The sequence below is a fragment of the Drosophila serrata genome, unplaced genomic scaffold (assembly GCF_035046125.1).
Source record: "Drosophila serrata isolate PLE 108 unplaced genomic scaffold, ASM3504612v1 contig_382, whole genome shotgun sequence".
Classification (NCBI taxonomy): Eukaryota; Metazoa; Arthropoda; class Insecta; order Diptera; family Drosophilidae; genus Drosophila; species Drosophila serrata.
Genome location: NW_028257280.1, coordinates 5,413,795 through 5,662,366, shown reverse-complemented (window position 1 = coordinate 5,662,366; position 248,572 = coordinate 5,413,795). Strand labels below are relative to the sequence as shown.

General features: G+C 38.3%; 30 protein-coding genes, 1 long non-coding RNA gene and 3 pseudogenes across 93 annotated transcripts; 14 read left to right on the top strand and 20 right to left on the bottom strand.

The window, feature by feature from the left end:
- Positions 1-7,063: 7,063 nt before the first annotated feature.
- Positions 7,064-9,457, bottom strand: Fer1HCH (ferritin 1 heavy chain). Of its 2 annotated transcripts, XM_020955806.2 has the most exons (4): positions 9,066-9,457; positions 8,334-8,441; positions 7,890-8,167; positions 7,064-7,817 (listed from the first exon to the last, which is right to left on the bottom strand). In XM_020955806.2, exons 1-4 carry the CDS (start codon positions 9,130-9,132, stop codon positions 7,545-7,547), a joined length of 726 nt encoding a protein of 241 aa, XP_020811465.1. In that variant the 5' UTR covers positions 9,133-9,457; the 3' UTR covers positions 7,064-7,544. The 2 variants fall into 2 exon arrangements, with proteins under 2 accessions (XP_020811465.1, XP_020811466.1); XM_020955807.2 differs by lacking the exon at positions 8,334-8,441.
- Positions 9,458-10,585: 1,128 nt separating this feature from the next.
- Fer2LCH (ferritin 2 light chain) lies at positions 10,586-12,514 on the top strand. 2 transcript variants are annotated; one of them, XM_020956028.2, is made up of 3 exons: positions 10,586-10,664; positions 10,970-11,098; positions 11,591-12,514. In XM_020956028.2, the coding sequence occupies exons 2-3, from the start codon at positions 10,984-10,986 to the stop codon at positions 12,154-12,156; spliced, it is 681 nt and encodes a 226-aa protein (XP_020811687.1). In that variant the 5' UTR covers positions 10,586-10,664; positions 10,970-10,983; the 3' UTR covers positions 12,157-12,514. The 2 variants fall into 2 exon arrangements, with proteins under 2 accessions (XP_020811687.1, XP_086696817.1); XM_086840691.1 differs by having other exon boundaries at positions 10,586-10,715.
- A 29,803-nt stretch (positions 12,515-42,317) lies between these two features.
- LOC110186394 (uncharacterized) lies at positions 42,318-43,062 on the bottom strand. The gene is made up of 2 exons (XM_020955556.2): positions 42,782-43,062; positions 42,318-42,727 (listed from the first exon to the last, which is right to left on the bottom strand). The coding sequence occupies exons 1-2, from the start codon at positions 42,905-42,907 to the stop codon at positions 42,494-42,496; spliced, it is 360 nt and encodes a 119-aa protein (XP_020811215.2). The 5' UTR covers positions 42,908-43,062; the 3' UTR covers positions 42,318-42,493.
- Positions 43,006-43,639, top strand: mRpS18C (mitochondrial ribosomal protein S18C). The gene is made up of 2 exons (XM_020955555.2): positions 43,006-43,138; positions 43,195-43,639. The coding sequence occupies exons 1-2, from the start codon at positions 43,105-43,107 to the stop codon at positions 43,572-43,574; spliced, it is 414 nt and encodes a 137-aa protein (XP_020811214.2). The 5' UTR covers positions 43,006-43,104; the 3' UTR covers positions 43,575-43,639.
- On the bottom strand, positions 43,575-44,429 carry LOC110186392 (uncharacterized). The gene has a single exon (XM_020955554.2). It carries the CDS (start codon positions 44,283-44,285, stop codon positions 43,662-43,664), a length of 624 nt encoding a protein of 207 aa, XP_020811213.2. The 5' UTR covers positions 44,286-44,429; the 3' UTR covers positions 43,575-43,661.
- Positions 43,677-45,729, top strand: LOC110186391 (uncharacterized). 2 transcript variants are annotated; one of them, XM_020955552.2, is made up of 3 exons: positions 43,677-44,286; positions 44,343-44,445; positions 44,830-45,729. In XM_020955552.2, exon 3 carries the CDS (start codon positions 44,854-44,856, stop codon positions 45,514-45,516), a length of 663 nt encoding a protein of 220 aa, XP_020811211.2. In that variant the 5' UTR covers positions 43,677-44,286; positions 44,343-44,445; positions 44,830-44,853; the 3' UTR covers positions 45,517-45,729. The 2 variants fall into 2 exon arrangements, with proteins under 2 accessions (XP_020811211.2, XP_020811212.2); XM_020955553.2 differs by lacking the exon at positions 43,677-44,286 and having other exon boundaries at positions 44,384-44,744.
- On the bottom strand, positions 45,730-48,342 carry LOC110186421 (RING finger protein 37). The gene is made up of 2 exons (XM_020955601.2): positions 47,187-48,342; positions 45,730-47,134 (listed from the first exon to the last, which is right to left on the bottom strand). The coding sequence occupies exons 1-2, from the start codon at positions 47,907-47,909 to the stop codon at positions 46,352-46,354; spliced, it is 1,506 nt and encodes a 501-aa protein (XP_020811260.1). The 5' UTR covers positions 47,910-48,342; the 3' UTR covers positions 45,730-46,351.
- An 860-nt stretch (positions 48,343-49,202) lies between these two features.
- LOC110186508 (sphingomyelin phosphodiesterase) lies at positions 49,203-51,702 on the top strand. The gene is made up of 4 exons (XM_020955703.2): positions 49,203-50,241; positions 50,310-51,030; positions 51,257-51,406; positions 51,469-51,702. Exons 1-4 carry the CDS (start codon positions 49,217-49,219, stop codon positions 51,604-51,606), a joined length of 2,034 nt encoding a protein of 677 aa, XP_020811362.2. The 5' UTR covers positions 49,203-49,216; the 3' UTR covers positions 51,607-51,702.
- Positions 51,703-52,500: 798 nt separating this feature from the next.
- On the top strand, positions 52,501-55,764 carry LOC110186401 (sphingomyelin phosphodiesterase 1). Its single transcript, XM_020955565.2, has 4 exons — positions 52,501-52,638; positions 52,846-53,737; positions 54,532-55,399; positions 55,463-55,764. The coding sequence occupies exons 1-4, from the start codon at positions 52,512-52,514 to the stop codon at positions 55,577-55,579; spliced, it is 2,004 nt and encodes a 667-aa protein (XP_020811224.2). The 5' UTR covers positions 52,501-52,511; the 3' UTR covers positions 55,580-55,764.
- Positions 55,732-65,937, bottom strand: LOC110186402 (corticotropin-releasing hormone-binding protein). Of its 2 annotated transcripts, XM_086840689.1 has the most exons (8): positions 65,788-65,932; positions 65,501-65,721; positions 58,927-59,002; positions 56,877-57,175; positions 56,707-56,813; positions 56,514-56,632; positions 56,288-56,451; positions 55,732-56,226 (listed from the first exon to the last, which is right to left on the bottom strand). In XM_086840689.1, the coding sequence occupies exons 2-8, from the start codon at positions 65,549-65,551 to the stop codon at positions 55,984-55,986; spliced, it is 1,059 nt and encodes a 352-aa protein (XP_086696815.1). In that variant the 5' UTR covers positions 65,552-65,721; positions 65,788-65,932; the 3' UTR covers positions 55,732-55,983. The 2 variants fall into 2 exon arrangements, with proteins under 2 accessions (XP_086696815.1, XP_020811225.2); XM_020955566.2 differs by having other exon boundaries at positions 65,501-65,937.
- A 1,154-nt stretch (positions 65,938-67,091) lies between these two features.
- On the bottom strand, positions 67,092-67,989 carry Osi23 (DUF1676 domain-containing protein Osi23). Its single transcript, XM_020956304.2, has 3 exons — positions 67,569-67,989; positions 67,302-67,504; positions 67,092-67,235 (listed from the first exon to the last, which is right to left on the bottom strand). Exons 1-3 carry the CDS (start codon positions 67,987-67,989, stop codon positions 67,092-67,094), a joined length of 768 nt encoding a protein of 255 aa, XP_020811963.2.
- Positions 67,990-68,589: 600 nt separating this feature from the next.
- aralar1 (calcium-binding mitochondrial carrier protein aralar1) lies at positions 68,590-80,287 on the bottom strand. Of its 4 annotated transcripts, none has more exons than XM_086840685.1 (10): positions 79,826-80,287; positions 73,225-73,377; positions 72,315-72,477; positions 72,155-72,246; positions 71,889-72,083; positions 71,599-71,822; positions 70,401-70,567; positions 70,225-70,343; positions 69,553-70,162; positions 68,590-69,491 (listed from the first exon to the last, which is right to left on the bottom strand). In XM_086840685.1, the coding sequence occupies exons 1-10, from the start codon at positions 79,892-79,894 to the stop codon at positions 69,187-69,189; spliced, it is 2,097 nt and encodes a 698-aa protein (XP_086696811.1). In that variant the 5' UTR covers positions 79,895-80,287; the 3' UTR covers positions 68,590-69,186. The 4 variants fall into 4 exon arrangements, with proteins under 4 accessions (XP_086696811.1, XP_020811510.1, XP_020811509.1 ...); XM_020955851.2 differs by having other exon boundaries at positions 77,375-80,263; XM_020955850.2 differs by lacking the exon at positions 79,826-80,287 and adding an exon at positions 73,911-74,134.
- Positions 77,996-80,781, top strand: LOC147642583 (uncharacterized). Of its 2 annotated transcripts, none has more exons than XR_015273411.1 (3): positions 77,996-78,157; positions 80,124-80,417; positions 80,500-80,781. It is a non-coding gene; the product is annotated as an uncharacterized LOC147642583 (long non-coding RNA). The 2 variants fall into 2 exon arrangements; XR_015273410.1 differs by having other exon boundaries at positions 78,095-78,202.
- Positions 80,782-80,786: 5 nt separating this feature from the next.
- LOC110186442 (STAM-binding protein-like A) lies at positions 80,787-83,864 on the bottom strand. Its single transcript, XM_020955626.2, has 5 exons — positions 83,227-83,864; positions 82,547-83,101; positions 81,743-82,058; positions 81,566-81,678; positions 80,787-81,500 (listed from the first exon to the last, which is right to left on the bottom strand). The coding sequence occupies exons 1-5, from the start codon at positions 83,340-83,342 to the stop codon at positions 81,335-81,337; spliced, it is 1,266 nt and encodes a 421-aa protein (XP_020811285.2). The 5' UTR covers positions 83,343-83,864; the 3' UTR covers positions 80,787-81,334.
- A 2-nt stretch (positions 83,865-83,866) lies between these two features.
- LOC110186835 (uncharacterized) lies at positions 83,867-84,540 on the bottom strand. The gene is made up of 2 exons (XM_020956125.2): positions 84,418-84,540; positions 83,867-84,362 (listed from the first exon to the last, which is right to left on the bottom strand). Exon 2 carries the CDS (start codon positions 84,346-84,348, stop codon positions 83,956-83,958), a length of 393 nt encoding a protein of 130 aa, XP_020811784.2. The 5' UTR covers positions 84,349-84,362; positions 84,418-84,540; the 3' UTR covers positions 83,867-83,955.
- A 4,729-nt stretch (positions 84,541-89,269) lies between these two features.
- CDase (neutral ceramidase) lies at positions 89,270-91,833 on the top strand. Its single transcript, XM_020955628.2, has 5 exons — positions 89,270-89,421; positions 89,480-89,803; positions 89,875-90,756; positions 90,820-91,427; positions 91,486-91,833. The coding sequence occupies exons 1-5, from the start codon at positions 89,293-89,295 to the stop codon at positions 91,667-91,669; spliced, it is 2,127 nt and encodes a 708-aa protein (XP_020811287.2). The 5' UTR covers positions 89,270-89,292; the 3' UTR covers positions 91,670-91,833.
- A 398-nt stretch (positions 91,834-92,231) lies between these two features.
- PH4alphaEFB (prolyl 4-hydroxylase subunit alpha-1) lies at positions 92,232-114,373 on the top strand. 3 transcript variants are annotated; one of them, XM_020956030.2, is made up of 9 exons: positions 92,232-92,746; positions 102,661-102,874; positions 109,695-110,003; positions 110,115-110,302; positions 112,480-112,649; positions 112,714-113,196; positions 113,276-113,341; positions 113,798-113,963; positions 114,026-114,373. In XM_020956030.2, exons 2-9 carry the CDS (start codon positions 102,672-102,674, stop codon positions 114,109-114,111), a joined length of 1,671 nt encoding a protein of 556 aa, XP_020811689.2. In that variant the 5' UTR covers positions 92,232-92,746; positions 102,661-102,671; the 3' UTR covers positions 114,112-114,373. The 3 variants fall into 3 exon arrangements, with proteins under 3 accessions (XP_020811689.2, XP_020811690.2, XP_086696810.1); XM_020956031.2 differs by having other exon boundaries at positions 92,308-92,746; positions 102,664-102,874; XM_086840684.1 differs by lacking the exon at positions 92,232-92,746 and adding an exon at positions 98,938-98,958 and having other exon boundaries at positions 102,664-102,874.
- Positions 106,739-108,898, top strand: spdo (sanpodo). The gene is made up of 2 exons (XM_020956029.2): positions 106,739-108,222; positions 108,284-108,898. The coding sequence occupies exons 1-2, from the start codon at positions 106,837-106,839 to the stop codon at positions 108,617-108,619; spliced, it is 1,722 nt and encodes a 573-aa protein (XP_020811688.2). The 5' UTR covers positions 106,739-106,836; the 3' UTR covers positions 108,620-108,898.
- Positions 114,374-114,461: 88 nt separating the features above from the next.
- LOC110186433 (serine protease 1 pseudogene) lies at positions 114,462-115,364 on the bottom strand (annotated as a pseudogene). The gene has a single exon (XR_015273409.1). The product of XR_015273409.1 is annotated as a serine protease 1 pseudogene (transcript).
- Positions 115,365-117,137: 1,773 nt separating this feature from the next.
- On the top strand, positions 117,138-118,037 carry LOC110186676 (serine protease 1 pseudogene; annotated as a pseudogene). Its single transcript, XR_015273408.1, has one exon. The product of XR_015273408.1 is annotated as a serine protease 1 pseudogene (transcript).
- A 467-nt stretch (positions 118,038-118,504) lies between these two features.
- PH4alphaSG2 (prolyl-4-hydroxylase-alpha SG2) lies at positions 118,505-120,847 on the top strand. The gene is made up of 5 exons (XM_086839904.1): positions 118,505-118,692; positions 118,748-118,911; positions 118,968-119,950; positions 120,007-120,172; positions 120,747-120,847. Exons 1-5 carry the CDS (start codon positions 118,505-118,507, stop codon positions 120,845-120,847), a joined length of 1,602 nt encoding a protein of 533 aa, XP_086696030.1.
- Positions 120,529-126,028, bottom strand: PH4alphaMP (prolyl-4-hydroxylase-alpha MP). Its single transcript, XM_020955941.2, has 6 exons — positions 125,765-126,028; positions 123,126-123,280; positions 122,916-123,072; positions 121,290-122,142; positions 121,069-121,234; positions 120,529-121,012 (listed from the first exon to the last, which is right to left on the bottom strand). The coding sequence occupies exons 1-6, from the start codon at positions 125,938-125,940 to the stop codon at positions 120,912-120,914; spliced, it is 1,608 nt and encodes a 535-aa protein (XP_020811600.2). The 5' UTR covers positions 125,941-126,028; the 3' UTR covers positions 120,529-120,911.
- Positions 126,029-127,029: 1,001 nt separating this feature from the next.
- LOC110186675 (prolyl 4-hydroxylase subunit alpha-2) lies at positions 127,030-128,365 on the bottom strand. The gene is made up of 3 exons (XM_086840683.1): positions 127,856-128,365; positions 127,634-127,799; positions 127,030-127,152 (listed from the first exon to the last, which is right to left on the bottom strand). Exons 1-3 carry the CDS (start codon positions 128,186-128,188, stop codon positions 127,052-127,054), a joined length of 600 nt encoding a protein of 199 aa, XP_086696809.1. The 5' UTR covers positions 128,189-128,365; the 3' UTR covers positions 127,030-127,051.
- A 281-nt stretch (positions 128,366-128,646) lies between these two features.
- LOC147642582 (prolyl 4-hydroxylase subunit alpha-1-like) lies at positions 128,647-129,107 on the bottom strand (annotated as a pseudogene).
- Positions 129,108-129,672: 565 nt separating this feature from the next.
- LOC147642581 (prolyl 4-hydroxylase subunit alpha-2-like) lies at positions 129,673-131,431 on the bottom strand. The gene is made up of 3 exons (XM_086839903.1): positions 131,127-131,431; positions 129,927-130,081; positions 129,673-129,824 (listed from the first exon to the last, which is right to left on the bottom strand). Exons 1-3 carry the CDS (start codon positions 131,303-131,305, stop codon positions 129,673-129,675), a joined length of 486 nt encoding a protein of 161 aa, XP_086696029.1. The 5' UTR covers positions 131,306-131,431.
- A 2,346-nt stretch (positions 131,432-133,777) lies between these two features.
- On the bottom strand, positions 133,778-136,330 carry LOC110186875 (prolyl 4-hydroxylase subunit alpha-1). Its single transcript, XM_086840681.1, has 6 exons — positions 135,834-136,330; positions 135,574-135,764; positions 135,355-135,512; positions 134,621-135,073; positions 134,350-134,548; positions 133,778-133,800 (listed from the first exon to the last, which is right to left on the bottom strand). Exons 1-6 carry the CDS (start codon positions 136,328-136,330, stop codon positions 133,778-133,780), a joined length of 1,521 nt encoding a protein of 506 aa, XP_086696807.1.
- A 444-nt stretch (positions 136,331-136,774) lies between these two features.
- Positions 136,775-138,691, bottom strand: PH4alphaSG1 (prolyl-4-hydroxylase-alpha SG1). The gene is made up of 6 exons (XM_020955395.2): positions 138,508-138,691; positions 137,778-138,453; positions 137,277-137,726; positions 137,171-137,218; positions 136,942-137,107; positions 136,775-136,872 (listed from the first exon to the last, which is right to left on the bottom strand). The coding sequence occupies exons 1-6, from the start codon at positions 138,687-138,689 to the stop codon at positions 136,775-136,777; spliced, it is 1,620 nt and encodes a 539-aa protein (XP_020811054.2). The 5' UTR covers positions 138,690-138,691.
- Positions 138,692-138,992: 301 nt separating this feature from the next.
- On the bottom strand, positions 138,993-141,141 carry LOC110186623 (prolyl 4-hydroxylase subunit alpha-1-like). Its single transcript, XM_020955874.2, has 8 exons — positions 140,886-141,141; positions 140,681-140,832; positions 140,478-140,628; positions 140,213-140,412; positions 139,560-140,149; positions 139,453-139,500; positions 139,225-139,390; positions 138,993-139,172 (listed from the first exon to the last, which is right to left on the bottom strand). The coding sequence occupies exons 1-8, from the start codon at positions 141,092-141,094 to the stop codon at positions 139,081-139,083; spliced, it is 1,608 nt and encodes a 535-aa protein (XP_020811533.2). The 5' UTR covers positions 141,095-141,141; the 3' UTR covers positions 138,993-139,080.
- A 76-nt stretch (positions 141,142-141,217) lies between these two features.
- LOC110186625 (prolyl 4-hydroxylase subunit alpha-1-like) lies at positions 141,218-143,301 on the bottom strand. The gene is made up of 8 exons (XM_020955876.2): positions 143,078-143,301; positions 142,854-143,008; positions 142,649-142,799; positions 142,395-142,594; positions 141,737-142,335; positions 141,632-141,679; positions 141,416-141,581; positions 141,218-141,359 (listed from the first exon to the last, which is right to left on the bottom strand). The coding sequence occupies exons 1-8, from the start codon at positions 143,275-143,277 to the stop codon at positions 141,301-141,303; spliced, it is 1,578 nt and encodes a 525-aa protein (XP_020811535.2). The 5' UTR covers positions 143,278-143,301; the 3' UTR covers positions 141,218-141,300.
- Positions 143,302-143,304: 3 nt separating this feature from the next.
- On the top strand, positions 143,305-146,585 carry LOC110186282 (prolyl 4-hydroxylase subunit alpha-2). The gene is made up of 10 exons (XM_086840682.1): positions 143,305-143,526; positions 143,587-143,830; positions 143,887-144,038; positions 144,107-144,248; positions 144,312-144,639; positions 144,700-145,176; positions 145,256-145,318; positions 145,444-145,519; positions 145,582-145,671; positions 145,729-146,585. The coding sequence occupies exons 2-10, from the start codon at positions 143,649-143,651 to the stop codon at positions 145,875-145,877; spliced, it is 1,659 nt and encodes a 552-aa protein (XP_086696808.1). The 5' UTR covers positions 143,305-143,526; positions 143,587-143,648; the 3' UTR covers positions 145,878-146,585.
- jdp (DnaJ domain-containing protein) lies at positions 145,992-160,830 on the bottom strand. 2 transcript variants are annotated; one of them, XM_020955887.2, is made up of 5 exons: positions 160,773-160,830; positions 159,622-159,760; positions 155,914-156,015; positions 149,378-149,533; positions 145,992-147,635 (listed from the first exon to the last, which is right to left on the bottom strand). In XM_020955887.2, the coding sequence occupies exons 2-5, from the start codon at positions 159,706-159,708 to the stop codon at positions 147,387-147,389; spliced, it is 594 nt and encodes a 197-aa protein (XP_020811546.1). In that variant the 5' UTR covers positions 159,709-159,760; positions 160,773-160,830; the 3' UTR covers positions 145,992-147,386. The 2 variants fall into 2 exon arrangements, with proteins under 2 accessions (XP_020811546.1, XP_020811547.1); XM_020955888.2 differs by having other exon boundaries at positions 149,417-149,533.
- Positions 160,831-168,194: 7,364 nt separating this feature from the next.
- On the top strand, positions 168,195-230,411 carry tmod (tropomodulin). 50 transcript variants are annotated; one of them, XR_015273398.1, is made up of 9 exons: positions 168,195-168,460; positions 168,960-169,384; positions 222,272-222,424; positions 222,485-222,997; positions 223,059-223,310; positions 223,373-223,520; positions 224,695-224,986; positions 227,456-227,715; positions 228,109-228,259. XR_015273398.1 is itself a non-coding variant. In XM_086840647.1 (8 exons), exons 2-8 carry the CDS (start codon positions 169,145-169,147, stop codon positions 225,874-225,876), a joined length of 1,614 nt encoding a protein of 537 aa, XP_086696773.1. In that variant the 5' UTR covers positions 168,195-168,460; positions 168,960-169,144; the 3' UTR covers positions 225,877-226,208. The 50 variants fall into 50 exon arrangements, 39 of the variants coding, with proteins under 39 accessions (XP_086696773.1, XP_086696793.1, XP_086696797.1 ...); XR_015273404.1 differs by having other exon boundaries at positions 227,456-227,719; XR_015273405.1 differs by having other exon boundaries at positions 168,329-168,477; positions 227,456-227,719.
- Positions 199,567-199,969, bottom strand: LOC110186632 (uncharacterized). The gene has a single exon (XM_086840680.1). The coding sequence runs from the start codon at positions 199,823-199,825 to the stop codon at positions 199,682-199,684; it is 144 nt and encodes a 47-aa protein (XP_086696806.1). The 5' UTR covers positions 199,826-199,969; the 3' UTR covers positions 199,567-199,681.
- Positions 230,412-231,040: 629 nt separating the features above from the next.
- Positions 231,041-234,104, top strand: LOC110186617 (sodium-independent sulfate anion transporter). Its single transcript, XM_020955852.2, has 3 exons — positions 231,041-231,805; positions 232,307-233,396; positions 233,458-234,104. Exons 1-3 carry the CDS (start codon positions 231,434-231,436, stop codon positions 234,030-234,032), a joined length of 2,037 nt encoding a protein of 678 aa, XP_020811511.2. The 5' UTR covers positions 231,041-231,433; the 3' UTR covers positions 234,033-234,104.
- The last annotated feature ends 14,468 nt before the right edge of the window (positions 234,105-248,572 follow it).

The following is a 248,572-nucleotide window of genomic DNA, read 5'->3' as shown; positions in this document are numbered from 1 at the left end:
GACCGGCTCCCAATCTCGATCCTGATCCCGAACCAGAACCCAACCAACCTGAGTGCACAAGTTCACCACGAAATGACCCTCTAGGGAAATTCATAGTTGATACTTGTGGCCATTGAACTGTTCGGGTTCGGGGTTATAAAAAGTAGTAAGGACAGACAATAAACACAACAGGCGAAAGTCAACATTTATGCACCGATAGAAACACTTGTTAAGTGCATTTTGGTAATAATAATAAAGCTTAGAATCAAAAACTAAGTAGAAATTGAAGCAGCAAGTTTATTCTTCAAGATAAAAAATACTTTTAAACATATCTTCTTTATATAATTATACACTTTTATATTTTCAGTGCATGAGACAGGAGTTTATTCTTATCTCAGGCCATGATGTCAGGGCAAAGTTTGTGGCACAAAACTTTTAGCTGCTCGGCGGTGGCTCCCTCGTGCCAATGAAAGTGGTCAGTTAAAAAATGTCAACCGCCCCTCGCTGGTGTCCTTTGAAGATACCAAACTAAGACAAAGAGCAGCGAACTATATCGAAAGTAATATGTCTGGGGCGGTTGGCATGCATAATTACAAAACTTTGCGGCCGGGCCGACACATAAGTCATATTCCTGACCATTTCGGACACAACGAGTCCTCGAGTCCTGTGGCGTCCAGGATTTATGTTAATGGCCGGGTGTGAGAAGTAGGTGGGCTGCAAATTAAACACGACACGACACACACTGCGTCGTTATCTTTATAAATCAAAGGGAATTACAAGCCCATAACGACACAACCCCCCAAATGAAATCCCAAACCCGTCCACATGTGAATGCCGCAGATTCTGGAAATTGTTGCAAACCCTTTCGGCAAACAGCTCAAGGGGTTATTCATGGTCCCTCCTCCTCTTCTTTGGGCATATTTTTAATGATTTATTTCCAATTTATGCAAAAGATTTCATACTTAAGATGCTCTGCCTAATGGCCGGTCGCATTCTTACCCCCGGAATGCAAGGTCAGTGGTCACCCCGAGTCCTTGCCTTGGAATTCCCTGGGAAGCCGAAGGGTGCAAAGTCACCTACCCATTGCCTCCCCCCAAAACCTCTACTTGTAGTGTGCTAATATGCAAATCCAATTTATTGCACTGCCCTTCCCTTTTAAATCTTTTTTGGAATGCAGAGAGAAAAAACTATTAGGTGGAACAATTTATAAGCGATACATATTAATGGAACTTCAAACTATGATTTTGGTATTAAAAAAGCTTTAAAATATATAAAAAATAGGTAATATCACAGCACCCTTATAACTTTAAAAGTATCTATCCATTTTCCTTTCATATTTTCTCTCTATGTAAGCATCCTCATCGTCCTGGGCGTGAGTTATACGAATCCTTTTATCTCGACTGTCGCCTGGCGTGCGTCGGCCGCATAAATCTTGTATAAGTTCGCTCCTTGGCAAGGAGTCAATATGCTAAATCAGCAGAATCCTTTTTTCCCCCCACTCTTCTTTTTGCTCCACAGGACCTGTAAGGAACGAATGGGCGGTGTGTGTGGGGAGTGAAGCATGTTTGGACAGCTGCTAAGACATTTCAATAACGCTGCAAGCCAAAGATGGAAATCCTAGAGCGACAATGGTTCTTCGGTTGGTTGCTCCTCGGAACTTGGCATCTTCCTAGCCGATGTTTGTTGAATTTTAATCATTTGCTTGATGCAGCTTCAAGTGGCTGAGATAGATGGTACAACTTTATCGAGAGCGAGAGTTGGGGAAAGTGTGGCCAAGAGGAGGGAGCAGGAGCAGGTAAAGTATGATGGCTCATGTTTGCTTTTGCCAGCCAGGGAAAGTGCAAGGACCTTAGAGATTTTACTCCAACTCTAGCTAAGCAGTTGTTAAACATAATCAATGAGTTCAAGAAGGTTAACCAGGAGGTTTATATATTTTATTGGGATTTATTGTTACATTTTTAATGTGTTGTCTGCATTTTAGAAACAGTTAATATTATCATAAAAGTAATTATCATAAGTTAACCCCTTGATCATAGCCCCTGATCTCTCTAGTTTCAACCAGTTTGAAAGGATTTCCCGGGTGGCTATGCCTGTCACTTTCCAATGGGCGCCCAGAGATTTATGGTGAGAACGGTAAACACGCGGAGAAAGTGGAAAATGAGCGGAGAGTGGAAAGACAAAGGAAATATCCAGACATAAATCATCACCCGGCAGCAGGCGTTTATGTCCTGCGGCGTTTAGTCCTGCCGCCGCCACTTGAAGTCAAAACCAGTTCTGGTGAGGTTCAGTTTTAGTTCGGATGAGTTCAATTCAGTTAGGTTCGGTTTGCTTGAGGATCCTAGAACATAGACATATCTCATTTCCATTTTCATGCCTATTGTCCTGCCAGGGCGTTGCAAATTTGTCAACGAACGAGTAGCAGGACAACTGTCAGCGAGATAAGCGTGCAGTAACTTTTATCTGTGAGATATGTGAGATACATATGCGCAGGATGAATCACTCGCACGTCTCTGCCCCGAATATTTCAATACAAAATTGGTTTCGTTATCTTTACTCTTACCAAAAAAACAAAAATAAATAGAATAAGGGATTTTAGTAAAGGTTTTCGACTAAAAGATACTTATTGCTCATTAGAATCTAAAGTCCAAATTTACAACTTACTTAAGTGAACTAACATTTCAGTTATTTATTGGATAGTTTTAGGACTTAAATTCCATTTATAAAATGGATTTTATTTTGAGAAAATTAAAGTTTTTCAAATGCAAATTACTAAGCCAAAAATTTAGTAATTTCAGTTCAGAGAGCAGTACTATGTTAGTTTTTATTGTGTAAAAAATCTGCATACTCAATTAAACATTTTAAACAATTCAAGTTTTTTGTAAATTTTTGACAATTTTAACGATGTAACCCCTTATAAAAATGTGAAAAAATTTGTACATTTTTTTTTTTGCCCTTAGATGGCTAGATCGACTCGGCTATTGATGCTGATCAAGAATATATGGTCGGAAATGTCTCCTTCACATATTTACAAGCTTCTGACTCAATTATAATATGATATAAAATAATAATATGTTATCTTCCTATGACAATATTTTAGACAAATCACAGTTTAAAAATCTCATAACTAAGCCAGAAAAGCATTAATTTTAATTCGGAAAACTTTCCAATGCTAGTTTTTGTTAGGGTTTTAAAACTGCATACTTAGTTTAAAATTGAAAAAAATGTTTAATTTTTTGTGTATTTTTGAACATTTTAAGGATGTAACCACTTACAAAATTTTGAAAAAATTTGACAATTTTTTGTTACCCTAAGATGGCTAGATTGACTCGGCTATTGATGCTGATTAAGAATATACATGGTTTATAGGGTCGGAAATGACTCCTTCTTTGTGTTGCAAGCTTCTGACTAAAATGATAATACCCTCTTCAAAATACTTTTCCCTTTACAACATTACAGGGTACTCTATCGCGCAAAAAAACAAGAAGAAATATTCCCAAAAAAATCGCAATAAAAATCATTGGCAAATTGGTCGAGGGGCATGAACAAAAGTTTTCGAGGCAAAACTGGACAAGATTGATAGTCGGTCGGTCCGAATGTCATGGTCCATTTGTATGCCACACACACACACACACACACCACACCCACAGAGACTCCCCTCGGATGCGACTCAAAAAAAACCATCCCCACCCCTGGTCAGTTGTTGAACGAATTTTGCGGCGCCTATCAAAAAATTTGCGACCCATTGTCAATGCGGATTGATGCAATTTTAAACCCGCAACCAACAAGGACATCTGCTCAAATATTAGCTTATGAAATTGTTTAAAATGCCAGTCACTAACCCATTCACTCTGGTCACGCTCCGGTGGCAAAAAAAAAGTAAAAAATCTGGATGAAGGGCAGGAAACCTCCGGCATAGCCATTTGACAGTTGCCACAATTTATCATAATTCAATGCATGGCATGTCCTGTCAATCACTGGAATCGAACATGTCCATGGACACGGTGAAAGGGTGAAGTCTGCCCACATTAGCCTCGGGCAGGGATGAGGGAGGATTCAGTGGGTGGTTGTGGACACTTTTACAAGTGACTTATGAATTATTCTTTGTAGTTGGTGTAGTCCATCTGCGAATCTTACAGTGAGACAAAAAATGTGTATGTTAAAGTTGTGTTTATAAGTATCCATGAAAACCTTGTACGAATCCCTTCATTATCATTTATCTATGATTCATTATTAACCTTAATATTTGTTACAAAATATATATTGAAATGAAATAAATATTTCCCTCTGTGCATTTTCCATCACCGCCTTAACTTCCTCTTTATGGTTGGCTTTTTGTGTGTTTTCAAATCAGATTAAACTGAAGGCGAAGTAAAGGGTTTTAGAAACATAGGGGGTTAGTCCAGAGGTGGCTACATAAAAGGGTCAAAATAATGGGGACTTGGTACAAAGATGCTCAAGTTTATCAAACGGAATATGCGATGCGAACGAACCATTAGACACTGTCCACTGATGGACAGGCGGGACGTGATCCCAGATACGGCTCATCAAGTGCATTGTCATGGGACAATAAAGGGTTAATCGGCTAACAGCAGGGGGGATTACTTAAAGTGGACTTTCCAGGGAGAGAAAGCAAAAATTAGCCATCAATAGATCCCAAGTACAAAGTGCATCAATTGATTTTCGGTATCATAAGATCTGCTCTATCGGGAAATCCCTAGAGACAAATTGGTATCCGATAGCTTTAAGTATTTATTGATTTTAGTTTGGTTTGTCTAAATATCTTTGTTCTAAACGAGTTAAATTTTTGTTAAAAGAACTATTTTCACATCTGTATATTTTTAAAGTATAGATTTTAAATCAAATCAAAAAAGGAATCCATCAGTTTCTCTTTGTATTTATTTTATTTTATTTTCTATTATTTATTGTTATTTAATTTATTTTAATTCGCAAATTTGCAAAATTGCCAAGAAAAAAAGGTAAACAAAGGCAGTTTCCCAACTGTCAAAATCCTACAATTGACAACTAAAAGAGTTGATCGCACTCTTTACTTTAATTGCTCCCCCGCTCTTAAATAACTCTTTAAGTCCCTCTCTGACGCTCTAAGGTAATGCGCTCAAGAGCGAGAACAAATAAAGCCATTAACGGCACTTCAAGGACAAGAAAAGAAAAAATTCGGCGCCCAAAAGCAGAGCGGAGAAGATAAATAAGAAGAAAATTGTTTTGTTTCACTCACCCTTTTGCAATAGCTGTTGCTGCACATCGCAACGGCGAATTAGCAGACGAAAGCACACACATAAAAAGAGGAAATCCTTCTCATTTTATAAAGTTTATGACACACTTTTACACATTTAATACATTTTACTTTACCAGAAAAACAAACAAAATTATCTAGCCAAGCAAATAAAAGCAAAGACACACACACTGATCTTGGCTTTGTAAACACACAAAAAGAAAAAACAAAAAAACACGGCACGGCTCATTTTTCGGGGCTCTTCTCCTTTGCTTTGCACCTCATTCTCTAATTCTTTTCACTTCACTTGCACTTTATTTGCACTTCACTTGCACTTTTAACACCTGCTTCTGTTTTTCCGCCTTAAGTTTTCCGTTTTTCACTTGTTTTTACCGATCGCCGTGCATAGGAGACGTTTTCAATTGTTTTTTCTAATTTATTCATCCGTTTTGTCCGGCGGCGTAGGAGTAACTGATTGACAGCGGCCACCGGGAGAGGTCGCTCTGTGATCATGGTAGGCAGCGATTTTTAGGTGAGTTTTAGGCTTGTGGTAAAGAGAGGGGGAAATGGCAAAAATAGCGAAATAAGAATTATTTTCTTTCCATTTCACGACCTTTTCAATGGCAGTAATTAAGTAGTTGTACGATTTTAAAATAATTACACTCCAAAATAGTACAATAATAAAATACGTATTATATCTTAAGGAAAATGAATATAAGAATAAAAAGCGGGAAAAAGTTATATCATTTTTCTACAAATTTCCTAAGCTTTCCTATGACATTTATATGATATTTTACTCTGATTTTCATAAAAATAAAACCGAAATTCTAGAATAATAAACAATTGCTATATCTTTATTTCGATGAAAATATGTTGTAAACTAAAAAAGTAATAATTTTTTTTTCTACAAATTCTCAGATTTTTTCTATGGCAGCTGTACTATTAAGTAGTCAGATTTTTATGAAATTATTAAAGAAATTGTAAAATATTCCAAGTATACTATATCTCAAATGAGATGCAAATATATTGAAAACTGGAAAAGTTATAATTATTAATTGTATTATTTATAGATCGTTCCTATGGCAGCTATATGACTTATTAGTCAGATTTTCATAAAATTTAAACCAAAATTCTGGAATAATATAAAAAAGCTTTATTTTAAATTTGATCAAAATATGTTGAAAATTAAAAAAGTTATAATTTGTTTTCTACAAATTTTTCCGATTTTTCCTATGGCAGCTATATGATTAAGTAGTCCGATTATCATAATATTTGAACCGAAATTCTAGAATAAGATAAAATGGCTTTTACTTAAATTTGATGGAAATATGTTGAAAACTAAAAAAGTTATTTTTTTTTTTCTAAAAAATGTCCTATGGCAACAATATGATATAGTCGTTCGATCTTACCTGTTCCGACTTATGTATATACTTATCGCCTGTTGATGCTGATCAAGAATATATATAGATATATGATTTATTGGGTGGAAAATGACTCAGTAAATAACTTACTAAAATTATAAACCCTTTAAACTTATAATGAAATATGATAGAGAACATTTGATTAGATTCTAACAAATATCAAAAGATCTCCACAATGTTTGCTAAAAGTGTCTTTTTCAAATCCATTGATACCTTTACTATTTGATAAGATAACCCTTGAACAGTCAATTAGATAATATTTGCTCAAAAATTCAAACACATTATATTATTTATTAAATCTTCATTAAACTAATTATACTCTAAGAGTGCATCAAATGAATTTAAAATATACATACATGTTCTTGGGAAAATGAGTTTATATTTCAATCCAATCTGAAAAAATGAAACCACCACCAGTAATAGAAACCCAATATTTTATTGTTTACATGTATTCTTTATTTATTTAAGATTTAGCTCATCTAATTGACAGAAAAATATAAAGTTATTTGGATGTATTGTATGGGTTGTGCTTGAGTGTATATCCCCTATGCATATATGATGCCTCCGTGGGCGCCCACTTAAAACTAGGCGTAATCTCGGCTATTGCATAATGCTGAGTCCCACTCCCGAGGTCTGTGGAAAATCACAAATTTAAGAACTTAATATACTAAAGAACAGACGTGGAATTTTAATGTGCTTTCTATAATTTTTTTGTGTTGGGATCGCAGTCGAACGGATAATTTATTGGCCAGTCAAAGAGTGCGAAACCGCGATTGTTTTTCTTCAAAGTTTATGATGATTTATAATGACGGACCCTCGGGGTAAGGCTCTTTCGGATAACAGATAACAGAACACTATTTTGATGTCGACTGGCGTGATTGGGGCTGCTCCCTTTGGACTCCTCCTGATCCATCTTACATGTTCTTGTCGAACAGGAACTCGCCGAGCTCGCCGTGCGAGGTGAGCATCTTCTTGAGGGTGGTAAGCTTGCCGGCCAGCTCGCGCTGTCCATGGAGCTGCTCCTCCAGATAGACGCCGGTAAGGTAGTCCACCAGATGGTAATGGTTATAGTTCTTGCCCTCGCAGGTCTGGATCAGCTTGCGGATGGACCTGGTGACCTTGATCTCCAGATCGAGAGCATCCTGCAGAGCGCTGGCACCATCGGTCCACTCCTGCTTGGCCACGGTCTTTATAAGAGGGTGGGAATTACCGAAATTAGCTTGCTGTTATTTAGTTTATCAAGAGGTCAATGAACTTACCGGCACAGTAATCAGATCGCTCACACCTTCGGTCAGCTGGCCACGCATGGACAGGTACTCAACCAGCTTGGAGCCATGTTCGCGCTCCTCCTTGGCGGCCTTGAAGAAGTGCTCGGCGAATCCAGGGCGGTTCACAGTGTCGCGGGAGAAGTAGGCGCCCATGGCCAAGTACTGATAGGAGGCATTGATCTCCTCCTGGATCTGATGGCGCATGCCCTTGATACAAGCATCCTTCATGTCAACCCAATCCTTGGTAATCTCGGGCACCTCCAGGGAGCCTGTAAAAGATAAAGGGTTGCTTAGTCAAAGGTGGAAATAATAAAATAGTTGAATTTTGTCAACCAAAAACTTTAAATTTTATCTTAAAATATAAAATATTTTACTATTAGTTTTAAGTTGCAAAAAAATTCAACTTTAACTAGTTCCGTTTCTATTTTTTTAAACCTTTGCATCCCTGATCTTGACCTTCACCACGGTTTGAGTTCGCTTTTTGCCCTTGCTTTGCGGCCTCAATCTCTAGCTCTCTCACCACACTTTTGCTTTTCTGCTCGGCTATGGGGGGAGAGGGGGAGGGGTTGATTAAGAAAGGGAGGTATTGCATAAACCTTTGAAATCGCGCTTGAAAAAAATCCGCTATTCTAGAACAAGTAGAACGTGTGCAAACTGCAGTTACTCACTCTCCTGCTCTCTGTCTCACTGCAGTTTTGGTACCGTGCGCAGCTCTCTCGCCGCCATAGTAACGGCATTTGTTTGGGTTTTGTGCCGTGTGCAAAAGCAGTCACTCTCTTTCTCTTACAGTTCAAGCCGTGTGCAAAGGCTTGAAACGGACTTGGAAATGTGACAAAAACAATGGACGATTGCTTATCGAAATGAAAGCAAAATTCGCGTAATATTTGATTTATGGAAACTGATTATAAAAACTGGTTTTTATTTCCCCAAACGCGTAACGGAAGCAAATGAGTTTATTTTAATAATAACTTGTGAAATTTCAGGTTTGAACCGAACAGCAAAGAGAACTTAAGAGCGGCGCATGCTCTCTTCAGCAACTGTCTCTCTCACTTTACAACTGCGTTTCTAGCTCTTTTCGTATTGCGTCGAAATATATTTTGTTTTTTTCCGCTGACCTGCCTTTGTTTTTGTTTGGAACTTGTAAATTCGGTTAAAAATAGTACTTACACTTGAAGTCTCCATAGGCCTGGGCCACCACGGCCAGCAGGAACAGGGTAGCGATTAATTTCACCATCTTTGTTCGTCGAAAGTTGAAAGTCTTTACACAAAATCACAGAACAAATTGTTCACTTGAGTTGTTTTGCTTGGAGTGCACGAACGAATGAGAATGAGGCGACTCGTTGTGGGAGACAATGTTAAATAGGCCTCTCTTTATCGAATTTAGCTGCCTTTACACACACTGGCGCAGAAGGCGACGCCTGCTTCAATTTGATGGGCTTTGATTGGGATTATGCTGAATGCTGATTCCAAATGACTTCCAGTACCTTCTTGACAGCGTAATCTTTTTGGATCGAAGCGAATTGCTAGAGTGCTTTGTTCGTTATATGGAACTTGAATGCGATGTGTGGCGGCGCACAAAACACTTTTAAGCGCTGGCTCTCGCTCTCGTTTGCCCGTTCGCCAGTGAATGTGTGTGTGTGTGGCGTGAGTGAGTGGGAGAGTGTGCAGTGTTATCTTTTCAACATGTCGTCGATTCTTTGTGTGGTTAAATGACTGATAATTGAATATTCCCTATGATAGACGCCTTAAATTAATACACACGTCCTCAATGTGGCGCTATTTTACTGGGGATAGTCGGATTTCCTAGTCAGATAATTCCCGCAAATGCAATATGGCCGCTCTTCTCGCACTGCGTCAGCTGTTCTTTGTTTTTGTTTTGGTTGTATGCGGGAGAGCTAAGAGCTGAGAGCAACACGTCATGGGTTGCCAGGTGGTTTAATTTAACTTTGATTTCTACTTGACAATTTAATACTTCTTTCTGCCGATTTGATTTGTCACGTTCGTCGGGGGATCAATCAGTTATGTTTGATAACTACTAAATATGGCGACGGTGCTTTCTATGTGTCACTAAGAATGACACTTGATAAGGGGGATAAACGTTGGAAAAAACTATGCAATTACATAAGATTTCTGTGATTTGGTGAAATTGTACTATAGAAATTTTATTATAAATCATTAAATTTATTGTTTATTTACTTACATTTGAAATTAAATAGTAAAATCTAAAATTTTTTTACCTCCGAACATCAAATCTGAAAAATTTCTTTGCCCAAACACTTACACATTTGTAGCATATTGTGCACATCCCAAAAATCCATCACCTCAAATAAATTAATATTGTTTTACTTACCAGTAAATAAGTATTAAATTAAAAATAATTACACACAAGATCAAAATACTTTAAGTGATAATTATCTTAAGAAAACCCTTGAAACACACGTGCAAAACAAAGTGCATTTCAGGGTTCAGTCGCCATTTTTTGCACACGTTGGCAACTCTGTTGTGAGTCACAGTCCCGCTGGAGGCTACAAAAACAACACCACAGCGGCCATATTGCCAGAGCCATGACAACAAAATCCCCACACTGAGCTGAGCGCAAAATACCCATGCACTCTCTCAGTCACACGCACACTCACACAAGCCGTATCGATCGCATAGAAAGAGACGAGCGCGGCATTATAAACAGCACTTCAATTTTTGAATTCCACCAAGCAGCACACACAAAAGCGGCAGAAAGCGAAACCAAAGCTCGTTGCAGCAATTAAAGTGAGTTTAGTCAGTTTCTAACTAGTTAGCAGTGCGAAGTAAAGGAAAGACGTAAGAAGTTCCTGGAAAATACAATAAGAAACGGAAAATACATTGAAAAACAAAAACATTGCGATGTGGTGGTGGTGGTTTTGTTGACAAGAAAAACACATAGAGAGAGGCACAGAAAATTCAAGAAAACCTTGCGACGCAAAAGGAAATTTCCACACGAAATAAAAACAGAAGTGACTGTTTCTTTTGTTGTCAAATACTGTATAATATTGTGAAACTAATTTCCATTTCGTTTTGTGTTTGCACTTTTACAGTAAAATCAATCAAAATGAAATTGTTCATCGCACTCGCTCTTGTTGCGAGCCTCGGCTCTCTTGCCATGGCGAACGAAGAGTTCTGCCAGAATAACGTTGTTACCGCCTGCTCTTCGTCGACCTTCTCTGGTGAGTACAAAGTGCGCTCGCGATGAAAGAGAGCATGTGTGAAGAGAATTTAAATTGTGTTTATGCGTTGTTGTTTTTGTATCTTTGTTCAATAATAATAAAACAAGCGCTCACGGGCTTTTTCACAGGCAAAAGTAAGTGAAAAATGTGCAGTTAAATGTTTTTAGAATTCAATAACTAGTTATTCCCGAATTTGATTTGTTTTTGTTTATATGCACATTTACAAAATGTATTCGTTTGTTTTTAAATATATTTTTTTCAAGAAGATTTGGAGATACAAAATAAGATTAAATATGTATCTTATTGACTTTAATCATTACGAGAATATACCCTTGCAAGTTTTATTTGATTACGTTACAACATTGTTGCTGTTTAAATATAAAAACGACCACAACACGCTTACACAAAAACAACCTTCTAATGTGGTTTTCCCCCCGTTTATAGATTAGTAGATTGTAATTTTGATTATTTTTTATATTTTTTACCCTATAGCCAACTCCATTTGTAATGCCCGTTTTGCCGGCATTGACCATGTGGAGCCCGAGATTCAGGCCTACATCAACTCCCAGTTGACCAAGTCCTACGACTATCTGCTCCTGGCCACTTACTTCAACTCATACCAGAAGAACCGCCCCGGCTTCCAGAAGCTGTACCAGGGATTGTCTGATCGCTCCTTCGATGACAGCATTGCCTTGATCAAGCAGATCACCAAGCGCGGTGGAATCGTGGACTTCAACACTCGCCACGAGAGTCCGGCTTCCGTGCTCACCAAGCGACCCACTCTGGAGGTCGATGAACTGCACTCCCTGGCTTTGGCTCTGGACAATGAGAAGCAGCTGGCCGCTGGAGCCACCCACGTTCACACCCGCGCCACCCACCAGGCCCGTGGCGAACACGATCCCGAGCTGGCCCACTACATGGAGGAGAACTTCCTGGCCAAGCAGGCTGATAGCGTGCGCACACTTTCTGGATATGCCAACGACCTGGCCAAGTTGATGAAGGTGTCGGACCCATCCCTCTCCGTCTACCTGTTCGACGAGTACCTGCAGAAGCAGTAAAGCAGTCGAGGCACTCTCTCTCCTCCTTCATATAAAATATATTCCCTTTCCTTCCTTTCCTAACAAAATTTGCTCTCATCATCCCCGCGGATCGTTTATAAATTAATTGTTTCCTTGGTTTGTTCACCAATAAATCGCAGTGCAGCAGCAGCATTATCAAAGCAGCCAATTGAATGATTTACCACAAACACCCCTCCGGAGCTCACCTTGATTTACCAGCAGCACACCAGAGATTGTGATAATGTTATCATAAATAAGTTAGCAAGTTCGCCCCAGCAAATGTATCTTTAGCCATGTATGTTACCGCGTGAACAAATAAACAGACACAACAAAAGTGACTAACTATCAACTAGGAAAACATAAGATTGTTTGTGCCTCTTTGATAAGGTTGGGTTTGGTTTTTCATCATTGTGGGGCGTCTGTTTGCGTTTTTTTCTTCTTTGAACGCTGATAGCAACCAAGCTGGCAGTGTACTTTGGATACGAATGCCATATGGAACAATGCCGCTTATAATCGCATATAATTTCTTTGAAAACTACCCAGTTTCGTGATCACAATAAATATGGTTTATTTTTAATTGTTTCAGGGGGTTCTTTCAGTTGGTTCTTATGGATTCGGTTTAGTTGTTCTTAGGAGGGTTGTTTTTAAATACATATTGGATAAAAACGGAAACTATTTTTAGAGGTTGATAAGAAAAGTAGTTTCCTCTAATAAATTAGGGTTTAAAAGCCAAACTGAATACTTTGTAAATTATTGCTGTCAACCGCAGTCTTAAATACATAGATACATTTACGTAAAAACTCTATCAGGGTATTATCATTTTAGTTCGAAGCTTCTTAAGCTGTGAAGGAGTCATTTCTTGATCAGCATCAACAGGCGTTTCTATCTAGCCATCTCCGGAAGAAAAAATTTAATTTTTTCCAAATTTTATAAGGGGTTACATCGTTAAAATTGTCAAAAATGTTCACAAAAAAGCAATTTTTTTTTAATATTAAATTGAGAATGCAGATTTATTAACGTATTAAAAACTAGCATAGGACAGCTCCGAATTAAAATTAATGCTTGTTTGGATGAGTTATGAGATTTTTAAAACTTTGATTTGTCGAAAAATGTCATATTAAAATATTGATAAAAATCAATTTAAAAAATAAATAAAAAAATTAATAGATTTCGAAAGTCCAAAAATAATACTATAATTAATATATAAAACGTAAAGATTTTTGAATGATTTATTTTGGGAGCAAGTTAAGATCTGAGATATATTCGTTTAATCAGAGGTTTCAGAATAGTTTCAAAAAGATTTTTTAATGGTTTTCCATATTTTATATATGTCCTTTTCTTGATAGATTACATTACTTTCTTTCCATTTGACAAGTCTAATCGATCGCGAAGAATATGAAATCATTGAGACCATAATGTAATCTCTGAAGGGGATCTTTGAAGCTTAAAGGAACCCGACAATCTTATCATAGACACACTCCTCTGGCAGATAAGTTAGGGCCATGATTCGGTTGCTACTCTAAAAGAGATTCTACGTCACGAATGGTATCATTGGCTTATCACTGTCTGCTGCACACGACTTTTTCTGCTCCGTCCGGAGCATTTCCGGTTGAGTGGGGTCTAGGCGCCATCTTGGAAGGCAGCTGACTAAGATGGCAACATCCGATGACGTGGACGTTCAAGTCGCAGTCGAAGTGTCACACTGTTACGTAACTCAGGGCAATCTTTGACTTCTCAGATGTTTTTTATTGTCCCCTGAATTTAAATCGCATTTTCCTTATCAGTTTTTTTTTGTATACATATAAAGGGGGAAATCTTGATAATATATTTTGTTAATAAATAAATAAATATTTGTTTTGTCAAGAAATAATCAATTTATGGAGTTTCTTCGTAATTAAAAAAATGTTTTTACAAATATATTAAAAAAAAAATAGTTTTCATACACTCCAAACGATACTAAGTTCCATTTAATCGAACAATCTAATTAATTGCCTTTAGAGGTCTTAACAATTCATCATTTTAATGCATTAATTATAAATTTAAGCCAAACTCTTAACTGTTGTTTTATATTTATTTGCATGGGAATTATAGGTTTAAGCGGTAATATCAATTATTTTCCCCTGACTACTAATAGTGTTTAAATAATTATAAACTAGCTGGCTTATAATGTACTTTTATTGATAGATATAGTACACAAAATTGTCGAAATATAGTTTTAGAAAGCGGTAATTCAAAAGCTAATAGAACTAGGTATTTCTTTAAAGTGTTTAGTTATAGTCAGTTTATAAAATGTAAAACTAATGCTTTCATTGACTTGGCTTTACTTTCTAAAGAAATATGTATACGTCTGAGTGTATACTTCAATTTATTATAAGTGGTTCCAGCTACTCTATGGATCCAAGCCACGCATCTGGGCAATTTATCAATTAGCGACGCCCATTCAATGAGGTTTCTGCACATTTAGCCAAACATCCGGGATACGGTCAACTAGCACGTGAAATGAACGTCAATTTGCCATTTTAATGCCCGCCTATAACTATCCAAAGGGATGGGGTCAGGGGTCATCAAATCGCAGAATCCGTATCTGCAGCGAAAGGCGAATCCGTGTAATAACTGCGTGCTCTTGTGTAATTAGAATATGATGATGGCCATAAGGGAAAAACTCCTCAACGGGATCATAACAGTTAGGACGGAATGAGATTGAAGTTGATATGATATGGGTGGTGGGGTCTTTCGGTCTTTCAAGCGGCACAGTGTCTCCGAGTGCGTGCTGTGGTCATTAAATAATAATCCACTTAATATTAATTGCCCTGATTTGCGGATGAAAGCTGCCGCAATGATTCTCTTTATGCTGTGAACACTAAGAGAAAAACCAGAGAGGAAAATAATTTCCGGAAGTCGAAATTTATATACCCTTGCAGTTTCCAATCGAATAATAGAATCGAATCGGAAATCGATCATAGCTGAGCTTAAATCGATATTTATCGAAGCTCAAGACAGGAAACTAACTTCAGGAAATCGATATTTATATACTTTTGAAGTTTGCAATCGATTTATCAATCAATATACATCGATATCTATATGAACATTTTTTGATAAAGCAAAGTTTAAAAAACTCATAACTCCGTTAAAAAAACATTAATTTTGATTCGGAAAGCTGTTCTGTGCTAGTTTTTAGTACGTTAATATAACTTATTTAAAATTAAAGAAATTTTAATTTTTTGTTAAAAATTTTTGACTATTTTAACCCCTTGTAAAATGTTTGAAAAATTGAAAATTTTTTGTACCTCCCTAAGATGGCTAGATCGATTTGCCTGTTGATGCTGATCAAGAAAAAATATGATTTATAGGGTCGGAAGTGGCTCCTTCACATTGTTAAAACCTTTTGACTAAAATTATAATACCCTGCAAAGGTACATATAAATAAGTAATGTTTTTCTCTGTGTACTTTGTACACTTCATTGGCAAAGGGTGTCTAATTGCGGTCATTTGTGGTGCATTTGGCGTGGATCTTAACTTCCGTCGTTTGTAATTGTTTGCCCCATAAGCCATGGCACAAACTATGAGGATTTTGGCCGAAAACTGGTTACTCCTCCCCAAATAAAACGATTCCACACATGCCATAAATGGCGGACATAAAAAAGGTGTCGTCTTTGGCCCAAAAATTCTATTAATTTATGCATTTTAATAAAAGCATTCAAGGCAATTACAAAAGGGTTGAGGTTAAAAACTATTTGTGGAGGCCAGATGTTGTCAAAAGGATTCGGGGATATTTTCGGTTATTGTTCGTCGCTCAGCCAGACAACTATGAATATGAAACCCCATTGAAAGTGTGTGTGTGCGTGTCCAGGACATGCGGGACACACATAATATGTATGCAAAATAGCAATTTAATTTCGTTTTATTGCATTGCCATTTGCAGCCAGTGAAAGGCAGCTGCGCCGACAGCTTCCGCCAGTTTCCCCATAATAAATAATCCTTTACCTCTAGCCCCAACTCCTACCTAGAAATCCCTGAATATATATTATGTATACACCCATCCTGGCTGTGCAATTTTAATGAAAAGTCTTCTTGTCTCCTGTCCTTTGTTTTTCCTGTCCTTGTTTTTCGCTTGGCAAAGGCAGACAGCGCCAAGAATACTGCATCAAGCGGAATTATTCGCTATTTTTCATTAACAAATTGTTCACGGGTTGAGTGCACTGAGTCCTTCATCAAACAGTCTGAATATTTAAAGGGGACTTTTCTTTTTAACACATATTTCATTATTCTCCAAGGTTACTCAGGAGAATAATGAAATATGTGTTAAAAAGAACATGACTTTCTCTAATAAATTGCTTAATTAATTATCGATTTTCTGAGGCTTGTTTAAAGTAAATATAAGCTGTTGGCTGTATTCTATAATTTAGTCTGTAATCTAATCAACTTTTTATATAGTTGTTGTGGCATCAAGATAATTGTGCACACGACTTGTGAGTAATTATAAAAAATATATAATAATTTTCTGGTTAGCGTAAACAAACAATATAAATGGGTAGTTCTACTTCAAAATATAAGTAATAGGTTTTGATTTTGTTTGACGATTTGTCGATAAGTTATTGTTTACAATGAATAATAAATACTTTTCAGTGAAGAGACTTAAATAATACTATCATTCCCTTATAATAAATACAAATAAAATTCGACTAAACCCTCACCTGTTTAGCAGATTGTGTGTTATTGAGCAATTTGCATATGAAGTTGAGTTATATTCCTGTGAAATCGATAGCTCTCGGAGCAATTTGTTCAATCTCCTTGAGAAGAAAAGGAAGAATTTTCCTAGGGGAATGCTCGATTAGCCAGGCAATCGAGTGGTGAGATAAGAGGTTTACAAGCAAACAAAATATGGCAAAAAGCGACAGGGGATTGACTAATGGATTTCCATGTGGAAATTCGCGATAAGCAAAACAGTGATAAGCGAGCGAGTTCCGCCCCCTTTTCATGTTATTGTTCTTGTTATTTTCCTCCTGTTGCTAAATAATGAAATTTTGCACAATTTCGCTGAGGTTTCCATCCAGGGGGATGGATGATTGTCCAGGACACGAGCAACCTGATCCCCGATCTGCAACCACCCCATGGACCGTTTCTTGTTGATTTTTCAGCTGCTCAATTTGCATGAATTCACTTTTCAAGGTCAGTGGGTAAAAACAAGTTGCAAAAAAATAAAATAAAAAAAAACCAAAAGTTTGCAAATCGCACCCCAGCGTGAATCGAAGGGCAAGCCAACCCTGATATTTAGTCGCCAAAAAAGGGGTTGCTATTGTAATTGTTGTTTTAATACCCTGGCATAAAGTACTTTGCATATTTTAAAAAATATTTAAAAATAATATATTAATCCCTTTTCTTTTTATATACTGTATAGAATATATATAGATTTTTTCTTTATAAGTTACTTAAATCTAAGTAAAACAATACCTCCTAGCTCATAAGATTTAGGTACAAGTTTTAAAAAGGGCTTTAAGATTCTTATTATAACAATTCATTATTTAATTATTTCAACACCATCCTATGTCCTATATCCTTTAGGGTATTTTATTGTGAACTTCCGGAAGTTCTTTAGCATATTTTGTTTGTTGTTTTTTGTACCCTTTAAGCTTACCCCTCGAGCGGAAATGGTCAGAAATGACATGTGGCCGGCAAAATTTGCATACGCACACGCACAATTGGCGAATCCTTGGGCCTAACCCACACCCAGGACACCCATCCGGAATCCGACTCCTGGCAGCTGCACCCCTTGTGTGTGTGTTTTTCCAAAATTTGTGAATTAATGCGTAAGTCAGGCACGCGCAGAGCTAAAAAGCTGTGGGGCGACTGTACTTGCGCCAGCAGAGAGGAGGGTTGCCACCCCTGCCGAGGGTTGCTGCAAATACACAGCCCACAAACTTGGCAATGAGCGTAAATTCTGATTCTAGCTCCGGGCGGGCGCTTCCTCAAATATTTATGGGAAATTTTCTGCACTGGCACTAAATTAAAATTCAATAAATCATAATTTGCTTTGATTTGTCTGTTCAAATTGCACTTATCTTCCGCTCACTCTAACCTCTACTGTCAATATTGAAGCTCTCTCTCTCTTTCTTTCACTATTTCCATTGTTTCAGGTCGAGTGACTGGAAAAAGTTTATCAAAATTTCATTACCGTCTGCGTTTTTGTTTAAGTTTTGGCTTTCCATTTTGGCAATTATTCGGGAGAGGAAAGAGATAGATAGAGGCAGAGACAGAGACTTAGAGAAAGAGAAGGAGTAGCAGAAAAAGTTTCTCTGAAGAGGCGGACAAACTTTCAGTGTGCAATTTTTCCGGTTGAAAGTTTTCACTAGTTTGATTAGATTTTTCAACCAATACTACTCCAGCGACTCCTGTGTCCAGTCAGCACAATAATTTAACTTTAATTTTTCCGATTTAGTTGTTGCAACTCTAACCTCACTCTCCCTTCGAACCTAACCTCACTCTCCCTTCAAACCTAACCTCAATTTCGAACTCGACCTAACCTCGAAAAGCGGCGCTTTCGCTCGCTAATTAATTTCTGCGTGTGGCCAACGACTCTTGGCTTGCAGCTAATTGTTATTGTTTTAACTACCTTGAACGACGTCGATGCCCTTGCCTCCACACCCCACCCATGAATTTCCACCCCCCTCACCCATCAATTGGCTTGCCATTTTGCGGTTTTGAAAATTCAGTGAGCGTGTGTGTGTGCAGCAAGGCGAGAATTTGCGCTATAAACATAAAAATTAACGACTGACAAAAGGTTGTAAAAGACAAAGACGCGAAAGGAATACGGAAGGATATGGGTTGGGTGGGAACTGCCCCATAGTTTTGGCTGGGCATTAAAATCAGTTTTTATGACCTTGCCACACCCACTTAGTGGAATTTCAGATGGAACGTGCTGCCAAGCAGTAAGCAGTTGATTAAAAATTAACAGAAATCAACAGGAAATTGGAGTGAAAGTCACTAGAGTGCATTTTGGATTGAATATATAACTTATTTAGTTAAATTTGTTGATATGTGCTGTTGGAAAAGTTATAGAAAAAATCGTTTGAAAACCCTCTATAAGGATATATCATTATTCTATACCTCTGAAAAAGATATATTTTAAAACCTTTTGAGGCTAAACATCTCAAGTTTCATAAACATCCTACAGCCAGGACATCTCGCACAGCATTCCACTGGCTCTCAGTCATTTGAGCCTCATAAGCCGCTTACTTCAAGTGCCCCAAAACACTGGTCTACACAATTGCGATTGCAATTCCGACAATTGCCGCAAAGTTGGACAAACGAGCGACGGATGATGACAGCGCGATTAACTCGCTGTAAGCCATAAACGCTTCTCCAGGCAGCTGCCATCCTCCGATTCCCCAGGACATCTTCCGTATCCTGGGTATCGCCACTAATTTCGTATGCATGAGCAGAAATGAAAGGCGGGACAAAAAAAGGAAAAAATAAGAAGCGCAGAGAAAAATGGGAAGCCGTAATCGGCTGGGCCGTGTTCATAATGCGCCGGAGAGGCACTTAAAAAATCAAGTTAACGCGGCAGCCACACAGGGATCCTCCTCCTCCTACGCTTTCTCCGCACTTTTCCCCCAGCTTTTCCTTCCACTTTTCCTTCAGCTCTTTCCACTGACAACATTTTAATCCATATTTTCCGAAGCTAATGCACTTGGGGAAAATGTTGTAGAGGATTAAAAGGGTTTCCATAACACCTTTGAAACTATATGTTTTTTTTTATCTGTAGAAATTTCGATTTAAAAATTAATTCCCAATTCAATATCTTTACAATTTTAGAACTTCATAAAAATATATCAGATTTTCCTAAGGACTTTATTTCGAGTGTCCTGCTCCCTGTTGCTGTGGCTGCCACTCGACTGGACTGCTGATGTTGCTGCTGCGACTGATGTTGCTGTGGCTTCTGTTGCTGTTGCTGCTGTTCCACCATCACCGCCTGGCAGACAATTTAAAAAGATAATAGCATCTTTTTTTTTGTTGTTGTTCCTCTGGCGTCCTGCCTCGTTTTTGTGGGCATTAATGGCTACAGCGGAGACGGAGTACAACAACGGCAACAAGGATTACCGGGAGCCACAAAGTTGCCCGGATCCTGTATACCATGGCCGGCATATCCTGAAGCTACCAGCTCGGAGCCATCTGGCAGACGAGAGTTATTACAGCCACTGGCCCGCAACGGACTCCAAACGAGGAGGAGAGTCCACAAAGTGGAGTACACCTTCTCCTATGCTCATCATCCAGGAAGTCGAGCAATTCGCGCTTTGTGCGAGGACATGGCCAAAATTAGCATTTGACCATAAATTGGGCCATGCACTTGCACTTGGGCTAAGGGTACAGTAATGGGTGCAGTTCTGGACATGGTAAAGAGGAACACAGGATGTTGATCCTGGCGCCAGATGGTTTTAAAGAGTTTCCACCAAGATGGGTTGAATGGATTTTGGGAAAACCATTTAAGGAATCAAAATGCAATGCTAGGTGCTTCAATGAAATTAAATTGGTTTTTATATAAAAATGGCTTTAACCTAAGATTTTTAAAGAAGAAAAGGAGCAATTTATAGATAATTCCTTTAAATTGTTTAACTACCTTTAAAGTATAACTAAAATCTTCAATTGATGTCTGTCGAAGCTGTCTTAATCACACCTATTCTCGTCCTGAAATAACCCCACCTGAATGCATATAAACAGGCCATTATCCCGTCTCGTAAGCAAAATACACACATGCAAATCAGTCCAGGCATTCAAGCATTCAAGGATCAAACCATTTTGGGGTTAGCTAAGGGACATTACCAAGGATTTGGGTTTGCAGGCTGGAATTCCAATTAATTCTCACTCGCCTGGCAACAGTGGGGCATACACGTATGTGTATATACATGATGACACTCACTGTCATTGCAAAATCCCCACTCTCCATTGAAACCGAGGCCACAAACCTTGGCTGATTGACAGCGACCTTTTGCGATAGGAGTCCGAATTCCCAGCATTTTGACCAGGCCCAAAGCCAACGTGTCAGACTTTGTCAACGTTATGACAACTCTGCATTCCAGTTGTAGGGGCAAAGGGGCTTAAGTTAGGGGTTTGGTTTATACACAGAAAGAAACACTATTATTACTGATATACATTTCATATATATAAGTTTTAAAGCTTCCATTTAATCTTAACAAAATCTTAAGAATGATCTTAGTTACTTTATATTGGGCTTAATTTTCTATTAAAATAAGACAAAGATGACCTTTATATTCTTTTTCTGTGTAGGCTTAGAGGTGGTTTGGTGGATGACTGGCCTGAGTGGGTGCACTGGCTCCACAACCGCGACGCGACGGCGGCACGTAGAGCAAAACTTTCCAACAAGATAAGCAGATTTACTTAAAGTTTGCCCCAAAGTCAAAGTCTAGAATTCCCGACGTGCCACTGTCTCTGTCCTATTCTTGGTTTTGCTTTTCATTCCTCTCACTTTTCCACCCACTATCTGTGTTCCAGAGATTCTAATTCGGAGATAAACCCTCCTAGGGAACCATTAACTATTCCCAGACATTAGTTTAGTGAAATTCGCGTTCGATTTGTGTGTATAGGTTCTTATTTTTTAGAGATTTTGCTTAAAAATACTAATTGAAAGGGGTTTAAAGAAGGTACCTGAGAAGAGTTATATTAAATAGTTAAAAGAAATTAAGTTAAATAATAATAATAGCATGGTAAATCTATTTTCGAAAAAGGAAACTTATATATATTTAAATTCTTATTGCACTCTATATTATGCTGAACAGGGGCTTTTCGAAAAATAAATTCTTATTAAAATGTTTAATCTTTTCTTACCACATCCTAAGCTTAATTTACTAATGGTATTACCTTTTCCTGTTAGTTGGGAATCCCCTCTTGAAACCTAAGCTCGTTACTTTCGAAGCTCTCAGCGCTGGAGTTTTGTAATTACAACTGCATCTGATTAGAGAAAGTTTGCCACGTTCAAGGTGCTAAGGAGGGTTTTAAGGGAGGTTCTAAGGTGGGTTTAAAAGGGGGTCTTAAGGGAGGTCCAGGGAAAGTTCTAAGGTGGTGCTTGAGCGAGTTGTAAGGGGTGTACTAAGGAGTGTTCTAAGGGGGTTTCCAAGGTTGATTCTTGGGATAGTTCAAGGAGGTTTTATTGGGTGTTTTGAGGTGGTTTTGATGGTAGGTTTAAGGTGGTTTTTAGTTGCATCTTGCACAGCAAAGTCGCGAACTACAGTCTCCCTTCGAATGCATGCGAATGTTCTCCCACACCTTACACCCAGGCTGGATGGGGTAGGGACTGCTCTCTAAGGGTGACACAGGTGAGAACACGTAAATGCAATCAACCGGTGTGCACGTAGCGATACGAGAGTATCTTCAGCCCAGTCACAGTCACAGTTTCATTTCGGCAGCTAACTTTTCACGTATGCGATTGCATTGCCCCTCCATGTTTGAAGTGGATTAATCAGGGCATTTAGTGATTCCGCGGTTCGATTGACGGCGACGAGCGAAGGTGAGTCTCGTCTCGATTCGCAGGTTGTCACGTATCAGTTGGTATTACAAAAAAACAACAATTTTCCAACGTCGCCAGAATAAGTAAAATAAATAAAGAAAAGCCGCGACATTGTTGCAATCACAATAAATCAATAAATAAATGAAAATTAAGGTTTAAGGGAATTGTCATTGTAGTATACTTTCTATTATTTTAGAGAGTGTGATATCTTAGCAACAAGGAAAGTTATTATTTTATATAACTATGTATTATTGTAAATGGTACTGTGATGTAATAACATCCATAATAGTGTAGGAATTGTAGAAGGTATTTTTTAAAGAACTTAACTTATAGTACATATAAATGATGAAAATAAATATATGATATATGATAATAAATATATATTAAAATTAATTCTGAATTTACAATTTAATTAAATTTAACTCGTTCTGATATAGAACGCATATCATTCCATTAAATATAATTGAATTTTAAGTTATTATTTAAATACACTCTCCAAAAATCCCACTCGCTTTGTGTGACTCTTTTTAAAAGTAAAAAAGAAATGAACATTTGAAATATATAATGCAAATAACCCCAGCAATTTCTCCAATAAAAAATAATAATAAATCCATTTTAACTGTACTCAACTGCCGGTTTCAGTTACATTTCCCAGTCAAGCGCAGCAAATCGAAATAATTGCCAAAAGATACATGAACTCCCCCTTCGGCTTTTGGCATCTTATCGCATTGCGATTTTAATAACAATTTCAAAAAAAAAGATATTGCCCCAAGGGGCTAAAGGAGATAACTCCCTGTTTATCCTACAAGCGACATCATCAAACACACAAGCAAAATCGTTGGACTTATCAACGCTCCACAGAGCAGCCGCAAAAACAATAAACCATTTGGCAATTGTCTTCAGGACCTCAGGATCCCAACCACATTCACATCCACATCCACATCCTGTCTCTGTTTGTGCTTTCTCCTGGTCGAACTCACGTCGTTTGATGGGCATAAAGTGAAATAATAAAACATTTTAACTCGACATTTGATGGGTGCTTTTATTTTTATTTGAGCGGCACAGCGACCGGCAAATAAAAACACATCACGAAACCTAAACCGAAACCGAAACCCAAACTCAAACACCTTGGAGCGCTTTAATTTTTACGATCTAAACCAGGAATCGTAAATGAAAAAATTCTGAAGGGAACAAGGATCAAGGATGGCCTGGTAACGAGGCAAAATTTATGCAATTAGAAATTAATATTATACAATTTGATCCATGGCCTTATGGCCGAGACACGCGCATCGGGTGTCATAAATGCACAAGGATTCTGCATGTTTATGCCGCAATTTGAATGGAGGGCGTGACCTGGAAGCCTTCCAAGGAATTCACAGAGTCACAAACATAAATTTTAATGCGCAGTTTCAGCCAGAAATTAATATTGTCACCGTGGATATATATCAAATACAATATATCTTGCCTTGTTTGGCCGACAAATTTGACTCGCTTCCTGTCTTTCCCAATAACGATAATCTGGCGGATGCCGATAAGCTTAACGTGGGAATCCACCAACTGGACAGGATAATGTCCACAGGCTATATTATCCCGTGGGGGAGTGGAGTGGAGCAATATATCCAAAAGATACAAAGTCATTACAACGCAGCGCATTCATAATTAAAAATGTTTACGCAAATCAAACTGCCCGCGGGGTAGAAAAGTTTTATCAAGTGCAATGAGCGAAAAGAAAAGCTTAGCCTAATTAATGAGGGAAAAGAAAATGAACTAAGGGATACTCTGGAAGATTTTCTGAACCTTTTAATTAAGTATAGCAAGGAAATTATGTACAAATAATATTCATCAAATAATATTCATTATATTTTATAAGTATCTAAGGCTTCTAAGATAATTTTCACAAATAACTTCTAGTCTAGTCTAGTCTAGTCTCAATTCAATATTTTATTAACCAACCCCATCTTTACTTTGAAAACTCTTCCACTAATCAACAGCTGAATTAGTGAATCGACCTTTTGAATATTTACCCAATTTTTGCTCACTCAGGATACCCCCTGCTATCCTTCGATAATCCCGTGGGCTAATTACAAATTCAGGCAAAATGCGCGCTAGAAAAATACGGGGTGAAATACAGGACTCGCAAAAAAAAAGAAACAGGAAGCTGCAAGGAAATCTAATAAATGGAACCAAAAATGTGCGTACATCAAGAAGCATTTTTTGGGTGGCAATAAAGAAAGCAACACTTTGCATAGCTAAGTGAATTTCTCTTTAGCCGCATAAATCGAACTTTCACTTTTCAGTTAGAATTTCCTAAAATTTCTTACTTTTTTTCTTTAACAGGCAGGACACGTAATGGATGGAAAGCCGGACAAGGAACAAGAAAAGAAGCAGGAAAGGACACCATTTCGGAGCGTTGCCTTCTGTATGAAATTAGCATAATTCTCTCAACAGTTTTCATTATGTCTGAATTTTAAGTAATTTTTTTGTTGGACCCAAGTTCTGGCATATTTTTTCCTGAATTTTCCCCAGTCCATGGAACTCGAAAAGAAGTCCTGTGCCATTGCAATTAAACGTGTAATTACTCGACTGCTTAAAAATGCGAGCACAAGGAGGGGTTTTTTTTTGTTTCTTCCCCAATTTCTAATTGTTGTTGTTTTCATTTCATTTCCTCGCTTTTCACGGAAGTTTTAACTTGTTTTTATTTGATTTTCTCATTTATTCTGGTCTGAGTTATTAGCGAGAACGTTGGAGAGCTCTCATTACCGAATTGTTTACTTGTTGTGACACTTTCAAGTGGAGCGTGAAGTGGGGGATTCCCGGTTTAAGAATCAAGGATCGGGTGAGGTCAAGGGTGTCCCTTTTTTTATTCGTTTATTATTTTAAGCTTAAATGAGTTTTGTCTGCCTTTCTTGTATACTTTTTTTGTAAGTTTTGTTTTTTTTGTTTTGTATTTTTATCTGCCAGGATGTCGTCTGTCCTTAAAGATGCCATCGCCAGTGGACACTAATCTCTGCATGCCCGCCATTCTTTCCATTTTTTTGTTCCTTGAAGGAAAGGCAGCTAGCTCCAAAGTCAAGGCAGACGACTATTGCACTTAAGGACACTCAGGAATCAGACTTTCCGTCTGGCAGGAGCAGAGACAAAAAGCCGAAAAAGGAAGCAACAAAAGATTCGATACAACAGAAATGATTTCCTTGGACGGAAGGACGGAATTGGCTAGAGAGCGCGACAGGATCCAGGCAGCTCTATTAGCGGACAAAGAACTTGCCGGGCGGATAGTTTTATGATTCTGATAGCCTCTGACAAAACAGGATGCATGTCCTGGGGCCACACGATGTCCCCCCACACACACAATTTTTATGGCCTTCGATAATGCCTAATGGATGTCTCTGATGGCCACGCAAATTAGATGTGATCCGAGTGGAGAGAGAGTGGGGCAATTAGCCAGGACAATTCAAGCTAGTCCTCTTATCTTTTTTCTAGGAAAAAAAGGAGAAATAAATAAGCTGGAAATTGCCTGTGAAATAGCTGGGGATAATCCTCTTTACTTGTAATTGGCTTTAAAGTTTGGCAACTTTTTCAGGAATATGTCTTGTTGCAATTTGTGGCATTATCCTTGCCGGGTTTTGTAACCTCTCTTTCTTGTTTTAAGGCAATTCCCCTTTCCCCGGAACTCACTTCATGCGTGCCGCGATTTGCATTCCCATCCTGCGTTGCTTGATGGCGAATATCCTGTGTGTGAAGGACTCGTAAATCTTTTGGCGGTGCGTCTGTGTTTCTCCTTTTGCCTCTCTGTCTTAACCGCCTGTCTGTGCCATAAATCATATGCAGCCAAGTATCAGGACGACAGAGAGAGAGAGAGAGGGAGAGGAGTCGGAAGTCAAGGATATTCGAGCATTTTTACGGTTCGACGGGAGAAAGCGTTTTTTGCTTTCTCCTCCATGCTTTCTCCGCTGGGAGTTCCCCAAATTGCTTATTTAAAGTTTTGTGCTAAAGGAGTGAGAATTAAACAATATATAATCCTTTTAAATGGAAAATAAGCTGTTTGAATGTGGAATAATTTCAGAGAGATTTGGTAAAGAATTAAGAATGTTCCTAAGATTTAGTCATGTCTACTTAAGTAGCTATGAAAATGTATTTTTTACTTCATTAATTTGCTTTCGGTTTGCCAATATACATATATATTTAATGAAAAATAAGAAATATATCTAATTGACATGATTATTATTATTTATCTTTAGGTTTTCCTCCAGCAATCTTTAGTAAATTCCTTTCCATGAAAACTGAATTATACTGGAATAACATTTACCTAAAAACACTAAACCCATAAAAGTTTAAATGTGTATTATTAAATATATATTTCCTTTAAGGTAAAAGCTTTATACCAGTTGCAATAAAGGCTGCTATAACCAAAACACCAATAATTGCTTGGGGAATTGCTTTAGCTCATTTCATAACAATAATTTTCCCCACTTGAGCTCCCATTTTGATTTGATTTTCTTTATTTACTTTTCATCTGCAGACGGATTAAGTGGAAAACTAAGAAGGCTCCCCAACTAATCGTAACCCTTTTCGAGGGGTAAAAGAAGCAATCTCAGTCTTTAGCTCCGGGGCACAACTATTCGTAGCTAAAAACTATGACGGGAAGTGGCGCACCCACAAGGATAAACACCAGGACACGCTGGATGCCCCGGGAGACGCTCTGCCAATTAACAGTTACATGTGTTTGAAGGAAATAATTGGGTTGCGTGACAGCCGGGAAACTATCAACCAAAGGGAAAATGGGAACGGGAAAATGGGAACGTGAACTTAAATAGCAAACAAATAGAGCAGCAGCCGCAGCGGTATTAAAAGCAAACAGACACACATGCGGATAAACTATGCAATTATAGTGATTGCTGATAGTGCGTCATCGCCAAAGGAGGCACCACGACGAGGACGACCTCATTACCATTCCCAATCCTCATCCGACCTCATACGCGGCGGCATAATAATCATCGTAGTCATCATCAAAGTCCGCCGCAGGACAAAGGCGTTGCTAAAGTTATTAACGCGTCGTGTGGCGTCAATCAAATTGGGGCTTCCCCGGGAACGATTTGCATGTGAATGCACAGGGAGAAAAACAAAGGAATAAAAGCAAAGAATTATAGGAAAATTAAACTAATAATCCAGAAAAGATATTAATGTTCGGAAGCCGAAGTTTATATATCCTTCGCATTTTTTGAATCGATATTTGTTAATATTTGTATACTAAAATTTTTATGACTAATCAAATTAAAAAAAAAAACCAATATCTAAAACAGAAAAGCATTAATTTTCTTAATCCTGTAAATAAATCCTCCTATACCTTTTTTCCTCAGTTTATCCAGGGGAGGATACCAGCACACACACACACACACGCTCTTCGCACACCCCAATCAACAGCTCAAACCCAACCCCTTTTATTTAAGCCCAAATTTTTGGGCTAAAAAGAGTGGAAAACGTGCCCTTGCTGGTCCCAAAGTTTATGTTAATTTAATTGCAACACCAACCGCATTAGAATAGTTCCACGTATCCTTACAAGGACCGGTTTTAAGAGGTAGGGGTTTTCTTCAAGCGATTGATGTGCTTGCCGTTTTGCTGCTGCCACTCGCTGGCCTCGTTGCCATTGACAAATTTCAACAAATTTCGACTTGGCAGGCAACGGCATCCTTAATTAAGTTTCCCGGCAAGGACTCTTAATTGCGTTAACTTTGTTTGTTTGCTCAGGCAAGCGTTGCGTATGTGTGGAATATATGTATGCACATTATCCATCGATAGTTTCACATTTGATATGCCATCAAGAGCCAGGACACACACACATCAAAGGCAGACCTGAAAGTCTGAACAGGTTATGATCCTGGGGAGAGGATAGCATCTTGGCTGCCATCATTAAATTTAAATTACTCCTTGAGGCCTCGGTTAATATTGGGAGAAGGCTTGATAGATGATTGGGTTGAATTTAGGTTGCTCTTAAAGGTATAAATACAACAAGAAAGAATGCTTGTATACCCTTGCAGATTGAAATTCGATCAGATGTTAATAAACAATAAAGTAATGCCTGCTTTTACTTCATTCATTGTTTTGCATTTTCATCTACTTTTAAAAAATCGTCTGTATGGCAGCTAAATGATATAGTTGTCCGATTTCCATAGAGTTTTATACAAAATTCTTAAAGAAAATATAATGGATATATTCTTTAAATTTTCCGATCGTTTTTTTGGCAGATATATTTAGGTATATATATAGTCCACCGATTCGCCATGTTTCGAATTATATACTAGTAAAATTATGTAGAAGAATAACTTCATAGTTTCATTCAAATACTTTAAATTTCTTCATTCATCGATGCATTTGATACCCAACTCGTTCTAACATCCCCGGAATGAAGTGTCTTCTGCCGGCCAGGTTTCAGAAATGTGTTGTTACAAAAGTTGCAAGTCATTGTTTATTATTGTTCAAAGTTAGTAACTGATCATAAGTACTTACTGGGCATAGATAATTGCTGATCATAGGTACTTACTGATCATAGTTACTTACTGAACATAATTACTTACTGATCATAGTTACTTACTGGTTATAGATACTTACTGTTCAGAGTTACTTACTGGTCATAGATACTTACTGATCAGAGTTACTTACTGCTCAAAGTTACTTGCTGATTAAAGTTAAATTAAATATCAGCTCGCTGCTGCTCTCTGCCTCTCCCCCACTCTCGCTATGTTAATCGCTCTATGTTAATCTCTAAAGGCAACAGCTTCTCTCCCACGCACTCACATTCTCTTCTCTGCTCTGCTCTGCTCTTCTCTTCTCTGCTCTGCTCGCGGACTATAAATAGAGGCGCTGAGGGCCCGCGCGCCTCAGTCTGTCCTAGGGGTACCTAGTGTTAACATCTCAAGTGATAGTGCAAGTGATCAGCCTTCGGCCTAAAAAATATGACGTGGCCAATGCAATACATCTGGATGACTAGGAAGAAACTCCCTTTGGATGGAATCAGCATTCTTGGTCACAACACTGGAAGGAAGTAAACAATGACGTGTCCTCTACTGCGGTAAGTCTTAACCATGACATTTATATTATATATAAATAAGATATTGGTGGGATCAATTCCAACTTCCCAATTAAATTCCTTGTTGCCATGTTCCTCTTTACATTCTTACTGGTCATAGATACTTACTGGTCATAGATACTTGCTGTTCAGAGTTAATTACTGGTCATAGTTACTTAATGTTTATTGATACTTACTGGTCATAGATACTTATAGTACTGTTCAGAGTTAGTGGAATAGCTGCAGAAATCTAGATTTAAATTAGAAAAGATATTCGAATAGTTAAAGTGAAGACAGTTCTCTTTAGGTATTTTATATTACCAATGTCCTCCAGGATGACCAATCTTCTTTGCTCCAAGACACTTTATTCCTGTTTCTCCACCTCCCAAAAATAATTCCCGAAAAATGTTTATTTATGTTCAGAGCAGTTTGTATTTATGGCCGAATCATGATGACAAATGTCAGATGTGGCCAAACACTCGAAATGGACACTAAAGTCACCCTCCTCGCTTAGTGTTGTGGAAACATTTTTGCAAATATTCCATAGAATAGGGAAAAAATATTTATGGGCTCGCTCAGCACATTACACACCTAATTTCTATATTAGTTTTCCTAGGAAAGTGCTGAGCCTGAATATTTGCCCGGCTTGATTGGATTTTCGTCACGCCCTCGAAGAAAGTCTTGGCCATTTGTCAGGCAAAGAAACACTGAAATCCTAGCCATATTTTGATGGTTCCATTTCGTTTCTTTTCTATATATTTTTATGGCTGCCTCATTAGGCTCCATTCTCGCTTTGTGTTTGCAAAGGGTTTAAGCCCAACAAATGACTGCAATTTGGGACAAAGAAGAAAGACGTCACGATTTTTCCCCCTCCTATGTTTGTATCCATCGCAGATGATTTAATCGTGCGTAAGTAATAGTTATAAATTTGTGCATCTATTATGCGGCGATTGAACGGCTGCTTAAAAGTTTCCATTCGGTCGAAGCTTTCATTGAAAACTCATAATTTTGATTTACGAGGACAGCTGTTGGTATTCTAACAATGGTTTAGATACGAGGATAATAAGGGACATCCCTCAGCACCTCGTCGCACCCTTAATAGATAGCCCATTCCAATTTTCCATGGCTTGTATCGCATTAGCACATCATTTAAAACCAGAAGCAGGAAAAGAAATTACAGAAAATAAAACAAGCTGGACAGGCTGTGGAAATGCACTTTAAAAAATGTATGAGGTATATGGGTGGTCTTTAAATTTTATATATTTTCGTTTTTATATTCAAATGTGGTGAAAAATTAGTAAAATATAGTATGATAAGAAAGACCCACGTTACTTAGTATATCAAATCTTATACAACTTCAACAAATTCATACTTAAATTAAAACGCAATTAGTTTCCAATTCTAAATACACTTTTACACATTTTTAGTGCAGTTTCTAGCCCAATATCTTTCACTTCAAAGTGTAAAAGTCAGGAATAAGAAGATATGCTCAAATACAGTCTGCATTTGATTTGCATTTCCGGCTGTCAGTAAACGCTTGATTTATGTCTGTGAAAATGAGGGAGATGGGGTACTCATGATCCATGGCAGAATAAATTTAAGCTAACCAAATAATTCCGGATCCCAGGAGAGAAACAGACTGGTGCTCCCCCGTCCACAACGAAAGGCCAAACAATTGCAATTGAAAGCCATGAATTGCAAATGAATTAATTTTCGGAACAAAGGCGCTCGAAAGTTGAAATTGAATTTGTTGCTCATTAAAATGAACGCCACTCTCTTGGTCGAGGGGATAGTAAATAATCTGGGGAATGGGTTATCAACTGGGGGAGAGAAGTGTTTCTATGCTTTTTAGGCAACCTGAAAAACCACTTAACCACACACGCGGATAACCATACACATAGACACCATACACAACGCATTATGGCCACAATTAAGGCTATCATTCCAGAGGCAAGACATATGCAAATGGGCCAAAAAAGACCAGAACCCTTCTGCTCGTCCATCATACTAAGCGATGGGGGTGTACCCCCATTTTTTGGCATCAACAAATACCAAAAGGCCACCCTCGGAGAGGGAGCTTAACATGAATTTTAATTACGACGTTGATATTTCAATTTGAATTTTGCGAGCTCAGTTAATTTCATTAATAAATATTTATGGTGTCCTGGCTAAGCGTCGCAATTTAAAAGGGGAAAGGAGTAAGTCTCTTATCAAGGAATAATTTAAATGATATAAATATGAGTTTAAATATTCTTTTAAAGAAATTAATATAAATTGGATCATTATTTTAGAGGTTAGTCAGTGAAAGTATCCTTAGGTTAGACCATGTTTCCTCCTTCCGCCAAATGTCCTGATTGAACCCATCGCTCTTGGTCGTCTGTCAGTGATTGGAATGAAGAGTTGAATGAGTTGGAAACCTCAGCAAGGACAAAGCGAAATTACATGCTCTGGCTGGATCCTGTTTTATTTTTTTTCATTTAGAAGCACACTATAAAGGTCCTCATATGGGGACACAGGACATGCCACTCGTTAGCCGGCCAATTGATTGATGGCATGTCGAGGAATGTCCCACTCGGAATGCAGAGCGGAGCAAAAAAGTCCTGGAAATCACCGTCTCACTGCGCATTGAAAAGCACTTATCGCACCTCGTCCCCTTTCCGGCAGGATATTTCCTCAACTCCTTAACTCTCCTGACAGTTGAAATTAAATCAACGCTGATTTCAGTTGGGACTTTAAATGAGACTGTCGCATCGCAGCTCTCATTCCATTCTTTGGTTGCATGTCCTGTTGAAGAACCCTCTCCTAACTTCCGGTATCCTTTGCCCTGCGCGGAGTACAGTCTGTCCTGGCAACGTTAAGCCCTCTGGCAGCTTGCAGATTAACTCAAATTTGTGGCGGCCCAATAAATTTCATGGCGTGGCATTAAAAATTAAGCGCTGCCACAAAAGAACTTGCAGACGACTTTGCAGCAGCAGCCGTCAGTTAATTACACAGGACAACAAACAAATAAGGAAATTGTTAAGAAAATTATAAATAATTTGCAGGTTTTGAACATTTTATTTGGTAATTGAAAATGCTATTTATTTATTGTTATTATTGATAAAAATAAATTATGTAGAATTATTAGTTATTTTTAATTATTATTAAAACAAATTAAATCAGTTTACAAAAGTAATTTCAACCCATTTTAGGAAGTATCTTTTATAAATTGAATTCTTCCATTTAATCATAATTGTAACGAAGAAAATTCAACCATATTAAAACCTTAATTTCGTATTCAAATACTGGCTTAAAAACCTAAGAATCCAGAACCCTGCAGCCGAGTGTACCCCGTTCTCGTTTGCTTCCTTTTTCCCCCGATAAATTTCACCTGAGAGTTGGCGCAGTCACGCCTTTGCATATGTCTCTGCTCCGCTCCCCCGGCATATCCTTGGCTGCCTCCTTTATTTATGTGAACTGCCGCGGTTACCGAAAAGTAACTAAGTATCTATGCATCTTTTCCCTGTTCCGCTGTCGCTGAAAACTTGCACAGGTTGCCTCATCCAATTTGTACAGTTGAGAATGAAGGATACAAAGGACCAAAGTCGCAGACTTAGTGGAAGTTAACCCCCCGGTAAACGTGGATTCCCACGATGTGGGGTAGGAAATCGAATAAAAAATCCATTTTCCCCGCCTTACCATTCCCTTTTCCGGGTAAATGTGGCAATTTTTTCCTCATATTTCAGAACAAAAAAGGCGCAGAATTACAAAACAAATTACAAAATACAAAATAAGAGGCATATTTCTCACTTTTATGATATTTACTAGGCACGCCCCCTCGCCATTTGCTTTGTATTCCCGTGACCCTTCACCCTTATTAGAGCAGCAGGACAGCGTTTCTTCGTCGCCTTTTTTTTATTTTCCTCTGTTTTTCTTTTTTTTAATTTTGAATTTGGAATGGAAATTTACATAATTTATGGGCAGCAACAAAAGTCACACACAGATACGGGATTCGAAACGCTGGGCGGAGATCCGCAGCATATGCCGGAAAGAAGTATTTTTATACATTTTTTTTTTCATTAAAAATTTGTTTATAATTTACGATTTTATAAATTTTTTTTTTTTTTTGGGAAGCAAATGAGACGCAAATTATTTTCGGTGCGCAGGTTTTTGCTTCTTGATTTGGTCAAAACGGCCTCATTAAGAGCTCATTAAAAATATGGCGCAAGTTGTTCTTGAGCATTTTAACACGTTTTTAATTTTAATGCATTTTATGGCTCCTCAACAAAAGTCCTCCTCCGTCACATCATCATCATCATTATCGTCATTGAATTTCACCGCGGGCTGACTTTCACTTGTTGACTGTGAATTTTCCACTCCTGCATGGAAAATCCTCGTCAACGTCACCGCACATCAGCACGTCAAACTTCATTAGGAAAGTGGTGAGGAGGTTGGCTTTTCCGAGTCGCGGAGGGTTGCTGCTGCTGCTGCTGCGGTGCCTTCATTGTTTTTATGGACTGCGCTAATTAGTTACGAAGTCATAGAATTTTACAGGCATTGCTCTTGAGCATTGTCATGCTTTTGTCATCCCCCTTCCCAGGGTTTTCCCCCTCACTTGATGCAGTCATCATTTGTGGTTTTCCCCTGGAGTGAGTGGGTGCTCTCAGTCCAGCAATAAATTTCACCCAAGAGTCTTGTAAAATATGTTCACAAGGTATTGTAAATTTATATTAAAAGTCTGGCAATTAATTTAGTCAAGTTGTGACAAAAAGCAAGTTGAAAACTATTAAAACTAGAGCTAGGAACTAAATTTCTACAGATCTACAAGTTAATTAAGAACGTGTCATTATATATTTATTTATATATTTATATCCATGACTGATTGATAGTTTTTCTGATTGTTTTATTTATATTACAGCTTGTTTTTTAACAGATACCTATCGTTAGCAGTGTTCTTCTGGTATATGGTCACCTTTATTTTACATTGCATCCAGTTGATCTTTTTTTTTTTTAATTTACAACGGTCACATTAGAAAGCTATTATATAAAGGAGCGTACAACTTCCAGAAATTGGCAGTCAGTGTTTGTAATATGATAGTTCATTATTAATTTCGTAAAAAGGAAAATAGTTACAAAACCCGAATTAACTGAAACAAAATTTAAAATCTTTGATTCTTCCTAATTTATTTAGAAACCTCATCAGCTGGCAATTTGTCCTACAATCCCAACACAAATAAATCAGCCATGGTCCAGACTGGCCTCTTGACCACATAAGAGCCAAGATGGGCACATCCAAACTTGGGAGAAAGCCAATTACAAGAAAGCACATTTCACGGAGCGAAAGTTCAGGAGTAAGACGTTGGCAGGTCCATAAATTTGCGGTTCGCAGGGACATAATTATGCAGACAGGCGGTCTCAAAGGGTTAACGGCTGGCAGAAAGGGGAATTCCCGCCCCATTTGGGGCTTGTAAATTAAAAATACCACGCCCCGCCGTGATAAATCAAAGTCAGTGGGCTTTGTATTGGATTTGCCGACAGGAATTTGTAGACATTAAGAAAGTCTAACTTGGAGTTGCAGCCCATTCCTGGGCTCTTCCTGTTGCTTCCTTGGATTTGAATAAAGTTTGGACCTTGTTGGAGAAAAGTGTCGCTGACATGTTAAGACATTTCCCAAATTTATGGACCTTCTTGGCCGATCCGGGGTGGTTCCTTGCTTAGTGTATAGGGGAAGTTTTAGACCCATCGCCAGTGCTTGGCCAATTTAAAAATTGAATTTCAAAACATTCCCACCAGAAAACCAGGCTAATCACATTTCACATTGACAGTGGTGACACATGTTGGCCTTAGATCTTATAGATGCGAAAATTTTGACACATGGAGAATACCATCCCATTGTCTCCGGGCTTCTCTTGAGAGGGCCTAATGCGATTATTTGCTATGTTTTTTGCCCCAAAAAATCAGACCAAGGCAGGGGACATTTGCCAAAAGTTCTGATTAAATTGGATCGCAGATGCTCATAACTGTCACACATGGAACACATGGACCACAAGACCTTCACTCTGCCCTTATCTTTGCTGTGTCAACACCAAACCACCCAAAAAACAAGGAACTAAAACATGAAAACAAGAAAATAAAAAGGGAGAGTGGCAACATTTTTGAGAGGGCGAATATCTTTTAATACCCTTAAAAATCGGGGAGCTAAGATCTTTACTTGATTCTGTTTGACTTTTGTAATGGTTCCTTTCAGGTAATAATATTTCCATTGCAATAATTCTTACTAAAGACAAAACAGCAATAAATTAGGACATTTTCCTGTTTTAAAAAACAATACCTTTTCAGTTGTACCTTTCTAACCTTATCCCAAAACTATTATCCCCTCTCGGACAGGGTAGACAACAAATTCCGGACAGTTTTTCAATAAACCCATCAAAAGGTACGAGTGCTGACGCGTTTGAACCCTCACCCCATGTGCGTGTTGTAGTGCCGCCCCGATTTTCTCGCTGATGCCCTTTGGCTAACTTTTTTTCGTAAACGCAATTTGATTTATGGACAATGTGGAAATTGAAAATTGTCGCATGGTCACTTTAATTTGAGAGTTATGCGACTTTAAACTGAATTAGGGGCGGTCCTTCCCATGCTGATGACGATGATGATGCGGCAGGAAGTGAATTATGTCATGCCTCGTTTTGAGGTTGTGTAACATTCATGCTTGTCAAAATGTACAGCTCCGTCAGGAGAGCTTTCGCCGGTGGAGGCAACTGTACTTTGGTTGCGTGTGAAAACAGGAAGCGGCACGCGTCGCTTGTTAGCCACTCGCTGTTGCAAGTTAAAGAGCAATTTCAGAGGCCAGGACAATAGACCGGGGTGACCAGAAGCAACCCCCTTTGTCTTTATCCTTGTCTAGTGTTTGATGTTTGCTCCTCGCCATTTATCGCTGGCTGCTGAAGTGCCGCCTTGGTTTAATGTCAGCTTATAGTTTTGACATTTGTCGTCGCCGGAGCCAAAGCTGATTGCAGATGAGTATCGGAAGTGAGTTCTGACTGGAGAGGATGATAGATGGGAAGTCCTACGGATTTACAGCGGATCTGATGAGGTGTGAAATATGCCACTGACCAGGGGGAGATTTTCTACTATTTTAAGTGTGTTTAGATTGGTGTTTAAAGTTTATAAACAATGTACGAAGTTGTTGGAATTAGCTGTATCAATTGATATATATTATACAATTTTATAATATCCCTAATTTCTTAGATAAACTTTTTATTAGTAATCCCAAACCTCATTTCAACCCTCAACTAAATATTTAAAAATTATCTGAAACACCTTTATTTATGAGGAAATAATTGGTTGATCTTCATTCCACCATCGGCAGTGGTTTCTTTCTTTAAAATCCTGGCATTTCTTGAAAGCATGTTATTTTTTGGTAAAAAGTTGATATAATATATAGATATTTTATGCAATTGTTTAATATACCTAATTTATGTGATAAACTTTTGATTAGTATTCCTAAATCCCATTCGAATTCTGAACTAAATATTTAAAAAGTATCTGAACACCATTAATTATGAGAAGGCAATTGTTTCTTAACCATTTTCAGTCTCCACTATCGGCAGTTAATTCTCTCTCCAAAATCGTGGAATTCCTTGAAAGCATGTTAACCCTTTTTTTTTTGGTGGTCCCCTGGGGTTGGGGTCCTTGACAAAGTTTCACTTATTCGGCTATTATTGGAAATATTTTCGAGCTTTAATTGAAAAACTGGTGGCTCTGAGCCACTTTCATGCATGCCTGCACCTGCTCCTGTCGGCTGTCCACAATTAAAATCGCCCCCCGGCCGCTGCATTTGTGAAAACTTTCCATGACCATCACTGCTCTGCTTTTCCAGGGGGGGGGGCGATTTTTATTTTTCATGGCTTTTCAATTTTAATTGAAATTTATGCACAGCCCTCAAAGGGTTCTCGCTACTGTGTTCACACTACCCCCGACCAATTTCGGTCACGTGTTCGCCAAAAAAACCAAATAAAGAGTGTTGCAAATTGTTGAAAATTTTGAAAATTTACATGGACGAAAGGGGTGTGATCCAAGGTCTGGTTTGAGGCGGAGTCTCGTGATTTACAACCCGCACTTTTGTAATTTATGTGCCGCAGCACTTGAAAAACAGAACAGAACCCCCAAAAACCGAACCGAACTGAACATGGAAAATGCATGCAAAACATTTTATGGCGCCATTTTATTGTGCTTCGGTCCGTCCATGTGTAAAATTTGAAATTGTTGTAAATAATTACCCTAATGGTGCTCGCTCTGGGCCCTCATTTTCACGAGAATCCCATTCCCATTACCCCTTGGAAAAGTCGCAGTTAATTTTGGGAGCCTGGCAGCGTCGCCATTTGTAATTAAGCCTAAACCGTTAATATTTCAGGCAGATAAGAGAGCAACTGCATCATCCCCTCCAGATCCACCACTGGCCATAAATTTACGGCCAAAGTTGGTCCTTCCCAGGATCAAGTCCCCCAAAAATGTTGGGGAAAACATTTTACGGATCGGCGAAAGCGAATCTCTCCAACTCACTCTTTGGCTTTCTCTCAGCCATTGGGTCGGGTGTTAATTTCCAAGCTGATGGAGAAAGTGAAAATTCCGCCTTTCCTTTTTGCCATTTGTTTTCCTTTGCCAGCTTTGGCAGGAATTTAATTAGCATGCCGAATCGTTAACAAGATTGGAAAGCCAGTGAGTTATGCAAAAGTTTAGCATGTCCTTTACAGGGTGAGAAGAAGGGTTGATTGCTGCCTTTTTTTAGCATTCAAAATCTTTGAATTTCGGAATTAAGAAATGTACTAAAAGAATTTAAACAGATTCGAGAAAAGATCTCAATTTTAACATATGAATTGCAAGCAAAGGTCTTAGGAGGAGGTAATCAATTAAGTCTTACACAATTATTTAAAATGTATTTATATAGCTGTCCAATCAAGAAATATAAACAAAAGTATATGGTTCCAGAAGCCAGGCAATATAAACAAAATAATATGTTCTTATTAGTCTTATCACCATGACAAAAAATACAAACAAATGTGAACCAATCTATTTAATTTGCACTAATTCAGTTTGCTTAGACTTCTGATCATACGGGGATTTTTGAATCATTCATATTTTAGACTTTTTAACAATAACAAATCTTGTATTCAGTGAAAAACAATTGAACATTCCCTTACTGATTTTAACAACAATTTACAATCACTTTGCAGTATAATAGAAAATAAAATTATTTCAGCTGAATCACAAATTAAAACATAAAAAATAAGTATTAAATAAGTATTGGTTTTGCACTTTTGGCTATTTTATTAACTAATTTGAATACTTTTTACTATACAGTAAATAATAATTGAACGTCTTTGTACATGCACGTCGGAAGTTACATATTTTGAACTTAACTGGCTTTAATTTATTTAACAATATATACTTTAATTATGTCCATGGAATCTAACATTATCCAATGTGAATATCTAAAGAAAAGGCAAATAAATAAATCTTTGTTTATATAAAAAAAAATAAAAGTTGAAGACTTACTATTGTGATGAATATTGATGTTGACTTTTGGCAGCTTTATTCCAAATTTTGGCTTCGACTTTCGCTTGGGAGCCGCCAGGATATCTTCCGAGCAAATTAAGAGCACAATGACCAGGGTCCAACATAATTTAAAATACTTCATATTAATAGGAATTAAAGTCTTGTTATTAAGCTTGGAGATGAACGACGACTGTTAATCTTAGTGGGATGACTCTGAATTTAAATGAAATCACTTGGCAGCTGTTATCAACTTGGTTTTACCGCCGGCGTGCTTGTGAATCCCACAGTGAATCCCAGGAAAACCCCAAAAATGGTGAATCTCTCCCTGAATTTATTAATATTTTTTTTTGCTAATCTAAAAATAAATTCGTAGAAGAGTATACAAAACATAGGATTTAAATACAAATTTTAAAAGGAAGTAATCTATTCGATTGCTTACATTTGATACAAAATTATGAAGTATTAATAAGAGTTCTCTGTAGTGACTTTTGAAAGATTATAAAATATTACACAATAGGTCTTGAATAAATATTTATTTATGAACAATTCAGTCTCCAATTTTGTGGGTTTCATTTTATATTCACAAAACAAAAGTAATTGAATTTTTAAATATTGTTTAAACAACTGAAACCATATATACAAATTTAAATAAGAATAACGAATTGGCAGCTGCTTTCAGATTTCGTTTTCATCAATGAAAGTGAAAATGATGTGTGAAAAGAGCGAAAAACAGCTGAAGCGCCATCCTTAACCCATTGTCACCCCACTCGAATATATAAACATGCATAAATTGCATTATAAGCGACCCAAACAAAGCATTAACAATCGCATCGGATGGGATGACAGTCCTCGGAGTGGCATCGGCGGCGGCCATAACTATTCATTATCGACACATAAACGACCCTCGAGAGCACTCATAACTTCAAATTTTTTATTAAATAAACAGAACAAAGCGATGTCACACACTACTACTATGGAGGGGTGGAAGGACATCATCCTTTTTGACCCACTAAATTGGATCTGCGAATCGAAGGAGAACCCTTTCCCGGCCTTCATCCGGCGTAATTCAATATTTGACTAGATGAGATTTATGGCCACAGGGCCATCGGCATTGCCAAGCGACTTCCTGCCCGGCATCGTCCTTCGCTCCTTCGTTTTATTTGTGTAAAGTATAATTTTTGATTTAGTGCGATTTGTGTCAACGGGTTGCGCAGCGGGTTAAGCGGGGAGGAGGCGGGCGGTCCAATAGTTTCGCAATATCGCACAAGTGAAAGTTTTGTTTGCCTTTCTCCCCCTTGATACATTCTCAGCGGATATGAGACCGCATGCTGATTGTCACTCAAAAAAAAAAAAAAAAAAAAAAAAACCAAAGGGGTTGGAGATCCTTGGTGGTGTGGATACGGAAGCGGATGTTGTGCCACCGGAATGAGCATAAAACTTTACTATTATTGCGAATATTTTGGTGAAAATTGAATCGCGCGCCTGCCTGTCTGCCAAGCAAATTGCTTTGTTCGCGCTAAATCGCTAGGGGAATCCCGAGGATCTATGAGGGTGACTCCTGCAGGTACAGCTAGCAGGATGCAGGATGCAGGATGATAAGAATGCCGCCTGGCGCTCTGGAAATTTGCCGCGTAAATTTGCATAGCAAGGAAAAAGTAAAGGGGTTGATTCGCACGGCCGGAAGCTCGCGACAAGCGAATTTATTACAGGTTGCATTAGATTTAATTTTCGTGCGGGGAGCGTGAGCGGAAAACTAAATATTTCCAATCTCCCAGGATATTCGCGAAATCCAGGGGAAGTATCACAACCATTCAATTTATAGCTGGGTACTAATAACACACATTCATAGATAAAGGAACCCTTACTTGTTTCCATTTTCATTTTTATGTCCTTGCAGGGTGTTATTTCAGTCAAAAGCATGCAACTTAGTGAAAGAGTCATTTCCGACCCTGTAAATCATATATATTCCTGATCATAATTGACTCCCGAATCGATCTAGCCAGTCAGGCTGAAAACAAAATTTTAACAATTTTTCAAAAAATTTTATAACCCCTCAAATTGTCTAAATTTGCAAAAATTTCAGTTTTTTTTTTAATTTTAATTTGAGTATTCAGATTTCTTAATCTAATAAAAACTAACATAGGAAAGTTTTCCGAATGAAAATTAATAAATTTTTGGCTTAGTTATGATCTATTTTCACTGCAAAGGTATAGCAATTAGCTTTCTATTTTTGATTTAAATATAATAAAGATATATTTAGTCCTGGAGATATAGTTTGATTAACATAACACAAACAAGAAAGGAATCTAATTTCAGAAAACCGAATTTTGTATATAGTTTGCTATAGATTTATTAGATCAAATTTGGAAATCGAGCTTAACTGAACTCAAAATATTCGCATTCATAGAACTTATATTTATTGATATTTTGATATGACAATTTTTCCACAAATTGAAGTTTTAAAAACTCATAACTTAGCCAAAAAAGCATTAATTTTAATTCGGAAAGTGTCCCTATGTTTTTTTTAGTAGATTAACAAATCTGCATACTCGACTTAAAATTTAAAAATATTAAAATTTTTGTAAATCTTTTGTTGGAAATTTTAGCCATGTAACCGCTTATAAAATTGTGAAAAAATTTGAAAATGTATTTTTCGATCGGATATGGTTAGATCGACTCAGCTTTTTATGCTGATTAAGAATATATATAATTTATAGGGTCGGAAATGAGTCCTTCAATGCATTTCAAGCTTCTGTTTAAAATTGTAGTACCCTGCGAGGGTACAAAAAGGAAGTTAACTTAGGGTAGGATTTTTAAATTTTGAAACGATGTGTAATTATTTTTTCTATGCTGATCAAATATATGAAAATATATATATAGGGTCGAAAATGACCTTCTAATTAAAATGTAATTATAATATCGTGCAAGGAACATTTTCTTAATAGCAACGTGCCTTCAGAGATAGTAAAAATAATTCGAGTTAATATTCAATGTAATAGTACAATAGTTTCAAAACTTGTCCCTTCCAGAGATAAAAGAAAGTGCTTTTGTGTTCTTAATTCTTCATATATTTAGGTAACCTTGATGCAAGGTATAATCCATTATAATAGATTGATTTGAAACAAAGAATTATGGGACACTTCAAACATATAAGAGGCACTGCAGACGCAGCCTCTGGAGGTACAAATTTTAAGATCGAGAAATACCTCAATGCAACTCATTTAGCGACGTTTCATCTCCTCGATCTGCTTTAGTAGGAGCTGCATTCGATCCTTCATCAGCGGTTGTCCACGCTGAGTTTTCTTACTAATGGCCTTGGTCTTCTCCAAACGTTGCTTTTTGTAGGCCTTTATACGGGCATCGCGTTCCGCCCGCACCTTCTCCTGCTCCGCTTTCTCCTGGGCAATCTTTTCATTTCGCTTATTTCTCCTGATCTCGGGTTTGTTGGGTTTATTCTAAAATATTGGGGAATTTTTATAAAGTGATCTCTTGGAGGCTCTTCTACTTACTGCCTTGGGTTTTGTCTGGTTTTTGCTTTTGAAACCGGGTTTCTGTTTGTGTGTAACCTTGCCAGGACCTTTAGCTGGTTTCCCTCCAGGTTTTCCTTTTGATTGTGAGCCACGAACAGGCGCCATGCTTGCAAATAAATGTAAATACAAATTTTAACAAATTAATGTGTTTATGGAACCGAGCTATCGATATAACACTGGTGCCAGATGGTTGAATCTCCGTTATCGATGTATATTGATAGGCCAACACATGTTTCCGTATCGCATTTACCAACACTGACAGTCTGTTATTCTTTTTCTGTGTGAAATTTCATAAAAAAAAAATGCTTAAAATTGGTAAATTTATAACACAAAATGGTAAGTTTAATAATTTATTCAACAAATATCAGTTGGCTAAGAGTACATTCTTTCAGTGGCAGTGGCCAGGCAACAGCTGGCAGCCAGCACTCGCTTTTACTCTCAGCCGCCGCAGAATGCCGACAGCTCCGACCTGCCCATTGACATAACGAATCCTTATGAAAAGGACCCGCAGCAGTGCATCCTGTGCAAGCATGACATTGAGCCTTATTATAAGAACGTAAAGTTGCTGTCGCAGTTCCAGTCGCCGTATACTGGTCGCATTTATGGCCGGCACATTACCGGATTATGCAAGCGCCGCCAGGAGCAGGTGGAGCAGGCCATACTGCGCGCCCAGCAGTGCTTGCTGATGCCGGGCTATCACAAGGACCTTGACTTCCTGGCGGACCCCAAGCTTTTCGACCCGGAGCGACCTGTGCGGCCGCACAAGTACTAGTTTGTGTTTAAGTTTGTTTTCTATTTTCCGCCTCGGTATGAAGTGAATACAGTTTCTTAATTTTACATTTAATAGTCTATGCTTATTTTAATCCTCCTCCAGGTAGCGCAGCATCTCGAGGGGAATGCCCAGTTGGGTGAGGAGTTCCCTTTTCGTTAGACCAGGCTCTGCCATGGCTTGTAAATCGTCCATGGATGCGATGAATCCCTTGCGCCAGATTTCAATGTCGCCCTGTAGTTCCAGTATTTTGCTGCTCTTCGACGGAGTCGGGTCCCTGTTCTTTGAAGAGTCCTGTTCCTGTGGCTTGCAGGGCAGTTCCTGGTCCAGATTCTTGGACGGCGCCCGTTCTTGCTTGCCTTTTTCGTCCTCTGGCTTATTGCATTCTTCGCTGCGCTGCCTTTTCTTGGGCTCCTTCGCTTTCTTCGCCTTTTCTTGACTACTCGAAGGCTCATTCTCCTTGATTTCTTGTGCGACAGCAAACTGCAACTTCTTCTTGGTTAATTCCGTTCTGTTTTTGGACAAACCTATCCTGCGGGCGCTCAAGGACAGCGGAAATGTTCGCGGGGTATCCAGGCCTTCACCTTTGGGTGTCTTTACTGATGATTCCTCTCCCTGGAGCCGCGTGAGAGGAGTTGAATGACAGTTTCGTCTTCCCAGTCCCAGACGGGGTCTGCGGCCAGATTGGGGAGTCGCATGCATATCTCCAGACATGGTAAGTCCGAAAAAAGTCAAAATATTGTGGAGAATTTTGAAATGTTTACATTTCAGGAAAAGTGCAGAAGTGTTACCAGACTGGGCGAAGAACAAGGCTGCCACTTTGTACTGTGCCACTTCAAGTCGGCAGAGGGCGCCACGATATTTGAATTAATAGGTATAAAATATTTTATTTTTAACAAATGCTTTACGTAGTAAAAATTAGCAAGTAGCAAATAAATAGGACATTGCAATAACAAATATATAGCATTTTATAACTTCGTAAAAATTCGAAGAGCTTTTATAGCCAAAAATTTAAATAGAGTTAGGCAAGTAAAAATTACTTATTTTAATGACAAAATCTAGTAATCCTTGCTTTTATTTATAGTACCTATGACAGGAAAGTTCATAAAAATTTTATTCATCGTTGATTGCTCGACCTGAAAACATCAGACTAGGAAACTGGTAAAAAATCAGGTACTTTCGTAAAAAAATCATTCTTTTTCTTTTAAACTAAAAAAAAAAACCTTAAAATAATTTTATTTTCTCATTCAAATTCAAGAAACCGAAACTCCCAAGAACCAAGATGTCTATGAAGAAAAAAAAGATCAAAGTCCCCAAGGCCCAGGCTGTAGTTCCCAGATTTTGCCAACGCGTAATCGAGGACGTAGTCAACAATATGCGTCAAGCCTTTCTGGATGATGGCGTCGGTGAGCAGGCACTGCAGCGCATGTTGCACATGTGGCGCTCCAAGATGATGAGCAGCAAGACCATCGACTTGTCACCGGCAAATCCGCCATCCCAGGATACTGAAAAGGACTCAGGCCAAGAGCCCTGCACGTCCAGCAGTGTGTCTTACGTTACCGTCAAACAGGAGTTTTATGATACCCTAGGCACGGCCAATCAATTGGACGGGACACTCGACGACTCCGATGAAGAAACTGATGGCAACGATATTGATTATAATAATGGTGGTGGTGATGATGATGAGGACGAGCCTGTGGAGGAGGTAGAGAACTCGGAGGAAGAGTTAGTAGACGTCAAGGAGGAACCACTCAATAGCGGCGATGATCTAACCGATGATGAAGAAATCGACGAGAAGTTCGAGACTGAGAACTTGGTGGCTTGTCAGTACGATGTGGTCAGCCGCTCTCGCAACAAGTGGAAGTTCATTTTTCGCGATGGCATGATGAAGATTCACGGCAAGGAGTTTGTGTTCAAGCGAGCTGAAGGAGATGCCGTGTGGTAATTTCCAGCAGGAGCACAAGAAAAGGAAACGTCCTAAAATAAACAGCTTATAGCCAGGAAATATGATTCTCCCTAAAACCACCTAAAGAGGGACTTCATCTGGATTTATCCAGGAGTAAATAACAATAAATGGAGACATCATAAAATATATACATAGTTTTTGTATTAATTTCAAGATCTCCCTTAAGAAAAATAAATAACATATTTTCCTGGATTTTTGTTGTAAATTTTGTTTAGTTTTTATTTATAGCTAATGAAATAAATCGTACATTAGTTAAATGGACGAAAAAGAAAATATCCAAACTTAAAGTAACAATTTTTAAAGACAATATAGCTTCAAAATTAAGCATATAACGAATATATAATTTGGAATCAGAGTAAGGAAAACTTAAACTGCATATATAATGAAGAAATAGGGACTTATATTTGTAGTTGTTCTTTATTCTATGCATAATTGGTATGAATATATATATAAACTCGCGCTGTACGATCCCATCTCTCGGGAACTTATGTGTATATAAAGTGTCTACAAAAACTATGCGCGCGGACTCATCTCTATATGCTAATCGTAATCTGTTCTCTATGACTAAACGTGACCTGATACTGATACATACTTCCGAATCATCGGGAACGACTCGCGTGTACACATTTGGCTTCTTCTTCAGCGACGACTCCAGACTCAGACCGACTCCTGATATGACTATAAGCTAAAGTAGATGTAGACGAGGCCTAGGGGCTAAAGCGATTGACTGGCTTACAAACTGAAAAAAAGGAGCGAACCGAGCTTATTGCAACGATCGGGCGGGCCGATCATGAAAAGGGCGGCCGGCAATGCCTTAAGGATCCAGCTTATGGTACCGCTCCACATCGGCGCCACGGAAGGAGACCTTGCAGACGCACACTTGATCGCGCGATAGCAGGACCAGACACTCCCGACAGACCAAATGACGGCAGGTGCGGATCTCGTAGCCAAACTGGGCGCTACGACAGTTGATGCAGTTGGCCGGTGCTGCTGAGGAAGCCAAACTGGAGCTAGAGGTGGCCACTGCCACCTGGCTAAAGCGCGTAACCTTCTGCAGGGCCTGCTGGATAGCCTGGTCTATGGAGGATGATGATGTTGAGGTCGAGGTAGATGCGCTGCTGGCCGTCACTGTGGCACAGGCCGTAGTGCCATTGTTGCTGTGCCTTGCCCTTTTGGCCGCCGGCGGCGAATGCGGTGATCCACTGAGAGCAGCCGATGAGGAAGTGGCTGTGGCAGTGGCCCGGCTCTTACGCTGCTGCTGCTTGTAGGCACTGCTCAGTGCCGAGTATGTGCCAGCTGCCGGACTAATCTGGCCTGGCTGACACATGCTGCTGGCGAACTGCGAGGCATGGCGGCGACGCAGACGGGAAGAACCCAGGGAACGCGGCACCGCCTTAAAGTGCTCAGAGTGCTCCATGAGGAACTTTTCGATGCGTGCCTTCAGCGCCAAGTTAAGAATAGCCTTGCGCTGGGCATTGTACTCGAGGCCAGTAAAAGGATCCGATGGCTGGCGGCCCCACTTGGCCTCCTCCTCGGCGTGCTTGTCGATGGTGGACTGGTCCACCACCTTGCCGGAGGGCAATACGGTGGGGAATATCTAAAAGGAAGGTCGTTAATCATTGGAGAAATATTCCTCTGTTCCTCTTTACCATTAGCTCCCAGGTAATGGAGTCTAGGAATTCCTCCGGTATGGATAACGAAGACTGCTCCCTCAGCTCGGGGACGTGTCGGGGGGGCGAACGCTGTCCAGTATTTCCCTGTGAGGCATCACGTTGGCCGTAGGGATCACTAATCTCGCTCCAGATGCTCTTCACCAGTTCCCTGTCCGCCTTGTCCAACGAGCGGGCAGGCAGGCCCCACATTTGTACCTTGCGCAGAATCGGAGGACAGCGTTCGGTGGCCCGAATGACCACCTTGACACTGTTGGTGCTGGCTAGGATCTTGTGAGCAGATTTAAAGAAGAACACCTTTTCGCTCTGCGGTTGCCCCGAGGCAGCGGCGGCATTGGAGCTGCTTCGCGAATTGTAGTCGCTCTGGTAGCAGAAGGTCACCGAGTCAACGCCACGTCCCAGGTCCCGCACGAAAGCCACGCGCTCCCAGATGCCATCATGCCGACCGTGCAGCTCGAAGGCCGTGGAGCGTAGGGCACCGCTGGAGGGCCAGAGCTTGATGACCTTCATGTCGACGGCCTTGGGGAAGTCGAAAACGATCTCAACGGGCGGCTTGCAGACGGTGAAGCACATGAAGCCCCGCTCCAGCTGCTCGGCATCGTCGGCAATGAGATTGGCCGCGGTGAAGCCATCCTCGCAAATGGCGTCACTCTCCACGGAGGGCTTAAGTTTGGGGTTCAGGAAGTTGATCAGGCTGCTCATCCTCGCGGTCTAACTCGCTCCACACTCGCTTCCGTGTTCTCTCGCTGTGTCTCTATTGTCTCCGCCTCCTCTTCCTGTTTCTCGTATCTGTTTTATGCCGTTGCCCCACCTGCTCTTTATTCGCACAGAAAATGGCGTCACTGGCGAGTGAGTCTTTTGTTGTTGCGTTTCAGCTGCTGCTGCTGCTGCCGTAGGCTCAACGGGGATTATCCTGACGCCGTACCAGTACCCTTGATGTGCTCTGCCGCCGCTGCTACCTAATCTGCCTCAATCCGGGTCCTGCTGTCCTGGACTTCGGCTGGCACTTAACACTCGGTACTGCTGATTCTTATTTTTTTTTAATAATAAATGCAAATAGACGGTAGTGTGCCCGCCGCCAAATTTCAAATTTGGTGTAAACGTTCTTCATAAAGCGGAAGGATTTTTTTCCTGTACTATAAATGGTCACACTAAAGGTGGCAAGAACAACAAAAGCAATTGTTAGAATGTGACTGAAATAGCGTTGCCAGATCTGATGAGATACCGATGCTGTTATCGAACGCCAACATTAGCGCCAATTCAAATTCAAACGTTCAAATATGTAAGAAATAAGGAATTATTTTAAAACTTTAAATAAATCTTTATTCTTATAATAAATTAATAAATTAATAAATAAATAAAAAAAATAAATTAATAATTATATATTATAATAGAAGCCTTGAAAGATTACCATACAATTTTAACCAAATATCTGTTTTATTTCGACTTCAATAAAGAACAAATCAATCGGCATACTTGCAAAAATGCCTCTCTGAGTTCCACAAAAGGTAAAACAAAAGAACAATAAAAGTTATTCAAGAGGTGTATTATATTTTAGATTAAGTGTGTTAAGTGCTTTAATCTTTGCATACCTAAATTAGCGAATAATGATAAAGCTGTGATAAGGTTATTTATTTCTAAAATGTTTGACCTTCCCCGATTTTTGTTCCGAGAGCAAATAAATCTCAAAAAATCACCGAGAATTTTATTGGAACCCTTACGAATTTCGATCCAGAGGCTTGCCAAGTAGTGCTGAGTCGCCAAACTTTTGGCTTTTACGATGTACTATTCCAAGCGCTGCAATCTACCCCACCGGAGGCAGATTATGGCCACCTCTTGAGCCGAAAATAATAGTTCCACCCGAATTGCAATCCACAAGATTAGGCTAATCTTTCGCTAAATGGGTTTTACTGCTCTTGTCAATGGATTCGACCAGCTGGTGGCTAGATAAGCTTAGGCTATAAGTGGGCTCCACCTGGCGCGGATAAGCTCCAGTTGCCCTGCAAACCATGAAGGGAATCGTGCTCCTGTTAGCGGTCGTCCTGGCCACCGCCTCGGCCGTTAATCTGCCCGGAGTGCCGGTGGACTTTGAGGTGGATGATCATGTGCTCTCCGCCATTTCGGACGACATAGCCGAACGCCTGGCCAACGAATATGTGACCTTCCTGAAGACGGGAGTGGAGACGCCGGAGTTCCAGAGGCTGACCAAGCAGTTGGCCAAGTCGCACAGCCAAAAGGATATCTTCACCAAGAACATGATTGATTTGGAGCCCAGGGATAGCTTCTTTGTGTGCACAGCCTGTCGCTCGGTGATGCGGGTCTTCATCCGGACTATTCGTGAAGAGGATGGGGAACTGCATGGCGACGGAAGCACGGCGCTAATGAAGCAGTTCGCCATGGATTTCTGTCGCCGGATGAACCTTCAGACGGAGGAGGTTTGCGAGGGTTTGATAGATTTCAACACGCCCACCGTGGAGTATATTCTGCGTAACTCGGAGAGCGACTCCCAGAGCTTCTGCTCCCTCTTCATGGAGTACAACTTCTGCAACACGGGAACCAATCCCGACTACAACTGGACCTTGTCCATTGACAGCACTGGCGTGCCATTGACCGGTCCCAAGGCGGACACTCCTCGCTTCAGCGAATCCGATTTGCGAATCTGCCACTTAAGCGATATCCATCATGATCCTTTGTACCAGAAGGGAAGTCTTGCCTCCTGTGCGGAGCCCATGTGCTGCCAACGGCATAAGGACACTGCCGAGGGGACTAGCGAGGCGGCTGGCGCTTGGGGTGATTACCGGGACTGCGATTTGCCTTGGCACACTTTCGAGTCGGCTCTGGAAAGCGCGCTGATCAATACGAAATGCGACATTGTCTACCAGACCGGAGACATTGTGGATCACATGGTGTGGGCCACATCCGTGGAGAAGAACACCGGTGTGCTGACCAAGGTGAGCCAGCGTCTCAAAGAGGCGTTTGGTGATGTTCCTGTCTATCCTTGCATTGGAAACCATGAGCCCCATCCCCTGAACCTGTAAGTGTCATCGAAGGAGCTCTAGACATTTCGAAGGAATTTAATATCCTTACATTCTTGCCTTCCAGCTTCAGTCCCGAGGGCGTTCCCAATGAGATCAGCACCAAGTGGCTGTACGAGCATCTGTACAACGATTGGTCCAAGTGGCTGCCGGCAGAGACCAAGGAGACGATCCTTAAGGGTGGCTACTATACGGTGTCGCCACGCAAGGGCTTCCGTGTCATTGCGCTGAACAGTAATGATTGCTACACGGACAACTTCTGGCTTTATAACAGCGGCTCGGACAAGATTCCACAGCTGCAGTGGTTCCATGACACTCTCCTGGCCGCCGAGAAGGCCGGCGAGTATGTGCATATCCTGACCCACATCCCGTCCGGTGATGGAACATGCTGGTCCGTGTGGGCTCGCGAGTTCAATCGTTGCATCACTCGCTTTAGCAGCACCATCAGCGGCATCTTCACCGGTCATTCGCACAAGGACGAGCTCTTCGTTTACTACTCGGAGGAGGAGGGTCATGCCACTGCTGTGGCCTGGAATGGTGGTGCCGTCACTACCTACTCCAACAAGAACCCCGATTACAGGCAGTATGCTGTTGATCCCACTACCTACCAAGTGACCAACCATTGGACATGGATATTCAATCTGACTGCGGCTAATGAGAAGCCGGATGAGCAGCCAGAGTGGTTCCTTGAGTATGAGTTCATCAAGGAGTTTACCGAGGATACGAGTCCTGCTGGCATTGACAAGCTGTTGGATCAGTTGGCCGAGAATCCCACTTTGATGAGGAAGGTAAGTTGAAAGATATATTTAGGAATTTATTTAAAAGAATCCTAGTCCGAAACCCGTCCATATTTTTAATGTTTTGCTTGCTCCTTTTAATTTCAAACTATTTAATCAGAAAATAATAAGTATAAATCTTTAGTATTGACCACTTGATATAGAAATATTAGTTGCTAAAAATACTTAGGTAAAATAAGAAGAAATACCAATTTAAATACTCTTATTTTTCCAACAGTACTGGCGCTTCCGTGTGACCTCTGCCGATCCTCAAATTAATGGAGGATGCGATCGCAACTGCTTGGCAGGATCTCTTTGCCGGGCTGCTGTCACTATCAACAACCAGCGTGGACGCTGCGAGGAGCTTCGTGAGAAGCTGTTCCATGCTGTAAGTTACCATAAGATATCCTCCCAAAAAATCACAAATTAATACTTCAAACGATTTTCCAGCTTGATAACGAAGATCCCACCACAGATCCCCCAGATGGTGGCGATGATGATAACGATGATGGAGGATCTGCCACCCTGAGCCTGCTCAGCATCAGCTCCCTGCTGGCCTTGGTCCTGGCCATTCGTCTTAGCTACTAATTGTACTCCCTAAGTTATATAATGGGAATGGATTCCATTCCGAGAAGGTAGCCACTCTCAAGTGGCTAATAGAAGTATGTGCTTATCCCTATCGAAGTTAATCTTGTGTATATTATTTTTGGGGTGCTATCTCGTGATATATAGACTTTGTGTTCCATGTGATTGTATTATCGGCTAATGTCGATTAGCGCAAATTAGCCAATTGGTTGGTGCTGGCCATAAAAGCAAGCTATAGTTTATGGCCATGGCAATGGCTATAATGATGATCATGATGAAGTTTAAGGTATCGATTGAAGAAAGCACGTGCAAAAAATAGTTTATATGTTTTTTTTAATTTCATAGAATTGTGAAGTATATGGTGACTCATTGAATAACTATTGACTTTTTTTTATCATCAGTAAGAATAATGCTGGCTTTAGATTTATTAAATACCTTTGGATGCTATAACACCAATGATTTTATGGGAATTTTTGCAGTAAAAACAAATTATAAAGTCAACAAGTTATTTGTTTTCTTCGATTTCTTGGAACTTGATTCGAGAAAAGCGTCGGCAATAGGAGTGATTGATATTTCCTATATAAAAATATCGAGCTAGTTCTTTTGTTGTTGGTTTGTTTTTTTCTGGAGGTTAAAGATCTCGAATGACCTAGAAGGTTTATATTTAGGCCCCTTTTCATTTTCCCAAATCTTATTTTCAAAGGTACCCCAATAAAAATAACCCTTAACCGATTAGCCATGTCTGAAAATCTATCCCTGATCCGAAATTATTATGGGCTGATGACCGCTGGCATTAAGTTTGGGGCGATATCTCTATAATCCGATAAGCAACCTATGCTGATAGCGATATTAGCAATTAAGAACGCTATAAGTAGAGGTTCGATTTCTGTCCTGGGCACAGTTCCGTCATGAAGTTGATCTGGAGTACAACTCTTTGGGGAATCGCTCTCCTGCTGGTAGGCTGCGGAGCCTTCAGCCTGCCAAATGTTCCGGATACCTTGACCAAGGAGGAGCGTCTGGCCGCATTGCAATCAAGTGAGTAAAGGTGTCCAATCTATTGGAGGATAATGCCAAGTCAGTGTGGATTAAAGTTCTATTATTATGAATTAAAATCCCTATCAATATGTGAATGGTGACTAGTCGCTAAGGCAAAATTGTTTGGATTTGTCACAGAGATAACTCCAACCTGACAGCTTCAATTGACTGACATCCGTTATTGGTTTTTATTTTAATATTTGGCAGTTACCGTGGCTGAGGAGATAAGCCGTGATTACCTGAAGTACCACCACACGGGAATCCAGACGGATCGGCTAAAGGAAATAGGATACGATCTGCGGAACAGTCACAGTCGAAAGGACATCTTCACTGAGTCCATGGCTGATCTGAACTCTGCCGATCAGTTCTTTGTGTGCACCATGTGTCGATCCACCATTAATGTCTTTGTACGAACCTTCACCGAGGGCGAACTGAGTGGTCCGCAGCGGGAGGCGGAGGCCAAGAAGCTGAGCCTGGGCATCTGCGATTACTTTGGCATTTCCACCCAGGAGGTTTGCTCGGGTCTCTTCGATCTCAATTGGCCCATCTTTGATTTCATCTTTAATGAGACTGCCGCTGATTCGCAATCCTTCTGCGGCATGCTGCCCATTGCCATTTGTCAGGTGAAGCAGGATGAGTATAATCTTACAATGACCATTCAGGGAGGTTCCCCCACGGAGCACAATTCGGAGCTACCCTCTCGCAGTTCGGATGATCTGCTGATCCTTCAATTTACCGACATCCACTATGATCCCGAGTATGCTGTCGGCAGCAATGCCGATTGCGATGAACCCATGTGCTGCCGAACTGCTTTGGCCTCGGGTGCAGATACCTCATCCGCAGCTGGTTACTGGTCTGATTATCGCTCCTGCGATACACCCATTCACCTCATCCATAGTGCCTTCCAGCATGTCAAGGATAACCATAAGATTGAGTGGATCTATCACACTGGCGATGTGCCGCCCCATAATGTTTGGTCCACCACCAAGCAGGGCAACTTGGATATGTTGACCGAAATCGATGGACTTCTGGCAGAGTACTTCCCAAACACGCCCATCTACCCCTGTTTGGGCAACCACGAGCCACATCCCACGAACGTGTGAGTACCCGTAATTTGCACACCCTTGGTAGTTGTATTATTAAGGTAATGAATGACCCAGAATGGCCAGAGTTCAAAGTGTGTCCCGAATTAGGTTGAGTTTTGGTAAAAGAAATTTGGTCTAGAAATTGCTGGGGTGGAACAATAGTTTTCGAAGTAATTCTTAGTAATTTAACTTGGCAGAAAGTAGGAAGTATAAAGCAAGCATTATTTTTGTCCTAAAATATAAGAACAATAAGGTCAAGAATGGTAAAAAAATAGTAGAGAAAATCTATAACATTTAACATAAATTTTTAAGATAAAAAACCCCTTAAAATATCTTCATATTAAGAAAGATCTCGTATTTAAATAATCATTAGATAAGTAGTTCAGATATGCAGAAATATAGTAATTATTCGTTATGTGAACTCTCCCTAATCTCTCAAAATATCATAAAATGTTTAACAAACATAAACCTCTAAATTTCCCATCAACATAAAGTTTATGGTGATTTTTCCCCACAATAGTACCCCCAAAACAGCAATGCCATAAACAGCCTTACAGCCACCAATTCCTACTGTTAATTGGCAGAACTTTATATAAAGATATAACCTCTTACCTACACTAATCTACTGATAAAGCAATCGATTTAGTGGCCACTAACTACTGATATTTAATAGGTCTTTTGGAGCACATAAATATACTTAAATGCCTTCTGATATTTAAGGCGTACTTCCCCCATTTCCGTTAAACATATTTATATCTGAATAAAATATTTACATAATAATTATTCTTTTCTCTTCAATCTCCTCTAGTTTTGGCAACGATGAAATACCCACCGCCCTGAGTGTTAAGTGGCTTTATGAGCACGTGTGGAGCTTGTGGTCCAAGTGGTTGCCTGCCGAGGCGGAAGCCACTGTCCTTCGTGGTGGTTACTACACCGTTCAAATTAGCCAAGACTTCCGGGTCATAGCTTTGAATAGCATGGATTGCTATCTGTACAACTGGTGGCTCTACTACAACGCCACACTGATCCAGGAGCAGCTGCAGTGGTTCCATGATACCTTGCTCCTTGCAGAGCAGTCTGGTCAAGTGGTCCATGTCCTGACGCACATACCGGCCGGCGATGGTGATTGCTGGAGCAGCTGGGCAAAGGAGTACAATCGAATCCTGACCAGGTTCAGTGGCATTGTGACTGGCGTTTTTAGTGGACACACCCACAAGGATGAGATGAATCTGCATTACTCGGAGGAGGGCTTTGCCACGGTGGTGAACTGGAATGGCGGAAGCTTGACCTCCTATTCGGATACGAACCCCAACTACAGGCTGTATGAGCTCGATCCAAAGAGGAGGCAGGTGGTGGAGCATCACACGTATATCTTCAACCTGACTGCAGCCAATCAGAAACCGGATGAGCAGCCGGAGTGGTATCTGGAGTACGAGTTCACCAAGGAGTTTACAGAGGATACAAGTCCTGCTGGGATTGACAAGCTGCTGGTGCAAATGGCCGAGAAACCTGATCTCTTGCGTAAATTCCGGCGGTATAAGTTTACCAGTTCTGATCCCAAGATAGCTGAGGGTTGCGATAACACCTGTCTGAGTAAGACCATCTGTAGGATAGCCACCAGCAATTACCAGGAGCGCACACGCTGCAAGGAGCTGCAGGCCATCCTGGCGGAGAGTGTAAGTATCTCAGAGATACTTCTCATAAATACTTATCTTGATTATGTTTTTTCTTAATTTTAGCTGGAAAAGGAGGATAACACCGATGATGATGACCAAGGAGGCGGTGCCTCTGGTCTAAAGGCCTTCAGCCTGGCCTCTCTATTGGCCTTGCTGACTGCATCCGCAATCCTCAACTGAAACTTATCGTTGAGCTATACATAGCTTCCATAATCGTTGGCGATAATCGCACCACGATGAAGCCATAAAACGAGTAATAAAACAACTTAGCCCGGAGATATATAGAAAGAGAGATATAGATGATAAACCCGAAGAACAATAAACACACTCAATTCTTGTAGTCAACACTCAGAATGTTCGATATACATGTATATATATATATTACCTAAGATGCCTCTCGGGTAGCGAATACTTTGTGAATTAGCTGGATTAAGTTAAGAGTTAAGTTTAAGCACTACAATGGAGTCCGGGGGAGGTGTCTTCCGCATCCGCACGATGGCGATTCATTGCTGGAATCTATATCTTCTGTTGTATTCTTTTTTTTTACAAACATTTACACACTTGGACCGCGTCCCGCTCGCCGCTTAGAGCGCACACATGAGCGTGGCAATGTCCAGGTCCTGCACATCGGCTTTTCGCAGGACTAAAGCTGCCTGGTTCTGATAACGGCCAGAGGATACCAGGCGCACAGTGCTCACCCCACAGAAGATGGCCTGCTCCGGTCCCGGCTCACTGGAGGCACCACACACGGCGCTCGCCTGATCCATACCCAAGGAATCCAGGCCAGCGGATCCACCAATCTCCAAGCGATCACTGGGAATTTGACACTGATTTTTGGGGCAAAGGATTATTAAGTTAAGGCGAAATGGAATCTTTTGGAATACCCACATCATAGTTGACCTTTTGCTGGGCTCTGACGCTTTTGCCACCGATCCGTAGACTGGCCAGAGAGACCACAGCCGGAAAGAGCGCCGAGATGGTGCAGTTACGAGCCTGGCCAAAGTTGGTCATCTTGTACATGGCAGCCACATCCTGGACCAATACATTGCAGGCTAAGAAATAGGATAAACCATCAAGGATTTACTTCTATAAATAATATTCTTAGTAAACCTACGCTGTGTGATCTTGTGGAATTTCACATTCGCCACAAAGGAGCCTCGCGTAGGAATCCTGTACTGAAGCAGGGCGGCATTCTGGCTGGAGCGGAAGAACTTCTTATTGCTAACCCGGGGCCTGCATAAATATACAGGATTATACCAATAGAAATATATGTATATATTAAGCAACTAAAGTTCCCTGTCACCCACCATTGTCTGTAATTGTTGCAAAACTCATAAACACGCTCCTCCAGCGGACGATGATGATCCTTTATGCCCGGAAAGTACTCGCCATTCAGCTCCCAGCCATCCACAAACTGTAGCAACCAAACTCGGTTACATTCTATGCGAAAATTTAAAGGATATTTCCGAGCACTTACCGCCATTAGGGCTCCTGTCTCACAGTTCGCATCATAGTGCTTCATTGTAATCTCGACAATCGTGTCTGGCTCACCCATCACATAAAGCCCACATACCTCGGGGCTTGCCACTTCCTGGACATCTGCTCCGTCGCCTGGAACCACTCCGGGCAACCCGGCTCCTGTTCCTGCCCCAGCTCCTGCCCCAGCTCCTGCCGCCTCTAGTTCCAGGAGAGCCGTCTCCCGATTTAATGCCGAACTTAGGGGATTGAGTTTCTTGAAGATGTAGTCACCTGCCTCGGAGGCCACATGCATGCAATCTAAGGCAAGGGGATAAAGTTAAAAGAGGGTTGTGAGTTAATGGCTATGCACTGGGGGAAAATGGGGGAGATTATCTGGAATATATATTTACTGAAAAGTATTATAATTTACTCTTGAGATGAAATTATTAAAAACTAAGTACAGGTATGTTAAGTTCTTGAAATCCTTAATTGTAGAGTATTTTTTCCCTGTGCGTTAAATGCAGTTTATGCCCCACAGCTTCAACAACAGCCACCGAATGTGAAACCAATTTGTCTTGACCAATTTGAGGGAGTTGCAAGGAGAAGCTATGAGCAGTTAGAGAGGGGCTTAAGGGAGTGAGCGATTGAAATCCCCTTTGATTGTTTCTAGCTTTTGGCAACAATTAATTTATCATGCGCATCCACTTAATGCCCGGCCATCGTTGGCTGATTTATGGCCAACATTATTAGCCGGGTCACCCACTCATATATACGTACATGAATTCTGGATTTCGGTGGCTTTTTATGACCTCGTCTCGGGGGCGGAAAAACAATTAAACTACTATTTGACTTACTTTTTGTGACGCTCTTGACATGCATGTCACATACTCTTACTTGTCTGCGAACGTGTGTCCCTTGAAGGGGGAATTTGGTTCGGTTTGGTCCTGGGATAGGACCTTGAGGTCCCCTGACTCCTCCTGGCGGCACTTGGCGCCAATTTGTTTATGACACTCGCTAATTGCTTTCCAGTGGTGGTTATTTTTTGGGCTTTTAACATACACACTAGCGACTGACAATTAAAATGGCACTATTCATAATTGATTAGGCATTATGGATTAATAATCGTAATCAGAGTGTCGGCGGCGGTTAGAAAGTAAAATCATAAAATATTCAGTTTCGTTGGAAATACTTGAGTCCTTTTGTGCTTTATAAAGATTAAGAGCAGCCTTAAATTTATGTATTCAATTTGTTATTGGTTCAAGATACTTTTGTCTATAGCTGCAATCTATCAATACGAATATAAGCTCCTTTGTATTAATCCCTCGGATTAGAGTGCTTTTCCATTTGCCTCTCAAAAGCGGTATTTCTATTTGTGGAAGTGACGTCATTGAGCTGACCCCATCCCGGAAAACCCATTGCCTGTCCACAAGTTTTCCCAGGCTGTTGTCCTGACTATAAATAAAAGCAATTATAAATTGGCATAGCCACAGATTTGTTGATGTTCACCTGATGCAACTTTCCCGTATCTCTTACCCAAGATGCGGTTGCTCTGACGACTTTCCCCAGTTTCCCCTCCCCTTGGGGAAAATGAAAATGGAGGGTAGAATGGGTTTTTGGTTGAATTCAGGGATTAACTCAATTGAAGTTGGCTGGCCATTGGAATTTATTAAGTTTACATTCGCCAGAATCACAATTTTGTGTTGTTGTGACCACAGATTTATTTTGTAATCTTTATATTTTCCATTTGGTCAGTTTGGGTCGGTTGATGAATGGATAGAGAGGAGGAGGGAGCTAGATGGAGTGCACTTTGATTTGAATTTTAATGGGAAGCAATAAATTCGTGTTGCCTGGTTGTATAAATTGGGTTTCAGCGAGCAGCATCTCCACTCACAACTTATGCAAAAATCAATTTGAGAGACAAGTAAACAAGGTTTTAGAAAGCGCTTTAAACTTGTCGCTACCGCCAAAGTGCATTTTCCAGCTAGACCAGCCAGGGGGCACTTGATTCTGAGAAGTTTCCCTTTTCCTTAGATGTGTGTGTGTGTGTGTGTGTGTATGTGGCAGCTTACCTGAGACCGTGTGCACATTGTGTGGCACCGCCGGGTTGGGGAATATCTCAAAAGAACGCTTCACACTGGGCCAGGCCTGAAAGGGAAAGAAAAAAGCGACTTAAGATACTCTAGAAAGTATTAGGAAAATAGTTAATATGATATGGAAATACTACAAGAAAAGAAGAGACTTGGGATTTTCCCAAAAAACTTTATTTTCTTGGCCTAAAAATAGCTTTTGAGTGACACCATTTTGATTAAATTGTTGGTTTAATATAACTTTTTAAACTCTACAAAGTTGGCCTACCTATATTAAATCTTTTTTCATAAAAGGAATTTACAAGAGGCTTCCTTTTCTTTGACAACCAACTGCAACTGTCAGGCCAGATCAGAAACAGTCATCCCTGGCCAATTCCCATTCAGTCACTCCCACACAATAGACAGACATCGAAACCAGAGGTGGATGGAGGCATGTCCTGGCCAAGGAGATCAGCGGGATGTCCGCGACTAATGTCCGCTGACTTTTTGCAGTTGTAAGCGAAGAAAGGACACCATTGGGGGGTCCTGCTAATGCGGCACTTAATACTCGGCCCACAATGCAACTGCAGGGGACTGGACTTTGTTTGGCGAGGTGGGAGGAAATCGGGGACAAGAGGTCAGTCGAGACAGAGGACAATGGCCAGTTTTAATTAAACTACCACACACGATTCTCCAATAAACAAGAATCGAGCAGATGACGCCCGGAACGTGCTCAGCCAAGAAGGATACTATATAGAAATATATATAAATTTTAAGTGTGACAAATGCTGAGGGGGGCCAAAGTTGAAAAGTTTTTAAGAAAGGCGACCTCCAGCCTTGAGCCACTTTTTTTTTCAGCCCTTAGCGCGCCCTGATTCTTGGCGCTTTATGATTGATTAGAGGTGGCCTTTTCTCTCTTTTTTTTTGTGTTGCAAATTTTCCTGTTAATTGAAATCGCCAGGAAGTCCTCCAAGGAGGACCCCCACAGGAGATTGATAAATGGTGACGCGCTATTTGGCAGCGGGCTCAAATAATTGAGTTAAGGCCAAAAAGTTGGTGGCCTTTTGGGACATTTGTTTGCACAACACTCGAGCATTGGCTTTAACGAGTCGTCGGAGCGTTATGGAACTGTCAATTAGTGGCGGTTTATGCCAAAGCAGCTTTAAGCCTCAGTCCTAAAATATATATCCCTTCCATCCTCCCCGCCACCCCCGACTGACGTCACACAAATCTTTGGCCAATCCGATAGAGAACCGAGGGAATCGAGATACGAGCAAAAGTCTGCTGGATAAACTGTCAACAGGCAGTAAATAAATAATAAACATGATCCCTTTGAACACACTTGTCGCTTGCCTCATTTGCATAATCACAATGCCGCCATCAAGATTTTTTCAGTTGCGTGGCCGTGAGGTCCTTTGTCAAACTACAAATACAAATGCAAAATAAAGGAGAGTCGCAGGATGCGCCAGCTGCTCCCCTCAAAAGGTTCCAAAGGGATGGATTGCTATCCGAAAGTTGCCACGGCGATCCAGCTTATTCAAAACTTTGTGGTTCAGAAATAGAATAAAAATAAAGTCCTTTGGGAATTCGAACAAAACGTGCGAAGAAGCCGCCTAAGCCGAAGTCCTTTCCCTTTTTTTTTAGTTGTGTGTAACTTGCATTCCTGCACTTATTGGTCACTGAAGGAGCGACCTTTATTAGCATTCCAATTGAATTGTTACAATAAAAGTGGAAACTTTTCATAAAGTTGGATATTTATAGACTTTTCTTTCTTTGTTTCGTTTGATGTTTAGCGAGTGTGGAGGTAATATCCGATGTAATTTTATTAAATAATGCTTATACCCTTTCAAAGTGTTTTAATTTTAGTTAGAAGCTTAAAAAAATGTGAAGTATTCATTTCCGACTCCATAAAGCATATATATTCTTGATCAGCATCGACAGGCGAATCTTTCTAGCTATGTCAAAAAAAAAAAATGTATAAATTTTTTCAAAATTTTATAAGGGGTTACATCATTAAAATTTTCAAAAATCGACAAATTTTGGAATTTTTCAAAATGTTTTATTGAGTTTGCAGATTTATTAACCTGCTAAAAACTAACATAGGGCAGCTTTCCGAATTGAAATTAAAGACTTTTTGGACTTCTTTGATTTTTCGAATAAATTGTCATATAAAAATATCAATAAATATCCATTTAATAAATTTGAATATTTGTTATTTAGTCAAGATTGATTCCCGATTCTATAATTTAATTGCAAAGATATACTCACTTCAACTTCCCGAATATCCATTTAAAACATTTATAAATCAAGTTTTACCTTAAACCAAGACCTTGTAGTTTAATTTGTGATTATTGTTCTAACAAGTTGTTAAGTATTCTTGTATAATTTACCAAAGAAATATATTTAATTTTTCTTAAATTTTAAATATTCCTGACTATTTATAATTTCTCCTGTTTTTAGGCTTAATTACGGCTATGATTAATGACTCTTTTAATACACAAAACAAGTACAACAAGTTCTGTGTTTTTTGTTTGTGTGTAAATTATAAATTGTTGTTTTATTCTTCAAGCGTGGCCTGAATTCTTAACTTACAAAAAATTAAAAATTCGGAATATTCAATTAGTTGTTTTTTGTTCGTTTTTATAAATGTTCATTCATATTTTTGGTGGCTCGTAGGTGGCATAAATTGATTAATGAGCTTGTTTTTCGCTGGCAGAGTAAATCAATTCCACCGCCATTCATTGTCAGAGATTCTACTACGAAGTGGGATGATCCCTGAAGGTCGTCCCTTTATTCGCGTCACTCCAGAAGCCGCTAATTAGCCAAGGATATGCGAATCAGGTCCTCGCACGCCACTGCCGGGAATTAAGATGCCAGAAATATTTGTGTGTGACTTGATTAAAAGTTCGTTCGCGCGATGAATGCGACACCTACAACAACGGATTTTCGCAGGGATAGGAGACAGGAGACAGGAAGCACCTGCCGAGATTGCTATCCTTTTTTCGAGGGTAGGGGCACAGGTAAATATTGACTTTCGGCATCGCGGCAGGAGATCCGATGGTAATCCGTGGACCACGTCAAACGCTTTCACCCTGGAGTGGGCATTGTCGGTGGCGGAATGACTAAGTTATGAGACAGCTTCAAAGGGGACAGCTTTAAGGGAGAATGGGGGAAAGTGAAACCTGGACTCTATATTCCTGGGACATGAATAAGTGATGCACTTGCCAGAGTACAACGGAGCAACAGGCTGGCATTGAATGCTGCGACCATCAAATATTAAGACGCCTTTATGGCCAGCGTAAATTTCAGCGAGCCAGCGATGGAGTCCTTCTGAAAGGATTTGTCTAACTGAGTGATGATGGCTCAAATATGCGCATAATGCCGGATGCTAAGAGAAATATTTGCCAACTAAGCATTGCTCAAGTCCGAATGAAGTCAAATGAATTGCCTCAAAATAGCCAGAGAGCGGAAGGACTTATGCGGGAAAAGGAGTCTCCAGGGAGTCCTTAGAAAATGAGCTTCAAAGGGGTAATGGTTTATTGAATCCTTAACAATAAGTTCCGATAATAAGCCTTTTTCCATATTTAATAGAAATTATTATAATTAAATATAATCATTTTATCTGTCATTGAATGAAAAATTTTCTGAATTAATGATCCTTTTTTATGAATTTCCCTGGCACTACCCCTATCAAACAATCATTTTATTTATTCCCCCAGACCAGTCTCAACTTTACGATTAAAAGTTAAGCCAGGCGATTGTCAGAGTTTATAGCCATCAAGTGGAGAGCCGAGGATTAACGACGAAAGCCGCAAATGAATTCGATTACGCATACGCACCGTTAGCCCCCTTTCGGAGCATGGGACGGAAGAGTGTTTTTTCTGGCTTAAATCATTTAATTATTTTTCCCCGCAACCGCAAATGAACTGTAAAATGCAATTTGGCCAAAAAGTTGAGGCAAGGCAGACGAATCGATTTCGATATATGTATGAGAATCTAACACTCATGGCAGCTGTCGTCGCTTTTTTGCATTTTCCACGCACGGAAATTAGTTCTGCCCTAAATGCCGGCACATCCTTTTGCCCCTTTCGATCTATATTGAACCGACACATTGCAGTGGAGATTTATGCAAGAGAAAGAGTTCCGTAAGGATGGAATTGAATAACCGGCATAAATTTCGCGTGGCTGCTGCTGCTGTTACATGACGAAGGCAATTTATGGAAATTTTTTGTAGGGGGGGTTGAAACCCACAACACAGAACTTTCAATGAAGCTATAAAATTCATCAAGACTTAAGAATGAGGTTGCCTTTCTTGCTAGACTCAATTACAGCTTCATTCTTGTAGCGTTCAGTTCAGATTGCCAAAAGAAAATTGTATGTAAATTACAGGGAATAAAACGCTATATACCTCTTAGATATACAGTTGCAACTAACAACCTCATTTGTGGTTCCAGCAATTAGAGGTTACCTCGAAGTCAGAAGCTTATCTTTCCTTTTTTTCCTGTTCGACAACTCTTTATCCTGAAGCCATTTTCCCGATGACATTCATGGTTTAATTGTTGTCGTTCTCACATGTTGCTGCCAAAGTGCAAAAATAAGCGACAGCGATGAAGGCAGACTTGGGTTAAGGTGCGGGAAAAACCGGGGAAAATGCCGGACGGAAATGGGACACCAGGGGTGTGGCTGTCATGTCCCGGCTTAAATGGCTGTAAAGTGCCAAAGCGTCGGTGTCAACATTAAGCGCACATCAAGTGCAGGACTCTTGGTGGAAATCGAGCAGGAAGCGGATTGGTTGCACAGGGGAAAACCCAGGCGGGGGTAAAATCGTAGGAAAATCTCATCCATGTCGGCGTGAGTGACCACACAAAGAATGGGTGTCGCCTGCAGAGTTGCAGTTTCATTGCAAATTGCCCCATGCCTTTCCATGGTACGAATGTTCTTGCGTTTGGGATTTTTCCTGCCGGCAAACTATTGGCTTTTCCCATCGCCCACCCAAAAGCTCAATGGCAGGTGCGAAATTTACATTTATCCTTGGCCATTGATGTGAATTCCTGGCCTCCTGACTTGGCCCACAATGTTGCCATTAAGCAAACAGCTCGAGAGCTACTGCAATTGATGGATGGTTGGATGGATCCACAGGCGGCATAGAAATACAACGCAAATCGTCCATCGACAGGGAGTACTGTCATATGGAAATGGATTCTATTTGTGGCTTTGCCATCTTGATGTACACAAATTTAAATAATATTTTATGCCATATATTATAAGGTTCCGGGTTTCACTGTTACGAAATTTATTGAAGTTGTTAAATTGATTGATTTTTGTTGGAGTTTACACTCTTTTCGGGATGTTAAAGATTAGTTAAATTTAATTCAGAATTGAATTTTTAGTTCGGCATTTCAAGATTAAAGATTATAGACAAAAAGACAAAAGAAATCTTTTAGTATCGATGCCACAATGGCTCAAAATAACTTTAAAGTTACTACAAACTCTGGTCATTTATAATTTCCAAAACACCTGAATCTTTAAATGTAATGCTAATTTTCCCAGTGTAATCACCCGCCTTTATATTTGGGTAAACCCTTTATTTTACCAAAAGAAGATGGATTCGTTTGGTTATTTTTGGATCACTGCTATCTTATCTATCTTGGGGGAAAGTCAGTCTCAATCATAATTAGCCAATTTGTCAGCACGAGTTCTATTTCTGTTCCACTGCAGCCAAATGTCAGGGGAAAACTTTTCCCCCGATTGGGCCATTACCAAATCGAATTAAATATTCATTTGCGCCGGCCAAAACTTTGACCCGCTGACCCGTTTGGCCTGACTTCAATTGATTACTAGCCGGGTCTGCAACGTGAGCTTAATGAAGGTAATCTGTGAGAGCATAGGCCAACATTCAAGCCGATGGAGATGCCAAAAGTTTGCCAATAACTGTGACAGCATGAATCAATCAATCAGGGTCGAAATCTCGGCCGGAACAAATTAGATCAAGTCATTAGAAAAAAAAACATGGAAACAAAAGTTGGCAGCCAACTAACTTGTTGATCGAATTACAAGGTGTTACAAGAGTGCGTCTGTCATCCTACGACTACACGGAGAAAAATGGTATTAGTTTGGGAATTTAGTAAAAGTTTTGAGCCACAAAATGTGAAAGTATATAGAAAAAAATTAAATAAAATATAGATATGAGAGGATGCCTTAGATATTTTTGTTGAAATCACTTAAAATGGGAATAAAATAAATGCTTTAAAACTTAACACTTTACAAATGTGAAGCAATTTATTTTAAATATTTTTCACTGCATATTTTTAGATTTTTAATTGTTAATATTTCTCGAATTTTGTGGCATATTTTCAACTGAAACAAAATCTTTTTTAGTCACTTATTGGGATGCATACACATTAAATTCGCTTTTGATTCGAATGAAACTGAAAACATGCTTAAATTTACTTAATATTATTAAGTTAATAACTATTATTTTAGGTTCCGAAATTCAGAACAATTTTCTATTTTAAAGCTGATCTTCTTTGAAGATATTAAACTTAAGTTTATTGCTTTCAATTCGACACCGACTCACCTGAACGCCCAGCACAATCATGGACAAATAAAGGTACACGACCAACTTCATCGCGATTTTCGATTCCCGAAACCAAGGAGCAAAATTGCCTTTACCCGTGGGTTGATTTTTAAACTGAATTTCTTGGGGCGCTACTTTTCAATTAATCGTCAAAATCCGGAGCGACTCCTTTTGATCCTTGGGCTGACCAGAGATTAGCGCAGGAATCACGCACCCTATAACTTCATTAGAGTGTGGAATTAGCGACGGGGTAAGGCGTTTGCTCGCTCGGCACACTCTGCGTATACTTAATGCGGGCTTGTGAATGGCGCCGGGGAAACCGTTTTAAATTTTGTATTTTTTGTTGGGGGAAAAAAACCAAGAAACCAAGAAACCGTTGCAGGACGACGACGAGGACGATGCGTCAACGCTGCCGCACAACGACCGAGTGTTGGCCCTTATCAGCGCCGCATTTCCTTTTATAGCCACTCGAGGGCGGTCGTCCTGAAAGGGGGTTTTCCAGTTGATTGTTCGTCCTGTCACTTGTCTTTCAGAGATACTCCTGCCGGCTATTGACGAGCGTTTTGTTTGCAAAGTTTTATAAAGTTTTCTTTACAGTTTTGTTTAGCATCTTTTATCATTATCATTGTCTTTGTTTTCGGCATGCTTTCTATTATTTTCATTTGATTTTCATTGCAGAAATTCGAAATACTTGCCGCTGTTTGGGTCTTCACCACACTTGGCTTTGCTGGTGAGTTTTATGTTGAGGCATTGCCAGGGTAGATGCGGAAAGAAAAGCTCGGGGAAAAGCTTCAAAGCGGGAAAACGTTTTTCATTCAAACTTTCCCATATGTATATAATGCATTCTACAAAACACAAATTTATCAACAGCTAAAGACTAAATTAAAACAATAAAGGCAACTAATTTCAGGAAGATGAAATTTATAATTGAATTTTGCATTGAATTATGGGATCAAATCGGAAATCAATAAAAATATTTGCCTTCCATGAATTAATATTTATCGAAATTTTTCGAAGACAATTTTTTTGAAAAATCAAAGTTTAAAAATATCATAACTTAGTCAAAAATGCATTAATTTCATTTTAAAAATCGTTCATATGCTAGTTTTTATTAGGTTTAAAAATCTGCATACTCAATATACAATTTAAAATTTTCCAATCTTTTAAAATTTTGACAATGTAACCCCTTATAAAATTTTGAAAAAATTTCAAAAAAAAATTTTTTTTTCGAAGATGGCTAGATAGAATCGCCTGTTGATGCTGATCAAGTATATATATGATTTATAGGGTCGGAAATGACTCCTTTACATGTTTACAAGCTTCTGACTTGAATTATAATACCCTGCAAGGATATTCATATACATATTACATTCTATAATAAGTTTTTACATTTTTTATTCTTTCAAAGTCGACATATAAATGTCTTTACTACTGTGCTTAAACTTTAAGTAATATTTAACAATAGTAAAGAAATCAATTAGACACAATCTTTTTGTGATTTTATTGTAATTATTTAAATCGACTCAAAATTTTAAATTTTATTCAAACAAACTATCTATAAGTGATGCATTATCCTTCCTCAAAAGCCCAATTACAATCCCATATCCAAGGATGGGGCCACAGCCACGGGAATGGGTACATTCCTGGGATGATTCACATCCCCTCGATCATAGTAGCCTCCCAAATGCTCCCCTGGCATATGATAGAGTCCATAGTGAAGTCCACTATTAGCAACCTGTATTCAAAATAACAAGGAAAAGGGTTCAGAAAATGCTTTTGAAAACCATGAGATAATACCTACCCTCTTTAAACCATTAATCGAGGCTAATAGCAGTGCCATCTTGGCCAACAATAGTGCCTTTCCACTCACAATTGACAACATCTGAAAGCCCATGGGCACCAAGATGGCTCCCAAAGCGGTGACTCCAAACATCATGGTGATGATCATATTATAGCGATGTCTCCTCACTCGAGCACTACCCACTTGATCGGCAGTGGAAGTTTCTAAAAGAAAATAAAAACTCCGACAGTATTATTTGAAGAGCAATGGAAAGTATCTTGAACTAACCACTGCTTAGATATCGCTCTGTGAGTTTTCCAAGGTTCACTTGAAGTGTGTGAGTGGTCAATCCCTTGGCCAGACTCACAGCCAATTGATCAAAGAATGTCAGGTGCTTCAGATCCTTGCGTTCATCCTCAAAACTTGAAGAATTAGTGCCAACATCTAGGGCAGTCACCAGGCGAACTCCATCGTAAATGGGTATCTCCGGAGACGTCATAATGCCCTCGAACATGTTTAGACTTCTCGAACGGAAACATGACCACAGACTCTGAGTGACCCCAGACTGATAGCACTCTTGTAAATCCCTGCGCAGCTTCTTGAGTTGAGGTATCCACGTTCTATCCGCCTGATTCTCGCCGGACACACATCGATCGATTAGGAGACAAGCTCCGAGTAAAAACACAACCAGACTGCACTGCACTTGCATTGTTTTCCCTTTGAATTTCAAATCGAAACTGCATCAATTTTGGTCCGGGGACTTACCTTTTTATGGCCATCGCTGGTCAGTGATTGGAAACCCATCTTCAGTCCAGTGCACCCAATCATTAGGGAAGCTCCTCTTCTCGAATCTCTAACGGTGCGCCTTGGCTTTGACATTGGTCATGGTCAACGGTTAGTTGTTGGTGACTTCGAAACCGAGTCTGGGCAACCTAGAAAGGCAACTGGGCTGGGACCCTAAATTAACTTGTCAACAAACGATTTGCAAGTACCCACTGCCAACGCATAATTCTAATCAGATGCGTTTCAAAGCCTTTTGTTGTCAACAGTTGGCCACGCATTAGACGCTCGATTGAGCTGGTCAGCAGCTTTCAAAGGGGCGGATCCTCAAATCCAGTGGTCTAGTTCAGGCCAAATTAGGTAAAGGTGACTCTGAAGATTGAGACTGAAAGCGGAGACTAACATAGTTTAGATACCTAAGTCCATAAATACTTTCTCCTCCAAGGATAACTGCCTTAACCAGCATTTTCCAAATCATAATTAACCACTTACATACCTACCCATTTACCTCCAATTAAAATACATCATGTTTATAATTTGTTTAATATTTATTAGCTAAGAGGTCATTCATTGCATTTCCTTTGCTTGATAATTGTTTTGAACAAAATTCGTACTAAGATTAGAAGGTTTACGCTTTAATAGTTCCATTGAGTGCAAAAGTTGACGTTCAGTGTGATTGGTAGTTGCTCTAGACTTTAAACTAGTTAACAAAGTTTACAAAAAACAGTTCTACACTTGCCTAAATTAATTGATGCACCCGCTAAAATCGTTTCTATATATATATTTTATAGCTTTTACAATTATCATTTACTTTCTTATTTACTTTTGGGTGTGTGTGTGGTAAAAACAGTTGCTCAGAGCCGGCTGCCGCAGGATTCGTGGATTTCGTCCCTGCTTTTTTTATTCAGATACAATAGTACGATAGATTATGCGCTGCTCTCCGGATCCTTGATCCGATCCTTGTTTAGAAATATCCTCAGTGCTTCTGTGTGTGTATTTTGTGTAAACGCGTCCTAGCAAAAAATATATACCATCTCATCTGGTCTGCAGCATTCACCAATCCCGCTGCCACTTCATAGCAATCCATCGACTACGTGGCGCTGGGCAGGCGGTGGCGCCAGTACAATCAGGATCCGGTCGTCGTCGTCGTTGTGGGCGTGCCAGCGGCAACTCCGCGTCCGAAACGTGGCAGGTATAGGCCGAATTTGGACTCTACGCCGGCGAGGAGAGGAATTGCCGCCCGATAGCCACCAATGTGATCGAGGTTCTCATAGGTGATCTTGGCCGCCGCCGTCTCTATGGGATTCGAAACCTTGTGCGCCTCCGAACCCTTGGGCTGGCTGCCGCCAAAGTCCACATAGAAGAGACGTTGCAGCAGCTCATAGGTCACCAGGGTCACGCCAAACTGCGGCGAGGAACGGAACACACGAGCTAAGAGGGGGAGACATTAATTAATAATTTTATAATTATTTCTTTCCTTATAGCGGCTTACCTGCCGTTCCCTTCCAGAAGGCTCGTGGTCCCTCCTCAGCCATAATCTTCTTGGTGGCATCCCAGACACCCGTGTACGTTGTCTGTCCGGAGCGGGCCACCACCTGAAGGCGGGTCTTGATTACATCGGCGGGCGTGACGAGTGAGGCGGCTGGAACACCAGCAATGGCACCGGCGGCCAGCAGAGTAAGCGGGTGATTATAGCCGTCCTTGTCGGCCATCAAGGCCTTGGTGTGGGCATAGGTCGGGAAATAGATGGCCGAGAAAGGCACGTCACGCAGCAGACAGGCCCTGGCTCCCTTGTAGAGACCAAAGAGTCCCAGTTCCTTAACCACAGACCAGGCACGAATCTTGGATCCGCTGGCAATCTCACCGGCCACTTGCAGTCGGATCTTTACAATCTCCAGCGGATTGGTGAACACAACCTGTGAGCCACCGGCAACGCCACCGGCTAGGACCTCCGCCCAGGTCGGAATGTTGCCCTTTTTGTCCGTGAACTTGTCCCTCACCAAATCGTTCATTGTCAGCTTGATGGCCTTCTCTGGGGCCACGCCAAGCAGTTGGGGCAGCAGACCTCGGTATAGACCAAGGACGCCTTCGTGGCGGATAACCTGGGAGGATTAAATTGTTATTTTAAATATTATATTTCAGGATCTTAGCTTTTAATTCCCACCTTCTTGAAGCAATCCCATGAGTTCCTGTAGGCCACTTCACCAATGTAGGAGCCTGCACGCTGGTTCTGCATACGAGTCTTGACGAGATCGATGGGATAGACCACGGTGGCTCCCACAGCTGTAATGACAGAATATTATACATATTTTTCCAAGGACTCTCAGTAGCAATCCTTACCGCCCGCAAAGGAGCCCAGGGTGAAGCGATAGGAGCTCTCCAGGATCTGAATGAAGGCAGACCGATTGGCTGCACTCTCCACCACCTTGATCTCGGCCAGACGATGTGTGATATGCTTGGTGTAGTGCTCGGGTGCAATGTTGCTCAGGTCACTGTAGTCGATGCGACTGTTGAAATTAGGTAATTTACCAAAATTAGTTAATTATTTTATACCATAAATATACAAGAGGAACTAAGAGACACCAACTGGGTTAGGTTCAGGGCGGGGATTCTTGGAGTGGATAAATTAACAAACAAAAAAAGTAAAGCAAAACTCAGGCTGGGGAAGGACAATATCACTTGCCTATTTGGAGCTATCTTTCTCCTGCGCTTCCACCAGCTGGCAGCGGGGAAAGAAATGAGAATTGCGAGTGCAGCGGAGAGAAAATGAGAAAAACACAGAGAAAAAGGGAGACACACACAGAGAAAAAAGATACAAAACAAGCGGCGGTTAAAATGAGACAAATCAGACTATTTTTGGAGAATCCCTCCGGATAAGTCATGAACTTATAAGGACATTTGTAAGGTTAATTAACGGACAGTCTTTAAAGTCAATATTATTAAATATTAGACTGATTTGCACCTGATTTAATATGGAGCAAACCTTATTATAAATAAATAGTTTATTATCTCTCCTCCCTTTTTTACTTTATATAATTTGTTTCGTTAAACTGGTAGTTATTTTACTGGCTTTAGTTTAAAATAGCAAGTTTTAAAGCGGACAAAAATATAAATTAAAAACACACCAGATCTAAAATTGTAATATTGGGATTAAAAATAAAATATTAGTCTAGATAAGCGTTATCTATAAGCGGTATCTATAAAAATGTTTTCTTTAATAAAGAAAAAATATTTAAAAGTACCACTAACTATATAAAAGTTATGGAAATATGTACTATATAAAATTACCTAATAATTAAACCTTAATAAAGAAAGAACTATGAATCTCTAATGCACTACTAATTATTAATTATAGAAAAACAAAAGAAATCTAATCAAATACACCTTTTCCTATATCGTTAAGGCAAACTATAATTGCACAATTTATAAAACTATTTAAAAGGAAATGCAAATGTATCTACGTTTTTTGTTTTGTTTTTCAACAGATCACAAGTTGGCAACACTAAATCCCAAAAGGTCTCCCTGTTGAAGTACTCACCCTGCTTGGTGGACGGCACCGGCGAGATGGAACAGGATATCAATCTCCAGCGGCGTGATCTGGCTCATGGTTTGGGCGGCTTGGAGGATTTGGTCCTTGGTGACCATGTCCGTGCGACTGCCCTCGGTGGCGTGCAGGTAAACTTGCTTGATCAGTTCCATGTTGTTTAGCAGCGAGGTAAATGCCATGAAATACGGGAAGCTCACTTTGTGACCCTCGGTGACCTAACAAAATTTAAAAAGAGATCATTAGGAAAGAGTATTCCATAGATATATTCATCAGATAGCTACCGAAACTAGGTTATCCTTGACGCCGGGGGTCAGTAAATGCCGCTTGACCTTAACGATTATGTCCTGGAAGTCCAAGGGGGAGATGAACCCAGTGCCAGCTGGATCCCTGCTGCGGAAGGCCTCCATTGCATGCTCCTCATGGAAATCGTGCAACAGTTGCGTGAACTCAGCATAGTTGATAAGGCGTTGCTTCTTCTGCCAGGCGGGGAATGCAAAAAATAGATTAGAATTATGGACTATTTGACATTGCAAATATTCTCACTCACATCACCAAAGTAGCGCTTGATAAAGGGTCCGTCTAAGCTAAAAGGTATCTTTGAGTGCAGTTCGGTTTTTTGTACGACTTCAGCAAAATCAGCTGTGGGTGGATAAGAGATATATTGTTAATTACAATTTATGAAGGGTAAGTTTTGGTTTATTTCTTACCAAATGAAACGGTGCCATTGCCTTTTCTATCAAACAACTGAAAGGCTGTCCTGTAGAGGGCATCGGGTTTGCATAGCAGACCCTCAAAGGCCTGGAACTCAGAGAACGAGATGAGACCATCCTTGCTGGTATCAGCAATGCCAGCTAAAAGGCGGACCGATTCCTGTGAGGATATAAAATGGAAATGAGGATTATTTTTTATAAGATTATGATTTAAGAGGAATAGAGATATGATAACGGATGAGTAGCAAAGGTTTAAAAGATCTCTCGGAAGTGACAAACCTATAAAATCAAAGCATTATGATTAAAACACTGATTAGATATCAGAATTCCATTTCAAAACTATCATATTTACAGAGAAATCTTTAAGAAATTCAGCACAATGAATTGCAATTCTATTGATTAATAATTTCCTTGATATTTTCAACTCAAAAAGGAAAGGTTAATCTTATTATTTAAGTGGACATTAGACCGGTAGTCACCCTCTAATGGTGAGATAAACGAAGCCATAAAAGAAACTGCCCCCGCAGACTTCGGCACCTGATTGAATCAGTTCCATTGGAGGCAGCGGCGGGGGCACCTACGATCGGGTTCGAATCGGTTCTCAGGCCATAAACCTGATAAGCGGGGACTCATTAAAATAGAATCTGTGACGTTGGCGCTGGCGGGCACGAGGCAGTCAAGTGATTGCCGATGGGTTTATTTCTATGTTCTTTATTTCTAGCTTCGCGGGTGGGTCAAGGTCAGCCGTGATTCAGAGTTGGGAGACAGCAGAGATTTGATTTATGCGCCCATGGGGTGGTACCGCTGTCTCGTATCTGGCGATAAGATATGGCCTTATCGGACGTAGAAACTATGCTAAATAACCTTGCAATGACCCGAGTGCAGCTAGAGCTTCCTTTATACTTACATCATTAAATGCAGATTCCGAAAAGAGACCCAGAAATTTGCGGACAAAGTCCTCGCTGGTCATGTAGTGCTCCCCATTCTTCTGGAGAGAGGCATACTTCAGGAAGACCTCGCGCAGCTTGTCCGTGCCGGCACGCTTCAAGAGCGAGGGAGTCTGCAAAAAGAAAGAAAAGAGAGTATGAAATGTGGCCATAAAGAAGAAATTACAACACTCTTAAGAACTCTCACACTTAATTCAGGGTTGGAGCCCCCAAGAAATCCAAGGGGGCTTCCATGGTAAAGATAATAGAGACCGACGCAAAGTAGAACGAAGATAATTTTTGTTTATATATTTTTTTTCAAATATTAAAATGTTTTTATAAAAATTGAAATGAATTTGGAACACATTTCAATTTTTTTTTTTTGTTAATTTTGAATTGAATGTATATGTATATGTTTCTTTGAATATTATTTCAACGAAAGTTTATAAGCAAAAAAGCATCACTTTTTAAAACTTCAGTTTTATTTTTCACTTTCACAGATAAATAATTTTATATCCAGTTTCAGGGGTTACAAAAAAAAGCAACCCTCCAGCACCGCCACTGTTTCACTCTCTTTTTTTTTAAACTCTTCCATCTCTTCCGCTCAAGCTCTCGAGTACAAAAGCAACACGTGTCAGCCGCTCAAGAATCCAAGCTTTGAACTCACATTTGGCAGACTTGTGCTCAAAGGCATTGCTGTTTTTTTGGTACTTCTGGTTTACTGCTGTTTCCGCAAACAATTGCTGGCGCATCTAATTAGCTCATCAATGCAAACCGATCTAATCCACACACCGCCCAAGTAGTAGCAACCGTTCCGTCTCTTTTCCCGCGAATTAATGCGAGTGGGGAGCGCAGAACCACCACTATCTGTGGGGGCCAGAGCAAAAAGCTGAGAGTAACGGAAAGAGCGAGATCGTGAGAGCTAAACTTTTATTTTGAGGGTCATTTTATAGCTTTGCCGATTCTCTTCTAATGTCTCTCTTAGCTTTTGGTGTCAGGGAAAAGGGGTATATTGAAAGGTAATTTAAGTTTTTGAAGTACTTAAAAACATGTCAGGTTTTAATAATATCTTTCAATTATATTTTCAAATATACTTATGTGTTATTTTGTTTTATAAATAAAAATGAATGGGAAATAAGTAAGCATGAAGAATTTCCTAAGCTTTTTCAAATAAATAACAAGTAAAGCCATATTATTATCAATGTAGTACAAGTACCGGGTATCGAAAAGTCGAGTATCTAATGGGGCCTATCATTGCCACACATTGTTTACTCGCTCTCTTCGATGGTTCGATGCACAATTCCGCCTGAACAATCGCCAAAAGGTCAGCAGCTTCGTCAACAACAAGTTCAACTTCGATGACAATATAACATACAATGGAAAATATTGAATATATTCAATGTTCTGAACTCAATCGGTCGCATTTATCAATTGCTCCATTGACGTAATGCGATTAGCACGCGATGAAATTGTAATTTTCTCTTTCGGTTGCCGGGGGTTCCTCACATCTCATCATCTCTCGCCCCCAGATTCGATTTGTTTTTGTGCCAAGCGAATTGCGAAAAACAAAAACAGATTTCATAATAAAATCAGCCAAAACAAAAAACACAAACATTTATGGCGCCCCCAACTGTGAAATTCTGCAAATATGTAATTAGGTTTGCGTCAGGTTTGATTGAACTTTAATACCCTAGGTAAAACAGGTAACAGTGATTGGATTGATATGTTATTAAATGTGCAGAAAGCATTTCATTAACAGAGATTAATTTGGATTAATGGCCGAGATAAAATAGTTCCCAGTAGGGATTTTATACAGCTTAATTTACAGATGATACACTAAGGAAAAATTATATTTTTGGCTTAACTCTTCGTGTATTAAAATTCATAAAAAAATAGTTCTTAATAAAAATATAATTTGAGAAATTCTGAAAACATGTTCACTATAGTTTTTAAAAGAATAAAGTTTTGCACGTATTTTATATTCATTTATTTTATAGGCTACTAGTTTAGAATATTTATTGGATTTATTTGATCTATTCCCACTTTCCCAATTTCATTATGTTTTCTGTTCGATTTATCCAAAGTGTCGCATTGACCTTTCACAATCCAATCGATTGGCAGTGGCAATAAACGAATTCGTTTGCCGGCAATTTGCTGCACAATTTGCGATGCCATCAAGTATTTATTGAGAGCAATGAAAATTTGAAAATTGATTTATATACCTGATGAGGATATATTATTCATATTTTTTTCCGGCTCGTATATGTGCACTTTGGCCTCATGAAAATCCAATTAAATTTCCATTGTGGAAATGATGTTTTTAAGCGCCATTTAATTAACAATGCATAACAATCCAAGTCAACACTGATTTTAATTAATATTCATTGCATATTTATTGTTTGTACATTTTCGCAATTAATTCACTTGCATTTATGCATCGAGGTTTTGAAAGAAAAAGTGTTATTAATATTTACTTAAAAAATGGAATCAATTATTAATTTCCAAGAGCAAATATGAATATTTAAATAAGCTATTATTTGCTTTGTCAAACATATGACCCAGATAAAAGCTTTAATTTTTAATTTTCTATAAAAAAACCCTTGAGGCTAGACTCACTTTACATATTTCTGTTAGATCTCATTTTTCCTCGTCACACTTTCTGAGGAAACACTATTTGCCTTCCGACAGCTTCAGTGGGCGTGAAATAATCCAATCCAAGTCAACCAAGCTTGGAATGTAATCAAAGGAAGTTGTGCCCAAGCCCCCGGATTCAATTTTGTTTCCATTGCACACTGAACTTGAAAAGCCCCAAATGTACTTGTGCATGTTTTATAAATTCATGTAAGCTAGAATTCGTTTTTTGCTTCTCTTTTCACACGGCGACCAACGAGCGGAAAATGTTACACATACGCCCCGTGTGACGGCAGACAGCAAACGATTTGTTTGTTCGGATTTTGTGTCTCTGCTTTCACTGTGTTTTAGTCCTTTTTCTTCATTTCCCCCTCCTTCTACCATTTTCCCTTACATTTTCTCCTGACTTGACCTCTGCTTTGTTGCATTTGCATAATGAGTTCTTCTTGGCCATGGTCGTCGCCCCTGCCTTTCTCCAGTTAAAGGTTGCAGGGGTTTCCCCCCGACTTTCCGACTTTCCCCGCCTGCAGCGACTGGCACGTGCTTGTCACTGCTACTATATCTCGGCATCTGTGTCTGTGGATACACAGGAACAATCTAAACACTGTATATATTTTATTTCCATTTTGATTTCATATACTGTAATTTTAAAATGTACATCATTTCTTTCTGTGTGTTTCGGGCTCCATGGAAATTTGTTGCACGAGCGGTAAAGTTTTGTTTTTATTTGCAATTTTCCCTCAAGGTCAAACCGGCTGTTCATTATCGCTGTGGCTGTGGTGGTTGTTGGCGGGTTTTGGCCCGGCTATGAGGTAATTTTTGCCACCCCTCCTTATTAACCAAAGTTGTAGAGTAAAACTGAACAGCTGGAGCTTAGACAAAATGTAAAGAATGCATTCGAATTATGTGGGTAAAGTTTTTACTAACTGCAAACAATTTATATGCTTGGGAATTAGCAACAGCTGCATAGCGGACATATTACGTATACGCAGGGTGAGCCATGGGACCAGAGTCAGCTGGCTAATTGACGACAGCAAATGGAATAGAGAGAGAATCCCAGCACGAGAGAGACAGAACTAAAGAGATCACCAGCAGAGAGATATTATTATTATATATATATATATAGAAGGGGTAACTGGAACGATCAGAGACAGCAGCAAATTGCGGAGAAGTGCAATAGGAGAAACTGAGAACTGAGAAACTCGGCCTGAGATAATGGCGGTGACTTTTCCAAAGTCGTGAGCAAAGCAACAAATCCGTTGGATTGAAGGTGAATACCGTTGTATCGCTGGATGCTCTGAAAAGCTTTCGCTTGGAAATTATATTGTTTTATTTCTTTATATAATTGTTTGACCTGCGAGCTTTGCCGAGATATCAAATATTTATCTTTCGTCTATTTCATAACGCGTGCTCCTTATTGGCATTAATTATGAAAGTCACTTCCTTGAATTGTCTGATATCAGTCAAAATATTTAATTAGTTTCCTGTATCGCACGTTACCTCATCCTTATCTGGCATATTCACTAATTTGATTGAACACAGTCGAAAAGTCTCTTGGAAAGCCGCGAACTTCAGACAGGTTGGCGTTATCTCCGGATATTGGCGATTATCTTGAAGGATTAGTTAACGTAAAGTTTAACCGTAGGTTAGGCACTGGTCTTAGGTATTGTAATACTTTAATGATTTACTAATTGCTTGTTCTTTGATTTTCACTATATTTTTGTTAATATTTTATCTTAATTCACAATTATTATTTTTTATTATTTAGCAAAGTTAATTATGTTCAAATTTCCGTTTATATTAGCCAAGTTAGGCGTTTTCGAATCCGATTCGTTATGTTTATATTTTTTTGAGGAACGCGCGCGTTTCACGATTTTCCCCTGTCTGTCATCCGCTGGCGACGCGCTGCTTTTCCATTCTGAATTGTGATTCCGATTTTTGTCGAGAGCTTTTCCCGCTTTCAGTTACTGAAGCAGCGACGTCGGCGTCAATATAAAGATATTTACAGAGAGAGAGAGAGAGATAATAAATAAAGAGCAGCCCTCTGGCGATTACATTTCGGTTTCATATTAATTGTGATTCTCATTTCGGTTTGTTATTGTTTTCATCTATTTCTTGGCACTGCAATTTCACAATTACCACAGCAAGCAGTGGTAGTAAAAGCAGCGAAAATAATTAGAGCCGCTCTAAACAGGGTGGTGTGATATTGGCCAGACGGGGCTTTTTTTCCTCTAAGCCAAAACAAAATGCATTTGATAATGGAACTGCAGTGCGAATCATAAGGTGCAATGTGTTTGCGGAAGTAAATTCTAGCTAAGTGGCATCAAGGTGGTATTACACAGCAGCGTTTAATAGAATAGGAGTATAATTTACATTATTTAATATATAATTTTTTAACTATAAGCAAGGGAAAAAGGATATAAGAACATTTTTCCATTTTATTTTTAAGGTTTTAAAGCAAAAATGCAATTATTTTCTGATTAAATAATTTATTACTTTTAAAGAAAAGTGTAAACTCTTTAAATCTTCCTATTATGCTAACCACGTCTGTTCATTCACATGCATGGCTGGCAAGGTCACAACTTTCGAGCGTGCCAAGTGGTTGACGATTTCCCAGTGTGAAAATTTATGAAACTTAGTAGTTGCATTTCATTCACAGCTGCTTGGCACCTTTTTTTTTGTTTTGTTTACAATGTAAACACGTGCTGAGGGAAAATTGCACGATAAAAGCACACAGAGAGAGAGAGAGACGGAAAGAATGGCAAAGAGAGCAGCGAAGACATTCGAAGAGACATTGCGTATACGCATCGTTGGCCAGCTGGCGAGGGCACGTGAATGAAGCGTGTTTGGGGGGAGTTTAAAAATAGACAAGCGGGGCGAGAAAATTCTGTTATTGTATATTATCGTCAGCGGAATGTCACACTCTCCGCACCCTCCTTAGTCACAAATTAAATTTTTAGCAAGGCCATCGCCATCCTTTGAGTTCGTTAAATAAAATGAGCAATTACGAGCAGCAGTCATGAGCAGCACGAACCAGCAGCTAACTCCCTCGCCATGAAGGTTAGCCAAATGTCAGTTAAGGACCCCCTCCATTCTCTTGTTAGTTCTGTCAAAGTAAGGGGGTGTCCTTTTTATGACACGACAGGCACAAACACAGTCGCAGTCCTTCACTTCCGCGTTGTCACACATCGGGCTTCGTTCGCTTAACATCACTATAGTTTTTCAGTTTTATTTCATTGCAAAATGATGGATGATGGCGACCGGAAGCTCTGTCAGCTCTTATCATTTTATATCATGGCTCATTTTCGATTGAGAACCCTTTCATTGTTGTGTTGGTTTCATGTATTCCTCACATTTACTTGCTCTTCTTCATATCCCTGCCAAGTGCAGTGTCTATTCATGTTCAAAGGAAAATATTTCCAAGACAGCATAATTAATGGCTCTTGGGTGGCTAAATTTCATTAGGAATATTATATTTGAGGGTATACGAGTTTGTGGGTGTATAAGAAAATGAATTATATTTTACTATATTTTTATAAAATAATTTATGTCTTTAAATAATAAATTATTTTTCGGTAACCTAGCACAAGGTATAGTTAGTTTTATACTTTTTCTGTTTAAATAATAATAAGATAGTTGTTTTAAATAAAAAGGAATATTCCTTTTGCTTAGCCACCCTAGGTGCTCCATCTGTTTATACTTTTCCCACCAGTCGGCACTTTTGCTCTTCGCATTCCTTTTGCCCGCCGCACTTATTTTTAGACCCGAGCCCCTAATCCTCGGTGAGCTCTGAGCTCTGTATAGGCGGTGCCTCTACACCCCCTCCCCCCCAAAAGGGGGTGGTGGTGGTAATTAAGTCGCAAACTGGCGGCCACTTGATGCACCCGGAGGGATGCAGGGCCATATATGGTGGGAACTATACGAAGACTAAGCTCCGGCGAGTGCACTTACTTCTTGGCATCGGGCGACTGGCAGGGCGGGTGGTATCCAATTAACCGGACACGGGATGTGCAATGGCATTATCCGGGTGGGCGGCTCTCCGGGTAGGCTGAGGGGGGTCGAGTGTGCGAGCGTGTGTGGGGGGCGCTGGCTTTTGGCTTTTGCTTCACCTTCAGCAGTTCAAGTTCAGTGGGAAGCAAATCCAAAAGGGAGCTTATGGCCGGGGTGGGTTGCCGTTTCAAGGAGCTGCTCTTTTATCGATTTGTACGCACAAAATAAAACGCTAATCTTGTCTCGTTCTTTGGATGAGCACTTGGACGTGGACACACAGTAGGTAGGTTCCTGTTCCTTTGGACAACGATTGGATGGAGGTGACAGCTGCTGCACTGGGAACAGGACCTTGACAACGGAACAGGACCAACCATGCAACTCGAGAAAACGCGCTAAACTGGGGGGCGACAACATGGAAAACATGGCTTAACAGCGGAGAGGCCCATAAGGTGGTTGTGCTGGGAAATGTTAAAGGTAGCAGGGAAATGCCAATTTAGGGATTTCTTTGAACTGGAAAATGTGGAAAATTAAAAAGTAATAACCAGTTTAAATGGTAATTTCTTACAGATTAAAAAGCATATGTTTATTATAATATTTATTTAATTTTGGTAAATTTTATCTTGCTTACATTTCAGCTGTTAATGTACAGAGGAACAAGAGAAGCTTTTATATAGGGAAATTCCTCAGCTGAGCGGGAAATTCGGTGCGCCATCTGGCAAAAGTTTCCTGGAGATTGGGAATTAACAAGAATATAGGTTTGAAATATGATTTAAAAACCTTGCACAGAAGATTCTAACCCATGACCGTACTTAAACCTCAATGTTATGTTTATGTTTATTACTAAAGCTCGTTCAAAATCGTGCCGAGAAATATCAAATATTATCTTTACGAACCATTAAAAAATATACATAAACCACCAACGTTTAGTCATAAATATTTATTCGGTTTAGTACAATAGGTAAGCATGCACACAGTTTTAATAATAGCTTTTGATGATGATTCTTTGTCTTTGAACAACAGGTTATTGCAAGTAGTAAGCCGTAGAAGGAAACGCTTCCTTTTAAGAGAGCATTCCGAATAATTTGCACTGTAAGCTGCGCATAGGTGTAAGTGCCTGTGTTTGGTGTCTGTGCAAGGGAAGGGGTTCCCCATCAAATGCCTAACATATAAAATATATAGATATTAACGAACGCAACGGTAAGCCACAATTAAAAATCACATTGGGTTCTTTTAGGTGACAGAATGCAAAAGAACGGATAGACCGAAAGGCAATAAATAACAACAAATGCCGCCGAGTGCTAATAAAGTGACGTGTAGACGATCAGCTCGAATCAACTGCTTGCAAAAATACAACTCTCTGTTTTTCTCTATGCCCGAAAATAGTTTATCTCTCTCTATCGCCCTACTAAATCTCTGTAATTTCCTTGGTTAAATCACTGTTTGGACAGCCGAACTGGTGTCATCCGCTGACTATCTGCGCAAATCGATGACCTTAATCTTGGCCTGCCCATCCATCCGGATGTGCTGCGCCTCCATAAACAGCGGCGGGTCATTTGGGTGCGGATGAAAGCCCGATTGCCGGCACTGGGCTATGTAATCCAGGCCATAGTGCGGCGTTAGTATGAAGAAACCAGTGCTGGAAGGGGAAAAGATAAGTGGGTGGTATCTTAAATGAGTCAGTCAAAGGCTAGAATGACTCACGTGTTGTACTTGGGGGCACACACAATGGCCAGAGCCTCAGGCATCATCATCTGGTAGGAACAGTGCGTGTGCAGATCAACGGAGGACAAAAATGCAGTCTGGCTGGGATGGGTCTGCAAGTAATAAAAGGAAATTAAATGAAAAATTACAAAAATTGTAACCCAAAAGATTACTAACATGTATCCATCCCAGAGTAATCAGTTGCATCTGATCCTGAACATCGAATATCTGCTCCTCATGCATAGTATTACAGCTGTCCGGAGTGCCTTGCTGCTGCGGCGTTATGATGTGTGTGATGTAGAGCTGGTTTTGGGATAGATGACCCGCCAGTACGCCGCAAGTCTCAATGTTCTTTGAGGTGTTAGCATGCGCCAGCTTCAGGAATACCTCCATCGTATCCCCGGGCACATGGACGAGGCGTAAAGAGCCCGCCAACAGTGAGTCCGTTCGATTGTAAGCCGGCTTTTGGTTGCGATCGAAGCTGGGCTTGGAGCTGTAAATTATTACAAAGGAAAATATATTTAAAAGAGAATAATATTGGCTTAGATTTAAAACTTTTAAACCTTTATTATTGAAAATATGGGGACAGGCCGTTCAGATAATGCAACTATCAGTTTAATAGCTCTATCAGTGGCCTTATCAAGTTTAATCAAAGTGGGGATCGGTTTTTATGGCTGCAAATAAAAACGATCGGTTGATAAACCTTCTGGTTTTTACCTTGTCTACCAAATAAGGGTACATGTTTGTTGGGATATCCCCAATAGAAAAGCATAAAACTTGAAGAAATTTCAGTATAAGTAAACAATTTGATCGTCGACTTGGTTTGTTTGGTCTTGGGGAACTATATTGAATTTCAATTACTAAGGGTTGTGTCATGGAATTTTCCATATAAATGATTTCCATAGACTTTGCGGTTACGTTACTTCTAGAGTCTAGTAATAGAAAGCATAGAAAAGGCAGAATTTCATTTATTAAACTTACTTGGCTGTCTTGTCGGCGACTGTATCATTGCTGGCAGCTGGTAGCAGGAGTCCCGATCCCGGCAGACTCCGGTTGGCGGCCGTGGGGAAGTCATTGGGATAGACCACCTGATCCAGCAGACCCAGATCCGGTGCCGTTGGCTGGTTGCCCTCGTCGATGAGCACGTGCAGGTTGGCTGGAATTAAAGATGGGACACCAGCACCACCGGCCTGCTCCCGTTCCCGCTGGCGTTGGCGTTCTCGCTCACGTTCCCGTTCCCGCTCTAGTTCTCTCACTCGCTCTGCCTCTTTGCTGGCCAGGAACTGCTCGTATTCCCGCTGGTAGTGAGTGAGGAGCTTGGCACGCAGCTTTTCCGTTGTGGGCATGATCTCGTCCTTGATTTTCTTGTTAATGTCACGAACCTCGGCCTTGACGCTGCCGTAGTCCGGATGCTGGCGGATCTTTTCGATGAAGAGGGTCATGTAGCGCAAATACAGGATGAAGGCGTTCTCGTGATTGCCCTCCCGCAGGTAAACGTTCGCCATGCGCAGCATCTCGGTGCCGGAACGGTAATAGCTGCAAGGACATACACACATATACATTGGGTTGCCTTCGAGCTTGGCAAGGTCGCTGAGGCGGCCTTGGGCGAGCTTGAGCCTGGCGCGACCCTGGAGGCGAAGGACCCCCGAGTCCGGACTCACCGCGTAACTGGCATGTTCTTGTCCACCTCGATTAGGTTCCCGCAGTGCGACAGGTGCTTCATCCGCTCCACCGGCTCCACGACGCCCATGCTCATGTTATTCACCGCCTTCGACATGGCTTCTTTTGCTGATTTTCCAATTCCTCCAGTTCACTGCCTTCGTACCAGGTGCTCCTCGCTCTTCGTTCTCCGTGCTTATTGTCTTGGCTTTTGTTGTTGTGTTATTTGGCAAGATTCTCGCTTATTACTCATAATTTCGCAGGTTTCGCAGGTGGCGTCTTCTCCGAACATATGTTCGCCAGCTGCAAAGTAATCGATGTGACTATCGATGTCACACACTATCGATGCTCGATGGCATGCAAAATCGATGTATCGATATCGATTTAATTGAATTTTCCTGAATTTTCAAAAAGTTAATAAACAGATGAATAAAATATATATTGATTTGTAATGCGGATTTGTTTGTTTCAATATTGTTTAGGTTTTAGAAAAGTAAAAACGTGTTGAACTTGAATTATTCTTTAATAAATATATAGGAAAACCTGAAAAGTCTGGAGAACGAAGTAGGCTTTGGAATTGAGTTCATAATGAAATTATAAACATGTATCAGATGTCTCATAAGAAAAATAAAAACATTCAAAAATATTCCATTCTATTTATTGGAATTAAGTACATCTGCATCATTCGGGAGCTGTAAAGAAGCCACAAGTAGGCTCTTATCTTCCAGTGGTTAGCGGTGTTCATCTTCATTATTAGGTGACTCCTTCATTATGAGATCTTTCGTGGTCTCAGGGTTAAGCTGGCGAACAGGCTCCTTGTTTCCTTCCTGTTTCGGTGGAAAGGAAACAGCACTGGATGAGCTTGGGCCTGCTGCTGAGTTATTGTCCTTATCATTAGATGGTGGAATCTCTGGTGCCAGATCAAGGGGCGACCGGCGGGTCATCATCTTGGAGTACCAAGTGTGTAGCAAGCGCTGCAGCGCCTCCTCGCCGGCACCATCATCTATGAAATCTTGATGCACTTTGGCGATGACGTCTTTAATTATTTTGTCTATTTCGTGTTGAGACAACTCCGGCACGAAGCCATGGGATTTGGTGAAGATATTATTCTTCATTGGGGACATATTGGTTTTAAGGCTTTAAAAAAAAACTTAATTAATACTTGTCAAAAGCAAATTATTTTATAAAATTACCTGGCTTTCACGTAATATCGAAGATTAATCTGCTTAGGTCCAAGACGCGTCGCTTAATGCAATTTTTAATGTTTTCCATGTCAAAAGTTGTGGCATACATATAGGGCAAGGAATACTAGATTTAATGATTTTTATCTTTAATTAGGCTCAAGTTGGCAGTCTGTTTCCATGAAATGTCCATTCTTTTTAAATATTTAAGTCAATATTTGGTATATTTTTTGCTGGTCAGCTTTATTTTACTAACCATTAAATTAAAAATAGTATAAGTAGTAGACTGTATATATATTATTAAATGTAGTATTGTTATATTTCTTCATTGATTACGGCTCTGCTTCTTATCCGTGTTGTGGTTATTATTTAATTTTTTGCCAAAAATGCGTTTTATTGTGTTATCATTTTGACAATGGACTAAGGCTACTACACGTGTCGAACGAATATAATAAAATATATACTTCCATTCGGTACATTCCATAGATATATGATACCCATAAAGTAACAGTTTAAATACTTCACTTTAACCGTATATGTACATATACTTATATAGTGGGTCTGTTTTATATTACATTTTATTTTAAAAATTAACTGAAGGTTAAACATTAAATGGAAAATTAATGAATAATCGCTTTCAAGCCAAACGTTGCAAAATTTAAATTTGTAGAAGAAAGTGAAGCATTATTTTGCCCCTTTCAATGGCACGTACTTAATCCGTATCCTTATCTCTGCAAATAAAACACGGCTAATCTAGGTAATACACTTAAAAATAGTCGATAGTTATTCCATTATCGACTGATTACTCAAAAGACCCCTAAGCGCCGAATCGATTTGATTGTGGAGAATCTTTGGACGTTCATTCAGTCCAAACGCGTGGCTCGATCTTGAAGGAAGTCGGTACGACTTCTCCTGGTTCTCGGAGTTATTTTTTGAATACTATATATTTCTGGGGTAAGTCTAATGCTAGAAAGAAACCAATTTAATTAGCTGTGCAAATTTGGCAATATCGAAGTTTATCTCCTGTTTGCTGGTGTCAAAGTTCACACTTGTTTACAATCAAATATTTAGCACTTAGAGGCCCAATCTAAACTCCGATCTGCGGAAACTAATTCCGCGATATGATAAGCTATCGGTGGATTATTTAAGGAATGAATACCTGGGCAAAACCATACAAAAATAGGGCAAGTGCAAATATTGAACGGTCTTTAACTTGGCACCTCTTACTGTTTTTTAAATACTGTTAAATATGGATTAATTGAAATGAAAAACATAATTAAATTTATATAGTATAATTTATAAGCTGTATGGAAATATTTTTCTTTGAAAAACTTACGCTAAAATATATTAAATCTATGCTTTAAAAAATGTGTATCTAAAGGCTCTCAAAATATTTTTACCATATAGATTTTGATAAACATTTCGTGATTTAATTTTCAAGCTCGGATTCGTGTAAACCCATGGTAATTGAAAAATTGTCTACCTGTCAAATTGACCAACTGACCAATGGACCGCACGTACGCCCCCCAAAGAGACAAATGAAATAAATAAAAATAAATAAAAAGCAAAGAGCCGAAAAACCATTCACAGATGCAAAACGCCGAAAGCCGAAGCCACGAGCTTGGATTCGGATTCAAACACAGAGTATCTGAGTCTCTGGTCTCTGGTCTCTGGATTGAGTTGGAATCACTTTGGTTGCTTTGATCAGTCGAGTGCCAGCTTGGGCGCAGAGCAGGCGACAGTTTCACGGATCTCGATCTCGGTACTCTGCGGTTCGGTTATAAACATTGAGATAGTTTCGTTTTTCGGGTAGGGGGAATAACTAAATACAGTGTCAGTCGCGTTCGTGGAAAGATAAGTAAAGTGGATAAAAAAGAGGAAAACAACAAATAACTATAGAGGGGAACCAGCGTGTTTTGAAATCGGTTTTTGGCATCGACAAGTGCCGAAACTGCAACTGCAAATGCTGTACACGGATAATCGCCCCCATTTGGCACTAATTAAAAGGCCAGCGAGCGTGTGATAAGCTAACTGTAATTATAACAATAATTATAACGATAATTGGCAGCCGGGCCAAGTTTAAACTGGCCATTTCAATGCCTAATGCGCTCTGAAGTGGATTCGAGTTGAGTCGGGTCGAGTCGAGTGTCCAGAAGGAGATTGTTGCATAACCCAAAAATATAAAAACCCAAAAATAAAACGAGTCCGAGCATCCCTAGCTCAGTGCAGGCAACCTCCGTGGAATGTATATAATATAAATCCCATCTAATATAGGCGGTATAAAGTGCGAAAAGTGTATGTATAAAAGGCTCATCAACCGAAATCTTCTGTAATTCGCTCAATTGGCGCGTTCTGTTGTCCGGCGATCAGTGTTTGGCGGCCTGTATCCAAGAGATACTTTTGCTCTGGATATCCAGTTTCATCTGTATCCCATCGTCTATGCTGCGGCGTGTAAGTGTGCGTTACATTTTTCGAGCAAAAACCCGAAAATGTATCTGATGTCCAAGTATCGAAATCCGCACATGCGTAAAATGTATCTGTAGCTGTAGCTATATCTTCTGCGATGGCCCTGCAGTTGCGAGCATATTTATTTCATTTTCGTTTTCAATGTCAGCCCCGTGGTGTGTAAATTATGCAAAGTGTGTGTGTATGTGTGTGATCACCACGGGACTTTATGTTGTGTGGTTTTTATGGAGGAGTGCAGAGGAGAGCTGCTTTACATGCAAGGCAATTACTCACTCGATTTCCTATTTAGCGCCTTTTGGAGGGAACACTGAGAGTTCTATATGGTACTCACTCTGCATACAAAAGAAGTCGATTCATCATGAAATACTACTCAAAGATGGGCGGGAAACAAAGGGGAAAGACAGGTAGTCGTGGGAGGTGATCGGGATGGGGTTTGAAAGCCCCACAACTTTTGGTTTTCAAGACACACACTCGCGGTAAACATGAAAGTATTTGTTGAACAAGATTGCCACTAAAATAAAATGGAAATTATATGAAAAACTTTAAGCTATATATATACTTCTTAAATTTAATGTAATTTTTGTATTTTCAAAATGATTGCTAAAGACTTTTCATACCACTTCAAAATTAGCTTATTGATGAACAGTATAAATAATTTCTGTTTTTGAAATCTCTTGAATACATTACAATATATTTACAATATATTACATTGTTGTTATCTTAAAACATTTTTTTTTGTATTTATACAATCTCGGCCTCTGTTGTAAGCTGTCCATTGAGCCGCTGAAGAAGCGGCTTTGGCTTTCGCAACTGATAAAAACCGGTTCCGGAGACCGAGACAGAGACGGGTCTGATAAGAGATTCCCCGGCTTCAACGCCCAACTGCGGGTAGCTTGTTTGCTTTGTTATTATTATTATTATTATTGTTATTGTTACTCTCGTCGGGTTATTGTTATTGCTTATTGCTGGAGGTCACACAACGCCCCAAATCCGAACCCCAGACCCATTTCCATTCGAGGTGATATTTCGCATGTGTCCACAACCGATTGATAGATGGATGATGGTCAAGCGGATCGCTGTTGATAGCCATTCAGCTGTCCATCAGCCGATTATCGGTTTCGCCACCATCAGTCTTGTTTTGTTGCAGATATTTGCAATCTACGTGCGAATTGCTAAATCGATTGAATGGAAATAGGCAGAAAGATTGCCAAATACTTTAAGTATCTGTAATCACTTTGGTTTCCCCATTGATCAGAACTTCAAATAATTACAGTTGAATAATATCAGGGCATTGTTAAGGAAGTTCTTTAATAAATAACATTCCTATTCATTCTTTGTACTCTGGCTTATATATTCAATTTACGCATTGAGCACTAAATGTATTGATTCCAAGTAATGAAGAAATAACGCATTCTAGTATATTATAATAAATATTAATCAGAGCTTCTACAAAATATTGAAAGACTGTTCAGTATCAATAATCATCTCGAAAAGCCAGTGTGTAAAAGTTGTAACTATTAGAAATCATTCAAATATAAGAAATTAACATAATAAGCTTACTCATTTTCACAATCATTAACATACAGATTATAAAATTAACAGCAGTTTAACAACCTAATTAGTTTTAATAAAGTTTCAATAAAACTAAAATTATAAACAGGTATACGATAACGCCTATAAGCCATCAGATTGTAATTAAATACTATTTGACTATTCAAAATATTGCCCTGAACCAAGATTGCTTTATATTCTGAACTATAATTAAGAGCTAACCCTGGTAAAGGTAATTTTTCAAACATTTTTAATTGCTCAAGATGTATGTCAAAGATAAACATTATAAATATTTTTATAAAATTTCGAATACCATTATTTATCCTTAATAGAAAAGATAATATTGTCACGAATAGCTACGTTTTAATTGATGTGATTCACAGTTGATTACGTAACTTGATTTATTATTTATTAAAAATTAATTTAAACTATGTTTTACCTAAAATAAATACATTAAAATCAAATTCTTAACGTTACTATATACTTTTATAATGAGAAGCCAAAAATTGTATACCTTTGCAGTTTTCAATCTATCATAACTCAGCCAAAAATTAATTCATTTCAATTTTGTAAGCTTTTCTATGTTAGTTTTTGTTAGCTTAACAAATCTACATTGTCAGTTTAATTTATTAATTTTTGCCGATTTTTGACAATTTTAACGATGTAACCCCTTATGAAATTTGGAAAAAATTTTCAAAATTTTTATTTTCTTTCGAATATGGCTAGCTCAACTCGGTTTTCGATGCTGATCAAGAATATATATGATTTGTAGGGTCGGAAACGTCTCACTTCATTTCACACCTTCGATACCCCATTTTCTTACATTCTGCTTTTATTTACAGACCCAAAATTAAGTGTTTTACGACTAAGATGGCCTTTAGCAAGATCGCCTTCTTGGCCATTGTGGCCCTGACCTCGCTCTGTGGCTTGGCCAGTGCCTCTTACAGAGTTGGCGTGGGACGAGCGGACATCACTGGACCTCCAGTGGAGATCAATTTTGTGAGTATCCTTAATTTCGAAATACTGAAACCTATAATTTACGCAACTTCTCTGGCAGATGGGTTACGCTAATATCAAGCAGGTGGGTCGTGGCATCCACACCCGTGTCTTTGCCCGTGCCTTTGTGGTGGAGGATGAGAACGGCAACCGCGTGGCATTTGTGAGTGCCGATGCCGGAATGATGGGCTATGGTTTGAAGAGGGAGGTAGTAAAGCGTCTGCAGGCGCGATATGGTAACATTTACCACACGGACAATGTGGCCATCAGTGGCACACACACCCATGGAGCACCTGGAGGCTTCCTAATGCACCTGCTATACGATATCTCTATTCTGGGATTTGTACCGCAGACCTTTGAGGTGATGGCTCAGGGAATATATTTGGTAAGTTAAGAACTTTCCTCTTTATATTGATTCTCCTTCATAAATTAACCCATTTTATTCCCCTCCTTCAGTGCATTAAGCGTGCCACGGACAACCTGGTGGATGGCAAAATCTTCCTATCGAAGAGAACTGTATACGATGTGAACATTAATCGCTCACCTAGCTCTTACCTGCGGAATCCTGCCGAGGAGCGGGCACAGTACGACCACGATACGGACAAGCAGCTAACCCAATTGAGATTTATGGATATGGAGAACAACCTACTGGGTGCCTTCAATTGGTACGCAGTGCATGCAACCTCAATGAATAACACTAACAAACTGGTGACCAGTGACAATGTGGGCTATGCTGCTCTGCTCCTGGAGAAGGAATACAATCCCAATAAGATGCCTGGCAAAGGAAAGTTTGTGGGTGCCTTCTGTTCCTCCAATCTGGGAGATGTCTCGCCCAATATAATGGGTCCCAAGTGCTCGATTTCTGGAAATGAATGTGATTTGCTCAGTTCTCGGTGTCCTGCCGGCGAGGGTGAATGCTTTGCCTCCGGTCCCGGCAAGGATATGTTCGAGAGCACCCAGATCCTGGGCAATAGGCTGGCCGATGCCGCCTTGGGATTGATCAACGGGCGTCCAGCTGATCCTGATGACAAAAACTATTTGAATCGGGAGGTAACCGGCGACGTGCGATTTATCCATCAGTTTGTGGATATGCCCAACTATAATGGCAGCACCTACAATCCGCTGAGCAGGAAGATTGACAAAGTCCGAGGCTGTCAGCCTGCCATGGGTTACAGCTTTGCAGCGGGAACCACCGATGGTCCTGGTGCCTTTAGCTTCGAGCAGGGAACAACCACGGATAATGCCATGTGGAACTTTGTGCGTGACTTTATAGCGGCGCCTTCGCAGGAGGACATTGCATGCCATGCACCAAAGCCTATCCTCCTGGCCACTGGAAGGGTGAGTTTATCTCAGGGATTATTTAAAAAGAATATAATTTAAAATAAAAATCTTTACTTCCAGGCTACTTTCCCCTATGAATGGCAGCCCAAGATCGTCTCCGATCAGCTTCTGAAGATTGGTGATGTCATCATTGCCGCTGTGCCCTGTGAATTTACCACAATGGCTGGTCGTCGGTTGCGTAATCAGATTGGAGCAGCTGCCTCTGCCACGGGAACTGACACTGAAGTGATCATTGCTGGTTTGACCAACATCTACACTAGTTATACGGTGACTCCGGAGGAATACCAGGCTCAGCGTTACGAGGCAGCATCCACGATCTTTGGACCTCACACTCACTCCATCTACATGGATGTCTTTGAGCGTCTTACCAAGGCCATGATGAATAACCAGACTGTGGAACCTGGTCCAAGTCCGCCATATATGAATGATGTTATGCTATCGCTTAATACTGGAGTGCTCTTCGATGGACATCCCATTAACACGGACTTTGGTTATGTCAAGTCACAACCCAACAAAGAGTATGGCATCAATGATACTGTCAAGGTTACCTACATCTCGGGAAATCCCCGGAATAACCTCTTCACCGAGAAGACCTACTTCACTGTCGAGCGCAAAATCAACGAGGATCGATGGAAGGTGGCCTATACGGACGCCAGTTGGGAGACCAAGTGAGTAGATCAAAGGGATTTAAATTATAGAAATTATACTCTTTCTTTTCCTTTTTAGAATGATCTGGCATCGCACCAACACAATTCTGGGCTTCAGTGAGCTGGACATTTATTGGAACATTAGTCCGCAGACACTTCCCGGGGAGTATCGCATCCGGCACTCGGGCGAATACAAGTATATCCTGGGCGGAAAGTATCCCTATGAGGGCTTAACGCACTCCTTCACAGTCAAAGAGGATTAGGAGCTGTCCTATAGATATTCCTGACCTGACATTTGTTGGGCTCATCAGAAAAAGAAATGAACACTGAATCCATGTATTTATTTACCATTTGTAAGTGACGAAAGGAAAAGCTTTATTTTTGCAGACGCGAATAAAAAAAGATGCCAAATTTTGTTAACACTAAACGTTGGAGTATATAATTTCAAGTCAAGGGCTTTATGGAAATATTAAAATATATGAGATATATAAGAAACAAATGCCTGAAAGAGTGCTACAATATATTGTGGTAATATAAGTTTGTTTTTCCTAAAGAAGATGCAATTTCCTCAAGTATCCTATAACACATTATATTCCTGAATATTTTTCTGAGTTTCTTAATTTGTTTTAAAACATATTCTTTAATTTCTAAGGTCTTATTAAATTTCAAAATAAAATAAATCCATAAGATACTTTTTCAACAGTCGCGCCTTAAACAGCTGTTCGAACAGGATCCACAGCTGAGAGAGCTGCTAGTATGTGTACTGTGGAATGTATCTGTGGCCTCTCCAACCTGCAGTGTAGGTGTTCTCTCCCTCTCTCGCTCACTCTATACACAGCTTGTGGAAAAGCAATACAAAACAGAAACCAGAAAAGAAACTCGCGCTCTCTCACTCTCTTCTGGAAATGTATCTTTATCTACGGGCGTACGAAGCGGCAATAACATCAGTTCCATTCCAATTTGCTCAGCGCGCGGACGCAGTTATTGCAAATACAGATTCTTCGTTTTCAAAAGTCATTGGAATTCGGTTCGAAAAAATCAAACGGGGAAAACAGACGGGAAGACAGGTTCCAGAATTTTCACACAGGACCGTGCATCGTACCGAAAATACACATTCCAGAGATACGCGCATATACGTTATGGTTTTTGTCTAGGTTAAGTGCGTGTATCTGTATCTGTGAGATACGCAATCGCAGTGCGTTCGGTGGCGATGCAATCGCAGTGTTCTCAAGGAATTGTAAACAAAGAACGTCGCAGGTGATTTTGCACAGCGGCAAATATCCCAGAGATATCACAGAGAGCAACAAGTTCAGCAAAAGAAAAAAACCAAAGGAAATCAGGTAGGTTGAAAGTATCTGATGGATACTTGGGAAGAAGAATTAGAGGAATACTTGTAGGTTCCCATGTGGATCAGATATCTGCCAGATAAGCAGAGTTTCCTTGAACTGCAGACACTTAGCTCTGAGATCCATTTTTTAATGTGGTATTTTAAAGATACTTTTGTACATGTTCGAACTCTAGGAATTCCTGCTCTAAATATTTGTTCTAGAAAGTCATCTTTGGGCTGACGTGTATTTGTCCCGCTTCCGCCTTGCACTGATAACAGAATCTGGGACATACTAAATTGAATATTCGATTTTGATTAGGGAGAAATGCCTTGTGTGTGACATATTCTATGATTTTTCATTCATTCAGACAGGCGAGAGCGAGAGCTAGCTATATAGCAGTATCTGTATCTGTCACCACATGGTCGGCATTTCAATTGACCGCCGTCCGCTGGACCTCTCTCTCTCTCTCTCTCTCTCCCTGCAGCGCCCCATTTCCATTTCCATCTCCAGCCTGGGCCTGGGCGATAAGCCTCTAAATATCTGGACTCGAAAAAGTCTGACGAACGCATAAATAGTTTTTTCTTCTGTTTTGTTTCTCTATGGGTGTGTGTTTATATAAAAAGGGGGGTCAGCAGTCAGGAGGAAGCTGCCTCGTTTTTAGTCACGTAGTCAATTGTCGGCCTTTGTTTTGGTTGCGTTTCATCCGCTCTCTGTTATGGTGCTCCTTTTCTCTGGAAAGCAACCCCTAAGAGTGTGGAAAGTGGAACCAGTGCTGGAATAGGGGTTGTGGAACTGGTTTTACGTCCGAGTTGCCAACTACTTTGGGAACAAGGACTCTTTGTGGAGGGAAATTATTAACTTTTTACAATATTTTAAAATATTATTAAACAAAAGAGAATATTTTTTACAATTTAATACATTTTTTAAGCATGAGAAACCATTTCTTGACTTGATTCCTTTGCAATACAGAAAATATCCTTTTTACATTCCAAGGATAAATACCTTTTATAAATTTCCCATATTTAACCAGGTCACAAACCCTGTTTAGCAACTTTGCCCGCTTTAAATTGCTTATCTAATTGAAATCATTTCTCCAATTAGAGTCTGGTTTGGATGATTAATGCCTCTTTTTTCGTATATATATATTTTTTATAAACAAAATACAATCTTCCAGCCGACTTGAATAGCTTCAATTAACTTACGATTTAGCCGTGCTAATTTATGAAATTTATAATTTACCGCTCCCCACTTGTAGAGACCTTTGCTTGTTTCAAATTTGAACCAATTTAAGCCGGGCTTTTTAGCCAATATTTGTGTGCTAATTAGCCTCGCAATGGCAACCGGTTGGCAATACAGATGTCGTTATATTTATTTGAAAACGAAAGTTAGTGCCTTATGGAGGCCAAAACCAGTGATGGATACAGGAATCCCGAGATGAAAGTGATGACAATTTATTAAATGGATGTGGATATAGAGGAGCTTAGAGCACAGAGAGAAATATTGTGATGAAATGAGATTGATATGATATCAAATTAAGATGTAATTTTTAAAATGAATATTAAAAGGATATAATAAGGGGAGTCATAAAGTAATATCTTAAGAGATTTTAAAAGAGTTTTAAGAAGTATCTACTGATTCACGATTTAATTTTAAAGATTTTTCTTAATGTGCAGCTGGGTAGCCAACCCACTTCCTTGTTGGGAAGACATCTCTTGGTAGCTTCTCCCCCCTGGAATTTTTCCAAGCTCATCTATCGGTTTAACGATGCTTTCAGCATAGACTTTGGACCGGTTTTGGATTGCGATTTTCATCTGGCATACCGTTTATGCTTACATTTTCAAGGTGAATTGTAAAATTTATGTGTGCACACGCTCCATGACGGCATCTGTCTGGCATTGGCAGGGGCGTCGTTTCAAGGGGGGAGTTGCTGGGGGTGAGCTACATACATTTGTCATTCATTGCTAATTAGCAAACTCGCTGAATGCACTTGAATCACTCTTTCCGCAAGTCCTTCCTTCCTTCCTGCCTGATGAATACGTAATGCGAATGCACAGGGGAAAAAGTAGGGCTTAGAAATTAGTGAATAAAATAGAAAAGTGTAATTAAAGTAACCTCTATCAATTAGAAATCATTTTGTCAGATATTAATTTATTTTTAAAACCCCTAAAATGAATTAATAATCTTCTCAGCTTGAGCTTAATTAACTTTACTCATTCTTTTCCCCAGTGTGACTTCTTTCTTGGTTTTGCTGTGGGGTTCACAAAGTTGTGGCAATCAAATTAACGCTTATAGAATTGAAAACTTTGTACCCCAATGTTGTATGTCTGGCTGGGACAGTAGAAAGCAAAAGTGGAAGTTCAAGTCGAAGTGGAAAGAACTTTTCCTAGCGGAAAAATTGAATTAATCCCGGAGAAGCAGCCACTGCAACATGTGGCCTGAAAACTGCCACCCGCTTCTGGCCGGGTCACAAAACTTGATTACACTTAACCAAATTGTTTGCATAATTCTGTTCTTAGAACTGTTTTTCTCTCTTTCTCCTCTTTATTGTGTTATTTTCTATGTTTTTCTTCCGGAGGTTTCCACCTGCGATGATGATATTAAAGCAAATGATGATGATGAAGTGCTTATGGTCGAGGCGCGTCTAACGAGACCCATTAAGTCTGCAAAAAAAAACTCGGAATCAAATTACAGTGCCAACGAAGAAATCAACGATTCGATGCGATTTTAATTATGCATTCGATCGACGGTTTGAGCCACGCAAATTGGCCATATTTAATGGAAATCGGGGGTTCAAAAAGGGGGCTTAAGGGGGTCAGAGGAAGCCTTACCCATCGCGAATTCCAAATGGGCAAATGTCACAGTAAATACACACACAACAAAAAATCAAAGAAAAACGGTGAGCTAAAGATGGTGTGGGGAAGGTCAGTTGGCGGGGATACTAGTCGTAGATATCTGACATTTAGCAGCTGCCAGACTTCAGACTCCGTCTGAAAGCCAGACTTCGTGCCACATTAACGCCAACTGCCCCAAAGAGGCGACAATCCTAAACAATTTCCACGATTCCCAACAAGAGACAAAATGCCAAAAAACACAAAGAGCAGGTGCAGTGAGAAAAACACTCTATGAAAATTTTCGAAAAGCTTTTAAGAAATTCAAGAAATTTAAATGTGAAACAAAAAACTTCCTAACTTTAGCCTTAACAATCTCTTTTTCATAGGAATTTTGTCTTGAAAATATTAAAATTCAATTTTATGCATTTTTATCGGCATTGACATGGAGTTTGTTTCGGAAATAAAACAAAGATACAATTTGTCTTCTTAAAGATTTTGTATCTTTTATCTTATAAACATCGCTTAATTATTTCTAAAATTAAAATGTATTCACTTTTAATTCCCGCTTAATAATCTTCCATCCATATTAATAATATGCAATTAATTAGAAAGAGAGAACAAATGTCCCCACCTCAAAATAAGTCAAGTTTAATTTTTGCAATAAAACTGGTATTTAGCTGATCAGATGCTGAAAAGATAGTGAAGATATTAACACCTATTATTAAGAAATAAAGGTGGATCATAATAATTTCTTTAGCTTACATAAAGAATGTATTATTATTTAAATTCAACCTTAAACTTTATGAATTTTCTTTAGAATGTCTTTATTGTATTTCAAGATTAACAAATGCTTGCATTAATTCAACTATTAATAAACATGAATTGATAATCATGTTTGCTTAGAGAGTAAAATGTTATACCCATTGAATTGATTTTTGACTTGTGTCATAAATTAAACTAAACTAGTTCCTAAAAGATCTAGTTGGAAATCCCCATTTGTTCTGATGAATATTTGGATTAAATATTTTATTAATTTTCAAGATAACTTCTAAAATGGCTTTAAGTGACTTAAACAATTTAAAAATGCATTTAGTATCAGGAAATTATTAATTAACGACTACTTCATCATATCACGTGTTTTAAAGACACATTTAATATTCATAATATTTGGTCAGCATCCGTCTCCATTAAAGTTAAATAAATACATTAAGAGACTTGAATTTGCTCCAACTAAGATTAATTTAAACGTCATTAAGAAAACGTGTTTCGCAACGGATGTCTTATTTACATTTCAAGAAGACGCCAGACTTAATTCAGCAAACATTTGTTAATGATTTGCAGTTTTAAGATGAATTTCTGGCTTTCCTCAAAAAAGTGCTCAATCTTATTTCAACTTTTTTAACTTGAATATATAACAAGTGTTTGTGTGGGCAGTTTCGACCAAAACGTGACATGGGTACACTTGGAACTTGACTTGAACCTTTATACTAATATTTTAAATACATTGAAATGTGCATTCAACACTTTGAAAAAGTAATTTTGCAATAAACAAAGTTTCCTTTAATGTAGATAATGAAAGGAGTATTTAAAGATTTCTTAACTTTTAAGTTCATAAATTTTCCATAATATAAATAAAATATTCTCTGAGTGCACTAACCATAGCTTGGTTTTAGTTCCAAATTGTCTATGGATGCACAGTTATGTGTCTGTTTTCGGTGGCTCATAAATGTCAGTGTTGACTACTGTTGGTTGAGTTATGGTTTTGGCCATGTCCAACTGCGCTCTGTTGCTTTGGCTTTGGCTATAGCCTCAACTCCCTCGGACCGGTCATAAAATTGATGAACGACATTGTGGGGGTCACCAAAGAGCAGAGCAGTCGGCCTTGCCAATGCTTTTCGCCCTCTGAAACTAAACCCAGCCCATAGAGCCACCTCTTGGCGGGGGTAAATAAGGCATCAAGTACTTTCTACCATTTGCACCTGAATAATGATGTCGTGTGCGCTCAAATTGTCGCATTGCATTTCATAGAATTTGTGCCCGCCTGTTGACAGTTTCATTTGAGGGAAAGTGTCGCCTGAATGGCGACTGTCAGGAAGCAGGGAAATAGGAAAATGCTCCTGATAAAAGGGGGCTGCAGGTGAACCACAGGTAAGCCTCCACAAAGTGAACATACAGTAAATTTCCTACTTACTTAGGTAACATTACATACACATACCAATCCATAGAAATCACTGCAACCAGGTCACCAGAATTGACAGTCCTTTTTTATACTCACTTTACTGTGACAGCAAGGACACCTATCAGCGCACAGGTGAGGAAACAGGTGCTGACTGGCCAGATACGCGGCGAGTAATGTTGGTGCGCCTGTCACATTGAACAAAAGTATCTGAGTATCTGAGTATCTACGTATCCGGACGAACTACCCGTTCAACCATCGCTTCCCTATACTCTTTTTTTTTATTCGTTGTTCCTCCCAGTAAGTCAGTGGGTCGTGGAATGAGCTTAGTCAGCATTTTGTACAAAAAATATTTCATAACTTAATTGCAGGCAAGCGCCAGATAACAAATTTTTTGCTGAACAAAAGCTGAAAACTTTTCCTCTTGGCTTTTCTTCGGAAAAGTGCAGTGCCGGGGCAAAAAAAAAAGAAGAGGCTATCTGGCGGTATTGCATAAAGGCCAGAATACTCGAAAATGAAACGCGGCACGCAAGCCCAAAATTGCTGAGGCAGCTTTTCCGAGGCAATTCTCTGTGGGTTTTCGTTTTCATTTGCAGCCAGTAGTTTTCTGTATGGTAGTTTTCTGCCTGCAGTTTTGTTGCATCTGTGAAAATGCAATACCAATGATGATGATGATGAAAGTCCATTTCATTACAACACGAATCACACCGCAAAAAGTCTGCTGATGAGGCGTGAATGGAAATTGATTGAGAGATTAGTTTTGGCCAACTAGCCGTGAGGCGAAGATGCGATGAAAATGTTGCCAAAGGAAAATTCAATGGCTTCTTGCCATGCAAAATCTCTGAAATCGAATTTGCCACGGTTATGCATTAATTTCCGTAACCATATCAACTTACAGCTCTTTCCCGACCGACTGCCGTTTGCAATTTGCTGCCAATTAAGTTTGGTAAAATGTGAAATCCAATTTCAGCCTTTGTCCTGGCCATCTCGCAGCTCGGAAATTCTGAATTTCTGAATTCCTGGACACCAGCAACCGCAGCCATAGCCTGTCTATGGTAATTAGAGCTGCCTGACATTTCACCAGCAAGCCTGGCAGTGGTCACACCTCAATTTATTTGTGCATTCCCTGTTAAATATTGAATTAAATTTTGCATATCCCGTTCGATTCGTGTTTTGACTTTACCATGTGGCCCCATCAATTTTGATCGACCAGAAATGTGAGTAATCCGAGTGTCGAGTGGCGTTGAATTGTTCAGACAACTTGGCAGGTGCTTCTGCACATAACAAAAACAACGTGGGGTATATGTGTACATATATATTAATAATACACGCTCAGGTAGTTTTATTACCTTTTTTTTGTGGGCTCGGGAACCAGGGTAATGTGCTAACTACATAAGCGGGATTGCCACTCGTAAATTTCATCATTTATTGCAATGAATTGAATTTAATGTTCAGACATTCATTAACATTTTGGAATATTACCATAAAGATGTTATACATTATACAGCCAAATTATCGCTAATATACTGACATTTATAGTTGAGATTATTTCAACAAGGCGACAGAGTGTGACAACCATCTTAATTAGTATTTAAAATATTCGGAGAGTTTGTGGAAATTTATAAAGTTGAGTTCATTTAAAGAGGAGAATAATATATAATAATATATAATAAAATAAAGGATTATAGAGACGAGTAAGTAGCTATATTTTAGTACTTAGAATTGTCTATCACCAATTAAGTGCTTATTGAGATAATTGAGAGAGTTCATGCTGAAGGAATATCTGTATTTCTTAAAACAAGTGTTTAAATGTAACAGTTTTCTACTTGAAACACATATAATAAAATGTGTTTTTGCTGTGAAATTTAAACAAAATCTGTAAACATGTTAAATATTAACTGCCAAAAGAACACTCCCTAGCACCCACAAAACACACCTCTTTACAGCAATTTCTGCGTGGGTGGTCATTCTTTTTCCGGTAATTTTAAGTTCTCTGGCATAAATACTGCAAACTCATTGCAACAAACATTTCACTGCACTTTGGAATTCTTGCAATTTAGCAAACTAAAGCAAAATATTTGGTTCATACTTTATGGGGAGCATAAAGCGATCCAGAGTTCGATGAACTTATGAAAGCAAACATTGCATTGAGGAGGGGGGGACATCGCCGGATGAAATAATATTTGCATTTCAATAAGTTTGATTGTGTAACTTGGCTTGGGGACTGGGATTTTGATTTACCGTTAAAGGTTTGGTCATCACTTCACAATGAAATCCAGTGTTTCGGTTCTGATCTGTGTGCTGCAGCCACGCGTATCTGTGAGATACATTTGCATAACTAACGGAGTTCTTTGAACCCCAATTAATCCACACGAACAGAAACAGAAACAGAAACAGCAGATGCAGGGCCAAGTTAGTCTAGGTATCTATGTATCTGTATCTACCTAAACGTGGAACAAGCCAAAATTGAAAAAATAGCTGATGAGTTAAATGGAATTGAATGACCGGATCGTAAAATTTAATGGCAGTCGCAGCAGAAAGTTGCCCTGGTTCTGATCCGAGTGCCAGCACAGCGAGAAACTTCATGTGGATGGAGGCGAAAAAAGTTACTGACTTAACAGTGATTTATTCTTGACATATATCTGGAAATCTACAGAATAATTGAGCAGCCAAGTGTCAGGTTAAAGCCCTTTTGTGGTGCCTTTAACCTTTGCGGTTTTTGTGGTTTTTACACTTTTAGAAAATCTATAAAAATGAAATATATCTGTTCCTCTAAAGCATTGATGATTTTCTCAGTGTAAATATGGAAATTCAAATAGTTCCGAGCAACCGGTTGCTTAGCCCATTAAACTGGGCGGGATTATTTAATATTTGCTGACATCTCCGCTGTCGCTTAACACATGTTAGCCAACATAAATCGCACTCGTCCAGGGCATCCATAATTCTGGCCAAAAGTGTTGGCCAAAATGCTGCTTATTAATAAAAGATCTTATCTTCCGAGTGACTGATTAATGTGAGCAATTACCTTCTCAAGTACGAGAGTCTTGACTTTGGGAAAATAAATTAGTGCCGATTAATTATTCAGAGCCATTCCGTTCCTTGAAGAGCATACATCAGCCGTGGCAGACAAGCAGGCTTAATACGTCCTTGTGGCTTCTGGGCAAGTCCTTTTCGTATTTTGGGGTAAAAGCATGAACTATGGAGGAGTCAAGCCTCTTAGGTATGCAAATTGAATGCCACACAACGAGGCAATGCGCGTTTATCTTAAAGATGCGAATTAACAGAGCACCGCTAATTAATATCAATTAAAATTTATTGGCACGTTAACTAAGCCACAATCTATGTATGTGGCCCGTTTTGAACACAAAAACGGAACTGGAATTAAACTCGAATATATTAAATGCTGTTCCCTGTCAGGTGAGATAGATGGGAGGTACATTGGCTGAAATAAACATGGGGATATTATGTCTGACAGCGATGAGGGAGCTGTAAAAAGTGGTTTTGTGAGCTCAACAAGGTTATAAGTTAAGTAATTAAATTAAATTATATTTAAATTAAGATTTTTACAAAGGAAATGTATGAGAAATAAATGTTTTTATGTTTTTACGGATTCAAGAACTAAATATTTAAGGAAATGCCTGCAAGAAAAGCAAAGTAAAGTGTGTTAGGAGGTAGAGATACAATTTCCATTCAAATATCTTTAATAGTTTCCATATTTCAGAGAGATGGTTGACACATGTTATTAATATTTAACAAATTCCCCACTTTTTCAATTGAGAAATAATAAAAAGTTGAATTTTTAAAGCACCCAGCAACGGGAATCTTTAACTTATTGAGATGCAAAGTAAAGTATCTGAAACTGTGTCTCCCCCTCAGTTGTTGTATCTTTGTCAGTGCATATTATCTAGGGGCGTCGGTAAAGGGAATATTAAATTGCAAATTGATGCTGTCAAAGTAAATTTATACAGATACTTGCATTTTAAAGAGCATCTTCCCGGCTGGGTGGTGGTTGTCCCACAATTCAGACCCGTTTTATTGTCGTCGTCGTCAGCGTGTTGCGAGCGCAGTAAAGTCATTGCCATAAAACAAACGCTCGATGGCAGGTCAAATTAAAAAGCGCTCATTAAAATAAATTGCCAAAACTGTCGAATACCCAAGCAACAGCTTGTTCCCATTCCTATGCCCAAGCCCCTAGTTCCTTACCCGGGGGGAATACTAAAAAGATATTATTTGGCAGCGGTATTAATCAATATTGAAGTCGATTTCAATTTCGATTTCGAGTTCACTGAGCTTGGAAATAGATGGAAAAAGAGAGAACTTCTGCTTTACACATGGTCGGAGATTTAAGGCCAGAAAATCGATGACCTTCCTGTATTTTGGTTACACATTTTTGAAGCTTATGGTTTCCTTTTTATACCCTTAAGAAGTATTTTAGGTTTAGTCAGAAGCTTCTAAATATGTGAAGGAGTCATTTCCGACCCCATAAATCATATATATTATTGATCAGCATTGACAGCTGAATCAATCTAGTCATGTTCGATCCAAAACAAAAATTTTCGAAAATTTATCAAAATTTGAAAAAACGATAAGGGGTTACATCATTAAAATTGTCAAAAATCTGAAAAAATTAATATTTTTAACTGAGTATGCAGATTTGTTAACCTAATAAAAACTAAAATAGGAAAGCTTTCCGAATTGAAATTAGTGCATTTTTGGCTGAGTTATGATATTTTTAAACTTTGATTTCAGAAGAAAAATTACTATGAATTTTGGTTACCAAAATGCTAACATTTCCAAATGAATTATGATAAATTTCCGATACAATTCTGTAATTCAATTGCAAACTGCAAGGGTATATAAACTTCGCTTTTCCGAAGTTAGTTTTCTTTCTTGTTTTTATATTTGTTTTTCTTTTTCAGCAGACTTTAAAATGGCAGCGGACTGGCGACTGATGAATCCCTATGGATTCCTGCTTTTACTCCTCATCCTGCTTTTTGTGGGCATACCTGTGGAGGCGGAGGTGTACACGGCTCTGGCGGAGATGGAGGAATTACTTGAGACTGAATCCGTACTGATTACCAACCTCGAGGGCTACATAAGAGCTCAGGAGAACAAGCTGAATTTCCTCAAAAAGTAAGTAGAGCACTCAATTTGATATTATTAATATTAATTGAGGCCTGAGAATTGATCATTTAAGTTGTCAATTTTGAGAATTAAAGCCCATGAGCTTATTAACTGCAACTCATATGTATTTAGATTTATTTGTAAACATTTAAAATGAAGAAATATCTGTGAAAAAATCACATACCTTAATTTACCACATTAAAGCACACGCCTTCCATTTGCTAATACAAAGTAATTATTGAACATTTGTGCTTTGGGATATTTGTTATTTGCAAATAACTAAAGTCCCAACACCATTACTAATTAGTTTACCACTAGATAATAAAGGTTTCCTTTCTATTTAATTACATTTAATGAATTTGACCATTCAGTTGGGAACTTTTGGTTGCAGCGTTTGCACAAAATGTTTTACTCTTGTAATTTAATATTTTTTCAAGCTTAATTAAGCTGAAATAAATGAAAAAGGTAGTTGAAATCAGGTTTACATTTCAGCATTTAATTAAATGAAATCTTTAAAATATATAGTTTAGTACAGAAATAATACTAATATAATTTAATTGCATTAGTTATGTGAGGTTCTTGTTCTGGAAGAGAATATTAGCCTTGTTAAATCCAATTTAAAATCATAGTGCATACTAATGGGTTACCTTAAGTCATGCTTATGAAATCCAAATCACAATTAGCAGGCTTGTATTTTTACGATTTTGAAAACCACAGGCATAATTATGCATTAATTAAGGTTAAGCAGCATGAACAACCAAAGCGGAATAAAACCTTTCTCTATAATTTATGGCGGGTTAAGTCTCTCTCTCTTGATTTTTGATCGTGTGCAGGGTCCAGGAAAAATACCATTAAACTGGCTTTGGGCACTGCCTCAAGCTCTTTAATTTAGCATAAATATTTCCTATGCAAATGGTGCCAAGATGTTTCTAGTCGGGAAATGGGGAAAGAAAAAGAAAACAAAAGGCGGTTCGGGTTCAGGTAACCGCCTGCACTCGGGGTAATTGCTTTTGCCACGTGCGAGTGGCAGCTGTTGCACGTAGCACCTAGTACTATAGACATATGTATCTGTATCTGTATCCGATGATTGCAGATATATATCTTTTGCTTATGTGCGACGGAGATCTATGTGCAACTGGCAGCGGAAACAAATGGGGGAGCTCAGAGCTCACAGCTCACGAACTCAAAGGAGCTGCAGGATGCGGTGCGACAACTCCCCTAATCAAATAATGCCACAACGCCAGGCGCACTCAGGATCTATCTTGTATCTTGTTTCTGGCAGCTCTGCGGCGGTTCCTGAGCTGTTGCTGTTCCTCCGGCTGTCCCTGCCTTTTGCCGCAACAAAAAGGACGAGACAGGATCCTCAGAAAACAGCTGACAGCTGTGAGCCTGGTGTGTCTGTCTCTGTCTCTGACACTGACTTGGTCGCATTCGCATTTGCCGTCCCTGTCTCGTTATCCTTGTGCGCTGTCATTGCCCTGTGCCTGTCGCTGTCCCTGTCTCTGTCTCTGTCTCTGCGAATCCTTCGGATACAGCCTCTCGTCATCTGTCCCTGTGAGCCGCCTGTGTCGCGTGCCGTCTGCCGGAGTTTAAATTTTAATGCGGCTTTAAATCTTCCAACTAGCCAGATGGCAGGCACGGAAAGAAAATTAAACAAAAACAAGATCGGAGTTTAAATATAGATGGATTAATAGTATTTATAACTTGGTAGATATTTTATTATGACTTACATACATTAATTTCTTACTCTACTTATTGTTAGTATCAAAATTAATGAAGATCCCTTCGATCTTTCATTTTTATGTACGTTTTCTTGCTGTGTAGTGACTGCAAATTATGGCTAATCCGTTTAACAGTTTCTTCATCACTTTGATTTGTTTTGGCTGCCGGTCAAGCAGCCGCTTTTGCCCTAGGACCTTTTGGCCAAAAGCCAATTAAATTGGCCAACGCAGCGGGACAAAGGACAACACGCGCGCGCTTCCAATTTGCGGGGGTCTCAAAAGGATGTTGCCGCGTATATGCATATGCATATGCGGGAAATGGGAAAATGGGAAATTGGTATAGGGATAGGGATGTGGAAATGAAAATATATGTACTCCTATGTGGACCTGAAACTGGATGGAGGTGGCCTACGAATACAAAATGTAACGGTCGCTTGAGCAGCAAAAAGCAGGAGGGGTTGTCCTCAAGGGAAGGTTTTTAGTGTTTGCACGAACAACAGAAGCGAACAAGTTATATTTTTGATAGAGATTATGAACGACAATCAAATACCCATGATTCTGATATAAATTTAAACATTTTATTTAAATTTTAAAGTGAAGTTTTGGGTAAGGCTATAAAGTTAATTATGAAGATTTATGGAAAAGAATATGTGTATTATATTATTTTATGAATTCTAAAAAATTCATTACCTTGCATTATATATTATATACATAAAAAGTTATTTAAATTTATTTAAGACAGACAAAGTTCCTTGTATCGACTTACATACATTTTTTTTAAGATTAAAATTTCTAAAATTATTTTTATTAATTTCTCTGTTTTCCAAAAATAAATTTACTTTAATTTTCAAAGACTTATAAAAGAGAGTCTCTATGCAATTTCTTGATGATTTGATTTTAAAAAATTAAAATTTAAATATCAATAATAAATTATTTATTTCATAAGCATTTATAAAAGCTTTATTGTCAAATTCTCAGATTCTTCTTCAGAAGTAGAAGTCATAATTAAATTTAAATAGAAAAACTTGATATGCTTAAAATTTTGGTAGCTCTAGTTTATGACAAGACTTGTTTATACTTTTAATATGTGCATATTAAAATGAACTGTTTTGTTTCTTTGTTCTGCTCACTAACTATGCACTTAAATTGTGTTTAAAAACTTAAAAAAATAAATAAAAACCTGATATGTCTTTAGTGATTGCTAAGAAAATTTGACAAACAAGTGGTGGTGCTACTAAACTTTATAATTCATAAAAAAATGTTAATCAAAATTTTATGAATGAAAGTCAGCTAATAAATGCTGTTGCTTAGAAAGCAACTGGTATTTCTATAAAAAGTAGATGAATGAAAAAGACTACATTTCTTGTATTTATGTATATTATCTTAGCCTTAAAGGTGTTTCCTTTATGTGACAATATTTCAAGGCCTTTTTGATAGTTGTTATATACAATACTACCCTAGATTTACATAAGGTTATATAGGTGTATATGAATAAAGTTGATGAGCCCCATGCATCATACCCTCTAATTCCCCTGTAAGTGGTATCAAAACAGAACTAAAACCCTGAGGGGATCGCTCTGCAGTTATGAGTTGGTAAATAAGAATTAAAAACGCTGATAAAGCGAACCGAATGGAACGCCGGCTGCTCCTGCCTTTTTGATGGTTGATTTCGAGTCTGAAATGTCTGAGTTCGGAGCACCGAATGCGTTTTCAACCCTCATAGTCACCGTCGCCGCGCAGGAGCAGATGTTTCGATGTTTCCTCAACTTCTGGCCTAATGGAACGCGCCAAACACAGTCGTTCATTGTACCCAAAGTACGGGTACGGGTGTCTTATGTACAACTTTGAGTAAATGAGTAGTGGTGGCTGTGGCAGTGGCAGTGGCAGTGGCAGTGGTGAAGGAAGGGGAGGGAAGATCCACTCGGCTGCACGCCGGCGCAGGAAGTGGAGGAAGTCGAGGAGCTGCGACCTGGAACGGCTCCTCAGATCAGTTGAGTCGCAGTTCTCGAGGCGAACGGTTGTGCGAGAGTGGAAACGCTCCTTAAAAGTTATAGAAAATTGTTAAAACCAAGTAGAAGCTGCCAAAGATCGGTTCTTGGGAATATTTATTATAAAAAACCATCAAGCAAAGTGTTTTTAATATAACTTCTTGACAAGATCTTATATTTAAACCCAGTACCAAAGTGAAACTAACTCAAGATCATCCCCTAAAAAATTTTACTATATAGTAACTAGTACAGTGCGATCGCCATGTCGCAGCATAATTATACCAATCCGGCTTTTTGCCAGAACAGCGAGTTCTATCCCGTGCCTAGCAGCGGTCAAGTTGAGTCCATTTACAATCGAAGTTTGCAACTGAATTTCGGTCCAGCTCCGCCGCGCAGTACCCGCGATCCTCGCGAAGGTCCTTTGCGCATACAAAGAAGCCTCTCTACGCGATCGGTGGCCAGGAAGCCGCAACAGCAGCTGCAGCAACCACAAAATCATCATCAACAGCAGCAGAAATATGCAGGAAATCCCCAGCCTTATTCTGGCAAACCCCAACAATATCCTGCCAATCAGCAGACATCCTCCTCTGGCCGGTATGCGTTGGTTCCACTCGAAGAACTCAACACGAGTCGAGCTGGTCGATATGCCATAGTGCCAGGACAGGCTGCCCAGAGATTGGCCAGATCACAGGATAATCTAGATTGCTATAGCTCTAGGAATGGCTTGCATGAGGAAGCAGAGGAGCCGCACTCTTTCCACGAGGAGCCCCACCAGGAGACCCAGTTTGCCAGCTTGCCGCCCAATCTCAACCAACCCATCAAGCCAAGAAACAATAGGAATAATAATAACCCAAATCCCAATCAAACTCAGCTCAAGAGCGCCTTTAGCAGTGATTTTGGAAGCAAGACCTTCTTGATTGTGGACAAGAATAGCAACCAGAGATACCAGATGGTGCCCACGGCTGAGGATGAGGAGCTGGTGGATGAGAATCAGGAGATTATACAGATGCACAACGGTCGCGCACATCGATATGCAGTGGTGCCCACGGATGGGGATGATGATGACTATCCGGAGGAGCAGGAACAGCAGGAGACTTGCCTGAGTAACTCAGAGTTGAGTCAGCAGTTTGCTGCGAGGACTTCAACTCCTCAGCAAAGGAATGCAGCAGCGGCAACGAGGGCACTCCACGAGCTACTGATCACGCCCAGGAAAATGCAGCCACCGCCAAGATTGGCTCATTCCACGCCCCGGAATGCCGCCCACCATGAGCAACTGCAGCTGGAGCGACGTTTGGAGATTTACAAAAGCCAGCAGATTTACCAGAGTCAGCAGATGGCAGGACCTCCGCCAAGTTTGCCACTGCGGCCGAACCGACTCTCTCCCCAGAGACTTCACTATGAGACGGTAAAGCCACCGGCTAATCTGCAGATGACCGATCGCTCCATGGCTGTCATCAGTCCCCGGGTTCAGGAACAGGAACGGGAACTCGAGCAGGACATGGGCAGCATCCAAGGGAAGCCATCGAAGAATAATAATACATATACCCAAAAGATGGCCAATGCCACCATTACCTTAGCTGTAGTTTCCTTGATGCTCGTCCTTGGCAGCACCATGAATGCAGGTCTCACCATTTACATGATAGCTCACGTAAGTCCCGAAAATACTCTAAAATCCTGTGACAAAAGTAACCTTTAATTTCTTCCCATAGTTTGGCAAAGCCTTCTATCTCCAGTTCGGTTTGGTGGCCTCTTTTTGTGGCATTGGACTTGGTTTTCTGGGCTTCAAGTCGCGTCACTGCGAGTGGCTGCCCAATAGAAGCTACAGTTCTGGCTATATCCTGGTGACCGTCTTTTGTCTCTTCAAAACCTGCGGGCTGCTGGTTATACTCGTCTTGGATCCTTTCCCAGGACTGCCTCTTCATGATGTCACCACTGGTGTTATCCTGGGACTCTCCACCTTCACCATGTTCTTCATTGGCTTGGGTGTTCTGGGAACGCTGTGGTGCCACCGTCCTCCGCCAGATAACCGTGTGAATGTGGTTTAATTTTAGGAAATTTTGGTTAATACTTAAACTTAGTTTGTAATTAGTTGTAATTCAACAAGAACCTGGCACACTGAACGGCTAAAAGACCAAAAAACAAAGTATTAGATTTGTAATTCAAAGGAAGATCATCATCCGCTAACGACTGTATATACTAAGTGGGTTGTATTTATATCTAAATTATCATTTGTTTTATCTGTAGAATTTTTTATAAGCTAATAACTTATTGTTCACCCTTAGTTTTTAAGTAAAAGAATAAAATAAAGGCACTGGAATACCAAATTGAATGGAATTCATTGGGGGACTTTAAAGGGAAACTACATTTAATATGCTTTTGCAGGGTAATATAATATAATTTTACTCACAAGCTTCTAAATATGTGAATATATTCTTGATCAGCATCAACATTTTCCATTTTTTCAAAAAATAATAAGGGTTACATCGTTAAAATTGTCAAAAATCGGCAAAAATAATAATAAATAAATAATAAATTTAAACTGAGCATGTAGATTTGTTAACCTAGCAAAAACGAACATAGGAAAGCTTTTCGAATTGAAATTATTGCATTTTTGACTGAGTTATGAGTTTTTTATTTTTTGATTTGCATATAAAAATATCTACAAATATCTAGGCAAAGAATGCGAATATTTTAAGCTTCAGATTCAATTTTATAATTAATTTGCAAACTTATTTTTAATAATCTATTTTAGAAGAATAATTCAAATACTTTTCCCTATTTTGGATACAGTAAAAAGTACAATTTAAAACAAGAAACTTACAGAATAAGGAAAACTCTCTTTTAAGTCAAGTAATATTTATGTGGCTTAATAGGAAAAACATAGCTTTATTTTCCCCCACTTAATTTTAATGTTTTTCCGCTCACTTATTGGTAAACACTCAAGTTACCGAACAGCAACTCGCCCAAAGTCTGGGATTGATTTTGCCCAAGGACTTGGCCAGTTCCCTGCTTTCCCAAGTTTAAACTTGACCAACTTTAATGCAATTTGCCTGCTCGCGGAAAGCACTTAGTAAACTGTCTGCTAACTTTGCCTTATTCTCTCTCTCTGATCCCTTCCAGCAAAATGGACGAGTACCAAAGGGAGCATTCGGATGCCTCCGGTGATATTACTACCTACGTTTCCAATCCCATTAATGCTTACCTGTTGACCAAGAGGCTGACCACCGACTGGCGGCAGGTGGAGAATCTTATGGAGCACGACGTGGGCACGGAGTTCGTGCAGAACATCACCCAGTATCGCCATGTCCTCAAGTTTCCCTCGGACGAGGATCTCAATGGAGCGGCTGTGGCACTGCTCCGCCTGCAGGACACCTATCAGCTGGACACCTCCAGTGTGGCACGCGGCAAGCTGAATGGGATTCAGTACAGGTGAGAGGGGATTTTTTTACTTAATATTTTTGTACAAATGAGACACCTTCGAAATTGGATAACTGTCGCTTAATCCCGGGGATTTTTACTGACCAATTTGGTATCCTGCAGCACGGAGATGTCCTCGGACGATTGCTTCGAGTTGGGGCGACAGTCGTACGTGAACAATGACTACCATCACACGGTCCTCTGGATGAACGAGGCAATGGCCCGGATGCTGGAGGAGCCGCACAACCACACCCAGAGTTTCACCAAGGCCGAGGTCCTTGAGTATCTGGCCTTCTCCACCTACAAGGAGGGTAAGTGCAGGCATCTTTGTCCATTTTTACTTACTTCTATTTGTCCCCAAAGTGGGTGCTGCACCTGGAAAAAATTCGTACCTAAAATAATCATAAAATACTTTACATTCTTTAAGGTAGCAAAATTAATTTCAAATCAATTATTATAAATTTAAACTTAAGCTTATTATATTGTACACTTCTGGGCAAAACCTTCTAGGAATTCGTCCTTGAATGTTGTTAATTAAATTCTCAGAGTGTTTGCTGTCCATTCTCGTTTTAGTCCCCAGCTCGTTTGCATGGCACTTTCGAGGTCCATCTGGCTGCAGGAAATTGCACTCTGTCCCCAGCTACTGGGTGTCTCCTCTCCTCCTCCTGCCACCACTTTCCACCAGGTGATTCTGGCCAGGTGGAGTCCCTCCAAAGGGCCCTCCATTAAGTGCGATAAAGTGTTGGCCATCTGCAGCCAGCCAAAAGCGACAATGTAGCTCCGGTAGTGTTGGCCAAGAGCAATCACGTAGAACTGAGAGCTGGCCGGGGATCAGCACGTCCTCGGCTTAGACCCAGGCTGGTTTATTAACGTCTTATTACTCCGGATTGCGTTCATCAAGGAGTTGTCTCAAAGCACACGTACTTGTATGTTTGTGGCCTCCGGAGGCGGTGCCTCTTACCACTTTTGTGTAAAGGAAACACGATTTATGGGCGGAGTGAAAGTGTCACCATATTGTGCTGGAAAAACAACACAAATGGGCCCGCCCTCGAGGAAAGTGACAGGCTTTTCCGCACTCCAGAACCTGCCTTTTGCCCCTCTCGTTCTATAAAATGGCACACATGTGTCGGGAGATGCAAATTTAAATTCCTGTCGCCGACAGGACCTCAAAAGTTGAGGTGGATGTGGAGGTTAAAGCTGAAGGCTGCTCGGAGTCAGTGATGGCAGGGAAATGTTTCAGTTTTTTTGTGAAGTGAGATTTGGCTTTTAAAATTCGGTAGAATTTCATTTCCATTCCCTTAAGCATTTATAAATCTATTTAACATACAGTTTCACCTACTTTTCTTTTAATTTTAACCTATAACTTTGTTGTCACCACTTTTCCGTCTAACTTATTAGCAAAGTCCTGGGATAAATGGTCGCCTGGTCCTGGACACAAATGAATAAATAAGTGAGCAGCTGGCAAAGTTTTCCAACAATCCAATCGACTCCGATGGCCTCTACAACAAAAACAAAATACAAAAATATAAAACAAGAAACTTTCAAAGTGGAAAACTCACCACAGACAGCAAAGAAACTGTGGCATACTTTCGGGCGGAGTCATGTTTATTTAGTGGCGCATCACACTTAACCTTAACCCCTTCTAGCCACACCACCCTTAACCCCTGATGAATTAATTGTGTGGGTCGCCCAAGTGGAAAACTCTTGACTTTAAATAAGTTTTTCTTTTTACTGATGCCCTCCTTAAATATTTATACCACAATTTTATCTCGTTTAATGATAGAGTTCGTGTTAATGTGTTCACCCTTTAGTGGAAGCTTTTGGGTTTAGTTAGCGAACTTTAGCAAGTTTTGTGTAATTAATGTGGAGTAAATTAATAAAGACTTAAATAAATGATTTCTAATATATTTAAATATTTAAGGTCTTTTATAAGGAACAAAAAAGGATTATAAGTTCAGCAAGTCAGCAAACCATAGAACTCTGCAATTGAATTATAGGATTAAATCGCAAATATTATTATATGATTTTTTGAACCGATATGACAATTTTATCGACAAATTCAAAAATGCGTTAATTTCAATTCGGAAAGCTTTCCTATGTTAGTTTTTGTTAGGTTAACAAATCTGCATACTCAGTTTAAAATTTTAATTTTTGGCGATTTTTGACAATTTTAACGTAACATCGTAACCCTTATAAAATTTTGAAATTTGACAAATTTTTAAAAATTTTAAATTTCTACCAGACAGTGCTAGATCGATTTAACTTTCGATGCTGATCAAGAATATATATGATTTATGGGGTCGGAAATGACTCCTTCACTATTTTTAAAGCTTCTGACTAAATTCATAACACCCAATAATAATATTATACTAAAGAATGAAAGAACAGTTCATAATCAATTTGGGACATGGAATATTGATTACTTTGTCCCTTAATTATTCATATCCTTTATTTTAATACGTTTTCGGTATGTTTTCTTGACTTACAGGTAATATCGAGAGTGCTTTGACCATGACTAACGAGCTGCTCCAGCTGCTGCCCCATCATGAGCGAGCCAATGGCAACAAGAAGTTCTACGAGAAGGAGATTGCCAACCAGGAGCAGTTAAAGAAGATGAAAGGCGACGATGGCACCGACGAAATGCCCAAGTCCGATTTGGTAAGATATCTCAGAACATCTGGGAAAAATCTATTTTATAATTATAAATATTGATTTACACTAGCCCGTGGCCAAGAGTGATCCCGGTGTGTTTGACATTACCGAGAGGAAAGCCTACGAGATGCTATGCCGTGGTGAACTGAAGCCCTCGCCCACGGAATTGCGACCACTGAGGTGTCGCTATGTGACCAATAATATACCCTTCCTGCGGATTGGTCCCTTGAAGCTGGAGGAGGCCCACCTGGATCCCTACATTGTGATCTATCACGATGCCATGTACGACAGTGAGATTGAGCTGATTAAGCGAATGGCTCGCCCACGATTCCGAAGAGCCACAGTCCAAAATTCCGTAACAGGAGCTTTGGAGACAGCCAACTATAGGATCAGCAAGTCCGCTTGGCTAAAGACCCAGGAGGATTCCGTCATCGAAACTGTGGTGCAGCGCACGGCAGACATGACCGGCCTGGACATGGACTCTGCCGAGGAACTCCAGGTGGTCAACTATGGCATTGGAGGTCACTACGAGCCGCACTTTGACTTCGCCCGGGTGAGTTGTAACCTCCGGGAAATATTTTTGGTTTTAAATTTAATTTGTTTGTGTATATATATTTTTTATTTTGATGCAGAAAGAGGAAAAGCGCGCCTTTGAGGGTCTCAATCTGGGCAACCGCATTGCCACGGTTTTGTTCTACGTAAGTTTTTGATTTAATTGCAAAGTTTGTTTGTACTCTAAGGATAATTGGGAAAAACGCAAATTAATCCGAAACACATGCCCCTTTTTATGTCGGAGCTTATAAAGTTCCATGAGGTTTCCTTTTTTTCCCACTGGCCAGGTACACAAATCATTAGTGAGGGCTTATTTATAAATAGAAATCAACGTGGGCTGCAACTCTGTGGCATTCCATTCAACATTCAGCAAAGTCCAGAGTGAATGGGGAGAACGCACAATGGCCACAAGAATATCTATGAAAAGCAAAACATTCGCACAAAGGTTGTTTTCCTTTATATGCAGTTTCATTTGCTGGGAATTATATACACCTGAATTGAGCAGAAAAACACAATTAAGAGAGGTCTTAGGGTCTCAGAGATCTTTACGGTTTACTTGGGCAAATTAAGTTTAATAAAATATTTTGTAATATTTTCTCTAGATGAGTGATGTGGAGCAAGGTGGTGCCACCGTTTTTACATCCCTCCATGCAGCTCTGTTTCCCAAAAAGGGAACGGCTGCCTTTTGGATGAACCTGCACAGAGATGGCGAGGGAGATGTGAGGACTCGACATGCAGCTTGTCCCGTCCTGACGGGCACCAAGTGGGGTGAGTCTTGAATATAAATATTAATTTTACATACTTTATTAATTTAAATTCCTCTTCAATAGTGTCCAACAAGTGGATCCACGAGAGGGGCCAGGAGTTCCGCAGACCCTGCTCCTTGGACGAGGACCATGGCGAGTTTGCCATTTAGGCCTTGGAGTAGTTAGTGCAATGCAACGAATCTTAATGCGGAATCTCATCCTTCGCTCGGCCATTGAATTCCTATTGTAAATACACAGCATCCAGCCCGGAGGCGGCCGCATCTCTTCTACTTACCGGTTCCCCCTTCCAAGGAGCCCCCTCTCTACCTAGCTATATCCTAGACACGTATGGAATTTATCTACTTTTGTATATTTGCCTAGTTTAAATAGTAGAAAAAATTGCAAATAAAATTGAAATTGAAAGCAAGAAAACTGCGCATTTTATCTTTATTATTCGGAAAGGGCTGCAAAAAGAGATATATTAAATTCAATTAAATATATTAAATAAACACAGCATGAATTGTTTGCTTTCCAAATTTATTTAAGAAAAACCCAAGAAAATATGGGCAAATTACTATCTATGTCGCTTAGTACGAGATGCCAGTGTTGTCGCGGATCCAGTCCAGGTAGCCGGTGACACGGCTGAAGACGGCGGGATGTCCAGCCTGGCAGCCGGCTCCGGAGCCGAAGGAGGTCACTCCCACCAGGCGGTTGCCGTCGTGGGTGACCAGGGGGCCACCGGAGTCACCGCCGCAGGTGGACTTGCCGCCCTGGGTGTTGATGCAGATCATGTTGTCGTGCAGGTTCCACGAGCGGCTGCAGTCGCTCTGGGACATGATCTGGACATCGACGCTCTGGAGCCAGTCGGGCAGCGGGCTGCCGTCGTAGGTGCCGCCCCATCCGGAGGCCACGGCCCAGTGGCCGGCGTAGCTGTTGTAGCGGTCGTTGCCGCCGGGCAGCTCCACCTTGTTGACCAGGTGCCAGAAGTCGACGTGCGGGGTGCGGATCAGCGAGATGTCGTTGTGCAGGTTGCCGCCGTTGTAGTGGTGGTGCTGGATGATGTTGCCACCGCCCACCCAGTGGGAGTACTGGGGCTGGGTGCGGATGCTGGCGCCGTAGTTGATGGTCACGCCGTTGGCTCCGTTGGTGCAGTGAGCGGCGGTCAGGACCCAGGTGTTGCCGATGATCGAGCCTCCGCACCACCAGTTGCCTCCGTTGCCGCTGAAGGACAGGCCAACGATGTAGGGCACCTTGCCCTCGTATGCCGGGTAGCCGTTGGTAATGCGTCCCTGGATGTCCTTGATGGGCACCGGGGTCAGCTTCTCCTTCTGCTCGGTGGCAGGAGCAGGAGCTGGGATGGCGGAGGCACAGGCCACGGCCAGAGCGAGGAATACGAACAGCTTCATCTTGGGTAAGTCTTGCAACTCATAGTTTTCCCCAGAGGCAGCCGTCCTTTTATACGGAAAGTTGAGCCTTATCGTTGGGGAGAGATTAGGTTGGTGGAATGTAAAGTTCGATGGGGTTGTATATTTTGGCCGAGTTTCGGTCGTGACAATTCCGTCGGCTGATAAGTATAGTGGAAATCATTGTTAAGAGTAATTATAATCAATAAATTATATATTTCGACTTGGGATAGTAATGGGATTTGTTAATATAATACATACTTAATTGTCAAAGCAAAATTTGCACAACATTTTTTTTTGGTTTAATTATAAAATAACTTGCACTTAAAGCGAATACAGTATTAAAAATTTTACGTATTTAAACAGAAGATAAATCAAATTTGGAGTACCTTCAACACTTGTTCAGCTCTCCTGTCCTCCAGGTTCTGGGCTGATGTTCGATTAGAGGGCGGCGATTCATCAGCCGGAGGGCTCATCCATCAAGTGCGGTAAGTGGAGCTTGGCTGCATCAGCTGTGGGTCGGTGGGGCTGATGGTGCAGTGTGCGGGGGTCTCTGTGTGCTTGCATGGGTGAGTGGATACAAATCGGCTTAGTGTTCGCAGCTTCGTCGTCCTGTGAATATCCTGCGGCCTCTGCCGCACTAACGAAACTCGATTTGGTCCGGGAGGCGGAAAAGTGCAGGGAAAAGCGGAAAAAGAGCTTCGAAAAATGGCCAGCATTATTGCATTTGACAGAATCGAAGAGCATATATCTGCAGATGGGATAACACATAGGGTTTGAATCAAAATTCGATACTACAAATAATATTGAAGCTTGAAAGACATATTTTAGGTGCACACCTGTTTCGAGACCTCAGAATATATTGCAGCGGAAACAGTCGGCATAATCTATTAAAATATTGAATTGATAGGGATCTAAAACTGATATTGTAAGACTATGCTATATAAAAAAAAACCCAAAAAGAATGAATGAAAGCAGTTATCAGCTCGAAAGGTCGAACTTTTAAAAGTATTTAAAATTGAGTATTCCTAATCAGTGAAGATAGTTGTTAATTTATGGTACATCTTAACTGATATGTTGCGTAAATCAAACTGATTGTTCTAGATAATAATTTCATGAATCGTAGGCGTGTAGTATTTTCTATTAAGTTGATTAGATAGTTAATGCACACGGCGAAACTTGGTGCCTGGGATGACAATCCATAATCTATATAATCTATACTACGTTCTCAGTTTTATAGGTTTAAGTGCAAAGGTTTGTACTGTACATAAATTATCATTGATTATTCTTGTAATTAAGACTTAAATATAAACCTGCTTGAGTTTGCGTTTTATATAATTAATATGCATTCCAAAGATGATTTATTCCTGAATACTTAAAGTAACAGCGAATAATTTGTAATAGTTTGTATTTCCACTAACTTAATTCTTATTAACTGTTGAATAATGTATCTTTAAATGGAAAAGTATAGTACCTCATAGGGAAAAGTTCTTCCATTAGTCTTATAGATCACCCATTAAACTCCCACACTACGATAATTTATAGGACCTACTAAGTCCTATGTCTAGTCTTGAACTCATTACAGACATCTGTTCATGGCCAAGTACAAGCCATAATTTTAGCAAAGAGCCCACTTGCACCGGACTTATCACCCGACAGAATTGTCACGACAAAAACTCGGCCAAAATATACAACCCCATCGAACTTTACATTCCACCAACCTAATCTCTCCCCAACGATAAGGCTCAACTTTCCGTATAAAAGGACGGCTGCCTCTGGGGAAAACCATGAGTTGCAAGACTTACCCAAGATGAAGCTGTTCGTATTCCTCGCTCTGGCCGTGGCCTGTGCCTCCGCCATCCCAGCTCCTGCTCCTGCCACCGAGCAGAAGGAGAAGCTGACCCCGGTGCCCATCAAGGACATCCAGGGACGCATTACCAACGGCTACCCGGCGTACGAGGGCAAGGTGCCCTACATCGTTGGCCTGTCCTTCAGCGGCAACGGAGGCAACTGGTGGTGCGGAGGCTCGATCATCGGCAACACCTGGGTCCTGACCGCCGCTCACTGCACCAACGGAGCCAACGGCGTGACCATCAACTACGGCGCCAGCATCCGCACCCAGCCCCAGTACTCCCACTGGGTGGGCAGTGGCAACATCATCCAGCACCACCACTACAACAGCGGCAACCTGCACAACGACATCTCGCTGATCCGCACCCCGCACGTCGACTTCTGGCACCTGGTCAACAAGGTGGAGCTGCCCGGCGGCAACGACCGCTACAACAGCTACGCCGGCCACTGGGCCGTGGCCTCCGGATGGGGCGGCACCTACGACGGCAGCCCGCTGCCCGACTGGCTCCAGAGCGTCGATGTCCAGATCATGTCCCAGAGCGACTGCAGCCGCTCCTGGAACCTGCACGACAACATGATCTGCATCAACACCCAGGGCGGCAAGTCCACCTGCGGCGGTGACTCCGGTGGCCCCCTGGTCACCCACGACGGCAACCGCCTGGTGGGAGTGACCTCCTTCGGCTCCGGAGCCGGCTGCCAGGCTGGACACCCCGCCGTCTTCAGCCGTGTCACCGGCTACCTGGACTGGATCCGCGACAACACTGGCATCTCGTACTAAGCGACATAGATTGTAATTTGCCCATATTTTCTTGGGTTTTTCTTAAATAAATTTGAAAAGCAAACAAGTGTTTTTTTCCACAGATGGTATGGAAAATTCGTTTTGAGCATAGGAGGGTACCTTTTATTAATGAATATTATGATTATTTTCTTAACCCTTAAATAAGTCTGCCAAAGTATCTGCAAAACAGAGAGAAAGAGGTGTGTATTTTAAGGCACTTTATAATTTCGTTTACTTTAGTTTAATAAATACCATATACCAAAAAGTTATTTTTATAAAATTGTCCATTTGCACATGTCTCTCTAAGTGTGGGGCATGCCAGTGAGAGTGAATGAGTTGTTTGCTCAGCGGCAGCACTTGTTTCCATCACTTTCTGTGTGCCTGCGACTGGCATCTTTGTTTGCACAGCGTTTTTTTGGGATACGTGACAGTTCCTAAATGGAATATCATACTTTGGAAGCGGGAGGTATGCTCTGCCCAAGGCAGTATCCATCAGTCAGTCGTCGTTTACGGTGCTCTCTTACCCAAAAAATGGCACATCAAAGTTGGTTCTGGGTTGTGGCAGCTTTGCCATTTCTAATTTGGAGTACAGCTGTCCGAGGAGAGTTCTACTCATCGGTGGATAAGATGCAGGATCTGGCACAGGTGGAACATGAGCTACTGAATGCCACGCGTTCGTATTTGGAGCAGCAGCAGCTGAAACTTGAGATATATATGAGGTATTACTCTTTAAAGTTATCAAAGATATAGGATTTGATTTGGATTACCTTTAAGCTATGTGGAGCAACTCAAAGAGGAGCATGAATGGGCCATGGAGCAGAAACACCTGGATGAGTATCTGGGTCATCCCTTGCATGCCTTTAGATTGATCAAACGACTTGTTAAAGACTGGGATGCATTGATCTTTCTTCCCATTATCACAAATGAGCCCAAAGAAGGTGGGTTATTAATTTGTTTAATATAAACTTACCTCTTAGATGTGATTTATGCACAGAGTTCCGTCAATTCCTGGAGGACATAACCCATGATTTGGGCTATCCGGATCACTCGGAGCTTCAGGGAGCTGTAAAAGGCTTGGCCAGATTGCAGAATGTCTACAATCTATCCACCTCACATTTGGCCGATGGTGACATTGGTGGCTACATGTACGAATCGGTGTTGCAATGGCGAGAATGCTATGAAATTGGAGTACAACTCTTCGATCTGGGTGACTATCAACGCTCCTTGGAGTGGCTTCAAGAGGCTTTTATCATCCTCAGAGGAAACCCAGAAAAGGATGAGCAGCAACACGCTCGCTTTATGTCAGATATACGGGAGTACGCCGCCTTGGCTAACTTTGAGTTGGGTAATCCCATAAAAGCAGGGAATCTTCTCAATAGGATTCTAGAATATCCCCAAAAACCCGATCACACTGCCCAGCAGTCACGAAAGTATCTGGAGAACAGAGAACCGGCAAAGAATCTCAAGGAAAAGACTCAGTCTTGGTCTGCCAACTACACGAGGTTGTGTCAGGGCAGAAGCGTGCCCGAGGAGAGCACTGGTAACCCCTTGAAGTGCTTCCTCGATGGAAAGAGACACGCCTACTATACCCTGGCACCCCTTCAAGTAGAGCCAGTGCATGTGGATCCCGATATCAATGTCTACCACGGAATGCTCAGCTCCGAGCAGATCTTCTCCATCTTCGAGGAGGCAGACAAGCTGGAGATGGTTCGATCCGCAGTGGCTGGAACTGGTGGAGTAAGAACCGTGAGAGATCTCAGGGTCAGTCAGCAAACTTGGCTAAACTACACAAGCCCGGTGATGAGCTCCATCAGTAGGATCATCCAATTCGTTTCGGGTCTGGACATAGCCGGAGCAGAGTTTATGCAGGTGGCCAACTATGGTGTTGGTGGTCAGTACGAGCCACATACGGATTACTTTGAATTCAATCTGCCAAAGGAATATATAGGAGATCGCATCTCCACCAGCATGTTTTATGTAAGTGGAATGTATATATATTATCCTGCTACATCTGATTTCTTCTCGATGTTTAGCTCTCAGACGTAGAACAAGGAGGCTATACTGTATTCCCCAAGCTGAATGTGTTCCTGCCTCCTATCAAGGGAGCCATGGTCATGTGGCACAATCTACATCGTTCCCTGGATGTGGATGTGCGAACCTTGCATGCCGGTTGCCCAGTACTTGTGGGTTCCAAGAGGAGTAAGTAGATCTAGATTTACTTGTTCTTAGTTTATTTGTTTTTATACTTATACCCTTGCAGGGTACTTTCCTTTTTTTTTTGTTTATTTCTTCTTATTGTTTAGTGAGGAGCTTGCAAAAATGTGAAGGAGTCATTTTCGACCCCATAAATCATACATATTCTTGATCAGCATCAACAGCTGAGTTGATCTAGGCATCTCCGGTTGAAAACAAAAATTTTCAAAATTTGTTCAAAATTTCAAAATTTTATAAAATTGTCAAATATAGGCCAAAAATATTATTTTAAACTGAGTATGCAGATTTGTTAACCTAACAATAACTAACATAGGAAAGCTTTCCGAACTGAAATTAATGCATTTTTCCCTTAGTTATGAAGTTTTTAATGTTTGATTTGTCGAAAAAATGGTCATATAAAATATATATAAATATTGATTCAAAGAATGCGAATACTTAAAGCTTAGTTATGATCAATTTCGTTGCAAAATACTAGGGTTTATAATCTTCAACTTTCCAAATTTAGTTTCCTTTCTTGTTCTAAATTATTTTATTTATCACGTTTGTGTTTCTCTTACAGTTGGTAATATCTGGATACATTCGGGTTACCAGGAGTTCCGGCGACCCTGCGACCTCACCTCCGATAGCTACAAGTCCCTGGCTTACAGGGATTGGCTTTAAATGCTTTTTTAAATAAATTAACACCTTAATTTAGTGAGTGATTTGTTGGTTTTCGATTTGTGTTTCAGTCAAAGTCCCTGTAATGCAATGAGATTTCATGGTTACGCTGGAGATCGCAGGGTCTAACTTTGTCCTGATGGCGTTCTCGTATCCAAACATTGGCAACTGCAAAATATATAGTTATAGGAAATCCTTTATTCTAGATCTGTGTAAAGACTTACTCCACTTGCTACCCTGGAGAACAGGGCAGGCGGCATGCTTGGTGCGATAATCATGGTCTCCGGAGGGATGAAGATTGTACCAGAAAAGCAAACTTCCCCTTTCAGGGGTCACTAGCAGGGGCAGGAAGGGAAAGGCAGTGCCGCCACCAGCCTCTACATCCGAGAGCTGAATTAAAATACAAATTTAATAATAATTTTATTAATAATTAAAATAAACTTACATAATAAATCCCCGTTGCAATACGGTTTCCTTTAAAGTCCCCCTCGTCGTATACGTGATTTTCGGTAAAGGTATCCCAATGCGGCTCGTAGTGACCACCTATGCCATAGTTGGCCACCTGAAGATCCTCGGCATAATCCATATCCAGACCCGAGAAGTCACCCAACTGTTGGCTAAGGAGCTTAGTAACCGAGTTCCTTGAATAATTGAAGGAGGCACCCTGGCTGGTACGAAAAGCAGCGGCAGAAGATCCTCCGCCATTAAGGGAGTACACAGTGGAACGCTTAATCCTTGGCCTGGCTGTGCGTTGCAGGAAATCCGTTTCCTCGGCACTGACCACCTGATGCACTTGCACAACCAGGGGATCCAGATGCAGCTCCTCCAGCTTGAAGGGTATGTAACTAGAGGGACTTTTCCGTAGGCGACACCTGAGATTTCGCTGGGCAGCAGGTTGGGGTTTCAGTTCGCCGCGACACACCTGCTCATAAAGGCGGAACTCCCGGGAGGCGTGGTAATCTCCAGGACGTCGGGCTGTGAGGTGAAGCAGTCCATTCTTGTCTCCATCCGTGATAAGCTGCTCCAACTGCTGGCGGGTCTCTAAGAGATGCCTCCTTTGCTCTGGCTCTACGGAGAGTACATGGTTCACCAAGCCGAGAGCACTCTCATGGGCACCCATCTCTCGGTGGTAATCCACCACCGCCTCCATAAAGTCCAGGGAGGCCGGCTCCTCGCCATAGGTCTGCTCTCCGAGCAACTGCATCGATTGCTGAAGCCAGGGCACTGTGTGGTTGTAGTCACGCAGGGCATACAGATGCTGTCCCAGGACAAAGCAATCCTGCCAGGACATGGCAGTGCTGGAAATTAGAAAATTAGTATTATAACAGTGTGGAATTAAGTTTAATAATGTAAGTTGCTCTGAAAACTAATCTATTAAATATTCAAGATTGCAATTGTTCCAATTTGTTTTCACAATAGAAAGCTGTTATGCATATGTTCATTGAATACATGCAAATTTCTTGCAAAATAAATCCTCTTAGAGATGATTAATCAATAAACAACTTGAGTAATCAAAACAAGAAACCATTGAGGCTAAATTTCAACAGTAAACAAAACAAACAATAACACAACTCATCACTTTATTAGGCCACTTCCTCTTCCACTTTTGTATTTTTACTTTTAATACAATTTTGACAACTCAAAATTCACATTATGAGCTGGCCACCGGAAGTGAACATTGATAGTTGCTTTGTTAATTCCAAAATGTAATAATTAAGTACGTGCACAATGCCACACAATGTGGTGACAATTTTATGAATAAGGTTGGTCGCAAAATAATTCATTCAGTTCTGAAAAATATATATATACACTGTAAAATTCAGAATCCAAAAACTTGTCACTTCATTTTTTTATTTGTTTTTTAATTCGTTTATAGGATTTTAATGACTCTATCTGGTGTTCCATTAAGAAGACAATATTATATGGGTTAAGTGGTTGTGGCCAGGTTTATTGGCTATTTTGGGTGATACATTTTGCGCCGTTCTGTTTTGTATTTAAATTTATCAATTGATTTTATATTTTCACCTATTAAAGAGATTAGAAAGATTTTTATAGATCTACTGATTCTCACCCGTATTTAACGCCATTTAGAATGCCACTGGCCAGCTCTGCCACATCAAGTTGATAGGTTTGCTGGAGTCTGGTCAAGGCAATGGCGGAACCCAAAAAATCATCGCCTGAGGGGTAACTCAGGTTAGCCCTGTGCCCCGACATGGCTTCCAGATAGTCTAAAAAATATGATTAATTAATTTTCTATTCCAAAAATCGACAATCTACTGACCTGCTCTGCTCGAATCCGAGGCAACGCTGCTCTCGAAGGTCTCCCAATCGCTGTGGAGGCGCTTAATCAACCGGAACGCGTTCACTGGATTGTTGAGGTAGTCATCGATTCCATCGGCGGCACTCTGATGCTCCACACGGATGGCATCGATCTCGCTAAGATCATAAGTAAACAGAGTTCTCATTAATCAGACTCATAATCACCAAGCAAAACCAAGCATAACTAAAGGGATTTGCATATATATTTTAGTGGTTAGTTTGGTCCAACTATATTTAGTATTTATACTATGAGTATCAGAATGAAACCTAAGCTAGGGAGAACGATTAATGGAATCTCTTAAAAACGACAAATTTCAAGACAAATTATTAGCAACACCACAAATTAAAGAGGTTGGGTCCCCAACATTTGTCGAATGAGTGTGCAGCTTTTAATATTTATGGCAAGCAGGTTATAAATTAAGGTACACTTAGGGAAATTGTATAACAATGTTTAACAAAATGTACAAATGTAACATTTATATAAATATATACTTAAGTAAAGTAAGGCGTTCTTAGATATACTTAAAGTTTTCCAAGACTTCTAAATATATTTATTTAAACATTATGCCAAAATCCAAACTTTATCCTCAGTGATCGAAAGCACCTGCTTATTGCGATCATTTTTCAGAATTATGCTGAAATAAATTTTGATAAAAATTTAAAAAATATCCAGGTATGTATTTAAAACACTGGGTTATCGACGGTTTACCTGTTTTGTATAATTAACGAATTTATTTTCACGCCTGTCGCCTGCATTTGCGGCTCATTTAGAAGTCATTAAGTTCGGGAGCGTAACCATAATTTGAATCTAGAAGCGAGGCTCTGCTAATTTCAACTCAACTCTATTGTCTGTGGGTTTATTGTGTCAATGATTAAGTGCCGGTAATTGTGGCCAATAAATCTATATTATTTCAGTTCAGAGGAGCCACCGCGAGAAACTCAATTGTTTCTTACACGGTCAAAATAAGATCAGACCCGTTTTCACCGACAGATGACTCAGGGCTATATAAATTATATACTTTACAATTCGGTTAACGGTTTTATATATATTATATATTATTATTAGACACTGCACGATCCGGTTTGCCGGTTTGCTCATGATAAACAAAATATCCGCCCAGAACGCGTGTATACAGTTACTGTATAATAACATATACTATATGCATATCTTTAGTCATGATTGCACCATATATTAGAATTCTAGAAACCGCCAAGTCGATGACACTTATGAGCTTAACAAAAACAAAAATAAACCAGCCAGCTCTGGATCGATTAAAAGATCCCGAAAGGCGATATTAGACAGTGGTAGCAATCGATTGTCACAGAGATAATGAAATGCACACTTTGGCAATGCCGCCAAAATGTTGCCCAACGATTTGTGCTTTATATGAGCCATTAATTAGTATAATAACCGGCGCGAATAAATCAAGCCCAGAAAAAGGAGAAATTAGCGGTTCATAAAATAAATTGCATCGTATCCAAAGACCAAAACAAATGGCATCTGTTGGGGAATTAACAGATCCACAATCGGCAAACAAATCGCTGGGCAGTAATAATAAAGTCTATTCGCCATTCACTTTTTATGGTAGCGGCAACCGGTCAGGTAACTAAGGGAAGAACATTGAAAAATCTGCATAATTGTAATAAAAGCTAAATGAAGTTAACTAGTTAACTAGAATTTAATCTCCTCCACACTTTCATTAGCCAAAAAATTAGAAATAAATATAAACAATCGCCCACCGAGCTGACAATTAATTCCCAACTAACGTGGGCGCTTTCCATCCACGCATATGATATGAAAAATTCATATTCGGATGTCACGGCAACAACTGACTGTCAATTGTTTTTTATATTATTTTTTGGTTTGACTGATGGACAGACAATTGGAAAACAAATATTTGCCGATGGGAAATTTATTGGACTTGTATCTCTGCGAATTCCAAAATTATTTGCGAAATAAGAATCTCATTTGCATCTTATTAAACTTGGCCAATAGGCCTTAGGGATTAGTAGGCCTGGTCAGAACCACTTAAACTTTCCATTTTAATATGGCTTCTAACTCTGACATCTGAAAAACCAGACTTTAGTTTATATTAATTGGAATTTTATTGCTTAAGTTTGTGTTTCATTCATATTGGAATTTCTTCTGCTGTTGTTCTTTCTTTTATGTGTTTATTCACCTTTTATTTAACATTATTTTTGGAACCTGTTTAAAAGATTTATTAATTTTGCCAGCTTGCCATTTTTAAATACTGATAATATTAGCCACTAATTCGCAGGTGTAGCTATTTTTTTTCTTTGTAAATGTTTCGTTATTTGCATTAACAATTTGTCTAGTATAAAGTACAGATAAAAGAATCCTGAGAGTTCAGTAACTATAAGATTTATATTAAAATAAATAAATAAACTAATAGTAAGAATAATCGAAGTATAAATGCAATTGTTTGCTTAAAAGAGGCTTTGCTAAATTTTCTGTCATAAGTATTTCAAAGTAATGTATTTTTTGGATTATTATTTTGTAAGCTTCTTTTTCAAATGTCTTAGATTCCATTGAATCCTTTATTAAATTAGTTTCGATTTTCACTTCTAATTTCCTCTCACCTTTGCAAGGCTTCGGCATGTTGATAAATTCCATTCACATAATTCTGCAGCTCTTCCAGGAGCACAACCTCCGTTTGGAATAGCTTCTCCAGGCCAGAGGTGGAGCTAAAGAACTCCCCCCAAGAACAGGACACTGCCTGGAGCAACACAAAAAGGACACACTTTAAGGAAAACATCACACACTTGACCGACAAACGACACCGGACTTCAAATCCCGACTCGCGGCTTTGCTTGCTCTTGCCGCCGCGATTCGTTAGAAACTGAATCCAAATCGGAGATCTGCCAGCGATCTTCTCGAGAAAAAATATACAAAAAAATAAAGTAAAAAGCTCGAGGCGCTTGGAACGTGTGAGTGCTGCGGGTGTCGATCGAGCAGTTGTCAGCAAACGAATCATTTTTAGCTGTAACTCTGGTCAAAGAACTGCCCTCGGGGGCCAGAGTTCTGCCTGAATAGGCAATACAGCAAAATGAGTACTCAACCGGAGAAGGTGGGTTCAATAAACTCACACATAGTCAAGTCATATTATATATCCCACAAAGTTCTGGCAATTATTCCTGGAATTTATTCTGGCATCATAACACAAAGTAAAACTAAAACTTTCCCAGCCGGCAGACTGAATTTTCCTTCGCTAATTACTTTCACTTTGCTGCTCGCACCAGTTGTCACTTCACAAGCACAGAATTCACAAATATATTCAAATCGCCCGCTCAAAACTTTGCCCGTGAACTTGTTTATGCAAATGAATGAAATGCCGGCAAATGAATACGCAACTGGCTTTTTGGCTTTTAGCTCATCTTAAAGTGAAGCTTCGAGTTTGTTTTGAATCTTTGAGTGAGTCCCAAAAAGGCACTCAAAGCTCAAGCTGTTAACCCACTGAGTATGTTGTGGGACCTTTTCATCTATGTCAAATTTTGTATAATTAAATTGTATAAGCAAATTTATTTTAAATTTGAGGTTTATTTAAAGTTTATTTTTATTAATATTTTAACAATCGATAGTATTGTAATTTGTTTTAAACACTAAAAAATAAATTATGTACAACATTTACCAAGTTTTGGTATATTTTAATTTGTTCATGAAAGTACTTCGTATACTTTCTAAATACTATTAATAATTATTCAAGGTTTTCTATATCTTCCCAAAAAACATTAATAGGTAAAGATACTTTATACTACAATATCTTATTATAACTCTACTATATTTCCTTCTGCTTTAATCAAAGACACCCAAAGTAACCAAACTCAAGAAAACAGACTCGAAAAAGTATCTTAATAATATCACAATCTTTATTTAATTATTTCGTATTCCAGCGAGACCTCATGATCCCGGAAAACGTCGCAGGGTCTTGCAAAGGTCTGCGTCACCTCGTGAATCCAAACGTTGCCAACTGCAAAGATCAAGCCGAATAATTGCGTTAATTGCAAAGGTTAACCCAGAGAGCAGGTGAAGTTGACACGAGAGATTAATTCGCGTCACTCTTAAATTGACAATCAAATTAACAAGCAGCTTAACTGAAGAGGCTTAAACGAATTGGTCAGGAAAGGAAAATTATCTTAATTTCTCTGTGATTTTAAATCAACTTAAATGGTAAAGTGAATACTGTATTTTATAGGTCATTTTATTGATTGAATTAAAGGAAGTTGATGAGCAAAATAAAAGTCAAGTGAATTAGGTAATTTGAGTCAAATCAATCAAAGTTTTCATTTCAAAGAAATAAGCAAGAATTGCTTCACCTTCTTTCCTTAAAGAAAATAAATGAATTGAGACCAAATATAAAGACATTAATAATCAGCTAAACTTCTTCCAAATAAGCAAACACTAATAACATAATAAGCCACACTTAGTAATCCCTTCTCCAAACCACTTACTCCACTTGCTTCCTTTGAGCACCGGACAACCGGCATGTTTGGTGCGATAGTCCATGTCCAAGGACCTGTGTAGATTGTACCAAAAAAGGACATTACCCAGCTGAGGCTTCACGGCAAAGTCCAGGAAGGGAAAGGCAGTGGCCCCGCCCTGCTCCACCTCAGAGAGCTGAAATAATTACTTTCAGTAAATCATACAAAAGGATTAGGCTAATTCCAACTCACATAAAATATGGCTGTGGCGATGCGGTTGCCCTCCTCCGCCGGATAATGATCGGGGTCCCTAAAGAAGTCCCAGTGTGGCTCATAGTGACCACCCACACCGTAGTTGGCCACTTGGAGCTGCTCACAGAAGGTGGTGTCCAATCCTGTGGCCTCTCTCAGATCTCTGAGCATTCCAACCATGGTTTCATGGGACTCGTACTCCAGCCAGGCGTTCTTGCTCACCCGGAATGAGGATTTCTTATTCTGTCCTCCGGGCAGGGGATTCACAGTGGATCTACGCATTCTGGGCACGGCCATTTCTCGTAGTCCAGTGATCTTCTGAGGACTCAGCATGTCGTGAAAGGTAACCACATAGGGATCCAGGCTGTGCTCCTCCAGCTTCAGCGGAGCCAGCAGTCGGTAAGGATGGTGTCCTTGGCTTAACCTACATCGCAAACTGCGCTCCTGGCGAGGACTGGGATTAACCTCGCCTCGGCACACCTTCTCGTAGTGAGCAAACTCGTGGGTCAGCTGTGGAAATAATAATAATTATAATTAGTTTCAGGTTTATTTAGAGTATTTTTATAAACTAAAATTAAAGTATTTTGTATATTGTTTTGTCAATTTTCTAAACCATTTTAACGCCTATAATTTCTAAAGTGTTCTCTTTTTTTTGTTTGCAAACTAAAGTGTAAACCATTTGTGATTCAAATTTCCAACCAGTTTCGCACGAGCCCAGTGGACAGACTATGAATTATTTATTATGCTTTTTAGCCAAGTCATTTTCGTCAAGAAGAAATAGGAGTTTTCCATTAATAAATGAATATTAAACTTACACTATAAGAGTCCGAGTGCTTGGGCAGGAGTGCCTCCTCGGAGTCCTCCGTGGGTGGTGCTGCTCCCTTGTCGCCCAGGTGCCAGTTCCGGATCCGTTTGGGATCGAATTGGAGCACTCGTTGGCTGAGCTCGTAGGCCGTATCAAAGTCACCTAAACATCATGTTAAGTGAGTATTGGTTTTTTTTTTTCTTTTTGTAAAGGCTAAAACGAATATTGCCCCAGTTTGACTGCTCACCCAGTTGGAACAAACTCTTGGCTGTCGCCTCCATTTTATTGAGGGTCTCCGTATCCGGTCCGGCGGGGGTGTGACTGTGGGGCGGAGCTACTGTGTCGTCGCAGTCGGTCCATGGATTCCCTTAGCCATATCCTGGTGTTGTTGTAGTCCTCCATTTCAAAGAGTTGTTGACCCAGCTCGAAGCAATCCTGCCAACTCATGTCCGAGCTAAAAATAAAGGCTGCCAAAGTTAGAGTAGATGTTATCGACCATAAAAATACACTGAAATATGTACAAAGTTTTTATTTTCATATAAAAATTCTGTAATTTAAATATATATACTATTCTTAGTGCAAATATTAGAGCAGTCTATGACGTTTATGTTTATAAATTATGTTAATTACCGTTAGACATAAATTGCATAAGTTTATTGGGTGACGGTGGCGTATACTTAATATGTATCCAAATTATTTATGTGTATTTAAGTTTTTAAGAAAAGGAAAACAAAAGCTATTTAACGGAAGTAGTTTTAGAGCAACTTTTATTTCCTTTATCTATAAACTTTAATAAACATAAATAATATTGATGCATATTAAGTATACGTCACCGATACCCTTTAAATAAAATATAGTAAATTCGATTGGGATCAATTGAGGCAGGGTAAAACCTCGTTTGGCCCGGATTAGAGGACATATAGCTCTATATTTTAAGCCTGGCTGGTTATTGCTTATTCGCTTCCGCCATACCGTTACCCGTTTTCCATTTCCCCTTTTTCCGGATTTATTCTCACCCATATTTGACGCCATTCAGAATGCCAGCAGCCACCTGGGCCACATCCAGCTTGTAGGTGCTCTGCAGGCGAACCAAAGCCAGGGCAGCGCCCTCCACATCTTCCTGGCTGGGAAAGCTCAAGCCATATCCTTTGGTGGCATTGAAGGCTGTCGAGGAGTAGGAGAAATCATTGATAAAACTAGAAATTTTTGGATTTTTGTAAGGAAACCAAAATTATTATTTACATTTCCTGATTCGTTCAAACTCACCCAGATCCTCGGAAATCTGTTGAACTCGTCCTTCGGTAAGGAACCAGTCCGTGTGAAGGCGCTTCATCAGCCGGTAAACATTCACCGGATTGGTCAGGTAATTCTCCGTATCGGATGCTGCCAGGGAGTGCTCCTGTTCGATGGAGGACAACTCACTGCGAATTGAACGAGTTTCGGATTAGAGTTTAGTGCCGCCTACCAGTTTAACCGATTTATTAGCATTGTGTCGTCATAGGAGTTGACTTTGCATGCGCATACTAGTATTTCGGCTTAATTAATTCTAATTTATGTGTGATTCTATATTCATAATAGTTTTTACGATCGCAGCGATAACAAAACCGCCAGCGAAATGGCATAAAACGAAAGCGAAATGCCATGAACACCAGCTTAGGAATCAATAAGAAGATCGCTGATCAAGAAATAATAAAGTTTGCATCGATAGATAGTGGATAATGTTCTAACTATTCCAAAAGATTAATGACAGATGGCCTTTCATGATAGAAAACCAATTTGAGACCAAAAGCATAACATGTTCACACATCGAAAGTAGACATAAAGTCTGGCACCTCGTGTGTCCATCTGACTATATAAACTAGTTCTCGAAAGGGTCATAAAAAAACACATTAATGGATTTGCTAACGACAATGGGTTGTAATTAAATTAGCATTGTTTCAAATATCGTGATCTGACAAAAAACTATCAATAGTTCCTGTGATCTAAGATTCGACTTCTTAATATCCTCTAGTAATAAATATATAATTTTAAGATTGCTACCACCAAATGGATCTTAATATATTTTAAACTGTATTTCTTTATCTAAATGCTCATTTTTATGACTACATATCAATCAGAAAATCACAAAAGACTTAATTGGCACGATAATGAGATTCCTATTTGTCTTCAGACTTTGATTCCATAAAATTTATACCGGTTACCTGCAGTCTCAAGTAGATTAAGCCACTTAAAATTCCATTAATCATTTTCAGAATACTGAGAGACAGATGTGAAGCTTCTTATATTAGAAGATATTGCTATATAGTTCACATAAACTTTAATGTACTGTTAAGTTTAGCACAAAGTTATGCTAAATGAATAATTTAATAGTGTATCGTATGAAAATATTTCGTTGGCTTTACCTATTTTATCATTCATTTGGAGTTATGTTTATCCTTATTATTTAGATTTCTTCACTTCACTCACCCTTCCAACTGCTGCAATGATGTCCTGACTCCATTAACCATGGACCTCAGTTCCTTGATGAGATACTCCTCTGTGTTAAAAGTTCTTCTAAGTCCCGTGATGGAGGAAAAGTAATCCGAGGCCAATGAGTCCCGACCAAGGCAGGACACCAGTCCCAGGACTAGAATATGTTTCCACATGGCTCTTTACTCTCCCCTCCTATTATATTATTAGTTATCTCTGTAGAAATCCTTTCTGTATCTAATATAATCCTTTATGCTCTTGAGACCTCTATGTCCGCCGCTGGCCACGTCTCGAGGCGAACTGATTTGGTGGATCATAATGTCACCGGTCGATCTCAGAAATCTCAGAGACATCCCGGAGAGACGGAGCACCAGAAACCGGCGGCGTTTGCGTTGAGAATTAATTTCGCGTGTGCAAAGTCACAGCGCGGAGATGAAACTAGTTGGCGGTGTTGGTCTATGATTTGAAGAAAACTGTTTTATTAGCCAGTTCTGTGCAAGTTCAGACGCAGAGAGGAGCCCCCATCCGTACGGGTTTCTCGGTGCCGGGCGTGTTTTATGGCTTGTTTTGCGCTGATTTACTGATGCTTATCGAGCCGAGCTCATTTCGAATTCTAAATTCGATTCGGGCTTAGAATCAGAATCGGAATTGGAGTCAAAATCGGATTGCCCCGGCTATTGTCTTTGGACGGATTGGCTTAGAGCAGACGAGCATATTAATACGGGCTAATTGGCAGTTAACTGTTTGATATTTAAGACTGCAGTTCGAGTATGAGCAGGCAGAGATGGCATTTATATATGGTTTAAAATATTTAAAAAAATGCGTGGAGATTCATAGAACACCCAAGGCTTATCTGCAATTTATTATTAATTAAAAATAAATATTGTTGCAATATTTATACCCTTGCAAGGGTATTATAATTTTAGTCAGAAGCTTAAAACTAAGTAAAGAAGTCATTTCCGACCCTATAAATCATATATATTCTTCATCAGCATCGATAGCTGAATCGATCTAGACATGTCTGGGAGGAATTCAATTTTTGCAATTTTTTCCAAATTTTAGAAGGGGTTACATCGTTAAAATTGTCAAAAATCGGCAAAAATTAATATTTTAAACTGAGTATGCAGATTTGTTAACCTAACAAAAACTAACTTAAGAAAGCTTTCTGAATTAAAATTAATGCATTTTTGGCTGAGTTATGAGTTTTTAAAATTTTGAATTTTCGGAAAAATTTCAATATTATTTTATTATTAAATATATTATTATATATTATTTGTAATATTTAAAACTTATTTGTATTTGATTTCCAATTTGACTCTATATATAGAATATAGAAATATCGGCTTCCGAAGTAAGTTTCCTTTTTTGTTTTACAATAATATCTTTAAGTTTTCGACATCGAAAATATATTTGAATACCTTATGAAGTTAAAATAAATATAAATTCGATAAATATTATTAAAACTAATCAGATTTTCTTGAACCAATGTTGGAAAACACATCGAAAATTGGAAACTTGATGGCCAATTAACATTTCCAATTCGCTGCGCGACATTTCATATTGGTTTATGGACTTCAAGCTGCGTATTGACAGGCCATTGTTTATGTTTATGGATACTATATCGATTCCGATTCCGATCCGATCTGATACCTATCCCCCTTGGGTCTCCAATTTGGAGCAATGATTTGTTAATGAGCGCTGCGCCACTTCAACCATAACTCACATTGTTTTGATTCGCAATCTTTGCTGATTTACCGACTTCAACAGGCGGCCAGGCCAGGCCGGCAGCGCTCACTTGTTTTATGGCCCGTGTAGTGTTTGACTCAGTTTGTGGTTTCCTCTTAACAACAAAAAAGAACGGAGAGAAAAACAGGAAAAATAAACAAACCAAAATCAGACAGGAAAGGTAAGTAACTTCAGGAAGTCGAAGTTTATATACTCTTGCAGTTTGCAATTGAATTACAGGATCGTATTTGAAATTAATCGTAACTTACTTAAAATATTTGTATTCCTTGAAATGTTATTTGTCTCGATTTTTTTATGACCATTTTACAGATAAATAAATTTTTTAAATGTCAAAAATGCATTAATTTCAATTCGGAAAGCTTTTCTATCTTAGTTTTTGTTAGGTTAACAAATCTGCATTCTCTGTTTAAAATATTAATTTTTGTCGATTTTTGACAATTTTAACGATAACCCCTTATCATTTTTTCAAATTTTGAAAATTTTTCGAAATTTTTTTTTTAACCATACATGGCTACATTGACTCACCTATCGATTCTAATCAAGAATATATATGATTTATAGGGTCGGAAATGACTTCTTCACTTTGTTTTAAATTCTGACTAAAGTTACAATACCGTACCATAAATAGGTATCTACCGCTGATGGCCTGCAATTATGGAGCCCATTCAAGCCGAAATGCCTCCCATTCTGGCTTTTGTTTGTCCAACCCATTCACACCGACCACTCCCAGCTCCCGAGTGGCAAAAACGCAATTATAATAACGCGGCAGCGTAATAAAATAGCTGATTTTTAATCAAATGACAAGGTCAACTTTATTCACGTCTCCCCCCTCGGCGGCAATTAATGCATATGTAACACGCATCGGCAAATCTACGGAGTCCTTCCGCCTCGCTCGAGTCCTGTCAACTGAGTCCTGTCCACGCGGCTGCATTCGAAATTGAGATGAATAAAAAATGGAAATTAATACGATGGTAGAGTGGTTATCAACTACGAGATACCCTAGGCTAGGAATACATTCTTATTTTATATTTAATTCTATATAGCCTATATAGTAACTAATTTTGGATCAAAGCTAAGTTGGAAAACAATTGTAAAACATTTTTAATTAAATATGGAATTCCCCGAAATCAACTTTCAAAACCTAGATAAGAAATTCAACTAAAATTCTTTCCTTTTTACTCCATCTATAAAATTATTTTAGTTAAGTTTTTGCCTAGGTTTTATAAATACTTTGATGTTCTAACTAATATTTGCCTATTTAGTTCTCGACATCCTTAGCTTATCTTACTTATTTTATGAACAAATCGTAATATAATTAAATCGAATATACCCCACTTTTTTTTCTTCTCTCCTAAAACACGGTATCCCTGGGACACGTTCGTATGACAACCATGACGTGGGATATGAGAAGTGGCTTTGGGCCACAAAACTGAATCCCGGCACGCGCTCTCTCTCTCTCCGCATCGATACTTACACAACTGTGCACCGAGGAGCACGGGACAGACTGCCTGGCGACTGCGGTAGTCCCACTCGAAGCCATGTCCGGATGCGGATCCCAATCCCAAACCGCCGGCGGTGCGTGTGTGCCACAGCAGCAGGGCGCCACGTGGGACATTCACGCCGAGCTCCAGTTGGGGAAAGACCACGGCGCCGCCCATTCCGGGTGCCTGCAACTGGAGCCACGGAGTTTAATTAGCGACACATTAGTCAATTAATTAGGCGAAGGTTTGGCGAAAACCACGTACGCTTAGCATGCCACGTGCCGCATGACCACGACCAAGTTCAGAGTCCTTCTCCAGCTCGCTGGTGTGCCCGTGGCCATGGCGACGTCCCTGCCAGGGACTCGATGATTCCCAGAGCTTGTGACTTAGATGTAGCCTCTGGTAAACAATCCTCATCTTCTTTTGCGCCAACTTGGTTAACTGCATGGGTTGATAACTGCCATCTCGGCTTGAAACATTCTCTTCATCTTCGTCCATGAGTTCCAGCAATTGATCAGTTTGCTTTGTGGTCAAAACATCGTGATGGAGAACTATGTGAGGGTTGGAGCTCAGGGGTTCTAACTTTTGAGGCTGCAAGAGTGTCCAGGGAGTATTCTTAGCCAGATGGCACTGGTGGAGGCGACTCCCGGAGGTGGCTTCATGGGCTGCCCCACGGCAGAGCTCTTCTATGAGCTGCTGCTCGTCTGTCTTGGCTTTCTGTGGCAAAAATAGGAGGTAAAGGTGGGTGGTTACAAGATATTTCTATTAACATTTTGTTGAAAGATTTATTTCTATTCACTTCATTAAGGGTATAAATTATATGTTAAAAAGCTTGAAGCATAAAAGTTATTATACAAAATTATTATAGAAATTCAGGGCATTTAAGCTTTGACTTCTTTAATTTCTATTATTCCTTGGGATGGCATCACCTCAGGCTTTCGAATATTTTTCATTTCACGGCTCAGATTTCTTACGCTGAAACTTTAGTACCCACTTACTTGTGTCTTTGTCCTTTTCGACTTTCGTCTTTTGCCCTTGGGCAATTCCTTATTGGCCAAGGTCTGCTCAATCTTTTCTTTGGCCTTCTGTAAACCTTTGTCCTTGGGCCGCAACAGGATGAGCTCCTCGGCTGCTGCCAGGGCTCGGGAAAGTTCGCCTACGAGAGTAGCTTGAATTAGTCCTAGGGAATTTTCGTTTCATCTAGGGATAAAACCCACCAGCACGGTATTCCATATTCAGTGTTGTTTCCAGAATCGTGACTTGTCCTCGTTCCCGCTCCCTCTGCAACTCTGTGGAGTTTTCATTGGGCCCGGGCAACTTGTCCCGAGCAGTTTCTAGCCAAAACCGAGCCACCGAGAAGTCCGCCTTACGAGCCAGTTCTAGGCAGTCGCCCCAGGACATGGCGGAGCTATAAGTATGCAAACAATTTTTGATTGCTTTGTAATGTTGGATAATCTGGCATTTTAATTTTCTTTACCCCAGCTTCAGGCCATTGACTACTCCCAGGGAGAGACTTGCAGGTTCCAGGTCGTAGACCGACTGAAGGTGCAGCAGGTGGCTGAGTGACTCCTCGTACTCCTCCTCAGTGGGCAGGGTGAGGTCTCTACCGGAAAGGAGTCCCTCTCCTGGAACCAGCTGGAATGTGGCATTGGCTTGCTGCTCCAACTTGGGCCACACACTCTCAAATCTCTTCAGAATGCGTAGCACATTGAGTGGATTGCCCATGTGCTCCTCCACTCCATCAGCGGCCACTTGGATGTGAATCTTTTCAATCTCCGCCGTCTCTTTGCGAATCTCCTCTAGCTGAAGCTCCAGCCTATCTATATAGTCACGTAGTTCATCAATGAGGTGAGTCTCCGTGTCCAGAAGAGCCTCCAGTTGCTCTTCTCCCCTGGCAAAATTAGCTTCAGCAAAAGAACTCAAAAGCAGCAAATGAAAGAGCCATAAGAAACCCGCAAGCGTGGTCATTTGCATAATTACTAATATGTATCTTCTTCAGTCTTTATTTCTCTCAGGTCAATGACTAGAAATTATTGTGTATTTAAATGTTTGAACGGAGAATCTTCGACTGACCGGCTTGGCTGATGGAACGGAACTGAGGCCTAGAAGCTTGAACCTAGAATCTGAAGCCCAAAGAGACCAAAGGTTAATTTATGTAAAGAAAGTTGTAAAGCTGGTTTTTCAGTCAATCGATTACTCAATAGATTTTTTTTTATACGCATATATTTTCTAATATGTGTGGTGAATTTCGGGGGTCATTGATTGTTTTGATTAAATTCTGCAAAGAATTTTATTAGAGTCAGTGGATATATCTCTAATCCAATCCAATCTCTATTTAAAAATAAGTTTAAGAGTTTATTTATTTTAGTGTAAGTATTTTTGTAAGAGAATATTTAATAAACTTAAATACTTATAGAGTTATTTTTCCTCAAACTCCTTGAACTTTCCCTCATCGCTGGTGAGACCACAGGGTCGGTTAAATTCCTGGCCACCTTCATGGAACCACTCATTGCAAACTGAAAAGTATATAAATAAAATTAAATTTCATCATAAATTAAATACTTTTCTAAATAAGTCTGTCTTACTCCACTTGGATCCTTGAAGAACTGGACAGCCTGCGTGCTTTGTTCGATAATCCTTGTGTAGGGAACGATGAAGGTTATACCAGACCAGGAGACTGCCCTTGACGGGAGGCACAGCCAAGTGGAGGAAGGGAAAGGCGGTGGCACCACCCAGGGGGACATCATTAAGCTGTAAATATATTTAAAATTAAATAAAGTACCTACAACTATTATTTAAGTCCACAAAACTCACATAGAAAAGAGCTGTCAACAGTCGATTACCCTTCCAGTCGGAGGTACTCTGTCAAAAGTAATACATTTAAGTATATAATTATATAAAATAAATTCCTTAGTCTCACCTCCATAAAGTCAAAGTGCGGCTCGTACTGACCACCGATGCCATAGTTGACCAGCTGCAATGCCTCTGCACTCTCCGTGCTGAGTCCTGTGATGTCCTCCAGACGCTGTTTTATCTTTGACAGCCAAGGATTTGCTTCGTACCAAAGCCAGGTATTTTGACTAGTCCGGATTTCAGTGGTGGTGGCATTCACAGATTGACCCACCCTGGAACGCTTCATCCGTCCTTTGCCATACTCCATAATCTGTTCCATTTCGCTGTTTGTAATTACATTATGGATATAGGCCACATAGGGATCCAGATTCAGTTGTTCTATCTTGAAGGGAGAGAGGCGATGGAAGGACACATTCTGATGACTCAGATAGCACCGAAGTTTACGCTGTTTTCGAGGAGATGGGCTAAGTTCACCCCGACACACTTGTTCATACAGCAGGAAACTCTCCTTTAGTTCCTAAGATAATTAAAGACATTTAGTTAAATAAGTAGAAGTAGGATTCCCTACCTTTTCCGATTTTTGATGAACAATCACTGGCTTGGTAGGCTTTTCATTTCTTTCCCTTGCTAGCTGAGTCTCATAGAAAATCCTGTTCTTTAAAGCCTCTTCGTGAGTGGGTACCTTATCCAGTATCTCACTGTTCAGTTTGTGAGCTAACTTAAGATTACCCAAACCTTTGAAAGCGGGCGAGAGATGCTCCAGAATCTCCAAATCAGTCACATTTGGGGAGAGAAAGTCCTCAGGTTCTCCATGCAATCTCATTCTGGCCTCCAACAGCCACTCGGAGCCATAGGTGTACTCCTTTAGTTCGCAGAGATTCTTTCCAATCTCGAGGCAGTCACTGGCACTTAAGGTGGCATTTAGTGGATTCTTTTCCCCCGGAAGAAATCCATCTGCCAGCTGAGCTGTGGGCAGCTGATAGATATTCTGCAGGCGGAGCAGACCACGAGTGGCTCCCTTGAGATCCTCCTCTGTGGGTCCCTTGAACTTTATCTTATCCGTAGATTCACTCAGGGACTTCTTGTAGGTCTCAAAGTTGGTTGACTCCAAAATGGGATCAAAAACATTAAACTTCCAGTCGTGAACCATCCTTCGAATGGTTGTGAAGGCATTTACAGGATTTCCGAAGTACTCCTCAAGATCACCTCGATTCTTTTGCAGTTCTTCTACTTGGTCAAGGAATCTGTAAGAAAGTTTATAGTTAGTAACTTATTAACTTACTGCTATTTAAAGTTACTTTTTAATTTCCTGCTGTTCTTGCTGGGCTCTTTCTAGATACTCATCAAACTTCTCCACGATAAAAGCCTCCACATCGAGGAGTCTCTCCAGGTCGCTGATTGCTGAGTAATAGTCCCCTTTAACTGAAGATAAAAATAAACTCACAAAGAGTGTTAAAAGAAAGAATTTCAGCCTGGACATGGTTTCTGTTTGGAGTTCGTTTTATAACTGCTCTGAATTTTGAGTAAGCTAAACATTTGGAGACAGTCCCTCGGCGAGAAGTGCAGCTAAGTAAATATTGAAACAGTTGGCGGGTTTTCGGCATTTTTCTGGCATGGAAAAATAGGTGTCTTAGATGAGCATCCAAATATAGACAGATAAACACTTTTTATTAAAATAATAAAGAAAATAAAAAGTACAACACTTTAACAAGTACACAATGCAACGAAGTAATATATAAACTAACATAGAAAGCATAAAAGTCAAATACCATTATAGGTAGGGTTTTTATTTATTTATTTATTAAATATATTTATTGAAACTTGTAACATTTTTATGATATTTAAATGAATTAATATTGAAAATAAGGGGGCTAAGATGTTAACTCTGTGCTATAAGGATCTTCTAAATCAAAACAGGGCTTCCTGAACTCCTGTCCAATATCCTCGATCCACTTGCTCATGACTGCAAAGTAATAAATAAATACTTTAAAGTCATAAGAAATATCTCTACTCACCCCACTTGGAGCCAACGATGACGGGACAGCCTGCATGTGAAGTATATGTATCCTCATTTCCCCTGGTATCCTGATTGTACCAAAAGAGAACCGATCCTGGTTGTGGAAAGACAGTGAGGTTCAAATATGGAAAAGTGGTTCCGCCACCTTGCTGAACCTCGCTTAGCTGGAAACAAAGTATCCAAAAGTCAGAATATGTTGCTTTCATTAAATAATAAATTTACTCACGTAGACTAGGCCAGTGGCTATCCTGTCTGCGGTGCCATTGAAACGTTCCTAGGGGAACATTTTTTTAATATTGTATAAAATTAAAGTTTTAAGTACCTCATACGCACCTCGTCCTTGAGCAGTAGATCAAGATGGATCTTAAAGACACCTCCCACGCCATAGTTCATCACCTGAAACAACTCCGATTTGTTCATGTCCAGTGAGGTGGCATCTTCCAGCATGGTGGTGATCCCCATGGTGGCATTATTCAGGTCCCAAGGTAGCCACACCGATTTTGAAGTACGGTATGAGACAATTCTGCTCTTGCCCTCCTTGGGGTTGTAGGTACTGGTTGGTAATAGATACGACTTGCTTCCATTACGAATATCATGCATATACTTGGGGGAAACCACATCATGGAAGAGTACGATGTATGGATCAAGGGAGAGTATCTCCGTTTTTATGGGAGCCAGACGCAAAAAGGGGAAAGCTTTGGTATTGTACAGGCAGTAGAGCTGGAGCTCCGGATGTAACTCACAGCGACCGCTGCAGCAGGAGAGCTTCTGATACATATCTGAGCTATCATCATCCAGCTGAGCATCAACTGGCTTAGTTAGGAGCTCCGTCTCTGCCAGGTGAAATTCCTGTAACAATTCGGCATCGTAGGGGGATTCCTTCAAAGCGGTTTCATAGGCTTTTAAGGCTGCTGTAGAATCATCTAAACAATTGATAAGAAACAGTACAGATCTGTGGCCTAGTATTTTTATCTTTTTTCACTTACTCATCTTAACCAGAACTTGTCGCATAGTTGCCAACAATTCCTTCTTGCTCGTTCCCACTAACTCCTGCATCTCCGGCTGAAGATTTATCCTATTCAATGCTTCAATGGCAGTGTCGATCCACTCCTTGGCTTCGTTCCAATGCGATTGATTCATGAGGTGACGACCCATTTCCAAACAATCACGAGCTGTTAGCGAGGCGCTTGAAAATTATCTCTATAAGTTACTTTTTCTTAGTAAGGGAGGGAATTATCTGTTATCACCTACTTGTATTGTACTCCATCCAGCAATCCACTGGCTATGTCAAAGGCTGACATTTCATAAACTGATTGGATCATCCAGATTCCTTCAGCTGCGTCCTGAAAGTCGATGTCCTGCGGCAACAGCTGCATCATTGAGTTCAGGTAATTCAGTTGCTCTGAAATAGAAACCTTAGTAAATAACAATAGAAACAACATTGCTTTACCTACCCTGACCCACAGGTTTCTTCAAAAACACTTGCCACATCATCCAATCCGATTGCATGTGTCGAATGAGGGAGTAACTATTGAAGGGATTCCAGGCTGGCTTTAGTCCGGATTCCAGCCTTTCCTCATATCTGGTTGTCATCTCTTGTATTCCCCTTGAAGATATAAGAAGTTTTAGCATATTAGGACTCCGGAGAAACTCACTTACATCCTTATAGTATTAGCTTTCTGGGACAGGGCCTCTATGTATTGCTCCAAGTTCAATACTAGAAAGTCTTCCAAATTGAGCAACTCGTCCATGTTTATCACAGATCTGGCAAAGCCCTTGGGCGGAACAAAATCATATTCGTCCACCTCTTGGCCCTGGCCAGGACTAAGGAAATAAAAAAGTCCTAGTAGTAAGCAAGAAACCTGCATTCTAAGCTAGTCTAACTTTGGATAAGAAATGGTCTTTTCAGTTCAGAAATTATTAGATTATACTAATTATATAGTTATGGCAATCAGTTATGCATTAAGGCGTATCTCAAATAATTAAAAACGTTGTTTCTTAAGATCTTATTTTATTTGCTTCATTGGAATATTTTCAAATTGTTTAACATACATAGTTTCTTGACTCCTAAACCTTATTTCAGGCAGGGTGCCCTAAGATCTTGTCCTAGATCGTAGATCCACTTGCTCATGACTGCAAAGAGAAACTTATAGACCAAAGAAACAAATCTCAACTATAAAAATACGAACCCCATTTGGAACCCACGATGACAGGACATCCGGCATGCATCGTTCTTACATTTTCGTAGCCTTTTTCATCAGTATTATACCAAAATAGAGCTGCTCCGGGTTTGGGAAACACAGCAAGATTTATATATGGAAAGACAGTGGCACCACCCTGGGGAACTTCACTCAGCTGAGGAAACATAAAAATTAGGTAATATAACCGGGCATATAAAAACTCACATAGAAGAGTGTGGTGGCCATTCTATCTCTGGTTCCATTGTATCGATCCTGAAAAGAAATCAGTTTAAACTAAAATAGAATAGATTCTCAATTAACAGTTCTTACTTTGTTGTCAAGCAAAGAGTCCAAATGGGTTTCAAAGACGCCACCTACTCCATAATTATGAACTTCAAATGGATCCGAGTATCTCATATCCAATCCAGTCGCATCTTCCAAGAGGACAGTGAGTCTTTGGGTAACATTTGTGGTACTCGTATTGTACGACACAGACTTGGAAGTGCGATATTTATTGATTTCTTTAAAGCCCGCATCCATATCGACCGTACTTGATGGCAGCAGATTATTTTTGCTTATCGATCGTAAATGATTACGTTCTGCCTCAGAAACTACATCATGAAGGAGGATCACATGGGGATCGAGCGACAGGAGCTCCGTCTTAATGGGAGCCAGGCGTAGGAAGGGATGCGTTTCGGTGTTCCAAAAACAATACAGATGAAGATGTGGAGGGAGCTCACAGCGACCACTGCAACAGGAGGGCAACTTTATCTCCTCGTTAGGATCCATCTTCTCTGGTTTTGCGGGATAGCTTTCAGGCAATATGAGATTTATTTGTTCCAAATTAATAAACTCTTGCCATAATTCCGCATCCTGGGGAGAGTAGCTTACAGCGATCTGGTATGCCTTTAAGGCTCTGTTCACATTTCCTGCATGCAGAGTTCTGTACTACAATATCCCTGAGAAACCAGACTATTTATATACACACCCTCCTCCAAGTGAATTTTGCCCAATGTCCTGTAGAGCAGCGCTGGGGTTATTCCTCTTAGCAATTCAATCGCTAGTGGAGGATTTGAACTCTCCAAATCAAGAGAAGCTGCTTCAATCCAATTCTGGGCAATTGACCAGCGCGATCCATTGATGAGGTGTTCAGCCAAGGCAAAGCAATCAAGAGCTGTTAACGAGGAGCTAAAATTGAACTTTCTTAGAGAATATATCTCTTCCAATAATACTCGTACATACTTGTACTGCACTCCATCTAGCAACCCCTGGGAAATGTCCGTCGCTAATAGATTGTAAGTTGATTGCATTCTTCGAAGGCCTTCGGCAGCATCAAAGAAGTCATGATCTTGAGGCATTTTGGGTTTCAAATGCTCCATATTAGATAGGTATTCTGCAAAGTAACATGATCAGGTGCTGAAGTAAGCCTTATGATTATGGTACAGACCTAGACCCACAGGCTTTTCCATATAAAACTGCCACATATACCAATCTGACTGCATGTGCCGGATGAGTGAGTAACTATTCAGAGGATTTTCCCAGAACTTAATCGGTCCCTGCTCCAACTCGAGGTGGTGTAACTCACGCATCATACTTATACCCCTAGAAAATGTAAAATTTCAGAGCTCTCAATACATTTTTTGGTATGTCAAGTGTTTATCCTTAACTTACTGCAAAATAGTCTCATGTTTAACAATAAGCTCAGAAATATATAGTTCCAGATTGAGATACAGTCCTTCCTCCAACTTAAGCAGTTCATCCATATTGACCACAGACCTTGAGTAGCGTTTTTCAGTGTAATTTTTAAGCACTTGTCCCAGGATTGGACTCAGGAAGAATAAACCGACAAATAAAAAGAGATAGATGTTCATTCTGAATCAGTAACAAACTAAACTGAGAAGGGAAACACAACTCACAGGAATAATTACATTTACATAGTAATTAGTTCCACTTCATGTTGCTAATTTGATTATTATACTTTTAATACTTAAATATTTTCTATTTTTTAGAAATGTTTTTAAGAGAGCACGCTAGTTTCTAGCTTCTGCTTTTACCCATTTCATTGTCAAGGCAGAAACCAGTTGCCGGCCTAATGAACCCGGCATTATGACTTTCTTTGGGTGCGTGCAAAGAACTGGTTCTGACTTCTATATAAGCTTATTCTTATGTAATATTCTCAGGGGTCAAATGGCGGATTCAGTTGGAATCGCGAAGCTCTCGAGAGTAGATCTCAGTCGGAATAATGTTTCCGTGCAAATGGATTTTAGTTTTAATGCTTCAGTTTGGGCTCCGAGCTGTTTCTGGGGCCGAGTTCTTCTCATCGATACACATGATGACAAAGGCCTTTGAATACGAACAGAAAATGCTCCGCCAGATGCAGAAATTTCTTAACAATAATCAACAAAAATTGGATTTCCTGAAAGAGTAAGACGAGTGATTTTTATTTGAATTTAACCAATGAGATTAATCCCTTTCTATAGTACCCTGCGGGACTTTGAAAGTGAACGCAATGAGGCTCGTGAGTGGGGTCCAGCGTACTTTGATAGTCCGGTAAACAAATATTTGCTCAACAAACGCTTGACCGTGGACTGGCAGAGGGTGGAGAATCTAATGGAGACCTCGACTGGAGAAAGTGGGTTAACTAAAACCTATTGCAATGGGATTCTACTAACCAAAAACGAATACGTATTTCCCCTCCAGAGTCTCTGAAGCGCCTGCAGGAACTGCGAATTGGCAAGGGAGAACTAGAGGGAGCTCTTGATGGTATTCTGCGTCTGCAGTTTGTTTACAGGCTAAAGGCCAAGGATCTGGCCAATGGAATCTTAGATGGCGTCAATTACGGGTAGTTGTTAGAACAAACTACTTCAAAAAACTCTTAACTAAACTCTATCCCTACGATCCTTAGCACCCAGTTGAACTCCGAGCACTGTGTGGATATAGCTCGATTGGCTCTGAGGGATCAGCATCCTCGATTGGCACACTCTTGGCTCCTGGAGGCCAATGAACGACTGACGAGTAGTGAAGAATCCTTGGAACTCAAGCCACAAATCTTGGCCATGTTAGTGCAGGCCAAGGCGGAATTGGGTGACTTGAGGGGTATGAATGAGACCTATCAGGAACTGTTGCAAATCCAGCCAACCAGTGAGGAGCACAGGCGGAATTATGAGAGCTTCCTGTTGGGCCAAGGTGATAAGGTTTCACTCAATGAGTCTCAAATAATTGAAGAGCATGGAGTGAGTATATCGAGTAGATATATTAAGATTTCTGAAGTTAACTTTATAATTTATATTTAGCCCATACCCAAGGAAGATGAAGTGGTTACCCCTTTCCAGGCCTTCTGCCTCACCTGCAGTGGCCATTGGGAGCCCAAACCGCATGAGCTCCGAGATCTGCGTTGCGGCTACTTGACCGAGACACATCCCTTCCTTTGGATAGCTCCCTTCAAGGTGGAGGAGCTCAACCATGATCCACTCATCTTGCTCTTCCACGATGTGATCTATCAAAGCGAAATTGATGCCATCAAGGAGTTGACCAGAAATAATTTGAATCGCGGTCAGGTGACAGGCCTAAATTCCAGCTCAGTGTCCAATGTGAGGACTAGTCAGACCTCCTTTAGACCCGTGACTGCGCATAAAGTCCTGGAAACCATAGACAAGAGAGTAGGGATTATGACCGATTTGAATATGAAATACGCCGAGGATCATCAGTTTTCCAACTATGGAATAGGTGGACATTACGGAGACCACTACGACTGGTTTAATCAGATCACTGTAAGATATTCATACATATATAATACATTAAGTTTTATTGAACTTCAATTCAAGGTCGATTTATTTTATTATTAAATAGATAGATAACGGGCTTGTCACCAACCCGGAGCATGGCAATCGCATTGCCACTGTTTTATTTTATGTAAGTATTGGGAAATGTTTGTTATTTTATTTGCACTAAAAATTTGTAATTAGAGACTGTCTTTTTTTTTAGAAAATTTAAGAAACTAAGTTTTTTATAATATATCATTTTGGTTGCTTTTATAGCTCTCTGATGTGACTCAGGGCGGTGGGACTGCCTTTACATATTTGAAAAAGCTGGTGAAACCGAAAAAATACTCAGGTATTTGAGTAGTTTTACTTATTTCTTATGATATTTGATATTTATATATTACTCTGTTACAGCTGTCTTTTGGTACAATTTACATGCCTCAGGAGTCGGGGATCTGCGCACTCAACATGGTGCTTGCCCCATAATTGCCGGTTCCAAGTGGGGTAAGTCTCTGAAAAACAGCTAATCCTCATAACTACTAAATTTTCTTTATTATATAGTACAAAATCGGTGGATTCGTGAGCTAGGACAATCAGATCGTCGTCCTTGCGAGTTTTGGGATGATTCTTTGGTCACCAAGTCTATGATTATGGAAAGTTTAAAAAAAGAAAAGGCTTTAAAAGCGGCTAGTGATAGTCAAGCTATATAGAATAGAGTCTGCTTAGGTGTAGCTATATTTTAAGCTTAAATATATATTTTTACTTTTATAAACTTACCCGTCTTATTATTCCCTCAACCCCTGAATAAATAAACCATACTGAAATACCTGAGGTTTCCCCAGGATTGGGAAACCCCTTTCAAAATGTTGCTTTATTTTCTGATCTCTACGCTCGCTGCCTCTTTAACAATCACCAGCTGAGTTGGAATCAACACTAATTAATTGTGTACTTTTAGTTGTACTAGCAAATCCCCAAAAGGATCACAGGATCTTCTTCTTTTGCCTTTGGCTTGCAGCTTTTCCTACACTTCGATCCGATCCCATCCGATCTGGGTCTGGGTCTGGTCTGATCAATCCGCAATATGTGTGTATTTGAATAAATTCAATATATATAGTATGTCTTAAAACAAACATTCATATGTGTTGTAATGTATATAAGTAATGCCTTTAAGTCCAGCAACAACATTTATGTAGTAATTATTTTTCACTGCTCTGCGCATAATAGTACGATAATAATAATGACAATAATTCTCTGCTATTTTGTATATACGTTGAAAAGTTCACCACTCTATCCATCAAAACATTTATATAAATTTATTTTCTTTTAGTTTTCTTCTTCTCCTTTTTTTTTTTGATTTTTATCTTTGATATTTTGTCGCTTTTTTTGTAGATTTTCTTTTTCTTCAGGTAGATAAAATAGTTTCAGTTGTGGAGATTTCTTTCTTCGCAATTTGTGTTGCACTTTTAAAAAGGACACCGAGTGAAAGTTTTCTTTTGACTATGCAAATGTGTGTGTGTATGTGTGTATAAAGGTTTAAATTCGCTTAAATGTGGATATAATCCCCTCATCCTTCTCTAGTTTCGTGTGCTGGTGGGTGATTTCTGCTAGACTGTCGCTAGTTTAGTATAAGTATTTAGTATTTAGTTGTTCAGTTACAGCTACAGCTTAGTTTTGTTTGTTTGGAGCTCCCTATTTAGGGGGAAGCACCGGCCAAGGGATTGTCTTGGGGTTAGTACATTCATGTTTTTTTGGTACATTGAAACATCGATATACAAATACACTGATTACATAAATATATATTTGTATTTATATGTATGTATGCTTTTAAAATTTGACTAATTATGTAATACAAATATGCAACTTAAAATTCTTGCCGCTCCGCTTTTTTGGGTTTTTGTGTTTTATTGAAATTACAGTTTCTTCATTTGTCATAAATATATACGTTAGTTAATTACCATTTTTCTTTATATATATTTATATATATAAATATCATTTTTGTACACCTAAAAACATCTAAATACGAGTGTATTCGAGTATCTGTGCTCAGTAGTTCGCAACGCTTAAGTTCACATCAATAATGTCTGAATTCTGATTATTTTGATATAATTGCATAGCATTTTTATGCTCCTCCATTACTTTCCTTTCCTGGTTTGACTTGGGATGTGCTTTCTTCCTTTTTTTTTGTAAATTGAAACTTGCTTTTCGAGATCTTGGTTTCCTTAGATCTCGTAATTGCGGAACTTGTTGGCCACATCGGTATTCTCGGTGCCCCATTCGGCCTTGCGACTGCCATAGTACAAGGCAGCGCCACCCTCCGAGGCCCGTCGATGGGCAGGATTGGGTGAGGCTGCGGTCAGGCCGCCGCTGCTGCATCCTGCTCCGGAACCGGCTCCAGGACCTGCACCTCCAGCTCCTCCGACCTCGGGCAGCATGCGATCTTTGGTCTTGGGTGTAACCCAATGCATGGACTTTTGTAATCAAAGAGAGAGAGTGCACAGAGAGGAAGAGATATCGCAAAGTCATTTTAATTAGATTAAATTCAAGCTGCTAACGAGAACCAAGGCATCTTTGATTTGGAGTAATTAACTCCCAAGGTTGCATTGGTCCTCTCTTCACATGCAAAACACACACCGTACACACACACACATTTTGGACACACATTTAGAGTTGGATGAAGAGGCACATTCAAGAAGAGGTTTTACATTCCGTGGAGTTCTTCGGGCACTCAGGAGCGGGCTTATAGAGAGAGAGAGAGATTCTTTGAACTTGAGGGGGTGGGATTTTTCCGCAGAATTCTTCGAATTGTGTGTATTCAAATATGCAAGCTACTTAAGATGGAAAAAAAACACTCAGAAAAACAATATAAGAAACCAAGAGAGATTTACAAAGGTTGCAGGGGATAAATTTTCAAACTTAATTTACAATTTAAAGGTTATTAAATTAAGAAAAACTGTCGGAAGTGTGCTTGAAATATTGGTAAATTGTCAATTGGAAAATATGCTTTGGATGCTGTTTTCTGCATTTGTTTATTATTTTCATCGTGGAGCTCAATAAAACAAGAAGGGAAACTAACTTCGGTAAGCCGATATACCCAAGCAATTTGCAATTGAATTATAGGTTCAAATCGAAAATCGATCATAACAAAACTTCAAATGTTAGCATTCTTTGAATCCAACCTTGCTGATAGTTTTTCCTCGACTTTTTCAAGTTTAGGAATGTCATAACTCAGCCAAAAAACCATTAATTCTAATTCGGAAAGCATTTTATAAGGTTAATAAATCTGCATACTTAATTTAAAATATAGAAAAATTTAATTTTTTATCAATTTTTGAAAAATTTTTTTTTTGAAAATTTTCAAAAAATTGAAAAAATTTACATTTGTCCGGAAATAGCTAGATCAATTCAGCTGTTGATGCTGATCAAGAATATATATGATTTATAGGATCGGAAATGATTCCTTCACAGAGTTTTGAGCTTCTGAATAAAAGTATAATACCCTGCAATTATAAATTATGGCATTGAAAAGGTTATTCCTTCAACTATAAGCCGATTAGATAGGTAAATCTTGTAATACACAAATAAATAAATACTACGGTATATATATATAGTATATAAACTACAAGTTACTAAAATTTTCGAGATATTTTATCCCTGAAAACTACTTAAAGTGCTATGGAAGCTCCATCTGAGTCTGTTTATGTTCCTTCCCCTCATAATTTATTGATTTCAAGCTACCTACTCCTACGTTGTCTAGAAGCTCTTAGTAACCGTGACGTTTCAGGTGATTGTCCAAGCTGAAAATTGGAAATGCAAATGCGGATTTGGAGCGTTCATAATCTCCTTCAAGGCTGGACACTGTCCGCCATTTTGATGGATGGCGACAATTTCCGCTTTGGGGGCAGTAAACGGAAATTACCATAGGGTCCTGGCCATGGACTGCGGGGGTTTTTCGGTTGATGAATAATCGCGTTAATTGTGCTACAACAAAAACGTACTCCTGTTTGGCTTACAAATTTCATTAGCTGTGCCAACGACAAAAGGTAAACAAACAAATGCTGGTAAGAGAGAGGGGAGGTGATAAACAAAGGATCTGAGCCCGAAGGACTTAGGGGTAGAGAGTCTAAAAAGAGACAGAGAGTGAAAGGAAGGGCGGACTTAGTGAGGGACCACTACTTCTCTGGTTCGCTGAGTTCCCGGCCCGTTCGCATACCTCTTTATCCACTTTCTCGGCAATCGTGTATCTTCTCACCTGACCGACATGCTCCTTCATGCCCAGCCACTGTTTGTAGCTCATCGAAATGCCGCTGTTGCGCCACTTGTCGTAAATGGCCCGCTTTTCCGGATCGCACAGCGTCTCCTTGGCCTCCTGCAGGATAGAAAATATTATTCAGCAAATTGTTATTGCCAAAATGGAGAAGCATTTTGCACTTCCAGAGAAAAATATGTGACAGAAAATGACCAAAACAGAGTCTCTTTTATATACCAAAACAAGTTGTTTTCAAGGAGTGTTTTTTGGAAAAGACTTAACTCAAAGCGGATGAAAAATATTTCTACAGAAAACGAAAATACACTTAAATTTGGAAAAACAATACATGGTACTTCTAGTTTCTTGTATCCTTTTATAAATTAAATTAAAATCCGTTTCAAGTCGCAATTTCCAACACAAAATGTGTGTAAAGTGAGACACAATTTAATATATTTTCCTCACTGCCTAAACATGAAAGAGGCACCCACATCTATGCCACATTTTCAACACTTTTCCTTTGGCACACACACAAATCTGTTTTTTATGGTGAAAACCCCCATGAAAGTCAGGATTGGGATTTGCTCAAGTGCAAAATCAACAGCTGCACAGGTTTCGGCATGCCTAAGGATGCCTTTACTCTCTTCTTTCTCCCCGCTGGGAATTTTAGCCTCGTCCTGGCCTGGCCTGCATGTTAATCAATTTCATACTATGCCTTACTATAGCATACTTATTGGCATTCCCCCCTATCACCACACACACTCATCTGTGAAGAGGCTCTCACATATTTGTGCGCTCAAGTGATTTTGATATGTATCTTGACTACTTTTACGGCCAGACCCAACACACACACACACACACACACCCACACCAGCTACCGAACACCCACTCAGCGGTAGGCACCGACACGCTTGGTGGCTGTTCTATATCTATAGAAAAATTACACTGGGGAAAAATATTTGTATCTATTTTGGATAATTAAATCAATAAGATATATAAGAGAAGTTAGAACGAGTTGGGAATCATATGCACAGATGTGCGAAATTTGTTTTGGAACAAACTTAAGGTATTTGAATGAAACTATGAACTATTCTTCTATATAATTTTACTAGTATATAATTCCAAACATGGCGAATCGGTGGACTATATATACATAAAAATAGCTGACATAGGAACTATCGGACGATTTATAGATCTATGATCAGTAATTAACTTTGACCAGTATTTAACTATGAGCAGTAAGTTTCTATGACCACTAATTATCAAAGGCCAGTAAGCATCTTTGACCAGAAACTATCTATGACCAGTAAGTATGAATGATCAGTTACTAACTTTGAACAATAATAAACAATGACTTGCAACTTTTGTAACACAACACATTTCTGAAACCTGGCCGGCAGAAGACACTTCGTTCCGGGGATGTTTGAACCAGTTGGGAATCATAGGCATATGTGCGAGATGTGATTTTGAATTAGTGAGTAACTATGTCCAGTAAGTAACTTTGATCAGCAATTAACTATGAGCACTAAGTAACTATCAGCATTAAGTAACTATGAGCAATAAGTAACTCTGAATAGTAAGTATCTATGACCACTAATTATCAAAGGCCAGTAAGCATCATTGACCAGAAACTATCTATGACCAGTAAGTATGAATGATCAGTTACTAACTTTGAACAATAATAAACAATGACTTGCAACTTTTGTAACACAACACATTTCTGAAACCTGGCCGGCAGAAGACACTTCGTTCCGGGGATGTTTGAACCAGTTGGGAATCATAGGCATATGTGCGAGATGTGATTTTGAATTAGTGAGTAACTATGTCCAGTAAGTAACTTTGATCAGCAATTAACTATGAGCACTAAGTAACTATCAGCATTAAGTAACTATGAGCTATAAGTAACTCTGAACAGTAAGTATCTATGACCACTAATTATCAATGGCCAGTAAGTACCTATGACCAGTAAGTATCTAGGACCAGTAAAGATATATGATCTGTTTTAAACTTTGAACACAAATAAACAATGACTTGCAACTTTTGTAACACAACACATATCTGTGACTTGGCCGGCAGAAGTCACTTCGTTCCGGGGAAGTTTGAACCAGTTCGGAATCATAGGCATATGTGCGAGATGTGATTTTGGATCAGTGACTAAATATGTCCAGTAAGTAACTTTGATCAGCAATTAACTATGAGCACTAAGTAACTATCAGCATTAAGTAACTATGAGCAATAAGTAACTCTGAACAGTAAGTATCTATGACCATTAATTATCAATGGCCAGTAAGTACCTATGACCAGTAAGTATCTAAGACCAGTAAAGATATATGATCTGTTTTAAACTTTGAACACAAATAAACAATGACTTGCAACTTTTGTAACACAAAACATATCTGTGACTTGGCCGCCAGAAGTCACTTCGTTCCGGGGAAGTTTGAACCAGTTGGGAATCATAGGCATATGTGCGAGATGTGATTTTGGATCAGTGACTAACTATGTCCAGTAAGTAACTTTGATCAGCAATTAACCATGAGCACTAAGTAACTATCAGCATTAAGTAACTATGAGCAATAAGTAACTCTGAACAGTAAGTATCTATGACCACTAATTATCAATGGCCAGTAAGTACCTATGACCAGTAAGTATCTAGGACCAGTAAATTTATATGACCTGTTTTACACTTTGAACACTAATAAACAATGACTTGCAATTTTTGTAACACAAAACATATCTGTGACTTGGCCGGCAGAAGTCACTTCGTTCCATGGATGTTTAAACCAGTTGGGAATCATAGGCATATGTGCGAGATGTGTTTTGGAACAAATTGAAGAGAAAGCAATTTAATGAAACTATGGAGTTATTCTTCTATATAATTTTACTAGTATCGAAGTCGGAGCTTGGCGAATCGATAGACTATATATATAAAGATATATAGCTGCCATACAAACGATTGTTAAAAGTAGAGGAAAATACAAAACGGCGACTGAAATGAAAGCAGGCAATAGTTTATTGTTTTTTAACATAAATATATATATATTGTATATTGTATTAATTTCGAGTGATTGAATTTCAATCTGCAAGGGTATACAAACTTTGGCGTGCCGAAGTTAACTTCCCATTCTTGTTTTTATTCTAAATAATATAAAATATATAAAATTAATTGCTTAATAATACTATCTCTATAAACAAATATACTTTCAGTACATTCCAGTATATTCAGTACATTACTCTCAGTGTATAAAAATCCACAGATAGACACAGACACCCACTCATAAACACACATGCACAATTGAGGCTCTGAGATTCCATCGGCATCGCCCGCTGTTTTATTGTTCCTTTACTGCTTTTCGGGCCCCTGTTTACATGATAATCAATTATTTCACTACCCACTGATTATGTGGGTCAGCAAACAGGACTCACTCCTTCTTTCCTTCCTTCAACAAGGAGCCCAAGCTTGGGAGCTTGTTTGTCTTCAATTAGGGCAATCATTTGGTTGCCTATCAAAAATATTTAACGGGCCGAATTAACAGTTCCCTCCACCTGACCAGAATCAAATCGGAATTTCAGATTTCAATCCTGGCAAAGGATTTCACTAAATGATAAACTCCTTTTGATTATTGTGATGGGATCTCTAGACAGCCCCACAGGGGACTTGGCAGCCTGTCAACTGCAAATTGTCCTGTATATTGTTAGTTCTACGAGCTGAAGGCTCATGATGAAGTCTGCCTCATTTGCATACTCCTTTGGGGACTGTAAGGAATGCCTTAGGATTTTCTTAGGAATCTGGTCCTTTTTACAGGAATCTCGACATTTCATTTTAAACGCTTCATGGGCCTCACATCCCACTGGGTTTTGTTTTATGGCCAACCATAAAGGTGAAGCTTCCCTTACTTATTCCGGAACATATTTACGAGCTCTGGCACACACATGTACGTCCAATTTTACGAGCCGTAAATTGTACTCCTCCGCTGCCGGACAGCTCCTCCTGCAGGACCTCCTGAACAGCCTGAAGAATGATTGCTCGGGAAACGTGAAGTTGGACAGGCGACCCTCTTGCATATTCAAGAACGAGAGCCTCCTCCATTTTCTCCTTAATTTTCGGTATTTGTTATTTCAGTATATATTTTAAAATTCGCGGAGCGAGAAAATGTGTAAGAAAATATGGCATAACAAGAAGCTCGGGGGAATTTCAATGAACTGAAAGATACATCGATGGGTTGATGGTGAGTAATTTCTGGGAAACCCTTTACAAATCAGTTTGTGTGTTTACAAAATCTTGGAAATTTCAACCAAAATATGCTAATGGTTCTTAAGAGTTTCCTTGATACATTTTGAGGGGTTTTACCCAAAGAAAAGCTATTTATTTAAATAAAAATAACAATAGATAAATTATTTGTATATTTAATATGTTCAAAGCATATGTTTTATATGTCCATGACATTTAAAACACCAGCTTAAAGCTTTCAAACAAAATATTGCACCCCTTTAAAAGCCACAAATTAAAAGTGCAAATCAAATTCCTAAAAGTATTCAAAAATATCCAGCTAATGGCACCTCTTATCTTTGCTAAAAACCATAATAATTGAGTTACTTTTGCGCCAAAAACTTATAATTTTATTGTCATATTTTCTATGAGCAATCAGTGAGGTAAATCAACCCCTAACCAGAAGCACACACACATCCTTTTTACCTCAGGCATCCCTTCACTTCACTCATCAATTTGATTTTGTTTTTAGCCACACACACACATACACACATTAATGTGTTGTCAGGTCCTGCCACGCCTTTCTCCCCCGCCCACCAATCGCTTTTGACATGAGGAAAAATCAATAAACGTTTTCAAAAAATATATATTTTTTGTATGGGTAATTTATTTTATCTCATCGTTGCCGCCTTGTTTTTCCTTTGTCGCTCGGGAAAATTCAATTTTGAGGCCGGGGGTGCGTGTGTGCCTGCATGGCAAGTGTGTGTGTGTGGGTGTGTAAGTGGGTTAAGTGCACCAGTGTGAGTGTGTGTGCGTGTGTGTGTGTGCAGGGTATTGTTTAATATTACAAAAAAAAAAAAAAACTAGATATGTAGGGTATAACTTTTACCAACTGACAGGCAGAAATCTGAATGGATGCTTTCGGTCGAGTGGTTTGCCAGCTAATTACTGAATCTATTGAAAAGGAGACTTTGAAGGTCTCTTTGCTGAATCGCACTAACTTATTTAGATAAGAAACAATAAAGTTTTGCAAAACGCGAACTAAACGCGAACTTAGAACTGTGGCCTTCAAACGCAGACAAACTTTTACTGAACTCAAATTTATGCAATTGTTTGCCATTCTTGGTAATTTTCGGGAATTTCTATGGATATTCATAAATGAGTTTGGGATTTAATTAAATAGTAAATAGCGGAATAATTGAATAAAATAATTTTCAAGTAAAATATTAAAACGTTATAATGGACATAAAATCATAATTTAAAAACGTTATAACTCAGTCGAAAAATAATTAATTTCAATTCGGAAAGCGTTCATTTGATAGTTTTTATTAGATTAATAAATTTGCATACTCAATTTAATATTGAAAAAAATTTAACTTTTATCAATTTTTAAAGATTTTAACGACGTAACCCCTTGTAAAATTTTCAAAATTTTGAAAAAATTAAATTTGGTCCGGATATGTCTAGATCGATTCCGCTGTTGATGTTGATCAAGAATATATATGATATATAGGGTCGGAAATGACTCCACAGTGTTTCAAGCTTTTGACTAAAATCATAATATCTTGCTACGATATAAACTTAATTAATGGACCCTTGTCTCACAATTGAAATTTAAGTGACAAACAGACAAGCAGACTCGACAGTTCTTGTTTATTTTGACAAGGATTAAAAGGAAATAATTATTATGAAGCACAAAATTAATTAATGATTAGTTTATGATTAGGGGTTTATCTTTTCCACAAGCTTGTTTTCATAAGCTTTCTGCATAAAACCAAGTTTAATGACACGTGTCTCTGCGTAAAGCATTTCAAATCAATTTCCATTTTAATCTAGATGTAAATTAGACATAATCTTGTCTTTCAAGGAATCACAAATCATCTTCCATTCAAATTTCATTTCAGTAAAAAAGACAATTGTGTTTTTTCTGTGAAGAAGATAATTATCCTCTGCGTTCTTACATATCAGGGATGTATATATATATAATCAGCTTCGGGGTATATATTTCCCAACTCCACCCTAAAAACCTTTTAAGCTGAATAAGTATCAGGTTTAAAACATCTTTTAATTTTAAGACAGCTCCGGTAACTTTCATCTCGAACATATTGCCCCACAGGCTGTCAAATTTACAATCGACCCCCCGCCTTTCCATCGGGGAAACTTCATTAAATATGTAAAATGCCGAAACGCTTGCCTTTTCTTTATTTCTCGGACCCAGTTTTCCCTTGGATCTTTTTGGTCCTGTTTCCCCTCCCCCCTGCTTTTTCCTTGATTTTCCCCCAGCTTTTTAGCTCACCTTTAGCTGCTGGAACTTGGCCTCCGCCTCCTTGTCGCCGCTATTCTTGTCGGGATGGTACTGGAGGGCCAGGACCTTGTACTCGGCCTGGATCTGCTCGAGCTGCGAAAGAAACAAGAGATAGGAAAAAAAAGGAAAATAAGTTGGCCAACTTAAGTGAATTGCGATGATGAATTCTCTTTGCCCTCCAAATTAACTAGGTATTTTGTGGCATGAATTTTTAAAATGCGCTTTTCCAAGGCAAATAACGTTCTTACATACACATTATTATATAATAGAAGGACGAACAAGCTCACATACACACATTTTTCGTGTGGCATGCAGATTTTGAAAGACAGGACTCCAAGGAGACCGCAACTTCAGGTAAAGCCTGTCGTCTGCAGACCTCCTTTTGCCCCATCAACCAAACATCCCCAGCGAATAACAAAATAACAATAAGCAAACATTAAAAACCTAACGTTCGTGCGCAGTTGAGGACCACTTAAAGTAATAGAAAAGCTGTCGTACTTTGGCTTTATTGCGGCAAAAGAACAGTGGTGCCAATGTCAATCTCTTTTATTCAATTTTAAGAATTGAAAAAATGTGGAAATAATTTAAAGGGTTTCCATACTGTGCTGTCAGCTAGAAAAGTTTGTAACCCTGTTCTCTTGTTATATATTTTACAAGACATTAAATACATTTAATGAACCCTTGATTTCAACCACTGTGCAGTGCCACAAACTAACCAAAGGAAAAGTGAAAAACTTCCATTGAAAAATGTGAAAACTTTTGAGGGCTTAGAATGATGTTGCCAAATTAATTCACTTTACGCTGTCCTTGACTTTACCAACTAAAGGCTTGACACTTGGCAAACAATTGAAATTAATTAAGCTCGAGTGGCTTTCGGTCGGAGCAACAAGTTGACAGCCAGTCAGGGATGATCTGAGCCTGGTCTGTACCCGGGACACGGGACCGGAGATGACAATGATGGCCATGATGATGGAAGCGATGGAGGCGATGGCGATGGGAGCAATGATGTGCGCTGGCTGCCGCAGTACAAAAGCCGCTTGTTTATTGTCTTGTAAATGGAAATGGCTTTTCGCGCACCATCGGTCGACGCACAAAGGACTTGGGCAGCCGCAGAGAGAGCAGGAGGCTCTGACCAGCATGGGATCCTTTTATTTTTTTCCATTCTATTGTTCACGGAAAGGGGAAAACGTCAAAAAGCAGTTGGTGCCGGTGGAGCAAACATATTTAGGTCAGTGTCCACAGAGGGAAAAACTTGGTCATGCCTCAATAAATATTTATAATGATTATATATATTTATATTATAAATAATCATGGTTTTGATTTGCAAAAGCTTTTCGACAATTGCAAATCACCAAGGACCAGACTGTATTTCTTGTATAATTTTTTCTCTGTATGAAATTTTCCAAATTACATGTTCCTTTGATGTGGCCAGAATTTTATGAATTTTCTTTTACCCCTTGATTTTTTTTGCTGGTCTGCTGCCAGGTCTTCCAGGAAACACAAAGTGGATTACTTGCATGCATTTCGCTATGCTCGACGCTTCCAGCTTCATTTGCGGTGCTAACCCTGCTGCAACGGGGCGTATAATTAATTTCAAAGCAATTAATATTACTCATACGACAGCGTGTACGCGGGAAAAGCAGACAAAGCAGCAAAACGAGAGGGGAAAACGTGAGGGTAGCACGAAATCCACTCACCTGAAACACCTACACACAATGTATTCCTATAATTAGAGAAATGGTGTATGTTCAACACACATTTGTGGGTCTCTATATTCCTATTCCTCTGGATATCCTTAATGGATAAAGAGCGTGATTCGTGCTTATATAGAGAACTTATTATAAATTGAATTTTTAATTAGAAAGTGAAGTGAATTTAAGAACATCATCTCTCTCATTAATACTACAAACAAAAGTTAACTTTATCCTTATGACAATATATATATTTCTCCAATTTATACAACAAACAAGATATTTATCTTCTGATTTCATTCATTTATTATTGCCTTCATCAACTGACATCACACCCACTGGCATTACACAATCAAATGGAAGCAATTAATTGGCATTGCAATTGCACCATCGAACCAATTTGCAGTTTCCACTCGATAAATTAATTCCTCCCATCGGATTGCCAATTAAAATGTACCCAGAATCGCATCCTAAGATCTGTGCAAATTAGTCCCAAAAACATTTGAAGACTGTGCAGTTCTAGTCACTACTCTATAGTTGGACTGTTTGGCTTGGGTATGCAAATTCCGAGCTCCGAGAACAACTGCCAACTAATCTGCATGAGAATGGCATAGCTGAGCTGCCTTCTCAAGTAGCCCGAGATAATTGCCGGCAAATAGAGAGACGGTTCAGTTCAGGGGTCAGGGATGGGGTCAGAGTCAGAGCTCAGGGATGCGAGCTACGTGATCAGGGCTCGGCCATAATGCTTAGCATATATCCTTACCCACCAAAGTCTCTGAGGGTAAATATTTGATTCTGTTTACATGCCCGGGCAAAATCGATTTGCAGGACCTAGGAGCTGGGTGCCTGGGAGCCTCCTTCTCCTGCATAATTCAATAGAATTCCGCACTCAGCCTGATGCAATCGACAGCTCGCCAAATTGTCTGCTCTTGCCCTGGTGCTCCCAACATTTTCCGGGCCAATAAATTTGATTACACCAGGATTTTCCCACCTGCCATAGAGAGCCAGTGAGCCCGAAAATGTGACAACTCAAGATGAATGTCAGGACGAGGGACTGAGGACTCGGGAGCCAGGACTCAGGTCTTGAAGTCTTCTGATGGGTAAATGCCATTAAGCCGTCCCGAGATTGCCTGCCAAACCGAGCTCGTTAATTCCTTCCTGACAGGGGAGTAGGGAATACCCAACAATTGCCAGGCTTAGTCTCTGGATTCTTGGGCTCTGACTTGGCTTTTCACTTGATGTGTGAGTTTTCCTCTCGCCCACGAGCCTAAGCTGGAAGCTGCAGCTATCATAAAGATGCATTGCATCTCGCCTGCGTCGGATCAAAGCCAATTCTGCCAATCTACGATGCCTGACTGAGTAATTGAAACTAATTTTCAAAGCAAACCTCTCTCGCCTCTAAAATGAAACTGCTAGAAAAATGTGGTATTTGAGAAGAATAAAGATACTTATAAAAGAGTATTTATTTAGAAACTAATTGAAGAGATTTTATGAAATTAAATAGTGAAACATGGATCTGCTTTATAAATCTTATATCTTTTATCAAGGCAAATACTTATGTTCTATGAAAAGAAAAACATTTCTCTCAAAAGAAAAGCAAGCAACCATTTATTTCAAAAATAAATACTATACATTTAAGTCCCATGCTCTTTTCTCTCAGTGTTAGTCTTTCCCACTTGCGTTTTATGTGGTTTTTATAGATTCATGCAAAGGTTTATGTTGCTTAAATCAACCTTTAGTATATTCTTTCCACTTAAGGCTCATTTAGAAGCTAAACAATTATGGCACCTCATCGCGTTTTACCAACAAAAAACTGCGAACCCAAAAATTCCCCAAATTCGATTAGTGTCAAATTTTGAAGGCCGCAACTTGATTAGTCTCTAATTAAATTCGCAGAAAAGTTAAATGGGAAAAGTGGTGACCTTGTTAGGTATATCTCTATCCCTCGGAAAGGGTGTTACAGTGGGGTGGGCAAGGAAGGATTTTGGGTTCTTAGAAGTATACTTACCGACGAAGTCTCATCGCAATGGAGCAGAGCGTAAAAGTCCTCATTGGGACTGCGCTTGTAATTGATTATGGCATCCACGGCGCTCATTGCGTCAGTTTGCTCTCCTGGGATCAGTCGGATATATGTCTATATATAAGTTCTACATAAAAAAGGGAGTTTTTTGAAGAAGGGATATTATTACAATCGTAATAAACATACAAAAACTTAGTGAACACTTCAGATTTGCTTCCTAATTTACACAATTTATACAAATTTACTAAAACATCTCTTTTGTTATTAAAATAAATATACTATTTAAATATTTGTTTGAAATATATGTTCATATCTTGTAAAGGCATAGCTTTATTATATATTTAATATATTATTAATGGTCATATTGTTTTTAGAGTGCACTTAAAATAATTAGGTCAAGCCAGGGGTAATATGTATGTGGTTTTGTATATATTTATTTCATTTAAGGGAGTTAGCAAGTTTAAGTTTTATTATTTTATAAATATATTTTTCACTAATCAAATCAATTAACTTTTTTAATATACTTTTTAGACACTTTCTTTAGTTTTAATAGCACAGAAAATGTATGAAAAATCCACAGAAATTCAAAGTAAGTAAGTAACTTGATCTTTTATCACTAAAAACAGTTCTTGGTTTATATTTTCTCACTGAATTTAATCATAATATAATCATAAATCACTCTTTCTTTATTATTCTTTAATTTTAACTTGTTTTTAGAGGTATAAAGCTCTATAATAACTGAAAGCAAAACTGAGAGGGGATCGCGTGACCTTCGATTTGGTACAATTAGTTGCTAAAAATAAGTATATTAGAGCTAATCACAAATGCACAAAACTGAAATCGCTTAGTAATCAGCTGGAAAAGATCTGGTTTTGTTTTGGTTTAGGTTTTTTTTATTTTTGTTTTTTTTTTTATATTTGTTTTGCCGTGGTTTCACTTTCACTTGTTGTTGTTTTCCGTTGGAGGTTTATTGTTAACACTGAGATAAAGTAGCGAACTGTTGAACTATTGTTTTGTTTATTGCAGCTCAAAACTTGGCTTAGTACACTCTTTCTTTCTCTCTCTCTTTCTCATTTTCTCACAGATTCTCACTCTCTCTCTCTGTGTCTATATTTAGCCTTTTCTCTTTGTTTATTTACTTTGGTTTTAAGGTGTTCACGATGTTTCTGGCAGCGCGTCGCAAGTCGAACTGCCAGCGTCGCAGTGGCAAGCATTGCGCTTCGGCTACATTTTCACTTCGGCTTCAGGCACTGGAAGAGCTTGGAAAAGTTCCGTTTCTCTCAAAGCATTCACAGCCTCCCAATCTCTAAGTGCTTAAAGAGCTTTTTTCATAGCTTTAAACTTGGTTTTTATTGGAAGAAGAACAGGTTGATCGGGGAATTTTTGGAGAGGGCTAAGATTGGTGTGTCATCTGGACAACTGACTCAGTGGGGATTTTTAAAAAAAGCAGTTAATAATATAATTTTTCTTAAATTGAGAGATTATTTTTAAGCCCCGGCAATGAAAGAGGTAAAAGATAACAGTATCTGGAACCTTCATAATATATACATACATATATATTGAAAATAAAAATATTGACGAATTTAACACAAATATATTGAAATTCCTTCTAGCAAAATTATAATTCTAAAATATATATATACTTTCGAATAGCTTATATAATATAATATAAAAGAACATTGAATACAAACAAAGTACTCTTTTTAATAGTAAATCAAATAAAATGTAAATTAGACTTTCTATTTTTAATGTTTTTAGAATAAAAAGACACATTTTCTAGGGTTAAACAAGACTTTTAAGCTATTATAACGAATGGTTCTTGTCCCCAATTATCAGCCCCAAAACATTTCACAGAAAAAGCTTCTGCTATAAAAATACTGCCATAAAAATACATATTTATGGCAACCCAACTGCCACTTGTTGCTATCAACACTGCCCCATTCAAAAACGAGTTTATTCTTTCGTCTCCTCTCTCCTCTGGCTGTTAAAGTTTGTGGAATTTGTTAAAGGGAAATTAATTCGCCACCCACAATAAAAAAAAATATATGTATATAGAAAGAAAACTCATCAATCTGTGGCGGTCAGCAGCTGTTCGAACGAAACTTTTCCGCAAATGAAGTCAAATCGAACTTCGAGCCCAAAAACGCAAGCATTCAGCATTGGTTTTCAAATTAAAAGAGGCAGCCGACTGTGAAGGGAAATTGGAAAACTGTTGCATACTTGAGGGCGGTGTGGACTATGTAGACCAAATAGCACGAATAGCACCGACAGGCGGGTGGTGATTTTTCCCCACTCGGAAAACCCCACAAAAAAAGCCCAGTGTGCTCTCTCTTTCTCTCTGACCAACGAAAAATGATTTCCGTTCATAAATCATCATAATGGCGAAGCCAGGACCCAACACAGGAGTTTGTTAGTACGGAAAACATGGCCAAAAACCAGAAGGGAAACCCAGAATCAAATGAAGACGAAACCGTTTGACCAGCTAACGATGGGGCATTTTCCCCCCTAAAACAATGGGGAGAGGTAAAGCGGGGGGAAAAGTAGAAAAGTGCGCCCGTGCGTTTGTCTGTCACGCACACAGAGAAAGGGAAGAGAAAACTCGGGGGGAAATGGGGAAAGTGGGGAAAGTTACAAGAATTTAGGCTTAGAATTTATCGACTAACAAATATCTGGTGTTATTTATATATTAGGAAATATTTAAAATATATTGAATATGTAAAGAAAATAAGGTTTTCCTAAATATATCTACATTTTCTATAGGTTTTTAGTGGGATATTTAGGTACTCATCAAATTAATTTAGTTTTTGTATCCTGTGAATGATAAATATATCAATTACAATTTAATTTACAATCCTCTAACTTGACTAAAGTTAGTAAATTTATAATATCATTATTACTCTATATTTATTCACCTTAAAAAACTAGAACCCCCAAAAAATCCTTCTCTGATCTTCGATATACCCCTGCATCCTTCACGTAATGGAGGCCAACACACACACACTCTCAGCACTCACACACACATACGTGTACTGTGCGTGTGACGTCAACAAATGGAGCTGGAACGAAATGAAACGTTTTAATTAGACAAAAGAGCAGGGCAACTATTTATTTCCATTTCTGCTTCGACTGTTTACTGTCCACACAGCCCGCAGCAAAGGCTGCAGATACAGATACAGATACAGATACAGTTACAGCAGATACTTGGCCAACTATCCAGAGGCAACCCACTCACTTGGCTTCCAGCGGGCTTTCAGGGGCCTGCAGTCGCTGATATAAACCCCCCTTTCGGCCACAGAAATTGCAATGTTTCCCCTTCATTCCGTCTTTAATTTTCACTAAGATTGAAAGTTTTGTAAGTACAGGGATAAAAAATGAAGAGAAATTTTATAGTTTTATAGTTTAATACAATTATATTAAATTATTTTAAGAGTATTCATATTTTTAAATATTTATTAACCTTCTTAAAATTATAGTTGTTAATTGTCTTGATAACTCTACAGATTTTTTACATACCAAAGATAGTAGAAATTATTAAAAAGTGTTATGGAATCCTTAAGAAATTTATTTTAAAAGATTTATAGAAATTGTGATATTGATTACTAACTGGGGAGTAATAAAAGATGGAATGGATTTGAAATCAATTGAAATTCGGCCTTAAATTAGGCTCTAGGGCATAATAAAATATCAATATTTTACAAGGACTTATTTTCAATTGATTTAAAGTCCTAAAAGTTTCTATTGAACTATGTATTTGCCATTTAAGAAAATTGAGAAAGACATCTAAATTAACTTCTAGCTTTTATAATAATTTCTCAGCTCTTAGTTCTCATTTCTCTCAGTGCACTGGATGTGGTGAGTGGCGGCAGCCACTTGGATCCTGATAAGCGAACATATTTTGCGCAGCATACTTGCGAGGGCAAACATTGGCAGTGGCCAAAGAATTGCTGGGAAATTGCTCATTCTCTGTGGGAGTGTGTGAATGCGGTGTGTGTGTGTGTGTGGATGTACGTTCTTCGTTCTTCGTCCTTCGTAGGATTCTTTTGCCCAGAGTGCTGCAGATTTATGCATACCGCACCAGGACGAGCTACCAGATTAGGGACATTCCGATGCTTCCTGCCGGCAAGCTTCACCTACAAGTATGCTGTGCTAAATCTCTTGTATTTGCAGTTTCCGTTTTTAGTTTTCCCAGCATTGCATTTTCCACTCAACTTGTGTGAGTGTGTTTGGGTCTTTTCCTTCATTTCCCGGCTGCTGTTAACTGCATTTCGCTCGACTTAAAAGAGAAAATCGCAAGTCAAACAACTCGAGTGGCTGAGTGTGCGTGTGTGTGTTGGTGGGTGAGCAAGCAATCTGAACTTTTCAATGCTCGATTGCCAGCTGCTTTTCCACAATTTCCATTTACCCGCCCCCCTCACAGCCGCCCCCCTTGGACAGCTCAATTAATGGACAGGCAGGCAATGAAAATTCTCCAGAAGTTGACAGAAATCGTTTTCGGGCCTTCCGCTTTTTTGCATGCCAGAGAAAATCGAGACTGAAGCGAAAACTTTTCTTCATTTCCCTAGAATTATCTTTGTGTTCTACACACACATGAATCTTGGCATGGGAGCCGGGGCTGCGCTTTTCCCATTTTCCCCCCCAGGCGTTACCCGGCCTTTCCATTGCCTTTATTTTCCCTCTAGGTCAGCGAGAGTCAACGACACTTGGCAAAACGACAGAGCATTCAAAGAAAAGCAGTGAGGGAGGGGAAGTGGGGGAAAAGAGTTACTGTAAAAAAATATATATGTATATAGAATTGTGGATATATATATATATATAGGGGGTAACAAAAAGCTTGTAACGCTATGAAGGAGTCATTTCCGACCCCATAAATCATATATATTATTGATGAGCATCATCAGCTGAATCGATCTAGCTATTTCCAGATAAAATTTAATTTGTTCAAAATTTTGCAAATTTTATAAGGGGTTACATCGTTAAAATTGGCAAATAAAAATTGATAAAAATTTTGATTTATTTAAATGTTATATTTAGTATGCAGATTTATTAACCTATTAAAAACTAACATAGGAAAGCATTCCGATTTGAAATTAATGGTTTTTTGTCTGAATTATGAGTTTTTTAAACTTTGATTTCGATTGCAAATTTCATCTTGCCGAAAATCATTTCCTTTCTTGTTGAATAAAAAGAAAACAAAACATTTTAAATATGATGCCTAACAATTTAATTTTAAAATGAAACTCCTTTATCTCTCCTTTACTAACACAAACTTCCTTGATAATACTATTTATATTTTTCGCTGTGTTCAATGGCGCCTCCCGTTAGCTTGTTGGTTTATAATAAAAAGTACTTCATTTACTTTGTGCAATTTACAACTGTGAAATAAACAGGGAAGAGCCAAGGCCAAGGAGCTGGCGGAAAGCGGGATGGATAAAAAAAAAAAACAAAAAGGAAGTGCGGTCATGCTCTGCTGTGCTCTCTCTTCTCTCCCATTTTATCCTCTTAACCCCATGTTGCCCGGGTTCTTTGTATCGCCGCCATCGTTGCTTTGTTTTATTACCCGTTCGCCTCCGTTTTCCATTCCGGCGCAGTTCATCTTGTCCCGGTTTGTTTTTTCCTCGCCCTATAATTTATTTATGCATGTATTTTATTAAAGATTTCCATGGCGTTGTTGTCGTTCTCGTTATCGCCGCTGTCGTCATGCCAGCCAGTCCCCCTTTCCTTTCCCTCGGATGTTGACAAAGAAATTACTTATTAATCATATTTGAGCGCTGATTTCTCGACGCCAGAAAGGATCACGAGCAGCTGCCAGGGGACGTCAGTATGTACGTATGAGTGCACCAACAGATGGCGCAAAAATTATAGCCATCCTTTACGAAATATTTTACTGAAAGGGAAGAGTTTAATGTCAGGTTTGGATATTCTTTTATGAAAGGATATTTTAATAAAATAAACTTCAGTCAGATATGTATCTCCTTTTAGTAAATTTCTTAAATTCAAGTAGCAATAGTTCCCCATAACCCAATTTAATTTATGTTACATCCTTTAAACTTACCAAGGATGTATAATTTTCTAGCCTTTGCTGTACCCCACTCATTGGGTGAGTGGCTCCTGTATTATCTTATGTTATCCTTTGGCTTTCTCTGTGCAGCTTTCCCCCTGTCATCATTGTGGTTTTTCCACATGCAAACACATTCATTGGGATGCAAGAGGAGGAAAATGAAAGAAGTTTGTGCTCCATTTCGTGACTCTATTCATTACCCGGCTTCTCAGTCCTCCTGCAGCTCCCCCTGTGGCATCCACCGGCAGCGTTCCCCCACCCCTTGGCCATGCCACATAATTGCATTTGCTCATCAGAGACACATCCATTGGATGGATCTTGTATATACAGGAGGCATTTTGTCCCGCATCATGTCGCTGCTGCGTTTGCTGTGAGCTGAAAAGACATTTTCGAAAATTAATTTTAGAATATATATTTTGTCTTGCGTGTGCTTGGGCGCTTTGTTTACACAGCGATCGTGCGGGGTAATATATAGCAGTCACGAAACACTTGTCTTTCATATATCTTGCAGTCTCGTTGCGATACAGGAAGTCCGCAATTCGCTGTCAAATCAAGAGCCCCTGATGCTTAATGCCAGCAATTGAAGGCGTTTGCTAATCAAAATCTAAATCAGAATCAGCACAAAGTCAGAAATCAGACAGAAGGCAGAGGCCGAAATCACTTGAGATCTTTGTAAAGACAGATGCCCCCCAAGGCACCCTGTATTGGGCATCGATTGACGCGATATTAGTGTTGGCTAAAATATTTATTGAAATCATAATAATAATAATAACTTTATAAAATAAAATTAAACTTGGAAAATATTTTTTTGTATTTAAAAAGTACTAACTTTTTATTTAGTCCCTAAAGATAAATAAAACGGTTATGATCTTTGCTATTATCTATATTATCTTTGTAATTATTATAAAATATATTTGAGACAAAGATTTCCTTCCATTTCTTCCCTTAAATTATTCACAAGTCTTCCCAGAAACCTAAATAATAAATAATACTATTCCCATGTAAGTGAAAATAAGAAAGGCATATAAAAAATTAATTAAGGTTGACAGATCTGTCATAAATAAAGACAGATTGGCTGCACTATTGCCATGGTGGATGGATCCCATCCGATGCACTGCCTCCGCTCAGCTGTCGAACGCCGGCAACGCCAACAGAAAATGAAAAACCAAAAAGCAAAAATGAAAAAAAAGAGCAAGAAATGGCAAAATGAAAAAAGGAATAAAGGAATAGACAACGTCAAATGCCGCCCGGCCAAATGGCCAGCCGGATCGGCCCAATATATTCGGACCGATTCAGAGTTGTTTGCTTACACAGGGTATCAGCGGGCGAAAGGGGTGTGTTGGACATGACGTTGTTTGGGGAAAATGAGTAAATAACAATGCAAAGCAAATTTATTGAATAATAAACAGGTTTTTATGAAGGATATTGATAAATATGTTAAATTTAGCACAAGTAAATCGCCATATATGGATATGAATTCGATTTTTAAATATTTATTCAACAAATTGTTTTGAAAAAATTAATTAATTAAAATTTTTGAAAAATTATATTTTTTGATTGATGGATTAGCATTATTTCCAGGATGTTTATTTTAACATTTTGTAAACGTATACGTAATATTTTCGTATACGTGATATTTTCGTATACGTGATATTGTAACCCTTGGAAAATTTAATTTAATTTAATTTAAATTTAAACTAGTACCATAAATACAAATTTAAACAATTGTAGTTAATGATTATCATTGTTTATAAACCCTATCTAGTTTAAGCCGTACTATTAGTCGTATACGTAATATTTTTGTTTTTCTAATGTTATTATCTCGGCTTACTTTCAGCTTACTTAGAGTCAGATATAACCATACTCTAAAACTACAATAAGTATTTCTCTCTCCATTTACTCTCTATTGCTCCGTCTCTATTTTGGGCTATTGTTGTACGGCATATGCCCAAAAATAGCTTGGAGTATTGCGTGGGGTTTCCATGGGGAGTACGGGGTGAAGCGATAGGAGAATAGGATATGTGCTATGTGTCCAAGGAGGGGAAGTATAAAGAAGGAAGAGTTTCACATTTTGACGAGCCTCAGACGTCGGGCAGCCGCACTAATTGCACTCGCTTGGCCTAACGGAGAAATTGCAACAGGCGGACAATTAGCGGGCGAACTCATTCGCAATCGCATATTCATATTCACATTCACATTTGCTCAAAGAAGGAACAACGGCAACAAGCAGCACAACAAGTACACTGAGAAAAATGAAGAACACTTATTTTAATAAATACATATTTTGTAGAGAAAACTAAACTGAAAGCTATTTATATTTAAAATTTGATAGAATGTATTAGAGTATTAGATTTTAATGAAAACTCACTTTGTTGATTAAATTATTATATTTCCAGCTTGAGAGCATCCGGAAATATAATTAAAAATCCTTAAAAATATTTCTCTCCATGTAGCGACAGACAGAACATTACCAAAAGAGAGCGAGTGAGAGTGGAGGGATGATAGAGAGAGTGGCGTGGAGAATGAGAGCCGCTAGTGAGAGTGGGGATCTCTGGCCGTCTCGCTTGCACTTGCGACCAGCCACTCGGCCCCACCATGCCCGGCTCAGGCCATCTCGCTCTGTTCCGGTGGGCAGACAGAATAATTCTTGCCAGCATCAGGAGCAGTGGCAGCGGCAGCGTCAGAAGCAGCGGAATTAGAAGCAGCGGCTAAAACAGCAAGAAAGCAGAAAGCAGAAGACCCGCCGTGTGATCGTGTAATTCGCCTCGTGTGCGTTCCGTTATTCCGTAATTATTCCGGATTTGTTTGCGAAACAAGTTGAACTGATGCGGTTTTGATAGCCAGTTCAATTTGTTTCGCCTCCTCGGTGTGTTTTGTCATCCGGCACGGTGTTATCCGTTGTTTCGTTGTTCCGTTGTCCCATTGTATCGTTGCTCCCCTTGTTCCATTATTCGTTCTCCGTATCCCCGTTGTTCGTTTTTTCCCCTTGTTCGTTGTTGTCGCGCCTTTCGTGGCCGCCACTCGACGAATCTCTCAATCAGTTTGAAAATCAAGCAGTTCCCGAGAGGATCGAAGGCACTAACCTGAAAAGGATCTATATAAAAACGAAAAACCACTATTATCCAGCACAGCGCAAGTTATTAACAAGCGATCGCGCCGCGAAATTCCACTTGTTTATATAATAATCGGCGGCTGCCAAGAGCCCAACGGAATATACAAAAGAAAAATACAAAAAAAAAAAAATTCATTCATTTCGTTCATTTTTCAGGCCACAAGAAAAGCAAAAGAAAAAAAACCGAGCATTTCTGCGTGTTATATGTGTTATTGTTTGTGATCAGTGATCAGTGGATCCAGTGGAACGAACCAAGTGAAAGTGAACACACAGAAACGATAAAAGCTCAAGTGAAGAAGATAAACTGCAATCGCATCGTGTAGGAATTCGAAGTCAGAACCATGTCGGACATTGAGGATGTTTTCGGAGGCTCCGCCGAGGAGACCAAACCCGAAACCGAAGCCAAACCCGATGCTGATGCCGAGAGAAAGACCAGCGTGGTTACCGAAAGGACCGAGGAGGTGATTCCCGGCGAGACCGAGAAAATGGTCACCGAGACCATCGACGAGGACGGTGATGTTGTGGAGGAGACCACCGAAGTAACCCGCAAAACTGTGAAGCGCACCATGAAGATCACTGAGGTGAGTCAAATATCTATACTAACTTTAATGATTCTTAAGTTAAATATATCAGAGCATTATTTAAAATAAAAAAATAATTCTGTTTACTAGCAAAGATAGCTATATATGAAATATATATTAGTTTTCATGTTTTCAAAACATTCAAAGTGATGAAAATATTTTAGCAAAACATGGAAATTTCCTTAAAGTGTTTTTGTTTACCACTTGTTTCTCTAGAGTTATTTATTACTATACAACTATAAATTTAAGTATAACAAAGATCATTAGTAATGCAAAATAGCTTTGCAAAAACATCATTATTATTTGGCAAATGAGTATCAATTTATTTAGTCTTACGCCGACTTTTTATTAAGTAATCTTTATTTTAAGAACTTTTTCATAACTATTTACTAAATAATAATTGATAAAAGACTTGACATTCAAATAATATTTCCTAAAAATAAATACAATAATTTAAGCCAAGTATAGACTGATTTTTCTCAAAAACTTAGCACCCTTGGGGCGCTTTTCTTATGAAACACTATTAATCATTATTCATATGCTCTGAAGGGATCCCAACACACTGATCTCTTTGCTTGTGAAATTGGCCAAAACATGGCGAACTCTGGCTATATTATTTATACCAAATGCCATTTCTCTATGTGCGTCTTAACAAATTGTTTATACGGTCCCACGAATATTATAAATCTTTCTCCCTACATTATACATCACACACACACACACACACACACTGGTGCACCGATATAGGCGGACATATAAGCGGATATATATAAAACGCTCTGGTTCGGCCACACTTTCTATAGGCGACGTCGCCGAAAAGAAAAGCAAAAAAACCTCAGAAAAAACATAGGAGAAAACAAATTTTGCAGCTGTTTGATTTCGGCGCAAATTATCACAAAAGATTTCAATTTTCGGGGCTTATAAAAAGACGAAAAAATTAAATTATTGTTAAGCAGAAATCACTTAAATACCCGATGCCAAAATAAAAAAAATCCCCAGCAAAAAACAGAAACACTGACAGACGAGAGAAATTGCAAAAAAATGAAATGCAATAAATTCTGTGTCGCCAACAAATGCAAAGTCTGCAAAAGAAACAAGCATAAAAAAAGCAGGAAAATAAAAAAAACAAAATGCGTATGTAAAAAAAACGTAACAAATAACAAAAAATAAATATTGAGGTTTCCGTGTCTTGCGGTCTGGCGCGCTCTCAAGATGGGGAGCAGGAGGTTGCTTCGTGCAGCAATTAATTGCCACAAATCGTTGCACAAAATTACAAATTGCATTTCCGGTTTGGCGCGGCAGCCACGCATGCAGTTTCCTCCGCCACCATAGCGTTTTCCTCTCCTCCTTGTTTTTGTTATGGCCTGAAAATCTTCGATTTTCCCTGCCGCTGTTTTATGACTGTCTGGCACCCTGCCCCCGCCCCCCTGGCTGGTTTTGTTTTTCTTTTTTTTCCGAGTTTTATGGCAGCCAAATTAAATTTGCATTGCAATTTGCTTTTTGGGGTCGGACTCGGCCTTTTCTCGTTTTTATGAGAGACCCCGGGAATGGAAATGAAAACGTATGAGCTGCGTAAGCCGGGGTCCTGTGGATACGGATAAGGATAAGGATGTATTTGTACACACACAGACACATATGTGTGTGTGCGTGGCATATGGAATGTGTGTATGTGCTCCGCCTGGAGCAGCTTTACCGAACTAATTGCGTTGCCAAAGTCCGGATCCGTTTGCTGAACTCGTGAACTGCTAAACTGCTGAACCCATGAACTGCCGAACTCTCCACTTTCACTCTCTCTCTCTCTCTCGCTGGTTTTTGCCCTCTGGCTTCTTCCTGGCCAAAAGCCTGGCTAATGAGTCACGTAGCGTTCTTGTCATTTTTATGCGCTTAACAGGTCAAAGTTCCAGCCGCAAGGCTACGTGACCCAAGGCGACTTCGAATTGAAAATGCAAAATTAGTTAAATAAAGTCACAGGCCCCAAAACTCCCTGTTCCGTTTTATCCTTAATTCAGGCAACCCGGAAAACTGTCATAAATTTCACAGTTGATTTAACCGTTTGTCCGTTTGTTTGCCGATTTAATTCGGTCATTACATTATGGTTTTTCAAGGGGTATTTTACCTTTTGTGAGATATTTGTGGCTACAAGATAATATTTTAATTAATTTCCAAAAAGAAATGTACATTTACTATTATGAAAGGAATGAAAAACAAATTTTATCAAAGGAAAATCCACTGAAGTCCCGCTGGTTTGAAATAACATCCCACAAAGAGACCTTAAAATATCAATATACACTACTATTTTGTTATAAAAACAATAGAATAATATTTAAAAAATTAAACAATTTCATATAGTAAATAAATACCACGAATAAAATAAAAAAAACTCCCTGTTTTCTGTTAAAATGTAACATAGACAACAGTGCGTATGAGTAATATTATATTACGTATACCATAAGGAGCTCTGTATATTTTGAAAACACTAAGCGGAATTTAATATATTTTTACTAAAAATAAAGCATTACACTATGTAAACATAAAATATAAAATAATAACAAAACGCTTGATGTTAAATATTCATCCCAAACTGAGTACTGTTCAGTCGGTGACCTCAGTTCTTATTTATTATCCTTCTCAAATCAGGATGTATTTAGGCAAATCTTTGCTCAGCTCGCAGTCCTGCTCAAATGGACCATGCTAATTTGTGCAACAAGCCGGAAACTCACATAACCGGGCGGGAAACCAAAGCCAAAACCCAACATCTCAACCAACTCACATGGATAATGGAATTTCCTGTGGCCTCCGTGGAACCCATTGTCATTGGCTTTGCTATCCTGTCCCCATCCTGTTTAGGATTCCGTTGATTAGACATCATAATATTGAACAGAGATTAATTGGAAATCCATGTGGGGACGCCGAGCGACCAGCTACCAGCTCCTGGCTCAGAGAGGATTTAGTTGCGGAAGCGGAGGATGATGGGAAAACTATTTTCCCAGCTTTTCCATGCGATTAGCCTGGCCACGGAATCGGTATTGTGGACCATCGTAATTTCCCCTCGCCTTGTATTGTGTGTTTGCCTGTGATATTAATTTGTTTTCAAATTCGCCAAGCGCATTCCGCAAAACTGTGTGGAAAACCACAGCGCTAATCAGAGCAGGGACAGCTGTCTCTGCCACCCCCCCTGGAAGCCCAACCCTTGAATAAACACCCCCCTCTATCCGCAAAATGTTTCCCTAACGCCCTTCACCCCCATTCATTGACAGCTGTCAACGCGGTGGCGCCTCTTCAAGTCCAAACAAATATCTCACTGGCAGCCATTGAAACGTGTGTTTCACATACTGGCTGAATGTATGGGTTGAATATTTATACACTGAGAGAAATATATTAAGTGCAGAGATGAGTTAAGTAAGTTAGATAGATCGAAAAGATAGATGCCTTGAACTAAATAGGAAACAAAAAAAATCAAAGCTTATAAACATATTTAACTATAATTATTGCTCTTCTTTTCAAATAATTTTCATAATCACTATTAATTTCCACATCCTGTTTTTCTCTGTGTATGAAACACACCTATATCTGTGTGTGTTGCATATTTTTTTGAAAGGCGTGACACAACAAGACGATTCAATGTCAGGCATCTCTTGGCCTTTGATGCTCGCTTAGCTTCCATTCACTTGTTGCAGTTCCCAAGGAGATTTCACCGCTCCCCCTCCACCTACCTTGACACCCTAAAAACCACCCACAAATTCAAAGAAAAAACAACAGAAAAACCGCCCATTTATTCCAAATTTCGAGTACATTTGGTCAGTTATTTATGCGCTTCGCTTTCATTTCGTCGGCGTTTCGTTTCGTTTCATTTCGCTTTGTGTTTTATTTATTTGTGCCTTTTGGCTGTTCAAACAATTTATAATTTTAATGCACACACAGGCCCAGCCCAGCCCGTTGACTGAATACAATCGAAATATGTTTATATAATTGAAAAGCAAACGTTTTGCGTGAAAACATAAGGCGGAGAGGCATGTGTGTGTACATATATGATATGTGCTAGCAGCGATCCCACATTCATGCTGGGGTATATAAATAAAGCTGCCAAATTGTGTACACGGGGCGTATGATGAACGTGCCATTTATGCCACCGAGCTATATGTTCTCTCTCTCTCTCTCTCTCTCTCTCTCTGTGTGTCTCTAACTGGCACATATTTCATGTAATTTTGAAAACACACTGCCTTATTTATTTATCCAGTTCAAAAATCTATAATCGACGCCTCTTCCTTGGGATGCTTTGACCTGCCGCAACGGAAATACGTCCATTTCTCAGGGTTCTTAAACTCACTCCCTCGGCTCATCCTGGATGGGATTGGCGGAGTGTTACAGTTCAGCTAGAATAACAAACAAATAATTTCATTGCCTGCCATAAGCTTCCGCCACTCTTTCGGCCGGATATTCTATTGAAAATTTATTTCAATTACATTTGAGCGTGCCGCAAAAATCTCAACAAATAAAATTCAATTTACAAAATGTTTTGCGTAGTTTTCTGCGTGCCAAGAGCCAAGTTAAAAGGGAAAAGGAAAAAGGGGGAGGCCAAAGGCTGAAACCCCCCCCAGAAAGTCTATTCTATTCTGGCAATTCAATGAGAAAATTTTGCAGATTTTCCATGGCAGAGAGCTCGTTTTAGGAAAGTTTTAAATGCAAATGAAACAAAACCAATTAGCTGAAAATTGGCTGTGTTTAAAGGATAAAGCCTGCTTAAATGCTACTGCTACTACTGTTTGCCTCAGGTTATTAACATTTTCCTTCAATTAAAATATACACAGTGTAGACAGGCAATTGTTTCTTTGGCTGGTCAAGCGCAATTTGCAAATTACTTCAGCTGTACAAACATTTGGCCAACCCAAATCCAGTAATAAATTAACAACAGCTCAACCAGTGCACACTGACATCTGCTTGTTTACACAGAATCATCATCATCTGCTGGTCTCTCCATGAAGTGCAAATAAATAAGCCCCATAAATTCGCATTTCCATTTGGATGATGACCAAAAACTAACAAGCAATAATAGGCACTAACCCCTAATCCGATTCTATAATTCCACATGTCGAAAATTGACCCACGGCCATGCTCTCGATTTGACTTTGTTTTTATCGGTGGCCAGTATTGGGGAAATTTTGTTATTCGATTCTAAGAATTCCAGCACACCCTTCTCAGTTGAATTTTATCAACAAATTCCATGGAAATAGGTGCTGCAATATTGATTAGAAATCATTTTTAATGGAAAGGTAACTCCTAAGGGAGGCTTGTTCGAAACGATTTGTAATTTTCAAACTCTCATTTCAAGTGAAAAAATAAATTAGGTTTTTAATAGGTATTTACTAAGTAAGTTGTTGGTTGGATATTGTTTTAAACTATAAATTCTAATAAATTAAATATTCTTGTTTAACAATAATAAATGTCTTCTGATTAAAGTCTACACTTTTACCTGAATGCAATATACTATGGATTTATTTTGCTGGAGATCTATATATAATTCTTCTACCAGACCAAATTATATTAAAGTCATTCTTGTATTTAATAATATAATTATAAAGTTAAGGAAACCCACATTAAATCAAATATATTTCTCATTACGTTTAAACATAAAATAATATATTTCAATCAAAAATGAGTTTATTTTTCATGAACTCTACCAAAACCGTAATGAATTTCTGAAACTAAAATCCTTTACAAATGAATTGCTTTTGAACTATAATTGCCACATTTTTAAATTAAATATTTAAATGAAGTTAATTAACTTTTAAATCATTTCTCATCTCCAATCAAGCTGTTCACATAATTAATTCAGTTATCGTATTTCTTTAACATTTCATTCTATGCAATATATTTTTATATTATTTTTTGTGGGATTCAAATTAATGAATGTAATTATTGCAGTCTGGCTGCAATTTGCGGTTAATGTGCCCATTAATATTCAAACGAAACCGGCTTTAATTGGATGCAAGTGGCCCATAAGTCCGAATTAAGAGGCCCACTCGAAAGTCAGCCACTTGGCCGTGACAATGGCTGCCATTTCCGTTTTCGAATTGGTTTCGAAAAAAAGAAAGAAAGAAAGAATTCCTGAGCAAAGAGCTCGTGAGGAATATTATCGAGAATGCCAGGAATTTGTCAACAGCATTGAAATCGAAAGTTAAACCCTAAACGTATATATTCTATATACACTGGGGTGAAAGTTGTAAGAATTAAATTATAGAATGTATTGAGAGAAATAAACTGGGTTAAGAAATAATTAAATTATATGTTATAAATGTATTATATTTATCTAGAATTTACTTTTAATAAATTACTTTTAATATAGTTTCATACTACAAAATGTTCATAGCTGAAGATAGCAATTCTTACTTCCTTTAAGCTTTTAAGAATGAAATTCTTGATGTTCTTGATCCATACAACTTTCTATTACTTAACTCTTTTAACTTCTTATAAGAAATTTTCTCAGTGTTTCTTCATATATATATTTATATATTTATATACATATATATATATACATATATATATAGAAGGGTAATATAGCTCGTCGTCGTCGTCGGCGGTTTTGGCGGCACAAACAGACACTCAACGTCAATTGGCACTTTGATTGCATTTCGATGCAGCTTCCGACTTTGATTCGAATTCGCTTCGCATTCGCAGTCAGTTGCATTGCAAAACCCCAAAACAAAGCAGATCCCTAGCAGTGCGCACCGACGAATCAATCGCGTAGCAATCGAACCGAAACTATTGATTTATTGCTCTATATGGCCAGCTGGAATGGAATGGAATCAGTTCGGTCAGCTAAAGCCAAATAAATAGATTAGTTTTTGGATACAAAAATTGCGTAGTTTGTGACGTGCGATCCCTCGCGTGTGTGTGTGTGTGTAAGAGTGTATCTGTGTGTGTGTGGCAGTGCGATCCAAAGAATATATATATATATATAGAAAGATATATATATCTAACATATTCTACCATTTATCGCAACAACTACGAAATTTCTATTGAAATCTGCGCAATAGCCAAGATTGCCCCCTCATTCAAGTTAATTTCGATTTTGGCAAAAGCGGATTAGACCCAAATTCCCCTTCCCCTTACGAGTCCCACCGAGCTCCTGTCCTGTCCGAGCACCACCACCCATTAGAACCACCAACTAAAACCACCAGGAAGCCGAACGGTCGTCATCATGGCCATCACAGACGCTGCGGTAAGTCGCTCATCGGGGGGCCACAGGGCCGGATTCAAGAGGTTTTATATAGAAAACATACAAAGTATGAAATGCTTTCAAGGATTTGTCTTAGAAAAGTATACGGTTGATATAAGGAAAATGTGAATTTAAAATATATGTTTATAAAAAGAGTTTAGTAAAATGAAAAATTAAAAGCTTTAAATAATATATTGCTCCAAATACTTTATTTCATAGCTTAAACTCAATGAATATAATAGTAAACATATAAATAATATATACTATAAACATATAATTATTAAATGAAAAATAAATACTCTAGGTTCGACCAAATATTTTGTATAATTTTATTTACCTATAGAGTATTATAATTTTAATCAGAAGCTTGTAAAATCGTGAAAGAGTCATTTCCGACCTTATAAACCATATATATTCTTGATCAGCATCAACAGGCAATTCTAACTAGACATCTCCAGAGAGAAAACAATTTTGGAATTTGTTCAACATTTTATTCATCGCTAAAATTGACAAAGAAAATGATCAAAAAATTTAATTTTTTTTTTTAAATTTTAAACTGAGAATGCAGATCTGTTAACATAATAAAAACTAACATAAGAATGGTTTCCGAATAAAAATAAATGCTTTTTTGGCTGAGTTATGAGTTTTTTAAACTTTGATTTGTTGAAAAAAATGTCAAATAAAAATATTGATAAATATCGATTCAAAGTTATGGATATTTTAAGCTTAATTACGATTGATTTCCGATTGAATGCGATCAGTGTATAAGTTTCAGCTCATCTAGTTATCTAATATAAATATATGTTTTCTTATACGAAAAAGCTACGATTTATATTGAAAGCAAGGTAACAAATAAATACTCATAAAATGATATATTTATTGGTGGTGTTTTTTCCGTCCTCACAATTTGTAGAAACCTATTTTCAATATACCCTCAACATGTAAATATAAATGTAATCTCTCCTTTACCTAAATGATATAAAGTGCCAACACCATCACTAATAAATTACCTGTATAAAAAGGTTACCTCGTCAATCAATCAAAGTGAATTTAGTCAGAAAAGAGGTATTAATCTAATGAATTTTCCTTCTCCCACATTTCCCAAGCACCAAGCTCCTTAGTATCCCATTTTATGGGATAAACTCTTAAAGTTTTCCCCCCACTCAATCATTCGATCAAAATTCTGCAACATTTTCAATGCCACCCCCCTCTGCGCCACTCAACAAATTAAAACTGCCCGAGGGCGAGAAAAATCTATCGACTTAGCTAACTGAAGGAGCTACACCAACAATGGCCCAAACAATTTCCTCCCAACAAATTTTCCAAAAAATAATCCAAGGGGTAGCCGAAGAGGGGAAGCCCCGAAACAACTCAAAAACTTTTCCCGACCTTGTTGTTGTTGGTGTTGCTGCTTTTGTGTGTTTTCCTGCGCTTGCCACTTAGGTGTGAAAATCACTTGTCAATCTTTTATGTAAAGAAGTCGTCGCTGCTTTTGTCACCTGCTGCTCTGAGAAAATCCTCCTCCCTCCCTCCCTCCCCCTCTCTCAGTTTGAGACTTTTCGGTGCTGTTGCTTGGCTCGTAAAATTTTGTCGTCTGCTTCCGTTTTCTTTCTGCACTTAATTGTGTCTGATCTGCACTGGGAGAAATCTATCGACTTATATGGGATGAAATCTTAAATTAAGTGGAATTTTTTTTAAATAAAATAAAATAATATTTATTTTTGATATATTATTATAACAAGAAAGGCAACTAATTTAAGGAAACTGTAGCTTACCTGTCCTTGCAGTTTGTATTTGAACTATTAGATCGAATAGGAAATCGATCTAACTAAACTCATTTTTTGATATAAAGCTTATATATTGATTTTTTTATATGGAAATTTTTCCAACAAATCAGAGTTTTAGAATCTCATAAATCAGCCAAAATAGCATTAATTTTAATTCGGAAATCTTTACTATGTTAATTTTTATGAGGTTAATAAATCTGCATACTCAGTATAAAATTAAAAAATATTCATTGTTTTGGTATTTTGTTTTTATCCAAATTTAACGATAAAATTTTCAAAAAAATATTACATTTTTTTTCATTCTGAGATGGCTAGATCAACTCGGCTGTTCATTCTGATCAAGAATATATATGATTTATAGGGTCGGAAATGCTTCTGATTAAAATTAGAATGCAAGGATTTAAAAAATAGGTCTTATGGAAACCACCCAGAAATCCCTTTAATTAAACTTATTATATTTGAAAATACTTAAAAATATTTATGGAATATATTTAAGCTGCCATTTTATATATTTCTAATATTCCTTTGTTGAACTTCACTTAATTAAATTTTTTTTACAATTTAAAATGCTTGTGATATTTTTTCAAGTGTACCCTTTGTTGCGCTTCGTGCGTTTGTGCGTGTTGCGGTGTTGTTGTTGTGGTTCAAGGTGAATCGACACCAACAGCGATAACAACAAACAACAACGAGCGACAACGACTTCGACGCCTCGCCGCATCTTTCAATCAGATATCCACCGATTTTCCCGCCCACTTTTGCTGCCTCGGGGAGGGCGGTTAACCCGTTGATTTTCCTCCCAAAAAGATCCCACTGCCAAGGACTTTGCTGTGCTTTGCTCTCTCTCTCTCTCTCTCGTTGTCTCTCTTTGTACCCCTTTCCTTGCCTTGCCCGCTTTTCTTATATTTTTCTTTTTCGCTTTTCCCCCTTTTCTGCCTTGGCTTTGGTCTGTTTATTTTGGCTGCGGGTTATTTTCTGCCTTCGTATTTTTCACTTAATAAAATTGTTTTCATTCGCCTCGACCGATGCCTTTAGTTAACTGCTTCTTCTTCTTGTGATTCTTCTTCTTGGCTTTTCAATATGTTTAAAAATAAACGTTGCCCTCTCGCTTGCAGCCGGAGTTTTCCTCCTTTATTACTTGTTCGCTGAGCTTCAGTGCTATCGACACACTTTTTTTGTTGTTATCTGCCCTCGGCCTTTGTTGCCTTTCCTTCCCCAGTTTTTCCACACACCGCTCTGGCTTTTTCTTTCCTTTATTATTTGCACTTTGTGCTGCTTTATTAGCAATTTTCTTAAGCAGTTTGTGGTCTGTTTTTCAGTGTATCACTTAAGCAGCATCAGAGTTTACGCTGAAAGAAAATGTTTGAGATTGTAAAAGCTTGTAGAAATTGTTTCGACATTTATACATATTTCTGTTTAATTAAATAATATATACTGTATTTTAAGAATAATACTCAAAGGTCTTTTTACGAATTTATAATTATTTTACCATTGAAAGAAAATCCATAATTAACAAACGGTTACCTCAAGAGTTCAACCCCTTGATTGCTTCCATTTTAATTCAATTAATAATGTAATATCAACAAATAAAACCTACAATTTATAAACCAAAGACCTTGTAAACACACAAACATAAAAACAACAATAGACAATCTTTATTTACTTTAACCTATTTTATTGCTATTACTTGGACTTTTGCAATATTTTGTCGATTTTATTCGATTCCGTTCAGTGTTTTCTTACTGAATCACGGAACTACCTCCATCCTTCAATTTTGCTGATGAAACAAATATTTATTTCTAGATCCGCACTTTTCTTGACTTTCCGCCGTGGCTGCCCATTTCCTATGATTGCTTCCGTTTTATTGCTCATTCTTTTTTTTTTGTTCTGAAAGAGAAAGAGAAATATTGCTACTGTTTTTTTGTTGCACTTCCACCTTTGGTTTTTCTTTAATTAATGCGCGACCCACGAGCGATTTAGATTAGGAGGTGATAATTTGATGACTCCCTGCCCCTAATTTTCCCCAGGGTGAAAGAGGGTACGGTTTGTGTTACCTGAGTGTCCATTAGATTGATTAAATGCATTCGTCGGTCACTGCGGACTGTGGCAGTTTCCCGTGGCTTTTCCCACGCATTGGCCAGAATTTCCCACGTAATAACAAACTTTTGCAGCCACTGCAGCTGTCATGACTGTGGTCCCGAATGCCACCGGATTCCTTGTCGCCGGGGATTTGAATATTTCGGAAAATCATTTCCCAGAGCCATTTCCCCCATTGTCTTGCTCAGCTTGCTGCGTTCGTGCAATCAATCAAAATGCGCCATGAAAAATAGATAGGGATAAGAATGGCGGGGAAAACAAAAGGCGAGTGGAAAAACATGAAACTAAATTTTAAGGAGAGACACGATAAAAGATATGCTCCTATACAGTCTTGTAGAAAATATTTTCATTTTAAAGATTTGTTTAAATAAAATGGAAAACATACAATATACAGAATTTACGATTGTTTTTGTAAAGAACTAACAAGGAGCTGAAATATTTTATATTGCAATTGTAATTTATAACAAATATTCACACGTAAAAACTTGATTTCAAGGTTATCAATTTTCCAAAAGAAAGTATTGTATAATTGTTAAACAAATAAATAATTGCTGCTTGTAAATTCAACATAATTTAATTGTAAAAAGCCAACGTATTTGTACTATAATTTTATTAACTGACGATTCTATGGCTGATTTCCTGGTAGCAACTGTAATTAAATCTCAACACTGAAAATATATTGCAAATTTCCGCATAATGACCATAATTAACGTAATTTTCAATTAAGTAAGTTTTGATTTAAAGCCAGTTGTGTTAAATGCACAGATTATTTCATTAATTTTAATGGAAAATTATGCAAATTTTATGCAATTCAATAAATTGATGTTGCATTTATGATTTCATCCAGTGACTTGTGCCCCCAAAAGTATGCATTGAATATCTAAGAGGAGTTTCGAATTTAAGGCAGCAATTTCTTGAAAGAGTGTTTGATGGGAACTTTATGACTCTAAAGGACTCTTCTTACTCCTTTATCCTTGCTCCCCGATTCCCATTGACGCCTCCATGGAGAACAAACAAAGCCAAGTCAGCGAATGCTGCGGATATGCATAGAAATCGAAGGAAATGGCAACAGGCAAGACAAACACTGAAAAACACCCACACAGAACATACAGCAAACACAAACACACACAAGGAGGACAGACAGACAGACAGCTGAAAATGCTCGCAATCTATCACAACATACAAAATATGTTCCAAAAGATTTTCAATTTATTTTGCTCTAAAACGATTTTCTCTGTTTTCCAACCAATGGAAGTGCATTCGATTGTTGTTGCTGGCAGCGAATGATGATGATGATGATGATTTTGCAATGGGATGCTTTTTTTTGTGGACCAATACACATAAAATATACACTGAACGTATAAAAGGAATTATAGAAAAGTTATATAGATTTATGGTACAAATATTTAGACTTTAAATAGACTTTATTTAAAGTTTTATAAGGAGCAGAGCACTTTTTTCATTTAGTGTCATGCAAAACCCTTCAGCGAAATCTTTGTATACATATTTTTTCCTTGTGCATTGAAACAGAAAAATCAATGAAAATAAAAGCTGAAATGCGCGACCAACTGCAAGTCCCAGAGAAGTTGATCGCCACATGTGCCTCTCTAATTAGTTGTCTGCCAACAAGGGGAAAAGCGGGTCGGGAAAATGCTCTGGGGTTGTAAGAAAAACAGGCACATAGAAACACTGATCCCGGAAGTGGGCGATGACATTTAAGCAGAAAGACAAGCGAACAACTGCAGTTTGATTGCTAAATCGGTTCGAACAGTTTATTCTAGGAACTTCTTTCCTAAAGAAATCTCCAAAGCAAAAAACGTTCAACAGGGCGTATGATTGATGGGGCACGTGTTCTTTAAATCAAGTCACTGGTTAGAATTTTCTTTAAAATAGACCATAAAATATTATACAAAATTAATAATAATTAATAACATATAAAACTTACTGCACTATTTATTTTAAATGTGTTCAACAGGGCGTATGATTGATACGTTCAAGCTTAAACTTACTTAAAAACATACCTTAAAATATAATACGAAATTAATGTTCCCAGTTTACTGCTTAAGACCAACTTATTGTATTAAAACTGCAAACTGAACAAACTCTAACCAATATTAAATACGTTCAACAGGGCGTATGATTAATGTGGCATACATTCTCTTGATCATGTTAAAACTTTCTTGACTATTATGTAAATCTAATTTAGCTTATTTTTATACTGCTAACAAAATAAACATGTAAATTACTTCAAAATGGACGAACTCTAAACGCGTTCAACAGGGCGTATGATTGATGTAACACGCGTATGAACTTAAAACTTTCTTTAAAACAGCCCTTAAAATATTATACGAAACTAGTTATTCTACTTAAGAATTAATTATATTAAATACTACTGCAAAATGGACAAACTCTTTCCAATTTCAAATGCATTCAACAGGGCGTATGATTGATATGCGACCCATGGACTAAAAACTATTAAGCACAATCAGAAATGCACATAACCAGCGGACTCAGAACAACCATAAAAATGTCACATGGCGCTGTATCCCACGACCATAAATCATGTGCCCATTAGCCGGGTCCCAAGAAAAGTGGGGAAAATTATTAATTTACACGAGTCCTACACGAAATGCAGAAGAAACCACTCGAACAGATCGTTAAATGCAAATTGAAGTCTCTTTCTCCTCTCCTGCCATTTATCTATTTCTGTTTCACTTTTATGGCTGTCATCGTTTGACGATCATTTTATGTGCACATTTCTAATGGAATCTATAGGATAGCCATCGACTGATGGATATTTCTCTGGGGGTCTCAAGACCAAGCAAACAATCAGATATTTATAGATGAGTAATTTATGTGAAAGAAATATAAATGGAAATCAATTTATAACAATGAAGTCAAGGACTAAAAATGAAAATTAAGTTACAGGAAATATAAACCTAAAGAAAAATATTATTTTCGCCACAATTAAAAGAGAAATGTGATATTTCATACAAAAATAATAAAATATATTTAAAATAAGAATATAACAATACAATAAAGTCATTAAAAAACCACCAGTGCCACACAATGATATGCTTGAAATATGAATGCTTTTCTTTATAATCCCCACTTTTCTTATAATTCTTATAATATATTTCACGTGTTGCGGTCTTAAATTCTTAAAAGTATAAAAACATATCCAAAAAATTTTAATTTTTTAACTATGACATGGTTATTTTTGGAACATTTTTTCAGGCTATTACTCATTACACAAAAATTGATTCATTGATAGGCTTCTACGAGCCCAAGCTCATAATCCCTGAACTTGTTGTGCGCGGCCAGTCGTCCGATTTTCCCCCCTCGTTTTCCGCGGTTCAGGCCAAGACCCATCAACACACTTTGACAATAACAAAATCTATAAATATTCCGGCTCTCGCTGCTTTTCTTTGCTATATGTACTAGGCTTTTCCTTCTTTTTCGTTATATTTCTTTTTGTGTTTTGGGAGGGCGACCCCAGACGAGGTGAAATTCTTCGGCAACATTTTCTGCTTTCCATTTGATGTTTCGCCTGCTTCTCTCTCTCTCTCGCTCTCCTCGTCTTTTTGTTTGATTATTTAAATTATAACCTACATAATTTTAATGGCTTGGAAAGAAACATACATACATACATATATAAAATTAAATAATATTTATGGGGCGTAGACAGGCACATGGTCAGGCGAGCCAAACATTCCAAGATTGTGCAGAATAAATGGCGGATGGTTGGTCTGGGGGAGGGGAGGCCAAGGGAAATCCTGGGAAATTCTCTGCGCCCCATAACCATTATTTTCATTTAAGTACAGGCAAACTTATTTGATTTGGCCTTAAGTTATGGGTTTTTTGTATGTGTTTTTGGGTAGCTTTAAGATGGTTATTTTGTACAATTGTTTACCTTGATTAAAGCTTGTTTAAATATAAATAATTAATTATATATTTTAAATATATATTTTTTAGTATATACTTTTATTATATATACAGCTGGTTTTTACTATAATTTTCTTAACAATTTCAAGAACAAACTTGTATAGTTTCTTTCAAAACTCACCCAAGTTCACCTCGATGAACTCACCTTCTCCACGTCGAAATTGAAAATGATTTACCTTGAAAGCAACGCGGTCACTCAGCTGAAAGTGTGAATCAGGTGGGAGTGAGACAGGCACACCCAAAAATAAAATAAAACATTAAATAGAAGGAAAATAGAAGAAAATAGAAGAGGCCAAGGAGAAAGAAGCAGCAACAGTTTGCTCACCTTTAGCGCTCTTTCTTAATTTGTTAGAAGCAGCAGGTGTGTGAGTGTAAAAGAGCCAATTATCTCAAACCAAAGAGAGTGGCTCACACACACTTACCTGAGAGTTTTCCTCAGAGAGTTTTCCTCTGTGTGTGTGTGTGTGGAACACCTTCAGCGCGACAATGTCAATGATCATTTCTGACATGAGTGGATAATGGGGAGGTGTGTGGACTGGGGGATGTGGGCGGCGTGATGCCAAGAAAATAGAAACTCACCTTGACTCACCTCATCAGTGGCTCTCAAACTGCCTTTGATTTTCGCAGGTGATTTTTACATTTTCTTTAGTTTTTCTTGTTTTGCATTGGCGGGGTTAAAGCCCTCAACGGAAAACCTTTGGCGCCTGCTGTCGCACTCACTCACTCCCTCCCTCTCAGTGCCGCCCATTTATTTTCCGCCTTTTGTTTGTAAACATCAATTGGAACAGGGAAAGCGGAAAATGCAGCCAGACTGCATACGCTTTCAGCACTTCCCATTTTCCTTTCCACTAACAGCCCCCTGTTCATGTTCGTCATTTATCTAGCCTGATTTTTGCCGTTTCTACGGGATTTTGTATTTTTTATGCACCTAAAGGAATAATTGTTAAGGGGTTTGAAAAGCTTAAGTGTACTTTAGTACGCTTAACTATTAATAAGTGAAAAATAAGGAGATTTGTATTTAAAATATTAAAGGAATTTAAAATATTTCTACTCTTTTTCAGTGAAAGGGAAATTTCTTAAAAAACATTTCGTAGGTGTTTTGCATTACTGAAAATAGCCTCCAAAAGATTCCTTTCCTTTTTGAAGAAAGTAAATGTAAATTATTCCATAAACAGTTTTATATTAAATTAAACAAACTTAAAACTAAGTTATTAACAATTTAAACATCAATGAGTATTATGAATATCCTTTTAAGCTAAGATTTTTTCCAGTGCACTTTATTCCCTCTCCTTTTTTTGCGTTGCATTTGCATCTGGGATTTTTACATCAACATGCTGCAAATCCAGCTACGAATTGGAAATTCAAAAATCATTTCACTGCATATTGATTCACTGCATACACACACTACACACACTCTATACACACACACACACTATACACACACATGTACAGTCCGCCTTGGGCTATAAATAATATTTTATTTTCTCGCTTTTTTGGGTGGAAATATCCGAGAGCGCGTTATTTTTAGCAGGCGTTGTGCCTACAAATCGTTTGTTGTTGTTTATTTTTAATGCCCCAGCTGGAACAGCAGTCGCCCAGAGGGGTGTGGCCAAAGGGGGCGGAGGGGAAGGGGGGGATGCTGAAACTTTGTTGGAAAAAGAAAGGAAAACTTTCGGCCGGGGGGGAAACACAAAAAAAAAAAGAATGAATGAAAGCCGAAACAATTAATTACACGGGTAAAAGGACAGCTGGGAATTCCTTTTTTGGGAGATAAACCTTCCCTTACGATACAAACCTTTTCAGCTTAGCAAGGAAAATAAGCCGAAAACCCCTGAAAAAAACCCCAATCAATGCAATTTAAATTAAATGAACATTTTTTGGTATAATTAAAAGCAAACAAATCATTAGCAGAGATTTGGCAAGAGTTGCGCTTTTTGGTTGGCTTCCGTGATTTGGCTGAGATAAATCTTTGCACAAACTACGCCATTTGTCCACAGTTTTTGGTCTAAAATTAAACGAAAAACCCAGGAAAACGCAATAAGCACGCGACAAGGATGATGGAAAATTGATGGGAAATCCGGGCGGGTTGACTGATTAACACTCAGAGGGGGGATGGAGGGATGAGACAGAAATATTCAAAACAAAGGTGATCAGCACGAGTTAAACAAAGGCATCAACAAAGACGGCTAAGTAAGATTCGATCGAGTGGGGTTATTCCCCAATCAGTTGGCCAACGAAGGCAGTCGCATCCACACACCGGGATCGAGGCGTCCAAAATTTCAATATTTTCGATTTGGAAAATCATATATTTCGAGTGTGCGAATATACACAATTTTTCGTAATTTCTTTTTCGTGTTTCTTTTTGCCTGACGCGTTCACCTGTTTTCCCAAGTTCGCGAATAGCAAGAGAGTCAGAGCGAGGAATAGAAAGAGAAAGCGAGAACAGAATGTTGAATACAAACTGTCATATTACGCATACGTATCGCATAGTTACGCATACGCACCGTTGACAGGAGCCGCCACCAAAGGGTGGTGGCAAGTGGTGGTCGCAAAAAAAGCATAAAAAATTATAATAAAAAAGAAAAGTGAAGGCACACACACACACACACTCACAGAAGACTATAGCATAAGAGAGTGTGTTCTTCTTGCTATTCAGTTCTGCAGACGACGACGTTGAGGATGATGATGAGCGAATTGCGGAATTTTTCAGCTCCCCGCGGCCACATTAAGTGTTGATTGTGTGCGCCGCTCTATTAGCTGGCTCTCATTTTTCCCCCCATTTCGCCACCCTTCCCCCCCTGTCGACTGAATTTTCCACTTATTTCAGCCCGCAGCGACCAAGTGAAAATTTTCTCGAGCCAACTCAGTTCGTTCGACGCGCGTCTGCGGCTGAGGCTGGCTGAAAAACTGCGACCGACCAAATGTTTTTTGTTCCACACACAACAGAATTTGCATGCGAGAGATTTGGCCAGATCCAGCCAATAATAATAATGCCATTTAATACCCCCTGACAAGCGAGACACGGGGCGGTCACGCGCTATCAAAGCAAATCGAAGCCGAAACAAACAACAAACAAACAAAAAAAACACAGCAGGCACACGCAAAAATAACACACAACCCAATCCACAAAAAGTGCAACATGCCACAAAAATAAAAACAACAAAAAACCATGCAAACCAAAATCAAACAATCAATAATTCACAATGCACACCTGCAAAAACAACACACACAACAACAAAATACAACAACAGCCACAACAACTTCAACAACCACAACAACAACTTCAACAACAACTACAGCCATAGTGATACCTCTAAATTCAATACAATTCCAATGCAAACACAAATGATATTCAAAGGCATTCACGCCTGCCGTTCTCTATAAATGTGCATTAAAATGCAAAATTCGATATAAAAACACTTTTCGCACCACAAAAACTGACACAAAATTTAAGACCCGTTGAACACAATTTGAACAATTAAAATGCAGAAAACAAAAAACACCTCATTCAATTGCCATGAATTTAACATGGCAGGCAAATAAAAACAATGGCCACAAACCAAATTTAATTTCAGACAAGTTTTCATTTCACTTTACTTTTCATTTACTGTGCATTTTTTGAGCAACTTCTATTCTACCCCCTTGTATTATGCTAAAAGATAAATTTGCAAAACCCCAAAAAGGATACATTTTCACCAACCAAAAAAAAAAAAAAGACTGTGAACAAATTTAACCCCAAGGATTATTGCTTTCAGATTTTAATTTTTGGGGTTGTAAATTGGATTTTAAAAGCCCATTTCCTTGCTTAACTTTTTTTGGTGAATCACAAATGCACAGAAAATATTTATTAAGGTCTTGTGAATTTTATGGATATGTTTTTATGATATATTTTAAAATGAATTTCACGTTTATATACGATTTGGTGACAATTTTATCTTTATAATCATTATAAATAATATATTTTTTATTATGTTGGATATATGAAAAGAGTCAAGATGCGGCTAATGGACACAAGGAATATTTTTTTTATATTAAGATATATTTTCTTGAATATTAAAGTCTTATCTATAAACTGCAAAAAACTAAAGTAAAAGGAATGTAAAATAAATTAAAAGTAATAAAAAATCAATTGAATAAGAAATCCCTTTATCAATGTTCATTAATATATTTGTTTAATTCTTTAAAAAACCGATCTACAAAATCTGAAACATTTTTTTCTGTGTCTTTTTTCCTTTTAATTGTCGCTTTGACTTTTAAAAATTTCTTTTCCAAAATTGAGGAAGCAATTTGCTTAATTATAGACAAAAGTTTTCACTCAACAAACCCACGAACATGGTTTCCAAAAAAGAAAAAAGGAATAAAAGGGGTTTTGGCTGCAGGGAGGGATTTTAGCACTTTCGAGAGCTTTCTCCATAATTCATGAATGTCAAATTCGTATTTAATTTATGGATAATCCTCTCGGCCCCTCTGGTCTACACTCTGTGGGATTTATAAGTTCATAAATCTGCGTCCATTGCCGTTTATTTACAAATAATTACAGAATTTAATTGCTGGCCAAAAACTTTGGCGCACAAATTTGCAATCGAAATTCAGAGCTTTTGTTGTTGTTATTGTTGTTGTTGAATGAGTTTAATTAATTATAGCCAAGAATTTTCACTTTTCGGGGGCAGCTGCAGCCATAAATTCGCACCGGAGAAAGAGAGCGAAAAGCATAACAAATCAGTGTTCAAAATACATAAATAAATAATAAATAATATTTTATTAATATTCCTGCGCAGATATCCAAGTGAAAATTCATATGTGTTTCCAGTGAAAATGAGCAAAATACATACGTGAATCACTCAAAACCAAAAAAGAAAGAAAATAATAAGAAAAGAGAAGAAATTTGAAAAAGAAAATTATAGCAAAATATTTGTGAAGCAAAAAGTGTGAGAAAAAAAGAATCATTTATGCAAAGTATTCGGGGCTAAAAGGATTACAGCACACTCAGGCCGCACAACACACACTCATCACACACGCACACACACACTTTCGCCATGGCAGACACTGCCAAGGACAATGACGTCATCGAGGGGGCGGGAGAAAAGGAGGCAGGAGATGATATTGAGGAGGAGCTGGAGGAGGAAAGCACCACCACCACCACCACGACAACGACCAAGAAAACCTCGCAGTGGCGCAAAACCCGCTCCACCAAGGTACGACACCGACTACGTAAAGTGGAAAATTGGGTGGAAATTCGTTGGGAAAATTCGTCGTTCGCTCGCCCCCGCTTGCCTGTCAAACTGACAAATGCCCTGACGGATTGAAAGTTCCACTCATCGTTGATATATTTTCTGTTTTTTTGAGCAAGCGACAGTTCGTCTTTGCAATTTTTTATAAGAATTTTCTTGCTCTTGAAACGAGCAAAGAAAAAAATTAAAAACATAGGAAAACAAGTGTAGGAAAAACAAAGACATTAAAGATGTGACTTTATAGAGAGTGTGATTATTTAAATTTAGTTAGGGAATCATTAACAGAATCTTGAAAATGTATCTTATATGAGTTAGGATACAATATTCTTTATTATTCATATGATAATTCACCTCAAAGCTTAACAGAAACTCTATAAAAACACCCCCAAAAACACACACATGTCCCTCATTTTCCTTTCAGTTTATTCATCGATAGCTAATTAACTGAAACATTTAGTGGCGCTTTTGCGCTTGGCTAAGCCTCTGAAAATAAACAAAAACCAAGACACATTAATCACCATCGAAGGCAAGTTCTCACCCTAATGTATGCACATACTTTTGGGCCAGAAAAGAGGAGGAAGTAACCAGGGACCAGGAACCAGGGACCAGGAACTGCTGGACCACTAAAAGGGTTCCAAACTTGAAACGGAGGGAGTAAGAGAAAGCATTTCCAGGTCGCTGAGCTCGCTAAGGATAATATAAGGGGTGAAGGAGGAGGAGGAATGGCCAAACTGTAAGGATAATCTCAGAGAACGGGACAGCCCACAATTGCCACTTTGATTGTAGTCAGCCACATGGGACCCAATCTGGTGGTTTCGCTTGCTCTCCTTCAGGGCCCAAGTCTGGACGCATAAATTACTTAGAGTTTGAAGGAAGGAGGAGTTGTGGTAATTCCTGGATATGCAACAGCTACTTAGATGTAAGAGAGAGAGAGAGATCCTGGCGCACCTGTCGCTCCTGCTGCTGAAGTAGCAATCAATCAAGCTGTAAAGTATTTATTAAACGATATTATGAGGTTTACCTTGGCCCAGGGATATAATGCAGAAAATTGAAGAGGGAAAATCCGACATATACAATCCATATACAAGAAATATACACTCACACACACACACTCACTCTTGTAAGGAAAATGTAGAAAATGTGGAAGGTGGGTGCTGTGTAAGCTGTTGAAGCTGGCTTACATATTTTTTTTAATAGCTTCATTGTTTCGCTTAACAGGATTTCATTTCACTTAATGTACCAACACTCCTTGTGTTTGTGAGTGTGTGCTCTTGCTATCACACCTACCTCTCAGATGGGGAGTCCTCGAGGAGGTCCTTGGGGGTAGAAAGGGGGTGTGGCATATCACACTCCCCGCTCGTATTCACCTTTCATTGTTTGCGAACGGCCTGCTTGTTTTGCCTTTGCCCAACGGCATTTTGGCACTGCCTTTCTCAAATCAGCAAAAAAAAAAAACAACAAAAAGAAAAATGGGGAAAAGGGAAAAGCGAAGGAAAAATAAAAAACCAAAGGATGAAAGCAAAAATAACATTCTCCGACTGACTCCAGCTGGCACAGAGCAGTCCTATATATGAGCATTCCAACGGACTAACATTTATAAATGCACTTTAAAAATAATTAATGTGAATTTACTAAATTAAAAATTATATAAGTTATGAAATTTTTCGGAAATTTTAAACAAAATGTAGTGTTTACAATTTCAATTTAAAGACAACATATTTTTAAAACAAAATAATTTTTAGACTGAAATTTATAAGCTTTCTTGAAGAACTTTTAAAAGCAACCTCCCAAATTCTTGGATATTTTAATTTCCTTATTATTCATTTATTTTCCATTTCTTTTTAAAACATATAAATTATTCCATTAATTTCAAATATTTTCCTCAGTGCACATGCCGGAATAGTTGACTTTTTATCCGCAGGTTTTCATGGCAGGCAGCAATCAAGGCACAACAATAACAACGGCACCAGCAATCCCCTTCCCCACACATACACTTCCGCTCTGTCGCTCTCTGACTTTTCCTTCCCATTTTCCTTCTTTCCTACGCTCCGCTTTTCACCTTATTCCTCGCTTTCATCTCCGGATTTTCCTCTAGCGAGGCGGAGTTTATCAGGAAAATGGTAGTGCAGGGCAGTCAATGCAGTCTGCGGATCGATTCAGGAGTTTCAGCTATTAAAAAAATAAAATGCAGTAAATAGGAAATCGGAAAAGAAGTGGCAGCAATGAAATCCAGGATGAGAAGGTGCCAGGATACAAATATCCGATATGGCAAAGCCATCAGAGACTTTAAATGGTTTCTTTCAGAATAAATTTACTTTGGGAGCTTGTTCAGGGATACTTTAAATATAATGGTCAATTGATTTGTTTTGGGGAATTGCATTAAAAATATTAACAACCAAAAAGGGAGAGCTTCTTTTTATGAATTATGTTTTATATATTTTTGAGAACAAGGTTTTGTTTAAAAATTTTTAAGTTAAAGAAAGAGTTATTACATTTTTCTCGTGAGTTTTGTAAGATTGAATTATTATAAACCAAATTTAATCTCTTACTGTCTATTAAGTTATTATTCTGGATTTATTTTGTGGAAATGCAATTCTTGATTGTATATTTAAAATAAAAGCCATAAAATGTCGCAGAGGTTTTCATTTGTTTTAGGATATAGAACCTTTAAGAACTGATGTTTTAGTAGAAAATAGATTTTCTTGTACATTTTATAAATGAATATTAAAGAAATTTATTCTTATTCTTTAAATTCTTTAAACGCACAATTGCATTTAACAATCATTTACATTTTTCATTGAATTAAAATTTTAATTGATTTAGCAGAAGCCGTTTTAAGTTCGCATTTCCCGCACTTTTCATTTGTTTTCTTACCAACAGTTTCCCAGCTGCTTCACCAGTGGCTGTCCCTTTGCCTCGGCATTTTGCGGCTCAGTTTTCCACTTTAGCTTGAATTTCCTCGTTGTTGCCGTTGTCCCCCTAGCTGCTGTGTGTGTTAATTTCTTTAACAGTTTCTTGTTCTTCGTTTTATGCGTTTTGACGCGTCGTCCGCCCTTCAGACAGGCCACGCCTCTCTACCCAGTTTTCCCCCTGAATAAAAAATAATGCGGGAAAATTCAGCTTCTTCCAGTCACCTCGTAAACTGTTGGACAGGGGAATTTTTATCTTTTAATTAAAAGTGATGCGACTTTTCCGGGGTACAAAAAAACACACGCAAAGGGTGAGAAGGGGAGAGAGTCCTGTGATACAGGACTGCTCCACTTTTCCACCTGCTCGTCCTCATACGTATGTAGGTGAGCGTTAATTAAGCATTTTACGATTGTTTCCCATGTGAAACAGGGGTACTTTAAGGACTGAGTACTGAGAGAAATCAGTAGGAAAATTCCAAAACCAGAACCAGAACCATAATGCGAAGCCTTCGTGGCAATTTTGTTTTATTGGCCGACTCTAATATATAAATGTTTATATATGCAATAAAATAAATTATATGTTCTTCAAGTGGCTCGGCGCATGGCGGCAGCTGCTTTTCACTCATTTTGCGCAATTAACTTGGTCAGAAGAGGCAACAAAGGGGCCCGGGATCATTAGGGTTCAGTCAAGAGGCTAATTGACTTGGCCTTTACTCTGAGCAAGGGTGGTTTCAATTAAAATATATATAAAAAAAGAAAATCAGATAATAAAACGCTCTCAAGAAGAGTGAAAATTGAATAGATTTGCATTATAATTAATTTTCTTGTTATTAAATTGATTTCCTATATCTAATGTTTCGCTAATGTGTCACTTCATTCGTAAATATTGCAACATTTATTCACATGGCCAGCTTTGTTATTATTTTCGTTTCTGCGTACATTTCCATTCCATTATATATGCAGAATATAAATTGGTTTAATTTGAATAAACAGTGGAAAGAGGCGCAATATACAGGGACATTAAATATATATAATGTATATTAATTTGCAAGAGTTATTTGCTTTGTACGAGTAAATTACGTTTCATTCTAAATGAAAATGTTGTAGACAGTATATAATTAATACCAACTGATTAATTATATTTTACTTATTTTAATTTTGAGAGGGTTTATTTCAAATAAAGAACTTGAATTTGAATAGGTAAATGTCTTAATTCAGTTTATAAATATTGTAGAAATTCTGTTATTCCAAATATCTATTTAAATATCACTACTGTTTAACATTAATCATTTTATTACCATTACTTTAATTATTTCATTAACTAAGGTATTTCTTATTTCGTACAACTTATACCTTTCACAATATAAACTATTTTTAAGTATAGATTAATAGCTACTTATCGTTTGAATTATTTATTTATGTCTTGTGTATATATATTCAAGCATATATGTATATGTTACCTACTTATCTATAAAATCATAAATAATCAACAAAATTCTCTTCTCTATTTTATTTTCTCTTTGCAGGTAAGCAATATACAAAGTCCAGTCTTGTTTTCAATACTTTTCCTGAGTAAGTTAGCTTTTCCATTCATTTAATAACTTTACATTTTCCCTGCTGTAAACCAGCTCCTTTCTACTCCTTAATCTAAAGGGAAATATTTCAAATATTTCCAACTATACACACTTTTTGGTGTTGGCCAAGTTAACACAGCTGAGAAATGGGCAAAAAGAGCGAGCTGTTCGAAAATAACACACAGATACTTGTACTTATATATACACCACCCGGGGGGTGTGTGTGTGTGTGTGTGTATCTGTGTGTGGTTGTGCATGAACAAGCAGTTATAAATAATTTCTGGCAAAAAATCAGCAACTTTTTCCGTTGATCTCCAAGTATAGAGCGTTGGCTGGTTGCCAAAGCGAATTGCGCATACGCCGTGTGGTCCATTCGTATTTCAATAAAATTGTATGAGTGTGTAGATGTTTTTCTACATATTTAAATTTGTCTTTGTATTATTATTCACTCACTTGCTCTCTTTGTGAATTGTGCTCTGGAGAAAAGTCTCTTTCATGGCGAATTTAAGGGAATTTTCACAAAATGATCTCTTTTGTTTGCTGCTTTATTTTGATAGGCAACCAGTTTTTCCTCAAGAAAAATATATATCCAAAGGTCAGGTGGAAAGGAAGGAGGGAGGGCTGTCCCCGCTGCCAAATTGTTTGTCAGCTTCTCACATTTTCACATCGCATTTTCATCACATTTGTTTTTTTTTTTTTTTTGCCTGTTTTCCTCGCCCGGCAGCGGCTGTTGATTTTCTCACTGATGCTGTGTTGTGGCATGGCTCATTAATTTGCGTCTAATTAGTTTTGATTTTCGTTTGTCAATTGGTTGGAACAAGGACTTGCTTTTCCCCTTCCACCCCCTTCGGCTTTCTTTCAGCAAAACTTTCCCCAGTTTCCTCAGCTGACTTGACTTTGGCCAAGAACTTGTCGCAACAGCAACAGATCAAAGTGGTCAAAGCAAAGAAAAAGACACAAAATAAATATTAGATAAATATTAAATAAATACCAAAAGATGTTGTCCAATTTATTTATTTTTTTTTCACCCATAACGTCATTTGTGAATGGTTCCACACAGAACCTTCGACAGCTGTCAAGTGAAAAATTGAATGTCGAGGGGCTGCTTTAAGCGATTTCCGATGCCAAGATAGCTCTAGATGCTTTCAATTCATTTTGATTTCTGATTTAAGGTCTCAAAATATATTCCCTATTTATGTGTACAGAGAATAAATAAGAGCAGGACGTGTTTATCTTAAGTATATTCCTTAAATATCATAGGATTACTTCTTTATTTGACCTAAAATCATCTTTAAATCGATAGAAAGTATATTCTTTTAAGTTTAAATTTACCAATTTATTATGGTAAATAGAAAACTAATGTGCTTTTCCTTGCTGTACATTTTCTCTGTTCAATTTCGCCTTTATTTCGTTTCATTTGTTGACCAAATTTGGTCAAGGCGCTGTTCATTGTAATGCAATAAAAATGCAGCAAAACGAGAAACAATAACAAAAAAATCCATTTCAGAGGCATTTTCCTCGTTTTTCCCAGCAGCTTCTGTTTTTGTTGCTCATCATGGACGTTCTGTTCTTGTGAAAGCTCAGACATCTTGGCATGCAATAAAAACAAGCCCCCAGTGGCACTGAGAAAATGCAGCAGTCCCAAAAGAAAATGTGAGGGGGATGGAGGATATTCAAGATTGTTGCATGCTGAAGAAAATGAGGGAGAAAGGCAGCTTTTTTCTGGCCGAAAGCCAAAACTTTTGTCCGAGGACCCAGTGACATGACAAGCGATTTCCACCCTTTTCATTTTCCTTTTTCTTTTTTGCAACCCCATCCTCCTTTCAACTAAATGGCTGAAATAATGTATTCATTTCTTCTCATGCCAATTGCCCAAAATGCCATTTAACACTTCCTCGAGGGGGACAGCAAAAATACGAAATGGGAACGTTAATGGACTGGTCACTCAATGCGTTCAAAATGACAAAGCCCCAAGGGGTTAAGATACCAAAAGATGCCAGAGGGTGAGACAAGTTACCCCAATTATGGATGCCAGAAAGTGAATGCAGGGAAAATTCTGAGAGGGAATCCGAGATGATCCTGCGGTTCGGTTGCATTTTAAATGAATTGCAGCATTCCTCTTGTTTTGTGTCACTTTTAAATTGGTTTAATTTGTTAAATATTAAATGAAGCTTTTGTTATTTTAATTGACTTGTTTATGAGAACTAGATTTCTTCTTGTTTCTCTGAATTGTTTAATAGTATTTTGAGGCATTTCAAAATGCGTTAAGCTCTTTGAAACAAATGGAATACTTGCAAACCTATAGAAATAAATCTCTAAGCTGTGCAATTGTTAATTCTTCAAGGGGATTCCTTTGAAAATTCTCTTAATCAACTTGATAACTTATAAAAACCTCAAAATCAAATGAAAATATTTTTAATTCGAACATGATTTCTGACAAGAACACTTGGAAAAATAATACATATTATATAAATTATTTTATTTAATATACCTTTTTAATGGTATTATTGTTTTAGTCAGAAGCTTGTAACATATATATATTGTATACATATATTCTTGATCAGCATTAACAGGCAAAACTTTCTAGCTATTTCCGACAAAATTTTTTTTTCTTCAAAGTTTTAAAAAATTTTTATAAGGGGTTACATTGTTAAATTTTCAAAAATTGGCCAAAAATTTCAATTTTTTAAAATTTTAAATTGAGTATGCAGATTTATAAATCTAATAAAAACTAGTATAGGAAAGATTTCCGAATCGAAGTTAATTAATTTTTGTCTGAGTTATGAGATTTTTTAAATATGATTTGTTGAAAAAATTGGTATATTTAAAAATTAAGAAATATTGATTCAAAAAATGCGAATATTTTAAGCATAAGTATGATCAATTTCCGATACGATCATATAATTCAATATCCTCCCTTCCCAAATAAAACACTCTCCAAAGTCTCTTCCTTTTTCCAAAGAACATTTATTTAGTTTATTTAATTTTCTTTCGATTTTTCGGTTCGTTTTTTCTTTCGATTTCATTGTTCAGATCTAGCTACAAGTTCGATACAATTTTTGGGGCTGCTTAGCACTTATCAATCGTTAACTAACTCTATTATTGTTCGAATGTATATATCATATATCTAAGTATGTATAGTAGAGTAAATAACCGTACTCGTAAAATGTTCCTCTATTGTAGATTCTTTATATGTAAAACATTATAATTTTCGATTAATACATTTTGATTCTTCTTCAGTGTGTGAGTATTTTTGTGTTCGTGTTGGTGTGATGTGGCTTTCAGTTTAAACTTCAATTTAAATTTAAGCGAAACCCTCTTGAAAACTCTTGGCAAACTTGGCCCACATCCGCTTAGAGCTTTGAGCGTTTTGATGAAACTTTAATTTCCATTTGGACACACTGACAGCAATCAAGTTAAACCGCCCCGGCAAGAGTTAAATACGCCGGGGTTTTTCCGTCCGCTTTTCCAGCTTTACCCCTAACCCATATTCCCCCGCCCTCGGACATTTTCGCATTTTCCCGGCCCATTGTAAAGTTTCAATGCTCGCCCGTCGAACGGGGTCAAGTGTTCAAGTGTGTTTGCCACTCGAGGACTCGAGTCCTGAAGTCCTGCAACAGCGGCAGTAACAGCTCAAAAGAAAACAATAAAACGCTGCGGCGGCGTGCCAAAATGAAAAACAACCGAAAAATATGAAAGCCACACACAAAAAAAAACCAAAAAAACAAAGTACAAGTAGAAAGAAAAACACCCATGAACAATACGCAACCCAAAAAGGCCTTGAGTGCGGCTAGAAATCAATATAAAAAAATACAAGAATAAAAAAATACAAACACAAATGAAATATAAAAAGAAAAACACAAGTTGCCACGCCCTCTTCAATACTGTTATCAAATTTTCCTGGCTTAAAGCCTCGATTGCCGGCAGCTCCATAAAGTAGGCAATGGAAATTTTTGCTAGAAGCTTAATGAAAATTGCTCGGTGTCACATTCAATCAATTATTGTAACAATGTGTCACCAATATTCTCTCAATCAAGTAAGAGATTTAATTTTAAAAAATATTGCAAGAAAAAATAACAACAAAACAAAGACTTTAAAAATCCAGTAGAAAGAATGCAGGCAAAAAATTAATGAAAAGCAATCAAAAGAGTGACAAACGGCAACGGACGATGCGAAAAATTATGAAATTAATTCGCTCATTTTCCGAAGCATCCTTTTGGCAGTGGAAACTTCGCGTTGAATTCCTTAGCTCTCCTGCTGTTCCAGGGGATTTTTCAGTGGTTTTTCCTCTTAGCTTTTCCCTTGGCAACGTGTCGCCCGGTGGTTTTATTGTTGCTCGAGAAACTTTCTTTGCGGATGTCTCAGCGAAAGTGTATGTGCAGAGTGAGAAAAATATATTAAAAGTATATATAAAATGTCTAAATAAGTTTGAGGTAAAAACAGGCTTAAAGGAAATTAATTAATTAATAGGATAACTAATCCTTGATAAATGTTTTAGAAGCTTATCACATTAAATTGTGGCTAAAGCATAACTAAGGGTGTTGTGATATATTTTCTTGGAAGATTCATAGGGAATTTAGTGAACTTTAACTTAAAGAAAACTAAGAATTGATTATAATATAAAATCATTGCATTTCTAAAAGTTAAAGAACTTAATTTATTTAAACTAAACTTAATAAGCAAGGAAGCCACTTTGATATGAAGTTAATTACTTTCCTTCTTAATAATTTCTCTCAGTGATTTGTGGCTGTTCCAGGGTATTTGGTGTGTAGTGAGGTGTGCTGTGTGTGTGGTGTGCTGTGTGGTGTGCTGTGTGTGTGTTATTCACTCCCAAGACTACCGTTACTAATTAGCGCGCAACCTAGTTTAACAGTTCTTCGAGGGTTTATCTTCCTCCAGCGTTGATCTACCCTCCCCCGCCCCATTTTGATCTCCGCTTCTGCCCCATCCCCATTTTCTGTGCCGTCATTTTCCTCGCCTTTTCCCACTTTTCCCGCTCAACTGAAAGTTGAACCCAGTTGAGTTCCTTTTCTTATTAAATAGAAACCGCCACGGCTTGACTTCTAGCCGTCTTTGCTTTGGTAGCATCTTCATTTGGGCCACCAATTCATATCTTCTTTTCTCTGTCCTTAAGGTAGGTTACACTGAACAAAAATTGTCTGACTTTATGCCTCATATAATAGGGCTATTATTTAAAAGTTTAGCTTGTTATTTATATTTTGATGTGTGTAAAGGTTTCTTGATGAGAACAAAAACTAGATTTTGAAGTACAAGTTCTTCAAGCTGTAGCATTTTTATACTATTTTTGATTTGTGTAATTTAATAATGAATATCTGGTGAATATTTTGAATATTACATGTCTGTTTTTAAATTAAAATTAGGAGCATATTTTGTTTGTTAAATGCCTTGACATTTTTGACTGATTATTTTTCTGATTATTTACCGATTCTTTGGAAACTTTTTCCTCTTGAATATTTGTTTATTGTTTTTGCTAGTGTGCATTTCTTTCCGTGTAAATATATATGGGCTGCTATCTCCTTTCTATACAAATATAATTTCATTGCGCTCAGCTTTTTGGGGCGACGGCTGGCGCTGGAAGGCGTAAACGTTGACGATTAACTGCGCCATGAAAATGAAGCAAAATAAAACGATTAGAACTAAATACAGAAAGATATCGCGCAGCATTGCTCTCCCTCTCGCTCTCTTTCTTTGTCAGTCGTTCTGTCTCCTTTACACGCTCAGGGGCCAAAGCTCCAGACTCCGGAAAACTCCAGATCCCGTTTTAGATCCAGATGTCATGGCTCCGCCGTTGCTGTTGCTTTTCCTGTTGCCGCTACTCCCGACGTGGCTTTTCCGGCTGCCCGTCTCATTGCCTCATTACGGCCGTGCAAATGGGGGAAAATGGGGGAAATTGGAGTTGGGGGAGACCAGCTGCAATGAAAGGCGGAAAAGCATAGAGCGTGAGTGAAAAGCAGATGGAAATAACGTGCAGATTATTCATATCCCAACAACACGCACACGAGGGCAAAAAAAAAAAGCGAACAGCAAAAAGAAAATCCGAAACGAGAGCAAAACACATTGCAGAAAAGATGCTTAATAAGATGATACCCTTAAAATTAATTATTTAGCTCTGCTGATTTTTCATTATATTTATTTGCATTTGAAACATAGATAGAGATTAGAATAGAAAAGATCATATTCGATTTAAACTCTTTTATAGATATTTTATAAATGTTTTCTTGTCTTTGCATAAATTGAATAAGTTGAAAGACAGCTCTGAAGAGATTTTCAAAACAAAAAAGGTATTCCATATTCTTTTAAATCTTTTAAAATTAAAGACTTTGTATAATTGAACAATTTCCTTTAGTAAAAAAGTAATTGCTTAAATTTCCCGGCCTCTAGAGTAGATATATACCAAAGATATTGTAAATTATAATCATCAGTGCTATTTTCACCAATGAATAGCTAGTTTCCCTGGCAACATACAATCATAAAAGACTCATGGAATAAATATAAGAAAAATATATTTAATGTGGCGTATTTACTGCAGTGATTTATCAAAATTATGCCAACAAGGTTACAAAACAAAATAAATAAATAAAGAGAGAGAATGAAGGGAAAACCCAGAGAAGCACAAGCAGACCGAGAAGGAGATAAAGACAAAATCCTGGACAAAGGATTATCTCTGGCCGGCAAGGAATCCCTGTTGCCTGGTTTCTGCCTCGTGTGTCCTCCTCTTCCAAGCTTGTAGAAGGATCAGAATCTCCCACAGAAAACCCTCCTGGCCACATGAAAAGTTTTCGTCTCGAATTTTTATCACCAGAACAAAAAAAAAATGAGAAAAGGGGGAAAATCTCGCGACACAGAACACAAATTACGCATACGCCGCGTCAGCCCAAGATGGCAGGGTTTCCAAGGCCCATTCAGAGCACGCCATACAGTGGCACGGATATGTTGCACAATTGCACATTCCATGTTGCCAGATGCTGCAGATGTTCTTTTATCCCCTTCCCCTTCTTCCCCCTTTTTTTGTGCCTTGTTGCACATTTGCCTTGCATGTTGCCCAATATGCTTTATTTGTTGGCCAAGAAGAATGCAGTTAAGCAGTACTCCGGTTTTGGGGCAAAATGAAAATTAAGCAAATGAAATTTAAGCCAAATGAAGACTGAGCACAACCACAAAGGGAACTAGATTCCTGGATTTAACGACGCTGGAGGCGTGCCACACACACGAAATGCATGCCACTCGACCTGAGGCCCCCTCGAATTTCCACATTTCCACGCGAAGGCCCTCCTGACTTCCAACTGAATCCACTCCAAAGGCTCTCAATTAGTGGGTAAATAATTTAAACGAATTCCCAGTTGGGGGAAAAAGTTACAAATAAATCTATTAAATGCAGATTAAGTTGAGATGACACTTTATTAAAACCAAAACTAAAATGGTTTCACATTTGAACTTTGAAAAACTCTCTAAATTTATATTGGAATTTGTTATTACTTTGTAATATTATTAGTATGGAATATACCTATATTATTCTCCCAGTGTAAGCCCCCGTTAAGCGTTTCCAACTAACAAAAAAAGAAGGACTCTGATGGGGTCAGCTAGCTGCAACGGATTAAAAAGCGAACTGCCAACTGCATTCAGCTGGCATCCGGAATCGGGCAACCTGAAACGGACATCAGGCAAAGGGAAACCTATTTGGATTTGAATTATATTCACGCCCTCCTGAACCCTGAACTCTTGACAGTAAAAAAAGAGAAGCACAGGGGTCGCCCCTCGCATTCAATTAAACGCTTATCGCGGCCCTCGCACTCGTTGAATAAGTTTTTCGGCCCTCAAAAAAAAAAACCCCTCCTATATTCCTTCCCCATTAGAAGAAAAACAATTTTCAAAGGCCACATTCCACGGCTCGCACATCATTAGGCCGAGTTTTTTTTAGGAAAAGTCAGGGGGAGAAAATTGTAGGAAAACTGGTGTGAGATGAAGCTGGACTAGAAACAAAGCGAAGCGCATCAAAGATTATGAAACTCATTAAAAAAGTTTTCTTTTTTGGCGTGGCAACAAATCTAACAAGTTGAGGAATTTGAGGCAGCTGCCACGCCCCCCGTGCCACAGCCTCTTTTTCAACATAACTTAAGGTCAATACAGCAACAACAACATTCAGAAATAAAATAGAAAAGGAAGCCTAATAAAAGAGGGGGTTGGTCTGAATGTAAGTAGGCGAGTTGCTAGGAAAAGCCCCCAACTGGGATTTGGTTTTCCCTTCACTTAAGCTGTTTATTTTTAGCTCTCAGTGTGCAAAAAAAAAATATAGAGAGGAAATAGTAATAAAATAAAGAGCTTACACATAGTTAGAGGCAAAAAATTAGAGTCAATATGAAAAACTATCGATTTTTTTTTAACAGCAAAAAGTTCTAAAAAGGGAAATTGACATTGACAGTATGTAATAAAGTCTGCAGGTGATGGGTTTTTAATTAAACAAATAGTAAATATAGAAGGAAACAATTATTTTTTAGGTAATTGAATTGTAATTTATACCTTTTTTTTTGTAAGCCAGTTTGATGTTTTTTTTTTATAACCTAAAAAATCTATAAATATGTGCCAAAGAAATAACAAATCAACAAAAAATCATTCATGGGTTTTAAATCGAAAATCTCTTTGGAAATATATTTAGAAATAGCTTTCTGCTTTTAACTAAATAAATGTTTAAGCTATTGGCAACCTATTTATATTAAACCATAAATAAATATACATTGGAAAATTATTAATCGAAATATTCTTTCAAAGTCTTTTGTATTTTACTTGTTATTTGATTTACAATACTCTTCATCTTTCTTTCTATATTAAATTCAAAAGGACACACAACAATGAAGATTCTTCAAGATCTATTAAAAAAAAATTCTTTATACATTTGACAACTTTGAACTCTGTTATTTTTTACTACAAAAACTCACTTAAACATTGTCAAGTAAACTTTTCCATTGCTTGGCATACCTCTTGTGAAACTTCCTCAAAGTGACTTCTATTATCCTGACCCCAGCTGTAAAAAGAGGTTGTAAATAAAACTAAACGACTACGTGATACCCTTTAAATAAATGGGTCACCAGGGAAGAGACTTTGGCAGCCTGTTGCTGTTGAAGAGGAAACGGAAACTTGGTGCGTTTGGATTTAAGAGGGCTTCATAAATTAGATGTCAAAGCCCAGGATCAGACGGCCATGGCAACACACACACGCAGCCACACACGTGCTGCCACACTCTATGTGTGTGAGTGTGTGTAGTGTATAAGTGTGCGTGTGCAAAAAGGGTCAAAGGCTGTCAAAGGAGTTGGGCCAAGAATTCGCTGCTGCTGGCAAAAGTTTGCGGCGCCTGGAAAACTTATTAAAGAGTTCGAAGCCAAACAAATTGGCAGGCAGGCACGCAGGCAGGCAGGGGTGGAAAATTATGGGGGGAGCGGGGAAATGGCAGAGGGGGTGGGAAAAACTTGCCATTAATTTTCAGTGTCGGAGCACACGAAATGCAAATGAAACTTTTGCCGGAATGTTGACAGTCAGTCAGTCAGCGAGTCAAAGGGGCCACAAAAGTCAATGAAGTGTTAAATGTCCTGCGGTGTTTTCGGTTGTCCTGTGTTTTAGCCTTCCCTTCCAAAAAAGGTGCTGTGTTAGCCTTAACACACACACACGCACACGCACATGTCCAAACAATTTTCTGCGGCTTTCCATTTGCATTTCTGCGTGCTTGGCTTTCATAATGCCCCGCTAACAACATCAAAAGCGGCAAGTTTCGCATCCTTTTCTCAACTCTCAGCACTCAACCCCTCAGCCTGCGTTTTGTCTTCCAAGAAGTCATATAATTAAAGCAACAATGCCAGACAAACTCGCGGCATAAATCACTAGGAGCTTTCCCTTTCCACACGCATTTTCCCCACCACTTTGTCAGCTTCATTCATGGGTTTCTTTCGCTGGGATTCCCCATTCATGGCCAAAATACTCGGCTCTCACGCACTTTTATGAGCCATTTCAACCCGACTTCCCCCACAAAAAAATAATATATATATATAAGAAAGGATATACACGTTACCAATTTATGCTGAGCCGCTCGTAAACTGGCCAAAAGGCTACAAAAAATTCCACTAACGAGTCCAGGCGGTAAACTCTTTTTTTTCCGGCTTTTGTTTCTCTTTTTTTTTGTGGTAACTTCACTTCACTTTTGTATATTTTCTTTTGGTTCAACGTGGCGTATGCGTGATATTTCGTCGTTTGAATTTTTGGTTTCTGTTTGATGGTTCTTTGGCGAAAGTCGCGTTGTTTTCCATTCGACGTTGCTGACGCGACTCTGGTTGTGTTTGATGGGAAGCCGCTTCTTATAGGAGCCGCTACTGCTGCCATTCGTGCCTCGTCCTTCGTCCTGATTCGATTCGGATTCGAATCTCACCAGTTGAGCCTTCGCTTCGGCTTCGTTAACACGATTCTTTCGGCTTTCGGCTTTCGGTGTTCGTGCCGGAAATTGTTGTTCAACAAATGCAAAGAGTTTCTCAGTCAACAGGCAGGAATAAGGAGCAAGCACAGGGGACTGCATGTCCTGTTGAGGTGGCAAGCGGGGGGGAAAGCATCGCAGTTTTCTCGCAGCAGGATGATCTCTTATCGGGATTGCAGTTTGAAATTACTGGTTTCACGTGGATGATTTTCATCGCTTATAATAAAGAAAATTCACAGAAAATTATAGAGGCAATGTGTACTCTTTTTTATCCTTGCAAAAGGGTATTCCGATTTTAGTCAGAATCTTGTAAGGCTAAGAAGGAGTCATTTCTGACCCTATAAATCATATATATTCTTGATCAGCATCATCAACCAAATCGATCTAGCTTTGTTTAGTTGAACAAAAAATTTTTCAAAAATTTTCAAAATTGTATAAGCGGTTACATCGTTAAAATTATCAAAAATTTTCAACATTTTGAATTTTTTTTAAATTTGAAATTGGGTATCAGATTTATTAACCTAATAAAAACTAACATAGGAAAGCTTTCAGAATTAAAATTAATGCCTTTTTGGACGAGTTATGAGTTTTTAAAACATTGATTTGTCAAAATAAATGGCATATAAAAAAATCTATCGATTAAAAGAACGTGAACTCGTTCCAATAATTTCTTATTTTATATTAGTAATTGGGTTAATATGTCGAGTTTACCTTTTTTTAATTTTGCGGAATAATTCTCATGAAAATATAATATATAATAATAATTATTTCAAACTAATCACTTTCTTCTTCTTAAATATTTTATAAAGACTTCTTTATATTTATTCCAATACCAATTTTAAAAGTTTTGCATGTCTTTAACTTTTTCTATACCATTTTGAAGTTATTTCCCAACAAACCTAGTAAAATCTGTCAATAATTCACTTAAATTAACTTTATAGTTCGTAATAAATAATATGATCCCATAAATAATTATGAAACCAACGCAAAAATGTAATTCCCAGCTAATAAGTTAATTACCTACTTGACTGAAACATCCATTATTTTTGATAACTCTCGATAATCCCCTTGCCGTAAGCCAGCAAAACCGCCCAGAGGGATTTTCCCATCTAATCCTTTACAGGAATTTTCCCCAATCGATCTGGCAGGTTGTGCGTGTGTGTGTGTGTGTTTATTCACCACCCTCCCAAAAGTACACATATTCGCAATTTTTCTTGTTTACGCCTCCTCCCTCCTGCCTCCGCCCTGTCATGTTTATATTTCCAGCCGCATCATAAGGCAAACATTTTAATTTGCCATTGCCACGCCCTCTTAACAGGATATATAGCACCGCCCCACCCCCCAAGGCTCGGTAGAGAGCCGCCCAAATATTGACACTCAACTAAGCCGGCAGGCAAACGCTGACCAAAATCAACGTTGACACCCCGATTTTCCCACTGCCCCCTCCATTTGGCAGATCCATCGCTGATGACGCCAATCATGTTCTTGGCCCACGCCATCAAAAAAAGATACAGCAAGGAGTAGGGAACAGGGAACAGGGAACAGGAGCAAGGAGCAAGCAGCAGGACCAGGAAGCAGGAGCAAGGAGCAAAGGGAGGCAAACCGTCAGTTGGCGTGACAAGCAAGACTTTCAACTTACAGGAAGCCAAGGGCGGAAAACTCAAGGAGCAGGAGATGTAAGGAGCTGGAAAACGCAGGCCAAGCAGGCTGAGCAAGCTGAGCAGGCTGAGCAGACATCGGCACAGTTTGTTATTATTTAAATCAGGAAGTCGACGAAATTTCCGGTGGCAGTGTGTTGGCATGGCCAACAAATTGGCAGCTGACTTCCGCCGTCGAGTCAATTAAATTTTCCCTTTAAGTGATTTCTGTCGCCATCAAATTGTCGCAGCCAGGGAATCCCCCCTTTTTCTTGGTGCTTTCCTTTCCATTCCTTTTATTTGCCGCCCGATTTCCTCTTGCCCCGGCGAAGGCTTCGTCTTGGTCTCCTAATGAGAAATCGATGTGTTGTAATTTGTTCAAATCCAATTTCGGTGCAGGGGACGTCGTGTCTCTAACCGAGGAGTCCGGAGTCCGGACACCACACCTGGCCCCCCAATCGTCACGGGATCCTGTTTTGATACACAGAGAATAAGATAAACTCGTCAATAAATCGGAAAATAAATAAGTGATATCATTGATGCCTTTCCTATTTGTTTCTATAGAAAATTATTATATATTATGGTGACTCCTTTCTAACTAAGTCTTTTAATAAATCTTATAATGTTGTGATCTTTAAATAACCCATGACTAGAAAACTTTATATATTCTTGCAGCTTGCAAATAAAATATTGAATCGTATTGGAAATCTATCATAACTAAGATTAAAATATTCGCAGTTTTTGAATCAATATTTATTAATATTTTTATATGACAATTTATTTCAATAAATCAATTATATATTCTTGCAGCTTGCAAATAAAATATTGAATCGTATTGGAAATCTATCATAACTAAGATTAAAATATTCGCAGTTTTTGAATCAATATTTATTAATATTTTTATATGACAATTTATTTCAATAAATCAATTTTTAAAAAACTCATAACTCAGCCAAAAAGGAATTAATTTTAATTCGGAAAGCAGTGCTGTGTTTTCAATTTGTTATTAAATCTACATTCTCAATTAAAAGTATAAATAAATTGAAATTTTTGATCAATTTTTGACAGTTTTAACAATGTATATATAAAATTTTGAAAAAATTTTAAAAATTTTATTTTCTTTCAGACATAGCTAGATCGATTCAGCTTTTGATGCTGATTAAGAATATATATGATTTATAGGGTCGGAAATGACTCCTTCACATTTTATAAGCTTCTGACTAAAATTTTAGCTCTCTTGCAAGGGTTTAAAAATAATGAAAAATATTTACTAACTAATATTTGTTTAAAAATTTAAATTAAATGAATTTTAGTACAAAATTTCCCCCAGTGCAATTCCCCGATGCTGTCCCCTATTTGCGAGGGCCCATTTTAATGAGTTTTTATTGCGCTTCAGGTGCTTTGATTGCTGCGATTTTTAACTTGATTTACGCGAGTTTAGTGGGCGGCTGACTGACTGAATGGAATGGAGTGGCATGGAAAGTAAGCCCACTATTGATTTTTCAATTAAGCTGGACTCCACCCCCCCACCGATCCCCCTGTTATCTCAATGCATTTTGCATGTTTTTCGCGTGTTGCCAACATTTGTTTGTTCGGTTTGTTGAGCCGCGCCAAAAGGAGGAAGGACTTGTCTTTTGTAGCAAGTTTTATGCGCCGCATCCTGTGCACATCAAGGCATAAAGGCCAGGGGCGTAGTTTCAAGAAGGGGGGACAAGGAGGGGAAATAATGAAAGGGAGTGGGGAATGGGGGCATACCGCGTTGTAGCGCAATTTATGCGGTAATTGCTTTTTTAAGCGCTTCGCATTTATCTTTTCGACACAAGTGAAATGAGTTTCTGCCAGCCTTTGCGTGCCTTTTGTCGATTTGCCAGCAACAACAATAATATCAGCAACAACAGCATTAAGGATAGCAACAAGGATAACAGCAACAAATACCTACAAAAGCAGAAGCCGCCTGTCACAACTGCCAGGCAAAAGCCAAAAGGAAAAAAAAAACAGAAAACTCAACTACTTACAATGGCATTTTTATGACGTCTTCTATTTGTCTGCGAATCACGTTTGCACCCCGACCTGAACCCCTGACCCCCTCTAAAGGGCACTGAAATAAAATTTTAATAATTTAAATGATTATTTAATTTATATAAATTGATTAAATTAAGAGAATTGTGTAGCAGGAGTCAAAAGTTGAGCTTTATGTAAACTTGATTTCAATTCCTTTCTCCTATAATATATTTACATTTAATTTAGTTTATAAAATAGCTCAAATTATAATGATTCTTCTTTAAAGAAATATTTATAAATTTTGGTAATATTTATTTATTATTTTAATTGCGACTTGAAGCAGCACACAATAAATTTATGTAGCAACAAAAAACTTTACTGAAAATAGGGAGTATTCTTTTTTTTTAATTTCAAATCGCATTGCAGATAGACTAAATAATCTAAAATATACATTTCCTATACATAAATAAACTAAAATTACTTTGTGGTTTAATTAAAATTAACCATGATTTATAAGTGAATTTAATATTTCCTAGTAATATACATATTTATCTTGAATTCCTTATAGCAAATTTCTTAACTTAAACTACTGCAAGGGAAAAATCTATAAGTATTTAATACATTTAAATATTTATGATTTTGCATAACTAAGATAAATTAAATAACTTTTCTTATCTTAGTATATTATTCCTAATTTTTTTTCTGTGTACTCAACCACTCTTTTTTGTGTTCCGAAAGTATGCAGCAGTGTCTCCTGTTATTGTTGTTTATGGAAATGTCGAGCAAGTTTTTCCCTCGTCTGCACCCCGTTAGCGCCCCTCGCTCAGCACTACCCTAATTAATTTAACGCAATTCGCTCAAAAATTACACAAGAAAAGTTGATAAAAACGAAATGAAAATGATATGCAGGACGAGGGGCAGGTCAGGACATGAAAAGAGTGCGGAAAATGGGCGCATCTGGATTCTTGGGGACCTTTTGCAAGTTGATTTATGGACGTGTGCATGTTGGATAATTTTCATTTTATGTTTTTCCCCATAAAAATTACCAGTATGGGAAATGTATCATTTTGAAGGAGATTTTCTGGGTTTGAGGGGTTTATGGTTAAATTGGTCTAGGTTCTTGCCCACCGGAAATTTATGTTTATAATTAAACTAAATTGGTTTTTGGTCCCAAGTCAATTTTAAAGATATTTTCGAGTAATTTATTTAAAATCTTAAATAATGCTTGCTAAATTTATAAATATTACACTTAGAAGCCGATATCTAATCAGAATTCACAAAATTGATTACTGTTTTCAACTTACAATATATTTTTAAATTGTCAGTCTCCTTAAAACTATGGCGCCCACTGCGCAAAGTAACCCTCAAACTGTGAGCCGTAGATCACTTCATGTCTCTCTCTCTCCACACTATTTAGTTTCCACTCACGCAGATAACAACAAGAAGCAGTTAATGAGCCTGCCTCTAAAAAGTACTAAAAAATACCAAACATCTATCAGGACTTTCTTCTATTTTTATTTATTTCTGTATAAATCATATATTTATTCTTTATATCTTATCAGTAATAATTGTGAGCTAGAACATGGTCATACAAAAAACATTTGAATGTCATATCGATAGCGGTTTTCTCATATCGATAGCAGTACGGTTACACCATTGAGACCGGCTTACGTTTTTTTGTGCCAGTTTTAAATCTAAATAAATAAAAATATTTATTAACATTTAAAATCGTGTGGGTGAATTTAAATTTGTAAGAGAGCATACTCTAACTCCCTTGATAGTGACGGCACAGAAATATCGATGATTTAGAAAATTCGAAACATCGATACATCGATGTCTTCGTCGATGTTTTGCGCACCTCTACTCGGTTTACGTTTTTTGTGCCACTTCGAAATTAAAATTGTTCGCCGTCAGTTTAGCATTTACTAGCAACAATTAATTAGATTACGATTGCGCTGGCTGCAAGCTGGTAGTGTGCCTCAGTGAAAAGATTTTTCCCAGAAACACCACGCGACTTTCTGTCAAGAAAAACCTGTGAAAACTCCGGCTAGTTTTCGTATGTCACGCCCAAGGAAAACAACAAAAGAAGTTTTCGGTGGGCAGCAACAAAAACGGGAATTCTCGTGCGTGTCAACAAAAATCAACAACAAAGTATAGTGGAATAAACAACAACAAACACAAGCCTAACGGTGAACTAAGAGCACTCGAAAGCAACAAAAGCAACAACAATGGAGGTTAGTAGCGCTTGTGGCTGCTGCTGCTGGGCTTCAAGTGTTTAAATTGTTTTTTCATTGATGTTTTTTTCCAGCGGCGCTGGTTCGCCTTGAATGATTTCATTTCATTTCATTTTTTTCATTGCTTAAATTATTTTGTTTGTCCGCTCTCCCTCTTTCTCGTTATCTCGCCATCCCTCTCCCTCTCTCCCGCTCCAGCAGTGCGATTACGTCAGTTTTGTGGCTCTCTCTGTTGGTGTGGTTCTCTCTGTTTTTATAATTCTGGAGTTTGCGCTCTCTTTGGCACTCTCTTTCACTTCGTCATCAAAAAACAAATATATTTTTTTTGACATTCAACTTCAACCCCATTTCACCTCTCCTCCCCACCCCACCCCTTGCTAATTATTGATTCTCTTTTGTCGCCTGATTCATTAATTTAATCACTTTTATTATATCATCGGCTTGCAGCTTTCTTTTCCTTTGTTTTTCTTATTTTTATGTCTCAGTTTTTGGCATATTTAGCATTTTTACATAATGTTTCGATTTAGCTCAGGTTTTCTTATCGCGATTCAAACAGCTGTTCGGTATTCGTTTACCGCAATTTCGCGACCTTATCGCCAATATTGAGTTAGTCATTTTCCGGCACAAATGACGTTCTATAAGATACAAGATATCGACTTCCTCAGGTTGAATGCTTAACTCATCGAAAGATAAACCCTTTGTAAATAAAACCATGAAACTATTCATAATATAAGGGTTCTTTAATCTATAACTTGAAGAAGGACATTATTTTAATCGCAAAATAATTAATTTGATATAAGTAGGAATAATGCCAGCTGGCGTATGAATAATTGCAAATTTTATCTTAGTTTTAATTAATGGTTAATATTTTTTTTTATTTCACACGAATTTTATATTATTAGAGTTCGTTTTGGTTGTTGAATACTTGAAAACGAGAATTCCGTTTATATAAAATAATAATTTTAAACTGAATAATTAAACCACCTTGTTATAAATAATATATTGATCTCTAGAAGTCTTAAAACCAATAAAATACTTAATATAAATATATATATTTAATACAAAAATAATCCTTAAATATCAATAAACTTAATACAAATCCCTTGAGATACAACTTAACTTCTCAAACTTGAAACTCATACAAATCAAACATTAACAAGGAAGTCCTCTTGGCTTAATATTTACCTGAAGGCCTATTGACCGAGAAACATAATTAATTAAAACGCAAATAACAAAGTATGGATTTTAATCCAATGGCTTAGTCGGACATAAAGAGTAGGCTAATTTCCTGTGGTCGGTCGGGGCTTATGCATTTGTGGTTCCCCTAATTAAGTTTTTCCTCCAGAATGATGGCCTTTCACCTAAACGCGTGGGATAATCCCAGTTCTCGTTTTGCCCTCAATTAAACCAAGCCCCTCTGGTAATACTGAGGGTATTTCTTTCTGATCCCCTTTTACCTTACTCGGACTACCACACTTTTAACCCCCTCTTTCCCCTCCCTTGTTATTTAAGCGGAAATACAGCCGCGGGGGCGTCAAAAGCGCATTTAACATCGCTGAGCTGAGTAATTAATCGCCTTTGCTCTGCTTTTTCCCCCGTTTACTTTTCGTGGGGGGGCGGATGGACAGCCATCAAAGTAGACATGAAAAGCTTTTTCTCAGCCCCGGAATAGGGGCACAGAATGAAAAAACCAGAGAAAATAGGCGAAAACAAAAAAAAAAATCACAGAAAAGTCTATGTCGGGCAACATAAAATTACTCATTTCCGTCATTTAATTGACGCCAAAAAAACACATGAAAATTGATGAAAGACAAAACCATTCAGTGGTTGCAAAAACAGCGACACACACAAAAAAGAAGATTAAACCTGTTTTTGCTCATAAAAATAAGATTCACACAACAAAGTGCTTAACTACAGTGCGTTTCGGTTTTGTAAAGGGTTGAGTGCTTTATGATTTATGTGTTAATTTATAGGAGAATAAATAAATATAAGAAAACAAAGGAGCTAAATATATTGTTTGCCCCATCATTGTAGAATGTGTTGAACAAATAATAAAAAGGTCAACTGATAAAAGATTGTTAAACAATAGATAAGATATTAATAACAAACATAATAATAATAAATATTTCTACACTTGTGCTTTGGTATTGCAACATTATTTTGATTATTATTATTAACTCAAATAGAGAACAATAAATATTTAACTGATAAATCCAACCAAGGTTTCTTTGTAAATGAAATCAATGAATTTAGCTTTGTTATGAAAGGCTTATCAAGCTGTAAATTATATTACCAAAAGAGTCCGACAATAAAGAACCTTACTGTACTTATAATTATCAGACATAAAGAGATGACACACATTTTAAAAAATCATTTAAACCATGACACAATCTTTTTTTTTAATATTTACCAAATGATTCTCAATTCCGTTTGCCCACGCACTTAGCACATTAAACCAAGCGCAATCAACCTGCTCTGTTCAATTAGCACCCAATGGTTCCTATATATATATATTCTATATTATATATATATATATCCAGAAGCTGAGCGGAAAACTTGATAATATTTGCCGCCTCGATTAAAGCTTTTAAGACTGGACCGTAACCCAAACTGCTTTCGGCGAAAAGTTTTTCGGAAAAGTTGTTGCCCACTTAGATTTTGGTTGTTAACAAGCACCGTTTCCACCTACAAAAAAAAGAGAAGGAAAACCCCCCAAGTTTGTGGGTTTTGTTTGTCGTCGGAGGCTGGCTCCCTGGCTGGCTTAAAACTTCTGGGAGTTCCAGTGGAAGTGGAAGTGGAACCAAAAGTGCAGCTGCCAAGCGGCCACCGGCCCACATTTATTACTTGGTGTTGGCTTCAAGTCGCCTGGCATTACGCATTTTCATAAATTTCCACTTACTCATCGGGGACAAGGAGTCTGTGGAGATAGCAGGAGGAGGATGGATGAAAGTCTGAGAGTCTGAGAGTCTGGGTCTGGCTCTGGGTCTGTGTGTCTCTGGCCTTATAACACGCTCCGTTAACCGTTTCTGGCTCGGATGGGCATTACTTCATCATTCGGTTGAAACTTTGCATAATTTTCATTTATTACCGCAACCGTTTTCTTTTTTATATATTTTATGCGCCCTTGTACCAAGTATCTCTGAAATCTCCCATCAAAAAGAAGTATATATTTATTATGATTCCCAGGGAAGTGACTGACAAGACAAGACAAGGCCTCCGCTTCCACTCCACTCCACTCCAATTTATCTTACAAATTTAATCTCTTCACATAATTTTCCCTGCGTGGCTTTCATGTAATTACCTGCCTCTTGCCGCATTGTGTCCTGCTGAATTTATATAGATTGTTGTTCCCTTGTTTTATTTTCTGGGAAAGTTTTCAGCTGCCATTTTTATCTGCTTACCATATACATAAATCTGACATTGCTCTTTTATTTACGACCAGAGTTTTCCCCCTTTCACTTAATGATGCATTTTGTTCTCCTCACTTTTTAATTGCAGGTGAGTTCGATTCGAAAGGCAAAGAGATGACCATCCTTTAAATTGATTTCAATTAAATCATTTTAAAATTGATATGGAAAGGCTTGGGTAAAGTATGTGGGGAAAATAAGAAGGATTGCAGCTGAAAGGAGAAGTAAAGGAAAAGCAGGTTAAAAAGTGTTTGAAGTCAGATATTTAAAGACAAGAAAACTTTCTATAATGGTAAATCAACAGATATTTATCAAATATACTAAATTGATCTTAGTTTTCAAATTTAATTGCAGTAATTTCACTACATTTTGATTCTTTAACAAGTTAATTAACTTTAAAGTGTTCTTTAAAATGATTCAATTAAATAATTTCAGCTTCTGTTAATTTAATTTATACGTACAAAATATATTTTGATAGATTTTCTTTGGAAATAACTTAATTGTAAAACTTAACTTGACCTCAAATCATTATAAAACAAAGCAATAAATCAGTTTCCTTTAAGTTTTCCCATCCACCTGCTAAAAATAAATCAAAACACCTTTATTAAGATGTATCACGATGATGAATTTCAATTAAGCCCATCTCGTAACTGATTTATGAATAGCCAAAGTCAGTTTTATATTGTATGGGAATTTCATGTCTTACGTAATACATTGAATATCATCAGCAATTTTAATTTGCCACTCTTTACCTTACATGCTGACTAACAGACTTTGTAATATATGTACATATTATATACCTCACCCTCTTCACCTACTCTCCACTGACTGTTGCATGCCACAATGTCTCAGCCGCACCCACTGAAATGTGAGATTTATGGTGGTGGCGTTTTTTTTTTTTACAAAATCCACCCAAAATCGCGTGTTGTAAGGCGACAAAAATGGCATGCAATTTTAGTAATGATTACCACAGCTTGTGGTTTTTTCTTAGCTAATATTACATCAGGAATTCTTATTCAGGGGTCACTGAGAGGGTAGGGAAAAGGTCACTGAACTTGTGGCTGCCAATTGTTTAAACTATTCCCAGAGAGTGAGTGTAAACAAATGATAATTGTGGCCTGCTTCCAGTGTTTAGTTAGAGTCAAAGACCCCTCATTTCATTCAAAAGAAAAATCGGGAGAAATATGGGGAGAAAAACAAAAAACAAACGAAAGAGTAAAGAAAAAGTGTGGAAAAATTTACATGAATTTTTAATTAATTTACATCTAAATTTGTCTGGCACTCAACTTTCACTGGTCTCTCATGACAGTTTGTCACATTACTCCTCCCCCACCCCAAAGCAACCCCGTTTCCCTCGATTTTCCTGCCCTATTATTTACAACATTCCTGAGCAAAAACATTTGCCGAAACGTGACCCAAGCCAGAAAGACACTTTTAAAATTCAAAGTCAAATGTAAACTACATAAATTTGCGTACTTCTAGAGGGGGTAGAGGAGGAGGAACCCGGGGACAGACTATAATTTATTATGATTCTACTGCTGACTGGCTTATTTGGGCATCTTATTGATGATTTTGGAGTCACAAGTCTCCAACTGAGAATGCGACGCACGTTTCTCATTTTGTCTAAATGCGTCTGCTACTCAAATTTCACTTTTTTCCCTCCTCTCTGCAACTGGCTCCTCCATGAGTTGCCCCCGAATGCTCCTTCCTAGTGCTCCTCCGGTTGAAGCGTCATAGCGACATCTGTGCATTATGTGCCGATTCAATTTAGATCGGGAAAGTTGCCGGCATTGCACCGAGTTTTCTATGGCGATGCCAACTGTCAGTTTCTGCCCAGCACCCCCGGTGGCCATCCGCCTCATCCATGGTCTACCCCTCCCATTTTCCGCCACATCCCCCCTTTTCCGCCTCAATCCCGCTTTGATATCGGAGATTTCTGGTTGCAACGATGCGGCAGACACTTGGCTTCGGTCCATACCCTGTTTATAATCATGATTATGAGGGGTATTTACTAAGATTAAAATAGGAAAACCTTTAGAGCAAACTTAATGATAAAATATCTGAGAAGTTATAAAAGAAAGCGCAATTTTACAAACTTTTATATATTTTAATTCATTCATATATATTCTTTTATCACAAACTCTGAAACTATCTTTAAGATAAACCATTCTTATGGTATTTATTTCTGTATATCCAAAGTGAAGGTAGTTCTATAAATATTTTCTATCATCACACACTCTCAGATAAATGCTTTTTAAGATATATTTCTATATCACAGATTGCAAAAAACATAAAGAAAAACAAATCTTAGGATAAATGCCACTCATTTTTAATTTTTAACCATATTTATTGTTATATCCCACACAATTTTTCTCCTTTTAAATTATAAAAGTTTATTTAGTTTGGTTACACATTAAAACTCTAACTCTTATACTTATATATAATTTAAAATCATAATTTTGATCTCTCTCTCTCTCTTTATTAAATATTCAAAATTCCAGGGTATTTCTCTGTCGTATCACTTGCCTTAACCATCGCCACTTGTTTTAAATGCGAGAGCATTGAGGCGGAACTATCGGCGTCTCAGTTTTCAGCAGTTGAAACGCCTGACTAAAGGCAGAACCAGAATATATAGTTTAGTAACTCGACCAGAAGCCAATTCTCCCCTTGATTTTTTTTTTGTTTTTGCACACTGACCAACTGTGGTCTCAACTTTCCAGGGAGGATGACTCCCTGACCTCCACCTTCTCCCACTCTCTCTCTCCACCTAAGCTGCCTGCTGCTGACATGCAAATTGCATAAAATATTGCCATATAAAAAGCATATTCGTGTTCACTGAATATGCAATTGACTGACGCTGGGAGTTGGCTTAGAAGGAAAACTTCTTACGACAAAAAAAATAAGCTGCCAAAGTGCCCTGGCATATTTCAGATTTATATATGCTGGCACTTTGGTGACTGCCAGGGAAAATGCAATAAAACATATAATTCCACACAGGAATAAAGGCGAACGTAAGGAAGACGAATTGTAATACTATATGGCATTGCAAAGGCTGACAATCTATCAATGGGTTATGGAATGCATTGTCAGTAGGGAAAATATTAATATACATACATGTTTGTATTTTATTAAAATGCAGAGAATGCTGAAGGGAGGTATATATGTAAAAAATATTTGTGTATAATTCAGAACTACATAAATACATTGAAAAATACCCCACATTTTCTATATACCAATAAATAGAAACTAGGTATTTATTCCAGTACTAAGTTACCTGTCTTTAAATTTTAACTTTCCTTTATTAAAAAGCTATAATTCCATATGAAAATCTAGTTTTGTATCTTCCTTTTGTATTCAAATATCAATTTGTGTTAATAAAACATCAGAAAAATGTAGATTTTTGATGAACAATACATTTTGTTCCGGATTTGTATACTCTTTTCAGGGTATTAGAAATTCAGTCAGAAGCTTGTAAACATGTGAAGAACTCATTTCCGACCCCATAAATCATATATATTCTTGGTCAGCATTAAAAGCTGAATAGCCCGGTTAAAATTTAATTTTTCGAAATTTTGAAAATTTTATAAAATCGTTAAAATTGTCAAAATTTGACAAAAAAAAATGCTGTTTTGAAATTTTAAAACTGAATATGCAGTTTTTTTAACCTTGTAAAAACTAGCATAGGAAAGCTTTTCAAATTGAAATTAATGCATTTATGGCTTAGTTTTGATATTTCTAAATCTTTGAATTAGCTAAAAATTAGCATATTAATAATCCCTTCCCTATTCGAACCCATGATCCTATGGCTAACTGCAAGAGCATTACACACTTCGTCTTCTCAAAGTTATAGCTTCCTAACTTGTTGTGTTATAAAAAAGACTCGTTAATAAATTTCCATAAAACCATGAGAGCCATTGTTAGATTTCCCCCGGTGCGGGATTATCTTTCCACGGAGAGACATTTTCACTTGACACTCGGGCCACACTACGCTCATTTTCATTGGACGCATCTTTTCACCTTCGGTTTCTGGTTTCTGGTTTTCCGCGCGACTAATTGTTGGATGGCCATAAAAGCGAGCCCGGCCTGGTCGCGATTGTAATTAACGTTTCTTTGCTCGAAATTTCCTGCTACGATTTCCTCGCTGGTTGCAATTTCCCGCCGCTTCCCACTCGCATTTCCACCAGCCGTTGGTCATTAGCCGAGGCTGGAATCGGAACCCATTTTCTCTCTGTCCCCTCTCTACCTGCTTTTTGGTACGTGCCCGGCCAACTTTTCATGCACTTTGCCTGCTGTTAGCCGCTGCCTCTGTTGCTTCTTCTGCTTCTGTTGATTTTTCCACAGTTTTTCCGCTCCGCAGGCAATGTGAAATTTTTCACCGTAAACGTGACCATTGTCGCTCTGTGTGTTATATTGTTGTTGTTGCGGTGTTTGCCGCTTAATTAAATCGCCTAAGCACCTTGACCGATTTCGCATTCGGCGACCATCCGTCAGATACAACTGCGATACGAAAACTACAAGATACATTTGTGCAAATCACCGAAAAACATGTTTCGATCTCACTTACTGGGTCACACATATGTATGTCTGGATGACCAGCAGGAGAGCCGTTAAGTTGCCTTAAGCCTGATTTATTCCTGTTTTCCGAGAGTCTGATTTTATAGTTGAAATTAAATTTAATAGATTTCTACCTGAGGCATAGACCAGAAATTGCTAGAAGTTTAGGTTGGAAGCTTGGCCATGGATTAAATTGTAATTAAATGGCTTGACAAATGGCCGACTATAATTAATAAATTATACAAGTGGCTATTAAATTTGAAACTGAATTATTGCCATCATAAATTAAAGTCGATTGAAGGAGTATATACATATATATATATTTGAAATATGACTAGAATATGATGAATGTTATTCATAAAGTAGATATTTTAACTGAACTACTAATACTACTTTGTATCAATCAGCTTTGTACCAAATAATATGCCCAGAAACTACAAACACACATTTCGATGATAATCTAGTCAAACATACCTAATCCATTTATAATTTAAAGCCTATTTCATCCTCTTATGTCTGTTTACCCCAACATCATACTGATTTATTTAACAAATAAACAATATTCAAGCTGCACTGAATACTTATTAGTTCAGCAGAAGATTAAATAATCAACAAGTTCAGCTTTGAATTGTAACTTATTAAGCAAAGGAGCACTTCCTCTGACTACTAAGCCATATTTTTGCATATTTAAACTAATTTAAATGTTCTTTTAAAACAACAAATGCAGTTGAAGCTTCTCTCGAGACCAAAGGAACCATTGCCAAAGTAGCTGCCTCGTATTAAGTCTGTACCCTTTCAGAAACAACCTTATCTCTTGACAAGTACTTGCTTTGTAATTGCACGGAATGAAATGTCAGCAAACCTGCAGGCGAATCTCGAATCTTGAGAATCTTGATCCGTAGCAAAAGTTAGTTTTAGTTTCCAGTATACCGTTTCAAGGCCCGTTGCAATTAATGGGCCTGCCACTCCATTACCTGTGTACTTCATGGCTTACAGTTTACATCTAATTGGTTCGGGACCCCAAAAGAGCTGACAGATGCACGCCAGTTAACAGTATTAAATGTGTGTTCACGACTCGCATCTGACAGATACATTTCAACTTGTTGTTTATGTATGGAGAGTTTTGCATGGTGGGCTGACTTTGGCATTAAATAACAGGTTCTTCTTGCTGTTTGAGGAGCTAGTTTGGCTTAGATTTGGGTTGGGATTTAATAGTATATTTATTCTAAAAGCAGTTCTCTTAAAGATTTACCTACAGTCTTATCATATTCTAGTGTATTTCTACCAAGTGTACTCCCCACTTCGAATTGCTAAAATATGTATTTAATTTCTTGTTTTGACTTGAATTTATTTGCTCTGCTCTCTAGCGTTTCGAGGTGTCTCCGGAGTGCCGTGAACTCAATTATTTTTTGCAATTACTTTTTATGATTCTACAGTTTACAGTTGCTCCACCTCCAGAGGCCTTCCAGCTCGATTGGTTGGGATTGGATTGGGGCACACTCTGCTGCTGCTGCTGTGGAGTTTGGCCATGTCATCGAGGGTGTTTGTTCTGTGGAGGCGATGAATCAAGCTGGCCCCAATTGAAATGTCAGCACTCGACTCGAATCGACTCGAATCGAGTTGGATGGAGCGTTTAAAGCTGCAACTTGAGTGTTAGAAGAAGCTGACATAATCGCTGGTCCCCCCTGTGCTCCTCGGGAAGAATCGAGAAGCTTCAGTTCATTCGGAAGTGGGTCAGTGGCTGGCTTTTGGCCATGGAGCTATCTGTATATATGTGTGTTTGTAGCTGTATCCATCAGATACACGTATCGGGGAGCGTCATCTGCGCGACCAAACTTGGCCATTTGTGGGTTTGTTTTGCTAGTACTCGGCACTTGGTAGCTGTACCTATTGTGGCCGAAACCGGTTTCAGTTAAGAAGAGCTTTAAGTAAACGGCCAGAGTGGAGTTTATAAGCCCCGCTTTTATGGCCAATGTCCGTCGCGGTTCCTGGCACTCTGCCCTCGGGCGGGAAACCAGTTTTGTTTTCTTATTTTCTTCTTTTCCATTGCACTAAATAAATATACACTTTTCAGTCACGCTTAGCTAGAACATCTCCACCTCTTGAATGTCGTACTGCTCCTCCTCCTCCTCCTGCGTGTTACATTTGTTACAATCTTATGCAAATCGTAGACGCTTTTACCCCAACGACTAATGTCGATTTCGTGGCTTTATGTTGACTTCCGCTCGGCTTGTTTATGGGCCACAATTTGTTGACTTATTTATTTGAAAATCTGGCAGAAGTTGCACAACGATTTCCCACCGAGAAGTCGCTTAAGTGCAGACACTAAACCATGGAGTCATGCCACAGTTGGCTGCCTCGTCTCCAACCCCTTTTGTTTTTGCAGAGAGAGAAATCAGAATGTATTTTATACATTATTAAGAAGGCTTTACTATGTTTAAAAACCTTTATTGGGGATTTATTTAAGCATAAGATTTATTCTTCCTTTGTATTTATTACTGAAAAATACTGATAGGTATTGCATTCATTTCTCTCTGTGCGCCTAATTTACATTGCCAACTCTGTGGGCCAACTGGCTCAGTGACTCGACTTAACTTGGCTTGAACCGCCTGACTGGCTGACTGAATGACTGAATGACTGAATGACTGACTGAATGACTAACTGAGTGGCTGAGCGATTGCAGGCTGCCTCGCAGCATAGCAAATGTTGCACGACTCTCGCTGCCGTTTCTGTTTTTATTTTTCCGTTTCGGTTTCTGTGGACTTGTGTTGCTGTTGCTTTCAATGTGGTTGCCGTTTGTCGCGCCTTCGCCTCAATTCGGTGGTCTGGTGGTGCGGCCTGGTCTCTGGTCTGGTCTGGTCTGGTCTTTGGCAGTCAGGTCTGGCCCCGGGTTGGAGTGGAGTGTTTCGGCGTGTCTCTTGCGCCGCGCCAGTCAGTCGGTGGTGGAACGCAGACCCAGTCCCAAGTCTCTTCAAGCGGCAGCTTAAAACTGCAGGCCGTTGCGCGGTGCATTCATAATTGGATTTTGCGTCGTTTCTTCATATTCCATATCGATCTGTGTGATCTAGAATAATATTAATAATAATAATAAGTATGGAGAGTGCCCTGCCGGTGGCCGAGTTCCAGCAGATAAAGCTGCGTCCGGTGCCAAAGGTCAAGCGACGTGCCCCACAGCCGCCAGTGAGCCTCCGTTTGAAACAGAAAAATGTGCGAAAAATACCATTAAGTATCTTAAAAAGTGCCACCATAACTCACCAGACCCCTGAACCCAAAACCCCTCGAAAGAGGCACTGAACTTTCGCTCTCTGTAGAAACCAAAAAAAAATAAAGCAAGCCAAAAAGGGTGCAAGTGAAAAGTGAAAACAATGGCTTTTACTTGACGGAAAAAGGAGAGCAAAGCGTGGGAAGATTTCCCAGCAATCTTAACTGATCCTCGCTTGCCATTTTGGTTGGGAAAAGTCACAGTTTGAAGCAGATTTATATCAAATGGAAAGCCTTTTCATGTGTAGTTAACAAGACTGTTAATTGAATAATTAAAGAATTGTTTTTAAACTGGGAAGATCATGATTAACTATGAGAAGGGAATAGGGCTCGACAAATTAATTATAATTGATCTGAAAATGAGCTTGAAAGTAGTAAATAACAACATTTAAGTAATCACGAAACCCACTTAAATAATTAAAAAGAAATTACAGTTTCAAGAAGATAGCAAACATTTAAACAAATTAATTACTATGGCAATCATCTTATTATGTTTAATATGTATAATCGAAGCCTTTAAGTTATAAACATATCTTATTAATTATTTCCATATTCCTTTACAGACTTCAGCCACCACAAAGACAACAACTCTCACCACTCCGGCCAAGTTATATGGCAAGGATCTGAGTGAGTATGATGATGTGGATGTGGAGAGCCTGCTGGCCCAGCTCTCGCCCGAGGAGATAACCATACTGGCCAAAGAAGTTGATCCCGATGTGAGTTCATAAATATATTTTAAAAAGCTCCAACTTAATACCTACCTTTACTCTCCACAGGACAACTTCCTGCCGCCAGATCAGCGCTGCGGTTATGAGTGCACCAAGGAAGCCACCGGACCGCTGAATCGCAAGCAGCTAATCGAGCACATCAATAAGCAGGCTATCGAGACTCCGGATGAGCCGGAATTCGAGCCTTTTGTGCAGGGCAAGGTGCGCGGCAAGAAGTGGGTGCCACCGCCAAGGGATGCCCGCGAGATCGAGGCCGAGGAACAAATCGCCATCGATATGGGCGAGGAGTATGAGCATGCTCTGAACGATGCCACGCAGGAGGAGATTATCGATTTGGCTGCCATCCTAGGCTTCCATTCGATGATGAACCAGGACCAGTACCACGCCTCGTTGCTCAACAAGGGCCAGCCTGTGGGCCTGGGCTGGGATGGCATCACAAAGTCCACCCAGCAGAAGCTCTTCCCCATGGATCCGCCCAACAGCACAGATGTGGAGGAGTCCATTAAGCGGGTCAAGGACGATGACTCCAAGCTGATTGACCTCAACTTGAACAACATTAAGGTTCCTATCGAGGATTATAAAGTTTGTGAAAGTTATTTGAAATGTTTTCTTTGTTCCGCAGAACATCTCGGACGAGAAGCTCGAACAATTGTTTGCCGCACTGCCTCAGAACGAACATCTGGAAGTCCTCTCGCTGACAAATGTCGGCCTCACCGACAAGACAGCCCTCCTGCTGGCCGAGGCCATTGAGAAGAGCAAAACCCTGAGAGTATTAAATGTTGAGACCAACTTCATCAGTCCGCCTGTGATTGTTAAGCTGGTGCAAGCCCTGCTCAAGTGCCACACCATTGAGGAGTTCAGGGCCTCCAATCAGGTGAGTGGAGTGGAGTTTTGAGTTATGAATTAGTATACTTAATATGCATTGTCCTTCCCCAGCGATCTGCGGTGCTGGGCAACAAGATCGAGATGGAGATCACCGACTTGGTGGAGAAGAACTCGTCGCTGCTGCGCCTTGGTTTGCATCTGGAGTTCAACGACGCCCGCCACCGAGTGGCCGCGCATTTGCAGCGCAACATCGACAGAAGTAAGTTGAGCTTTCAGGATGTTGCCAGCATTTCCAGCATCGGATCAGCGTTGGTTCCGCGTCGTTTCGCTCCTTCTCCCCTTACCCTTTTCCGATAGGCTTAGGTTTTTCTTCTTATTGACCGAGTGTTGCCTCCACCCACGCGTTTAGGTGAATTGCAACAAGGTATGTCAAGCGTCATCAGCACCACCACCACCACCACCACCGCCACTGCTTGCACATCGTCACAGCTACCATCATGCAGCAATCAGTCAGTCATCACTCATCCTGACCCCACTTCAACTTCTGCCGGGGCAGCCAAGGAGCTATCGCCCACGCGGGTGAAGAGCCTTGCTGCCTTCGAGAAGTTCATCAAGGCGCGCACCTGGACTAATCCGGCAGAAACTGTTACTCATGACTTGCCACCTGCAGGGCGCCTTGTGCGCAATCTTCAGGCTGGAACTGGAGCTGGAGCCGAGAAGAAGATCTGAATGCGAGTCGCCCCGTTTTGGGTAACCAAGCTCCTCGTCGTTGTCGTTGTCTTACCCCCGTTACCCTACTCTTCTCTTACTTTTCTCTGTATCTATCTTGTGTCTGGTAACCAGGTAAACCGTTCTTCGCCTCCATCTGCCTCTCATCAATGCTCCAGATTTGTCCAGTTCAGTCTTAACCCCATCGTGCTCCATTCTCACATCGTCTCACCAGCCTACGTTGCGTTCTCGTTGTCGTTCACCAGTTCACGTTCACGTTCACGTTCACGTTTCGTTATCGTTCGTTCTCACCTGTCGTTGGGGATTATCGTACCCTGGTTAGGCATATCATAAGTTGTTTTTAGATTGGATTAAGGTGGTTATTTTAGAAAAGAATACATTTAAATTTACATACATTCTATATAATGTAAGTGGGTTCAGTACTACGTACATATATCATTCTTCCACGTCCACGGCAATGCTAACCCATGCGTTATCCCTTAGAATAGAGTCAAGGATCTCGCTCTAGAAAGGATCCTGCTGTGTAATATTCTACGCCTGCCCCCTGCTGTTGTTCTCGTTCTCTCTCTCTCTCTCTTGTCTCTTGTAATTACCATAGTGACTCCTAGCCAATGAAAAGAAGAACATTAACCAATTATCCACTTGTCTGTGTTGTAAAAAACTCAACTCTTGAACTCAAAAAACACCCCCTCCACCGACAACAGTCTTCCGCGTTCAGAAACTCAAGCCCAATCTGCCGAAGCTGATCCTGCCCGGCAACATGGAGATTGAGCGGGATCTGGTGTCCTATCACCGTTCGGCTACACCCTCTCCATCGCCATCACCATCGCCCCAGCCACGGGCGGACTACGAAGTGGAAGAGGATCCCGATAATATGGTAATCCGTGGCGGCGGCGAAGCCTTCGATCCGGAATTCGACCCGGACAACATGGTGGTGCCGGGCAGTCGCTCTGTGACACCCAACTACGATGATGAGGGCGTCTACCAAGCGCACATGTGAGTGAAGAGTGCCACACCACAGCCACTGGAGACACTCTGAACCACTCTGAGCCACAGTAAACCACAACTTCGAGCCATGTACAGACAGTCATCTGATCCATCTGATTCCCTATTTCGTCTCATTGGTTGCGTAACCTCGATGTTGTCGCTGTTGAACACACACACACTCTGGATGATGATCTTGCAGACCAAGAATTTTGTACATATTCCCAACCATGAAAGTGGAGATCAAAGCCACAAAAGAATATTAGTTTCATTGTGATTACTTTTCATAGCAAAATAGGAATCAAAAGTATCTGATATCAAGTTTTAAAGTTGGCTTAATTAATGTTGTATATATAAAAGATTTATAAACATTTTATTTTGCTATGAAAAGTAATCAAAAGTAAACTAAAACTTGGCTATATCTATTTGTCATGTGTGCAGAAACCGGAAACAGATTCCCAGCACACAAAACTCCGTGTTATTATCTGTTTTCCATGTCGTCGTTGTCAGTCGCTTTTCGAAACCTTGTATATAATATATATTCAAGCCACGATCACGATCACGATCCTATATCATTCAGTTCAGATGCGTGCTATTAACCCACACACACCCGGCACACCCACACTCCCATGCACACTCTCATTTGCAGCACTCTCTCTCTTTGTGTGTGTTTTGTATCTTTGTATCTTTCTATCTCAACACGAAAAGAATGTCCCTCCAATGAAATACGACATCAGCCAAAACGATTCAGAATATCAGTTTTCAGTTATTTTCAAAACAGTCATTTTTATATATTTTGTATACTCCTTTTGTGTTTTGTCTTTATCACCTTTTGTTTCTCTTTCTCTTCCCCTTTCTCTGTTTCTTTCTTTCGTCTCGTTTACAGTAAGAAAAGATCTTGAGTTGCGACTGCAGTTCAGATTTTTCAATAATCTGCATAGAAAGTCGACAAGAATTCAATAAGCGCAGACCAGAAAGCAAAGCAACTAAAACTAAACCATTTTTAAAGCGTTTTGTAATCTAAAACCCAAGAAACCGAAGAAAAAACAAAAACAGAAGCACATAACAACGAAAGAACGTGTATATTATAATATGTCTATATGAAAAGAAGAAGGAAGCAGGAGCAGAAGTTTAAGCTAAAGATATAATAATGCAGCCACCGAGCTAGCCACATAACTATCTATCTATAACTCTAGAGAGACTTAACTAAGCAAGAAGCAAACTGAAACCAAAAGAGAAACGAAGTGAAAATATCAAATATATATATATATATATATACATATACCAAAAAACATATCTATATCGATAAAGCGCAGATCGAACCCCCTCACGAGCACTTGTACAGGTGTGAAGTGAGTTGTGTTCGGAGTCGAGGCCCCTTCTATATAATCCAGCAGAAATCGTTTTTAGGCGTGTCACGTGTATAATAATCTATAACGCTTAACACAGGTATCTATACAAAAATTCAACGGATATTCTTCCCCTCAACTTCTACTTCTTCTTTTCTTCTGCTAACTTGAAAAATTTTTGCCAGCAAAAAACAATAATAACCAAAGTTTCCCAATTAGTAACTACTTAGCACTCTGCTATATATGGCTTCGATATATATATATATACAGATTATAATGAGCTTATGCCGATGCAATTAGAGTTTAGAGCCTTCAAAGTGCATTTGGCTGATTGTTTGCATAAATCGATATGCATATATATAGATGATATCGATCACACACTGACTGTAAACTAAACAAAGATCTTTTCCAATGCCCTTGCAAGAATTAAAACTATTTACTATTGTAAACTTCCGTTACCTCTAAATTTTAATTGCACGAGTGCCACAGAATATTCAAAAATTGAAAAATATTTAATGAAAAATTAACAATTTGTACCCTTTCAGGGTAATATAATTTCAATCATATATTCTTGATCAGGATCTAAGGCATTTATTGTTATAAGTTGACTTTAAAAATGCATTTTTCAAACCACTTCAATTTCTGTGGCACCCCTGAATAACCTTTGAATTTTTAATAAATACAAATAAATTCTGGTAATTTATATTAGGCTGTCTCAAAGTCTGGGTATTTTTAAAATATTTTAATCAAATATAATTAAACTAAATTTGCAAGGGTATTATTTAACAGCTTCGGTTTGTTCGAAGCTAGAATTCCTCTTGTGTTATTTACTTAACCCACTGATCAGGCCCATAAAACACTCAAGCATTTAGCATCCGAAATTGTCGTTTATGTTGTGCCTCATTTTGTATAATATTATATTTTTATTGTTTATTAATCCTACATACCGCATGTCTTTTGCCTTTATTTACACCCTTTTGGCATGTCTCCATTAATAACAAGAACAAACCATTTGCATGTTTTGTGTAAACCAGATCAGAACGCGATCCACAACACACTCACACACCTCCCAGACACCTGCACCGGAGTGAGCTAATTCCAAGGCTCTAATAAAGTTCTCTTCGTGTATTAGGAATTAAACTGCGATGTATGATCTAAGAGAGTCCTCCCCCCAGATCCGAGTGTCAAAAGTAGAGCGAAAGTAGAAGAAACCCATCATAACAAGCATAGATTTTATGATTCAATAAGACCAACCATCAAGTAATAACAGCAGCAGCAGCAAAGCAACATCAACACCATCGATAAGAAGAGCCATGAAAACTACACATAGTTATAAATAATACAGATATCGAAAAAATGTGTAGTGCAGAGTTCGGCGCAGATGAACATTCAGTTGGTACCCTTCTTCTGTCTCTAAGTACTTGTTGTTTGGATCTGCCGCTGAGAAAAAATTAAAGAAAACCTCATTAACTAACCTCGATTAATCCGTTTACCCCTAAAAATGCTTCCAGCTAACTGAAAGTTAAACTTAAGTAAAAAGAAAAACCCAGAAACTGGGGGACCCTTGACTTGAATGTTGTACCCGTGCTACTGTTGATTGATTATTGACTTGACTTGACTTTTAACTAACATTGAAAACTAAAATTGTTGAATCCCTTTCTATATATATTACACACACTTTTGTCACCACCTTTTGACTAATGCCAAATGTTTTTTGTTTCTCTTCTCTTCCGAACAAAAAAAAAACAAACCTACCTTGATCCTTGCTCTCTGTGTCGTCTACAGTACGTGTGAAACGCCTGAACCAGCGTAAATAAAAAGACAAACAAATAAATAAATAAATCAAAAAGCGAAATATAGCAGCAACCAACCAACAACAAACAACAACAACAACATGCCACCACCCCAAGAACCACAACAATCAAGCAGAAAGAAAGCCATCAATAAATGTGTGTGCGTGTGCGTTATTTTGCTTGTTTTGTTTGTCCAACAACAAATATAAAACGCTCGATTAATTAAAATGAATTAACAAAAGCAAATCCAGCAGAAAACCAACAACCAGAAACCACAACACCACCACGAACAGCAGCAGCAACAACAAAAGATTTATATGTTTAATATCCCCAAAAAACTCAATATGTTCTATGTTTCATCCCCGAACCAATCCAACAATCCACCAAAAAACAACAACCAGCTGTGAACTAACACCGAAGAATGACATGTGTGAGACATGAAGTACGTAAAGTATTTTATTTTTTTGTACTTGCTAAATAATAAGCAAATAAATTAAGTTATAAGAGAATATATATGTATGATGATGATGTGTCATAAAATGAATTTCACAATTTAAGGTAATCTGAAGTAAGATTTATGTAAGTCAATAGTTTAACTTTTGATTATACTATATATTATCAGGGTTTAATTAAAGCTTAACTACAGAAGCAAACTTACAAACTTATACAAATTTTGAAGGGGATTGCATGTTAATATTGAGTATTAAGTATTAGGTCTAGAAATATAACGAATTTGTACCTAAATCTTCGAAAATTTTGAGATAGTATTCTTCAAAAAGTTTTGTTTAATAGAGTCTGTAATAATTACAAAGAATGGATTTAATAGATTAGCTCCTTTTAAAAAAAGGTTTAACGTAATATAGATAAATATTAAGGAAAAGAAAATAAGATAATTCAAATTTAATTAAAAAAGAATAGGATTCACTCTGTGCGATATTAATTTAGTATGTACAAAGTCCAATATAAAAACAATATAATTAGGGCCATACGACTTATTTCTCACTCGTATCGTTATTATCATATTTTGATACAACACCTTTAAGTCATTATTGAATATCTCCAGATATGCATTCAAGCACCTCAAGTTAGCACCTAAGATTCCTTGGTGACCCCGTCAGCAAAATAAGTGTCAATTTTAGCGCTCTTCTTGCCAAGATTGTACGAAAATAGATCCTAACTGGGTGGATAAATATTTAAGCAATGGGAAATCTGGTTAGCGACCCTGGTTAGCTGTTAGCTACTAGCTCTCCTAGGTTAGCTTTAAGCAAACGGCGACGCCTCTGCGTGGACACTGTCAAGTGTGTTCAACTTTGTTGCCACGTCTTGGGGTATAGGGAGTTTGCTTCACTGTTTGATGTTGATTCCCCTAGCAAATGTGGAATTCATTGAGAATATCTTACTAATCCTGGTTTGTGTGTATATTTTACAGTTGGACGTCAGCGACGCATGGGACATCTGAGCAGGAATTACACCATTGGCGTCTGGCAATAGTAGGATTCATCGCTGGAGTCACCACTATATACTATCCCCCAAAAAAGAAACTATAATTGTTCATGCGGTTTTCGTTCAGTGTTTGTTGCGTTCTTCAGATGATTGATTGCTGATGATTTTCAATTTGAGTTTTGTGTTCGGTTAACACCATATAAGCTTATAATCATTTGTTTGTTACGAGTTTAGGCGAATGTTCATTGTCATACACACACACACACACGCGACTTTCTTCTATATGATATATGTTGTGTGGCGGCAGCTAAAGTAATTCTTTCCTTAAGCAAATTCTTCACATTTACGCTGCAGCTTCACGCACGCCCTCTGCGCCGATCATTTTTATTTTATGTTCGATTTTAATTTTAATTTTTAATCGACTCTGTCCTTTGTTTTTTATTTTATCCCCTGGATGGGGTAATGTTTCACACAACTTTTAGTTTTAGTCGTGTTTAAATGCACAGGATACATGATACACACACCACATACACATAATACTTATACACACACACACTATATATATATGATACATATATAGCCATGGTCTCTGAAACAATTTACTGCTACTATTGAATTATGAAAACAAAACAAAAAAAAAATGCTTAAACATAAATTTAACTTATGGTTAAACATACACACAACATAAAACTGAGAAACAAACAATTGTATAATGTAAAATGATATATATCTTACTTTATATATATATACATATATGACATAATGCAATGCTTTTAAAATACAATTTTTAAAAATCATGTAAAAACATTTAAAATTAAATAAACAAAAAAAAAATACAAAAACTACAAAAAATATTTCACATTGCCTTTGTTGATTTGTAGCGGAAGGAAAAGCTGTGGGGGAAGGAAATTGTGTTTCTAGTAAATCTCGAATTACTATAATTATTATGATATTTTTAAATAATAATATTTACTATATATTATAAAATTGTTAAACTACGAAAAGAGAAAGAGAGCGAGAGAAAAGCGAGGATACATCTTTTGCCTTGACACCGATATTGTGACAGAATAACAATAAATCTTGTGTGTTTGGCCCACGCACAAGAAGATCCTTTGTTATTTTCGCAATTTTAAGAAGTGCACGGCTTGTTATCAATTAATTTAAACTAAAAACTGTCCAGAAGATAATTTTTGTTCATATTTAACTTTGATTGTAAGTTCTAACATTGAAAACTTCGCAAATCTAAAAGTTGCTTTCGTCAGCGAGAGAATAATATCATCTTAAAATAGCCAGACTTCCTTTCCGCTTGGTAATCTTAGTTAACTAGAAAAAGATAGGGAAAGATTACATACAGTAGCCGCCTTAGATATCAGATTATATCTAAGTAACCGAAAAAAACACATTTCCACACTCATCACTTTCGATTATTATTCAGAGCTCTTCAATCCCAAGTGGAGGAAACTGTCACTGCTCTAATCACAGCTGGGGGAATGGATAACTGTGAACATCAATATTTGCTTGGGGTGAATAAGTAGTGCACACTCGATTATCGGATATTCTTCACAGATCACGCCTGATTAATGGAAAAATTCCGATTATCAATCGGGGACACTTGTGCCAGTTGACAGGTGGCGAACGTGGGCCAAGGGGGTCGGCGCTACCTGGCCATTGTGGCGATCAGTTAGCCGCCGTGTTTATGGAGGCGCTGTGGATATAACTGAAAGACACAACCTGTATCCCGCTCCCACACACGACACGCGTCGGGGTCTGGGCAAACAGCATCCGGGAGATAAGAGCGCGTGACGCAGCCACCGGAGCATCAGGTTGCGGCGACGTGTCCGCCCCATCAGTTCGACCAGAGATCTACGCCCAGAATGTCCACGCTGGAGAACGAGGTGACCTTCCGGAAGCAGGCGGAGGTCAGCCAGAGTCTGGAGGCGCAGTTTCAGGACAGCAATGCCTCCACGGATTTTATTTTAATCACCGATCATCGCACCTCCAAGAGCAAGAGTCTCGAGCAGCTGGAGGCCACTAAGGAGTCGGAAGATGGCTCATCCTGTTGCTCTCGCTATGCCCGGAACATTTTCCGGATGAAGACCCTTAAGCGGCGATTGCCCTTCCTCACCTGGCTGCCGCATTATAATTCCCGGGATTGTATCGGCGATCTGATAGCCGGATTTACGGTGGGTCTCACCGTAATACCCCAGGGATTGGCCTACTCGGGCGTGGTCGGTCTGCCACCGGAGGTGAGTAACTCTTACAAGAGAACGCGTTATTTTTTATACCTCTTTCTCATATATCATTGAGGGGTTTCATAATGGATTTGATATGAGTAAAATCTTATTTTCAACACCTTAAATGTATCAATTCTCGGGTTTTGGATTGGTATATCAAGAAACTTAAATGTTTTCCCATTAAATTAGCAAGTTGAAAGAAGTGGAAAAGCACCGAGATAGCTTTAAAGTGACAACTTGATCAGTGATCTTAAGTGCGCGACAGGTGAAGCAGCTTTACGGAAGATAAAGTTTGAGAACTACTATAAAAAAATGAAGACAACTTCAAGTGAAGGTCCTTTAAAAAATTATATAAATATATACAGTGATAGTGTTAAATATAATAGTTTAAAAAAAATATTAAAACTTGTTCAATAACCTATAAAAAAATAATAATCATTGCATAATAGAAACAAATAATTCCTATAAGATATTCAAAAATTAACATTTAATTCTAATTTTCCCTATCACCAGTACGGTCTCTATGGCTCCTTTATGGGCTGCTTTGTCTATGTCCTTTTGGGCACCTGCAAGGACAGCACCATTGGCAGTACGGCAGTGGCCTCCCTGATGACTTTTCAGTTCGCCCAAGGCTCCTGGCAAAGATCCGTGCTCCTGACCTTTCTTACCGGCATCATTGAGATTTTTATGGCCATCTTCAAGCTGGGCTGTTTGGTGGAGTTCGTATCGGGTCCAGTGAGTGCAGGATTTACCAGTGCCGTGGCTCTCATAGTTTCCACCTCCCAAATGAGATCCATGCTGGGTGTTAAAAGTGATGGCGGATCCTTTCTGGCCACCTGGATCAGCATGTTCCGGGATATCGAGAATGTACGAGTGGCAGACACTGTTCTTGGTTTCGGATGTGTCGTCCTGCTGCTAGCCATGAAAAGTATGGGAAAACTTGCCATTGGCCCCAAGGATGAGTCCCAGAGGAGTAGCTTCCAGCGTGTTTTCAACCATGTCATCAAGTTCTTCTCCACATCGAGGAATGCCTCTGTTGTGATTGTATTCACGCTGATCACCATGCATTTGGAGGCTCAAGGAACGAATCCTTTTCGACTCACAGGAAAAATACCCAAAGGAATGCCTACTCCTTCGCTGCCACCCTTTTTCATTGAGGCCCAGCCGGGTAATGAAACGGCTGGGATACCACCTGTGCCGGGACAGAACTTCCTGGAAATGGTACAGAGCATGGGCTATGGACTCCTGATTGTGCCTCTGATGGCTCTCCTGGAAACCATGTCCGTTTGCAAAGCCTTTGCCAAGGGAAAGCAGATCGATATCACTCAGGAAATGATTGCTTGTGGAGTGGGCAATATTGCCACCTCAATGTTCTCGGGATATCGATGCAATGGTGGACTGGCCCGTTCGGCAGTGAACAATGCCAGTGGCTGTCGCACCAATATGTCCAACCTATACATTGGTGTCATAGTTGTCCTTGCTCTGAACTTCCTTACCGATTACTTTGCGTTTATTCCCAAGGCGGTGCTGGCGGCTATCATCATATCGGCGGTGATTTTCCAGGTTCAATACCAAGTCGTCACACCCATGTGGCGCAGTAAACGTGAGTACAGAAATCATATTCATTAAATATATAGTTTCTGTAAAGGATAATGATTTTACAGGCTCCGATCTAGTCCCTGGCATCTTGGCCTTTATCACCTGCTTGGTGCTGCCCCTGGAAATTGGCATTATGGTGGCCATTGGCGTGAATCTACTCTTCATTCTTTACTATGCAGCTCGTCCTAAGGTCACGCTGGAACAATTGGAAACCCAGCAAGGCATTCGCTTTGTAAAGATCACCCCTGATCGGTGTCTGATCTTTCCCTCTGTGGAGTTTGTACGTAATATGGTGCTCAAATCGGGCAGTAAAACCACCCAGCCGGTGGTCATCGATTGCACCTATATCTATGCAGCAGATTTCACCGCTGCCAAGGTGATTGCCTCCATGGTGGAAGACTTTCGGCGTCGCCACCAAAAGATCATCTTCTTCAACCTTAAGCCAAGTGTGGTCAGTGTCTTTGAGGGTCTGAACACAAAGCTGGTGCTGTGCTACAACACTCATGCCCTGGCTCAGGAACTTCGACCTGATGAGCCTGACCTTTCGAGATCCGTGGACTCCTTGGATCACGCAGAGTCTGGTAATGGCACTAGTGAGTGCGTCAGCATGGCCAGTACATTGTCTCTGGCCAGAAGTTAGTCAGTTAAGTTAGTTTAGTTATCTACATGTATATTAATTATTATAAATAAAAACATAGAAATGAAAGTCAAAGTACATTGTATAATATATTAAATCGACAATTTTTAATATGTCAAATTTTTAGGCTACATCTTTTTCAATGTTTTCAAATATCAACTCTAAGCCAAAAATGCACTAGTTTTTAAAGAGTTTACAAATCTGCATTTCCTGATGCTGTTAAAAGATTCTGACTAAAATAATAATAATCTGAAAAATGGTATAAAAACAGGCAATTATTTTAAATAATCAGTGTTTTTCACACATCATAATTAAGCCAAAAATGTGTTTATTTCAATTTGAAAAGAGGTTCTGTGCTAACTTATATAGCGCCAACAAATCTGCATAGTCAGTTTTAGAATTTAAAAAATTCAATTTTTTGCCAAATTTGTACAATTTTAACGATGTAACCCCTTATAAAATTTTCAAAATTTGTAAAAAATTAAATTTTATCCAGACATAGCTAGATCGATTCAACTGTTCATTCTGATCAAGAATATATATGATTTATAGGGTCGGAAATGATTCCTGCATTGTGTTATAAGCTTCTGAAAAATAGTTAAACCCTAAAAAAGGTATAAAAACGGGCAATTTTTAAAAATAATCAGTGTTTTTTAAACTTCATCATTAAGCCAAAAATGCATAAATTTCAATTCGGAGAGCTGTTCTGTGCTAGTTTTTAAGGCAATAACAAATCTGCGTACTGCGTTTCCTGATGCTGTTAAAAGATTCTGACTAAAATAATAATAATCTGAAAAATGGTATAAAAACAGGCAATTATTTTAAATAATCAGTGTTTTTCACACATCATAATTAAGCCAAAAATGTGTTTATTTCAATTCGAAAAGAGGTTCTGTGCTAATTTTAATAGCGCCAACAAATCTGCATACCCAGTTTTAGAATTTAAAAAATTCAATTTTTTGCCAAATTTGTACAATTTTAACGATGTAACCGCTTATAAAATTTTCAAAATTTTTAAAAAATTAAATTTTATCCAGACATGGCTAGATCGATTCAGCTGTTCATTCTGATCAAGAATATATATGATTTATAGGGTCGGAAATGATTCCTTCATTGTGTTATAAGCTTCTGAAAAATAGTTAAACCCTAAAAAAGGTATAAAAACGGGCAATTTTTAAAAATAATCAGTGTTTTTTAAACTTCATCATTAAGCCAAAAATGCATAAATTTCAATTCGGAGAGCTGTTCTGTACTTGTTTTTAAGGCACTAACAAATCTGCGTACTGCGTTTCCTGATGCTGTTAAAAGATTCTGACTAAAATAATAATAATCTGAAAAATGGTATAAAAACAGGCAATTATTTTAAATAATCAGTGTTTTTCACACATCATAATTAAGCCAAAAATGTGTTTATTTCAATTCGAAAAGAGGTTCTGTGCTAATTTTAATAGCGCCAACAAATCTGCATACCCAGTTTTAGAATTTAAAAAATTCAATTTTTTGCCAAATTTGTACAATTTTAACGATGTAACCCCTTATAAAATTTTCAAAATTTTTAAAAAATTAAATTTTATCCAGACATGGCTAGATCGATTCAGCTGTTCATTCTGATCAAGAATATATATGATTTATAGGGTCGGAAATGATTCCTTCATTGTGTTATAAGCTTCTGAAAAATAGTTAAACCCTAAAAAAGGTATAAAAACGGGCAATTTTTAAAAATAATCAGTGTTTTTTAAACTTCATCATTAAGCCAAAAATGCATAAATTTCAATTCGGAGAGCTGTTCTGTACTTGTTTTTAAGGCACTAACAAATCTGCGTACTGCGTTTCCTGATGCTGTTAAAAGATTCTGACTAAAATAATAATAATCTGAAAAATGGTATAAAAACAGGCAATTATTTTAAATAATCAGTGTTTTTCACACATCATAATTAAGCCAAAAATGTGTTTATTTCAATTCGAAAAGAGGTTCTGTGCTAATTTTAATAGCGCCAACAAATCTGCATACCCAGTTTTAGAATTTAAAAAATTCAATTTTTTGCCAAATTTGTACAATTTTAACGATGTAACCCCTTATAAAATTTTCAAAATTTTTAAAAAATTAAATTTTGTCCAGACATGGCTAGATCGATTCAGCTGTTCATTCTGATCAAGAATATATATGATTTATAGGGTCGGAAATGATTCCTTCATTGTGTTATAAGCTTCTGAAAAATAGTTAAACCCTAAAAAAGGTATAAAAACGGGCAATTTTTAAAAATAATCTGTGTTTTTTAAACTTCATCATTAAGCCAAAAATGCATAAATTTCAATTCGGAGAGCTGTTCTGTGCTAGTTTTTAAGGCAATAACAAATCTGCGTACTGCGTTTCCTGATGCTGTTAAAAGATTCTGACTAAAATAATAATAATCTGAAAAATGGTATAAAAACAGGCAATTATTTTAAATAATCAGTGTTTTTCACACATCATAATTAAGCCAAAAATGTGTTTATTTCAATTCGAAAAGAGGTTCTGTGCTAATTTTAATAGCGCCAACAAATCTGCATACCCAGTTTTAGAATTTAAAAAATTCAATTTTTTGCCAAATTTGTACAATTTTAACGATGTAACCCCTTATAAAATTTTCAAAATTTTTAAAAAATTAAATTTTATCCAGACATGGCTAGATCGATTCAGCTGTTCATTCTGATCAAGAATATATATGATTTATAGGGTCGGAAATGATTCCTGCATTGTGTTATAAGCTTCTGAAAAATAGTTAAACCCTAAAAAAGGTATAAAAACGGGCAATTTTTAAAAATAATCAGTGTTTTTTAAACTTCATCATTAAGCCAAAAATGCATAAATTTCAATTCGGAGAGCTGTTCTGTGCTAGTTTTTAAGGCAATAACAAATCTGCGTACTGCGTTTCCTGATGCTGTTAAAAGATTCTGACTAAAATAATAATAATCTGAAAAATGGTATAAAAACAGGCAATTATTTTAAATAATCAGTGTTTTTCACACATCATAATTAAGCCAAAAATGTGTTTATTTCAATTCGAAAAGAGGTTCTGTGCTAATTTTAATAGCGCCAACAAATCTGCATACCCAGTTTTAGAATTTAAAAAATTCAATTTTTTGCCAAATTTGTACAATTTTAACGATGTAACCCCTTATAAAATTTTCAAAATTTTTAAAAAATTAAATTTTATCCAGACATGGCTAGATCGATTCAGCTGTTCATTCTGATCAAGAATATATATGATTTATAGGGTCGGAAATGATTCCTTCATTGTGTTATAAGCTTCTGAAAAATAGTTAAACCCTAAAAAAGGTATAAAAACGGGCAATTTTTAAAAATAATCTGTGTTTTTTAAACTTCATCATTAAGCCAAAAATGCATAAATTTCAATTCGGAGAGCTGTTCTGTGCTAGTTTTTAAGGCAATAACAAATCTGCGTACTGCGTTTCCTGATGCTGTTAAAAGATTCTGACTAAAATAATAATAATCTGAAAAATGGTATAAAAACAGGCAATTATTTTAAATAATCAGTGTTTTTCACACATCATAATTAAGCCAAAAATGTGTTTATTTCAATTCGAAAAGAGGTTCTGTGCTAATTTTAATAGCGCCAACAAATCTGCATACCCAGTTTTAGAATTTAAAAAATTCAATTTTTTGCCAAATTTGTACAATTTTAACGATGTAACCCCTTATAAAATTTTCAAAATTTTTAAAAAATTAAATTTTATCCAGACATGGCTAGATCGATTCAGCTGTTCATTCTGATCAAGAATATATATGATTTATAGGGTCGGAAATGATTCCTGCATTGTGTTATAAGCTTCTGAAAAATAGTTAAACCCTAAAAAAGGTATAAAAACGGGCAATTTTTAAAAATAATCAGTGTTTTTTAAACTTCATCATTAAGCCAAAAATGCATAAATTTCAATTCGGAGAGCTGTTCTGTGCTAGTTTTTAAGGCAATAACAAATCTGCGTACTGCGTTTCCTGATGCTGTTAAAAGATTCTGACTAAAATAATAATAATCTGAAAAATGGTATAAAAACAGGCAATTATTTTAAATAATCAGTGTTTTTCACACATCATAATTAAGCCAAAAATGTGTTTATTTCAATTCGAAAAGAGGTTCTGTGCTAATTTTTATAGCGCCAACAAATCTGCATACTCAGTTTTTGAATTTAAAAAAGCCAATTTTTTGCCAAATTTTTACAATTTTAACGATGTAACCCCTTATAAAATTTTCAAAATTTGTAAAAAATTAAATTTTATCCAGACATGGCTAGATCGATTCAGCTGTTCATTCTGATCAAGAATATATATGATTTATAGGGTCGGAAATGATTCCTGCATTGTGTTATAAGCTTCTGAAAAATAGTTAAACCCTAAAAAAGGTATAAAAACGGGAAATTTTTAAAAATAATCAGTGTTTTTTAAACTTCATCATTAAGCCAAAAATGCATAAATTTCAATTCGGAGAGCTGTTCTGTGCTAGTTTTTAAGGCACTAACAAATCTGCGTACTGCGTTTCCTGATGCTGTTAAAAGATTCTGACTAAAATAATAATAATCTGAAAAATGGTATAAAAACAGGCAATTATTTTAAATAATCAGTGTTTTTCACACATCATAATTAAGCCAAAAATGTGTTTATTTCAATTCGAAAAGAGGTTCTGTGCTAATTTTAATAGCGCCAACAAATCTGCATACCCAGTTTTAGAATTTAAAAAATTCAATTTTTTGCCAAATTTGTACAATTTTAACGATGTTAACCCCTTATAAAATTTTCAAAATTTGTAAAAAATTAAATTTTATCCAGACATGGCTAGATCGATTCAGCTGTTCATTCTGATCAAGAATATATATGATTTATAGGGTCGGAAATGATTCCTGCATTGTGTTATAAGCTTCTGAAAAATAGTTAAACCCTAAAAAAGGTATAAAAACGGGAAATTTTTAAAAATAATCAGTGTTTTTTAAACTTCATCATTAAGCCAAAAATGCATAAATTTCAATTCGGAGAGCTGTTCTGTGCTAGTTTTTAAGGCAATAACAAATCTGCGTACTGCGTTTCCTGATGCTGTTAAAAGATTCTGACTAAAATAATAATAATCTGAAAAATGGTATAAAAACAGGCAATTATTTTAAATAATCAGTGTTTTTCACACATCATAATTAAGCCAAAAATGTGTTTATTTCAATTCGAAAAGAGGTTCTGTGCTAATTTTAATAGCGCCAACAAATCTGCATACCCAGTTTTAGCATTTAAAAAATTCAATTTTTTGCCAAATTTGTACAATTTTAACGATGTAACCCCTTATAAAATTTTCAAAATTTTTAAAAAATTAAATTTTATCCAGACATGGCTAGATCGATTCTGCTGTTCATTTTGATCAAGAATATATATGATTTATAGGGTCGGAAATGATTCCTGCATTGTGTTATAAGCTTCTGAAAAATAGTTAAACCCTAAAAAAGGTATAAAAACGGGCAATTTTTAAAAATAATCAGTGTTTTTTAAACTTCATCATTAAGCCAAAAATGCATAAATTTCAATTCGGAGAGCTGTTCTGTGCTAGTTTTTAAGGCAATAACAAATCTGCGTACTGCGTTTCCTGATGCTGTTAAAAGATTCTGACTAAAATAATAATAATCTGAAAAATGGTATAAAAACAGGCAATTATTTTAAATAATCAGTGTTTTTCACACATCATAATTAAGCCAAAAATGTGTTTATTTCAATTCGAAAAGAGGTTCTGTGCTAATTTTTATAGCGCCAACAAATCTGCATACTCAGTTTTTGAATTTAAAAAAGCCAATTTTTTGCCAAATTTTTACAATTTTAACGATGTAACCCCTTATAAAATTTTCAAAATTTGTAAAAAATTAAATTTTATCCAGACATGGCTAGATCGATTCAGCTGTTCATTCTGATCAAGAATATATATGATTTATAGGGTCGGAAATGATTCCTGCATTGTGTTATAAGCTTCTGAAAAATAGTTAAACCCTAAAAAAGGTATAAAAACGGGAAATTTTTAAAAATAATCAGTGTTTTTTAAACTTCATCATTAAGCCAAAAATGCATAAATTTCAATTCGGAGAGCTGTTCTGTGCTAGTTTTTAAGGCACTAACAAATCTGCGTACTGCGTTTCCTGATGCTGTTAAAAGATTCTGACTAAAATAATAATAATCTGAAAAATGGTATAAAAACAGGCAATTATTTTAAATAATCAGTGTTTTTCACACATCATAATTAAGCCAAAAATGTGTTTATTTCAATTCGAAAAGAGGTTCTGTGCTAATTTTAATAGCGCCAACAAATCTGCATACCCAGTTTTAGAATTTAAAAAATTCAATTTTTTGCCAAATTTGTACAATTTTAACGATGTTAACCCCTTATAAAATTTTCAAAATTTGTAAAAAATTAAATTTTATCCAGACATGGCTAGATCGATTCAGCTGTTCATTCTGATCAAGAATATATATGATTTATAGGGTCGGAAATGATTCCTGCATTGTGTTATAAGCTTCTGAAAAATAGTTAAACCCTAAAAAAGGTATAAAAACGGGCAATTTTTAAAAATAATCAGTGTTTTTTAAACTTCATCATTAAGCCAAAAATGCATAAATTTCAATTCGGAGAGCTGTTCTGTGCTAGTTTTTAAGGCACTAACAAATCTGCGTACTGCGTTTCCTGATGCTGTTAAAAGATTCTGACTAAAATAATAATAATCTGAAAAATGGTATAAAAACAGGCAATTATTTTAAATAATCAGTGTTTTTCACACATCATAATTAAGCCAAAAATGTGTTTATTTCAATTCGAAAAGAGGTTCTGTGCTAATTTTAATAGCGCCAACAAATCTGCATACCCAGTTTTAGAATTTAAAAAATTCAATTTTTTGCCAAATTTGTACAATTTTAACGATGTTAACCCCTTATAAAATTTTCAAAATTTTTAAAAAATTAAATTTTATCCAGACATGGCTAGATCGATTCAGCTGTTCATTCTGATCAAGAATATATATGATTTATAGGGTCGGAAATGATTCCTGCATTGTGTTATAAGCTTCTGAAAAATAGTTAAACCCTAAAAAAGGTATAAAAACGGGAAATTTTTAAAAATAATCAGTGTTTTTTAAACTTCATCATTTAGCCAAAAATGCATAAATTTCAATTCGGAGAGCTGTTCTGTGCTAGTTTTTAAGGCACTAACAAATCTGCGTACTGCGTTTCCTGATGCTGTTAAAAGATTCTGACTAAAATAATAATAATCTGAAAAATGGTATAAAAACAGGCAATTATTTTAAATAATCAGTGTTTTTCACACATCATAATTAAGCCAAAAATGTGTTTATTTCAATTCGAAAAGAGGTTCTGTGCTAATTTTAATAGCGCCAACAAATCTGCATACCCAGTTTTAGAATTTAAAAAATTCAATTTTTTGCCAAATTTGTACAATTTTAACGATGTAACCCCTTATAAAATTTTCAAAATTTTAAAAAAATTAAATTTTGTCCAGACATGGCTAGATCGATTCAGCTGTTCATTCTGATCAAGAATATATATGATTTATAGGGTCGGAAATGATTCCTTCATTGTGTTATAAGCTTCTGAAAAATAGTTAAACCCTAAAAAAGGTATAAAAACGGGCAATTTTTAAAAATAATCTGTGTTTTTTAAACTTCATCATTAAGCCAAAAATGCATAAATTTCAATTCGGAGAGCTGTTCTGTACTTGTTTTTAAGGCACTAACAAATCTGCGTACTGCGTTTCCTGATGCTGTTAAAAGATTCTGACTAAAATAATAATAATCTGAAAAATGGTATAAAAACAGGCAATTATTTTAAATAATCAGTGTTTTTCACACATCATAATTAGGCCAAAAATGTGTTTATTTCAATTTGAAAAGAGGTTCTGTGCTAACTTTTATAGCGCCAACAAATCTGCATACTCAGTTTTTAAATTTAAAAAATTCAATATTTTGCCAAATTTTTACAATTTTAACGATGTAACCCCTTATAAAATTTTCAAAATTTGTAAAAAATTAAATTTTATCCAGACATGGCTAGATCGATTCAGCTGTTCATTCTGATCAAGAATATATATGATTTATAGGGTCGGAAATGATTCCTTCATTGTGTTATAAGCTTCTGAAAAATAGTTAAACCCTAAAAAAGGTATAAAAACGGGCAATTTTTAAAAATAATCAGTGTTTTTTAAACTTCATCATTAAGCCAAAAATGCATAAATTTCAATTCGGAGAGCTGTTCTGTGCTAGTTTTTAAGGCACTAACAAATCTGCGTACTGCGTTTCCTGATGCTGTTAAAAGATTCTGACTAAAATAATAATAATCTGAAAAATGGTATAAAAACAGGCAATTATTTTAAATAATCAGTGTTTTTCACACATCATAATTAAGCCAAAAATGTGTTTATTTCAATTTGAAAAGAGGTTCTGTGCTAACTTTTATAGCGCCAACAAATCTGCATACTCAGTTTTTAAATTTAAAAAATTCAATATTTTGCCAAATTTTTACAATTTTAACGATGTAACCCCTTATAAAATTTTCAAAATTTGTAAAAAATTAAATTTTATCCAGACATAGCTAGAATGATTCAACTGTTCATTGTGATCAAGAATATATATGATTTATAGGGTCGGAATTGATTCCTTCATTGTGTTATAAGCTTCTGAAAAATACTTAAACCCTAAAAAAGGTATAAAAACGGGCAATTTTTAAAAATAATCAGTGTTTTTTAAACTTCATCATTAAGACAAAAATGCATAAATTTCAATTCGGAGAGCTGTTCTGTGCTAGTTTTTAAGGCACTAACAAATCTGCGTACTGCGTTTCCTGATGCTGTTAAAAGATTCTGACTAAAATAATAATAATCTGAAAAATGGTATAAAAACAGGCAATTATTTTAAATAATCAGTGTTTTTCACACATCATAATTAAGCCAAAAATGTGTTTATTTCAATTTGAAAAGAGGTTCTGTGCTAACTTTTATAGCGCCAACAAATCTGCATACTCAGTTTTAGAATTTAAAAAATTCAATTTTTTGCCAAATTTGTACAATTTTAACGATGTAACCCCTTATAAAATTTTCAAAATTTGTAAAAAATTAAATTTTATCCAGACATGGCTAGATCGATTCAGCTGTTCATTCTGATCAAGAATATATATGATTTATAGGGTCGGAAATGATTCCTTCATTGTGTTATAAGCTTCTGAAAAATAGTTAAACCCTAAAAAAGGTATAAAAACGGGCAATTTTTAAAAATAATCAGTGTTTTTTAAACTTCATCATTAAGCCAAAAATGCATAAATTTCAATTCGGAGAGCTGTTCTGTACTTGTTTTTAAGGCACTAACAAATCTGCGTACTGCGTTTCCTGATGCTGTTAAAAGATTCTGACTAAAATAATAATAATCTGAAAAATGGTATAAAAACAGGCAATTATTTTAAATAATCAGTGTTTTTCACACATCATAATTAAGCCAAAAATGTGTTTATTTCAATTCGAAAAGAGGTTCTGTGCTAATTTTAATAGCGCCAACAAATCTGCATACCCAGTTTTAGAATTTAAAAAATTCAATTTTTTGCCAAATTTGTACAATTTTAACGATGTAACCCCTTATAAAATTTTCAAAATTTGTAAAATATTAAATTTTATCCAGAAATAGCTAGATCGATTCAACTGTTCATTGTGATCAAGAATGTATATAATTTATAGGGTCGGAATTGATTCCTTCATTGTGTTATAAGCTTCTGAAAAATACTTAAACCCTAAAAAAGGTATAAAAACGGGAAATTTTTAAAAATAATCAGTGTTTTTTAAACTTCATCATTAAGCCAAAAATGCATAAATTTCAATTCGGAGAGCTGTTCTGTACTTGTTTTTAAGGCACTAACAAATCTGCGTACTGCGTTTCCTGATCCTGTGAAAAGATTCTGACTAAAATAATAATAATCTGAAAAATGGTATAAAAACAGGCAATTATTTTAAATAATCAGTGTTTTTCACATATCATAATTAAGCCAAAAATGTGTTTATTTCAATTTGAAAAGAGGTTCTGTGCTAACTTTTATAGCGCCAACAAATCTGCATACTCAGTTTTAGAATTTAAAAAATTCAATTTTTTGCCAAATTTGTACAATTTTAACGATTTTCAAAATTTTTAAAAAATTAAATTTTATCCAGAAATAGCTAGATCGATTCAACTGTTCATTGTGATCAAGAATGTATATAATTTATAGGGTCGGAATTGATTCCTTCATTGTGTTATAAGCTTCTGAAAAATACTTAAACCCTAAAAAAGGTATAAAAACGGGCAATTTTTAAAAATAATCTGTGTTTTTTAAACTTCATCATTAAGCCAAAAATGCATAAATTTCAATTCGGAGAGCTGTTCTGTACTTGTTTTTAAGGCACTAACAAATCTGCGTACTGCGTTTCCTGATCCTGTGAAAAGATTCTGACTAAAATAATAATAATCTGAAAAATGGTATAAAAACATGCAATTATTTTAAATAATCAGTGTTTTTCACATATCATAATTAAGCCAAAAATGTGTTTATTTAAATTTGAAAAGAGGTTCTGTGCTAATTTTTATAGCGCCAACAAATCTGCATACTCAGTTTTAGAATTTAAAAAATTCAATTTTTTGCCAAATTTTTACAATTTTAACGATGTAACCCCTTATAAAATTTTCAAAATTTGTAAAAAATTAAATTTTATCCAGACATAGCTAGATCGATTCAACTGTTCATTCTGATCAAGAATATATATGATTTATAGGGTCGGAATTGATTCCTTCATTGTGTTATAAGCTTCTGAAAAATACTTAAACCCTAAAAAAGGTATAAAAACAGGCAATTTTTAAAAATAATCAGTGTTTTTTAAACTTCATCATTAAGACAAAAATGCATAAATTTCAATTCGGAGAGCAGTTCTGTGCTAGTTTTTAAGGCACTAACAAATCTGCGTACTGCGTCTCCTGATGCTGTTAAAAGATTCTGACTAAAATAATAATAATCTGAAAAATGGTATAAAAACAGGCAATTATTTTAAATAATCAGTGTTTTTCACACATCATAATTAAGCCAAAAATGTGTTTATTTCAATTCGAAAAGAGGTTCTGTGCTAACTTTTATAGCGCCAACAAATCTGCATACTCAGTTTTAGAATTTAAAAAATTCAATTTTTTGCCAAATTTGTACAATTTTAACGATGTAACCCCTTATAAAATTTTCAAAATTTTTAAAAAATTAAATTTTATCCAGACATGGCTAGATCGATTCAGCTGTTCATTCTGATCAAGAATATATATGATTTATAGGGTCGGAAATGATTCCTTCATTGTGTTATAAGCTTCTGAAAAATAGTTAAACCCTAAAAAAGGTATAAAAACGGGCAATTTTTAAAAATAATCTGTGTTTTTTAAACTTCATCATTAAGCCAAAAATGCATAAATTTCAATTCGGAGAGCTGTTCTGTACTTGTTTTTAAGGCACTAACAAATCTGCGTACTGCGTTTCCTGATGCTGTTAAAAGATTCTGACTAAAATAATAATAATCTGAAAAATGGTATAAAAACAGGCAATTATTTTAAATAATCAGTGTTTTTCACACATCATAATTAAGCCAAAAATGTGTTTATTTCAATTCGAAAAGAGGTTCTGTGCTAATTTTTATAGCGCCAACAAATCTGCATACCCAGTTTTAGAATTTAAAAAATTCAATTTTTTGCCAAATTTGTACAATTTTAACGATGTAACCCCTTATAAAATTTTCAAAATTTTTAAAAAATTAAATTTTATCCAGACATGGCTAGATCGATTCAGCTGTTCATTCTGATCAAGAATATATATGATTTATAGGGTCGGAAATGATTCCTTCATTGTGTTATAAGCTTCTGAAAAATAGTTAAACCCTAAAAAAGGTATAAAAACGGGCAATTTTTAAAAATAATCTGTGTTTTTTAAACTTCATCATTAAGCCAAAAATGCATAAATTTCAATTCGGAGAGCTGTTCTGTACTTGTTTTTAAGGCACTAACAAATCTGCGTACTGCGTCTCCTGATGCTGTTAAAAGATTCTGACTAAAATAATAATAATCTGAAAAATGGTATAAAAACAGGCAATTATTTTAAATAATCAGTGTTTTTCACACATCATAATTAAGCCAAAAATGTGTTTATTTCAATTTGAAAAGAGGTTCTGTGCTAACTTTTATAGCGCCAACAAATCTGCATACTCAGTTTTAGAATTTAAAAAATTCAATTTTTTGCCAAATTTGTACAATTTTAACGATGTAACCCCTTATAAAATTTTCAAAATTTTTAAAAAATTAAATTTTATCCAGACATGGCTAGATCGATTCAGCTGTTCATTCTGATCAAGAATATATATGATTTATAGGGTCGGAAATGATTCCTTCATTGTGTTATAAGCTTCTGAAAAATAGTTAAACCCTAAAAAAGGTATAAAAACGGGCAATTTTTAAAAATAATCAGTGTTTTTTAAACTTCATCATTAAGCCAAAAATGCATAAATTTCAATTCGGAGAGCTGTTCTGTACTTGTTTTTAAGGCACTAACAAATCTGCGTACTGCGTTTCCTGATGCTGTTAAAAGATTCTGACTAAAATAATAATAATCTGAAAAATGGTATAAAAACAGGCAATTATTTTAAATAATCAGTGTTTTTCACACATCATAATTAAGCCAAAAATGTGTTTATTTCAATTCGAAAAGAGGTTCTGTGCTAATTTTAATAGCGCCAACAAATCTGCATACCCAGTTTTAGAATTTAAAAAATTCAATTTTTTGCCAAATTTGTACAATTTTAACGATGTAACCCCTTATAAAATTTTCAAAATTTTTAAAAAATTAAATTTTATCCAGACATGGCTAGATCGATTCAGCTGTTCATTCTGATCAAGAATATATATGATTTATAGGGTCGGAAATGATTCCTTCATTGTGTTATAAGCTTCTGAAAAATAGTTAAACCCTAAAAAAGGTATAAAAACGGGCAATTTTTAAAAATAATCTGTGTTTTTTAAACTTCATCATTAAGCCAAAAATGCATAAATTTCAATTCGGAGAGCTGTTCTGTACTTGTTTTTAAGGCACTAACAAATCTGCGTACTGCGTCTCCTGATGCTGTTAAAAGATTCTGACTAAAATAATAATAATCTGAAAAATGGTATAAAAACAGGCAATTATTTTAAATAATCAGTGTTTTTCACACATCATAATTAAGCCAAAAATGTGTTTATTTCAATTTGAAAAGAGGTTCTGTGCTAATTTTTATAGCGCCAACAAATCTGCATACTCAGTTTTAGAATTTAAAAAATTCAATTTTTTGCCAAATTTGTACAATTTTAACGATGTAACCCCTTATAAAATTTTCAAAATTTTTAAAAAATTAAATTTTATCCAGACATGGCTAGATCGATTCAGCTGTTCATTCTGATCAAGAATATATATGATTTATAGGGTCGGAAATGATTCCTTCATTGTGTTATAAGCTTCTGAAAAATAGTTAAACCCTAAAAAAGGTATAAAAACGGGCAATTTTTAAAAATAATCAGTGTTTTTTAAACTTCATCATTAAGCCAAAAATGCATAAATTTCAATTCGGAGAGCTGTTCTGTACTTGTTTTTAAGGCACTAACAAATCTGCGTACTGCGTTTCCTGATGCTGTTAAAAGATTCTGACTAAAATAATAATAATCTGAAAAATGGTATAAAAACAGGCAATTATTTTAAATAATCAGTGTTTTTCACACATCATAATTAAGCCAAAAATGTGTTTATTTCAATTTGAAAAGAGGTTCTGTGCTAACTTTTATAGCGCCAACAAATCTGCATACTCAGTTTTTAAATTTAAAAAATTCAATATTTTGCCAAATTTTTACAATTTTAACGATGTAACCCCTTATAAAATTTTCAAAATTTGTAAAAAATTAAATTTTATCCAGACATGGCTAGATCGATTCAACTGTTCATTGTGATCAAGAATATATATGATTTATAGGGTCGGAATTGATTCCTTCATTGTGTTATAAGCTTCTGAAAAATACTTAAACCCTAAAAAAGGTATAAAAACGGGCAATTTTTAAAAATAATCAGTGTTTTTTAAACTTCATCATTAAGCCAAAAATGCATAAATTTCAATTCGGAGAGCTGTTCTGTGCTAGTTTTTAAGGCACTAACAAATCTGCGTACTGCGTCTCCTGATGCTGTTAAAAGATTCTGACTAAAATAATAATAATCTGAAAAATGGTATAAAAACAGGCAATTATTTTAAATAATCAGTGTTTTTCACACATCATAATTAAGCCAAAAATGTGTTTATTTCAATTTGAAAAGAGGTTCTGTGCTAATTTTTATAGCGCCAACAAATCTGCATACTCAGTTTTAGAATTTAAAAAATTCAATTTTTTGCCAAATTTGTACAATTTTAACGATGTAACCCCTTATAAAATTTTCAAAATTTGTAAAAAATTAAATTTTA

Bases quoted from the DNA above. Each gene is read 5' to 3' on its own strand.
- Fer1HCH (XM_020955806.2), bottom strand. From the start codon at position 9,132: ATGGTGAAATTAATCGCTACCCTGTTCCTGCTGGCCGTGGTGGCCCAG. The intron at 8,442-9,065 runs GTAAGTACTATT...CTCCCCCCATAG, and splicing joins GGCCTATGGAGACTTCAAGT to CCGAGCAGAAAAGCAAAAGT. The intron at 8,168-8,333 runs GTTTAAAAAAAT...TATCTTTTACAG, and splicing joins TCAAGATCAGGGATGCAAAG to GCTCCCTGGAGGTGCCCGAG.
- Fer2LCH (XM_020956028.2), top strand. From the start codon at position 10,984: ATGAAATTGTTCATCGCACTCGCTCTTGTTGCGAGCCTCGGCTCTCTT. The intron at 11,099-11,590 runs GTGAGTACAAAG...TTTACCCTATAG, and splicing joins CTCTTCGTCGACCTTCTCTG to CCAACTCCATTTGTAATGCC.
- LOC110186394 (XM_020955556.2), bottom strand. From the start codon at position 42,907: ATGGCGCCTGTTCGTGGCTCACAATCAAAAGGAAAACCTGGAGGGAAA. The intron at 42,728-42,781 runs GTAAGTAGAAGA...CCAATATTTTAG, and splicing joins ACCAGACAAAACCCAAGGCA to AATAAACCCAACAAACCCGA.
- mRpS18C (XM_020955555.2), top strand. From the start codon at position 43,105: ATGCTTAAAATTGGTAAATTTATAACACAAAATG. The intron at 43,139-43,194 runs GTAAGTTTAATA...ACATTCTTTCAG, and splicing joins TAAATTTATAACACAAAATG to TGGCAGTGGCCAGGCAACAG.
- LOC110186392 (XM_020955554.2), bottom strand. From the start codon at position 44,285: ATGTCTGGAGATATGCATGCGACTCCCCAATCTGGCCGCAGACCCCGT.
- LOC110186391 (XM_020955552.2), top strand. From the start codon at position 44,854: ATGTCTATGAAGAAAAAAAAGATCAAAGTCCCCAAGGCCCAGGCTGTA.
- LOC110186421 (XM_020955601.2), bottom strand. From the start codon at position 47,909: ATGAGCAGCCTGATCAACTTCCTGAACCCCAAACTTAAGCCCTCCGTG. The intron at 47,135-47,186 runs GTAAAGAGGAAC...CCTTCCTTTTAG, and splicing joins CCATTACCTGGGAGCTAATG to ATATTCCCCACCGTATTGCC.
- LOC110186508 (XM_020955703.2), top strand. From the start codon at position 49,217: ATGAAGGGAATCGTGCTCCTGTTAGCGGTCGTCCTGGCCACCGCCTCG. The intron at 51,031-51,256 runs GTAAGTTGAAAG...TTTTTCCAACAG, and splicing joins ATCCCACTTTGATGAGGAAG to TACTGGCGCTTCCGTGTGAC. The intron at 51,407-51,468 runs GTAAGTTACCAT...ACGATTTTCCAG, and splicing joins GTGAGAAGCTGTTCCATGCT to CTTGATAACGAAGATCCCAC.
- LOC110186401 (XM_020955565.2), top strand. From the start codon at position 52,512: ATGAAGTTGATCTGGAGTACAACTCTTTGGGGAATCGCTCTCCTGCTG. The intron at 52,639-52,845 runs GTGAGTAAAGGT...AATATTTGGCAG, and splicing joins TCTGGCCGCATTGCAATCAA to TTACCGTGGCTGAGGAGATA. The intron at 55,400-55,462 runs GTAAGTATCTCA...TCTTAATTTTAG, and splicing joins AGGCCATCCTGGCGGAGAGT to CTGGAAAAGGAGGATAACAC.
- LOC110186402 (XM_020955566.2), bottom strand. From the start codon at position 65,551: ATGAAGTTGGTCGTGTACCTTTATTTGTCCATGATTGTGCTGGGCGTT. The intron at 57,176-58,926 runs GTAAGCTGCCAC...CCCTTGCCTTAG, and splicing joins CAATGTGCACACGGTCTCAG to ATTGCATGCATGTGGCCTCC. The intron at 56,814-56,876 runs GTAAGTGCTCGG...TGGTTGCTACAG, and splicing joins AGACAGGAGCCCTAATGGCG to TTTGTGGATGGCTGGGAGCT.
- Osi23 (XM_020956304.2), bottom strand. From the start codon at position 67,989: ATGCAAGTGCAGTGCAGTCTGGTTGTGTTTTTACTCGGAGCTTGTCTC. The intron at 67,505-67,568 runs GTTAGTTCAAGA...ATTTTCTTTTAG, and splicing joins AGAGCGATATCTAAGCAGTG to AAACTTCCACTGCCGATCAA. The intron at 67,236-67,301 runs GTAGGTATTATC...TTTTGAATACAG, and splicing joins CGATTAATGGTTTAAAGAGG to GTTGCTAATAGTGGACTTCA.
- aralar1 (XM_086840685.1), bottom strand. From the start codon at position 79,894: ATGCCATTGCACATCCCGTGTCCGGTTAATTGGATACCACCCGCCCTG. The intron at 72,247-72,314 runs GTAAGAAATAAA...ATCCACCCACAG, and splicing joins CAATGGCACCGTTTCATTTG to CTGATTTTGCTGAAGTCGTA. The intron at 72,084-72,154 runs GTGAGTGAGAAT...CCCGCCTGGCAG, and splicing joins TCAAGCGCTACTTTGGTGAT to AAGAAGCAACGCCTTATCAA.
- LOC110186442 (XM_020955626.2), bottom strand. From the start codon at position 83,342: ATGTCGAAGGCGGTGAATAACATGAGCATGGGCGTCGTGGAGCCGGTG. The intron at 82,059-82,546 runs GTAAGTTTAATA...AATAATTTACAG, and splicing joins GTCGCCGACAAGACAGCCAA to CTCCAAGCCCAGCTTCGATC. The intron at 81,501-81,565 runs GTGAGTCATTCT...TTCCCCTTCCAG, and splicing joins TGTGCCCCCAAGTACAACAC to CACTGGTTTCTTCATACTAA.
- LOC110186835 (XM_020956125.2), bottom strand. From the start codon at position 84,348: ATGTCCCCAATGAAGAATAATATCTTCACCAAATCCCATGGCTTCGTG.
- CDase (XM_020955628.2), top strand. From the start codon at position 89,293: ATGGCCTTTAGCAAGATCGCCTTCTTGGCCATTGTGGCCCTGACCTCG. The intron at 90,757-90,819 runs GTGAGTTTATCT...CTTTACTTCCAG, and splicing joins TCCTCCTGGCCACTGGAAGG to GCTACTTTCCCCTATGAATG. The intron at 91,428-91,485 runs GTGAGTAGATCA...TTTCCTTTTTAG, and splicing joins GACGCCAGTTGGGAGACCAA to AATGATCTGGCATCGCACCA.
- PH4alphaEFB (XM_020956030.2), top strand. From the start codon at position 102,672: ATGGCAGCGGACTGGCGACTGATGAATCCCTATGGATTCCTGCTTTTA. The intron at 102,875-109,694 runs GTAAGTAGAGCA...GATCCCTTCCAG, and splicing joins AAGCTGAATTTCCTCAAAAA to CAAAATGGACGAGTACCAAA. The intron at 113,197-113,275 runs GTGAGTTGTAAC...ATTTTGATGCAG, and splicing joins CGCACTTTGACTTCGCCCGG to AAAGAGGAAAAGCGCGCCTT.
- spdo (XM_020956029.2), top strand. From the start codon at position 106,837: ATGTCGCAGCATAATTATACCAATCCGGCTTTTTGCCAGAACAGCGAG. The intron at 108,223-108,283 runs GTAAGTCCCGAA...TTCTTCCCATAG, and splicing joins CCATTTACATGATAGCTCAC to TTTGGCAAAGCCTTCTATCT.
- PH4alphaSG2 (XM_086839904.1), top strand. From the start codon at position 118,505: ATGGCACATCAAAGTTGGTTCTGGGTTGTGGCAGCTTTGCCATTTCTA. The intron at 118,912-118,967 runs GTGGGTTATTAA...ATTTATGCACAG, and splicing joins CACAAATGAGCCCAAAGAAG to AGTTCCGTCAATTCCTGGAG. The intron at 120,173-120,746 runs GTAAGTAGATCT...TTTCTCTTACAG, and splicing joins ACTTGTGGGTTCCAAGAGGA to TTGGTAATATCTGGATACAT.
- PH4alphaMP (XM_020955941.2), bottom strand. From the start codon at position 125,940: ATGTTTTCCTTAAAGTGTGTCCTTTTTGTGTTGCTCCAGGCAGTGTCC. The intron at 122,143-122,915 runs GTGAGAATCAGT...TCTAATTTCCAG, and splicing joins CTAAATGGCGTTAAATACGG to CACTGCCATGTCCTGGCAGG. The intron at 121,013-121,068 runs GTAAGTCTTTAC...TATATTTTGCAG, and splicing joins TCTCCAGGGTAGCAAGTGGA to TTGCCAATGTTTGGATACGA.
- LOC110186675 (XM_086840683.1), bottom strand. From the start codon at position 128,188: ATGCTGAGTCCTCAGAAGATCACTGGACTACGAGAAATGGCCGTGCCC. The intron at 127,800-127,855 runs GTGAGTTGGAAT...TAATTATTTCAG, and splicing joins TCGCCACAGCCATATTTTAT to CTCTCTGAGGTGGAGCAGGG. The intron at 127,153-127,633 runs GTAAGTGGTTTG...TGATCTTTGCAG, and splicing joins GCTCAAAGGAAGCAAGTGGA to TTGGCAACGTTTGGATTCAC.
- LOC147642581 (XM_086839903.1), bottom strand. From the start codon at position 131,305: ATGTGGAAACATATTCTAGTCCTGGGACTGGTGTCCTGCCTTGGTCGG. The intron at 130,082-131,126 runs GTGAGTGAAGTG...TTCAATTCGCAG, and splicing joins TCATTGCAGCAGTTGGAAGG to TGAGTTGTCCTCCATCGAAC. The intron at 129,825-129,926 runs GTGAGTTTGAAC...ACTCCTCGACAG, and splicing joins ACAGATTTCCGAGGATCTGG to CCTTCAATGCCACCAAAGGA.
- LOC110186875 (XM_086840681.1), bottom strand. From the start codon at position 136,330: ATGCAAATGACCACGCTTGCGGGTTTCTTATGGCTCTTTCATTTGCTG. The intron at 135,765-135,833 runs GTAAAGAAAATT...GCATACTTATAG, and splicing joins GTCAATGGCCTGAAGCTGGG to CTCCGCCATGTCCTGGGGCG. The intron at 135,074-135,354 runs GTAAGTGGGTAC...TTTTTGCCACAG, and splicing joins CGAAAAGGACAAAGACACAA to AAAGCCAAGACAGACGAGCA.
- PH4alphaSG1 (XM_020955395.2), bottom strand. From the start codon at position 138,689: ATGTCCAGGCTGAAATTCTTTCTTTTAACACTCTTTGTGAGTTTATTT. The intron at 138,454-138,507 runs GTAACTTTAAAT...ACTTTCTTACAG, and splicing joins GAACAGCAGGAAATTAAAAA to ATTCCTTGACCAAGTAGAAG. The intron at 137,727-137,777 runs GTAGGGAATCCT...TAATTATCTTAG, and splicing joins TTCATCAAAAATCGGAAAAG to GAACTAAAGGAGAGTTTCCT.
- LOC110186623 (XM_020955874.2), bottom strand. From the start codon at position 141,094: ATGCAGGTTTCTTGCTTACTACTAGGACTTTTTTATTTCCTTAGTCCT. The intron at 140,150-140,212 runs GTAAGTGAAAAA...TCAATTGTTTAG, and splicing joins ACAAGTTCTGGTTAAGATGA to ATGATTCTACAGCAGCCTTA. The intron at 139,501-139,559 runs GTGCGTATGAGG...ATGTTCCCCTAG, and splicing joins ATCTACTGCTCAAGGACGAG to GAACGTTTCAATGGCACCGC.
- LOC110186625 (XM_020955876.2), bottom strand. From the start codon at position 143,277: ATGAACATCTATCTCTTTTTATTTGTCGGTTTATTCTTCCTGAGTCCA. The intron at 142,336-142,394 runs GTGTGTATATAA...CTCTGCATGCAG, and splicing joins CAAAATTCACTTGGAGGAGG to GAAATGTGAACAGAGCCTTA. The intron at 141,680-141,736 runs GTAAGAACTGTT...ATTTCTTTTCAG, and splicing joins ACTCTTTGCTTGACAACAAA to GATCGATACAATGGAACCAG.
- LOC110186282 (XM_086840682.1), top strand. From the start codon at position 143,649: ATGTTTCCGTGCAAATGGATTTTAGTTTTAATGCTTCAGTTTGGGCTC. The intron at 144,039-144,106 runs GTGGGTTAACTA...TTTCCCCTCCAG, and splicing joins GGAGACCTCGACTGGAGAAA to AGTCTCTGAAGCGCCTGCAG. The intron at 145,177-145,255 runs GTAAGATATTCA...ATTATTAAATAG, and splicing joins ACTGGTTTAATCAGATCACT to ATAGATAACGGGCTTGTCAC.
- jdp (XM_020955887.2), bottom strand. From the start codon at position 159,708: ATGAGCGCCGTGGATGCCATAATCAATTACAAGCGCAGTCCCAATGAG. The intron at 149,534-155,913 runs GTGAGCTAAAAA...TCTATCCTGCAG, and splicing joins CCAAGTTCCAGCAGCTAAAG to GAGGCCAAGGAGACGCTGTG. The intron at 147,636-149,377 runs GTATGCGAACGG...TGATTACAAAAG, and splicing joins CCGAGAAAGTGGATAAAGAG to TCCATGCATTGGGTTACACC.
- tmod (XM_020955856.2), top strand. From the start codon at position 169,145: ATGTCGGACATTGAGGATGTTTTCGGAGGCTCCGCCGAGGAGACCAAA. The intron at 169,385-222,271 runs GTGAGTCAAATA...ATTCCTTTACAG, and splicing joins GCACCATGAAGATCACTGAG to ACTTCAGCCACCACAAAGAC. The intron at 222,425-222,484 runs GTGAGTTCATAA...TACTCTCCACAG, and splicing joins CCAAAGAAGTTGATCCCGAT to GACAACTTCCTGCCGCCAGA.
- LOC110186632 (XM_086840680.1), bottom strand. From the start codon at position 199,825: ATGCTGCGCGATATCTTTCTGTATTTAGTTCTAATCGTTTTATTTTGC.
- LOC110186617 (XM_020955852.2), top strand. From the start codon at position 231,434: ATGTCCACGCTGGAGAACGAGGTGACCTTCCGGAAGCAGGCGGAGGTC. The intron at 231,806-232,306 runs GTGAGTAACTCT...CCCTATCACCAG, and splicing joins TGGTCGGTCTGCCACCGGAG to TACGGTCTCTATGGCTCCTT. The intron at 233,397-233,457 runs GTGAGTACAGAA...ATGATTTTACAG, and splicing joins ACCCATGTGGCGCAGTAAAC to GCTCCGATCTAGTCCCTGGC.